This window comes from Eublepharis macularius, chromosome 1 (assembly GCF_028583425.1).
Source record: "Eublepharis macularius isolate TG4126 chromosome 1, MPM_Emac_v1.0, whole genome shotgun sequence".
Classification (NCBI taxonomy): domain Eukaryota; kingdom Metazoa; phylum Chordata; class Lepidosauria; order Squamata; family Eublepharidae; genus Eublepharis; species Eublepharis macularius.
In genome coordinates, this window is record NC_072790.1 from 181,247,291 (window position 1) to 181,535,648 (window position 288,358).

The following is a 288,358-nucleotide window of genomic DNA, read 5'->3' on the forward strand; positions in this document are numbered from 1 at the left end:
ATCTGGTTCAGCATTCTGTTTCCCATAATGGACAACAAGATTCCCCCACAAAGTTCCATTCATTCGTTGTCTAAGAGCCTTCGATGAACGTATACTCCCAGAATTTATTAGACAATCATCATCGATCTTTTTGATTTGCTCTTTGCTTTAAGCTGCTGCTATTCATTTTAGCTGTTTTCCTGTTTTTGCTTGATTTGATAGTGTTGATTTTTTAAAAAGGATTATGTCATTGGTCTATTTACGACACCATCTCGTATACAATTCATAGAGAAATGGCATATAAATATTTTAAATACATAAATGAATAATCTTCTTTTAAAGCCATATAAGTTAGTGGACATTACTGCATCTTGTGGCAGTACACTCAATAAATTATGCATTGTACAAAGAAGCACTTTCTGCTATCTATCCTGAATCTACTTCCCATCGATTTCATTGAGCACTCCCACCTCCTAGCATTATGGGAAAGGGAGAAAGGGTTCTTTCTCTCTTCACTTTACCAACATTATGTATGCTTTGATATGTCTTCCATGTTTCCCTTTACAGTCTAAATTGAAAAGTACTAGACACTTAGCTTTTTCTTATGAAGATGCTCTAACCTCTTGATCATTTTGATTATCCAAAATCTGGACCTAAAACTGTACCTAGTTGAATACATTTTGGATGTGCCAGATTTGTACAATGAGAATGTAATATTTTCCTAATTTTTCCTAATAATTTACATTTTTCATTGTTGCAGCACACACTGTTATTTTTGGTGTCTCTGTAATTCAGTGAAATTAAATATATTTCAGTTATATTTCATATCACAGTTAAATATATAATTTTTAGCAAATATACGGAATGGTGAGAATTTCAGAGTTCTTGGGCTGCCCTTGTCAAATTCAAGTAACTGTATTGTGTTTTTGTTAGTCTAACAGTGCAATCCTAAGAAGAGTTACTCCAGTCTAGGCTCATTGATTTCAATATGCTTAGACTGAAGTAACTCTGTAAGACTGCAATTGTAAGTATGATTACTCAGAAGTAAACCCACTCAGTTCAATGGGACTTACGCTCCACTAAATGTGTTCAGGGTTACAGCCTAAATCTATTTTCCTGTTTACTCAGAGATACCGTTTAGTTTTCCATATATACATTTGCCTGTTTTAATATTGATCTAAATCCCGTTTGGAAATTTTGCATTTCATAATGCAGGGGTTTGTAACTTTTTTGACCCTGTGGGTACCTTTTGAAATCTGACACAGAGTGGTGGGCACAACCACAAAATGGCTGTTGCAGGAGGTGGAGCCAATCACAAAATATCAGGGAGTGTGGTTTTGTATAATTCAGATTGTAGCTCTTCACCATTTCAGGCAGAAGATCTGTTTCAATAGGATGCTTTTTAAAATGAATGTATTATTTAAAAATATTTCTTTGCATACACACAAGTACACATATTGAGCTAGCTATGAAACACTTGCCTGGCAGTATCTGGAAGATCTCCAATGGCCAATCAAAAACTCTGCTGGTCCCACCTGGACCCAGCCACTGTATAAAAACACCTGGTAGATGTCAGGAAAGATGTTGGTGGGTGCCATTTAAAAAGTCAGCAAGACCAGCTGGCATTTGCTGTAAGCACTGTAAATGAGACACAGCAATATTTGATTCTTTTGTGGAAGTGATAAAGTATATAAAAAGGAATAAAGGTTCTTTCACAAGTTACCTTAAAACTCTCAAGCTACAGGCCTGAAAAATTAACATTTCTGTTTTCTTATAGAAACATTTCTGTTTTCTTATGGAAGCCTTGACAAGGCTTTTTATTACAACCAATTTTTTTTTGTCACAACAAACATTTTCCAGCCATTTAGTGCATTTCTCCTGCTTTCTGTTGACATTTCTATGGCTCCTTTCTAGAAAAATCAAGGTAGAGAAGGAAAAGTAAAAGATGGTGCAGTGGGAAAAGAAATTTTATTTCGGTCAAAGATCCCTACATATTTTGCACACAGCTTTGTCTGGGAATCTGAAAGGTAACCATTTCTTAGAGGCTTGATGATAATAATAATGTTTGATTTTGCTTTGGTGTGCCTCTCTTTTCAGTATTCCTTTATAGCAGAACCTCATTTCCATTTGGAGACAGGCAGGTACATAGTGTTCTTCCTTCTCATTGGCTCTATCCAGGAGCACACTGACCGACCTCTTGGTGCTTTTTGGTCTGTTCATAGTTTTCGCTTTCTTGCTCTTGAAGAGCAGCTACAGCTCTGCTTTGGCTCCTAGTAGGTGTGGGAGGATTTCTTTTTTAAATGCGAAGAATGAAAATGTCAGGCAATTGGCAGCACATTTCCCCCAAATAAAACTACTGTAAAGCTAAACACCTAAATGTTCTCTAGGTCTCCTCCAGCAAGAATCCATTTTCAGTCAGTATTCTCCAGTCATCCCTTTAAAGGGCAGGTTTTAAAAGTGGTTTCACCCCTTTGGCTATGGATACAAGTGTTGTACTTGACTACAGGGCTGTACCTTGCAGATCCGGTTGGCAAACACAATGGTGACATTTGCAGATGTCAGCATGGCTGCCTACAAAAATATGGAACAATTGGTTGGCAAGGATGCCACGCAGGTCTTCAGAATTGGATTAGTGGAATTATGTTTGTCTCATTAACCAGTTCCCCATCTCTTCTTCAAGTGCTAATGTAACCCCTATGAGGTAATTGGTTTAGCCCAGTAGGGCGGAGTCAGTAGTTAGAACAAGGCAGCTGAGGAAGAAGCTGGTTGCTGGGGAGCTGAATAATAATTAATATGGTTTTATCACCTTGAATAAGGGCTGTAATTCTGCAAGAAGAGGACAGAAGCCTGGGTTCCAGTGGCTTCAAACTGGAAAGATTGTGAAAAAGGACTCTATCCCTTGGTGGGATCCCACAAGTTGAACTGTTTACCTTTTCAAACACAGTGCTGGCTGAACGTTTCTGTATGGTTGCACTTATGCATTTAGTTAAAGGGGGGAAATTGTATTTATTGTTAAAAGTTTTTTAAAAAATTTCTTAACATACAATTGTGTGAAAGTTTGCTTCCTAAGGTCCATAGAATCCATACAAAGAAAAGTTACACCAACACCCAAGTTCTTATTTGATCTTAAGAAATGCTCCTTAAGATAGCCCATTACTTCTTTTTTTTTTGTATCCCTACTGTTGGAAAGAAGGTTGCTTTGGAGGACTTCCCTACCAGACAGTCACTCAAAATTCCTCACTGTGTCAGCTGAAGAGTCACGTCCTTCAAATCAAATCATGTCCTTCACGACTGGTAAAGGGAAGGCTAATGAATCTTAATATACTAAGATTTGGCAAATTACCATGGTAGCAAATACAATAGTCCCCAACCCTTGAATCAAGGGGAATTCTAGTGGAAAACAAAGTATGTCCACTGGAGAATATGCTACAGGGGAACAGGGAAGGAAATATGCCCAACATAGTTGTGTATTTGATAAAGTTTTTAAAGCATATGTAATTGGCTAAGCTGAGAAGTGGGACTTCAAAAATCAAACCTTTCCGGTTCTTCATATTGTACTACTCATGTTTCCCAGTCTTAAGTATGTTCTTCAGAAGTAGGTTTCAGTTAATGCAATATGGCTTACTATCAGCATGCATAGGTTTTCAGGTTAAAAAGCAAGTCATACTTGTATGTGTTCAAAGATGAGTTATTCAGTGACTGTATGAATAAGAAATGGAAGAATTTGACATTTACAAATGCTTTATAGAACACTGGCAACCAAGACTCAGCATGAGGTGGCCAAGGGTATGCTTTTGGGAGATCATTGGAGTTCATCCATAAATGTTCTACTTTTCCATTGTTTGTTGAATGACTGAAATTAAAGCTCAGTTTGGCACCCTGTCTTAACAAGATCCTCCTTGATCTTTGAGCCTGACTTATTACAGTAATTCAAAATATTTTTATTTTGAATATTTTGTTGCATTGTATAAGATCCACACATTCCCTATGGTTATAGGATGGGAGCAGGTGTGAGAGTTTGACAGATGCATCGGTGGGCACCTGCTTGCACCAAATTCTGTGATATCTGTTTCATGTGTGCAATTATTAATTGCAGCACTGGGTTGGATTATACCATCTTTTCATTGGTCCAAGATGGAACACAGATAACATCTTCTGATTTCTCTCTATATATTATCCTCCATTTTTCATGCCATTTTTTCCAACGATCCCCAGTATAGCCCTTTCAGGAGTTGAGAGGTCCCTCCCTCCCTCGTGCACCAACTGGTAGGTCTATCCCACTGGCAGAAGGTAAGTTTGCATCTCCTCTCTAGTTACATAGGTGCCTGCTGTTGGTTCAAAAGGGATTTAAAAGCACATAATTGGGTATTAGCATCATGATTTGCGGAGCAATAAAATTTTAAATAAAATCTTACGAACAAACAGATTTGTTAGCAGGCTCTACCCATATGGGTATGTAAATACAGACCTGTACCAGATGTATAATGCAGTGGGTTTTGTATGACGTTCAGTGGATTTTATACGTATTCAGAACTTTCATGTTATTTTGAAAGTAGAATCAGACACAGAAACCTTTCAAAAGCAATAGACTGAGAAAAGGGGTTCTTGCACATCTTCAGGAAGTGAGGCAGCAAAAGTGCTTCTCTGAAACTTGTGAAACACAGTTTTAGCATACAAGGGCCATATTTGGGCTTTGTGGAAATCATGGAGAGGGGTAGGTTGTCTTCTGCTCATTCGCGCAACCGCCACATTTTTTTCCTCCATATTCCTAGGAGCTCAGGAAGTCAATACACAACTATAGCACTCACATCAAAATAAATGAAGAGATTGGGGGACAGAAAATCTTGGGGTAGTTGGCTTCCATTTTAAATTCTAATTCAGCCTGGTAGCAGACAGTGATATATTGCTAAGTGTGTATATATTTATTCACAAACACAGGCACACACAGGTTGATAAAGTGAGCTTAACTTTCATGGAACTTTACTGGAAGAAGTGTAATTGTTATGTAGCAATGAAAAAGGGTCAGAATTTAGTATTAGAGAATGCAGAGAACTGACAGTGCCATCCTAAGCAGAGCTACACTTATATCAGTGGGCTTCAAAGGGTATAATTCTGCTGATTGACTTGTAAGAATCAAAGATAAAAGAGGTTGTACTCTACTGAAGCTCAGGGTTTGGAATTTCTTTTCAAAAAATCTGTTGCCAAGTAAGAGAAAGGTAGTTCAATCCTTTACACAGCATTTTTTGTTGAGGCATAACATACTGTTCTGATTTTAGTTGAATGCAAGGAAAAGTTTATTGACTGATTAATTTCCTAATACAAGCACACAGACTAAAAAATTCCAACCCAGTCTTCAGACAGTTGTATCAGTGAAACTGTATTCCACACAGAACAATTAGAATAATCGAATCATAGAATTGGAAGAGACCTCTAGGGTCATCTAGTCTAACCCCCTGCACAATGCAGGAAATTAACAACTACCCCCACCCCCCGACTGCCCCAGTGACTCCTGCTCCATACCCAGAAGATGGCAAGACACCTCCAAGATCACTAGCCAAACTGGCCTGTGGAAAATTGCTACCTGACCCTAAGGTGGTGATCAGCATTACCCTGGGCATGTAAGAAGGCCATGAGAACTTAGCACTGATGTAACCCATTCTGCCCTCCCCCTTATGATCTGCCCAGGTTCACAGAATCAATCCTCTCAAACAAATTACAAACCTCGAAGGTTAAATTTATATATTTAATATATTTTGTAAATTTTTATATTTTTAATTCATACAAAAGTGTAAATGCTCAAAACATCTACAACTAATAAATATCCATAAATATTCATCAAGCATCCAATCCTTCCAGTCCACTTTGAATAATCAATTCCAATTTCCAGAGTTGTAAACTGTATTTTCTTTGTTCTTGTTCTATTTCAAAGCTGTTAATATCTGTGTGGAGCTTGAAAGCTATGAATATCTGTATAGAGTATCCTCAGATGACAACATTGCCTAGTGGTTACAGCTGAAACTCTCCAAAATTGGGCTATGAAAGCCCTATGGAGGGTCCAAAGCAGGGCAATACAGGAAGAGATGGACACCCGCCACACTCTTATCTCTCCCGCCAAGTCCAAGGTGGGCAACAGAGGCACTGCCTCTGGACACCACCTAGGACTGTCACTTAGCTGGAGAGGCGCAGGAAAAAAGTTGTGGAGGGCAGCTAAAATGCTCTGAGCCAGTCCTGATCGTTCCTACCAGACCAGACAAGCTTAATCATCTCAGTTCATGAGAAAGCTGACACAGTCAGTAGTTATTCCTCACTCTTCAGAATGTCAAAATTTTCCAAAGACCTTCTAATATTATCTACTTACAAAGCTAACAATCTTGAAAGAAAAAAATCATGTGAAACTTTAAAGACTATAAGCTTTTGTAGGCCTAGTTCATCAAATGCATGACATGAACTCTCAAAGAGCAGATACACACGCATAGAGGAAAAAATTGTGACTGTGGGTTAAAATGCATGTGATTAAATGATCTCTAAACCACAGAAGCTTATATTTTAATAAATCCATGAATCTTCGAGGTGCCGCAAGACTTTTTGTTTTTCCTCCCTGCAATAGACTAACATGGCTCTCCCAGTGGAATTTGTGACAAAGCTAACATGGAAAACTTGATATATCTTGGCCACCATCCAGGCTTAGTAATAGGCAACCTGTATGTAGGCTGCTTGAGAGTGTTCTAAATAGGTGGATAATTGCATGGTATGCCTTGGTGGGAGAGCTGGGTCTTCTTATCGTGGTACAAATTCCCACCCCAGGTCATTTCAAGATCTTGGCTAAGTGAAGGCATACCTAGGTGACTTCTGACTAATGGAAACAAAATGGATCCTTCTTGTGCTCATGCAACAGCATGGATGCTACAGTGCCAATGCTTCACCTGCTACTTTTTTGGTTACCTCAGGCATATAGGGAATCCAGGCATTTGTGAGATGTTTCGCAGCTGATTTTCCAATAAATCCTGATTCTCCAATAAGTTCCCATTCTGGCATGAAGTTCACTAGGTGAGCTTGAACTAGTCACAGTTGTTATGATAAAGATAAAATGGGGAGGGGATAGCCATCTCTACTGCCTTCCCTGAAGGAAGGGTGGGATAAAAATTCAGTCCTGATAATAACGATAATAGTATTTCCCGGTGTGTGTGTGTGCATGAATTTTCTCCAAAGACTCAAACAATTGCTTGACATTTAAAGGCTGGTTTGCTGCTAAGAAAAATGTGCCACAGCAGTCATGTCAGATCCTGGTCCACTGGCTTTTGTAATACGTTGCATGGCAATACCAAGTATTGTATACAGATAATAAACTGTTGTTCAGCAACCTCATGTAAGGATATTTTCATAGCTCTGTTGCTTTTTGGGATTAATAACGATCCATTTTTTAACATCTGCTACGTATTTTCAAAGCTGTCTTTCTCTTCACAGAACGTAAAGCCTGAGATAAAGATCTGTTGTGTATAATGTATACTAGTAAACCCTTACAATTGCATATTTGAGGAACAGGTCCTTCAAGTACCCTTGTATATCCATGTCTACTTGAGCTTTATGTTAAATTCCATGTAAGAAATTCCCACCTTCTCCCTTTGTCTTTCAAATCACAGAGTGGTTCCCCTCCCTGTTTTTGTAAAGCATGTAGGCCATGCAGCCCAGAGTGGAAACTTTGACAGCATTTCATGTGACTTCCTGCTCATCTCATCCCTAAAAAGGTGCTGTGGATTGTCTCAACAGTGTCACAAAATATACATCTTTGGGAGGTTGCAAAAGCTGAAGAAAAGAAATATTGCCAAGAATAACGGGAGACAAAGAAAATTGTCTTCCATGACATACTGCAGACTTTGAAAAACAACTCTTTCTTGCTATAATAGAAATTATTTTAAGCAAGTACAAAACTGCCAATTACAGTTATAGGACAGCCAATTGGAAGGGAGAACATTTCCAGGTACTCTTAATAGCGAATGTTGACAGTAGTTTCCTTTCTCCCTTCTTAAATGAACTTTGGTACGACTCATTATTATAAGCTACATCAGAATTGCAAACACATTGTTTGATAATAAGTCCCAAAGATTTCATTTGCAGCTTCAGGGCAGGTGACACAAACAGATCTTTTCAGCTCCAGTGGCTCCTGTTAATGTCATTCTTTCTGCGTCATGTAAGGAAAGAAACGATGCTGCTGAGTTAGTAAGCCATGGCATAGCTATGCATCAGCCACATCCTAAATACATTAAAGTCATGTTCCAACACATTTCATGTTCCATTGATTTCAGTGTACAACAAGGTTAAAATCAACAGGATTTACAAGCGCATAACTCAGCGTCCTTACTCATTAGTAATTCATTGGAATCAACTGGACTCAGATATTAAGAACATTTTTGATTTCAGTCATTATTAGTTAGGAAGAAAGACTCTGATCTGATAAAAACCAAACACAGAAACAAGTTTCCATGCACTCATCTGCAAACGCTGTATGGGCTTGGGGGGGGCGGGGGAGGGACGAAGAAGAAAGGTTAGGTCAAGCCAGTGCTTTTTTTCTGGGAAAAGAGGTGGTGGAACTCAGTGGGTTGCCCTCAGAGAAAATGTCACATGGCTGGTGGCCCCACCCCCTGATCTCCAGACAGAGGGGAGTTTAGATTGCCTTTGGGCAATCTAAACTCCCCTCTGTCTGGAGATCAGGGGGCGGGGCCACCAGCCATGTGACCATTTTCAAGAGGTTCCGGAACTCTGTTCCACCGAGTTCCTGCTGAAAAAAAGCCCTGGGTCAAGCAATTATTTAAATCATTCCTATGCCACTTTTCCAACTAATTCAGGATCCTCCAATGTGGCAAGCATTAAAATATTTCAAACATAAAAAGCATTTACAATACAAATATATACTGAATATTTTAAACAAACATAGTATAAACACAAAATATAATTACATAAAACACACACTGTTTTATCACAAAGAGGGAAGAGGGCTAATAAGAGTTAGTAAGGGAATGCCCATTTCATGAGGATGCCCATTTAGCAGCCTGGCAACTGGTGGAAGTATTGGGGGCAAGTGACATCAACTCCATTGCAATGTCACTCCTGGGTAAAACCTGGAAATAACATAGGGTAGCTCTAAGAATTCCCAGAAAACTCTGGTGATTCCTAGAGTAACCCTATGTCACTTCTGAGTTTTCCCTGGAAGTGACATTGCAACATACTTGATGTCATTATTTTTTTTAAAAAATCTTTATTTTGAAGTTTTTAACAAATACAACATGTACAAGAAGTGAACAACAAACTTAAAAAAAAAATCACTCAGACCTGAATGGAGTGACTAACAAGGCTGACAGCAAGAGGCTTCTCACTATAGCAGGAGGCATGGCAGCTGTAACACCAGGCCAGGAGCAAGCTGACCCTTTAACTTGAGAGAAAAGTTCTTGGAGGAGCTCTTGCAGCTAGTAATAGGGTGAACTCCAGCAGTGCTGGCAGTGCCTTAGGGGCTGTTCAATTTGGACTCGGCCAGAGATGGTGGCAACGGCTCTCCCATCTCCTGCTGCCAGCTGGGTCCAAACCAAGCAGCCCCAGAAGTGCTGCCCCACATAGAAGCCACAAGCCCCCTTTTCTTTAAAGATCAGGCCATACTGGTCTCGCGGCTTGACTCTCTGACTGCTGTCCAATGGACTTTTCAACTGTCACTTGTCCAACATTCCGCTAAGCTGCCTACATTTCCCATAAAAACTTGAGGGAAGCTGGCAAGTGTCCAACCTGTGTCAGGCATCACTTGTGGTCCCGCTCTCAGATGCAGTTAGGGCAGGCACCTTCAAACATACAGATCTACCACTGTCCTTATGAAGCAGGTCCTTATGAAGCAGTAAGCCCATGTTCGGCCCTGAGAACCGACTGAACAGGGAGTCACAGCCAATCTCACTTACCTTTAAGATGACTCATATGATACATATTTACTGGTTGTAGCACTGATACACTGTATCTTTATGTGCGTTCACTTTAACAGCTAATAAAAACACACGGCATGATGCAGCCAAAGGTCAGTGAAGTGATATCTACTGATGGCAATGGGAGAGTAAAAAGCGTGAGCTGTTGAAAGCAGTCAGTCTGACAGTATCTTCTTAAGCAGCATGACACCCATCTATGTCCACTGAAGAGTGTACTTGGGAATCACAGCACTTACATTTGGCCCATAATAGGTGAAACAGTCCTAAAGTAAGCTTTTTTTGAATAAAATGGGATTTACTTGCAGCTCCGTGTGTCCATCAGATTCTTTTATCACACATGGGTAATATTATTGGAATTGCAACAAAATGAATGCATATATATCACCGACAAAGGAAAGGGAAATAATTATGGCATATTAATATTCTGGCATATTTTGGAATAAACATAGTCATTTACATTACTATGACTTCATCATTACTTACTAAGGCCACAGAGTGGACAAACAACACTGCATCAGCAGTCCTTTAAAAAAAATTAAATTGAAAAACACTACACACTTGAATTAAAACTGATCCATACCTGCTTGACGGGCTGACCCCGCTGTTCTGTGCAAGCCCAAACAGGATCATGCAACACTTCTGCAAATGCCCATTCTTAGACTCTGATTGGGAGTGAGCTCCCTGGGTGTGAGGCAATCGCTGAGAGTGGCTTTGGCTGTTACAAATATGCAGTGACAGAGCAAGTAGGAGTGATTTCCACTTCCTGTTTTTACATTCCCTGTGTAATGTACAGTATTTAGTATTTTGTACCTGTGCTGAGGACTCTGTAGATAAAGTATACAAAAAAGGAGAAATGGTCAGATATGTGACCAGCTGTAAAGATAATGATAGAGAAATGTAACTGGGTGAGAAGAAACCTCCTCCTCATTATCATTTCTTTGCACTGAATGCTTATGCCCTATACGTTTAGCTCAGCCTCCCCGCTACTTTCTTTTTCCTCTTCCCTACATTTGTCCTACCCTGTTGGATAAGTTATTTGCTACTGCTTCACACAACTTTGGCCATACACATGATGTAATATTTTATTAGAAATTAATTTGTGATGCTTGGATTGTAGTGAGAATATACGAGGCAGATTAAAAGGAATCAAGGCAAAGCAGAGTTTAAGGTGGAGATGTGAGTTTTGGTACATGTCTCAGTGTACATCTTAATGCAATTCTTAACCCCCTAAATATGCTTTGTGCTATGAATGGATCATAGTCCAGAGAGGTCATCATGTATCTGTGCGTATCCGTGGCATAAATATTTGTGGGCCCCAGTCCAACTCCGCACAGGCATGCCTATGAGGCATTGCATTGCATGATGGATCAGCTGTTTCTAGACCATGAATGGGAAACCACAAGCAGGTCTAGAAAAGAAACATTTAAATAGAAGATTTCCCCACAAACTATCCCAGGACACTTTTTTAAAGGAATAAGAATGTAAATGATGCTCACCACAGGAAACGTACATTCAATTGCCTGTGATTTAACATCTTTCTGGGTTGTTCAGCAACTGCTGTTTGATATAAGTAACATCATTCTACCTTTATGTTAGGCTAGCCCCATGTATAAAAATACCTGGTCATTGACTTTAGTACTCAAAGAAAGACTTTGGTGCTTTTATCAGAACCAGTTCACTCTTACAGTCAGCAAAAAGTAATAGCTGCACCTTCTTTTGCCAAATTAAAATCACAAAGACTGGAAAGAAACTGAGGTTCTAGGTATTATATATTTGTATTCATTTAATGCTGACCAAAGTGCATGATGTATTTCTTTTACAAAGTATAAGAAGACACATCCTTGCCTGAAAGAGTTTACAATCTAAAATTTGACACAAGAGGAACAACAGAGAAGACAGCCAGGTAGGGACTGGGTGGGAGGATAAGCAGAGGAAGGAGGAAAGTGTTCATTTCGTTTGCTAAGTTTTAGTTTCAGTAGGGGAGAGGAGCCCTGGCCTGAATGGCCCAGGCTAGCTCAGTCTGATCAGCTCTCAGAAGCTAAGCAGAGTCAGCTCTGGCTAGTACCAAAGAAGTCCAGGATCTCTATACAGATGCAGATAATGGCAAATTACATCATAATATCTATTGCTTTGAACACCCTATAGGGTCACCATAAGTTGACCAGGATTTGACAGCACTTTATATGCATGCGCGCACACACACACACACACCAGGGGAACCAGATAATGGCAATTACTATTCCTACATGCATCATGAGTATGATCATAACCCTATGCATGTTTTACATGGCAGTAAACTGTATTGAACTCAATGGGATTTACTTCAGAGAAGACCTGATTAGGCTTGCTTCTTCGCCCACTCGTTAGGCTTTACTGGTGGTTTTGGATGGAGACAGCAGCCCCAGTACAAGCCCCCGCCTGGGATCTTGTTTTAAACGAGTGTTTTAAATACGTTTTTAAATAGCTGCAGTGAGTTATACATAGTAAGAACGAACGAGGGGTGGAAAACGGATGGTGGTATCTTTAACCCACAAAGGCTGGAGCAGATTTTGTTCTGAGCTAGTTAACAATGGAAACTTTTTTTAAAAAAGTGTTTCCCTCCAGCGGTCCTGCCAAGCGATAGAGAAAAAAAAAAGAAAAAGAAAAGAAACTTGTTCCGCTGAGTTCAACCCCAGACAGGCTCACAACTTCCTTCCTGCTTTCCGACCCCCTCCCCTCCCTGCTCGCTCTTTTTTTCCTCCTGTATGTTCAACAAACAGCCACGCTGAATGACAAGGGTGGCGTTGGAAAGAAAAGCAAGTAAGCAAGCGGCACGCCAGTGAACAAAATAAAGTTCTCTATTCAACCAGCTAAATAATTCACTCGGGTATCCCCACCAAGTTACACTGTAAGAGGGAAAGAAAGCAAACCTTGATTTGGACGAGGAAATAATTTCTGGAGTATTTTTTTAAGGCTGCGCGTCTTGATACCTGCGCTTCCCCCCGAGGAGATGTGAACTGGGAGGGTGCATCAGTCTCCATAGAACAGGTAAGGCCAACCTCTCTGCTTTTGCTCTGCGTCTTTTCTTCCTCCCCTTCTCTTTAGGGGATCTCTCTTTCCTGGGACCTTGTCAGAGCAGATTCCGCCTGGGCTCGGCCGTAGGCGGCAGAAACTCCCCCAAAGCAAAGCGTTGCCCCCTTCAAGACTGACTGATGGATTGTGCCATCAGCTGTGGTGAGCCGGAGCCCACTTTGCTAGATGCACGCAGCAAAAGCTAATGCCGCAAAACTTTTGGTAGCCTTTAAAAGCGTCCCAGGACTCTTTATTGTTTTGACTGCCGCAGACCTAGCACGGCTGCTAGCCGTCCGAAAGTTTCACAATGTGTATTTCTCGAGTTTCACGCTTCTGCAAAACTGCTCTCCGCTCTGTTGAAGAGCTAGAGCTGGGCGTCCCTCGTGTTACAATTCATGTAGGTTTCACCCGCGTGTTTGTTTGGCAGGGGGAGACCAGCTGCCTCTTCGGGCAAGATCCGCCGATGGCTGCACTCAGGAGAGTGAAAGGGCTGGATGGGTGGGTGAGTGGGAGAATGAAGATTCTAGAAAAAGTGGATTTCCCTATGCAGAGAGGCGGTTCAGCCATTGATCTTGTGGCATTGTAGAGCTCTGCAGTGATACTGATAGGCTCCAGGAGGTTTGGTAGTAATAGCCTTCAGCTGTCCGCCCAGGATCGTGAGGGAAATACATCCATCAAGGGGCTTTTAGATTGTACATAAACACAGATGGCAGCTTCCAACGGGCTTACAAAATATTTTACACACACACACCTCACCTTCCTCCACATCTGGAGACACTCAACGTTTCTATAAAATGAGCTGTAATCTTAATGGGCCATTGAGGTACCACAAAGACAGCTAGTTTGCATCAGGTCACACATGCTCCCACTACACAACAGAGAAACAGCAGTCACAGACAGCTCTGGGTGCAGTATTGTGTGTAAAACAGCAATATATGTTGGAATTCTAATACCCATTACTTGACCAAGTAGAAATGCAGGCAGATCCATAAGACAATAACAACACACAAGTTCAGGTGTATTTATTTATTTACTTTTTAAATATCCCATCTTTCTCCTCAAAAGCAGCTTACATAATTTTCTTCTCTTTCATTTTATCCTCACAAACAGCCCTGTGAAATAAGTTAGGCTGAGGGTGTGTGGCTGACCCAAGGTCATCCAGCAAGCTCCTACCAGGAACCTGCATGCCCCAAATTCTAGCTGCCTAACTGCTAGAAATGTGGTTAACTGTGCAATCTTCAAAATATTTCACAAGCTTATTGAATACTTCTCTAAGACACAATATGCAGTAACATGGGAGGATGGAGGGAAGAGAGATGTACATGTGAATGTAGAAAACAGCCAGAAACAGCAGGCAACAGGAGCATATTCTTGCCCGAGATCAAGCCATACATTTACAAACTCAGTAAGCATGGTTACTTGAGGATCGCATAGTGTAGTAAAGTATATTGTATTTTCAGAAATATAGAACACAATAGCCAGCTCACAGAATGGACTTTTAGCCTTAGGGAATTTGGAATAACAACACAGACTCTGCTAGAATGGTCTTAGGATGTAGAAACAACTTGTATGGTTTTTTTAAAAAAAATTACAGCATACATATAGTACAATTTCAGCTGAATATTCCACAAGAATAGTCATGTTAAGTCTGTTGTACAAAAACAAATTTATTGTGGAATAAGATTTTGTAAGCCAGAAACCACTCTGACAAATACTTTAAGTGTGTCAGTTAGTGTGTGTGGGTGGCTGGGGGGTGGGGGACTGAGGATATTCATGTATATGATTGACAGTGTCATCATAAGCAGAGAGAAACTCTTCTTAAGTCCACTGAAATCAATGGATTTAGAAAGTGTAATTCTGCTTAGGATAGTATTGTGAATGTAAGTTTAAATTAGTTGTTGCTTTAATTGCTTTCTTTTACTGTTATTACTCTGAACTGCTTTGAGAACCATTACGGAGAGCCAGCATAGCATAGAGGTTAGAGTGTTGGACTAGGACCTGGGAGGCCCAGGTTCAGTTCCCCACTCTGCCTTGGAATCTCACTGGGGAGCTGTGGGCCAGTCGACCCTCTCAGCCGAGTATAACTCAAGGTTGTTGTGAGGATAAAATAGAGGAGGGGAGAATGATGTAAGCTGCTTTGGATCCCTACTGGGGAAAAGGCAGAGTATAAATAAATAAATATGGTAGAAAAGCAGTATATAAATACTGCAAATAAATAAAAACCATCTTCCAGTGTTACTACTTTGTCAGAGCAGTCCTAAGCAGAGTTACACTCTTCTGAGTTCATAGAAGTCAATAGGCTTAGAAGGGTGTCACTCTGAATAGGACTGCATTTTGTGTATCTTTCAAAATGTGCTGCGGTTCATGGAATTCTTATACCACAATAAATTTGTCAGTCTCCAAGACTAACACAAGACTCTTTGATAATGCCACTGACACATATGTACGTGTGTGTGTATAAAACCAGAAGTCTATAATGTAATACTACAAATGGCAGACCACACTCTTTATACCAGATGATTACCTGGCCAATCACCAACATCAGCGGGAATCCCTACTGGTATAGGAGCCTACCACATGGCACTCTTTACTAATCCTTAGCCACTCTGGTTTTAAGTACAAAATAAAGAATATTAAGAAGTAAGAATGCTGAGTTAAATAGCCTTGAGTCTGGGCATTGCAAAAACAGGTACATAGAGCAGCAATACATGAAACTTGTACATGCTTCCCAGCTATGCATAACTATCACTATAATTTTACATGATCTGCCTCTTACATTGCATAGAGGGATTTGGCCAAACTGCGAGTGATTCTGCACACGTTGGATAATGCACTTTCAATTCTCTTTACAGATCATTTGGAATGGACTTTTTTGTGTGCGGAACGAAAAATCCACCTCAAATGATTGATAAAGTGCATTGAACGTGCATTATCCAACGTGTGTGGAATCAGCCTATATCTGATATTCATAGGGTTGGAAGGGACCTCCAACAATGTTGTACAGCCTAATATTAAATATATTAAATCTGAAGTAAATTTCTTACTCCCAGATAAATGGGCAAAAGACAAGCTGTAGATAGCTGGACCAGATGCATAGCAACCCCCACCTAGAGTTCATGACCTAGCTATTTCAAAATGTATAGACTAGATGGAGTACAGTGTAATGTATTCAGTGGCATGTGTTGGTTAGTTCATTTGCAGTGTGATCCTAAACAGAGTTACGTCTTTCTAAATCCATTGACCTTAGGAGACTTAGAAGGGTGTAATTCTGCTTAGGATGGTGCTGTGTGTGTCATATGAAACCATACAAGCAGGCAGACACAAAAAATTCTAGTCATACATGTGAGTACAATGAGATATAAATTCCAGCAAGTAAGAGGCATTAATGTAGGGTATAAGATATAACACAGCTGCATATAAGATAAAGGGCTCAAACTCTTTCACACTCTTAAAAAGAGGTAGCGGCAAGGAGTGGTTGCAAACTTGCCAAACTACTTATAGTGATTCATTAATACATATATGTTGACTGATAATTCCCTCTCACCCCAAGTACAAAGAAGCATTAATTCTATAGCTATGCTTTCCTTAGCTTTGCCATGCTTCTCATCTTTATCGCTGTAAGAACTTTTTCATGCAACTTCTTATATGCTCAGATTGCCAACCTCCAGGTGGGGCCTAGAGTTCTTCCAGAATTACAACTGAACTTTGGACTAAATAAATCAGTTCCCTTATAGGAAATAGCAGCTTTGAAGGACAGACTCTATGATATACCACAAGTTTACAAGAAACACAAGTCCTAGAATACAACATTGCTGCTGAGAGTCCTCCCCTCCCCAAACTCTGCTTTCCCCAGAGACTGCCCCAAAGACTGCTGAAGATGGCAACTCTAGTTCGGAGTCTCATTTAAACAGTTCTGCTCTTCATGCAATCCTTCTATGTGTGCAACACCAGCATGCCAGCATAACATCCACCCAGGCCTCAGATTTTCTGGTATGCTAATAGTAATATTGTCTAATGGCTGGGAGATCAGTGCCAATATTGGTAAGAGTGTTGGGTTAGGATCTGAAAGACCCAGGTTCAAATCCCCACTCTGCCCTGAAAGCTTACAGGGTAACCTTGAGCCAGTCATACACTCTCAGACTAATCTACCTCAAAGGGTTATTGTGCGGATAAAATAGAAAATTATGTAAGCTGCTTTGAATCATTGGGGAGAAGTAGATAAAAAGTTGTATGACACAATGTTACAGATAAGTTCTTCTTGCCTAGCAATATCGTGTTTTAGTTTGACCTCAATATCACTTTGCAAAGAAAGACCCTTGCATGACTAGCTCCCTAGGATTGGCAAGTCTCTCAGCCTTGCTTTCCATAGCTTCTCAAAGCACTTAAATGTAGGGCTTTTGTCCTCCCTTTCCACAAACGCTCACTCCTCCTTCCTTACAGAAAAGCTTCTCCACATACATTGTCACGTTCTTCATTTCCATGACCTTACTTCCAGGAACTTTTGCCCTCACCCCACACTTTCTTAAGCCTTGTGGTAAGTTTCCATGCCCAGCCTTGCTTCTCAATCTCTGTCATTTCCTTGAGGCCAATGACCTGGGTCAGAGGTGCCATCATCAGTCCTCGAAGCCCCATAAGAAAGTCTATAGTAAACTTCCTCAGCCTCATGGCTGGTGCTTATAACCTCCTCCAACCCACTGCTTAGCTACATGAACACAAGAAATTGCCTTATACTGACTCAGGCCATTGGTTTGTCTAAGTTAGTATCATCTACGGTGATTGGAGGAACCTCTCCAAGCTCCCAGGCTAGAGGCTTTTCACATGACCTGTAACCTGATTGATTTAACTTGAGATGCCAGGGATTGAACCTGGAACCTTCTGCATCTAAAGCAGATTTCTTGCTTATTTAGATACGTGCTTGTAGTAAGTGCTGTCAAGTGGTTAAAAAGTGCTGACTGATAGAGGGTTTTCAAGGCAAGATATGTTCAGAGGTGGTTTTCCATTGCCTGCCTCGGCATAGCAACCCTGGCCTTCCTTGGTGGTGTCCTATCCAATTACTAACCAAGGCTGACCTTAGTTTCCAGGATCTGGCCAGCCTGGGCCATCCAGGTCAGGACATATATACCCCACTTCCCCCCCCCCATGGGGACTAGAGCAGCCTACACCATTCTTCCTACCAACCTCTACTTTATTCCCACAATAACAAGCATGTGAGGTAGGTTAATCTGGGAGTGACAGGCCCATAGCATGGCAGAGTGGTGGATTCAAATTATAGGTGTCCTAGATCCTAGTCTGATACTCTAACTGCCACGTTGCCAGCTCTGCTACTGACCCACAGGCCCCACAGGCATGTGAACGTTTGTGTGTCCTCTTCCCTTGTTCCTAGACATGGGGAATGATTGCAGTTCTCGAGAGGCTTGCTACACTTGTACAGAGCCTCTCTTCTTACTTTTCTGTGTATCTCATGAGACAGAGCACTGAAAACAAATTTGAACCATGGGTATCTTCCTGGGGTGGCTCAGATATATTTAGAAATCATATCTCAACCTGCTAGTGATCACAGTTACTTTAGAGAAAGTTACCCTATGGCTTAAGGTGCTTTATTCTTATTCTGCATGTTGCCATTATGAGCCCTGACAGTAAAAAGCAGAGGCTGGAGTACCTTCATCTGAGAGAACTGTTAGTGTGATTTTCCTAGCCTCAATTAAATGAATGTTTTCCAGTAGAAAGAATGCAGGATCTAAAATGATTCCTGTGGAGCTCCATGTTTTAGTTAACGACTGTAATAAAGTGATGGAGCGATGGGAAAATGATGGTTGGATTGTTTGCACTTGATTGTTTGCGAGGGGAGCTGGGTTATTCTTGGTTATATCTCAGTCAACGGGGATGTAAAAAAATCTAAAGTTTTGCTTGCTGTGATGGTATTTAAAACTTCATAAACCGTAATTAAGGCAAGGGCCAAAGTCTGGCGCGCCCTCGAGGTTCTCTCAGCTCCGGCCTCCCTCTGTCCCGTCCCGGCCGCCCCTGGAGCGTGAGCTTTGTCGCCATTGGCCACGCGTTGAGCCCGGCAGCGAATGAGCGCGCCTGGCTGAAACTGTCTCACTTTTTCCCGCGCTCATTGTCCTTCGTCTTCTTTTGCTCTCTCCTCAGTCGTTTATGGAGCTGCGGGCCGGGGCCAGCTTATCGTCCCTGCGCGTCTGGTGCTCCGCAGGAGATGCCGCCACCGCTGTCGCTGCCGGCCCTGAGAGGACGTGGGCTGCTCGGCAGAGGCTGACCTCGGAGGAGGAGGAGGAAGCGGAGCCTGTCCCCCGGCGGCCAGACCCATTACTATGGCCGTGTCCTGCTACGCGCTCAACAGCCTAGTGATAATGAAGAGCGGCGAGGAAGAAGAGAAGCGCGGCGGCGGCGGCCGGAGCAAGACGCCTCCTCTGACGCGCAGGCAGGTGCTGCCTGGTCTGGCCCGGGGGAGCGAGAGGCACAGCAGCTACTGCCCGCTTTCCAGGCGCAGCGTCGGCTCCAGCAGCAGCAGCAGCAGTAGCCCGAGCAGCAGCAGCAGTGCCGCCGCCGCGTCGGCTTTCCTCTTCCCTTCTGCTGAGCAGCCTGCGGCTGCGGCCACGGCCGAAAACACGGCGGGCCCTCGCGGGACTCCTCGACGGCTCAGCAGTCCGAGCTGGGCGAGCCGCTTAGGGGAAGGGTTGCAGGCGAGCCCCCCAAGTCGGTCCCCCTCGCCGGTATCGGCGCGGATTCTTCAGCGGGAGCTGCAGAACGTGCAAGTGACTCAGAAAGTGGGGCTCTTCGAGGCGCACATCCAGGCGCAGAGCTCGGGCGCCGCTACGCTCCTCCTTAAAAGCCCCCGTCTGAGCAGGAGGAGGTCGCCGTCGCCCAGTACAGCCCGGCCAGCGCAGCTGGGGAAGAGTACCAGGAAGCAGCAGCAGGAGGAAGAGAAGGTGAAGGTACCGGAGAGCCCCTTGTCCCGATTGGAGGCCACGGAGATGGCATCGGGGCTGGAGACAGACCAGGGTGCTGAAACCCGTCTAACAGGCACCGCGGACAAGAGAGAGAAGAGCAGCAGCAGCTCTTCTGGTGCTCTAGGCATGATGGAGATGGCAAACGGGCTCTCTAGCGCCCAGCGCTCAGAGAAGACAGAGATGGGCTGCAGGCTTTCCAAAGCGCAGGATTCAAAAGAGGCACAGAAGGGAAGAAAATTATTCCCTGCACCTAGTTCAGACGAGACAGAAGAAGATGTGTTTTCGAAGACACCCCATTGGGATGAGATAGAGAGTGTGAAGGGAATATCCAGGGTGCAGGATTTGGGAAAGGCAAGGAGGCTGGGCTCTAGTGGGAGGCAGGACTTGGAGAACTGGAGCCGGTCCCCCGAGGGGCAAATTTCTAAAGGGCTGGATAGGGCAAGTGGGTGCCAAGGAGCTCAGGCATCAGGAGGGACCAGCAGTGGCAGGCAACCAGGAGAAGGTGGTAGGAGATGTTCAGAGGGGTCCGATGGGGTAAACAGAGCCTCGAAGGATCCAGGCTTCTCAGAACCCCTGCAGGGGAGGAGCAGCTTTCACAGAGGGCAGGGCTCAGAGGCTAAGGAGCTGCCCTTTGGAGAGCAACTCCTGGAGGCAGGCATCTCTCCTTGTCCTGCCAGGACTGACAAGGAGAAGGACAGCAGCCGCCACCTGTTGGTTTTGGCAGACTCTGAAAAGAAGCCACCATCGCTCTCTAAGCCTTCTTCAGAACTTATGGCGGAAGTCATCGGAGCTGACCTGCCAGAGAATCATCCTGGAGAGCAGCTGCTACCCTCTGCAGAAGCAGGAGAGCAACAGGGGAAATCCCTGGGAGATGGAGAGGGCTGCTATAGAGGTGGCAGCAGCATCCCTGCAGTCATTGTTACTGACCTGGGTGCTCAGGAGGAAGGAGAGGCAGGAGAGAGCCCACCCCAAAATATGCCCATCAGGAAACTATCTTCTTCCTCTGCTTCTTCCACTGGCTTTTCCTCATCCTGGGAAGAGTCTGAAGAGGACATTTCCAGCGATCCAGAGCGGTCCTTGGATCAGACTCCAGCCTTTTTGCAGACCCTAGATAAGCCAAGAGTGGTAAGTTTTGAATAAAGTGGGTATTACGCAAAAATAGGGTGGCACCTGGCAGTTTTCTCAGTGGTTTACTGAAACTTCTCTTTCTCCTCCCACCTCCACACATGTTTAAGTTGGAAAGTCTCTTAATGGGAAAGATTTTCTGTTCAATGCTGGTTGCTTAGCACCAAGACTTTTCATAAGTAATATGTTAACTTCTCCTGTGTTCTGACTTGTTGAACTGAGCTTCATGAATGGAATCATTGCAGCTGAATCTGTGCTGTCAATACTGGGCGAGAAAGATATAAAATATATTATGGAAGGAATGTGAAATGGGGGCTCAGAATACCTCTTTTTGAGGGTGACTCTAGAGAGGACCATGTAATGGACTCCATAGTAATCCTCCTTTTTCTCAGTGGGATATCTTGCTGACAGCATAGAATCCTTGAAAGCCATCACATAACAGGGCCATGTATGTGGTTCTCCTTTCCCATTTTATTCTCACAACAAGGCTATGAGAGACACTGATAACATCAAGTCACCCAATGAAGATTTAAACCTGCTTTCTAGTCCAACACCACCCAGGCACACAATCTGGATGGCTTGGTTTTGAGTTGAATCTTTTCCATTTTGAAGTTCATGTGTATTGTGAATGAGCATGCTCACTAACTGGTTGCTATAACAATCCGTTTGCAACTGACTAGAGCCTTTATACAATCTGCATACAAAATTCAAAAATTCTGGACATGAGGCACGCACACATCTGTGTGCCCCTTTTGGTACATATTTAAGGATACTATGCAAATTAACTGACTTGACGGTTAAGGCTGCAATCCTGTACACATTTATTTGGCAGTAAATCCTATCAAACCAGATGGATCTTGCTTTTGAATAAATGTTCATAGAATTTGGCAGTAAGTTTCCAGGAATTTTTATTAAAAGTTGGCTGGTAGTTACTGGACAGTACAATGTTCTTCAATTGTATAGAAAGCTCTAAGTGTCTATGCTACTGGGTTAACACAGTCAAAGTTATTCATAATGAATGCACTGGAGAGCACAGATAGTTGAATGGAATAAAAGATTATGGGCTGTGTGAATGAACCTGGTGATATACAGGTTAGTGTCTCCTGAATGCTAGCATCTGTGATGATTTACTGATCCCTGGGTCCAGTAGGAAAATTGGATTTTCCCATGCACATGGAAGCCATTTTCTCTGACGCTGTCCCTGCAGCAGCTATTCCCTTTCCCCACCATGGGGGACTTCTAAAAAATTGGCATACCACTGATATTGATATACCACTGTAAGAGCTTCTCTGAACTCTCAGCATTTTTAAACTAAGTCTCTAGCCCCTTTCCTTGCAGAGATATGAGGGGAAAGGCACATTCTGCAAAGGAAGGAACTTGAGAATTACATTAAAAAAAATAAAAGCTTGAAATAAAGAGAATCTGTTACACCTATCATTTTAATGTTATAGCAATATAATGATACTCTAGAGCCAATATTTTTTTAAAATATTGCAAAAGCCCTGGTAGCCATGGTGAGGGGGAGCAGCCTCTGCTGGGGGACTGGGGCAACCTGCCATGCAGAAGCCCCACTGCTGCACTTTATCGGCACCTACCGCAGCAATGGAAAAAGCACACAAGCTTGTCTCTGTATGGAAACCAACTGTGTTAAAAAAAAGAGTTAGGAATATCTGACTTCCAAATACCTTTACATGGATAGCTTTATTCGGACTTGCTATAATGACACAGTGTGCAAGCTTTCAAGTTTCCCCATGAAACTTTACATGAAATGCACCAATGTGCATTCAGCACAGAGATGCTAGTGAGAGAATGCCTTTAAAATTATGGTCTACAATATCTATTTCTCTTTCATTATTTTTTTATTTTCTAACATCCAGCCGTGAGGAAGAGCTTTCAGAAACTTAAAGCCTTCATGCAGTTTTACGTAATTATAGGTGGTCCTAATAGAGGTACCACATGGAATATGGTTTGGTCTTGGACCAGCACAACCAGAAACAACTTTTGACTATAAAAATAAGACGTATATATGACATGTCACTTCCCTACCCACACAGCAGCCATCCATACTTTATTGCAACCCCGCCCCCAAACTTTGAACAAAGCAGGTTTGAGTAAGATTAGAGAAAAAAATGGGGAAATGCTAGGAGGTGGACAAATGTACCAAGATGCTGTAAAGAAGCAGGACCCCCCCCCCCCAGCAACATTGAACCTGGAACAAATGACCTGCGTGGAAATGGCTTTAGTGTGAAATTTTAATCTATAGTTATAATGTCTCCCTTGCTGGGAGTGGCCAAAGGCATGGGCCCTTCTACTCCTTTCAAGCCCTCAGATATGGAGGGGAGGAAGGTTCAAATCATCTGGTCCCCCCCCCCCCGGCTTTGTTGTGTTGCTCTTTAGTCTCTTGGGGGCTTCCAGGCGCAGTCCTGACCAGATTGTCCTTGGCCTGGGGTTTCAGGGCCTTATACAGCCCAGGCTCCACCACCCCACCAATTTCCCTCCTTGTGAGGTCTCCTCTCCTCTACTTGGGTTTGGAATCGAGGCTGTCAAACACCCCCATGTGGCCTGAAAGCCCACAGCCTCTTCAAGGCCTGAATGGGTGGCCTGATGGCTTGCGGGGCATAAGTCTGCTAGCCAGCCAATCAGTGCAGGTGATCTCATCAGCTTGGGCCTTGTGTCCCTGGCCAGCATGGGTATATAACCACACAAAGTATCACGAAAAATAGCACCAGAGGAGTTTGTGAAAACTAAGAAAAACCACTGCTTATATATACATTTCATATTTTTTACTTATTTAGAAAATGATTTAAATGATAATTTAAAAACATATATACTTATGTATACCAGCTGCCTCTCAAGTCTGAACACGCAGAAAGCAACACCCAGGACTGTATTAAAGTGCTAATGCATAGATGTAGTAAACAATTCAGAAAAATCCTATGAACTAAATTCTTAAAGTGCTAATATACAATATGGTAATCATAAGTGAAGATTCTTTAACAGTAGTAGACATTCATTCCGTCAAAGCGAGATAACGTCATTCGGTGATCAATGCTCCAAGGTGCTAAGTCCATAGGAAGTCTGTAGAAAGACCAATTTAATATCCAGTTCAGGGATGCTGTAGAGGGCACTGAGTTATGACCCAATCAAGACTGACCATCTGATGGGTGGACCAGTTCTTTTCAGTCCCGTTTCCATTCTTTGTCAAAGATGGCAAGGCAAGATGAATGAACTGACGACCATCCAATTTATATGCGATTATATATCTTTTCTATACAGAAATCTTAAACATCGGCTCAAGTCCCTCAAGAGGCTGCTTACCTCGGAGGGTGAGCATCAGTAGTGATGGGGAGGTCAGAGCCGGGGGTGGGTGTGAGAGATCCTACCTCCAGGCAAAATTCATTTATTTTAATGGACAGTTTTTAATGGTGTGAATTGAACCAATTGGACCATGTTATGTGAATCCTGCCACACAGTAACTGCAGCTGTTGTCTGCCAATGAAGATGTGGGAAAGAGGGAAATGCATCCTCAGTAATGGTTTCTAAATTCCTGTGTGCCTGTGGTCCAAACAGGTGTTCAACTGTGCTCTCAGACCAGTTCCACATGGATTTTCCCCATAAGATATGGCACAAAGTCATTTCATTGTAGGAGGAATGTTTGTGTTAATTCCAAGGGATTGGTTAAGGCAAGGAGTGCTTCAGCTGTTACATTCATTCTGGATAACTGGAAAGAGCGTATTCTAATTTGTTTCCATGTTAAAGAAAGAAAACTCACATTGGCTGCTTCATTGCTGAGACTATTTCAGCTGTTATTAAATGCTTCATGCTTTTATTGTCAAATAAAAGCCAGTGTCATTGCCAGGCATTCTCACTGTCTGACATGACTGTGAATTGACTTCTTTCTTACTAATAATGTGAATTTAAGAGCAGTTTTATACAGACTTTTAATTAAATATCTACAGAGGAAAAAATAAAACTTTTGATACAAATCAGATTTATTTTCAAACTACGTAGCAACAACACCCGTTGTGTGAAAAAATACAATGGGCTCTAGAAAACTGATTTGACAGGTCCCCTCCCAGCAACAAGTGGGTGCTTCACAGTGGCCTAGAGACCCGAGGGGGGACACGGAAAGGAGGGCTTAGGCTGTTGATTTGGCGGGTCCCCTTCCCAGCAGCAAGTGGGTGCTTTGCTGCAGTCTCAAGGCCACAGTCTTTGACAATGCACCTGCATGAGGATAAAAAGCGAGTAGTTGCCAATACAACTTGCCTTTTACATAGTAGGATATGTTAGCTAGTCAGCATGCCACCTGATTAACCAATAGCATTTTAGTTAACACATTCTTTAGGCTAAAGTTGTCCAAACTGTGGTTCCCAAGTCAGACGAGGCTTCTTCTACAGGTAAAGGGTGATGTTCTGGAGTTATTTGCACTCATGAGGAGGCATTTCTCAAAACAGGCATATGGAAACCAAAAATCTCTTTGACTGTTTTAAAGTAACACATAATCATTCAGTACAGATGCTGAATGATTGGAAAGAGGTCAGACGTTTATTTATTCCAAGTCTTGGTGTACACCTTGTATACCTGCCAGTGATCAGTCAATGCTGTCTTTTAAGAATTGTATTTAAAATCACTCTAAATCACAATGATATACAAGAATCGCAATTATACAGAAAACACTAAATCATATTAAATAAAAAAGCAAACATGTCATCACTTCTACCTAGCCTGGATTTAAAAAGAAAATTCAGTTTCTAAAATTCTTACTAAACCCTTTCAAAAAAGAAAAGATAGTCTTACCACAACCCAGATTGAAAGATTTGGGGGGTTGGGGTATGGCTATCTTATATAGACATAAGTGTGAGAGCCTCACATGACTCTTCAACCATCTCATTTTTTCTTAAGGCATGATGATAGCTATCTCTGCACATTCCAAAGAATAGTTGCAAACTTACATTTACCCTGGGCTTTATTCTGGACTTTGGGATTTACACAAGAACCTAAAAGCAAACTTTCAGGCCTGTGGTATCAAAACAGCCTAAACAGTGATTTAAAGTTAAGATCTGCACCAACCGTTACAGACCAATACACTCTTGCACTGTCTCTGCCTTTGTCTCCTGGCTCCCACTCGCAGAACTGAAGAAAATTTCTTGTGTCATTTGTGAACATTTCCCCTTCCCCTTTAAAAAAAAGGTTATAAGTTTGTGGGTTGGGGACATGTGTAAAGATGGTTCACGTCTTGCAGTTCTCAAATTTAAGAAGATTATACGTGGCTTGGAAGATCATAAGTGTCCTATGGAGTCACTGTTGGTTTGATTGTGAAATCTCATTATGTAGATACATTTCATTTATCTTTGCAATAACCTTGTAAGGTGAGTTAGGCTGAGGACATAACTACATGTTATGTTTTTACTCAACAATCAAACAAGCATTGCTAGTTTTGTGCTAGGAACTTAATCCCAGGTATGTGTGGGTACAGTTCAGACTGAGATCACACCTTGCAAGGAAAGGAGGCTTCAGCCATTTTCCTGACATGAAGGGGTACCTGGGGTCACTGTTTGCACCATGAGGGGCATCATATATACTGATGCAATATATCTAGATTTTGCCAGTGGAGCAAATAGTGCCTCCAGAGCCATTTCTGATCAGGAAAATGGCATTGAGGGGGAAGGCTTAAGCCCGTTCCACTTCATATAGCCACAATTCATAATGGGCCTTTGCATACGTGCAATTAAGTTCCCAATATGGAACTCACAGTGTATATTTGATCATGCAGATCTGGAGAAAATGTTGTGTGTAAGTTAGGTCCTGAGATCATCAGTTTCATGGGTATTTGAATAGGTTGTAATAAAAGGTATTATACAACGTGTTTTGGGATTTTTTTCAGTGGAGCATGTGGCTAAGGCTCTGTTAAGTTTATTGGAAAATTTTCTTTCTGTATGTATTATATTGGGACTTGCTGTCTTCATATTTTCCCCTCTTCGATGTTATAGCCCTGGAATTTACCTGTTAATAATTTATGGAGTGTTTGCTGCTGTGGCAGCCAGATTCTAGACTTGCACACTTCTAGTATTATAGAGTAGGATTTGGGCAACAGTTTAGATTCATAGTAATGAAGATAATAAATAGTACAGGTATGATAGCAGCATAAGCTGAGATTTATCTGTTCTTTCTCTTCCAGCGTGCTAGAAATTAAGGCTTACCCTGTGAAGTAGATTTGCAGTAGGTTTAGGGCAGGCAAAAAGAAGGATTTCCCACACACTGCCTTGTTAATCCTCCATGAGTTGTGGTGATGTCAACTGCTTAAATAACTTTTGAAAAAGAATTAGAGAAATGTATTGAAAACAGACCTGGTTGTTTTCTACAATATCTAAGAATGGAATCTCTGTGTTCAGAGGCAGCACACTTCCAAGCATTGAATGTTTGGGACAGACTGAGGATGCACATCAACTCTGTGTTCTTTTTTATGAGCTTCCCAAATCATCTGGCTGGCCAGTGTTGGAGTAACAATGCTAGACTAGATGGACCCTGACGGTGCTGTCCTAAGCAGAGCTACTTATTCTTCTGAATCTTTTGAAATAATTTGCTTTAGAAGGGTATAGCTCTTCTTAGGATTGTACTCATAGTCTTGATTTATCATGTCACTTCCTACATTCTTATCCCACGCAGCATGGAATCTGCAGAATGTATTGGCTTTCTGAGAACCTTAACTTTCATTTCATAAATGAAGACATTTCTCTTTCAGATGGCTATAACATTTGAAAATGTGCGTTGAAGGCACATGGTTTGCTAGGACCATAGAGAAAGCTCCTCCTATCTGGTATAATGCTGGCTGCTTCTGATTAATGCACAATATTGGCATGAATACTTGTTGATTTAAAAAGAATTATGAACAATATTGCTCTGGATCTAGATTCTTAGATATTGTATATATATTTTTAAAATTCAGTTCCTATTTCTTTTGCATATTCATCTTCAGCATCCTTCCTTCTTTGCTTCTTTCTACCTTCAGGTGAAAATCACTGCATGTCGATTAATTTAATTAACTCAGTGACATGAAATAAATTTACATATCTGGCATCTCCTGAGTGAATAATTTGGATTATTTGACATCGAGCAAAATCAACACTGATATAAAAAAATAATAAAAGAGAAACTTCTCTCTGTCTGTTCAGCACCTCACTGTGGTTTTTTGTGGAGGGGGAAAATGCTGATATTCTTTACCAGTAGTTTGGTCTGTGCCACTCTAAGAATCCGAAGAGCTGCCCATACCTGATGAGTATGTTGTTCTCACTTCTGCTCCACTGAGTACAAATTGCCTGGACCATTTTTCAGTGGGTAAAATTGCTTTCCACCAGCCCTTTGTGTTCCATGCTGTGCTCATACTTTGCATTGTTGTTCTCTGCTAGATATGGGGTGACTATATTGCCCTGTAGTGAGAAAAGTCTGCTTCTGTGTTGCTTGTCTAGGCCACATTTCTGATTCTAGACTGAGTTTGTGAGCTTCAGTTTCAAGCCTAAAAGCCAAATGTTAGTTTCTATGCACATTCCATTCTTAAGAACCGCACCTTGATGTTTAAAGTAAGGAGATACAATCCATGTGTTTGTCCTTGTAGGAACATCCATATGTTGCAAGATTCTAGCAGTAGCTCTAGAATTTATTTATTCATTAGATTTTTATAGTGTCACTCTCTCAAACGAGGCCTGAAGTGGTTTACAACATTAAAAACAATTAAAAACAACAACAAATATTATATATTAAAACTAAAAAAAACCCCATCACTACAATTAATACAGCCAGTAGTTTTTTAAAAAGACATAAAGACAGACGTGAGCCGTCCCTGTATCTTCAAACACAAATGTTGTTTGTGATAGCGCATAAGTATCTGTAGAAAGAATGCAAGAAGAGGTTCTGCATAGGACTCAGTAAATGGTGTGCCATACAGCTTAACTAAAAGCAGAAAGGACATATACAGAACACATACAAAGAATACTTAAAAAAACAGCAAAAATGATAGGCAGTTTGGATCCTATATCTTCATTCCCAGACCTTTGCCTAGTCATTGGGTAAAAATGATATAGATTCTCTCCTTGACAAAGAGCTTTGTTTGAAAGAGAGCCCTTGATTTTCAGGGGATATTGCTGTCTTTTCTTAATTTTTGCATCTATAGATCTGCTGTTCTCCAGTTATATGACACGTGCAAATACTGCCAAAAGCAGCTTATGACCTTAAAGAGAAGATGTTGGTCTTTTTGAAGTTGGCTAACTCTTTATCATGACCAACATGCAAAATGACTGTTGCAACATGTAGAGATTCTCCATGTCACGAATTGCTAGCCATCTTGTATCAGACTCTGCTGTGTTATCACAGCTTTAGGGGAAAGTGCAGCAGACTTAGGAATTCAAAGCAGTTCATGAAAGTGAAGGACTTCTAGCTGAAAACATCATTACAAACAGAGTGTTGAAAGTCTCTGTTTTGTAGTGCAGCAGTCAGTGTGTTCCAGACCCAGCATTTGTGCTTCTCTTAATGAGCAAGGGCAAGGCATCCTAAGATCACTGCCTGCTTTTAAGTAAAAGCCTCCATTAACCATAAGCAAAACAGCAAGAGTGTGTGCTCATTGTTGAAAGGGAAAATGTATTCATTCTTTTGATTGGCAGCAACTGTGAAATGATTCTGAAGTGAGCTGTGTATATACATGGCATTTTCTGTCCAAATGCCAATCAGACCCTTTCCTTCTGTTTTTGCAATTAACATTGCATAAGGGAACTGTTCTAATTAATTTCCCATTTAGAAAAGCCCTTAGTAGAATATGCATTCATTCCTTTTGTTGATGTAGTGCTGTATTGGCAGAGAAAAAAGGGAGAAACATGTTGCTTTATGCAAGCTAAGTCTTTTGGAAGACTGATTCAGCATATCCACAATTGTGTGTTAGGAGTACAGCTAACAGCACAGTCACAAGCAGTTATACCCTTTTCAGTCCCATTGAATTTATTTATTTCATCATCTTCCACATTTCTCATTGAAACTAATGGATTACAGATTTATAAAAGATGATACAACAAAGAAGTCAATAGGCTTAGACGGGTGTAACTCTACTTAGAATTACACTGTAGTGGTCGACTCTGGATCCACTTCAGCAGCAGCCAGAAACTTTGTGTTTGTGGCAAATGAGCAGGTGTATTGGCTGAATTCTAATTCAGCACTTTCATCAGGACTATTTTAACATAATCATGCCCCCCAGTAAAGTCTTGAGATGTTAGCTAAACTAGAGAAATTGACCATTACAGCTATTATGAATAGTGTCTACATTTTCGACTTACATTTGAATTTTATATTACTACATTTTAGCCTGTATTTTCTCCATTTCATGCTCTATGATCCTATTCTTATATAAATGTCTACCTAGTGAGGAACTGTTGTTACATTGCATCTGAAAAAGGGATCTTGTCTTTGAAAGCGTATAAAATATTGTTAGGCTTTAAGGTGTCCTTTGATTTCTCTTTGATTTCTCAGTTTGGTGTAGTGGTTAAGAGCACCGGACTCTAATCTGGAGAGCCGGGTTTGATTCCTCACTCCTCCACTTGAAGCCAGCTGGGTGACCTTGGGCTAGTCACAGCTCTCTGGAGCTCTCTCAGCCCCACCCACCTCATAGGGTGTTTTGTTGTGGGGATAATAACGGCATACTTTGTAAACTGCTCTGAGTGGGCATTAAGTTGTCCTGAAGGGCGGCATATAAATCGAATGTTGTTGTTGTTGTTGTTGTTGTTGTTATTATTATTATTGGTTGTTGTGGATTTTCCAGGCTGTATCGCCATGGTCTTGGCATTGTAGTTCCTGAAGTTTCGCCAGCAGCTGTGACTGGCATTTTCAGAGGTATAGCACCAAAAGACAGAGATCTCTGTCTTTCAGTGCTACACCTCTGAAGATGCCAGTCACAGCTGCTGGCGAAACTTCAGGAACTACAATGCCAAGACCATGGCGATACAGCCTGGAAAATCCACAACACCCATCGTTCTCCGGCCGTGAAAACCCTCGACAGTATATTATTATTATTATTATTATTATTATTATTATTATTATTATTATTATTATTATTATTATTATTATTAATGTGTTTATGTACGCAGGCCAAACTATCAGGTTCACTAATGTTTCTGTGGATGACATCTGATCCCATTTTTTATTATCTTCTCCCTGATTAACATTTCTGGTTTACATAAACAGAGCCCTACTTCCCTATGAGGTATGAATGTGTGTGTGTGTGTGTGTGTGTGTGGTGCCTTCAAGTCAGAGCTGACTTATGGCGACCCCTAGTGGGGTTTTCATGGCAAGAGACTATCAGAGATGGTTTGCCATTGCCTGCCTCTGCAACCCTGGTCTTCGTTGGAGGTCTCCCATTCAATTACTAACCAAAGCCGACCCTGCTTAGTTTCTGAGATTTGATGAGATCAGCCTCAACCGAGCTATCCAGGTCAGGGCCATGAGGTATGGATAGATCCAAGTAAAAAACATGAGGTGGTGCAGTCTTCAGGAGACCGTATCATTTCAGAATGCAGAGAGAGGACTGTGTAATTGGGTCATTAAAAAACAAAAACTTCCGACATGAAGAAAATTGGCATGGCATGGATTGGGCCTTGATCTTGCCATACAGATACACATGGGATCTCTCATATGATTCCTTTGAATAATTAAAGCAACCTCTACTTCTCAGTAAGTATTTTTGATTACAGCTGAAATGTTAATTGCAAGCCAAGTTTTATTATTTTTCTCTTTGCACCCCTTTTACTCACTTATGTTTCGCTTCATCTCATTGCATTTTCTTTGCTAATATTTTGCCATAATTTGGGTATAATTATTTATGTACAATGTAATGGATGTTGTATTTAGCTGAAATCAATTTAACCAGATTACCTTTATCAATGAATCCTAAATATTTTAATGTATTTTAAAAGTATTTATTTGAAAGGTCTGGGGTTCAGGCCACACTCTTTTTTAGATCCAGGGAAACTGAGACAAGGGCCGTCGTCACACGGGCATCTCTTCCGTTAAATTTACAGCATATAGCGTCCTACCTGTTATCGGCACAGTAACGTTTCTTTGGGTCACCTAACGGCTCTTCGCGCCACCAGCTGTCCACACCGAAGCACTCTGTTCTGTTCTCTCTAACCGCGCAGAAGCAGCTCCTCCCCCCTTTTTTTCTTATTCTGGCGTTTAATTCCGCTATAACGGAATAACAGCATATAAACATTCCGTTAGAGCAAAACATCACGACCCTTTTGTTTTTCCAACATTGAAATGATATAAATAGCCCTTTGCCCGCAGAAAACTCCCTGTCTGACGTGATCCCCATCGCTGAAGACTCTGCCATGGCGATTCAGTCATTTTTACTTCAGCAGAAAGTTTGCATTGTGTTATGTCGTTATGGCGTTATAAGGACATAATAAAATTTAAAAAAGGGGAGTCGCAGGAAGAAATGGATTCTGGGATTGAAGGGAGGGCATAGGATGTTGCGAGGCGAAATACATCGATGTGAGGCATTCACACTGAGGCACAAAATAGCGCAACTATCAAGCACAAAGCAGAAGAGAGAAAATCGCTACAGTGTTGGAATAAGGTGGGTGTTTGCCGGGAAATAGCGCCATTTTAGCGCTAAATAAAAGCCCGTGTGACGACGGCCAAGGCCTCTAGATAGTCCAAAGTACAGGGTATCCATACTGGCTGGAGTCTTGTTGAATATTTCTGAGAAGTGATGCCATGGAGTTGCAGTGAATGTTATGCTGGTAATTATTACTAACCATCAGGACCCAACTAGATGTGATGGAGCAGTTACATTATCATTTATGTATGCCTTGTTTATGTGTGAAGCAAGATGGTGATGTGGGTGATGGAGGCTAAGTTCTCCCCATCACTTCAGTGTGCCGCATTATGTTAAACATTTTTCTCCCAGCATACCTGTAGTACTGGAAGCATTGGAGGCTAGTTGCTGCTTCTACGGATGGAGCAAAACTTAATTGTGATGCTGCAGGTAGTGTGCAGTATTGGCCTTGCTGGCTTGCCATACTAGGAAGTGCTGGAATTTTGCCTCTTAGCCAGGGCAGTTTTACTTTCCAGTTCAGTTTGGCAGGTACAACTGGCTGGTGCAATTTATTTTATTTAATTTATTAATAGTTAGCCTTTCTCACTAAGGCTCAAGGAGAATTACACAGTGCAAGTCAATAAAAACAACCACTAGAACATTCGATGAACAAATCCAATATGATCAATTGCTTAACTACAGGGTGATATCTGCAGAAGTCCCTGTCCAGATGAGTGAAGATAGCTGGTCTCCAATAGCAACCCTTTGCGTCCATTCCAGGAGGAATTACTTGAACCAGTCCAAGACACTTCCCCTGATACCTACTTCTGCCTCTAAACTCCTTCGTCGAATGACAGGGTCTCCTGTATCAAAGGCTGCCGATGAATTCAAGAGTAACAACAAGGAGGCAAGGCTTTTGTCCATATTTAGGTGGAGGCCTTTACCAAAAGCCACCAGAGCTGTCTCGGTCCCATTGCCCAGTCTAAAACCAGCTTAGAAAGGGTTCAGAGCACACAAATTATCTAAGAAGGCCTGGAGTTGGTTAGCTACTGTTTAATCACTTTGCCTAGGAAGGATAGATTATAGACTAGGTGATAGCTGATGACATATTTTTTTCACAAAGGGTAGGATCTTGTTAATATCCCTCATTGTAACTGAGTCAAAATGGTTCGGAAGCATTTCTTCTGTGCTGCCTACATTATAGCTGGCATCAAGATCAAAGTGTATTTGTGTTATTTTATTAGCAAAGAACTTTGCAAAGTTGTCACAGCTAATTTTCTGTTCTTGAGCCAATAAAGGTTCAGATTTAGGAGTAAAAAGATGCTGAGATACTTTGAAAAATTGGGATGGACATGAACCAGCTGATGCAATGGTTGCCGAGATGTAGTTTCTTTGCCGCTTCATAAGTCTTCCAATGCATTCTCTATCATGCTGTATCAGATTCAGTAGGCATTTTCTGCCAGTGTCTTCCTGTGTCATCTTTCAGCCCTCTTTAGGTCACCTAGCTTGTGCTGAACTACAGGGTTGGCTTCTTCAAGAGTGGGAGAGGTTGACAAGGAGCAATCTTGTCAAAGGCTTCAAGGAGCGTCACATCCCAGGCTTCCACTGCAGCCTCAACAGAGTATGTGTTTGGAAATCTAAAATTCTCCAGAGCATTTTTGGAATGGTTCATGGGTGGGCATTTTAATGAGTCCCCCCTTTTTGTGAAGTGTCAAGGCCATATTCACACTTGACTTTGCTCAGTAATGCTCAAGCCATGGTTCAGGCTGGATCTCCCAATACTGAAAGAAGACCTTTTCTCAAAGGCTGAGAGCAAAAGATTAAGTCCACATTGTGGCCTTTTTCACGTGTGGGGCCTGTTACAATTTGAGAGAGATCCAAAGCTTCCAAGAAAACTATGAAATCCTGGGCCAGCCCTGACGAGGAGCACTCAAAATGGATGTTGAAGTCACCCAGGACAATCAGTCTAGTTATCTCCAGCACCACTGATAGTACATCTCTGGTCACTACATAGTTAACTGTTGGTTACAAATCTTCTGTGTCACCTCCTCTTGAGGATACGTAACACTGCAAATCCTTTGTAGTCATGCAGACTCTTGGCAACTATGGCCCTCCAATTTGACTGTATTCTCTAATACTGCAAGGCACCAAGTATATGTAGACCAGGCCAGATGCAGCGGCAGCAGTTCTGTATAGTATTTAGACCTGGAGCTGCCCTAATCATGTAGAAAGAGGAAGGTGTGGGATCCTGTTTCAAAAACTAGGCAGCGACGACGTGGCGGGGGCAGGGGGGGAATGAACCGTTTCCCTTCCTGTGGCTTCAGTGCAAGCAGTCCTTGCTTCAAAAGTCCTTTTCTCTCAGCCTCCTTGCTGAGGGAAAATTTCTAAGATAGGAGTTGTGCATGAGGAAGTTGCAGAGGGAAAGACATCCTCACTCCTTCTGTTGTTAAAATTAGATCCTATCCTCCTGTTTTTATGGGACATGGCCAATTCCATATTGAAACACAATTGCCGCTGTTGCATCTAGCTTGGTTCTCCTGAATCCACACATGTGCTGACTTTTATCCCTGGGTGTGAACCACTGTGGCAACACTGATGCTCACTTTATTCTCTCCATTATTCTTTGTTAGTACGTCTTTTACCAGGATACCTGCATGTTTGTTTATTTACAACATTTTAGTTGGGTTTTTTGCATCTTATTTTAGTACTCTGGTACACAAAGAAAAATTTAAACATCAACAGTATTTAAAAAGCGAAATTATTTTAATTGGTTGAATAGCATATTAAAATACATGTAAAAAATGACTGTAAAACCACCTGAAAATAAAAACATCTTAAGCTGCCAATGCCAGTTGTACAAAGAGGAGAGTTCATAGGCAAACAGTTCCAAAGGGAGGGAACTAGCACCAAACAAGTTGTTTGAATCAGGTACTGTTTGGCCCTGAAATCATTCAGAAGAAAAAGCTGAAATTAACAGAAAACAACATCTGCTTCTTTTGGTTGTTCCTTTTGAAGATACTTGGCACTGGACAGTCCTTCCATGACCACCTAAAATGTCAGATATATTCAAAAATCAAATAGCGTTCCAGACTAATGAAAAGACAGTAAGTGATGTGGACACTTCTGGGTGTGAAGAGTCTTTCCATATCAACTGTCAGCAGCCTGTGTGTCTTTCTCCTCCTGTGACTCAAAATCCTACCAACTAAAAATAATGTTTATAAAAACCACACCAGATCCAGAGCTGAGCCTAACCCTGAAGAGTCAGATAACCACTGACTGGCCAGGGTAAATGGTCTTGTTTTTGGAATGTAACAATCGTCTGTAAATGTTTTAATTGTTACATGATACCCCAACACAACAATTCAATTCATTTTTCTCTTACGAATTGTTGTAAACATCCCTGTGTAATTTTTTTTAACCATACCTAAAATGTATCTGAATGTTCTTCTGAGGCCTGAAGAAAAACAAGTTGGAGAAAGGTCTGAGGGGCAGCTTCCTAATGTTAGATTTTAATAATAAACCAGAGGTGGGAGCCTAGTGGTATATGGAAGAGGAGCTTCATTGGCTGCTTCCACACACGTTGGATAAGCCACTTTCAATACTCTTTAGTGAACATTTGGAACTGCTTTTCCATGTGTGGAACAAAAATCCACTTCCAAAAGACTGCTAAAGTGCAGTCAACGTGTGTGGAAATGGCCATTGTGTCAGGAAACAGGCCTTTGGTAGCCAGAACTTGCTTTCATAATGTGCACTATTGTTATAGGCCCTACTATGCCTAGATTAATTTATGATTTAAGATTATTTGAATATTTTAAAATAAGTAACTAAGCCTGCTAGGAATTCTTTAGCAGAAAGGAATTGCCAAGTACATCTTCATAAAGAAATCTGCCTTAAAAAAATAGAGTTCAGATGCTTTGAATAAAACATGTAAAAACCTCAGAAAATTAAATTTTACTTTTGAAATTTTTGAACTTTTAAAGGCTGGGGAAAAGACATTTAACAGCAGTGATAATTTTCTGCTGTATGCTTTTTGTTTTAAACTGGCTTAATGTTTAGGGAAAACATTAGTTCATTTAATTATTTTGTGACAGTGCAGTTATGTTTTTTGTTAAATTAGCATAGTGTATACAGTACTACAGTGGCTAAAACACAAGTCTTTTATAATTCTTGAAGTGTACTTTTATGTTCTGCAAGGGGTGAATATGCCTAGTGATTTTGACTAGTTCAAGGTGAATGGAGCCCAATCAAGATTTTAAAAGCATATGTTAAAATCCTCAAGCACTGCTGAAATATTTCAAATATTTCTGGAAACTGATATATGAAGTGTGCTTTGTACATGAGCTTTCTAAAATAGTTTTTTTAAAAAATACTCATTTATACTCCACTTTGCTCCCCAGTGGGGATCCAAACTGTCTGACAACAGTGTCCATCTCCATTTTATCCTCCCAACAACCTCACTGGAAAATAGGTTAAATGAAGAGTGTGTGACTGGCCCAAGGGCACTGAAAAAATTGAACTTACTTCTGAGTAGACCTGCTTAGGCTTGCACTCTTACTGAGCCTAACCTAAAACATAAGAATGACCTAGAATGTCAAAAATAGATTGATCAATCAAATCCTTGGCATCCCATCCTTAATACATGTGGGTAGCTGTGCCGTTGTACAGAGTGGGTCAACTAAGGTGCAGCAACATTCTGTGGGTGCCAGGTAATTGGGCTAACTCTCATCCTGCTGTTCTTCTGTTGTGTCTGTCAACTGCCATTGTACTGAAGCAAGTTGCTACGGTAGATCAAATGCACATACTCTTATGTAGATAGTTTCTTCCAAAGAGACAGAACATCTATGAAACAGCTCATATCCATTCTACTACAACTCTGTAGAAGATTCAGGGCCTTGCTAGGAGTGGTGGCAGTGGTGGTGGTGGTGGGGAGAGCATAAAGCCATGCTTACTGCTGATGACTGATTCAGGGTAGCCTTTCTGGGGAGCTGGAAGCAGGCTGTTCTACAGCTGTCACTGCCAACAGTCTGAAATCACACCACTCACCAAGATAGAAGGACAGATGGATTCACATTTTAGCTGTATCTGAAGAAGTGAGCTGTGACTCACAAAAGCTCCCTACCACTAATTTTTTTAGTCTTATAGGTGCTACTGGACTCTTGCTTTTTTCCACTACTGCAAACAGACTAACATAGCTACCCATCTTGGTCCAACAATCTACAGTATCTTTTTTTTCTTGCCATAATCTATGATGTTTTCCACACGGTCACTTTACAATGTTTCAGAATCGATTCCGCGTCCCATGTTCTCCAGAGTTTCACATGTGCAAGGAAATCATGGGAAGCAGACATTGTTTTTGTCTGTCTTTTCCCATTCCCGACCCCCGTGCACATTCCACAATTTTTTTAAGCCATTGCTCAGCTGCTGCTGGTGTGTATGTCCATGCAGAATCAAAAACTCCTCTTCTGCTTCTCGTGCCCCTCCTCTTCCTTTCCCCAGGAGCTGATTGGTCTGTCTGCTGGCAACCTCTCCCACCCTCCTCAGCTCTCTGAAATTCTTTTCTGCTATTTTATCAGTAAAGTGAAGTAAGGGTCATAAGGCTGCTTCTCCGTTCGTTTCCTTTCTCCTGGGTCTGCATACACTCTCTCTTTTTTTTTTTCAAAGCTAGGAAAGAGTTGTAATGTTACTACTTATTCCCTGCTGGCTTTAAAGCCAGGAACGGGTTAAGCTGCTGCTGTTTCTTCTCCTAATGTAGCTGCCAGGAGGGAATGAAGCCGCAGCATTTTAACCCTTTCATTGCTTGGCTTAAAAAAAAAATGAGAGTGGAACAAGCATGAAAAGTACATGTTTTCCCCCAGAACTCCACCATCAATTGCCTGTCCAGTAGGCAGAGGACAGCCCAATCAGCAAATACAGGGGGGATGGGTTTCAACATTGCAGCATTGCCATGCATGCAAATTTTTTTTTAAAAAAATGACATTAGCTCCAGCTCCTGCAAAAGGCAGCTCCAAACAGACACATCTCAACTCGTCAGCAGACACCAAATCGCCTCGAGGTCATACCCCAAGCCATTTCAGCACCAATTGGCATGAATGTTCAGTATCACCTTTTTAAAGTGTGCCATGTGGAATGGACCTATGATCGAGCTGCCTTAATCACTGAAACTGTTAGAGAAGTAGACATTTGTGTGGAACTATCACAGGCACCTATTGGATAGTGCCCATACCAAGTCATGTATTGCTCCTGTGATAGTTTTTGGAATTGTTTTTAAAGCATTCAGTTCTCTGAAAGGATAAGTGATTACCCACATGACTGCCTTTGCGATGCTTGTCTTCATGTCTTCCTCTTTTTTTAAAGAAAAGAAAGAAGTTGCTCCCCTCCCAGCAATGCCCAGAAAGTGCACATTTCTTTCTTTGGGATTGCAATTGTCTAGCCCAGAAGCTACTTACAATCTCTTCTTTGGAAAGGCCCTTACTTACATGCACCTAAAAATAGTATCATCTGATTAATTCAGTTCTCCTTTTGTAAATGTTAAAGTTCAGTCATGCTGAGATACTTATTTAAAGAACTGAGAAGTCTTTTCCATTTTTAAAAAATAATGTATTGTTTGGAAACCGAATTCTTGCATTTTAAATAGGTTGGTTTCAGGGGCAGCTGGTTTCTATAACAATTAATAGAGGGAATAGATCCAACATCTACACGTATCATGGGCAGTATCTGGCCACTTGTGTGTAGAAGAATCACAGTTTCCTCATATCCCCCTCTGCTGCTACCGCATTCTCCATCACCTCAAAATTCCATTCCTGGGGTTGCAAGATCAATGCAGGGGACTGGCCATGAGACTCAGTGGGTGGAGTGAGAAGACAGTGAAATGAAATCTCCCATTCTGCTTAGCACAGCTGCACTTCCAGAAGAGGGAGGAGGAGTGATTTTAACCCCTTGTTCCTCCTCTGGCTATTCCTCCACATTTGTACCATGAGCCCTGAGACTGATCTTTCCAGGGGTCCAAAAATGCTGCAGCAATGGAGAGGAACAAAGGAGAGCTACTCCTTCAGCTTACAGAGTGGTTGGATACTGTATAAACCTGATTTGCTGTCTCCTTTGCTATGTTTCTCATATCCAACCATTGACTCAGCCCATGCTCCTGTGCAGTCCCTCCTATGATAACAGCGCTATGTAGCCTTTATTCTACCCAATCAGTAGCACCAGAGGACTAGCAGAGACAGACAAGCAGAGCTTTACTACATTTTCCAACTAGTGTTGACCTCTTCTCCTTTTCTTGCCACTTATTTTTGTTTAGTGCAAGGGTGGGGGGATGTCCCAGTGTATTCAGTCCTCCCTCAGCCTGCCCTCAACTCAAGACTAATGTAGTTTTGTGGTGACTGTTCTCAGATAAAACAATTTACAGGTTGGTTGCCTGGTGAGCCAGTCTGTTTGTCTGAGCCAGTTTGGTATCGTGGTTAAGACCGGCAGGACTCTAATCTGGAAAACCAGGTTTGATTCCCCACTCCTCCACTTGTAGCCTGCTGGGTGACCTTGGGTCAGTCAGAGCTCTCTCAGAGCTCTCTCAGTCCCACCCACCTCACAGGTTGTGAGGATGATAATAACATACTTTGTAAACCGCTCTGAGTGGGCTTTAAGTTGTCCTGAAGGACGGTATATAAATCGAATGTTGTTGTTTTCTTGAAATGAAATACTGTATCAACTAATTTTATTGCTTCTTATGATTATCTTTGAAATGCTTGTGTCTTAGATAATGTATTTCTCTTCCAGTAAGCATTATTTGCTGAGAAATTACAAGCTATCTGAAATCCAAGGGGGAAACCCCCCAAACCATACTAAATTCATATGCAAATATATAACTATTATTTTACTGATTTTATTTTCATTTACTCATTAATAGTATCGGCTAAGTTTCATTGTATGTTTCTACAGTTTCATCATATCTGGAAACTTTTTGCAAGCAGTGAATAAGTTTATTATACTTCTAACTTTTTCCATCTAGTTTTATACAGTAGTTTCAGTTTAAACTTTTCAGAGCTGGGGAGTCCAGGGTTTTTTGGTGGGGGGTGTAATATGTGTGAGGAGAAATAGGGGAAGGGGAGGCTTGGGTTTCCTGCAGATCAGGAAGCTAAACAGCTAAGTCTGCAATCCTTTTGGTCTACTTTGTGCTGCTGAGTTTTCTTAAGTTGCAGTGCAGTGTTATTATACCCGTAGGCTATTCACATTAAATGTTTTTCCAATTTTAGCAACATTCTTTCCAGGCTCAACTACATTTGTTTTTATCTTCTCTATGGCAATTGATGACCTCAGTCTGAAAATGCATAATTCTGTAGGATTTCTTGTTATGTATTTCTTCCACAGCTGGAGCTGAAGCAGGGCTGCCTAATCCAATGACATGTTGTAATGTTTAATACGTTCTTTAATAAATCCCAGATTCAAAGAGTCAGCAGCGTTTACACATTGCAAGTAATAATTTTAAACAGGCTTGATGGTAATAAAGAGAAAGCTCAAATAACTGTTCTCTTTCCCTGTCCACTCAGAGCCTACCAGTAGGAAACCTAACAGGAGAGATAAACGATGATAAGATAAACAACATAATCTTTTAATAATTTCACATGGAAACTCAAACAGCAATTTGGCATGGGACTGGAGCAAGAAACAATAACCATGACTTAGTAAGGATTACAAAAGAAGCCTATAAATACTGAGTAAAAGATCTGTTACTGAAGATGAGTCTAAATTGAGAAAAAAGATTGTAGAACCACACGTTGTGTCTACAGCTGTAATCCTATGGGCTCTCTGAGAATAAACGATGAGAATTATGACTACAGTAGGCTTAAATCTAAGTGAACATGAAGGGATTGTGCATCTCTATTTTGATTTATGCCAGTTTAATATGATTGAGCTTAGTGGTTTGCCATTTGGTGTAGTGGTTAAGAGCAGCAGGACGCTAATCTGGAGAAGTGGGTTTGATTCCCCACTCCTCCGCTTGAAGCCAGCTGGGTGACCTTGGGTCAGTCCTAGCTCTTTCAGAGCTCTCTCAGCCCCACCCACCTCACAGTGTAATTGTCCTGAGGATGATAATAACACATTTTGTAAACCACTCTGAGAGGGGATTAAGTTGTCCTGAAGAGCGGTATATAAATCAAGTGGTGTTGTTGTTATTGCCAGGTCATATTTCCAGTTTTAAAAGACTCCCAAATGAAACTGGTAACATGGCTTTGCATTTCGTACTATTAACAAGGTAGCTCAAAGGTTTAGGTTGAGTATATTATAACAGCAGAGTTATAGTAGGTTACCCGAGTTGGAAGCTTTCAAACATCCCAGAATGTATAGTAATCATTGTAATGTGGTATTTACCATAACTGCGAGTTAGATTTTGCAAGTTCTCACTTACATATTGAAATCCCTCTAATGTATTCTGGTGTACAGTGAAATAGCCAACATTCTCATCCATGTGCTTCTCATGCTTTTAAAGTCAACATCCCAACAGAAGTGCTGGCATTAAAAGCACCCAGAGTAAATCCATTTGTCAACATCTCAAAAGGATGTTAGTGGTAAAAGCTTGTCAGTACTTGCTCTAAATATTTGCCATTCCGTGCAGTGTGCTGGAATCATTGATAGTGCAATTTCCCTTTTGTGTACATATTGTCCTGTGGTGTATTCATAGAAGCATTCAAGCTGCACCTCACCAGACACCAGATGTCCTATTCTGTCCATAGATTTTTCAAATAGCAAAGGGCACAATTTCTTATGAACTAGACAAAAAGTAGTACAGATAGGAGATGGTAGGGTGACATCTCCTTTCAGGGGTACTTTCAGGAGTAGCCCATCCATGAAGCATACCCACATACAGAGGGACACTGCACCAGCCCTCCCGCAGTCTCATGGGTTCAGCCATGCCCCTCATTAAAAATAGCTCTGGCCACCATTCCTCCAAATGTCTAAAGCCTTCCCCTAGCCCTGGAATAGTGGCAGAATGGCACCACGGCAGGCAACAGCTCCGGAGACCATGCTATGCTGCTCTTGGAGCCTTCCCCCTGAGCCCTGGAATGGTGGCTAACCATGCTGAGGCAAGCAGCAGCCCCAGATATCATGCTGATACTGCTGCACTCAAGCGGTAGTGTCTGATGCTTACTTGCTCAGCCTGCCTGCTCCTGCCCCAGGAAGGAGGAAGAGCTGGCTTCTCTCTCAGCCTGGCTCTTTGCCCACCCAGCTCACAGCTGGTCTGCATTTCTCCATTCCCCCAGGGAGGGAGGAAGAGCCAAGGATTCAGTTTGCAGTGGATGAACATCCTCTCAGCCCCATGCCTACCCTGGTCATGACAGAGGCTTTGCTTGCACATTGCTTGCAGCAAGGGGCAGCTTTTGGAGGAGCAGCTCTGAGCTGTCAGCAAGACTTTTGCAAGTTTTTGTTTTATTTTGTTTACTGCCCAAGGCGAAACAGCAATGCAGGTTGAAGGGTCAAGCATCATAATATAAATATATTCTGTGCTCATCAGCCTCCATTATCCTGCAGAAGATTCTGGGAAGCATTTTGGGTGGGGCTGCCTTAATGGGGGCAGCAAGGAGCCTAGACTCATGACCAGTATGGTGAGCATCCATGGAAATGTGCTGCTTCAAGCTTTGTTTACCTCTGTGATCAAGCTAACGGTAGCTCTCTGAGGCAATCATAAATATGCAGTAATCTAATTTTTTTTGTGCTACATAGAAATAAATCCCAGATTGAACAAAAGATAAAAGATACTAGCGGAAATACTGCTTTGTTTCCTCCTGCAGGACTACAGTTTAACCTGAGGTCAGTCAAACTTGCCTATCATTCAAACTGAAACATGTTGTGGTATTGAATGAGAAATGGAGGGGGGAGGGGTAGATAGGTAACTTAGCAGCTCCTCAGGAAGCTGAGCTACCAGCATACATTTATGGAACACTCGGACCTCAGGTGTGGAAATCTCCAGGGCAGGATGGTCTGAGTGTTATATGTTTGGTAGTCAGATGGAAACTGTTCATTTCTTCACTCACTAACACTGGATCTATTCAGCTGATTTTCTAGATGGATATTCAACACCAGGCAATGAGTTTGTTCTCCGTCATAACTTGAACAAACAACATACTTTCCAGTGACAAAAAAAGGGAGGGAGAGGAAACTGGAAGCGTTTTGTACGCAGTGAAGCTTTTCCAAAGGACCGTTTCAACATACTTACTAGTATCCATGGGTGGCTTGTTGAAAACTCCTGTGGCTCTACGTGTAGAATGAAGCATCTGTACAATTGGTCCAAAAATTATTTCATGAGCTGCACTAGTCTGCCCTTGAATATACTGGAATTAGTCCTAAAATGTTTCCTGTTAGCTATCTATCGTCTTTACCTTGTTGAATAGGAGGGGGGGGGGGGAGACTAAACTTAAGGAAAATTGTTAAATTTGCATTTTATTGGAATTAAGATTTTTGTCACAAGGTTAGGATATTTTAACTGATGCAATGTATATGTATTAAGCAGATTTTGCTGTTTCAGGGGCTATGGTAGAAATAGTTGAGGAAAATAAAACAGAGCTTTCTAATGAGCAAAACAAATTATTCTTTCCTGTTTGAGCATGTCTGAAGGGGATGAACATGAAAAATCATCTAGACTCTCATAATCATATGGTAAACAATACTTTACAAAGCACTATATCCTGAATGAAATACGAGGGAGTCAGATGTGCCATTCTAAAGTGAACTTAAAAACACCAGGACAGATACCATGCAAATCCTACAGCTTCAAGGGTAGCACTTTAAAACAGAAAAGAGTATTAGATCTGGGCTTCAAGCACTGTTTTAGGAAAGGATACTGCCAGATAGTTAGGAATCACATTTTTAAAAACTCAGTGTAAGAATCACCAATTTACCACCCCTGCCTTTAGTCTCCTGCTGTTATGCCATTCTCTGAAGATCACATGACTTGTTCTGGTCTTCTCGCAAAGCCAGTGATCTCTTTTAATTGGCTGTGTACAGTTCATTTCCCAGAGTACCTTGGTGGCAGTCAGTTGATAAACATTATTCAACTGACCTCAGTTACCTGCTTCTGCAATAGATTTTATGGACCAAACATGAAAATGGAGGCTCAGGTTGCAGTGGTTGCTGGATCCTCCCTTTTCCATCTTCGATGCACCAGGCAGCTTGTCCCCTATCTCTTGTCCTGTGACTTAACTACAGTGATCCAAGCAACGGTCACCTCTAGGTTGGATTACTGTAACGTGCTCTATGCAGGACTAATCCATTGTCCAATGAGACCAGGGCCCGGCAGGATTCATTATCCTTTCGCTGGGCTTGTAAGACAGAGATGTTCTGCCAGGCATATGGTTGAGGCCAGGCCAGGCCCCCCTCTGGCCTAAAGAGAGAAGGAGGAAAGAAGATCAGAGCTCTCCTGATGAAAAAACTGTTAAAAATACATAAATGTTCCATCCTCTTTGGTTACCCTTTGCTTGCAGGGTTGTTTTTTCTTCTCCTTTCATTGTCTTTACTAGAAATTCAATCTATGGCCATTTCATCTCCCTTCCCCTTCAGCTCATAACTGCTTTTTTCAGAGGTCACCACAAAGGTGTGTTGTAGCTATTAACATGGGATCCGTAGATCCCTGTCCTGCAAATGCGAAGGATGGTGTCATTTATGTGTGTGCATTTTTATGTCAGTTTGGTGTAGTGGTTAAGAGCAGCTGGACTGTAATCTGGAGAACCGGGTTTGATTCCCCACTCCCCCACTTGAAGCCAGCTGGGTGACCTTGGGTCTCAGCCCCATCCACTTCACAGGGTGATTGTTGTGGGGATAATGACATACTTTGTAAACCGCTCTGAATGGGTGTTAAGTTGTCTTGAATGGCAGTATATAAATCGAATATTATTATGTTGTTGTTGTTTGAAAGAGCCCTGTGGCACAGTGTAGTAAGCTGCAGTAATGCAGCCCAAGCTCTGCTCACAACAACCTGAGTTCGAACCTGGTGGAAGCCAGGTTCAGATAGCTGGTTCAAGGTTGATTCAGCCTTCCATTCTTCTGAGGTCGGTAAAATGAGTACCCAGGGGGGTGAAATGTAGATGACCGAGGATGGCAATGGCAAATTACCCTGTAACAAAAAGTCTGCCAAGAAAACGTCGTGATGCGATGTCCCCCCATGGGTCAGTAATGACTCAGTGCCTGCACAGTGCTTGCATCTTTATTGTTATTCTATTTAATTATTTATTTTATTCAATTTATACCCCGCCCTCCCCACAAATGGGCTCAGGGCGGCTAACAACATTAAAAAATACATTAAAATCACAAAAACATAAAATCAACAATAATTTTTTAAAAATCATTAAAATAGTCCAGGAGCAGGCTATTTAGACAAATATTGGGAGTCCAAATACAGGCATAGCAGATGGCCGAGGGCAACCTCAGAAGAAGCAACCTTTATGTTGCTTGAGGCTGAACAATACCTTCAACTGATAGATACCGTTTATAGCTCTTTTTGTTCAATATCCTGTCTCAAGTAAGGAAACTAGTGAGAGGTTCAGTTTGGCTAATAGAAACACAGAAAAGGTTAGGAAGGGACACACAGGCCTGGTTAATTCTTTTCTCCCTCTCCTCTGTTACTTCTGACCAGAATAAAATAACCCTTTCCTGATGACCCTCCTGAAGAAATGATTAACTGTTTTATTATTGAGAGTCTGTATATGTGTGCACACATATAATTTATTTGTCTAAAGTACACATTTCCTTTATGTGTCTATTTTTCATCGAGTCACAATTTCACGTTTTCAAAGCCTCTTGCATATAACTGTACAAGTACTTTGTCTCTAATACAAGCTGTACATAATCACTTTGGTAAATAGCCTTTTATACATGGCACTAGTCACATGAACACAGTTGCTCTCTAAACTACGCAAATTTATGCAATTTTCCAGTTCACAGTTAATCATACAAGATTTTCCTCCCCACTAGCTGCACACATTCACACTTGTAATCTCAGTCACACATACATGCACACACGCACACACTTTCTCACACACAGATGCTATACTACCCAAATCAGATGTATATTTCTGATGATGAGATGGATGTGTAGTGTGTATAGACTTAAGAATAAAAATAAAAGCAGTTTTAGATTTTTGTGTAGAATTTGTGTAGGAGGGTGGCAACCCCTGCTTCCAATTTACATATAGTCAAACACTTGTGAACCGTTTATGTATGTAATATTTATTTATTGGATTTATATCCCTCTCTCCCCACAAGATGGCTCAGGGCAGATGTTAACATCATACTACAATAATCACAACAATATATAAATACCGTAAAATACTACAAAATACAATTTGAAACAATATAAAACAGTAAAACGTTATTGTAGTTTATATCAGGGCTCATTTGGAGGGGGAACACGCCGAAATGGTGTTCCTGTAGATCTGAAAAGAGGTCACGTGGGTTTTGGCTCACCCACATGATTCCTTTTCCTCCCTGCTGCCTCCCTGCTGCTCGTGTCTTTAGCAGCAGGCAGTGGCAGAGGCTGCAGCACCACCACCACCTCCTGGATTCCCTGGTAGGAATTGGGGGGCGGTGGCCGCATGGCCTGTCCTCCAGGCCTGCAGGCGGTGAGGGCTCTGCAGAGGAGGGTAAGCTGCTTTGAATTCATTCTGCTGCTTTATTTTCATTCGTGACTCGTGAGTGAGTGAGAGAGAGAGAGAGAGAGAGAGCGTGCAAGCCAGGCTACTGGGGCTGGCTCTCCAGAGGAGAGTAAGCTGCTTTGAGTTCATTCTGCTTTATTTTCAGGAAATACCTGGAGATTTTGGGGGAAAGGGGCCTGAGGGGTGGGTGTTGCCTTCTGACACATTTCCAGTGATGTCAGGGGGTGTAGCATATGCTAATGAGTTATGCTAATAAGTTCCTGCAGTTCTTTTTCTACGAAATGACCCCTGGTTTATATGTTTTAAATGTTTGTAAACTGCCTCAGTTGTGTTTTATACACAGAAAAGCAGGATACAAAATTATCTAAATATCATTAACAGTCGCCCTTCAATGAACAGAAACTGAATAGACTTTACCAACTGTGCCCTGTTTACATCACCAAATCAGTTAAATAAATACAATGGAGGACAGAAGTGTGGGTCCAATGCTGTTGGGCCCATTCAACAATATATGTGTCCTAGGTCAAAATCAGCTAGTGGTCCATTCTCCAAGGAGTCTGATGAGAGTCCAAGGGCCAGTAGGCAAAGGCAGTCAAGGTCCAACAACCAAGGAGCCAATATGTAGAGCAGAAGAACTTAAGTAGAGTCTGGTTCTGGCCACAGCACAGGGTGGATAAAAATCAATGATTTTTTAAAAAAAATCAAAAAAATCAGATTTTTAAAATTTAAATTGGATTTTTTTGATTTAAATTGGAATTTTTTTGATTTAAATTGGATTTTTTTAATTTAAATTGGATTTTTTTAAATAAAATGCTTTTTGAGGAAAATATATTACCTTCCAAAGGTTATTCCATCATGAAATAAAGATTAGTTTTTAATTATGTAGAATAAGGCTGTATATGTTTAATTTTTTTGGTAAATAAATTCCATTAATCCATTCACAATGTCATGCTCTTCCAGAGGTTTTTGTAAGATTATTGGGCAGTTTCTCTGCCTACAAGATATTATCACAGATGCTTGGTTTTGCAGTTCTCAAAACTGAATTTGTGTCAGCTCAGCAGAGATCACATGCCTCTTCTTCACAGCAAAAATGTTATAACGTGAACAGAGTTGAGAAAAAGACCTTAATCCTATTGTTCTACAAACCTATGAAGACAGAATCAACCCTTTCAGTGCTAAGTTTCAAGAAGTTCAGTGAACAGAAACAATATTTTTCTGATTGTTTGGAGTGGAATAGATCTGCACAAGAAGAAACTAAGGGTGAGGAGGGAGGGGCAAGCAGTACAAAATGAAAGTGAAACTTTTTGAGCACAATACTGCACAAGTCTTTGGATCTTTTGTGTGTATGACCTGAGGTTTATCACATTCTTTCCTTGGAGGAAAAAACCTATAATGGCAGCAGGCCGTAAAAGAGACCCAGTTTGGGAATACTTTAATGAAGTTCCTTTACCTATCGGTAAGGCAGGCATGCGTGCAAAATGCAAACACTGCAACAAAGAAATGCAAGGCCTGGTGGCCCGAATGAGTCTTTATGTAGAAAACTATGATTTAAATCAAGCCTTACTGACTAGTGATTTAAATCGTGATTTAAATTAGTTTGATTTAAATCAAATCTACCCTGCCACAGCATGACAAGTTATTCAGACTGATGAGGTGGTCTTTATCAAATACTTTATAGAGCCGGATGCTTCCCAACTGGTTGCAGGAGAAAGGCCAACAAGAGTAATGTGCTCAAAAGTTGAGGCAAAATCCCATAGTCACTGGCCGTCGTCACACGGGCATCTGTTCCATTAAATTTAGAGCATATAGCGTCATCGCTGATATCGGCACAGTAACGTTTCTTTGGGTCACCTCGCGTTTCTTCCCGCTCCCAGCTGTCCACACCTAAGCACTCTGTTCCGTTCTCTCTAATGGGCGCAGAAGCAGCTCCCCCCCCCTTTTTTTTGTTTTGGCGTTTAATTCCGCTGTAACGGAATAACATTAGATAAACATGCCGGTAGCCCAACCATAATATTTAAAAAAAACAACGGAAAATGACTGAACGGGGCCATTTTTAGCGAGGTGTGGTTTTGGGTTAAAATACAAATTTCTCTAATGGCAATTCAGTCATTTTTACTTGTTTTCTTCAGCAGAAAATTTTCATTGTGTGATGTCGTTATAGCGATATAAGGACATTATTACAAAAAAAAAGGGAGTCGTGGGAGAAATGGATTCTGGGATTGAGGAGAGAAAAAAAGGGTGGGTCTATGCGTGGCGAGGCGAAAAACATCAATGTGAGGCATTCACACTGAGGTGCAAAATATCGCAACTATCAAGCACAAAGCAGAAGAGAGAAAATCGCATCAGTGTTTTCAATGGCTGACTATCACATGGGCACCTGAAGTGACTCGGTCAAGTCATTCAGGTGACTAAGCTTAGCTATCCAGCCAGGGACTGTCCAGTGCTTCAGTTGAGACTCTTGATTTATCTTTTAACTTTGGCATAATACCGTGTGCAAAGAAAATTTTCTAGTACCTGACCCATCCATGTCTCTGCATGTGAGAAGGGTTCTCCTGTGAGCTCTTGATCCAACCAGGACTTATGCAGAATTTTACTCCAAAGTGGTGCATGCCAAATCTCTCTCTTCATTGAGTTGCTTTTAAACACATTCAGAAATGGGTGATGCCATAAAGCTTGGCATTATTGGTAGTTTATTGCATTGACTAATTGAGCAAAGTGATAAATAGCAGGATGTCAGCATACTACCAACCTTTAAGTTTCCATTCAGCACATAATATATGTGTCTGTGGTGGGGGAGGGATGTGGAAGATGGAGTTCACAGTATCTGTGTAGGTGTCACAAATTGTAATTGAGGGAAGGGAAGTGTGTGGGCGCTTTTGGTTTGGAGCTGTGGGAAAGGATAGGCCCTTTTAGTATGTGGGTGTATATTCAAGTTGTTGAGCTAGTGAAATGTTTGGGTAGTGTACTGAAATTCACAGAAAGAAAAGAGAATGGAGGTTCTGTAGGAACTTAGCCTTTATTCCAATGATTTATATCCTCTTAATCTGCTACGAACTCTCTCTAGGTGAAAACACAGAGATTCACAAACTGATGCCAGTGGATCCAAAGCAAATTCTTAGGCTTCTTTTACACAGACTTTGTAAACCATTTTGGTTGGGGGTTGCTGTTGGATCTTTGGGCCATTTCAGACACAGCTAGTTTGGCTGCCAGTTTCTATTTTTTTTAACCTTTCAGACAAAGCTTCTTGTGTCCTGTTTGCAATGCAGTGTTGAGCCTTTTTTAAAAATTTTTTAAAAACTCGTTCTCCCATGAGTGCACCTAAGGTTGCCAGTTCCAAGCCGAGAAATTCCTGGAGATTTGGGGGGTGAAATCTGGAGAAGGCAGGGTTTGGGGAGAGAAAGGACCTCAGCATGATATAATTCCATGGAATCCACCCTCCAAAGCAGCCATTTTCTCCAGGTGAACTGATCTCTGTGGCTTGGAGATCAGTTGTAATTCCAGGAGATCTCCAGCCACCACCTGGAAGCTGGCAACCCTAAGTGCAGTCCCATTCCCACACCTTTTCCCCCATCAGGCAGGTCCCCCACCTGGCGACTGGCAACCCTAGTTTGGAAACCTCAGACAGATTTGTTTAGAGTCAGTCCAGACTAATGCAGAGGGTTTGGTCTTAAATAAATCTGAAAGATAAATAAATGAAATCCAAATCCACTCCTTTTCAGACTCCATCTGCCCTTACTGACAGCCACTGGTAGGGACCATGCCATCCTATGCTTTTCAAACTCCTCCTCCTGGCTTGTGTCCCAGCACTGATCCCTTCTGTTTGGTTCCTCTTGCAGTTAATCCTCATAAATGTATTGCTACTAGAGATGGGCGCGAAACAGGAAAAAAACACGCAGTTCATGGTTCGTCATGTTACATGAACCATGAGCCACGAACTTTCATAAACCTGCCCTGGTTCATGAATCAGTTCGTTTTGGTTTGTGAAAATGTCACTTCCGGGCCAGCAAATCACCACTTCCAGGTCAGCAGTGTCAGGTTCTGATTGTGTTTAAGCCAAAGAGACTCCATTTTAATCTTGTCAGTGTATTAAGTGTTTCTTTTGCAGGTGGGAAGACTACTGCTGGAAGCTTTACAGAGAGAGGAGGATTGTTGTGTCTACATACATTTGCCTTCCTGACACCCTTGAGAAACTTTCACTTTCTCACCCTCGGGCCGTTTATTTTGAGAACTGTGGGGGAGGATGGGGCCTGCAGGGAACTGCTTATTCTGTACCTCATCCTTTGTTTGGCATTCGTAACAATTTCATAGTTCAGCTAAGATCCTTGTATCTTGGAATGTGTACTCTAATGGTTGACTATCATCAGTAAAGCCTTTTGAAATCAATGGACTTTTGTCTTATTGCAAGAGGTGGGCTGAGTTGCAACTTTTAGCAAGCCACAGTCTGACAAGCAGAAGGTCACTTCCAGGTCAGCAGAAGGTCTGCAGGAAGTCCATCCCCTGTTGCCTAGGAAACTGATTGATCGGTGCCAGGCTGTCTGCAGTGATGAACTGAAAAACGAACCAAACGAACCAGCCTAAAGTTCGTGGCGGTTTGTCAGAAATGGGATCTGACGAACTGCTGGTTTACAAACCATGAACCGGCCTGGTCCGTCACGAGTTTTGGTTCGTATTTTGGTTCGTGCCCATCTCTAATTGCTACTAATGTATAAACTATTAAATCCATGTTGGCTTTCTTAGCAAACAGACTGCTTTTTTTTAAGTTCATGGTGCAGTAAAGTGGTATCATGTCAATTTAAAAGGATTTTTAATTAAACACCAGCCGTTTAATATTGATGCTGCATTTGCAAACACTTGCAAGCTAGTGTTACTGGGTGCCTAGCTTTTTGATGCATTTGCTGCTGTTATTCCTTCTACCTTTTGTTATTTAAGTGGAGGAGGATTACTTTCAGATGTAATGACAGTGTTGTAACCAGTTTGACAGAATGTGCTGAGCTGTGTGTGAAATACTGTTTTTTCAGTTAATTCTTCTTTTCCAAGTTACCTCATTCTCTCCGTTCATTTTCTCTGATTTGAAGAGCTTCTCTGCATTAAATACCCCTCAGTGGCTGCATGTGAAGAATGGTGATTTTATTAGACAAGAGTACATTTCTTCTGGCTAACTGTATTTGAAAACTCTTCCACTAATAAAGATGTAATCAGGGCAGTTTTACTGTGAGGGGCTGACTTATGCTAGAACCTTGGGCAACAGTTAATAAGTACATCTGGATCAGGCCATTCATCATGGGCAGCATTAGGCCCTGCCCAGAAACTTCTTACCTACTGGAGGGTCTGCCACAAATTGTTCTAGGGGAGCAATGTAAGGGTGATAGAAGGAAGGGCGGCAGTACAGTGGCTTATGTACCAGATCTGGCCACACAGTCACTTTATGGCTAAGATGATGTTTCAACTGCTAACTGTGCATGCTGTTAGCCATCTCACAATGGGCTTCACACTACAGAAATTTTCTTAGTAATTTTACATAAATGCATGATAAGAATGGGTCAAACCTGAAATTTCACAGCTGCAATTAAAATTGTTGACTCTCTCCAGGAGAAATGCTAAACTGGTGAAAGAAATGGCCTTGTTGCAGGCTAGTGATGATGTGGGGAGGAAGGGCGGAGAGACATGGCGACAAAAGTACCCGACACCAGTGCTGGATTTTAAGAGGCCACAACTTTATTGATTTTACAGCTCAGGAGCATTCGCATTGCATGGGGCATGGATCCCAGCATCAGCTGACCAGCCTGACAGCTGATGACCCCCATGCCCCCTCGGACCGTGGCCAAAGGAGGAGAATGATAGGATGATGGTTATAGGGAGACCATGAGGGCGGATGCCACTGAGTGGATCCCCTTCCATCTGGATGTGAGCCGGACCTGACAGCCCCCGAGCCGGGCATGTACCAGCTGGACCTCACTCTCCAAATCCCTTAAGGGGATTCCATAATAAGGAAACCGAGTGCCAAGGCCCTGTTTCCCCCCAAAGGGATAGGTGCTCCATGCCTGCTTGTCACAAGAGCCACAAAATGGCTCCTGCCAAATGCTCCTAGGGCTGTAACCAAACCAACAGGCCATCCCAGATGTCCTGCAGCCAAATATCCTGCCCCGAGCTGAACAAGTGTACCCCATCCAGATGAAACAAGGCCTCAACCCTGAATGAGGTATCTGGGTGGGCAATCACAAGGCCCCCCACAGACTGTATGAACTGACCGACAGTCCCAGTCACTTTCCTCCTGGCCACATCAACCCGGCCCGGTTCAACTCTCCAGCAAATCCGCCCGTATTAAGCGCATGCAAGGAAAACTTCTCTGCAAATGTTCCAAGTCAGTTTTGATGGTGTGCTTCAAGTTCCAACCTAGCCGCCTGCCCAGGTCATTCTTGCCCAGTTGGATGACAAGAGCATCAGGTGGGCCCTGACAGCCAGCCCGATGAAAGATGATAGGCAGCAGCGACTCCCCAAGCATGCCCTGGACGCTGATCCATAAGATATCCACTGCCTTGCCCAGGCCAAGCTGTGGACCCCAACCAGATGATGATGCATAGCATCTGGCCCAATACATGATGCTGTGACCGCAGATCCACACTGACTTGCAGTGACCTGGGAGAACTAACAATAAAGCGGTTATCAGTAACTTGCCCCCAGAACTGGATGAATATATGTTTTGAAAGACCCAGACCGCCATCTCCCTATGGCCTGGATATGCGAAGTCCCCAGGCCAAAGTGATCTGCCACGGTGGCCGCGCCAGTCCTGAAAGAATGTGTACCAAAGTCCAGGGCTGGGAGACCCACAACCCTGAGGCAGGACCTGAGGACAGCAGAGAACTGGAACCTGTTCATCGGGGAACCGTCCTTGTGTATAAAGAAAGGGCCGGGAAACAGTGCTTGGAAAGGTAAGCCCTGGTGGCCTGAACTGGGCAAAGGTGTGCAGTGGCCATGGCCCCCTCTGATCAGTCTTAGATTGGCGCAGCAGGATGTGAACCGCAGCTGCTGCTATCCCCACATTGTGGAATCCTAGGGCGTGGCTGGACTGATCCCAATGGGAATCAGCTACAAGCTCACTCACTCTGAATGCCCCATAAAAGGCCAACAAATAGGCCTCCCCGAATAGCAGACACTCGAAAGGGGAGGAATATATGCCAGGTAGCTGGAGCAGAATATCAGCCAGCAAGACCAAAGTAATAGGACAGCGGGAATCCCTCACCCAGGGAGCCACCCTCTTCCATTCCTCCAGAGCCCTCCGCGCCACGAAGGAGTCGCAAGGATCAGGGTGGCCATGTGCCTTGCTGAAAAACGAGATCACCGCCAAATGGCAGCCCCTGGTCTTGGGGGACAAGCCCCACTCCTTCAGGTGAGCCAAGTAGCGAAGGACCATGGCCTCCGAGGTGGGCCAGTGGGCTGGGCCACCCTCACTGGCTGAAAACGCTAGGAACTTGGAAACAGCTACAGAATAAAACTGGAGTGTGGAAGGTGCAACAGAGTCTAATACTCCCTGCGTTATGGTGTGTTCCCAGGAGTCCACAGGTCTTCTGGAAACTGGTCCAGTGAGTGTCACGCGGCAGGAGCTAGGGTGAAGAACCTTTCCATCTGGAAGCGAGACAAAGCATCCGCTACGCTGTTATCCACGCCTACAACATACTGGGCTGAGAGACATACCAGCACCAGCCTGTGCACAAGGTGCATGACTGGCTCAGAGTGAGAAGATTGTCTGATCAGAACCCTTACTACTGCCTGGTTGTCACACCAGAACCTGACCTGCTTAACCTTGAAAAGTTCCCTCCAATTGACCACCGCTGCCAAAATAGGGAATAGTTCCAGAAATGTGAGATCTCTGAGAATGTCAGATTCAGCCCAAGCTACTGGCCGCCTCTGTGTACACCACCATCCATCCAGATACACCCCAAAGCCTATGCTGGCCACTGTGTCAGACTGAACCTGGAGGTCAGACCCCAGGTCCCACTGGCCCTGCCAGAGCAAAACCCCATTAAAGCTGTCAAGAAACTGTAGCCGTACTCCCATGTCCTCCTTGATGCCCTTGGTGAGATAGATGTGATGGTGGGGCACCAAGGCCCCACCCGTATCCCTAGCCAGATGGGCACAGAAGGGCCTCTCGGGGAGGGGACCACTCTGTATGTAAAGTTGAGGTAGCCAATTGATGGACTGCATCTCTTTGAGTGTGCACTTGTGCTGGGAGAGAGCGTGGTTGAGGAGGCCCTGAAAGCGCTGCAGCTTATCTAGGGGGAGATGGGACTGGCCTTTAACGGAGTCCAGCTCGATTCCAAGGTACACCAGCTGTGTGGCTGGTCCCTCAGTCTTCTCCCTCGTGAAAGGGATCTCCAAGTTCCTGGCCAAGGACTGAAAAACGCCCAGGGACTCTGCACAAACTGTCCCTCCTGGGGGCCCATGATCAAGAAATCATCCAAATAGTGTGTGATGGCACCCCATGAGATCCTTAACAGTCCACTCTTAAGAATGTGCTGAAGGTCTCAAAGGCTGTGCAGGCGATGGAACAACCCATGGGCATGGCCTTATCCATGTACCAGCTGCCATTGAACTTAATGCCCAAGAGGCAGAAGTCCTCTGGATGTATTGGCAGAAGCCGAAAGGCAGACTGCACATCATATTTGGCTATAAGGCCCCCAAAGCCGCTGGCCTGGACCATCCTGACTGCCTGGTCAAAGGACACGCACTTAACCAATTAAAGCTCAGGGGGTATGGCCTCATTGACTGACGACCCTTGGGGATAGGACAGGTGATGGATAAGCTGGTATTCCCCTGGAGATTTCTTTGGGACTACACCCAATGGTGAGACTCGCAAGTTAGGCAGGGGAGAGGAACTGAAGGGGCTGGTGACCTGGCCATTCACCACCTTCTTAGCTGTTTTGGCAGAAACAAAACTGTGGAGATCCCTGGCAGATTTAAGGTTGCCAGACACTGAGGCGAACCTGGGCCCAATGAAATGAATGCGGAAACCTTTGGAGAGTCCATCCCATAGGTAACAGGCGGTGGCCCTGTTGTGGTATCACATGAGGAGGGGACGGAAGGCTGAGAGTTTGATGGGGGTGTGGGCCAGTGTTAAGTTCCCAGTGAGCTGATTATTTTCCTGCACTGGTGGATTGGGCAGAGGGGGTGCCTGACCCTCCTTCCTTATGGGGTGGCTGCCTTGAAAAGGCTGAGGGGAGCCTTAGCCCCTGGGGCAAGCAGGCTTGGGGTGCGAGCCAAAGCAGTCCTTGCAAACGGGCAATCCGGCAGCGGGTATGCTGGAATCTGCCCTGGTTGAACTTCCAACATAAGCCCTTTGTCTGGTCCCATCTCCCCAACCATCTCCCCCCTTTTGGGGCATCACTCCTACTCCTCATCTGGGGCCCCACCGAGCATAGCCAAAACTTCTGGCTGATAAGGTCCCATCTAGTGCATAGATTATGCGAAGTCCTCTTTCTAAAGGCCTCGTCATACTCTAAAGGTGCACTCCCTCCCGCCAGGGCACGAGCCCTGTAGATTGCTCATGTGATTGGTGAGATGCCAGCCCCTCTTGAGGTAGGCCACCTGCACCACTCCCATGTACATCGCAAAACCTTGCAGCCAGTTGCTGAAAATGCGTTCAATCACCTCTCTTTTCTGCCCTTTCCTATCCCTTTTGGAAGCGGAGGCACTCTTACCATCCTCAGCCTCAGGTCTTATCAGCGAGAATACATCTACACAGTATCCACTGAGGATCTGCTGGCGCATCTTCTGAGTAAGGTGAATGCCCGAGGGATCCTCATCATCCGTTAATGATAGGGTGACTTCCAGACTTTCTGAGGCATTGCCTGCCCCCCATACCTCCCAAGGGGCACTCCCATCCTTCCCCCCATGGGCTCTTCTGCATAGTGCCGAGGTTGGTATGCTAGATTTATGGGCCGCTTCCCCCCAATATTCCTCATCACCATCCCCAGACTCGTCCTCCGAAGAAGACTCACCTGAGGTTCCCTCACTGTCTGAGGTGTTCTCACGACACTTTTCCTTCTTGGTCTTCCTCTGCGAGTAGCGGCCCTTCTTCCACGCCTGCTGCTTCCCTCACTCAGAGCTACTGGAAACACTGGAGCTGCTGGAGGGGGACACCGCCTGCTGACAACCTTTCACTGGTGCCCTGGTGGCCCTGCCTCTCTCTCGATGGGGGGCCTCAACAGGCTCAGGAACAGCAGCTGCTGAACCCCCTCCCAGAGGCCCCCAGCTGCTCAACTCTCTCAGTGAGAAGTTAAACTGCTTGAGAGAGACCCTGGAGGATAAAACTTCCCCCCTGCCAACTGGGTTGCCCATGGGAGGGGTCAGAGTCTTTGTGCCCTGACTTGGACTTGCTGCCTGAAGTGGAAGCACTGGCAGGAGCCTTTTTGCTTGTGTGTCCCCGCCAGAAGGGGAAAGAGTCCCAGCTGGACTGTGTTTGGCCTGTCTTCCCCTGGCCTTCCCAGACTGGGGAAGGGGTTCGTGGTTGTCTTTCCCTGGCTGCCATCATGCTCCTTACCCCTCGCCTCCCGCCATTGCCCGCATCCCGGGCCTTCAGGTGAGTCTGGGCCCTGTGTTTACTGTCTAATCATTCTTTTTGCTTGCCAATTGACTAATTGTCAGCTTGACGTTTTGATGAAACTGAACTGAACGATGGGAGTAATAATGAGTGATAGTCTTTAAAAGAAGACTGACTACACTTAACTGACTAACTTGTAGACAACCCCCCTCCACTGAGAACTTGACAGAACTGGGGATGATGTAGGAAAGGCAGCATGAGATTGCTTATGAAAGGTCAGAGAGAATGAAAGTTGTATTCAAAGGTCATGTGAGCAAAGCATAGGTCAGTGGGAACAATTTATAATTTTTCTGCTATATGTAGTTTCTTTCTTTTCATGCCACGATAACCGAGGCTTCTTTTCAAAAGCTGTACTGTATTATTCTTCCCTGTCAGTTTGTTGTTGCTGAAGGTCAAATGATATTATCTACTTATCTCTCAGTCTTGGTCAAATGTGAGTTTTAGAGAGACCTAGTTGTTGTTATAATGCCTATAAGAGCTCTGATTCACCAGAGTAGTTGTTCCTAACTCTGCTGACTCGTGAGAGAATTGACTGAATCTTGGTGAGTGTTGTAGTGAGTGCCACTCTCCCTTTTTGGATTTTATGAAATGGCAGAATCTCCTGCCTATAAATGGGTATTCATCTGGAACTGATGCACAAGTAGTAGTAGGGTTGGCAGTCCCCCTCTTCCACCCCCACCCCTCGCTTACTTGGCTGGCGGTGGGGGAAACACACTTCCTGGGGTGTGCTCCTGGGCTGTGTGGCGTGCTTCTGCATGCCACTGTGGCCCAATCCTGGCCCGGATCACTCCCTTGCTCCACAGCACCCCGATCCAGGACGAAATGGGCCCCTGCTCCCAGGGTGGCCCACGGCCTGCATGATGATGTCACTTCCCAGAAGTGACATCACTGCGCAGGCTGGGAGTGCACGCACACACCATGTAGCAGGTAGGTACTAGGCCTCCCATCTCCTGCCCGGGGATGGGGGGACCTGGCAAACCTATCTAGTAGTAGTGTTCACCAACAAACCCTATCTAGTGGTAGAAGTTTACCAACAAACTCAGGTCAGTCCAAAAGAGAAAGGAGAGAATTGGCGGAAGGAGAGAATTGACCGTTAAGAATTGGGTTAAATCCTTGTGCTTTTTGAGGAAAGCAAGAGTACAAATGCAATAAATGACTAGAGAAAGGGGAGAGTAAATGAGACTTTCTATGAAGTAAGTACTAGCTTAAGAATTTGAGTTATAAGCTAGTAGCCCCCAGTTCAAAGTTCACCTCCTCTAAAAACTCACTGGGTGGCCTTAGGCCTAAGCCATTATTTTGATAATGGCCTACCTTACAGGGCTTTTGAATTAACTGTTGGAGTAATACATGTGGAACACATGAAAAGTACTCTATAAGTGCTAAGTATTGTTGTTTATAACTGAGAGAAAATTAAGACAATGATACTGATGATTCACAGTTTTATGAAGAAAAGAAAGTAAGACCTAATTTGGGGCTACAAGGATGTCAAGTTAAGCTAGCATTTAGGAAGAGACATGCTGTGAGTTTTTCTCTTTATACAACACTTTAGGAGAAATGTGTGGGGAAATAATTCAAAAGAGGGAAAGCTCAAGTTTCTGTGCAGCCCTCTCAACAGTAGCTTATGGGTTTCCTTTTCAGATTCACATTGTTTTTCTTGAAGCCCTCAGTTGCAGGCAAAGAGATCTGTTATCTTCTGGGTTAACTGTAAACAACATGAGGAGGAGGAGGTGAGCATAAGAAAATGAAAAGTGAATGTTGTTTTTCTGATACTGTTTCACTCAGTAGATTCCCTGTTAAGCCTGCGGAAGCAGTAGCTGGACAATAAGGAATGTGCACGGCAGATTCATGCCTGCACTTTTATGGCATGCTTATTAGTGTACATTCTTTGTTCTGTTGTAAAGCTTATGTGCGTTATCCCTGATCCCAGTCTTCTGCAACAAGGACATATTTTCTCCCAGTTCTAATTTTACTTCCATGAAAATAGATTTATGTTAGGCCTCGGCGGATTATAATGACTGTATATGTTGTCTTGCATTTATTTGAGCAGAATGGAGTTGGGAGGATGGGTTTGCATTTGCTGGCCCCACCCCAAACTTCCATGTGTTCAAGGGACTTGCGTTTACAGAGCCTATGCATATGCAACCAAACATACGTATATTCCCGTATGTGTGGCCAAGATACTTGAAGAGCATGGATCATGCATATGGGGTTTTGTGTGTAGTCACTGTGTACATGGGATCCTTGTATATGTGGTCAGGAATGGGCCAGTCAATGTGGTCCTGATCTCCCCTCCTGCTTAGATTTACATGCAAACAGAATTGTGGTGGGAATAGATGGCAGACCATTTGTTTCATAGAACAGAACTGAATACAAACCCAAGATTCAGATTTTGACACCCTTTTGGGAAAAACTAGTCCTTCGTATTGTGTGCATTCCCACAAATGGGATTCTCTGCCTGTGTGGAAGCAACTCTGTAAGATTCTAGAATTCTAGGCCAGAAATTAATGCTCAATTTTTTCTCTGAACTACTCTGAACATGCCTTGAAAGGAGGAATGAGAATCTTCCTGTTCTGTAGTGTTAGTAGCCCTATATACTGTTTTTACCTCAGGCTTTTCTCTTACTTTTATCTTCTTAACTTTCACATCTACTCATAATTACAGTCAAAGATGAACTGGATAGAAATTTTGCAGGTGTTTGGAGGCAGAAATAGTTATCAGGAGATGTGCCCTGGACTGGTTTAAATCATGAAACAAACTCAAAGGGTGACTGTTGTTGACCAGCTATCTTTAGTGTGGAAATTATCTTGCAATTTCCCCCATCTTATCTTATCCCCCATCTTATTCAACCTCTGTGTAAAACCTTTAGGAGAAATCATTTGTAGCTATGGAACTGGATGTCATCAACATGCAGATGACTCCCAGCTCTGTATTCCACTATACAAATCATCTGGTGATTCAGTAGAGGACTTGAGTTGCTGCCTAACAGCTGTGGTCAAATGGCTGAAAGCAAACAAATTGAAACTGAACCCATACAAGACAGAAGTTTGGTTGAGAAGGCAGAGAGCTTGAAGGAGATTGTGTTTCCCACTTTCCATGGGGTTCAATTGACCCTTGCTGATTTGGTTAAGAGACTAGAGGTTCCACTGGATTCAGCAAGTAAATACAGCTATGCTGTCTGCCATTTTATATGGCAGATTTAACAGGACACCCTATTCAACCAAATGTTGCCTATGTAAACAAAATTGTGTTGAGTCAGTACACATGTTCTTCTGAATTGTCATCTGTATGTTGATATACGTTACACATATTTAAAATCTGTTCTAGCTAAAATGATGGACATCCCTGATTCGCTCAAAGTTCATAGATTGCTGAATGATTCTTTTCCTGAGGTAACTGAGATGGTGGCTAAGTTTCTCCATGCTGTTTTGAAGTTATCAAAAAGGTTATCACAGAATTAAGTTATGATTGCTTTTTACTTTTATTGTGTCTGTATTTTGATAACCTGACTTCCTGATATATGCCAATAAAGGCTAACTTGACTAAATAAACGCAGCTGCAGAAAAGGCCTTCTCCCAACTCAGACTAGCCTGGAATATAGCACCCTATCCTGACATGGCCAATCTGGCCACCTGGATTTTTGCCATGTAACATCGACTAGACTAATGCACTCTACATAGGTCTCCTCTCAAAGTCAATTCAGAGACTCCAGACAGTGTAGAACACCACATCTTGATTGTTATCAGGAACTAGTCAGAGCATGCATATTCCTCCCATTCTTCAGTCACTCCATTGGGTACCCATCCATTACCATGCTCAATTCAAAGTTTTGGCTATCACTTACAATACTTTGCATGGCCTTGGCCCCTCATATCTGCAGGACTGCCTCTCTCCCTATGCTCTGTCATGGCAGCTTCGCTTATCTGGACAGGGCCTTCTGCAGCTACCACCATGCAATTGGGTAAAATTGCTTGCTGCCCATACATGTGCATTCTCTGCTGTGGCCCCCACCTTGTAGAATGGCCTGCTTGAAGAAGTTAGGAAAGCTCCCACTCTCTTGGCTTTCCACAAACTATGCAAAAGTGAATTATTCAGTAGGGATTTTTCACTCAGATAACAGGGCTGTGCTGTAAAAATGGGTTCGGAGAGATCCTTTGTAAAGAGTCAGGAACTATAAACTATACTACTGGTACTGTCTGTTGATGTTGATATGTTCCTACTGGGTAGTTTCCACATTGTTCAATATGTCTTGCCAAATTACTTATCTTTTGTTTCAGCAATGTTTCATCTCTGTATTTGGAATTATGCTTGTTTACCTATTGTATTGTTTATTGAATGGCCCAGCCGTTAATCTTATTGATTTGTATAATGGTATTGACCTTTATAATCTACCATGAATCTTGTTGAGAAAGGCAGACTATAAATAAAAGAAATAAATAAATGAAGAAATTAATTTAAATTTGAAATTAGGCAGTTGTCATCATTCTAAGAACGCAAACCTAAACGTACTTACATGAAAGTAAGTTCTGTTGAAGGGAGTTTACATGTGTGCTGTTGAATTCATGAGGCTGCCTTACACTGAATCAAATAATTGGTCCTTCAAGATCAGTACTGTCTACTCAGACTGGCAGAGACTCTTCAGGGTCTCAAGTAGAGGTCTTTCACATCACCTACCACCTTATTCTTTTAGCTGAAGTTGCCTATTCAGTTCCCTGGAAGCCTCATGAGAGCTAGCAGTCTTGTGAGAAGGGAGGGGGAACTTCGGCTGTATCTGCAGCATCCCCCCCCCCCCATTGTCCTAGCCAGGCTCAGCTGCTGACAGCTGTTGGCAGTGGCTGCGTTGGGTCCTTAAAGTGCTCAGAGTTTGTTGCTGCTGTTACAGCAGTCCTTGTTGCCACTCTCAAGGTGGACTTATCTGTTGCCATCACAGTGAGTTTCTGAGTGACTGATGGGCCAGCAATTTGCATTCCCCTCTCCTACACACGTTCCTCCAAGAGGCTCAGGGAGGCTTAGATGGGATGTCAGAAGGTGTCCCCTCCAGGTACTGGCTAGGGCATATGCCTAGACCAGCTTAGTTTCAGAATTGGAACAGTGCTCAAATACAGCTGGATCTACTCTGATAAGCTCAAGGTTTAACGTCTGTGCATATCATAGCCTTATTTATGAGAATGCATTGTTGAGAATGAGGCTGAGTGATTCAATTTCTTCTATGTAGCTACTGTATATTAGCTTTTTCTGCAACTACATAATGGAAACACGGACAGGGCTAGTGCTTCACTCAAAAAAACACTGTCTCACTGTGTTCTCATACTCAGCAGCAGAATGTTAAAAAATCAGTACTGAAAAAGCACTGAACCACAATGTGGCAGTTTATCAGTACCAAAATGGACCAAGGTTAGGTTTTTGTTAGGTTTTTATTTTGAACGTTATTGTTTAAAATTTCCACACGCTTGAATTGTTTTTGTTTACTCTTTGATATGCCATACAAAAGGGGCATAAAGACAGCAAAGTTTCTGTGACGTTGTATAGCTGTTAGCCACTAATGTGTATGCTAGCCCAAATGGTAATTTTAGTAGCAGTTCAAGCCTCTACCCACAATTTGCTGCAGACTTATTATGCGTAATTGAATGTGAACATCTTGGACTTTTTGAACCAGAAATTGTTTTCTCTCTTATCAAAAGGCATAAATGTCCAGGGATCAAAGAAAAAGTAGTTTTCTAAAAATATATTGTTTTGTAATTTGATAAGAAACTCTTTGCAGGCATTCTGAGTATATTCTAAATGTTAAAAACAATAGTTACCCTAGTGAATGTTGATAGTAGCCATTAGATAATAGTTCTCTTTTTGATATTCTCCAGATGTGTGAAGGATTTCAGTATACCCTTGCAATTGTCAACAGTTCTGGTCATGCACTCTTAACATTTATATGGTTTTAAGCTCGTTTGTTTCAGCCTGGAAGAAAAAGGATTTGGCTCAAAGCTGAGCAACTAGTTTACAGGAACTGACTACTACTTGGTACAGTATGTGCTGTGAAGTCATAGTTCTGACTTGATACATGTTGGAATGACAGAGGTGATTAAAAAGCAGAACTGATGAATAGCTGTAGCCAATTGCCTTACAGCAACCTGGGAAACCTCTGCAAAGGCCTGTCTCTGCTGCTGGATGGGTTATTGCTCACAAAGCGTAAACCTCATAGTACATGTTGTACACCAGTTCTAGGAGGGTAAAGAACAAAGGAAGGAGCAGTCTGTAGCGGGAAGTCTTTCCTTCAGAGTACACACCAATTCTAAGAAGAGAGGATTGCTAGTGAGGGATGCATGGCAGTGCCAGAGCCCCCAAAATGGGACAACTGTAATGGACATGCACAGTTTCCAAGAGGCATTCTCTCCAAGGTAAGGGTTACTCAGATCAGTTGCTGAGACTGGCAGAAACTCAGATCAGTTACCAAGACTGGCAGATCTTCACCAGCACATGAGATGGACACTCAAATTACGGTTGGAGTTTCACAGGGATTTGGGCATCCACAGAATCCTCTTAGATAAAAAATCTTCTTTTGGCACAGGTTCTCCCTTAGCATATGAGGATGCAAGCATATTTGCTTTGAAGCAGAGAGAAAAGCAATGTAATAATTAACATAAGTTTATTGCCACGACTACAGGTTTTATAGCAACAGACAGTTGTATTTATTTAGATATTTATACCCCACTTTCATCTTCACTGGGGACCCACAGTGACTTAAAACAATATTCTTCCCTTCTCTTTTTTATTGTCACAACAACAGCACTGTGAGGTAACTTAGGCTGAGAGAGAATGACTGCCCAGAGGTCACCCAACAAGCTTCGGCAGCAGAGTAGGGATTCAAGCCTGGTTCTCTTAGTCAGACACTCTAATCCAACCTTTTCTTTAATGATAGTTGCTTCTGTAGTGAGCAAATTTAAATACTCCAGGCTACTCCCCCTTCCCCAAGCTTGTTTCAATGTTTTGTTTTGACCTAGAAGCTTTTTTTTAAAAAAAATGTAGAGCAGATCTTTTCACAGTCTTTCTTTGGGTCTTCTATGAGATTCCTGAACTACTATATAGCAGCTGATGAACTAATGGTGACCTCTGCTCCTAACTACTCCACCATGCAGAGGAGCGACCTATCTCCTTTTGAGGAGCTAGTGATGTTCTTCTCAGAGTGAGCTATAGAAAAGGTTACATTCAGCTCAAGTCTCTTTAGATCTAGTCTGTATTTCCTATGCTGTCGTTTGGGTATCATCTCTTAAAAAATATAATTAAACTGTTTAGTTTTGCTGTATTCTGCGAAGAACAGCCCTACAGCTACTTTTCCTGTGACTTATGGAGGTTTAGTATTACCTCTGTTGTGATATATTAGGTAGACACCATATCGTCTTAGACCTAAGGAGATCTAGAAATATATAAAAACATTTTTCTTGTCAATATTTGGGATTAGCAGTGCAATTCTGTGAGCCACGGTCTCAGTAGATGAATGGTTTGGGTAGAGCATAAAATCATACGTGGCACTGTTGCATGATGAACTGACCTATTGCAGCCATTGCTAATATTGACAGATGCAGTATAAGTGTTTCACCTGATATAGATCCAGAGGAGTTAACTGTGTTAGTCTGTAGTAGCAAAATCAAAAAGAGTCCAGTAGCACCTTTAAGACTTAACCAACTTTATTGTAGCATAAGCTTTCGAGAATCACAGTTCTCTTCGTCAGAGGCATGGAGGGCAAGAAGAAACTGGTCAGATATAGAGGAGGAGAGGGGAGGGCGGAGTAGATGCAAACAGCTCCTTCTGATATGGAGATCAGTTTGCTTCTGTAAAGGAAACCAGTTACTTTTGATAATGAGATAACCATTCATAGTCCCTATTCAGTCCCAGCTTGACAGAACCAAATTTACATATGAATTCCAATTCAGCAGCTTCCCGTTGGATTTTGTTTTTGAAAGGTTCCTGTTGAACTACAGTGACCTTTAAGTCTTTGATGGAATGTCCTGGTAGATTGAAGTGTTCTCCCACTGGTTTCTGGATGTTGCCATTTCTAATGTCAGATTTGTGTCCATTTATTCTTTTGCGTAGAGGTTGGCTGGTTTGTCCAATGTACTGAGCAGATGGACATTGTTGGCATATATCACATTGGAGGATGAGCAGCTGTAAGAGCCAGAGACAGTGTAGTGTATCTGCTATATAGCCTTTTCTATATAGCCTGCTCCAGGACAAACCTAAAGGAACTAACAACAGAACACCACTGGTTGTCACCTATAGTTCTCAGCTCAAACCCATCCAATGTATCATCAGTGAGCTACAACCCATCCTGGAAAATGATACCTCTCTCTCAGAAGCCCTGGGTGGAAGACCTCTCCTTGCCTACAGACAGCCCCCCAACCTGAAACGACTTCTCACTTACAATCATGAATCGGCTAGCAGAGTCACCAGCACAGGTACCAGGCCCTGCAACAGACCCAGATGCCAGCTCTGCCCTTATATCTACCCAGGGAATACAATTACAGGACCCAATGGCATCAACTACACTGTCTATGGCTCTTACAGCTGCTCATCCTCCAATGTGATATATGCCCTGATGTGCCAACAATGTCCATCTGCTCTGTACATTGGACAAACCAGCCAACCTCTATGCAAAAGAATAAATGGACACAAATCTGACATTAGAAATGGCAACATCCAGAAACCAGTGGGAGAACACTTCAATCTACCAGGACATTCCATCAAAGACTTAAAGGTCACTGTAGTTCAACAGGAACCTTTCAAAAACAAAATCCAACGGGAAGCTGCTGAATTGGAATTCATATGTAAATTTGACTCTGTCAAGCTGGGACTGAATAGGGACTATGAATGGTTATCTCATTATCAAAAGTAACTGATTTCTTTTACAGAAGCAAACTGATCTCCATATCAGAAGGAGCTGTTTGCATCTACTCCGCCCTCCCCTCTCCTCCTCTATATCTGACCAGTTTCTTCTTGCCCTCCATGCCTCTGACGAAGAGAACTGTGATTCTCGAAAGCTTATGCTACAATAAAGTTGGTTAAGTCTTAAAGGTGCTACTGGACTCTTTTTGATTTTGCTACTACAGACTAACACGGTTAACTCCTCTGGATCTATATCAGGTGAAACACTTATACTGCATCTGTCAATGTTAGCAATGGCTGCAATAGGTCAGTTCATCATGCAACAGTGCCACGTATGATTTTATGCTCTACCCAAAACATTCATCTACTGAGACCATGGCTCACAGAATTGCACTGCTAATCCCAAATATTGACAAAGTTGGTTAGTCTTAAAGGTTAGTCAAAAATCTTTTTGATTTCACCTGATATAATTGAGCAGCTGGGTTCTAACACAGTGAGACGGGAGATGTTACACAGAACCCCTTACCCTTTAGCTGCATTGATCAATGCCACATTGGCATCTGAGGGTCTGTTCACATAATGAGTTATTCTGAAATAACAGCCTTGATCAGCGTCTGGATTATTTTTGCATTCAAGGATTGAACCAGGTTAAAGTGAACAGAAAATGTGTCTATGACTTCTTGCAAAATAAGGGGCTCTCTCCTTCTCTTTTTCAGTTGGGGAGAACAGAAGTAGTCATGAAAGAAGTTTATTTCCTAGGGTGGATCTCACAGATTCTTAGAAAAGCAATAGTTGCCAGCTTGAAATTCTGAGATACTTCTCTTGTATCTTTAGTAGGAAGATGCCAGATAGAAATTCAGCAGATGCAGTTTTCCCCATTTTCATGCAGGTATGTTGCAAGCATATCTGAAGAAAAACATAAATTGTGAAAAGAAAATATACTTAGGATTTGAAGTGTCCTGAAAACAAGTAAAATGTTCCAGAAAAGGGTATAAATAATTTCAATAACTACCATATTTTTGTTCTACTCATACCAAAAGCAAGAATAAAATACTATAAGAGCTTAGATTCATCCAAAACAGTACATGTGAAGTCTCTGATGGCCCGATCACAAGATTTGTTGTGTTAACGCTACTTAGAATTGGTGTATGCCAAAAGCTATATTAGTAAAGTAACAAAAGCATGGTGCTGAGCAAGCAGATTTGCATATACAATAGTTAAGTTGAGCTTATTGATATTAATAATACATGAGCATAAGTCATCTTAATAATTATCAGTGAAATCAAAGTAGTAGATTGCATAGGTATTTGCAGACTATAGATCTACTAAATGCACTTTCCCTTTATTTTTCGTGGTTGTAATCTTATGCACACTTATTTGGGAGAAAGTACCATTGAACTCATAGGGACTTCTCAGTAAACATACATAGGATTAGGCTGCACATACCATGAAACTCAGTTGAACTTGCTTCTAAGTAAACAGGCAATTTTACTGTATGCACACTAGAAAACAGTCTTTTCTTAGATGGCACTCTTTAAGATGCTGTGATGATAGTCCAGGCAAGCCTGATCTTGTGAGATCTCTTGTGAGATCTCAGAAGCTAAGCAGGGCCAGCCTTTGTTAGTAATTGGGTGGGAGACCTCCAACAAAGACCAGGGTTGCAGAGACAGGCAATGGGAAACCACCTCTGTCAGTCTCTTGCCATGAAAACCCAGCCAGGGGTTGCTATAAGTCAGCTATAATGGCATTTTCTACCACCACTCTTTAAGATAAGTTACAGCCTATAGCTAATATGCTGGCATGATTATACAAGTTTGCATAAACGTGTTGATTAATTTCTGGAGTTAAATTGGAAGGCAAAACTCTAGTGTCCCCTCAACATGTCATGAGTTTGTCTGTCAGTTAATATATTTTCTCTTTTGTGTAAGACTAGCAATATTCTTGAGTGATTCTGGGAGGTTACAAAGGCCTTTATACGTATAATTAATTTAATTAATTAATTTACTTAATTAAAAAAAAGAACAAGGGGTTTGGTTATTGATAGTTTTGAAGCCCTACAGGGACTAACTGGATCAAGGTTAATGGCTAAAAGTGATTTGGCAAAGGTACAGTGTGATTAGATTATAGTTCCTTTATTCTAGTTTGTTATAGTCTTATATTTTCTGTGAGGTCTAGGAAAGCCACTGCTAGATGGAGTAGAAAAAAATGAGCTAGATAAATAAGTGGTCTTATGATATAAGGTAGCTTCAGATTTCATCTTAGGCATCTAAAGGGCATCTTTCTTTGAAGTTGTGGGTCCAATTTTAGCCTATGAGCAGGGAGTAGTATGCACCATTTAGGATTTTTTTACTGCTAGCTTCAATGGATGCAACCAGTCTAGGGTTGTTTCTGCAGTTCTAAATCAGTGCTTGGGTATCCCAGAGCTAGAGCCAGACAAAAAATGTGTAGCATACTGTGTGACTCCCTCCCCCCACCTCAATGTTGCTTCTTCCTCTGTGTGAGCAGTGTTGACCGCTTGCTGTACACTGTTTGTATGACACTGCTTGAGGTTAAGCATTTTGTATGGCTTAAAGGGATCAGATAAACTGACCGAATACATCTAATCTTGGAACAATGCCCCATGCAGACTGCCTTAAAACAGTCTGAATGTAATGTGATTGTAGTACAACCTATCACTTCAGAGTGCCTGTTCACCTGGAACGTGGGTCAGCTTGACTCATTTTGCCATATTTTTGTCAAGTTGATGCCTGTACTGCTTCGTTGACTATTGTTTGAGGAGAAGAAATAGCTTTTGTGTGTCACAAGATTTGTAAGGTTGCCATCATGTTCACTGGCCTTTCTCCTGGACTTTTTATAGTTACTAGCTATGTAGTCATTAAGCTGCTAAAGTTTCATTCCATCACCTTATTTCTTTGTGAGAATAAAAGGTTGGTATGTATCAATCTGATGTTAAAGAGCAATAGAGCCAGTAGAAAAAGTAGCAACCTTACCTGTTCGCATAGAGCGCCTATGTGGTTTGGCTTGATAAAGTAACCTAATGGGAGTGAGGCAGAAAGAAACAATCATGCTTGGGGAAGTGGACCTTAGCTTAGTACCCTTAGCTTAGTACCTAGATCCCTTCCAGTCTGGTTTCCGCCTGGGACATGGGGTCGAGACATTGCTAGTCTCCCTCACAGACAATCTCCACAGACATCTGGATCAGGGCAGATCAGCACTGCTGATTTTACTGGATCTGTCAGCAACGTTTGATACGGTCAATCACGAGCTTTTGACCCACCGCCTTGCCGATGTGGGGATCCAGGGGACATCACTGCAGTGGATGGCCTCCTTTCTCCATGATCGGGGACAGAGGGTGGCGCTTGGGAAGAGAGTGTCATCTCGTAGGCCACTGGTATGTGGTGTGCCACAGGGAGTGATACTCTCTCCATTATTATTTAATATCTATATGCGCCCCCTCGTCCAGCCGGTGCGGAGTTTCGGGCTTGGGTGTCACCAATACACGGATGACACCCAGCTTTATCTGTTGTTGGATGGGCGGCCTGGATCGACCCCTGATGCCCTGGAGCGTGTTTTTGAGGCTGTGGCTGGTTGGTTGAGACAAAGTCGGCTGAAATTGAATCCCACGAAGACGGAGGTCCTGTATGTGAGTCGTGGGGAGATGGCTTCGGGACCCCGGCTTCCTACACTTGATGGGGCAGCACTTACACTGGCCCTGAGAGTTAGGAGCCTGGGGGTGATTCTGGATTCCTCCCTGAAGATGACCAGATCACTGCAGTTGCCAGGTCTTCCTTTTATTATCTTCGGCAGGCCAGGCAGCTTGCCCCTTATTTATCTCCCCGCAACTTGACTACAGTGGTCCAAGCAATGGTCACCTCTAGGTTGGATTACTGTAACACGCTCTACGCTGGGCTTCCCATGGGCCTGATCCGGTGGTTACAGCTGGTACAGAATGCAGCAGCGCGGGTCATTGCTGGAGCACCGGTGTGGGAGCATATTACACCGGTGCTACGCCAGCTGCATTGGCTGCCAGTGGAGTACCGAATCAGGTTCAAGGTTTTGGTGTTAACCTACAAAGCCCTATGCGGACTGGGACCGACGTATCTGCGGGACCGTCTCTCACTGTATGAGCCCCAGAGGACTCTCCAATCTGGTGGAAAGCATCTTTTAAGTGTCCCTGGCCCTAGGGAGGCCTGCCTGGCGTTGACCAGGGCCAGGGCCTTTTCGGTCCTGGCCCCGGCCTGGCGGAATGCTCTGTCTTGCGAGACTAGGGCCCGGCAAGATTTGCTTGCATTTCGCCGAGCCTGTAAGACAGAGCTATTCCGCCAGGCATATGGCTGACGCTGGGTGGTGCCCCCCCCCGTAGAGGGGGGGGTTAAACCATTGCCCCTATGTGAACACAGATGCTGTTGCCACACTCATTACTACTGCATGTATTTGCTCTGGTAGAACCGCTGTGCGAAACACCAAATGTATGTTATGTGCTGCTTTTTAATTATTTATATGTAAATAGATGATATCATATATGATATGACATAGTGCTTTTAAATGTTTTTAATGGTATGTGATATTTATATTTTGTTATCCGCCCTGAGCCTGCGAAAGTGGGGAGGGCGGAATATAAATATAATAAATTAAATTAAATTAAATTAGTACAACAGTCCCCAGCATGCTTGACATGCATAAGATAATAGGTTCAAAGTCTGGCATGTCTGCTTAAAAAGAACCTTGAGTAGCAGGGCTGGGAAGGTGTTGAAAACTCTGCTGCTAGTTGGAATAAATGGTACTGAGCCATTGACTTGACTTAAGTGTAAGGTAATTTCAAAATTTGTATTGTCGAAGGCTTTCACGGCCGGAGAACGGCAATACAGCCCGGAAAACCCACAACAACCAATTTCAAAATTTATTTAGGTTTTCCAGCTGAGTCAGCAAATAGTGAAGTTTTAAATTGGATCTGATCTAAAGTTGAACATATGATTTAAGGACCTGAATAAGGTAGAATTCTAGAATCATTGTACTATGAATGATTTGTTTTTGATATAGAAATGAGGTATGTTTGTAAATATCTGTCTTGCTGTCATTGGTGGTAGAGAGTGCCCTCAAGCCATAGCTGGCTTACGGCAAACCCTGGTGGAGTTTTCATGGCAAGAGACTAACAGAGGTGGTTTACCATTGTCTGCCTCTACAATCCTGGTCTTTGTTGGAGGTCCCCCATCCAATTACTAACCAAAGCTGACGGTGCTTAGCTTCTGAGATCTGATGAGATAATTCACCTGGGCTACTCGGGTCAGCGCCTTGCTGTCATTAAAAACTTTTTAAAAAACTTATTTACCATATTTTGTCCCAAAATTGTTCACAAGAACCAAAATTGAATAAAAATGGCAAATAAAAGTTTGATACACTGTGATCCTCAGTGAAAACTGTGTAGAAGTGTGCCTAGCTGATGCTTCCCCTCCATTTGATGCCTCATTGGAAACGCAGATCTTATCACATTTGGCATTGGATCCAGTAGATATTTCTGCTTGTGGGAGGGGAGAGAGTGGATTTTCTCTGATTTCTTCCCTCCTGCAGCAGATTTCTGACATGTTGTTTCTGGCGTGCTTTTTGCACTTACAGTTTAAACCGCCATTTATGAGCATTTGCCCCAATCACAGTGGCTTCAGCATTGCATCTGTTCATTTCACACTGCCTGCCGCACTTTCAGTTTGGTGTCTGTGCTTCATTTCAGACCCACTTTGAAGACCCACTGCACTCGGTGCAGTTTTGGGCTTTTGGGGCTTTGCAATTCACGTCATACTTTTTTAAAACTTTGAGCATACGTAGTAATGTTGCAGTGTTGGAACCCATCCCCCCCCCCCCGCTGTTGCTGATTGGGCTGTCCCCTGCCCACTGGAGAGGCAATTAGTGGCAGAGTTCTGGGGGGGAAACATGTACCACTTTCATTTTTTTTTGAAAAAAAAGCCAAGCCAGGAAAGGGTTAAAATGCTGCTGCTTCTTTCCCTCCATGCCACTTTGATTTGCAAAGGGCTGTGCAAAACACTTTTTTTTTAAAATTGGCAGAAGACACCAGGAGGCAGGGAACAGCAGCCATTTTACCCTTACCTGGCTTTTAAAGCCAGGAGAAATGAGGAGTAATGTTACAACACTTTCCTAGCTTTGAAAAAATAATAATAAAAGAGTGTGCGCATACCACCGAGGGAGGAAGGGAAAAGCAGCCATTTAACTGTTTCCTGGCTTTTAAAGCCAGCAGGGAATTAGCAACAAGCTTAGGAATCTTTCCTGGCTTTGGGGAAAAACAATAAGAGAGTGTGTGCATACCTCGGAGGAAGGAAGCCAATGGAGAAGCAGCCTTATGACCCTTATCTCGCTTTACTAAAAAAATGACAGACAAGGCATTCAGAGAGCTGAGGAGGGTGGGAGTGGTTAATTCTGTACAGACCAATCAGCTCCTAGGGAAAAGGAGGGGGGAAGAGAAGCAGAAGGGGAGTATAAGTGTTCTCACTGACACTGATCGCGCCAGCTGCGACTCAGCAGTGGCTTCAAAATAAACTTGCGGTATGTCTGCAGTGGGAAAAATCAGGGATGCTGCAGACAAACATCGGTTCTGAGACCCATGAATACCTTGCAAGTGTGAAAGTCCCGCACATATGGGAAGCAGAAAAGGTGCTGAAATGCTTTAAAGTCACAGTGTGAAAAGGACCTGGGAGTTCTCTGTTCCCCAGGAGCAGTATTTCAGGGGGAATTTGGGGCTTCAGTGGGAAAGTCCTGCTCCACTGATTGGAAATCCCTTCTGTCAGTGTAGGATGGAACTCTGATCATACCATATTTGTTATAAGGCTTGTGTAACTGAAATGTGAAGACAAATTGAATACTTCTAAAATAGGGCTGTTCTCTTAAAATCTTTTTACCTGAGTCTGCCATTCTCTGAATAAAGGTAATGTAACTGTGATCTAACTTAATATTAATTTGTGGTGCCAAACAGCTATTCTGAAAGAGATACAAGAGGTCAGTTTGAGCAGCTGGAGATCCACTTCTCTGAATGTGTAAGTGTCCATTTTCTAACTCTCAGAGAGGGGAAAAGAGCAAGAGTCCAGTAGCACCTATAAGACTAACCAAATTAGTGGTAGGGTATGAGCTTCCGTGAGTCACAGCTCACTTCTTCAGAGCTGAAGTTCTGAAGAAGTGAGCTGTGACTCACAGAAAGTCATACTCCACCACTAATTTTGTTAGTCTTATAGGTGCTACTGGACTCTTGCTCTTTTCCTCAGCTACCCATCTTGATATATCTCAGAGAGCGGGTTTTCAATACAGGCACATTAGGCCAGGAAACAAAATAAAACAGACGGCATTAGGTCTGAGATGCATGTATCAACATTCATGATGATACATGATCTGACATAGTTACAATCTGAATTCAGGGCATGCCCAGCAGAAGGCTACATAATCCCCCCCAGTCACATCTAACTATCAGGGCTTGTGTTCAGCAAGCCAGGTTATCATGTATGTCCAACCTGAACTTGCAGAAGAAGAAAAAAAATGGTTGTCAGAAATATTCACGGATATAGGGATGATTGATACTGTTATACTCTTTGCATTTACATGAAAGAGGGCTGGGACTGGCCTGCTTTAGTTTCCTTTAAGAGTTTCAGCTTCAAAGACCCAAAGAGCTGAGAAAACTGATGTGCAATAATGCTATTCAATGACCTGGTTACAATGTGGGGTCCCATTAGCAGTTGGAATACTATCAAGAGAAATAAAACACCAAAGTGAAATCCTACTGTAACTGTCAGTTCCTGTGGTGCTAAGTATTCTGGAAGCAGTACAGTACACTAAGAGTAACAAAAAAAAGGTGTGATTAAGAACAGCCCTGCTAGAGCAGACCAGTGGTCCATCTTATCCAGCATCCTGTCTCACAGAGTGGCCAACCACTTACTCTGGAGGACCAATGACAGGGCATAGAGGCCGAGGCCTTCTCCTGATGTTGCCTTCTAATGCTGGTATTCAGATGTTTATTGCCTCTGAATGTGAAGGTTCCCTTTAGTCACCATGACTAGAAGCCACTGATAGACTTATCCTCCATGAATCTCTAATATCCCCTTTTAAAGCCATCTAGGGCTGTCATCACACGGGCATCTGTTCCGTTAAATTTACAGTATATAGCGTCATCGCTGATATCGGCACAGTAACGTTTCTTTGGGTCACCTCGCGTTTCTTCCTGCTCCCAGCTGTCCACACCTAAGTGCGCTGTTCCGTTCTCTCTAATGAGTGCAGAAGCAGCTCCTCCCCCCCTTTTAAAAAAAATTTTTGGCGTTTAATTCCGCTATAATGGAATAACATTAGATAAACATGCCGGTAGCCCAACTGTAATGTTAAAAAAAAAACCCGCAAAATGACTGAACAGGGCCATTTTTAGCGAGGTGTGGTTTTGGGTTAAAATAAAAATTTCTCTAATGGCAATTCAGTCATTTTTACTTGTTTTCTTCAGCAGAAAATTTTCATTGTGTGATGTCGTTATAGCGATATAAGGACATTATTACAAAAAAAAAAGGGGAGTCGCGGGAGAAATGGATTCTGGGATTGAGGAGAGAAAAAAAGGGTGGGCCTATGGTGTGGTGAGGCGAAAAACATCGATGTGAGGCATTCACACTGAGACGCAAAATATCGCAACTATCAAGCACAAAGCAGAAGAGAGAAAATCGCATCAGTGTTGGAATAAGGTGGGTGTTTGCCGGGAAATTGCGCCATTTTCGCGCTAAATAGAAGCTCGTGTGACGACGGCCTAGGTCTGTGGCCATTACTACATCCTCCAGCAATGAGTTCCACATACCACATTTTAACCACTTGTTGCGTAAAAGCACTCTTGCATTGTAGATTCAAAAGATTAAGTAGATGTAACAAGGAATACCCTCAAGTATGGTAGACAAACACAATCCAAATTAATCTAGACTAGGAATGCTGCAGCAGATGTTTCACTGTCAGTTAAATATAACCAAGTTTTCAGTCTTCTTTCCAGTGTTTATGCAAGTCTGTTTTATGTATTTCCCTAGAGTTTCAATTTTGATCTATCTAGAAATATGGAGTATTCATCTTACAAAGCCTGAGGGCTAACCTGTTTCCTTACAAGACTGTATTCTTCATAATAGTGTGGAAATTGGGCAGGCTTCGTACATACACCGTAGCCCAGGGCAATGATAAAAATTTCAGTCACTGTCTGTGTTGCCTGCTTATTTGTTCTTTAAACAAATAATGGGTTCACTAATTAGAATTTGCCCAGGCCATAGTGTGTGGGAAAGAGATCTGTGAAGATTATTGCCTCATGGTTATTGAGCAGATTATTATTTACCTATGAAGTAATTTACAAAGCAATTTAAAGTTAAAAAAAAATCTCATCCTTGCAATAGCATTGTGGCTTACAGAAAAGTAACTGAGGCTGAGAGAGTAACTTTTTCAAGACCATGTGCTGTCTGTTTATTTACTTCATTTATACCTTTTGTTTCACACAAATTGGGACCAAAACAGCTTTCATTGTTCTCCTTTTCTCCATTTTATCTTCACAGTGCCATGAGATTAGGCTGACTATGTGCAACTGGCCTAAGGTTCCATGGCAGAGGAGGGATTCAAACTTGGGCCTCCCAGATCCTAGTCCAAAATTCAAACCACAGTGGTTGAAGTGGGACTTCTAGGTGGTTGTCCAACATTCTGTTCTCAGATGATGTTTGAGTATTCTAGTCCAATATATATTTTCAAAGTAAACTCTGAAGAGGTTTATCTGGGCTCAATTTGTAATGTCTGACCCATATTTAGAATGGTCTTATTTGAAAACCTAATAGCATCACAGAACACAATAAGTGTTCAACAAATTTACATGCCCTTTTTGTCAAATACAGGACTGTTGCCCTCTTAATGTTGGTTTCCTTCTATAGCATTCCAATAATGAAGGCAAAGCTGCCATGCTGCTTCTGAAATTTAAGGTGAAACTCTAAACAGTCTCTTTGCACTCGGTTTTTAGAGCGCGTTTGTACCTGTTCCACATCCCATGTTTGCAAGGTTTTCACACTTAAAAGCAGTCATGGGATGCAGTCCCACTTTTTGTCCACTGTATCCCCGATTTTTCCCCCAGTGGACATACCCCGATGTTTTTTTTAAGTTCGCTGCCGACTGGCAGCTGGCCCGCATTTTGCTAATGTGAACACTTTTGCCCCCTTTTTGCTTCTCTCCCCCCTCTCCTTTTCCCTGGGAGCTGATTGGTTTGTGCAGAATTAACCACTCCCACCCTCCTCAGCTCTCTGAACTCCTTGTCCACCATTTTTTTAAGTAAAGCGAGGTGAGGGTCATAAGGCTGCTTCTTCGTTGGTTTCCTTCCTCCCGGTATGCATGCTGTTTTATTTTTTTTCAAAAGCCAGGAATGATCCCTAAGCTTGCTGCTTATTCCCTGCTAGCTTTAAAAGCAAGGAAGGTGTTAAATAGCTGCTTTCTCCTTCCTCCCTTAGGGTATGCACACACATTCTTTTTTTTTTTAAAGACAAGAATGGGTTGCAATGTTGTAATGTTACTGCACTTTCTTCCTGGCTTTAAAAGCCAGGAAAAGATTAAATGGCTGCTTTTCCCTCCCTCCCAGGCATGTTTCAGACTTTGCCAAAGAGGGGGAAAAAACCCAAGCATTTTGCACAGCCCTTTGGAAACAAGCCTCTGCTTCCTGGGAGGAGATGAATCGGCAGCATTTTAACCCTTTCCTGGCTTGATTAAAAAAAGAGAGTGGTACATGTTTTCCCCCAGAACTCTGCCACCAATTGCCTCTCCAATGGGCAGGGGACAGCCCAATCAGCAAAAAGGGGGGAAGGGTTCCAACATTGCAACGTTACTATGCATGTGCAATTTTTTTTAAAAAAGTGTGACATGAATTGCAAGGCCCCGAAAGCCCAAAATTTCACCGAGGTTTTGAAATGAAGCACAGACACCAAATCGAAATTGCAGTGGAGAGTGTGAAATGAACAGGTGCAATGCCAAAGCCACTGCGATGGGGGCGAATGCTCATAAATGGCGGTTTAAACCGTAAGTGCGAAAAGGGCCTTTGAAGTGTGTATGAACAGGCCTTATTTACTAGTCGCAAAGTGCCCCTTTATATGTTGCAAATGAATTAGAAGCATCCTATTGGTACATGTTCAAAACATACACGTATAGATTAAAGAGCTGCTTAGAAGATTAAAGGAATATACACTCCATTGGTGTATATAGTGCTTCTCACAATTATGTAAGCAAAAAAGAGTAGGTCCTGCTCCCAAATTGGTTACAATTTAAAACAGAGTACATGCAGGAAGGAACTGCTTAATCTATCAAATCATTTGCTCTTCTCAATGATTGATTAGCACTGTGAATGAAGGCTAGTCCACACAGCTATTTGACATGTAGTTGCATTGGGAAAATCCTTGGAAAATCCTGAGCTGGTTTCTTGCTGTCTGTCTATCACATTTTAATCCTACCCTTCCTCCAGGAAACTCATAGCAGCATATGTTGTTCCCCCCGCTTCCCTCTTTATCCTCAAACCAACCCAAGGTAGGTTAGGCAGAATGTGTGCAGCTGGTTCAAGGTCACCTGGAGACCGTCAAGGCAGACTTTGGATTTGAACCCAGGTCCCCCCAGATCTTTATTCAACACTCTAATCAGTATACCACTCTGGCTCATTGCTTTCTCTTTATCTGTGAAACCAGCTGTATTCATATGATAATTTCCACCTGAGTAGTATTCAGCCACTGGAATGCCACTGCAAATGTTCCAACATATGTGCTGAAAGCCAGTCCTCCTGACCATGGCAGTGGGTACACAGTGCCTGCTCATCTTGATGGACACATGAAAGGACCTGGATCCTTGAAGCATTTGTGGATGGATTCACAGAGTCAGGTTTCACAGAAGTAGATAAATGTATGGGTAGTTGAACAGCTGAAGGTAATTAGCCTTAGGTATGGGACGGCTAACTTAAATGGATTCAAGAACGAGACTTCCCAAAGTCACTGTTTTTGTTGTTGGTGGGAGTTGGTGACAAGTGTATAAAAAATGTCCCTACCATTCAGTTCCAGTGTGCAGCCTTTCACAGCTTACTTGCCAAAATGCTTTAAGCTATTCTACCTCCCACACAGCTCCGTACTGCCCTTCATGTAAGCATGTTTTCCCATGTCCCACTGCTTTTCCACAATCACCACACATGTCAAAACAGCTCCCCCATCTTGCTAAGCTAAATAGCTCTGTGAAAGTCTCCACTGTCCACTAAACAAGACCAATAGTAACAATTGCACTCTTTCCCCTTGAATGCAAATACTGGCAATTTGCAAATTCTATACTCGTCATGCTACATGACACCTGCATTGCCAATTTAAATGGAACAGAGAAAGAGCAACTAATGGCATCATTTCTTAGGCCCAAGATGATTCCATAATTTGTTTAGAGTTTAATAAGGGTATCATGGTCTCTATTGTTGGCATAAAAGACCCCGCTAAGTCTCCCAGGCCTTATGGTCAACTAGCTGAAAAACTGTAAGAGTAATAGACTACAAATGTTGGTGATGCCACTTTATACTTCCTGCCACATCTGAATTTTATAGGGTATGGGATTTGGGAGACAGCTGGAGGGGAGGGGGCTTCCGAATTGACAAAACAAAATAGAACACAGCTATACTTCTACAACTGACTAGATGACTTTTATGTTGGAAAATGTAAGTTACTGTCCTAGAGATATTTTAGTGGCAGTTGAAACATGCAACAGTTGATTGGCTATAAAAACTGACACCTTGAAAAACTTATCTTAATTAGCTAATTAAAATTAACAGACTTAAAACTATTGATTGACAGTAGAGGCACCTCTCCTTTGGAATGCCATTTGCCTTGCGGCTTGCCTGGTGCCTATTTTGCTATCTTTAAGGTGCTAGTCCAAAGCATGTTTTGTAACTGAGGCTTTTCACTGAAGCATTCTATCTTTTAAAGTTATATTTATAGTCCATTTCTAGTCTTGTGAGATATTCCCCCTCCCCAGTAAGGTACTGTGAATTTCATTACTCATGTTTTTAGCAGTTCAGAAATGTGATATGCCTTATAACTTCTGCCTTCTTCTTCACATCTTAACACTGTGGTTGTGCACTTTTAAAATGAACAATGTTTTAATTAGTAGCTTCTGACACAGGTATAAATAAATTTCTCATCTCACTGGCAAGGCACTGTGACTTATTTGTATGTGTAGCTGAGACTGGATTTGACAAGTCAAATGGTTGTTTCTGCTCTTGGGAGCAGCAGTCAAGCAATTTCTTACCTTCCAGCTGTTAAAACTGCCAGAGCAAAGTGTGAAGATGCCCCTGGTTTTTGTTCTTCAGTGTTATTGAAATCTAGCATAGCATTAAAAGGATGAGCAGAAGGTTGGTGGTTCAGATCCTGACTTAGTCATGAAGTTACTAGTGGTCATGAAGTTACTAGTCATGAAGTTACTTATGATGTGCCTCAGACCTTCATGTTTAATAACAGGACTGGCTGATCTTGGAAGGTCATTGTCAGAATTATAGAGATGATGTACATGAAACCATTCTTAAAGACTAAGTGTCACGATTACAATTTAAGTGTCTATTCCAGGGAAGGGAAGGGAGAACTGAATGAGGCATGAGACTGAGGAGAGAAACAGTCTGGTTTTTAAAAAAATTACGCCTTTATATCATGCATTCCCATCTTCACTCCCAAACCTCCTTATCTGCTCCTGAGGTGACTTTGGAATTATCCAGTGAGGAGAGAATGACTAGGATGTGCTAGGGAAAGAAGTTCTCTACCTGCTCATATGCTCTTACTAGGCAAGGGAAGTAGTCAGCATCTTTCATTTGCATTGCTGTAAAAGTGTCAGCAGTTTGAGGGGAGGGATCTAGGCAGGAAGTTGCAGGGTAAACCCTGTTATTCTTCGTCTTTTCTCCATCAGCTCTTCTTACAAAACCACTGAAGTAAGTCTGCTGTCTGCTAGAACTTCTCAGACTGAGCCAGAATTCCTCTCATTACTTGTTCCAGGCTTTATACTTGCCTAAAAGCAAGCTATTTCACCACCTTATCAAGCCAAGTATCTAGTTGGGGCACCAGATCAACAGAGGTCAGTAAAGTGGAAGCAAGTGATGTGTAGCAGTGGCCCATCACTCCCTGTGCTGGTTCCACTGCTGCCTGGGGCTCAAAGAGGGACCCTGCCAGAATGGTATAGGAGAAAGCACATGCCTTCTTCCTTCTTGTAACCACTTGGGATCCAGGGTGGGCTACAGAGACACTGCTTCTTCATCCCACCTGAATCTGCCCAGGGAGCCCTGGGAGGATGGCAGTTGGGGTGACTGAATAGCTTGAGTTATCCCTGCGTGAAAGTAACTGATTCTGACCTGGAAAGCCTAATCCCAGATGTGCAATGATTCAGCAAAGAGAGCAAGACATTCCACACATGCTCAGATGTGTGTTTAGTTTTGCTGCATGTCTCAGAACCGAGCTTTTGGAAAAACAGATGCTCTGAGCTCTAACAAATTCAGACCTTGTTTCCAACATCAGTTACTCTCTTGATCACCACCACTGATTTGTGTGAGCTGGCTGGTTGGCAGGTATCCCTTTCTTCTTTCATCACTTTCTGTTGGCCCCCCCTGAAGCTGTATGCTTGGTGGAAGAAGGTAGCCACTTCAGATTTCTGGCATCTACTGATAACAATAATACTAGCTAGTTGTATGCTGCAAATCAGCCCTGACTGTTATTGTCACAAATGCCCCACAGAAGAATTACACATAGCCATAAAGATTTTTAGATGTGCCAGTTGAACATCATTTGTGATTCTTTTCTTTTGCATGTTAGTTATGAAGAAAGATATCCATGCTAATATCAAACTTATGTTCCAGAACTTCTAACTGACTCTCACATTGTCACTGACATTGACCCTGCTTGGGACTTTCTTGGGCCTCTTTGCTGCAATATTCCTTTAGTGTATGCCTGGAAGTTTTTCTGGAGTGCAGCATTTGTTACTATTACTGGAAGTGCTGAAATTTGTGATGCTGAGTTATATGCTACCAGGTGTGTGGTTGCTGTAGTGAACTTGTATATAAATTTACACCAGTTTCAATTGCAAATGTATGCAGCTGGTTTATTTGTATATGTTTTACAGAAAGGAAATACCAGCTAAGCTCATCAGGTTTAGCCGCAGCTCATCAGGTTTAGCCATCACTCACTGAAAGGCCATGTCAGCTACCTATAAAATATAAGCTGCTCCATGACAAGCCATCAGTGTTTTTCCTCTTTTCTAGGAGTACCTATAAGTGATTGTGTCGATACTACAAAATGAGATGAGAAATTAAAAGCAAATGAGAATGTAGCTTTTGTTTAAAAATATTGCATACTTTAAAACTACATCTTACATAAAAAGAGCAGTCACAGTAAGTGAAATAGTCTTCCCCCCTCTTCAAAGAAGTTGTTTAGCACGATCATATTTCCATAGTCAAATACTTGGTCACATGGAAAAAACAAGCACTGCTTGTTTATTTGACCCAATATTTAATGTGAGAGATCTTGCTGGAGAGATGACTTAAGGATTTGGGTTGTATGGGCCTCCCAATGACACACTAAAAAGTAAAGAATCTGCAGCAACAGAAAATTCAGTGGCATGGTTCAGATATAACAACCAATGGTGTCCCTTCATTATGAGACAGCTCGGGTTCATTTCTGGGCTCACGTGCTTCCTTTCATCACATGCAGCTTGAAAATTAAACACTTCTGCATTTGTAACTGAACCAAAGTTAATTATTTCATCTGAACCACAACAGATTTGTTCTCTTTCTTCTGCATCAGTACAGTATTCCAAATAATGCTTTAATCATAGTTTGTGGGGAAGAGAACAACTTATGGTTTGTGGTGTGGACATGACAAGAAACTACAATTGCCACAAAAGTGAAAGGGTAGGATCCTCCAAGGATTTTATGTAACAAAAAAAATCGTTTGTTGTTGGTGTCTGAACTGTGGTAATAACTTGGGTGCTCACTTTCAAAGCAGGGAACAAGTTGATTGAAGTCTTGAATTCAACCATTTCATTTCATCCAAGAACTTCATCTTGACAATAATCTGCTGCTTCTGCTTTCTAACCCTGGCAGTCAACAAGGCATGGCTATTGTATTGTGCCCTCCAATTAACCTTTCAGAAACATTTGGCAGGCTTCTGTTGGAGTTGTCAGGTCCAGTGTATATCTAAACTGTACTGACTCCATTTTCTAATGCTTCTAGTGTTTAAGTGCTTTCTTCCCAGGTGCACCAGTTCCCAGGCAGCATTCCCACAGGAGGCGACTGTTGTGTCTAACACCGTTCCACCAAGCATTGGCCTTGAAGGAGAGCAGCTTCCCAGGACTGAGAGATGTTGTTTTGAGAACTGTGGGGGGAGGCAAATCCAGATGGGTATTGTTACTTTGTACCTCATGCTTTGCCCTTCATTGGTAACAATGACTGTGTACCATCCTGAGTCTCCTATTCAGGACTGTGGACTATAATGGACCTTTTCTGCAGTAAAGTTTCCTTATTCAATCAATGGACTCCTGTTTGCTTTTGAAAGGGAACCTGTAGGAAGAGCCTTATCTAGCCACAAGCTGACATTTTGTTACCAATCATGCCTGAGTCGGGCCCAGCGGAATCCAAGGGAGTCCCGGACAAGGATCCCTTGTTTGATCCGTATGCGTCCCCCGACAGTCAAACAGCGCAACCCCAAGAACCTCAAGAATCGGTGTCGGTCGGGGCCGGAGCTTCAACCTCCACACCGCCTCTCATCGACCTCGGCGGTGAGGGGACCAGGCCGAAGGCTACCGCTCTCCCCTTGATCTCGTTACCCACCCCGTCGGAGTGGGGAGCCAGACCCCGAGAAACGCGAGAGCGCCGGGCCGGAGGACTACATCCTAGAGTTTCGATGGACGGGCGCCGAAGCCTAGGAACTGTCCCTGAGCTGGATAGCAGCCAACCGTGGCTGTTTTGGAACAGGACGACCGAACGTACGGACGGGAATACATCCCACCGCGGCGCCCTGAGTTGGGATTATTCGGAACTTGCTCCATGGAAAGAGCCAACGGAAGTTCCTGAACAAAGTTGGGTGCAGATGCAAAGTCGCACCCATGCTGTAGATTCCGGGATCTCGGCAGTGACGGGTCTAGCCAAAGGAATTTTAGCAGCGAGATCGAGAGTCGATCAAGGAGATCCTCCGCCTTGGGGGCCATTTTCCCCGGTGAGTACAACCGAGGGAGATTCCACTACGGGGCAACCGGGTCCAAGCCGAATGCAACAGTTGGAAGCTAGACTGATTGATATGGAGGAAAGTTTGGCCCATGCCATCCACCTAATCTCAGCGATGGGGGCAGGAGAGAGGCTTTCACCTGAAGAAATGGCTGTACAAATAGCCACCCTCCAAAGCGTTATGTCCTATCCAGTGGAGGACGTTGGAGAACCGGGGGAAACGCCCGAGGAACCCCCTAGATTAGACGAAATTCCGCCTAGCGGGGATACTCCAGCTGAGGCACCCGGAGAGACTCCAACGGAAACCCCTAAATCAGACGGGGATACACCTGCCGAGGAGACCCCAGCTGAGCGGCCTGGAGAGGGGGAAGAAGGACCAACCCGTCCAACCGAGACGACGGTGATACCCCCTCCTGCTTCTACAACGACGGTACGGCCGACTCAGACGGAAGAGCCTCCGGCTCCTCCTGGGGAGGAATTGCCACAACAACCACGAGAAGCGGTCCCCATTCAACTAACCCCGAGGGACGGCCTACCGGCACCTCAAGATCAGCCTCTGCTTCCCAGGATCACGGCGTCGGGAGGGGCAAGCCCGCGCGACCCACCACCCATCAGACCTTCGCCGCTGCGGCCCCTTCCGCTTCGACCGCAGGTAACCCCGTTGCAGCAACCGATACGTTTGCCACTTGATCAACCCGTGTTACCACCTCCGAACCAACCGGTGGGACCTACACCACTACGACCCCACCAACCCATCCCTCAGCGGCCGGTCATTACTCAGCCGCACAGGCCACCTCCACCTCAACCGCTACTGCCAGCACCTCCTGTATTGCCACCACAAGCCCGACCGAGATTGCAGCCGCCTGTCCGACCACGACTGCAGCCACCGGCCCAGCCGATAGCACCACCGCCAGCCCAGCCGAGACCGCCACCCCCGGCTCAACCGGTGAGGCCGCCGCCAGCGCAACCAGCACCGCTACCACAACCGGGTCCCCCCATACCTCAAGTGCCATTGATGCTTCCGACGGACTTCTACCCAGCACCGGCTCCGAGGCAAGACCTCCCGATGGGTTGGGTGAAACTGGAAGCTACTTTTGATGGGGATCCCTCCAAACTGGGATTTTTCTTAGTGCAAGTGGTGCAATTCTTCAACCGGTGGGGACACCTCTTCGGCAGCGAGGCCAGTCAAATTGAACATCTCGGCTCCCGCTTACAAGGCAAAGCAGCGGACTGGTATGTAGGACTATACAATATCGGGGCCCCGGAACTCGATACTCTCCAGGGGTTGGTGGATGCTATCCGAGCGCAATATGAAGACCCCTTAGAGGAAACCAGGGCCCGAACAGAATTGCAAGCCCTTAAACAGGGCAGTATGTCGGCGAGGGACTATATTACGAAATTCCGACAATTGGCCGCCAAATGCCCTAGGTGTGAGGAGTCCACCAAAATCATTCTGTTCAAGCAAGGACTAAACCCGAGACTTTTGGACAGAGCCCTCATGCAGGACAATCCCCCTACGTTGTTAGGTTGGATCCAACTTGCATGCGAAGTTGAGAATCGCATTTTGGAAGTCCGTTTGGTTGAACAACAACAACAAACGGGACAAAGAAGACCCCTGACTTTACAGAAGGGAGGACGGGGAGCTGGGTACGCCACCCGTGGAGCGAGAGATGCTAGATGGCAACAAGGGCTGTGTTTGCAATGCGGACAAGCCGGTCACTTTGCAGCACAATGCCCCTACCGGCCTGTGCAAAGACCTCCGCTTCAACTACGGCGCCCAACCCTTGCTCCATTTCCTACTCTCCAACGCCCGATTCCCGCGCCACGAGCGAACAGAGGCCGCGGCGCTTCCCAAAGGCCCGCCTCAGAGAGAGGACTGGAAGCGGAAGAAGTTATGGAATACGACCCCGCTTCCCCAAACGCAGAAGTCAACCCAGAAAGCCCCCAGTCGGGAAACGAGATGGATCTGTCGTAAGAGGGCCCAAACGACAGATCCGCCCCAAGCCCGTCCCTGCACGGAACCGGCCGCCTGGGTCCATCTTATTCATGCCAGTAACTCTAATCAACCCAGAGAGAAAAATGCACATCCGAGTGCAAGCCCTTATCGACTCGGGCTGTTCGAGAGACATCATCGCCCCAGCTCTAGTCAATGGACTAGTCTTACCAACTCGGGAATTACAAAATCCAGTAATCTTTGAACAAATGGATGGCACCAATATGAACCCCGTTACCACTGAGACCATCCCAGTGATCACAGGCATGGGACAACATTGGGAAAAGAGGTCTTTTGTCATCAGCTCCACTGCCAAATACCCGTTAATTCTAGGCAGCAAATGGCTATGTGATCACAATCCCTACATAGACTGGGCACAAGGATGTATCACCTTCAGTCATGCCAACTGCAAAAATCACCGTTGGAACCAAAACTGGGGCAATGATCCAACTCATACTGAAAAGGCCCTTCTTACTCAAGAAGAAATCAACCAAATACCCGAACCGTATTGGCCTTTTCTAAACGCTTTTTCCGAGGAGGAAGCTGATACTCTACCCCCGCACCGACGAACGGACTGCGCGGTGGAAATTTTACCCGGAGCCTCACTGCCCAAAGGACGACTCTATCCCATGAGTCTCCATGAACGAGAAGAGCTCCGGAAATTCATCGACACCAACCTCCAACGAGGGTTCATCCGCCCAGCCAACAGCCCCCACGCCGCTCCGGTTCTCTTCGTAAAAAAGAAGGATGGGGGACTACGACTGTGCACGGACTTTCGAGGACTTAATGCAGTGTCCACCAACAACGCCTATCCTATACCACTCATCCGAGACCTTCTCAACGTCGTGGCCCAAGGTAAGATCTTTACAAAATTAGACTTAAAAGATGCTTACTTCCACGTCCGTATCAAGGCAGGGGATGAGTGGAAAACCGCATTTAATACGCCCCTCGGACAATATGAATACCTAGTTATGCCTTTTGGATTGACGGGAGCCCCGTCTGTATTTATGTCCATGATAAACGAAGTTCTGCACGAATTTCTGTACAAAGGGGTGGTGGTGTACCTTGATGATGTCTTAATTTATTCAGACACAGAGGAAGAACATATCCAAATGGTACAAAAGGTCCTGGCCACCTTGATGAATAATAAACTACCCATCAAGTTGTCCAAATGTGAATTCCATAAAACCGAACTCACTTACCTTGGGTATTGCATCTCCCAAGAGGGTTTAAAAATGGATCCAACCAAAATACAAGCGATTCAAGAATGGCAAACACCCACCACCCGTAAAGAACTACAATCCTTCCTGGGTTTTGCCAACTTCTATAGAGACTTTATAGCAAATTTCGCCCAAATCACGCTCCCCTTAACAGAATTGTTGAAAACAAAAGATAAAGGGGACCAAGCTAAAAAACCCTCCTCCAAACTACAATGGACCTCCGATTGCCAAACTGCTTTCGAATGCCTGAAAAAGCAATTTGTAACGGAACCCATCCTCTCCCATCCCGACGAGCAATCCCCTTTCGTAGTGCAAGTCGACGCCAGCGATACGGCAATCGGGGGAGTTTTACTGCAGAAGGGGGAGGATGGAAAGTTGCGGCCTTGTGCGTTCTTGTCTAGAAAATTTTCGGAGGCGGAAAGGAATTGGAATGTGTGGGAGAAGGAGGCTTTTGCAGTAAAAGCAGCCCTTACTAATTGGAGACATTGGCTGGAGGGGGCGCGATACCCCTTCGAGGTTTGGACAGATCATAAAAATCTGGAGGCCCTCCGAAGCCCACGCAGACTGAATGCCAAGCAATTGCGATGGGCGGAATTCTTTTCCAAATTCAACTTCACTCTAAATTATCTCCCGGGCAAGACTAACTTTTTGGCGGATGCCCTATCGCGCATGCCCCAACACAGGAGCAAACGGGAGGAGACTGTCGACACGGTCTTCTCGCCTACGCAACTTGGGGGCGTGGTGACTACTCGCAGTCGAGCCAAACAGCCCCTCCCGGCCAACCAGGAGTGGAAATCGAAACTTAAAACTGAGGTGGAAAAGGAGGGGGATAAGGCTCCGCGAAACAAGCTGGTCCAATCCCCACAGGGGGATTGGCTAGCGGGGAGCAAGTTTTATGTCCCAGACAGCCTCCGGCTGGAGGTTTTGCAGCGCTGTCATGATGCTCCCACTGCTGGTCATTATGGGTATCTGAAAACATTGCATCTAATCCAAAGGCAGTTCTGGTGGCCGGGCATGCGTAAAGACATTTCCCAATATGTTAGTTCCTGCCCCGTTTGCCTCAGCGCCAAAACCAGAAAAGGAAAACCTCCGGGTCTCCTACAACCATTGGAAACACCCAACAGACCTTGGGAAATAATATCTATGGACTTTATCACTGATCTACCTGTTTCAAAAGGACATAATTGCATTTTAGTCGTGGTAGATCTGTTCTCCAAACAAGCTCATTTTATTCCCTGTACTGCTATACCCACCGCTCGAAAACTAGCAGATTTATTTTTAAAACACATCGTAAAATTACATTCTTTTCCGTCCAAGGTGATTTCGGATCGCGGCGGACAGTTCGTTGCCAACTTCTGGCGGGAGCTTTTGAGAATGTTGAATATTGAGCAAGGCATCAGCTCAAGCCACCACCCACAAACCGACGGACAATCCGAAAAAACAAACCAGATACTAGAACAATTTCTTCGTTGCTACATTAATTTCCAACAAGATAATTGGGTAGACCTTCTCCCTCTGGCCGAATTCTCATATAACAACAGTGTACACGCTTCAACTGGAGAAGCCCCTTTCAAAATTGTCTATGGAGCTCACTTCAATCCCTTCCCGTTGGACGCTCCCCCTCTCCATTCCTCTAATTTGCCAGATGTATCTTCGTGGTGGGGGGAGGCGGCGCAGCAATGGACTCTTATTAAGAAACATCTTGAAAAAGCCAAACTGGATTACAAAAAATACGCAGATCGCCATCGTGTGGCCGAATGGGATTTACAACCTGGAGATCATGTGTATATTTCCACAAAGAACCTGAAACTAGCTCAGACAAGCCGCAAACTCGCTCTGAAATTCCTAGGACCTTTCCCTGTGCGCAAAATAATAAATAAAGTGACTGTTGCTGTAACTTTGCCCAAGAACTTACGCCACGTACACGATACGTTCCATGTCAGTCTTTTAAAAAGAGCTCCTACCGATGACAAGTGGCACATCAAAGCTCCACCCATTCCAACTTTGATTGACGACCAAATACACTATGAGGTGCAACAAATTTTGGACTCTAAACTCAAACGAAATCAGCTTTTTTACCTCATTAGATGGAAGGACTTTGATTCTGGGTACGATGAGTGGGTGAACTCTGTACATGTTCATGCTCCTAAATTGACCAAAGCCTTTCATACTCGCTACCCATATAAACCAGGGGGGAATCTGTTTTAAGGGGGGCAGAATGTCAGGTCCAGTGTATATCTAAACTGTACTGACTCCATTTTCTAATGCTTCTAGTGTTTAAGTGCTTTCTTCCCAGGTGCACCAGTTCCCAGGCAGCATTCCCACAGGAGGCGACTGTTGTGTCTAACACCGTTCCACCAAGCATTGGCCTTGAAGGAGAGCAGCTTCCCAGGACTGAGAGATGTTGTTTTGAGAACTGTGGGGGGAGGCAAATCCAGATGGGTATTGTTACTTTGTACCTCATGCTTTGCCCTTCATTGGTAACAATGACTGTGTACCATCCTGAGTCTCCTATTCAGGACTGTGGACTATAATGGACCTTTTCTGCAGTAAAGTTTCCTTATTCAATCAATGGACTCCTGTTTGCTTTTGAAAGGGAACCTGTAGGAAGAGCCTTATCTAGCCACAAGCTGACAGGAGTCAGGCAATATCTTTTTACGGCTTTGACCATACATAAAGCTGAAGACTTGTTTTGGTAAGGATATGTGTGAGAGGGAAAGGAAGGCGGCATGGTATAGCCTGATTTTGTCAGCTCTCGGAACTTCGGAAACTAAGCAGGGTTAGTACTTCGATGGGTGACCACCAAGGAAAGCTCTGCAGAGGAAGGCACTGGCAGATCACCTTTACTTCTCACTTACCTTGAAAACCACTTGCTGGGGTCACCATGTCGATTGCAACTGGCTGGTACATACACACACGTGTGAGAGAAAAGGGAATAACTGTCTACAGCTGCTTCCTCATGGAGATTTGTCTCCATCTTGGCTTCCAAACTAGAAAACTTTTTTGGGAAACTGCCACACCATGTTGTCCTGTAGTCATCCTGTTTCAAGTTTCCATGTTCTCAATACTTTATTTCCCAAACCTGCTTTACTCTGACCTTTTTGGAAAGACTGTAGTCCAAGCACTCAAGTATACTATCCTGAAGGAACAGTGTACATTTTCCTGGCCTGCCGAGTTCCCTCCCACATTGGTGCTATTTTCCTGCCATCAGACCCTTATGGGCTACCATTTTTTCCCGCTCCTCCATCAGAGGGTTTTTTGAATTTTTTAAAATTAAGAAATTTGTAATTGTTATAGTGCTATAGAAATCTAGTGCAATAATTATATAAGGCAATATATCATTATAGCACATGCATGAAAAAATACAAAAAAAGTTGCCATAGCTGTCTTGAGATCCAGATTGAAGTTGTAGATGGAGGGAAGTGTTCAGAAACCTGCTGTGTGTGGAAGCCAGACCTCATGCCTCTGCATTTGCAGCAGCAATGAAAGCTATATGGAGACTCTCACTGTGTGGAAGCTGCTTAGGTTACAGTTCCTAAACAACATGAGTACTGTTCACTTAAATGCCTTTTGCTATATCTTTTTATGATCAGAAAGTAAGGATCCTTGGTGTTTACACAGGTGGATAAACACTGTATTCAAATCTGAGATTTGCAAAAAAAATATGCAAATATAGCTTTTAATTTCCAACCTTTAAAATGCACTACTTTACATGTGAGCTTATAGAACTTTGCCCTGCAAATCTCTGATACTTCATTCAGATTGTTCCTGTGTCCAGGCATTTGGAACCATGTACCTTTTTTTAATGAATTGTTGAAGTTCATATGCTTAGATGACCTGGAAGGTCTTTGTATTTATCCTAGGTGTGTGACACTGTTGAAAAATCGGAGTGCTAGGCATGGCCTGGCAACCAGTAAGAGACTGGCTGTCTGCAGTGGGATAACATCACTGGACCCGCTATGGAGGGGGCTAATGTCATTTCCTGGTTTTTCCTGGAAGTGATGTCAGTCTTCTCTAGGAATTGCTCAAAACTTTGTGGTTTTACCATAGAGTTTCTGGCAATTCCTAGAGGAGTGTGATGTAATTTACTGATTTTTCCTGGAAGTGATGTCATACTGTTTTCCCAACATCCTTAATTTTTTTTCTCCTGTTACTGCTCTTAGTGGTGGTGGGAAACTGGAACTGAGGAGAGGGATCCCCTGCCTCCACTGGGAGGGGGCTGACAACCTTGATGAAGAAGTATTCATCTTCTTACTTATGATTTGCTTTTGCAAAATCATAAGTATGGTATGGTGGCTCTGAGCCTACCAATCTCCAGCAAACCATACTGGGACTAGGCTTCAACAGCCTAGAATTTAGACTGTTTTACCCTCTCATAGTGTAAGCGACTGAAATGTGACATGTCCTTTAATGGTGTTAAGACTCCTTGTGAATATCCCTGGTTGTCACGTAGATCCATCTTGGCAGTGACATTTTTAATCCCCATTGGCAACCCAATTTGAAACGGATAAAAGTTCCATAGTTTGTGATATGGCACGTGAGTCTGTTTCAAGCAAAAAGTTTTTAAAAATTGGACGTTCCATTGGACACTCTCTGATGTAGCCCTTTACATCCTGACCACTGTATTTTAATTAGCAATTCCCTCATGTTCTTGAGTTGTTATAATGTGGATAAGGTGGTGGGACTGGCCATGGGCGGAGGAGCTTGGGAGAGGGGGTGGGGTTGAGAGGTGCCGGGGAAGGTATTTAAGAGGGCTCTGGAGGCTGGCCGGGGAGGATGGAAGAAGCCAGACTGCCCTGAAGTTAAGGTGCAGCTGGCCGGGTGGAGCTAAGTGCTGACTGGCCCACCGGTTCAGACAGGGGCCGCCCAGTCTGAGGCCACCAGAGAAGGAGCCCTCACTCCCCGTCTGGGTCCCGCCTAGCCGGCCCAGGCCCTCAGGACGGACCCGCCGAGGCCGCCCCGCCCGGACCCGCCGCTACCGCCACCAGGGGGCGCCTCTGCACCTGACAGGAATTTAACACTATTCAGGTTGCACATAAACAATATTTTTGGCTTGTTGCTAATATTCACTGCATGAATACTTTTTGTACTGTGCCATATTTGAGGAACATGTATACCCCACTCATATTTGAAGAGCATGCACTTCCCTTGGAGAGGTAAAATTTAAAGATTGTAATGTAAGTAATTACCAGTACAATGCTTTGCAGTTTCTCCAGTCTAGGCTCATAGATTTGGGTGAGCTCAAACTTAAAGTAACTCTGTGTGGGATTTCTCCTTAAATCTGCATTTGTCCGATTCTTATTATTTGAAAGTGAAAACAGAAGGCGGATTTAAGGAAAGCTTCTTCCTAGCAAGATACATTTTTATTCTCCTACTTCTTACACTGGGATAGCAATGTGATATAATTCATTGTGGTTTTTACTAGTTCTCTGTGGCTCTTCAAGTGCATCTACTGTCATGCTATGCACTCCAGGCATACCTCTTAGCTTAAATGTATGTGAGTAGACTGTTAATACCCTGTGGGGCGCTTATAATCTCTTGCTGATCTGTAGAGAGCTAGTTTGTTTCAGAGACTCCTCCTGTTCAGCCTAGCTAGTCTGAGGACAATGTAATGGAAAAATGTAGAAATGGGGCCTGCTTGCACGTCACACTGTAGCTTAGCAACTAACCACTGCACTGAAGTCTTAATAGGCAAGCCTCCCCGATGGTTTCCTCACAGTGCTGAAAAGCAATGTGTGTCCCCCACCCACCCCCGTTCAGTGAGATGCCGAAGAACAGGGAAATACCAGGGCTTCCTGGTGTCACTACAGCAAGCTGTTTGCCAACAGAGAAATACTTCATGAGCTATGCCAAGAATTTCATTGGCCTTCAAGCAGAGTAAAAAATGTTCAACAGCTGCTTGCTGATGGAGGGTTAAATCTATTCAAAACTGCAGTAGCAGTTCCTGTTGCTGCTTAACAATACACATAATAACAGCTGAATAACTGTTTAGATTGTTTTGTAGTAAATCTCCAGTAACAGGAAACTGGGAACAATTGGAGAGCCTGCAGTTGTTCATGATTTTATTTGTGCAGAAACAGAAATCTTTGTGTTTAGTATCATGGCCATAATTGTGCAAGCTATGCATGAGGTAGGAGGGTCTGTAACAAATCTCCATTTGCAAAAGTGAGGGAGGAAAAGTTCACATTCCAGCTTATTTTCTTTTATTCCTCAACCTTTCATAGCTGTGAAAGGTTAGGCTGAGATTAGACTGGTAATCAAAACATCATTTCTGAGGAATGATGTTTTGTTTATTTAAAATACTTACATATTCTTCTTCTACATATCTGAAGAATTGCCTTTTAAACTTTCTTACAGACAGCAAAAATAATAACCGTAAAATAAAACGTATTTAGCACCAGTGAAACCATCCTAGCTGTAAACACTTATAATCAGTCATCAAGCTCCTAGGAAAATAAAAAATATATCTGGTGGATACTAAAAAGAAAGCAGTGAAGGCGTTTGACAGACTGGGGGGGGGTGCTATTTTATGGGCAGGGAACCACAGCAGTTTTCATTCAGTACTACCCATCTAACCTCAGAGTTTCTCTACACAAGACATCTTGGTGCATGCTCTACAAGTGTAAGGAGACGCAATGTTATCCAGGAAGTGTAGTTTAAAAAGACAGAGTCAGTGGAGGTCACTCCTCAGAAGGTTTGTTAATTTCATCTTCGCCTTCCAGAAGGCTCTGTCAATTTCAGCTCTCCAGTCTAAAATTGAAATGGGCTGGAGCCGCCTTCCAGAGCCAGGCTTGATCCTGGAGAGGTTATAATGGGATGAAGTTTCCCTTCTGGCATTTCACAGCCCCTTCACCCAGCTCCAGTATAGCAAAGCCTTTGCCCTGCCGCTGGCTCTGTCTTTTTAAACTAACCTAACATTGCATCTCCCAATACGTGTTCTTCATGAATCAGATGTCTCGTGTAGAGAGACTCTCAGAAAGCAGAAACACTGAAAATAGGGACTTTTTTTTGGTAATTTTAACTAATAGGTAACTTCATATGAGAGAATGAGATCCCAGACAGTTTAGAGCTTTATTTCAACATGAATCAACAACTATTGCCGGGTCCATCTTATCACTGTAGCAGATGCTGTTCTTATTCTGGTGGTATTACCTAGAATATTGCTGTGCATATGGTGTCTGACTACTGTGAACGGATATATCGCTATAGCTTTACTTGTCTGATGGGAATCTTGGCCTTTGCCAAAAGAATATAATGTTTGTAGAAGTTTTCTCACTGGGCACTAATTGTCAAGAAGTGGCCTCTAGTTAGCTGTCTTGTTCAAGGACCCATCAGAACTTGCGGAAGGTGGCATCTCAGCTGAAGGCAGGAGACAGGTGTGTGAATGAGAGACAGCAGTAGAAATAGTGGTTTGGAAAGAGAGAACTTTGGCTGCAGATGAAGTCCCTTGTGTGCTGGGTTTCTCTCTCTCCCTCTCTCCTTCGCAAGTATGGCAACCAAGCCTGAACGATACAATTCTGGTCCTCAGCTCCAGTCCACAGCAATTCTATCATTGTTGTTTAGATGTTATAAAACTGCTTTGCTCCACCCTTCATTTAAAAGAAAGCCTACTTGCTTCCTATGATCTAATCTTGTTTATATAATAGACTCTGTGTAGTGTTGGGCTAAAGCAGGGGTCCCCAACCCATGGGCACCGTGGTGTCCGCAAGTATTTTTCCTTCCACCTGCCAAGCTTTTCAGAAAGTGGGCAGGGTCATTGTAAGGCATGGTTTATTATTGGGTGCTCTTATTCAAATAAATGGGCTTTTGACGGTTTCAACAGTAGCTGCAACCACTGGAGGATGAGGAGGACTGGGCTTTCCTGCAGTGTTAGTCTTACATTTGGGAAACATGAATTCAGATCCCTGCAGAGCCCATGAGAGTTCACTTATTAGATTTGGGTAAATTACGATTTCTCAGCACAGTCTGTCATGGGGCTCAGTGGTAGTGAGGACTCCTCAGGAGGAGAGGAGCCTTGTGTAGCCAGCCCTGACTCCTCAGGAGGAGAGGAGCCTTGTGTAGCCAGCCCTGACTCAGCAGAGCACAGGGATCAGGAAGAACAGCTGCTGAGTGATCAGCATCCACAACCAGCAGCTGAACCAGAAGCACCAACCCCCTCTAGCCCCAACACCACTGGTGAAGCGCAGTCAAGGATGTCCAAACCCCCAGCTTCACCCAGAGAGTGCTGCAGACAAAGGCAACATGTGGAGCTGCAGGAAAGGTGGCAAAGCGCATGCCTCCTGGCCAGACGCCAGCTGCTTGTGGAGAGTGATGAGGAGTGACCACAGGATAGCGCCCAAGCAGCTGGCTGCAAGCCCAGCCTTACTATAAAACCCAGCCACAGAAGACCAGGAGGTGTGGAAGCAACGTGTCAGAATCTTGCTAGTGCTGTGACCACTCCATTGAACTGGGTCTGGCTCTTGTGACCTTTGGTCCATGCCTTGACTCTGCTTAGCCGTTGAACCTTGCTGATAACTGAACTTTGGACTGCCTGACCTTGCTATTTGGACTCTGGAATGGACTCTGACCACTCTACTGGACCAGCCCACAACACAGCCTATCTCACAGGCTTGCTTTGAGGCAAAAAATAGGTAATTCCACTTAGGATGCCCTGAGCTCTTAGGTGCAAGTCACATATCAATGTAATAAGAATGGATACATCCTGCTCCAAGTTACAGGTTTGGCAAGAATTGTTTCTGGTATGACCTCTCAGCATTGTTTTGTGGCTTTGTAGGCATCTGCATGTCTTTCAGATTCTGATCTATTATTAATGCTAAAACATTCCACTTTCCTGTTTCCAATTACTATTTCCTCTGAAAGTTAGAGAATACATTCTGCACAGTACCCACTAGATCAGGATATGTTCTGCCACTTTTTATAATTATCTTTTAAAAATTCTTAAATATAAATGTGCGAATGATTCCAGAATTTATTTCTGGACATGCACAAATAAAGTTTCACATTTATATTTGCACCAAAATATTTCAGCAGTGACACTTTATATCTTTACAAACTGTGATTTATCATACATGAGATCAGAATGTTTAAATAGTTCTACTCTCAAATTGTTCTGTGTCATCATCATTTTGAATTTTTGACTTCCAAAGAGTCTTGGTATTCTTGGTTAAGCCTTGAATCCAAACATGAATGGTTAATTCAAAGAGGCAAAGGATGATTTCTGCCCTGCAGTGGGAAGTTACATGGGGAATTGAGGGTTTTGGATATCTTACAATTCACCTGTAACACATTTTATGCCAAGATTATAATGAGTCATCCCACTGGTCTTTCTGCTTCAGTACTGTATACTGTGCCTGCCAGCAGCTGCCCAGCATCTTAGGGTCTCACCACATGAGACAAAATACACTTGAATTACATGGGTAATTCAAATGTATTTTGTAATTCGAGTGTATTTGAGTGTAATTCGAGTGTAATTACATGGGTAATTTGAGTGTATTTTGTAATTTGAGTGTAATTCAAGTGTATTTTGTCTCCTGTGGTTTGACCCTTAGGCAAAGAAGGGACTTTCACCGCTATCCAAGATCCTTTATCTGAGGATGCTGGGTGCTGAGCCTGGGGCCTTTTGCATGCAAAGCATGTGCCTGAGCATTGAATCACAGTAGTGTCCCTACATTCTTGAGGTGTAAACAAGTGGATTTCAGCCAAATGCAGTAGATTACTATGTTTACCTCCTGATAAACTGCTTAGTAATTAGCTCTGTTTTTTGACAATTTCATGTATTCAGTTATTTATGGGAGCTATTACTAATATTGTATGTTTAAAGGTAATGAGGATGCTTCCAGATGCAGCATAACATCTTGGTGCTCCAGTAGCATCTGTGGCTGCCTTTTATAAGCTTTGGTTGCTTTGCCCCCTGCACCCTCTTCAGTGGAGACAGAGGTGATCGAACCACTGTTATAGATGAACTGGTAACTTCACGTTTTGACTACTGTATCGCCCTCAGTGGGCAGCCCTTGTAAATTGCAACTGGTTAAAAATAGATTAGCTCAACTAGACTTTCTCAATAGTTGGCCTAGTATAGTGAAATAACCTCCCCTAGGAAGTTTATCATTGTTCCCCTTTCTTGCTACCTCTGTAAAGTTCTATCTGTTTTAATCAAACACTGACTTTGGCTTTGGTAGTGTTTCTATGTTTTATTGTTCACTATTTTTATTGCATACAATTGTAAATTTATGTTGTGTGAGACTACTTGAGCTATTTTGGTAAGGTTTAATATGTATTAAATACAACTTAAAATTTAACAGAGCATTGAAAAGCTTGATGTATATTGATGTATTGTCGAAGGCTTTCACGGCCGGAGAACGATGGTTGTTGTGGGTTTTCCGGGCTGTATTGCCGTGGTCTTGGCATTGTAGTTCCTGACGTTTCGCCAGCAGTGACACTGTGACACTGAGAGATCTCTGTCTTTTGGTGCTACACCTCTGAAGATGCCAGCCACAGCTGCTGGCGAAACGTCAGGAACTACAATGCCAAGACCATGGCAATACAGCCCGGAAAACCCACAACAACCTTGATGTATATTATCTTTTTTTAAATTTTTTTTTAAATTTATTTATTTTTAAACCAAACAAACAAACAAACAAAAACAATGTACAGAAGTAAAATAGAACAACAACAAAGTCTTAGTGAACTATATACAATAAACGTCATATGTATATTATCTCATTAACCCTTACAACCTGGTAATGTTGTAGGTTCTTTGTTATTACTGCCATACAATTTGCAGAGAACCAAGGCAAATTGACTAAGACGTGCACAGTACAATAAGCTCACAGCAAATAGCCAATAAAATGTATTTACTAGTCTGCCTGCCTATACTATTCATTTTTGGTTCAAAAGAAAGAAACTATACTCAAGCTCTTCTTGATGTACTAGTAGAGATTATTGCCACTGGAAACCAGACAAGTGGCTATTTGCTAACCTGACTCTGTGAGTTTATGACAGAAAGAACAACTTAGCTTTCCTAAGGCCTACTGAGTTTATTATTGAGACAACATTTGAACCAGAGTCTTTCCAGCTTTAATTTTTGCCACTGTACTGCTCAAATAGTGACAGATGTTTTAAGAATATATCTCATAAAAAGAATCAGGCCAGTGGTCCATCTAGTCCAGTATCATGTTTTACACAGTGGCCAACTTGTCTTGGAGGGCCAGCATACAGGGCGCAGAGAACGAGGCCTTCCCCCAATGAGAACTCTATGGGTTGGATCCTAGCACTTGGTTCAGCTAGAGATGGAGCCTTATCCTGACAGAAGAGCCTTTTCCTTGGTCAGAAGGCTCCTTCCACTGGTGTGAAACTTGACACTTAGCTGAGTAAAAGGGTAGGATCAATACTTACGTTTTCTAATTCAGGTAGGAATTTGTCTGTTGTAGCAAAATCAAAAAGGCTAATAGGTTTACCACAGTAAAGGCAAATCTTAAGTATGTTAATGTCTAGGGTACGCCACAGTACTTATCTGTTGTTATCACATTATAGCCATTCAGTTGAAGAATTGGGTAGAAGCAGTGAAGAAGTACAGAGGAGAAATTGAATTCTTCTGCCTTGTCCCCTACAGGATAGTATCTCCTTCCTATTAGCTTTGGTTCTTCATCCATAGGGTTGCAAATAGGGCTGAAGAAAAAGTTCTGCTCCTTTAATAGAGGCTTAATATGCGGAAATGAGCAATTGAAGCCTTTTATGGTATAGAGGTAAATAATGTAATCTGGTAAATAACATATTAAAGGGACAGGACATTTTTCTCCAGGCAGTTGGCAACCCCGTTCCCACATTTGCAGTTTCCATTTCAAAGTCTGCAAAACAATAAAAGTTCAAGTAGCACTTTATAATGATTTAAAGTGCTATCCAAACACTAATGTTGCTAATGCCAAATATAAACCACAGGGAGTTAAAAGACCTTGAAAGGAATTAAAAGGTCAGGGCTGTTGAGCAGTTTTAAAGCTTGTTTTGTTTGTAAAAACTAAGGACCTATTTCAAAAATGATATCTCAGAGTCTGGGTGGGTAAATTCCGAAGAGTGTTTTGGAATCTCTTGTTCTGAGGAAATGTGAGACAAAACAAACATTGAAACTGCTTGATTCAGGTTGTTGAAATGAAATTTATTAAAATACAAATTGACTTTTACTGGAAAGATTACATCAGTTTTTATAAGTGTACCCTGGTTCAAGGTATAAACCAATATAATTGACTTACTTACTTCACTAATAGCCTACTTTTCTTACTGAGATGCAAGGTGAATTACAAAATATAAAAAACAGTCAGCCTAAGACATACGATATACTATGCAATAAGACTGGGATTACAAAATTTTAAAAATAAAGCATTTTTTTTTTAAAAACTGTCCAAAGTATAACATATCACAGCAATGCAGAAATTGATGACAAAAGTAGAAGACAATTTCAAGTGGATAGCAAGATTTGAGTCTGGTAGCACTGTAAAGACCAACACGCTTGCAAGAATCAAAACTCCCTTGTTCAGATATGAAGGTAGAAGTCAATGCAATAAAAGCATGAACATACAATAAACACTGCAACAGACTACAATCCTACTTTCTTACAAAAATAATCTCATGAATTGTTCCATTACACCACACTTCTAATCCCTTAATAAAAATGCCTTCCTGAACATTTCTGGTTTGAACATTCCATCACCTCCTCAGGCAGAATGTTCCTCCCAGTGAAAGTCACAACAGAGAATGTGTTTGTATGGGCAGCTGCTGATTTACCCATTTGCAGGGCAGCACCCACAAAAAACATTGCTCAGTTAAGTAAAAATGTCACAGCAGAACGTAGTGGGAGAAGCAGTCCTGCAACTGTGGGTTATTAAGGGCTTTGTAGGTGATAACCAACTTTGAACTAATTGACAACCATTGGAGTGACTGCAGAATGGGTATGATATGCATGCATTACCAAGCTCCAGATAGTTGAGGCATTCTGTGCCAACTAGAATTTTCAAGTTGAGTTTAAGGGCAGACCCATGTAGTGCATTACAATAGTGTAGACTTGAGGCTACCAGTTTAAGGGGAGATCAATACTTGCTGTATAAAAGATCTTGCTGAGATAATACCTTGAGGGCTAAATTTATATGACAGGAGGAGCCACATATATTTATTCACTCTGAGAGGCACTGTCCCCTTAGTACAAATATTATTGACAATTAGTTAAAATTACTTGACCAGGTTTTCTGGAATCTGGAAAAAAATCAGAAACCAGTTATTTTTATCCAGTCAAAATTTTCTGTCAGTACAGCTGTACTGAAAAGTCTATTGCTGTTAAAATAAGGATTTTCTTGCAAGCACTTATATGAGGAGTTGTTTAGCTTCATTCCAAAATACCGGTTTTTTTCCTTCTATCCAAAAAGGAAAGACACAACAAGAAGAAATATCCTTTTTTGTTTTTATTCTTTTCACCATGTTGAAACAGGAGTGCAAGACAGTTCAGAGTGGCAGACATGCTGTGTTTTCTCATCTCTTTTTCAAGCAGCGAGAAGTTTCATGGGCAACACTACAGGTTTATTTGCTTTGAATGAGAAAGTGGTGGAGATTTCAGTTGTCAGTGTATCAATTGCTTTATTAATAAATATATAAGCATAACATAGTAGAGGCAAATACTATAAGCACATAGCACTACCACTATTCCTTCATGAGATTGCATTCCAGCCTATTCCAACCAAACCCTAGTCTCTGTTCTCCTGATTACATTAATGCTGCAGAACTTTCTTTGTCTCTCTGATGCATGTACCACACTTCTCCTGGACCCCAATGTATAGTTTTGGGAGGTTTAATTTTCTGAAAACCAAACAGAACACCTTAAAGATGAGCCAATTTTATATCACCTGCCAGCTAAGATCACATGCACCTTTTAAAGTAGACTCTAGGCAGTTAAAGCTTCTGTAGTAAACCTAATTGTCTTTAAGAAGCCACTAGACAGCTTTGTTTTGCTGCAACAGCCTACCACACTGAAATATTTTCTAAGGTTGGATTGCAGGCCATCAGTAGAATATTACAGCCATTAAATGAATAATAGTTTTAAAATAGATAGGTACTCTCCCCTTTCCTTTTCCTGTTTAGAAGCAGAATAATTTGCAGAAATCAACAGGTGAAGGTTTTCCCAGTACAGAAATGCGTGTTTGCTTATTTGTGCAGATCAAGCATCTCTTAAGAGGCGCAGCCAGGAGTGGAGGCCAGTGAAAAAGCTGCCAACCTTAATTTGGAGACTTTCTCCCAAACCTTCTTTCCTATTATTATGTGTGTCATAACTTACCAAATGTGCCTAAACAGTACATGTTCAGCAATGAGAATCTATTGAGAGATGAGGACCAAGGTACTTTCTGTAGTAATCAGTGATTAGTGAAAACAAAAAAATGCAAAGCTCAAGACTTCCTTATTAATTAGATCACTGGCTTTGCTCTTGAAAAGTTTCAGTTTAGGCTTTGTGGCTCTAGCCCTGGAATGTGTTGGAACTAAATGTGTTTCCATCAGACAGAAGTGGCCATGTGTATGTGATGGTGTTACAAGATGTGCATGTTAAAGTTGCTCCCTTTCCCTTCCTGAACTTAGTTCTTCCAATGTACAAAGAGATGAATTTGACATGCCCAGTCACAGTTCAGACAGCTGTTTGCCATCCTGTTTGTCATGATGGAAAGACTAGGGATTTTTCCCATAGTTAATAATTGTGCTTGCTGGATCCCTCCCCCTATATCTTGCTTTGCGGACCTTTTGAAGGTCAATGTGGTTCTTCTTGTACGTTTTTGTATGGTGGTTCCCCAACATGGGGGGGATAAGAGCGTGTATCACTGACAGATTGGTTGCCTACCCTTGGCAACATTCTCAAGTTACACTTTGGAAAGCAAAATCAGGGCCTGTCATCTTTTGAACTTATGGAGGCTGCTGATGATGGCATAGTCTATATTTTATTAGGAAATAGAAAACAATGTTAATATCAGGAGAATAATGGATCTTGCTTGCACTTGATCGAGGGAGGGAGGATTTTAACCCTTGGGTTGTTTGGCTTATCTGTGTGTACCAGAACATTCCACAGTCAAAAGCTGTGGGTCCAGAGTAAGTTATTTTGCTAGATGCTTCTACTTGTAAAGGTTTGTAAATGAGTGATAGCATACTTGTCTGCTCTTCATGTCCTTAGCCGGTAAACAAAACTGTTTCTCTGTATTGCTTGCTGGAACTGAGGAAAGAAAATTATAGTTGTTGTTTTAAAGAAACAAATGCTACATAACCTCTCATTCTTAAAAAAGGACACACACCCCACCCACACACATACACACACACAAACAAACAAACAAACAAACAAACAAACAAACAAACAAACAAAAAGAAACAGTAGCATGAAGTGGCTTTACTCACTCTGTTCTTTTGACTATATGTGTTAAAAATGGATTGTTTTGCTTGGCCAATGGCTGATTTTCAACTTTAAAAGCTACTTCAAAAGCTCAGGCAAGAGTCCAGTAGTATCTATAAGATTAACAAAATTTGTGGTAGGATATGAGCTGTTGTGAGTCATAGCTCACTTCTTCACATACAGCTAGAATGTGAGTCCATCTATCCTTATATCTTGGAGAGTGGAGTGATTTCAGAAGCTGAATGACAATAGCTAGTGAATAACAATAGCAGGTGTGATTGGATAGGGTGGGGTATGCAGAAGGGAGAAATCAGCGGAGAAATCAGCGGAGAAATCAGCATTGGTAATGAGGCAGGAAGCCTGGGTCTGGATACAGGCCAGCTGGATGCATTGTCTTGAGCTTTGTTATCAGATGCAATTCAGCAGTCTCTCTTTCTAATCCCCCTTTGAAATTCCTCTGCAGGATAACTGCTACTTTTAGGTCAGCAACTGAATGTCCTGGAACGTTAAAATTTCCCCCCACTGGTTTTTTAATGTTTTGGTTTCTGATGTCAGACTTATGTCCATTAATTCTTTGACTGGCCAGTTTGTCCAATGTAGAGGGTGGAAGGGCATTGCTGACACGTGATGTCATAGATCACATTAGAGGATGAGCAGGAGTATGAACCCGAGATGGTATGGCTGATGTTGTTGGGTCCACTGATGGTGTTACTAGGATTTATATGAGAGCAAAGTTGGCATCTTGGTTTGTTGCAGGTCTTAGTACCAGAGTCCATGTTAGTGTTAAGTAGCTTATCATTGCTGGCGAGTAGTTTTTAGGTTAGCAGGCTGTCTGTAAGCAAGAAAAGGTCGGCCCCCCAGTGGCTGTGTGAGGGAAGTGTCACAATCCTGCATGGGTCATTAATAATGTGTTGAACTGGCTTGAGTTGTGAGTTGTAGGTGGACCACCAGTGGTGTTTTTGGTGGTCTTGTAGCAAGCTGTCCCTGGGTATCATTATGGCCTTTCTTAATCATCTTTCTCACTATGTCAGCGGGATACTGTAGTTGCAAAAATGTCTGTTGAAGATCTTTCAAGTGAGTATCTCTGTCTGAGGGGTTGGAGCAGATGCAACAATAGCGTAGGGCTTGGCTATACACAATGGGTTGCTTGATGTGGTTGGGGTGATAGCTAGAGGCGTGTAGATATGTTTGCCGATCTGTTGGTTTCCAGTATAATGTGGTACTTATGTGTCCCTCGTGTATCCGTACTGTGGTGTCCAGGAAGTTTATTTCTCGTGTAGAGTGATTCATAGTTAGATCAATGGTGGGGTGAAAGTTCTGGAAAGCCTGATGGAATCTCTCAAGTGCTTCTTTGCCATGGGTTCAGACAATAAAAATGTCATCAATGAATCTCAAGTAAAGGAGGGGTGCCAGTGGGTAGGAGTTCAGAAAATGCTGTTTTAGGTCCGCCATGAAAATGTTGGCATTCTGTGGAGCCACGTGGGTGCCCATGGCTGTGCCACTGATTTGGATGTATAGGTTCTCACCAACCCTGAAGTAGTTATGAGCGAGAACAAACATGCAGAGTTCAGTGGCAAGATCTGCTGTGGTCTTGTCAGGAATGATGTTTCTAATGGCTTGTAGTCCATCCTGATGGGGGATGTTGGTGTACAAGCCATGGTGGCTAGAATGCTGTTTTCTGGGAGATGGGAGATAGACTGCAGTTTCCTCAGGAAGTCTGCGGTCCTCTTAACAGAACATCGCTTGTGGTCATTCAGCATAGTCAAAGATGGCTTGAGAAACAGGTCATGGTATGAGGAGGTTCCAGTGCTACAAGTGTGAGATGAACAGATGTACACTGGTAGGACTGTGTGTGTCCCCTCACTCCTGACTGTTGCAACCTGAAGAGAATGGGAGAGAAAGTGAAGAACTCTGGTTTCCTGTTTTTTGTATAGGTTGGAAATTATAGAAGAAACTATAATTATTTCCTCTTTCATTGCATTCATTTATTGGGAACTTGCTGCAAGTGTAATATGTAGGCTTTATGTTGTTTACATCCCATTCTAATTACTGTAGCTCCTGGCAGTGTTCTCCACTTGGGGCACAACATGGTTTGTTTTGTTTGGGGGCTAATGTGAAAAGAGTCTTTGCTTTGATGTGGGGGTTGGATTTGATGATATTCAGACCTTATTTTCCTTCCTCAATACAAGACAGATTAGCTGCTTATGGTGAGAAAGAATGCAATTAAAATTTTTTACAGGGGGGTGTAAATGACTTTGAGGGTGGAGTACAGATGGATAGTGTGATGGTGGATAGGTTGGTGCAGAGATGAGCCCTGGAATGAACCTGCTGTGTGGGGACACAGCTCTGGAACATATGCACAAACATCTTTCCCTCAGCACCAAATGCATTCAAGGAAGAGAGCTATGACGGGGTGCAGTCCCCCCAGTTTTTAAATATCATTATGCACACAGTTGCTCTGCTTTCAATCTACTTGTCCTCTGGTTTAACTTGGAGAAATTTTTGAATTTATTTTGGAATTGGCACGTTTTTCAGTTTGGGAAAAACATTTTCCTACTACAAAACACTTAATCTGTTTCAGATCAGTCAAACTTTGCCCAAATTAGATAACACAATTATAGAAACCTAAGGTCTGTCTTTCCTATTACCTGATATCCTCTTAAAGAGTATCATAGCTCAAAGAATGTCAGGGTTTGATACGTGGTCCTACTTTTGGATTTTTTGCTTCCTATTTTTGATCATGTAAACTTACCTGTCTGGCTTATCTTAATATGTGCAGACTCTGCCCCTATGGTGGTGTGACATTTATAGAAATGGTAACATTTAAAGATTCCTTATCTGTGTATTGCCCAACTGTGTACATACAAGTGCCACTGTTTCCAACGATCAGATGCTGCTGTGCATACGTCACATGTAACTGGGCAATGCACAGATATGGAATATTTGAAATTTAAAATTCTGTTTGCAGTGCTTTCCTGGGGAAGACCTTTTCAGTGCCCTTTGCAAAAGAAAAAGTTAGTGTTTGAACCAGCCGTCATTTCCCCCTGAATACTTGCTTGAAGAGTTTCAGAGATATACTGCTAGATTTTGACTCCTCCTTGGGACATTAGGTTGCATCTAGAAATAAAAGAGTAGACCATGCAGCAGTGTTAGGGAGACTATATTATGATAATGTGTACTGTTCCTGAAGTCACTTTGCTTCATTAATTCTGGATTTGAAGTACTACATGGTTTTCTGTTCCTGTATGATTGCTAACCAGCAACAAAACAGTCTTGGTTCCAGAACAGTTAAAGCTGTGGTGGCCTCTCTCATCCTGGGACTCAGTATTTATGTTTGTATTTGGTATTTGGTATTTCAGGGTAAGCTGATTCTTACTGATCAGAAGCACAAACACTGCTTTCCTTAAAAGAGAAAAAGAAAAATGTCCATTTGGAGCAAAGGCCTCTTTTAAGAAGTATCCAGCTGCACTTCCCACAACAGGGAGCAAAATGGCCAGAGTATTGAACTCCTAGGCATTTTTATTGAAAATCCACACAGTGGTGTTCATGGATGCCTTCAGAGATTTTGACACTAATTTGACAAAAACTACAACTTCAATAGATATGAACTTGAATGAAAAGGAAAGGAGACTGTTCTGAGGCACATGCTGACAAAATCCTCAATTGGATTCTGTAAGCAATCCCAGACCTAGACTCATCCTTCTAGTTATATAGTTAATAAACAACACTGGCATGGCCAGTTTAAGTGGTTCCAAGTACATAGTTGCTTAAGAAATGCTTGTAAAACTATAGGGCACAAGGCAAAGATTATTTGCAGCTCAATCCTATACATTTTTACTTGAGGATAAGCCCCACAGTGAGGCTTTTATATCTTTACTAGTTGCACCAGAGTGGAAATTTCACCAGGCATAATTGTTTTTCTCACAAAGTTGCTGTGGCAGGAGAACTCACACTTCCAGTTTGGTGTAGTGGTTAAGAGTGCGGGACTGTAATCTGGAGAACCGGGTTTGATTTTCCACTCCTCCACTTGAAGCTAGTTGGGTGACCTTTGGTCAGTCACAGCTCTTCCAGAGCTCTCTCAGTCCCACCCACCTCACAGGGTGATTGTTGTTGTGGGGATAATAATAGCATACTTTGCAAACCACTCTGATTGAATGTTAAGACATCCTGAAGGGCGGTATATAAATCGAATGTTGTTGTTGTTATTTATCTTATTTAAAACACTTTTATGCCACCTCTCCACAAAGCTTAAGAGTCCCAAAGTGGTGAACAACCAAAGCATTAAAATGAAGTTTTTAAACACACACATTTAAAACAATAGTTAACAAAACATGGAAGTGCATGTGCGGGTCAGTGAGACAGTGCCAAGCAACACACAAAGTTTCCATCCGCTGACAGAAGATAGAGGGAGCAACTGTATCTCTCTGAGGAGGGAATTCCATAATTTTGGTGCCATGACAGAAAAAGCCTTTCCAGGGTCCCCACCCATCTGAGGCTAATGGTGAAGGAACCCTTAGCACGGCCGCCAAGGATTACCGTAGCGATCAGGTAGGTCCGTATGGAAGTAGGCAGTCCTTCAGGTATGTTGGCCCTAAACTGTGTAGGGCTTTGAAAGTCAATATCAGCACCTTGTATTGGGCTCAGAACTAACTAAGTTTTTCTGTTTATCTGTTGTCTCCTAAAAGTGTAATGCCAGTAGCCTCGGTAACTACCCACTGTGGAGTCAGTCCACCAAAGTGGGATGCTGCATGCAGTCCACCAAAGTGGGATTCTGGATCTGTCTCCTTTTGTGCAACTAGGCATTTTCTCCAAATGTCTTCTGATTACATGTCGTCTTACTAGATGGTTGTGTAGTCTTCTGGTTTTGAGATAAGAAATACTTCAGCCTTAATTAGCTGAGTGTTCCATTCAAACAATTTGTGGGAAATTGTTTTACTTCAGGAAAGATTCTGATGCTTTCCTACATCTAAGTAAGTTTTTCTGATGCACTTAGATGCAGTTACCTTTTGGCAAAGTTCTCAAGTTTGTACTCTCAAAAGAAAAGTCACAGTTTTTGGGTGTTGTTCTACTATTCAGCTCATGGGGGATGTAGGGCTCGGACCCTCATATTCTTCTACATCCTTGGTCAAGACATGACCTATCCCTGAAGGTAGCCAGATTTGGGGGTGAGATGACAGGTCATTTTTCACCCTCATCCAAAATTTTCCTGCAAAGAATATCTGTTGGTACACTGTTTTAAAATTATTTTTAATGTTTAATTAAAATTTTAAGATGTCTTTAGATATTATATTTCTACTTCAATGTTATATTGTATTTATGAAGATAATAAACATGGTTAAATAAAATTCCTGCATGAGCTGGGGCTGGTGTGTGTGTGTGTCTCATCTACTAGTGAAAACCCTCACCTATCCTGCTTTCTCCCCTTTCTCTATAGTTTGAGCTCACAGTGTATCTACACACAGATCTACTTTAGTCCGAAGTGAAAGTCGTCTCATTCACTTGCTTGTCTGGTCAACGTGACATTCCTGTGTTCAAAACTAATGTCCAAAGCATGTGTCTTTCTCTGGAGAACAATTTTTCCCCCTTCCTGGATTCATAGTTGAAATACACAAGTCCACAGAATCTCTGAGGGCATATGCACAATAACTCAGTTCTTGAGAAGTAAGGGTCATTGTGTGTGCGTGTGTGTGTGTGTGTGTGAGCTCTCTTGCTGCATCCCCTCCTGGAACTGTTATATTCCTGTCTTGCTTTTTGTATACGTGTTACTGGCTTCTCTCTCACACACAGTGTGTGTGTGTGTGTTTACATAATTTTTAAAAGGATAAGCATTTGTACCGATGAAGTGGGGGGGGGGGGGGAGCAATAGATAGGTCTGTCCTTGGAAAATCTAATGGCTGTTTTCTTTAACTTATTAGTCAGGTTCAGCTTGTTCTTCCATCAATATTGAACTAACCGTTTTCCTTTTCATATTAACCACTATTTGTCTCCAGGTCAAATAGCACTGAGGATACTGTTTCCATGTACTACTCAATCTATTTCCTTCTCTAGAGCAAGTCATGGCGGAAGATCAAGAACATGGTGCACTGGTCCCCTTTTGTTATGTCCTTCAAGAAGAAATATCCTTGGATCCAGCTAGCAGGACATGCAGGTACAGAACATTAAGTTGCAATGAATAAATCTCAATGGGATTTCACCTAATGAAAGGTAGATGTTAGAAGTCTCTTGGTGGACTTGAGATAATTAGTTACCTCAACCTAGATTGTCTCGGGTAATTGAATTATAAAACATTCTACCCTGCTATATCAGCTCCTCAGGGGCTGGTTGAAGGAATGCTAGAGCAGCTAACAAAAAAAGAACACCTTGGAAAGTTATATAGTGTTTAGAATATGTGATCCACAGAGAAGAGGTGAGCCAAGGAACTGTTCCCATGGCCAGTATTAATGCCTAGGCCTCAAAAGACAACAACATACCACGACTGTCAGCAGACAGTAATGTTCCTGTGGCACATCTTTGCTGTGTCCAAAAATAAGAGGATTCAGAACTCTGACCATGTAAGCAGGAAGAGATTCAATCTAGCCCAGCCTCCTGCCCTTCACCAGGATATTCTAATTATACCCTCATCCAGTGCCTCTTGCAAACCTCCCAGCAAGAAGATTGCACAGTCTCTCTAGGGTAACTTATTCCATCACTGAGCTGCTATTAGATTAGAAAATTTTCTCTTATGCTTTTAAACTAATTTTAACCTGATTTTCCTTGTACTGTACTCAAATGTCAGAAAAGTCAGCTTCCCATACTTATCCCATCTCTGTCTTTAGGTTCACAAATGGGTGCTGTTATGGTTAGGAAAGGGGGGAAAGTGACTTTCCTTGCTGGGAACACCTTTAGGCCAAAATTTCCTTAGAAAGCACCCTGGTAATTGGTAGCCACCACTCAGGTATTGCCTGAGAACATCTAGACTGACTTACTGAGAAGCTGCCCTTCCAGCTCAGTCATAGCAAAATAACAAAGCAACAGGGTAGAAACCCTGGCAAATACCTTATAGCAAACTATGTAGTGCCCAAGCAGTCTGGCATGTAGGGAAGAGATTTGGAGAAATATCCCCAGAGAAATATATTGTACTAAAGAAGTCCAAAAATGTCTTTATAGAAAGTAAGTTTATTATAGAAAAAAGGGGAAATGGTGGGTGAATTCAAAAGGGAACAAAAGTAGTAAAGAGGACAAAATACAAAACAGGGAAGAGCAAATCACACACACGCAGTCTCTCAAATAAAAACCAATAATGTTGATCTGACTCAGCTAAGTATGCTTTGCCTCAGTTGTAGCAGGTTCCTTAGAGCATGTATGGAGTTCCTTGCAATATCAAGATAGTAGAGGAATCCTTAATCCCTGGCCCCTGCTCTTGGGGTCTCCAGATGTTAGTCTTTTCCAAAGTGTGGACAAAGCAAAGTCCAGAGCTCCCAGGTATTTATGGGCAATGGAGTCTGACCTAAGCCAGCCTCCTCAGTGAGATTAATTAGTGGATCTAACCAATCCCAAACAAAGCTCCATCTCTGATGTCAGAGATTATTGCTACCAATCACAGAATTATTTCAGGATGGTCCCACCATTTTAATGGCTCCATTACAAAAAGGGAATCTGGCCCAAACCGATTGTTCTTTGCCAAAAAAGAATTAAATTGGCCAGGTAGCCCCAATGTTGAATGGAGGATAAAACATTCTCATATAAGCTCCAGGGGTCCAAGAACCTAGACACTCATGAGCCATATTGAATCTCAGGGTTCTGTTACATCTACCTACAAGTGTGCTAGGGAATATGAATGGATATCTGATTATCTTTGCATTTCCCCAGCCTAGTGAACATGAACCCCTTCTGCAGCTCAACAACCAACAGGGTTGTCATGGGAGTCCAACTGATGTTCTTCTGGAACCTACACAGAGTGACATAGAAAAGACTGTTGAACATCTTTTTATTAATTAGTGCAAGGAGTCTTTCAGTAGAAGAGAAGTAGTGAGAATTGGAAAGGCTTTGAAGGACCCTTCTGTTCTTTTTCAAATCACCTCACATTATTGTCACACATGAGATATGGGCCACATGGTTCAACATTTGATGGAGCAACAACGAACCATAGTTATGGGTCAATGCAATCTTATTTTCACATTTCCTTCCCAGGTCTGAAGATGATATATCTGACTCTTGTCAATCAAACCTCACTGCACTTAAGCATTTGGTTAGCAGCAAGGGGTATTCTGTAGTTGTATGAAATGTTCTCTATACCAGTGAAAAACCTTACAAAGTCTCTGTGTATTTTTTCCTCTTAGGTAGTTTCAAAGCTGCAGCTAATGGAAGAATATTGAAGAAGCATTGTGAGTCTGAACAACGCTGCTTGGACCGTCTGATGAATGATGTCCTTAGGCCTTATGTTCCTGCCTACCATGGGGACATAGTGAAGGATGGGGAGCGATACAATCAGATGGAAGATCTGCTGGCTGAATTTGACTCTCCCTGTGTCATGGATTGCAAGATGGGAGTCAGGTCCGTGTTCCTTCGTTGCTACATATTTAGACTGGGATCCTATACTTCTGCTCTGGGCACTCTTCTCTTTAGGGACTACAGAGGCAGTCATCTGCAGCGCAACTTGCTTTCTTTCATGCTAGACACTTGCACGCTTCCCATGTTTTCTAACGAGCCCAAAGTGCCTAGCATGAGAGGAAATGCCTGAAGAAAAGTGCAGCTGGAGCAGTGGTCCAAGGCATAACCTGCATTTCTCATATGTGTTTCATTTGTGATGTATATTATGATAAGATGCTTTCATAATCAGTGTTTTTCTACTTCAGTTTATTGGTTGCTATTTGTGGGAACTGAGTATGAGGCCATCACATTACACTTTTATTATTGTTATGAGTGACCAAGGATGTGTGGTTTGGTGGTAACCATGAATCTTCCCTAACATCTAGACATTTCTGCTTCAGTTGACAATGATAGCTTTCACCTTAGAACCATGTGTGTCTGAATATGGTATGAAAAGGGCCACTGACAATACCCCAGTATTGGGGCTACTTTAAAACACCTCTGAAAAAGTATGGGGCCACTAATGCAGGTATTAAATTTCACTGTTATTCTGATGTGCAACTAGCCCAGTATATGCATGACTCTGGCTGTGATGTTTATGTTTTTGGAAAAGTGAATGTGTTTTCATCTTTGAGCTTTCAGCATGAAGAAACATGGTGGATTGACTGGGACAAATCATGTTTTTCCACTGAAGAGTGCAAAGAGAAATCTAGATAATAGGATACTGGGAAGTTTCAAGATAAGCCTTGTGACTCACAAGAAAGCACTGTGATGAACATGTCCTTGGAAGAAAGATCAGTGAGCCTTTTCTTTTTAACTAGCATATATATATATTTTAATATAATATATGTATATGTATAATATATGAGTATAGAGGAAACAGAGTGAATACTCTACTGTCCTCATTCAGGTTACTCCTAAAGAAGAGTATCTAGAAAAATCCACAGGGATTCCAGATTGCTTGAGACTGAAGTATGACGGTGACTTTTAAGAATGTTTTCACATGTTAAAACTTATAATTCTAAGAGTGCCCTTCAATCTACCCAGTTCTTCCTGAGCTCTGATGTGATAAACTGTGGAAAAAGGCCATCTGGCAATTGAACTTTCTGATCAGTGTGGTTTTTATACTTGAATTAAATGCAGGAAACTAAAATGAAGTGTTTGGCATAGCCTTGGGGAAAAAACACCCAGCTAAAATGAATATTTGTGTCAAGAATGTTACCTGAGGTGATACTCTGAATGTTGAGTTATCCTCCCACTCTTCTGGTATAAAAGCATTCTCTGTCCTATGCCATGAGTTTATTCTTTGTGAGGAAAAAGTCTGTTTGACTTGGATTCTGCTTGTGCTGAAGAGAAGCAAAGTTCAAATTAACTGCATGAGCAAATGGAAAAACATTCTAAACTGGGCTAACCAGTCCTCCTCCACCCAAATACATCCTTGTCTAACAGATAATGGAAGTTTATTTGCAATCTGAAATTTAGTTGATCTTATCCATAGTATTAGTATGAAAATGTATTAGCATATTAAACATGATATTTAAAAATGAAATGATTAAGTACTATAGGATAGGTCGACTGTGATACCATGGCTGTCAGTATTCTTCTTGACTAACCAGTGGTACCCTGCTGATTACTGTACTTTCATGTAGCATCTGTTGGCTAAGTTTGGAAGGCAGAATAGTGAGCAGGATTATCATTGCATTTTAAAAATTATTTCAAACATATGCAAAGTTGACTCATGGAATTCTCTCCCATAAGATGCAGTGATGGCTTTTAAAGGGATGAGACTAATAGCTAAACTACAAGTGATGCCTGACACTAGTTGGACACTTGTCAGCTTCCCTCAAGTTTTGATGGGAAATGTAGGCATCCTGGTCTTGCAGCTTGGCTCTCCGACTGCTGTCCAATGGACTTTTCAACTGTCACTTGTTCAACATTCTGCCAAGCTGCCTACATTTCCCATCTAAACTTGAGGGAAGCTAACAAGTGTCCAACTTGTGTCAGGCGTCACTTGTAGTTTGGCTCTAATTCATAGAGGAGTGCCCCTGCCTGGCACTGCAAGCTTAGCTGCTAGACATGTTGCTGTTAGAAGGCAGAGACCTCTTGTGGCCAGATGGAGAAATTCCTAGCTAAAGAAAACTGGCTTTCAGAGTCTTTGCTGCCTTTCCTCCCAATGAGCTGTCAAAGTGGAGTAATGAGTCAGTAGCTTTGTTCCACTGGATTATGCAAACATTATCTATGAAGTGGGCCACTTCATATAAAACACTTTTGAATCTGGAAAGGATTCCAAAGTATGAAATATCAATCAGTTACGAAGATCAACCATGAGGCTTTTGTTTTGCTGTTCAAAATACGCACAAGCAGGGTTTGATCCTATTTGCTTATTGTATGTATTTTGAAGGGAACAATTTAAGTTATAAGTTACACCCAAAGAATCATGCATACAACTGCTACATGTGAGTAATAAGCTATATTTTTATGTTTCATAGTTAGCCTTAATACTGTTCAATCTAAGTAATCATTCCTATTTTTAAAAAATAATAATATGACAGTCTAGCATGCCAGTTCAAACCATTCCAATCCAACTGCATTATGAGAGCCAGCATGGTGTAGTGGTTAGAGGGTCAGACTAGGATCCGGGAGACCCAAGTTCAAATCCTTGCTCTGCCATGGAAACTTGCTGAGTGAGCTTGGGCCAGTCACACACACTCAGCCTGGCCTATTTCACAGGGTTGTTGTGATGATAAAATGGAGGAGAGAAGAACGATCTAAGTCCCTTTAGGTCCCCATTGGCAAGAAAGGTAGGGTGTAAATAAATTAAATAAATAAATAACGCCCTCATTATGTATGTTTTAAATACCTGGTTAACCCCCACTCCTCCAAGGGCCTGTCTAGGCTTTAAGGAGTAGCTATGTGAATCGGCCCTAACCTTCTGAAAGCAAACATTAATTTAACTCTCAAAGCCTTATGGAAAACCTGTGTGCATGTGTGCTTCAGTACAGTGCTTTTTCTGAAACTGGAAATCTCTTAACACAATGAAAGATGCATAAATGAATGGGATGAAAGCCAAGTTTCTTAACAGAAATATAAAAGCTATGTGCCAGATCACAAGCTCTTATATATTTAGGGTGTTATAACCAAGCAGTTTTTAGGGTCTAACTATGTCCTTGCAGAAGATTAGCAAAAATATTTAACAGATCAAAAGGGGTTCTTAACTGTATCTTTTCCTTTACAAAGCAGATGGGAGGTTATTTCTCTTGCTGAGAAGAACTTTTAGCAGTACAAACATAAATCAATAGGAGTTTTTAAAGCGGGCAAAATCCTCAAAAGTCCATATAAAAGAAGAACAGCTGAATATGATTTAACTACATATCCTGGAACAACTTTTTCTTATAATCTTCTAAATTAATCTTAACCTGATTAGTACATACATACATGGATGTCTGTCTCTACTTGGAACATTGTCGGTTCACAAATCATAATCTTGTATCCAACACAAATTAAGGATTTTATACCATGAAACAGTAACTATGGGCCAGGAATAGTATGACTGACCTAGAATAACTCAGCTACATATAATGCAATTTTGATATAGAAGCCGTGAATGGGGAATCAGCTGAAGAAAGCAGGCAAACTGGGAAATGAAACACCCAGTATAATGGAGGTAACAGAAATTCATGCATAACATGACACTGCAATTTATTTATTTACTATTATTTATAGTCCAGTTTTCTCACCGAGACACAAGACAGATTGCACAGTATAAGTCAATACGATAATTGGCTGGGCCATTCAGTAAACAATACAATAGGGTCAGGGTAACAGAAATTTGGAAGCAAGCAGAAATCTGATATGGAGCTGGAAAAATGGTGATATAAGGCATAAGCAGATTGATATGACATAATTGAAAAACGTGGAACTATCCAGTAGCAGCATACTTTAGCAATAGGCAGTGGTGGTGATAGAAGTGCCATCAAGTCATAACTGATTTATGGCTACGCTTGCTGGGGTTTTCAAGCAAGAGACTAATAGAGGTAGTTTGCCATTGCTATGCAACCCTGGCTTTTTTTGGAGGTGTCCTATCCAATTACTAACCAAGATCTTTCCAAGATCTGACGAGATCGAGCTTGCCTAGGTTGTACACAGTAGTAAGATCTCTGTGAAGCATATCCTTAGAGCACAGTCCTATTGCATGTGTAAGAAGGCCATACTGAATAATTTAGTTTTTTACAGTTTGTGGAAAGCCAGGAAAGTGAGAGCTTTCCTGACCTCTTCAGGCAGGCCGTTCCATAAGGTGAGAGCCACAGCACAGAATGTACGTGTACAAGCAGTTGTTGATTTTGCCCATCTGCAGGTCAGCACCTGCTGAAGGCCCTATTCAGATGAGTGAAGCTGCCATAGTGCAACATAGGGAGAGAAGCGGCCCTGTAGATACAAGGGACCAAGGCCATGAAAGGCTTTGTATGTAGTAGCCAAAACCTAGAATTGAGCCTCATAAAGTGGTGGGTGATGTGGAGCTCTTGAAGTATATGAAGTCTGCAATATAGTAAAGAATCCAGTAGCACCTTTAAGACTAACCAACTTTATTGTAGCATCTGATGAAGAGAGCTGTAGTTCTCGAAAGTTTATGCTACAATAAAGTTGGTTAGTCTTAAAGGTGCTACTGGACTCTTTACTATATTGCAACTACCGACTAACACGGCTAACTCCTCTGAATCTAAAGTCTGCAATATAAACATAAATTATCTCAGCAATATTTATAGCAACACTGTGAAAAAGGGTGGCCTCCACAACAGTCCTGTATGCCTTTTAAAAAAAGAGAAACATGAAAATGTCCGCAGTTCACTCATACGTTTCTTAAATTTACAAGAGCACATACTCCAAGACTTATTAAGTTTATTCTCATTTTTTTAAAAAATGTGTTCCTTGGTCAAACCAAGGTCTACCTAGTGCTGCTTTCTTTGTAAGAATCCCAACAACCAGGAGGATACTAGTGCTACAGAACTTAGCCAGTGGTCTACTAGTGGACCACAGTCTATCTTCTGCCTGGCCCCTTCTGTAAGGCTTTGTTGTTTCATTACTACAGAAGAAAGGGAGTGGCTGCAACTAGGATCTGTGGTCAACTAGAGTCTTTGTGGCTGAAGGGCGATTTAAACCCTGAACTTTTGGTGCATGCTCTTGGGTGCTAGGCTAGTGTTCACATCCCCTGCTTTCTCCATAAGCTTCCACTGAGAGCATGTAAGTAACACGTAAAGGTGCTTAATGTCCTCAATATTCTTCTTTATCAAAAGTGAAAAGTGATTGCTTTTTTAAAAAGTTACTCTGTGTTTCATATGAAATACTAAATTCCTAAAACTGAACTTTTAAAATTAGTCTAGTTTAAAAGAGACCATGTGCAACTTTGTCTAAATATATACACATTGAATACTTCGGGGTAGTACTTTTTTTTTTAAAGAAGTGCTGGTACTCATGGTGTTTGTTGTCTTGGGGCCCAAGCTCTCTGGCTAAAAGAGGTGCTGGTGCTGCAGAAAGTGATGCCCATATTGCATACCAGTGTGTACTGCCAGAAAAAAAGCTCTCATTTAGAACCTAGCTATGTGTACTTGAATAACTTTAACTTGCAGGAGTGTGTTTACGTATGTACTTGTCAAGTTTGTGGAGTCAAGGCCAGTTGATATATATGAAGGACCAGTCCATATGGTCAGTATAAGCTTTATACAACATGCCCAGAGCTCTTTCTGCTTTTGTGAGACTATATGGAGTGCATTGCATGAACCGGCCCAACCACCAAGTTGGATCCACCACAAGGATTGTGTAAGGACTGCAGCCGTTTCTGTTCTTGGGAAAGTTTATTACCAGGAGTGTGCCTGACTCATGTGGAATAATAGCCTTGTGATTCAGGAGGCTTCAGTGGGAAGGGAGAAGAGCTCTGCTCGCAGAAGATACAAGAGGGAGCACTACCACCCAATTTCCCCTGCCCTCTGCAGCCTCCTGACCTGCATGGCTGTTACTCCACAGGGGTTCAGCAACCCTATGAATAAACTTTCCCAGAGCTGGAAAGGACTGCTGGGGAGGGGAAAGCTGGGAAGATTGGCAACTGCCAGTGGCTTTCATTCATAAGTTGCTGGATTGAACCTACTGATTGCCACAATACAGTTATACTTCTTTTAAAACCAGTATGGAAAGTCAATGAATGGGCACATTCTTACATCTACATTCTTCATGAAGGCATAGATGACCATAGATGGTTTCAGATGGCTTGAGATGCATACATGGAGCTGAGTTTTGAGCATGTGAACTGTTCCAAAAGAAGAGATCAATGAGAATGAATTGCCAAGACCACGTCTGGTCTGCAAAGTGTGGTCACACTGCTTCTGTTTTGTATCAGAGAGAGGAACTGTTTCTTTGGGGATATTCCACTGGATGCAAGCTGATATAAGCTTATCTAAAAGCAATGTCAAAACAGGATCCTGGAAAAAAACTTTTTAACACTATGTTAAGTTCAGCAGCAGTTGGGTCTTGGAAGGAAACACAAAGCAGAATGAAAGGAGACAGAGTAGACTGCAACACAGAGCATATCATCTGACTTTTCACTCGCAAAGGGAACATCAAGTGCAGTACTGTAGCCAAGTGCTGGGATATAGCAGCTTTATTTCTGCCAAATGACACAGTTGTGTAATTAAATCAACAGATACTCAATGCTTCACTTAGCTTGGGAGTTATTTGAGTAGTTACAAAATGGAGCCCCAGATCCACAGTACAAAATGTTATAATTTCCAGTTGCACTAGGTGTACAAGTTTGTACTGTGTGTGGAATTTGTTCCAAGTATTGCTAGATGTATATACTTGACTGGCAGGAATACCAGCTTTCTTGTGTCGGGGAGGAAACTTTTATACAAGGGGGCCAACATGAAAGAGACTGGCAACTTGCCCACAAGGAGGCCATGAGGGAGCTATTTACAGAAGGTGGTATTGATAATTATTCCTGTTTTTCCTGCAGAACCTACTTGGAAGAGGAACTAACAAAGGCCAGAAAGAAGCCAAGTTTACGGAAGGACATGTATCAAAAGATGATTGAAGTGGATCCCGAGGCTCCAACTGAAGAGGAGAACGCTCAGCATGCAGTAACCAAGCCCCGATATATGCAGTGGAGGGAAACCATAAGTTCCACAGCAACTCTAGGATTCAGAATTGAAGGAATAAAGGTGAGCCTGCTGAAGCTTCCTTATGAAGAAAAAGACGCTGGGGAGGATTGGGAAATCCCATTAGGGCAGATTTTGCAAATGACTTTCCCCTCCATTCCAGATTCCATTTCAGATCAAAACTTGACGTCAGTGAGCTCTGAGTTCTGAAGCACCCACGTGTAAATAATTAGGGGTTTTTTTATTTCAGAGAATGGATTTATTTTTAAAAGGAGATTGGTAAATTGTAATATAACACAAATAGAGACAGTACTTAAGTTCTGAAGTCCCCCCCCCCCTTAAAATCACACATTTGCAGCAAGAGCCGCACGCATATACCTTGCTCAGCTGAGAACCCTGCATGAAAATGGTGCTGCATGGATAAAGATATGTTGGCAGTGCCATGGATCTTGGGCTGGGAAGGGCCTGTGCCAGAGACCTTGGAGAATCAAGAAACTGCCAGTCAAAGTGGACCGTGTATAAATGGGCTTTGTATAAGGCCACTTCATGTTTTCAGCTCTCTTCCTTTCTTGTCATTTAGTGGCTGAGTGCAAAGAAAATGCATTGTGTGCAAAACTGTAAGGCAGGAAAAAAATTTCTTCCATCTTCTGTGGGCGCTTGGAAAACCATCCAGTCCTTTCCTGTTGTTTTTAAACTATTGTTATCTCCTATCTCGGCCCTAAAGTAGGTTATTCCACATCCTGTTTAATGAACTGCACAGCTGTATTAACATAAAAGCGTTCATCTCAGTAAAGAACTTAAGTTTTATTGGTTTTAAAAGAAAGAAGATGGCACTGTGAACAGGGATTTTAAGAAGACCAGGACAAAAGAACAGGTCATGGAAGCCTTCAAAGAATTTACTAAAGGAAACTGTAATATTCTGGTGAGTCATAATATTCTGCTTCGTCAAGTTTTTTGTTCCAGGTTAAATTAACATCCATGAACTTGTGCTAATGTGTCATTCTTCAAGAGAGTAAGCTATTGGATTGGGAAACATAAATTTGCCTAATAAATGATGCAGCTTTTTTGAATTCCAGAGCAGTAGCTGTATCTTAATGAAGAATCCAGCAGCCTGTGATTGTTTTGATAATCATGCAGTTGGTTTAGTGAGGATGAAGTGAACCTTTGGCAGAAGGGGTTTAAACAGCAACTGTGTGGTAGTAGCTGGAGATGAATGACCTGCAAGGAAAGGCATTCACAATTTTCAGACTTGTTCATATGTTTCTAGTTGTTACGAGGTGTAAGTAAAACACTACAAATGTAAATTACTGATAAGCAGCACATTTTATATTGAATATATCCTCTGATTTTTCCTGTGCATGCCCACCCACCTCACTGGTTTAAAGAAATCTGGAAAAGTGTCTAGCTGAAGTGAGAGGAAAGGGATGGGGCATCTTTAGCTCTTTGGATAGGAGCAAATGGGACTTTTACTTGGAACTTTTGCTTACAGAAACTACTGTTCCTGTTGATTTTTGGAATAGTGCTGAGTGGTTCCTACAGCCTCACTGCCTTATGAACATAATTTTGTATTAACTGCAAGCTGTCCAAATAGATAAAAGATCTTAATTTTTAGACCCTACCATATATAGCCTCTAACTAATGGCTCTGTACCCACTGCAGGCTCGCTGAGATGGTTTATAATAGATGGCAACTCGATAAACAAATTTGCTATGCTATTTAGTGCCAAGTCCTCCTTATGTAAATAAATTGGCTTGAAGTCCTGTGTTCCTGAAAGGTCTTAATGAATGAAAACACAGCTAAACAGTTCTTAATCCTGAGTCTTAAACTTATGGGTGGCCAACCTGTGGCGCAGATGCTGCAAATGTGACTCCTGGGGTCTTAGGAGGGTCTGTGACCCTGCTTTTCATTCTTGCTTCTTCAGTGCTGCTTGCTTCCTGACCCGGTGGGTACAGGCAAAACCACTCCCAGGGGTGTATATGCACACCAGAGTGGTGTTTTGTCATTCGCTAGACTTGTGTTGATTGTTGCTGCCTTCAGCGCTTCTGTGTTAGGGAGCTCTTTGTAAATCATTGTATTTGGGCTTGAGGGAATCCTGGCGTTCTGCTTGTCCAGCTTCTAATCCAAAAAGAGGAGTGCTTGACAACTTGATCTGTATTCCTTGATGTTAACAACTCCTTGTACCTGAGCTCTGTTATGAACCCTCAGCTCCACCCATGCCTCAGTTATCAAGGCCAATACTTGTTCTATGGGACATAGAAGGGATTTAAAAGGTTTTAACATATTTTCTTTCAACTTCAGAACAGTTACCTTAGCCGGTTGAAGGGGATACGTGCCACTTTGGAAACGTCGCCATTCTTTAAGTGCCATGAGGTAAAAACACCCTCATCTCTGTGATCCCTGAAAAGCTAACATATGTCAGTTTGCCTGAATGAATAGTTGAAGCATTTGATGGTTATCTAGAGAAGCATGAAAAACTGACCCAGATTCCCTCATGTATATTTGAGGACATATTTTCATTATCTGTTCTACACTGAGGAGCTTCTCATTCTTGGAGATTCAGAGAGTGACTTGGGGGGGGGGGGCGGGGCTGGCATGTGGAAACTAAGAATTATTGTAACTAGTTTAAAACTGTTGTTTGAATTGACTGTTTAACATCTGCTTATCTGGCTTCTAATCCAAGTGCAGGCATGCTTCTTTCCTTGGAAGTAGGTGGAAATAATTGACAAATATGTATCTGATTTGACCCTCTGATGTTGTACTTATATTTCTGTCACCTTGAGCGCTATACATTTGGGTCTAAACCATAAACCGTACATTGCCAAGCCATCTTTTTAGACAGACTCTGACAACATGTCTTGAAACCCAGCGGTATAACCATCACTTAATTTTTTGAAATTCCTTTTGCAGGTCATTGGGAGTTCCCTCCTCTTCATTCATGACAAGAGGGAACAGGCCAAAGTCTGGATGATAGATTTTGGGAAAACCACACCACTTCCAGAGGGACAAATCCTCCAGCACAGTGTGCCCTGGGTAGAAGGGAACCGGGAGGATGGCTACCTCTGGGGGCTGGACAACCTCATTGAGATCCTAACGGAGCTGGCTCAGAGCGAAGACTTGCGTTGAAGCCAAAAGTCCAACTCTATCACTACCTGGAACTCAGCCTTTCAAACTGACTTTCTGAACTGCACTACAAGACACTTTCCCCCCACCTTCTCCCTTCCAGTCTTAAAGTTAGAAATCCCCCTTTTTAAAGGTGTAAATATATAGTTCCGTGTCAGAACAAATGCTGAACGTGAAATTTACCTCGGGGGTTGAAAACAGATAGCAAATACTTGCCACTTTGGGTTTTGCATTTAGAGACTCTTGCATGATTTGCATAACTTTCCCACATTAGACTGTCCCATATGTATTTTAATACAGAAAGCCTTTTAATGTAAGGATTTATAGAGCTCCCATACTCAGTTGAATGAAGATGGTGACATAACAATGTTAAAATTTTATCTAGGAAATAGGTCCATTTTGAAGGCTAGATTCCTAGTTATTTTCTGCCCTCTTGTGTCCAAAGTTGGTATAGCTTTTTGGTGTGTAGCTCATAGGTGCACTTTGTTCTAGGAAAACTCCTAAATATGTAAGACTTTACAATCCAGCTCAGGGGTGGGGGTGGGGTGGGGTCAAAGAGGAAGGCAGATAGTGTTCCTGAATGTCAGCAGTGTATTTACTAACATCATTAAACCTAGAAAGCTGGCTATGAGAGCTTTTAGAAATAATATCAGGTCAATATATATCCAGCAATTTCTTGTCAGCTTATAACTATTATGCAGTATTTGACTGGCTGTGTGGAGCGTGAAGCTGCTTCCATGGTTCATATTTAACTTGGTGCATCCATTTCATTGCTGAGGTAGTTTTAGCTTGGTAGAGCAAGATATTCAGATCCTCTGCCCGAAATATCAATTGCTTTGGAGCATGTCAGAGAGAGGACTGGTGTGGAGTGGAATGGGCTGCAGCTGTCATCATTTAGGTGCCTCTATGTTAGCACTGCAGGGCCTTTTGGAACCATAAACAATTTCTCAGGAGTGCTTTAGCAAAACATTCCAGTTTTCACATCTCAGAGTGGTGGTAACTAGGCCTAAGAACAAGCATTTATATTTGCATGCAGGATTCTAGAATGATGAGCTACATGCTATCTGCAAGGAATGCAGAATGGAGAGGAGCTGTGATCTCACTTGGGAATGCATGGCTGATTTAAGGTTCTCTCTTCAATCCCTCAAATGTAACTGTAAATGGTCTATTTGGCTTTCTGATGGCTAAAACCACATGTGACCATTTCTGAAGTTTGTGGATTTTTTCAGACATCTGACACATGTAGCCCCAGATTTGATCTAGACTGTTCCACAGAGTTAGGGGTGGGATTAGGCATTCATTGGGGGACTACTTATTTATATTTGTATGTTTCTTTAAAGCAAATAGCAACTCCCCAAGGCCATTTTAGGCTGGGAAAATGGAATGGAGGACCTCGTGCCACAGCCTCAATCCAAACTAGGCCTACATGTGCCTGATAATTATGTTTTCAAAACCACAGGAAACTACAGAAATGGGCACACCTCATTTGGCACCAAATTGGGTGGCCACATATGAATGATGTCTATGCCACTTTTAGTCTTATGAAAACATTTTTCTCTTTATTTTAGAATGGAAGCTATTCTATAACTTCCTGGAACATTTGAACTAAGCAGATTACTTGCATCAGAACTGGTTTGTTAAAAGGTCAACAGCTGACAGTACTGTAGGGAGGGGGAAAGCTCATGGCGTGTTTGAGTTTCTCAAGGAAAGGGAGTGCTGCAAAAACTTCGCAGAGAAGTACTGTGTTGAGTTTAGCCTCAAATCATTCTGAATTACTTTTCCTGTCGGCTTCAATTCTTACATCTTCATGCCGTACCGTATACCTCTAAAACATGCTGTTACTAATCTTCCTAGTGGTAATGCCACCCTTGCAACAGGATAATCATACATTCTGCTCTTGCAGCAAGAGCAGCGGGAGATGTCGTTGGCCACTAGCTAGTGTGCTGTCCCTGCTCGAGCCTTGCACAAAGTCTCAGCCCTCCTGGGAGTTCCTTCGTTCCTATCTCACTAGACACATGGTCTGTTTTCTTCAGTGCTGTTGTAAATAGCTACTCTGTTCAGCTGCTTTTCCCCTTCAGACTTCCTATGCTATTTAATAATAGCCTCTGTGGAAGTGCCTTATGGACTAGTCTCTGTTCAATTAGTGTCATGGAAAAGTTTTTTGGTTTTGGTTTTTTTATGTTCTATTTATTGCCATTTTTTTTGAAGTTGCATAGAACACTAAGTCTTAATGCATGGAATCTTTTTTTTAAAGTTTAGATTTAAAAACATTTTCCACCTTTGTGGAAGGGGGAAAGTCCTTGAGGCAGCATACGTGTATATCATTTTAAAACTGTATTTAGCTTTTAAATTGCTTCTAATATACACTTTTTAAAAAAATTGTTAAGCCTATTTGTAAAACAAGATTCCTTGCTTTGTTGCGTTAAAAGAAGTGAACTATTTCTCCAGATGTCTCTTGACCTTCCTGGAGGCTGGAACTGTTGCTGTGAGGTAGTCTCTCTCCTCCCAATTTCTCCCTGATTAGACATGACACAAAGAACTTGCAGAATTATAAAACACCACCAATGCGCACAGTGCCTGTAAGTCAAATAACTCAAAATAAAGGCATATAAAAGGGTTGCTTGTGTGATGTGCTATCATTGTCCATTTACATTTCTTTCACTTAAAGCTATCTAGGAAACAAAATAACCTGTTAAAGTAAAATTGGTCTATATAGGGACAATGGCAGACAGAAATGACCTGAACTATAGTTTCTACCTGAACTATATTTTTGGGAGACAAAATGACCAAGATCTAATGGGTTGCTTCACAGGTTATAAATTTCTCATGAATAGTCAAGCTCTTGTAGATGAGGTGTGCTTTGGGAGAACCATGCTTAGAATTTAATTCCTAGATATATGCAGAGCATAGGGACATTAAGTAGCAGAAGCTGAAGCCTTTTCTCCGTGCCATTTTCCTGACTCAAACAGCTCTGAGGAGCTTCTATTTGCCCCTCTGGAAAAGCTTACATGTTACCCCATGTAAACAGCGGCTCCCTGGAGCCATCTTGGTTTGGGAAAATTATGTAGGAGGGAAGGCTGTAAGCTCCCTTTTCTGATCTGAATAGGGCCTGTGTGTTCCTGGGAATTTAATTCCCAGCACAGAACTCTAGACCCATGTCTGATAGAACCTGGTGGATACATAGGATATGAGAAATTTGTAGCATTCGAATCAGCCTTAATTGTTCAATTTAGCATTTGCTATATTTTTGGGGATATGAATCCAAGCAGCTTACATTCCTTTGGAGACCAGCTCCACTCGGCTTGCACCCATTCACTCATTTTCTCTCTCTCTAGCCCCCCCGCCACGAGTTGCAAATGAAAGTAAAGCAGCAGAGCAGAATGAATCCAAACAGCTTACGTTCCTTTGGAGCCCAGCCCCACTTGGCTTGCACCCATTTACTCATTTTCTCTCTCTCTAGCCCCCCCCCCCATGAGTCGCAAATGAAAGTAAAGCAGCAGAGCAGAATGAATCCAAACAGCTTACGTTCCTTTGGAGCCCAGCCCCACTTGGCTTGCACCCATTCACTCATTTTCTCTCTCTCTAGCCCCCCCTCCACGAGTCGCAAATGAAAGTAAAGCAGCAGAGCAGAATGAATCCAAGCAGCTTACGTTCCTTTGGAGCCCAGCCCCACTTGGCTTGCACCCATTCACTCATTTTCTCTCTCCCCCCGCCACGAGTCAAAAATGAAAGTAAAGCAGCAGAGCAGAATGAATCCAAGCAGCTTATGTTCCTTTGGAGCCCAGCCCCACTTGGCTTGCACCCATTCACTCATTTTCTCTCTCTCCCGCCCCCCCCCCCCCCACGAGTTACAAATGATGGTAAAGCAGCAGAGCAGAATGAATCCAAGCAGCTTATGTTCCTTTGGAGCCCAGCCCCACTCGGCTTGCACTCGGAGGAGAAGGAATCACGTGGGCAGGTCCAAAACCCACATGACCTCTTTTCAGATCTTCCGGAACGCCGTTCTGGTGCGTTCTGCCTCCAAATGAGCCCTGCATGGGAGCCTTCAGGATAAGAGGATAGCCAAAAAACTTAAGTTAAAAGAATAATACTTAATAGCATAGTGCCTTTATCATCACTTCAGTATGCCCATTACTGCCTGAGAGACGGATCTTACCACTCCACTGAGAAACTTTGCCTTCTTCCAACTTCAATGGTCCTTCTGTTGGAGGAAGAGCCAGTTAAGTTGGTGGAAGGCTTCTTTGAAGATGGTTGGACACTTAGATGAGCCCCATTGCCAATGGCAAAGGTTCTGTGAGTAATTAATAGTTTAAATTCAGCTCAGCCAGACTGTTAGCCTCACAGCTTCAATGGGGTGAATGTCAGAACTGCCTTTCTGGATCAGCCTAACGTTGATCAGTACTCCAGTTCCAAGAGCAATGGTCCAGATACCTTTGGAGGCTCACAAAGCATGGCATGGAGGCACTAGCCATTCCTCTTTGCTTGTTCCCAGCATCTGCCCTTCATAGGTGTATTGCCGCTGCTCATCATCATTCCATTCAGTCTAATACTTAAGAGCCAGAGAGTTGTGACCTGAAATAACTGGTGCATGAACTGTCAGGGTAAGCACTGGTTGAATTCTATAAGTTAAGAGATGGCCCAGACTGAAAATCCAATCTAATTCTTGGTGCCTTTCTTGCAGAGCAAAATTGGTACTTTGGTTTACTGAGGAACTTCTGGCTATCAACTGTATGAGTGATCAGTTAGAAAAGAGGTGGAGAATTACATTTTACTATACAGTTTGTATCATGCATCTGACGAAGATAACTTGATTCTCGAAAGCTTATGCTACAATAAAATTGGTTAGTCTTAAAGGTGCTACTGGACTCTTTTTGATTTTACATTCTACTATGTCTCTGTTCAGCTGTTTCCTTTTGTGTCTCATTGCCTTTAACTAAAAGGGATTGTCTAGCATGATCCTGGTTAAGATTGCTGGCTTTGATTGGGAAAATTCATGAAGATGGGTAAGAGGTAACCTCAAGCCTTGACTGAATCAGGCCTGCCTGGCTTCTGTTGTTTTGCTGAGAGCACTTGTTCAAGGCCGTTTTCACACTGTCTATAAATTGCGCGAGACTCACGGAAGGCTGCCAGCTTTCTCCCACGATTTTTGATGCCATCTGTTTACAAAACGCCACAAACAGTGATTTACGGCGTTTTGTAATCAGATGGTGTTAAAAATCGTGCGAGGAAGCCGGCAGCCTTCCGTGAGTCTCGCTCGATTTATAGACAGTGTGAAAACGGCCCAAGAGGAACTTAGCCATTCCACAATAAAATAAGGCAAGTTCACACACCGATCAGTTGGGGCTGCTTCACACACCTGAAAGGCGGACTATAAATGATATAAATAAAATAAATAACTAGCAGCTGAATCTTGTGAACTTTCTCTGTTGAAAATTTTTTTTTTAAAGGTGAGATGGAAGTTTTACCAGACAAGTCACCACAATGTTGGAGTTGTCTAGTGATAAGCCTGAATCTCTGAATCAAGCCTCATGAACAGCAATATCCAGATAATGGATTACCATTGAGCCATCCCAGACAGAGTCATGTCACTTCACATAATTTAAAGTTTTTCAAAGGAAACCATTCACCTATTCAGATGAAATACACTGTGGTATGTGTGAGTTAGATCTCACTGAAAAGCTCTTGGAGAACCCTGGAAGATAAAAAGGCAGTCTAATGGTACTAAACATTCTGGAAAGCGAAAGGGAAGGTTATTAGAAAATGTATTGCGCAAATTATTACTCAAAAGAAAAGAGAACAAGCTGCCCCCCCTCTTGTGTAACTCTTTCATTGAGTATTCCAGTGTGGGTGTGGTAAAGCAGGAGAAAATCACAACTATATTACTGTATAGGGCTATGGAGAGGGGAAATATAATATGAAATTGGATAAATTTCATTTTTAAAGATTTTTTTTAGTATTAGAATTAACGACTGTTACAAAAGGGGCACCCAAAAAAACTTGCATTATTTTCTCTTTCTCTTCCCTGGTATCTCCCCCTTTCCTGCTTCCTTCTCACCCACCAGCCAACCCACCTTTATCTGCCATCTTCGCTTCAGCTTCCCCCCATTCACTCCCCCAGCAGCCTTTTCTTACTCTGTATAATATGCCTTGTATTATAGTGTGAAAGGCAGATTATAAATAATGTAAATAAAATGTTAAAAAATACATACAAATCTGGCCAAGTTGCACAGTGCCAGTTGCTGAGCTGGGCCCAGTTGCAATGTGCTAGCTGAGTTGTGTGGTGCCGGCCAGGCAGGTCCAGTTGCACAGTGAGAAACTTGTAAGAACTTGCAAGGGACCCCTCACTTTTCCCTGAACCTCCTTCCCTACACTATTTCCCCTTTCCCTTCTCCTGGCAGCCCCTATAGCCTTTCTTTCCCCCCTTCCTTCTCTCCTTACCACTCACCAACCAAACTTCCCTTTATCTGTCCCTCCCATCTTCAGCTATATTATTTAATTCATAGCAGGATTTTCTGCAAATGGCCTCAAAACAGCTCACGTCATTCTCTTCTCCATTTTATTCTTACAACAGCCCTATGAGATAGGTTGGCTTTAGAGTGTGTGACTGGTCCAAAATCATCTGGTGAATCTCCACATCAGAGTGGGAATTTGAATCTGGGTCTCCCAGGTCCTAATCTGAAACTCTAACCTCTTTCCCCCATTGGGTTTCATGGGGTGGCTGCTATTGAACACTAGCAAGCAGCCTGTCCTGCTACCACACGCAAGTCGTGTGGTAGCAAGTTACCTAATGGTTGCTGCCAAGCCTGGCCCCTATCAGTCTTCTCTTAAAGGTCAAAACAGCCCTGGAAAGGTCCCTGTCTCCTCCCCTGCCTTTTACTGACAGAAACCAAGGCTTAAAGGCTGGCAATATGGCTATGGTTGCCTAGCAACAGCTACAGAAGGCCTTCATTTCTTAAAGCTACAGGTGTCGCTTATCATTTTGGAGGGTGTCTGTCTGATTTCTGATTTTTCTGCAAACTGCTATTCTCATGTTTATAGAAAAATCTGTCTTGCTTATTCATGGCTCCAGCCTCCAGCCCTCTGGCTGCCCACAGCTGCTGTCAGATTGAACTGGTAGGTGTGCAAAGAACACCAAAAGTCACAGCAATGTCTACTCTGGGCTGACTGGGAGGAGTTTCTGGAAGAGGGAGGGCAGTATGATACTCTTGCCTATTCCACTGACTCCAAGCACTTCTCCAGTTGGGAAATGGGACACTGACACATCATTTCCGGTTTGAAATGTGCTCTCTGGTAGGCTGCAGGTATAAACAAATGCCCAACTATGACAACACAACCCTAACACCACCCCAGTGTTACTCTGAAAACACAACAGTAATGTGCCCTTAGTCCAGGCAACCCAATCAGAGTTCTAAGGGAAATCAGTCAGTTTTTCATGTCAGAGAGAGAAAGTTCTGTTCAACACAACTTAGGTGAGTTTTAGATATTACAATGCAATCTTGAACAATTACATCCTTCTAGGCACTTGATTTCAATGAGTTTAGACTAGAGTAAGCAAGTAGGATTGCACTGTTTGTATGCCACATCTTGGGACAAACCTTACGAGGTTCTGAACAGAACAGGAGGTGGGGATTCTGGCTTCCCAATAAATCCTCCCTGAAACAATGAGAATTTATCAGCAGCAACTTTCCTTTTGTAACATGAAAATGTTTTAGAAAAAATAGTCCAGTAAGTCCATTCTATTTCCAGACAAAAATGAATGTGGTTCTTCCTTCCTGAACTGAGTGCCAGTATCGTGTCCTTTCCGCTCCTAAATCACTCTTCAGGTGCTTCCCAATGCATGCCTCAGGAGTTAATAAATGATAATAAATATTTGTTCTATCAGAGCCTAATAAAACCTGGTGGAGTTTGACAGACACAAGGCCAGCAACAGGATAGCAGGGAATGAAGCCCTGGCTAACATCAACAGGAAGTTTGCGTCACCATAACTTCAGAGGTGTGTCGAATGTTTATTGGATCCGTGCATATGTGCATGTGCAAAAATTCATAAGCCGAAAGAGAAGTTTTTATGAAGTTAACTGAACCTTCTTGAAAAAAAAACATGGTCATTTCTGCTACCTGAAATTCTATCTGAGTCATGGAGCCGATTCATCCTTTCATGGTGACTACAGATTCAAGGGACTACTTGCATTTGTGAATTTTCCATCTCGGGTAAAATATATCTGGCTTAGTACATCTCTATCCCCAGCCTTCCTCCAACGATGGCATACATGATTCTCCTTTCCCCTCTGCAACACTTCTAAGCATTCACAGAAGAAGCAATGTTGAGAATTATAGATGATGATGATGATGATGATGATGATGATGATGATGATGATGATTTTAGGGAATCAAAACAATTGTCATTTCCATTGGTTTCAATGAGAAATATATCCTCACCTCCCATCTTCCCAGTTAGGGTGAAAATCTAAGGGACAGTACCCCTCACCCAAGAAGCCTATCCTTCTCAAGTATCAGGTAAGCAGTACAAACCACCCCTGTTCTATAGTCAGTGAATATTCTTATTTGTGAGTGGGCACAAATAAGAATAGGCTCCTCAAGCAGGAGCTGAGAGGGTCTGTTTTTAATGAATATGCATGAATAAGGGAAACCAGCTCATCCTGTTTTACCTTGATCTGCTCTGGTGCTTTCAGAATTTTCTAATACTCCAAATGAGCTAGGCTGTGAACAAATGCCCAAAGCACTGGAGTAAGGTACAGGATGGGGCAGGATAGATGGTCGTTTATGGTGTAAGAGAGCAAGTGAAGGGTTCCTTCCTCTGGGTCTGAAAGGCAATCAGATCAGTTTACGCCGGGGTCCCCAACTTTCTTTAGCCTGCAGGTACTTCTGGATTTTTTTAATAAACATATAAATACAAAATACAAACTATGATCATACAAACCTAAAATAAAATCTACATACATTTAAATGGAACTTAATTAAGCTTACTTTTAGTATTTTGCTTCTATTTAAATATCTTTATCTTTTTATCAACAAATAACATTTTGTTATATGCATACATTGCCTAATTCTTTCCTTCTATCATTCTCTATTTTAAATTAATTTTGTTCTTAATTTTCAGCTATACAATTAAAAAATCCCTTTCCATTCATCTTGAAATTCTGATGTTGGTCTCCTATGTATAAAAGAGGTTAAAAGAGGTGTAAAAGAGGTATAAAAGAGGTGCTATTGTCACATATTCATTTAATTCTTCAATTAATTCAAGTCTGGGCATCTCACAGCTTTCCATTTTGCTGCAAATATTACTCTTGCTGCTGCCACCATATACCTAAATAGTTCTCTGTGTACTTTTGCAATCTTACTTGGGCTGAATCCACACTCACCGGCACAGCGCTAAGCAGGTGGAGTGAGAGCGTCTTTCTGGCATGTTTTATGACATCATCGCGCCATGATGCCGCTCTCGTGGTTGCGATGACATCATAAAACACGCCAGAAAGACACTCTCACTCCGCCTGCTTAGCGCTGTGCCAGTAAGTGTGGATTCAGCCTTGGTAAAATATTTAATAACGTATTTTTCGGATCCATCGGAAACTTAAATTTTAATATCTTCTGCATTTCTCTGTCCAATATTTTCTTCCTTCCTTGCATGTCCACCACATGTGATAAGATGTTGCGTCTATTTTCTGACATTTCCAACACTTATCATTATAGTCTTTGTTTTTGCTGTAACTTTAGGGGTAATATACCATCTAAAAACATGTTATACCAGTTCTCTCTTAATATTTGACATTAAGTAAACTTAATTTCTTTAGTCCATGAATTTTCTCACTGACTCATGTATGTTTTCTCCCAAATTTGTCATCCATTTTATCATATCGTTTTTTTTACTCATTCTGTTTCAGTGTCATATTGCAATAATATTTTATACATTTTTCCTAATGGGAGTCTTAAATCTCTGATGATTATTTGTTCAAAGGTGGTTTTCTTTCTTAGTCACTGCTCTTCTTTGGCTATTTGTACTTGCAATTTAGATACCATTTAATGAAATAACAACCACAAAATATTTTTTCCTTCTGCTTGAACCACTTTTCCTTGTTTGTCCATCGTATACTCATAGATAATATGACTGAATTTCTTTCTTGTACTGTTATCAGTGGTGAGATTGGCGAACTTATTCTATTTCTGCATTGAAACCATATTCTTAATAGACCATTTCTCACAATATGATTACCATTTTGTTTTCGAATTGTTTTTGTGATTTCTTAATCCATAACTAATTATGGATTCCTTCTTTAATATCGACTGTCTCCAGTTTAACATTCCTTTGATTTCAGTTTATAATCCAGTCTGACACTCAAACTAGTGCAGCTGTTTGGTGATCTAATTTGATATTTAGTACAGCTAAGCTTCCTCTTTTTTCATCCTGTAATACTTTAAATCTTATTTTTGGCTTCTTTCCTTCCCATACAAAATTATTGATCATTTTTTGCCATTTTCAAAAATCTTTTCATCTATATGAATTGGTAAAATTTGAAACAAAAAAGTCACTTTTGGTAATAAAATCATTTTGACTGTAGAAATTCTTTCTAATCACAAAATTTCCAATCTTTGCCATCTTTGTAAGTCTTCAGAGATGCCTGCCCAAACTTTTTGGTAATTGTGTTTATAGGGATTATCATTTTGTCCTGTTACATATATTCCCAAATATTTTATTGATCTTTTTTTAGTAACCACACATTCTGTCATTTATTTATTTATTTATTATTTTCAATTTTTATTCCGCCCTCCCCACACAAGCAGGCCCAGGGCAGATTCTATTTTCTATCTCTTCTGCTTTGGTTGCCGCTAATAACACTATCTTTGTTTTCTTTGTATTCAATTTATATCCAGAATATGTTCCAAATGTAATTATTTGTTCCATTATATATATCAAGCAGATATTTGGTTTTACTACAGATATAACATCGTCCACATAGCTTTTCATCTTATATTCTTTATCTTTTTTTATTCCAAAAAACCTGATACCCTGTCTGATTTTTATAGCCAATATTTCCATTGCAAAAATAAATAATAACGGTGTTAGGAACAACCTTGTTTGGCTCCTTTTGCTATTTCATTTTTTTCCCATTAAAGAGCCATTTATTAAAATTCTAGCTTGTTGGTTTATGTAAATACTTTGCATCCAGTTTGAAAATTCTGTTCCACAATTCATATTTTGTAGAACTTTAATTAAAAACAACCAAGATAAATTATCAAAAGCTTTCTCTGTATCTAGGAACATAAATGCTGTTGGTACTTCTGGAATTTTGAGAGAAAGTGGTAAGCACCCCTCCAAAATGGCTGCCACAGGAGGCAGTGCCAAACCCAAAATGACTGCCATAGGATACAGGGAAAGAGATGGTAGATTAAAAAGAAGGAAAGCCTGAAGGGGAAGTAGAACCACAGACTGATTTACGAAAGCCCAGGTCCTACTAGTCCTGCTGATCCTCCATTGGCTCACCTGCTATTGCAACCATGGAAATGCCTTCCATTAAAATTTATTCACATTATTTATAGTCTACCTTTCTCACTGAGACTCTAGGCAGATTTCAGAATGTCAGCCATGGCTCGGACATTAAATAAACTATACAAGAGGGTATGGATTGCATACATTTGAAATTAAGCAGAAATCCAATACAGAGCTGAAACAAAACTTAAAACATTAAACAACAAATAAACTACCCAGTAGGAGCATACTGGCAGCAACAGAGAGGACACATTAGTATAGTCAACAGTACCTATCCCTTTACCAAAGCCTCTCTCAATTCTGAATAATTTGGTTTTGCACAGTTTGCGGAAAGTCAGGAGAGTGGAAATTTTCCTAAGTTCTTCAGGCAGGCCATTCCATAAGGAGAGACAGTTTGGGGTAGTAGTTAAGAGCAGTGGGACTCTAATCTGGAGAACTGGTTTGATTCCCCACTCCTCCACTTGAAGCCAGCTGGGTGACCTTGGGTCAGTCATAGCTATTTCAGAGCTCTCTCAGCCCCACCCACCTCACAGGGTGATTGTTGTTGTTGTTATAAGGTTGGGGCCAGCACAGAGAACGTGCATGTTGATTTTGCCCAGTTGCAGGGTGACATCAGCAGAAGGCCTATTGAGTGAAGCTGCTATGATGGAGAAAAGAGAGGCATGGATGTCCTGAGAAATTTAACTAAGCCCCTGCTATAAGTCCAATGTGGAGCCTTTAAGGTAAAAAGCAGGTCACGTACATCTGGCCCTGACAACAATATCTGTCAATCTTCCCATATAAGGAAATATACCAGGCCTAAGGGTAAAATTGCAACATTGGGGTAACTGTTCTTTCTCCCATATTTGGAGATAGTTGTATGGTACCTTTCCTATTGGTTTCCTCTTCCCGCTCTTTTTGTTGCAAAAGAACATAAAAAATTCTGATGTGAGTTGCTCGTTGCTTCTGTAGTAGGAGACTCCCAGAGCCCGTAAATCTTTCTGGTTTCAAGAAACAAAGTGGCTGTTTCCAGTTTCAGTCCACAAGGGATAGCCCAGCATTTATCAAAGAATAGGCTCTCAGAACAGGTCCCAAAGATATGAGGGACCAAGGTCATGAAGGGTTTGTAGGTGATTGCTAATACTTAGAAATGAGCCTGGTAACTGATGGGTAGCCATTGGAGTGACTGCAGAATGGAAGCGTGCATGCGCTGCCTAGTTCCTGATAATAATTGAGCTGCAGTGTTCTGCACCAACTGGAGACTCTGAGTTGAGGTTGAGGGGAGACCTATGTAGAATGCATTACAGTAGTCTAGCCTCAATGTTACCATGGCGTCATCCAGGTGGCCAGATCCACCATGTCAAGGTAGGTGGCTATCTTCCAGGCTAAGCTCAGTTGGAAGAAGGTGTTTTTTGTAGCTGCATTAACTTGCTTCTCTAGCAGCAATGCTGGATCCAGTATAATACTTAGACTCTTACCTGAGTCTACAACTGAACCCCATCAAAAGAGGGCAGCCAGTAATAAGACTTACAATGGTCCCAACCAATTTCTGAAAATCTCAGCAGGCACCAGATGAGTATTGGTGGGTGTCATGGCATTCATTGGCGCCATAGCACACCTGGGCACCATGTTGGGGAACTCTGGTGTATGGCCTTGATATCAAGAAGGTAGAGAGAGTGAAAGGCAGTTCAATATTTACCTGTGGAGTCCCTGGAGCCAAATTACTGATGAATAGTTGTACTGTGAGCTAGGTGGAACCACAAACCAATAAGAGCAAATCCTGTTTTCAGTGTCAAAATTTAGTTTAACCCTGGCTTCTTGCTTTCCAAAGTCAAGAACTCTTGCAGGCCATGCCCAGACTTAAATACCTGTCACAGGAAGGGAAACTGAAGCTTGGCCTAGATCTTATGCAGCAGGCACAGATGTTTCTGAGGTGTCTCTCCTAGATATGATTTGTTCCCTCAAAAGACCTGTCTATCTAGCCCGTAACACTTCTGAACCATACTGCAGGCTCATGCTTGTTGGTGCTCCTTTTAGCCATTAGGTGGCAGCACTTAGATAGCTACCTTGCATGGCCGGGAAGACTTTTCTTTCTTGCTCTCAAAGCCCTGAAAGTAAATGCAAGTGAAAATGACAACTCATGATAGAAGATCTAATTTGTCTATACTAAATAAACTACAATATTCTCCAGCAATTGGGATAACACTATGCTCATGCTCCAAGTAGGTTTGCCAACTTCCAGGAGGGGCTTGGAGATCTCCTGGAATTACTATTGATATCCAGAGTACCTGGAGTTGAACTTACTAACTGATGGGCAGTTAATGAAGTGAATGCAGAAAGGGAATAATATACATGTGCTGCCTAATTCCTGATGTAACTAAGCTGCAACTTTCTGCACCAACTGGAATCTCTGACTTGACTTCAAGGGGAGACATATGTAAAGTATATTACAGTATTCTAGACTTGATGTTACCTTGACATGCATCCAGGTGGCCTCATCAGTCGAGTCAAGGTAGGGGGCCATCATAACTTGGAAGAAAGCATTATACTGCTGGGTCCAGTACAACCTCCCAGGTTGTTAATTGAGTCAGCAAGGGTCAACTAAATCCCATCAAAAGATATCCTGATAGATCTATTTTTCTTTACTCAGAGAAATCTTTGTTCTCTACTCTTTAAACTATCAAAAGAATGAAATAGGCACTAGTTGTTGCAAGTAGTTGCTCTTTCAAGTAGTTGTTTTTTAACCATAATTATATACTTGAAGTTTTACATAATTTTCTATTTTGTCAGCTACTTAACTTTTATAACTTCTTTTCTAATAATGGGAACTCTATACTCATAACAGTTTATTATGTTACAGATTCCCTAAGAAGGCTTACTGGAGAGATATGTAGGGGATTTTTATGTGAATAAACTAATATTTTTCCTTACTTGCACTATCAGCTTTTTTGCCTGCTTTCTTAGCTCTGTGATTGGTGCAGCCATTTTGTTTTCTCCTTTATACCTTTCTGCCCTCATTGGGGCCACCACTGCAGCTAACAGATTAAAAACACACATTAAAAATCTTTTAAACCATTAAAACCAAACAAAAACACACCATTAAAACAATTAAAACCAGCTAAAATACACATACAAAAACATAAAAAAATAACAATTTTAACATTGAGCAGCAAGGAGGGATCACTGAGGGAATGCCAGATGAAACAAAGAAGTCTTCACTCAATGACAGAAGGCGGCATCACAAGGGAGCAGATGAATCTCCCTGAGGAGAGAGATCCTGAGTTTATTTACTTCATTTATAACCCCACTTTTCTTCCCAGTTGGGACCCAAAATGGCTTACAACATTCTCTCCTCTTCCATTTGATCCTCACAATAACCTTGTGACATAGGTTAGGCTGAGTGGGTGTGATTGGCCCAAGGTCACCCAGCAAGTTTCTTTGATTATGAGCCAAACTACAAGTGACACCTGACACAGGTTGGACGCTTGTCAGCTCCCCTCAAGTTTTGATGGGAAATGTAGGCAGCTCGGCGGAATGTTGGACAAGTGACAGTTGAAAAGTCCATTGGACAGCAGTCGGAGAGCCAAGCTGCAAGACCAGGACACCTACATTTCCCATCAAAACTTGAGGGAAGCTGACAAGTATCCAACCTGTCAGGCATCACTTGTAGCTTGGTTCAGAGTGGAGATTTAAACCTGGGTGTCTCAGAACAGCACTTCACTGGAGTTTGGTGCCACAGTTAAGAAGGCCCTCTCCAGTGTTGTTTCCCACCTAATTACAGAAGACAGGGGCACCAGAAGCAGGGCCTCAGAAGACAACCATAACAATTGGGTAGGTTCATAAGGGAGTAGGCAGTCCTGCAGATATGCTGGGCCCAAGCCATATAGGGCTTTAGAGATAGACATTAGAGATAGGCACGAACTGAACTATGAACCAAAGATCGTGATGAACCAGGCCGGTTCATGGTTCACGAACCGGCGGTTCATCAGAGCCCATTTCTGACAAACCGCCACGAACTTTAAGCTGGTTCTTTTGGTTCATCACTGCAGACAGCCTGGTGCCGATCAAGCAGTTTCCTAGACACCAAGGGATGGACTTCCTGCAGACCTTCTGCTGACCTGGAGATGGCCTTCTGCTGGCCCAGAAGTGACAATTTGCTGACCTGGATGTGACGTTTTCATGAACCAAACGAACTGGTTTGTGAACCTGGGCAGGTTCGTGAAAGTTCGTGGTTCGTGGTTCATGAAATGCAACGGACCACAGAACCGTACAGTTTGTTTTTTCTGGTTCGTGCCCATCTCTAGTAGACATCAGCACTTTGAATTGTGCCCAGAAACAGCCTACAGAAACAGCCGAAGTGGGACAACACTGCAAGGATATGGTCACTCCAGTCACGATCCTGGCAGCAGCATTCTGCACCAATTAATTTAATTTTAATTTTAATTTAATTTATTAGATTTATATTCCACCCTCCCCATGCCAGCAGGCTCAGGGCAGATCACAATTTGCACACAAATTTAAAATTACATCAGATGATTCATACAGTTTAAAACTATAAATTATAAAACATCCAAAATTAAAATACACACACACACATTCAAGGGCAACCCCATGTAGATTGCACAGCAGTATTTAATCTGTATGTTATGTATACGACAGTGGCCAAATCTTTTCTGCCTATGAAAGGCCACAGCTGGCTAACCAGTCGAATATGGTAAAAGGCATTCCACAGCTGCCACCCACTTATCTAGCAGTAAGGCCTGCTTCCAAAAGTATCCCCAAATTATAGACGTGTTTCTTCAAGGGGAATGCAACCACATGCAGAATAGGTGACACATTAAGATTTCCTGCTTACTTGGTACAAAGTGTGTGAAATAGATCAAACACAGGACAAATGGAAAAAAATATGGTCAGCTGGAATATTTACATCAAAAGTCATTGTAACTAAATTGCAAACATTCAAAATCATCCATAGATGGTACTTGACACCCAAAAAATTATCATTAATTACAGCCAAAGCATCTCCGAAATGTTGGAAAAAATGTGGTGAGGAGGGAACTTTTGCTCACTGTTGGTGGGACTGTAAAATAATTAGACTATTTTGGAAGGAAATCATAGGAGCAATTAAAGACATCACTAACTATGATCTTCCTTTTGATTCAAAAATAATCTTTTTAGACCTGTGGGAGAATATACTTATTCCTAAAATTAGAAAGGAGCTTATTGCCTCACTCTTTATAGCAGACAAAAGCACCATTGCAACAGTTTGGAAATCAGAAAGACCACCAACACTTGAGACTTGGTTCTCCAAAGTTTGGAATCACTTTATTTTTGAAAAGATAAGTAATGACTTACAAAATGCAGAACAATTTACAGAAAATAATGGTTTTATCGAAAAGTGGCTTCCGTTTTTGGACTATATTGAAAAGAACAATTTACAACCTACATCGAAAGTATTACAGTCTATAACAAATAATGGATACTTCGCTCTATATTAATGTAGTAGATCACAAGTGAACAGTAATAGAATCCCTCCTGATAAATGAAGAAGATACTACGTTAACTTTGTATTGTTTAAAGATTGATATGTTATATATGTAATGGTTATTGTTTATCTGTTATCTGTTAATAAAATTTAAATTAAAAAGACTTCCTGCTCACCAGTAGCATTTCCACCTTGTCAGGATTAAGCTTCAGTTTATTAGCCCATATTCATTCCAAAAACTGCCCCCAGGCACCAGTTAGAATTTCTATATCCTTCTTGGGATTGGCTGGAAGCATAAGGTAGAATTGAGTGTCACCCGCATATTAGTAGTGACAACCCAACGCAAATCTCCAGATGACCTCTTTCAGCAGCTTCATGTAGATGGTAAAAAGCACAGGGGACAAGATGGAACCATGTGAGATACCAGCAATTCCATAGCACCATACTTGGAAACCTGACTTCAAGGTAAGACCGAAACAGTGCCTCCCAGTTCCAGAAGTCAGTCAAGTATACATCAGAAGCTGCCAAGAGGCCCAGGAGAATCAACAGTTTCACACTCTATATGTCCACCTACCAGCACAGCTCACCAACCAGGGAGACCAAGGCCTTTTCAGTCCCATAACTGAAAATAGGATCCAACTAATCAGCTTCAAAAGGCATACAAACATTCATCTTTTACATTTTATCTGTGAAACAGTGTAGAATGATCCTGTATTCACAGTCCATTCCATCCCATAAAGCAAAGGTGGAAGAGTCCAACATCTGCTTCTGATCTCTAATTCAGTGGAATCTTGTGGAACCAGGTGATGTTCAAATGGGCCAGAAACAGTAGCTTTCTCTTCTAATTTCTGAAATCTGTCCTAACAAAGATGTGTTATGTCTGTTTTCCATGAAACCACTTGTTCTCCTCCCTTCAACTAATTCTTTCTGGTTCTACTGATATATTATTTACGCTTTTCAGTGAGCTTTCAAGAGTCCTGTGCAGCACATTTCCGCAATCCAGCCCTACCATCCTTACTATCCTTTGCATTCACTTTCAAGGTTTAGTGTGGGAACCCATAAGGCTTCGGCTATTTGTTATTCTGATGCCTCTATTTTAAGACAGCTTTTGCAATGACTGTGCACAGGGGTTAAGGCAACATGACCCAAAATGCTAAAAGCAGAGCATCATAGTATTTTCAGCAGACCTTAGAAATTCTATAGACCCAAACAGAGCAAGTTAAAAGCTCATTCCTACACCATGTCACATGTCAAGGAACAACCTAGGTAAGATTTCAGCCTGACCAGAAATGGTTGATGTATTTATTTATTTTATTTTACACTTTTCTATGCTACCTTTCCACTCATATAGAGTCCCTAAGGTAGCAAATATTAGAACATTCAAAACATTTCAAACATTCAATTCAATTCAATTCAAATACCTTTAATGGCATACAAAGATCTAAGACAGCAAACAGGTCACTATAAAATTACATAAAATATCAGAAGTCAATAAATTTATACAAATCTTGTATGAATCTTAAGCACACCCACTAAAAACTCTGCGACCACTTCAGAAATCTCTGTATCATTATCCTTTAACAGAAAACGACAAAAAGATAGATTATTCTGGTGTTCAATACGTTTTGGCAACAGCATTCTCCGCAACTTATCATTTCAAACATTGAAAACATTTCAGAGCATTAAGAACAGTGATGCGACAAATTATCTACAATTAAATAAACAGGGATGAGGGTTAATAAGTATTAATGAGGAAAAGTCAAACAACCAAAAAAGTCTTATCTGCTGGTAGAGGACAATGATAGAAAGACAGATGAAAGTCTCTGAGGACAGAGTTCCAAAGCTTCAGTGCCACCACTGAGAAGACCCTTTCTTGGGTTACCACCCCTTTAGCCTGGTGGGGGTACCTGCAGCAGGGCCTCTGAAAATGACTGGAGTGGTGGGCTAGGTTCATAAGGAAGTAGGCAGTCCCTTATGGCTGAATTTAAACTGCCAAGATGGGCAACTGTCAGTCATACAAGCAGGTGGTAGGTTTTAACATTCCAAGAATCCTGTCCACGTCTTCGGAATGACCAAGGTGAAAGGTATCTCACAACTAGACAAAGTCACTACCCTGGATCCTGTCACTGCTAATGCAGAGTCCAAGTCAGAATGAATGCAAGATATTTTATCTGCAAAGTATTGAGCAAAATTGTCACAGTGGGAGGCAGCGCAGTCCACTTCTTCATGTGGGTTGGAACATAGTAGTCCCTCTGACCACCCAGAAAAGTTACACAAGTCCACACTATGAAGTTGCAATAGTGATAGAGAATTTTTTTCGTAAGGTGCCATCACTACCATGGAGTAGGCTTCAAAATGAGTTCTAATCTGTGCCTAGTCAGATTCATCCTGAGCCTTTTCCCACTGTCACTCTAGATGACTCCTTTGTCTTTTCATCATCTGCAGGCCCTCAGTAAACCAAGGGGCTGCCTGGGCTCTAGGCCTGAGAAAAGGTGCCTAGGAGTGATCATGTCAATAGCCTGGGTCATTTACTCATTCCAGAGGTCAACCAAAATATTAACAGGAGCACTAATCACATAACAGGAAAATCCCACAATTCCATCTGAAAACCGGTTGGATCCATTAGGTCTTCTTAATCGATCCCCCACCACTGTGGGTCTTGCTATCCCTGTAACCCTAAACCCCAGCAAGTAGTGATGTATCCATGACAAGGCGACCATCTTCAAACCCCACTACCACCTTCAGATTACCTTCTCCATGCTCAGAGCAGAACACTAGATCAAGAATGTGTCATACTGTGTAAGGCCTGTTATTACCTGAGTCAGGGACATGGTTGTTATGGAGACCATGAAATCTTGAGCTGCTCCTGACAAAATAGTCTCAGCATGGATGTTGAAGCCCCTCCCCCTGCAAACAACCAGCCTTGGAGTCTTCAACACCATCCCCAACACCACCTCCACCAGATCTAGAGTCCACTGTGATTCTCTAGATTATTTATTTTACTTCATTTTTACCCCACCTTTCTCCCCAGTGGTGACCCAAAGTGGCTTGCATCATTCTCCTTTCCTCCAGTGTATCTTTACAACAACCCTGTGAGGTAGGTTAGGCTGAGAGTGTGTGACTGGCCCAAAGACACCCAGTGAGCTTCAAACCTGGGTATCCCAGATCTTAGTCTGTTACTTTAAACACTACACCACATTGGGTCCTGAAACAGTTGCTCTTTTGCTTACTCCACAGAAGCAGTGTGGTACTTAGCATACCTGCAAAAGATTGTGAGAGTTTTGGCAAATCATTCAGTCTGATGGAGGCACACAGGGAGAAACCATATACATGCTTAGAATGTGGAAAGAGCTTCAGTGCGAAGTCAAGCCTTGCTTCCTATCAAAGAATCCACACAAGCGAGAAACCATATACACGTTCAAAGTGTGGAAAGAGCTTCAGTGTGAACTCAAAAAAAGTCCACATGGGAGGAAAGCTGTACAAATGCTCAGTGTGAGGAAAGACCTTCAGGAAGACTAAAAAACTTGCTTCCCATCTACAAATCCACACAGGGGAGAAACTATATCAATACTCAGAGTGTGGGGTCCCACAAGGCTTGGCTAACTCCCATGCTGCAAGCCCTTAGGAGAAATCATTTGTGGTTTTGGACTTGGATGCCCTCAGCATGCAAATGACACCCTGTTCTGTATCTCTATCTAAATCTCCTGGCAATGTAGTAAAGGTCTTGAGCCACTGCTTGACTGCTGTGGTTAAATGACTGAGAGCGAACAAACTGAAAATGAACCCCGACAAGAAACGCTGGTTGGAAATACTGAGCTCTTGAAGAACATTGTTTGGGTGATCCCATCACACATCTTCTATCATCTTGACTACTTCGCCCTTTATGCATAACACGTGCCTTTGTTGTGGGAAAACAACAACATAAGTTCGAAAGTTGGAGGATCAAATGCTGCAGCAAGTCAAGGGGAAACCAGGAAACAAGTCTAGCATCCTGCAGCAGAAGACAGAGGTGATGAGGAGGAAACCGAGCCAGCCCATCATAACAAGGTCTCTTTAAAATGTTTTACCACAAGATATGTCAGTAAGTCAGAATCATCCCGCAGATCCAGTCCCTCATGGGGTGTACAAGTATCTGGCAATGTTTCAAGTCAAAGAGCATACTTGTTTGTTTTTCCCAGATAAAGCCCTAGAACCCTTTGATCTATTTTTAAACTGCAATTTTGACAAGATGAGACCTTTTGGGGGAGAAACAAAGGAGTTTGCTGAAGCAGCCTGGCAAACAAAGCCTAGAGAACAAAGAAAGAAGGCAAAGGCTCAAAATGTAGTCATTAGATGATAAAACTGCTTCCCCCAAGTAGTGCCGGTGCAGGGAGGCGCAATACATGCCAAGATGGCTCTGTCAGGTTGATAAAACAAAAAAATCATGTAAATTAGGTTTTACTCTTCTTAATACAGGGTTGTAAGGAATCAAGTGTAACAACTCAATGAACTTCTCTCCCCTTCTTTTACTTTTTCTCTAATGCAGGCTCAGTTCATGTTACAATCTCCAAACTTTAGTTATTGAAAATGTGCCTTAAGCTCAAGGGACTCCTTATATCCTTCCCCTACCTTTGGGGTTAATGTGCCATGGCATCTGAATCAGATATACTTATGCAGTAGAAAAAAGTAAGAGTCCAGTAGTATCTATAAGACGAACATTTGTTAGTCTAGTACCTGTAAGACTAAGTTAGTAGTATCTATAAGACTAACAAATGTACTACTAATAGGTACTACTGGACTCTTGCTCTTTTCTACTGCTGCAGACAGACTAACACCTGTCTTGAGGTATACTTATGGTTAGACTTGCCCACAGTTGCCTAGACACCAAAATTCAAAATCATGTTTGCAAACCAATTATACCTTTGGATAATTCTGTTCATTTCTTACTATAATCAGCCTTGGTTTGGAGCTCTTGACAAAATATCAATATAACATACCATAAAAGGAGGGGAAAATCTGAGTAAAAGAAGGGAAGGTTGTTACCTGAATTGGTCTCCTTGTGAGTAAGAGAGTTTGTGGGATGGAATTAGCAAGCAAGGAAGACAGCTATGTGAGAGGCCAGTAACTACGGGACCTTTTCCACCAATTTTTACAGAGTCCCTTCCCAAAATAGCAAATGAGGCTGATGTTTAAGTTCAAATAACAATATTTTATTAGAAGGAAAAAAATGCATGCCTGTACACACAGAAATGTAGGGGGAAATGGTCACACACACACAGAGTCCTAGGAAGCTAGCCAGAAGTTGGGATAGAGAGAGGGGAATAAGTATATCTACCTATCCTGAAGAGTAGTCCAGTCCACAGGAGAAGAGAGTAGCTTCAAACACCAGCATTCTTGTCCAGGAGAGCAAGAGGTTTAGGGGCAAACCTCCAGGGAACAGTACTTTGGATCTGGTAAGCATGTACAGAGAGAGAAAGGCTTAGGGAAGCAACCCTAAGGGAGCAGCCAGGAACCGTACACGATTTGAATGGGGCCAGGGCACTACTTTTATAGGGTAAAACATGCCCTGAGGTGGAATAGCCCACCTAGCTGCTAGAACAAAGACTCCACCAGCCGGTTCCTGAGAGTAACAAAAGGTTTGATTCCCTTGATTGGTAGCTGCTGGGGCATGTGAAAGAGAACGCAAAATTTGTTCGGGCTCTGCATAAAAGGGCAGTTTGTTAATTAAGTCCACTGGAGCGGAGTTGATTAATTTAGTTGGGGAATGTATCTTCCCAGGAATGAATTATAAATACTTATGAATGCCATTTGATTAGCTCCTCAATCAAGGACAGGCGATTTAATCACAGGAGGGGGGAAGGGAATGTGTTAAGTGAGGATGACTCTGCAAGACCTTTGTTGTGCTGGATTCCTTAGGGGCTGAGGAGCCTGTAAATCCAATCACCACTGATCACTCTGCATTCCTATGCAGCATTCCATTCGTGCCTGGCAGGACTCAGCAATGGTTAGTTGGAGGCCCTCTGGCTGCAATACATCAGTGATCTACAACCCATCCTGGAAAATGATGCCCCTCTCTCAGAAGCCCTGGGTGGAAGACCTCTCCTTGCCTACAGACAGCCCCCCAACCTGAAACAACTTCTCACTTACAATCATGAATCGGCTAGCAGAGTCACCAGCACAGGTACCAGGCCCTGCAACAGACCCAGATGCCAGCTCTGCCCTTATATCTACCCAGGAAATACAATTACAGGACCCAATGGCGTCAACTACACTGTCTCTGGCTCTTACAACTGCTCATCCTCCAATGTGATATATGCCCTCATGAGCCAACAATGTCCATCTGCTCTGTACATTGGATAAACCAGCCAACCTCTGCGCAAAAGAATAAATGGACACAAATCTGACATTAAAAATGGCAACATCCAGAAACCAGTGGGAGAACACTTCAATCTACCAGGACATTCCATCAAGGACTTAAAGGTCACTGTAGTTCAACAGAAACCTTTCAAAAACAGAATCCAACGGGAAGCTGCTGAATTGGAATTCATATGTAAATTTGACTCAGTCAGGCTGGGATTGAATAGAGACTATGAATGGTTATCTCATTATCAAAAGTAACTGACTTCCTTAACAGAAGCAAACTGATCTCTGTATCAGAAGCTACTGTTTGCATCTACTCTTCCCTCCCCTCTCCACCTATATATCTGACCAGTTTCTTCTTGCCCTCCATGCATCCGACGAAGAGAACTGTGATTCTCGAATGCTTATGCTACAATAAAGTTGGTTAGTCTCAGGCTGATTCCGCACACGTTGGATAATGCACTTTCAATGCACTTTATCAATCATTTGAGGTGGATTTTTTGTTCCACACACAAAAAATTCCATTCCAAATGATCTATAAAGAGGATTGGAAGTGCATTATCCAACGTGTGCAGAATCACTCTTAAAGGTGCTACTGGACTCCTTTTGATATAATATGCTGTATCTCAAAAGGGGAATTGTAGCTGCCCAATGTGTTGTGGACAAAGTGCTTTCCCTGAATAGAAAATGGCATTATGCATCTTAATATATTGAATCATCCCGCACGCTGATATGAGGCAAACAGCTCTCTCTTCCTTCTTTCTACAAACAGCTTTGCTCTCTTTCATGAAGGGAACGATCTGGGTTTCATTAATGCTCTATTTCTGAACATCTTTTTACCAGCTCTGTCAGACTAAATAACACCAAAAGTAAATGATACCTCCATTTCCTTCTTACTAAGTGCTTACTTTATTACACCTCAATGAATGGCAGGTGGAGCCTGCAGGAAGGAATGGGACCGCAAGAACCATAAGAGCCTATGAGAAAGTAGGAAAATCCTTTATGTGTGGAAATATGTAAAGATTCTGTGTATCACTTTTTCCTAGATGGTGATTAATCTCAGTGTTTTGTTCAGGGCTTGAAGAGATTCTTTTCCCTGGCAGGGTTCCTGTGCTTTCTACAGCTGCGTGGCAGACTTTCCTCCAGGATGGAGTGCAGACGTAGAGGAGCCTCCTCTTGTAGGACAACTGCCTGTAATTAAACTCAAAAAGGCAAAGGAATTTTTACAGGAAAAAGCAACAATCATGTGGCTTGTCAGGGGTAGGGAGCAAGAAGCTCCCTCAACAGTAAGTAAAGGACAGCTTTGGCAGAGTGGTGGTGGTGAGGAGCGCATTAGAGGATAAGACCACATTTGAACTAGCATTGTTATAGGAAAGAGAATCCCCTCCCCCGAAATTCTCCTTTTTTAAAGATATACCTACAGATTCTGCTTATTCTCTTTTTCTCTTTTAATTTTCTTTACATTCTCCTTGAGAGAAATTAGTGCACCCTTTTTTAACTTCAGCCCTTTCAGTAGTCTGTAACATACCACAGGGTGGTGCTCTAGCAGGAGCACAGAAAAGCTTGGGAAGACGCTGCCTCTGAACATATATAGCGTGAAAATGTGAAATTTTGAGATCCTCCCTTCCTGCTCCCTTCCTCAAATTTCTCATCACTCAAAATGGAATTGATTAGATGCAGGGAGAAATTGTGTATAGGGAAGTTAAGAGAATTTTTCTTAACAATGCTAATTTGAACAGCAGTAGATTCTGAGTGTAAACTAGCACAGTCTTTTAGTATGCAGCAGGAGAAAGGAATTCAACAGAGATTTCTGAATATGTCAGATTCCCCTCCCTATTACTGTCATAGTCACAGATGATTGGCATGGGAGATACAGAATGCCAGATTATTCTCTGGTAGCACAAATTTGCTTTGTGTAATCCCTCAAAGCACATGGCAGACAAGCAGGGCTGTCTTTGAACTAACACCCTCTAGCAGCAACCAGAATGGGATGAATACTCATTATTTCCATCAGAAATGTGGATCAATTGGTTTCTGTTGGTAGCATATTTCAGTGGATTCCTCTTGGCATTCATAATACCTCTAGCCTCACTGGCCATATCTCTTCAGAAACGTTGACTCTGATGAATTTTCAAGTCCAACATGACACAGTGCTTTATACTTTGCTTGATGGACACAACAAGGTGGACTTAATGTTTGAAATAAAGAAATATCTCCGCCCAATAGGATTCAGTTTATCCAAAGTTAAGCACATAAAAATGTCATTTATTTCAGTGGGAGAGATTTAAGCAACTGAAATCAAAGAAACTGAATAATGCTTATTTTTGATGGGTTTGTGCCCTGAGCTTCCAGGTCTCCATTAACAGATACGTGCTTATGATGACCAGATACAGGCCATTCTATGGACAGGGCATGTTAAATGGAATTATAATGTGAGCACTGCTGATGGAGTGCTGCAGCTATGAATTGGGAAGTTCTTAGTCTGTATCTTGCTTTGCTGCTTTCCCTCAGCCTCAGTACTTGTACCTCTGCAAAAAAAAAAAAAAGGAAAGGAAAAAGATTTACTTTTTTAAAAATCTGAGAATTCAGAGGAAGGAGTAGATTGTGGTAGATTGTGGCAATAGATCATTAACATTATCAGGGTCAGCGCCAGGGTTTCTGGTGCCTGAGGCATGGGGGGGGCAGCTTCAGGACTGCTCCTGCCCCCTCGTGTATGCACACGCGCACCTGGACTGCAGGATGGCGGGCAGCTGGGCAGGAGGGCTGAGAGGCTGCCGGCCCAGCCAGGCACAGTGGGTGGCTGGGAAGGTGCACGTGCATCCTCCCAGCCCTCCTGCTCTGTTGCTCTGACATAAATCACAGCACCCAAAAACCACTGGAAGAACATTTTAATCATCCAGGACATTCCATGGCTGACCTAAAAGTGGTTGTCCTCTGCTAGTGGGAATGTTCTCGTTTGAAAAAATTCTGGGAAGAAATTTTAAGACAAATATATGAGATTACAGGCTACTTTGTTCCATTAGACCCTAAACTGATTTTTTTAGATCAATGGGATACTGTTATAATTCCTCACGTTAGAAAGGAATTAATACGAAGCCTGTTGATGGCAGCTAAATCTTTAATAGCATGTAATTGGAAATCTACGAAAATACCAACGGTGGAAGGTTGGATTAGCAAAATATGGGACCACTATATCCAAGAGAAAATCCATGATGATTTATACCAAGCACAAAATCATATGAAAGAGATTTTTTAACAAAATGGTTTCCATTTTTTGAATATCTCATTATTACTGAACTACACCCTCCTAAACATCTGCAATTTCTCACTTTAATTTAATAAGATATAATGATAATGTAATTCCCTCTGTTTACTTAGCTTTTTGTAAATCTTGTTATGTGATTGTTTAACATATGCTCGATAATGTAATTGTTTAAACAAACTTTATAGTGCTTACTGTAATTCATAATCTCTATTTTTTAATTATCTTTAATATTGTTGTACTGTTATTGTTGAAATGAATAATAATATTTTTTAAAAAGTGGTTGTCCTCAAACAGAGAAATGTAAAGAGGAGATTACAACTTGAGATTGCTGAAATGGAGGTTGTTATGTATTGGGCTAGCTTCAGGTAAAGCAAGGCTTCTCAGGTCTGAATTCCTATTGGGTAGTAAATAAACAGCAGCTAATCGCTCCTCCAGGATGTGGGCCAATAGCTGCCTTGGTAAATAAGATGTGTTGTATTCAGTGCATGCAAAATGAAGGATCCTAGTTGGATGTGTACTTATTGATGGGTTACTGAAAAGGGGCGTATTATGGGGGTGCATATATCTGGCTCCTTCGGGAGCGTGAGTTAGTTGTATTTGGCAATAAAGATGTTCTTAGGAGCTGAACTCACTAACTGGCTGAAATCACTATGGGCCAAGTCCCAGAATTTAATAGAGGTCATTCACAAATTCAGAACAATGGAACCCATCCCACCCACCCCCAGAGCTGAACAAATATTTAGGATTCTTATCTCACTACAAATTCTCATTTCTGCTGTAATAAAGTTGCATTGTAACATTGTACCTTTACATCCTGATGCCTTCCCTTGTAACACCCCCTTCCCACCTTTTGCTGGACACATAGGCTGAAGGATTTCCTTTCCTATGGGTGTCTGAAGAGCAAGCTCTGACTCTCGAAAGCTTACACTTTGAAAATCTTGTTGATTTCTAAGATGCCACTGGGGATATACAAGGAAACGGCATTCAGTAGTCAAAAGAAGGGTAGAATCCATATGTCTAATTAGTTCTTTCCTGTAGGGGCTGATGTATTTTGTGCACTTGATGTATATTCCAACAGAATTACACCCAATGTATTGTCGAAGGCTTTCACGGCCGGAGAAAGCCTTCGACAAGCCAAGACCACGGCAATACAGCCCGGAAAACCCACAACAACCATAGAATTACACCCAATTCTGCACCTTGTGTTGCAGTCAGTCTGAAACTCAATTCCATGCCCTGTGGGACTGGCAAAAAAGAGGTCTTTTTGCCAACATGGATGTGAAGAGAGAAAAGCCAACAAATAGAGGCTTGAGGGCAACAACAGATTGAAATCATCTGGCAAAAGGCAGGTTTTTTATATCTGATGAAAGGCAATTTCTGGCAGGTCTCTCGTCAGCCTCGTCTGATGATCTCTAAAATGACTGAATAAATTATACAGGTTATTTTTCCATGTCAAAAACTTTAAAGGGAGGTGAATATAAACCAAGTACCATGCCAGTGAAACACTGCTGGCAACTCTGTTATCAATTTGTATTTTTAATAAATGCAAAACAAACAAACAAACAAAAGCCTACAGTACACAATTTGAAGAACAAAATTAAGATTTAAATTTCAGTTTATTAATAGTGGAACCAGTTTATTAATAGGACTCATTCATTTGCAGCCAGATCCAGTTTGCTAACAAAGGAAAGGAAGGAGTTCCCTTAAAAGTGAAATCAGTACGTTCCTGAAGCACTTTTAGTCCTTCAACTAAAGTGGGAAAAACCAGCACTAACTCCTGCGTAGCCTCAAGAGATCTGGGAATTATAGTGGGCCAAGGAAATGGGTAGAAAGGAGTATCCCCTTCAGTGCCAGGAACAGGGTTATAACTCATACCTGTAACACCTGCCCAGTATCTTGACAGGGTTTGACTCGGTGGAGCACCCTTAAGTCTGGAGAGAAGGGGAAGTCGTGCTGTGTCTCTGTGTTAAAAGTGGAACATTTGTAAAGCAGTGCCAACCTCTGAAAGAACTCACTTTAACATCTTTAAGTCTAAAGACTCTCCACTGTGAGAGCCACAGTTGATACAGTATGTGAACTAAAGGCCCCTTGGCCATCTTCGGGGCAGATATTCAATCATTTCAGCCCTCTTTCTGGGGAAGAGGTGGGCAGGATTCTGCGGGTGGTGAGGCCTACCACATGCCCCCTGGACCCATGTCCGTTGTGGCTGGAGAAAGCCAGTCTCAACGGATTACGGGATTCTTTGGAGGCTATTGTTAACTTGTGTCTGGGCTCTGGGGCTTTTCCCAGGGCATTAAAGGAGGCTGTGGTAAGGCCCCTTCTAAAGAAACCATCATTGGATCCTGCCAACCCGCTCAGTTACCACGTGGTCTCAAACCTCCTGTTTCTGGGTAAGGTGATTGAGTGGGTGGCAGAGAAACTACGGCAGAGTTTCCTGAAGGAGACCTCGGCCCTAGATCCTTTCCAGTCCGGTTTTCGCCCGGGGCACTGGGTGGAGACATTGCTGGTCGCCCTCATGGACGACCTTTGCAGGCATCTAGATCAGGGCGGATCAGTGCTGCTGATATTATTAGACCTTTCAGCAGCATTTGATACGGTTGATTATGATCTTTTGACCCACTGCCTCGCCGATGTGGAAATTCAAGGGACGGCACTACAGTGGCTAGTCTCTTTTCTTCATGGTTGCGAACAGAGGGTGGCACTGGGGGAGAAGTTATCGTCCCGTAGGCTACTAATATGTGGTGTGCCACAGGAGGCGATACGCTCCCCATTATTGTTTAACATCTATATGCACCCCTTCCCAGTTGGTGCGAAGTTTTGGGCTTGGGTGTCACCAATATGCAGATGACACCCAGCTATACCTGCTGATGGATCTCCAGATGTCCTGGAGTGTGCTTTTGAAGCTATGGCTGGATGGTTGAGGCAAAGTCGGCTGAAACTAAACCCTGTGAAGATGGAGATCCTGTACTTGAGTGGCGGAAACGTGGATTCGGGACCTTGGCTCCCTATACTTGATGGGGCAGTGCTTACACTGGCCCCGAGAGTTAAAAGCCTGAGGGTGATCCTGGATGCCTCCCTGACCATGGACGCCCAGTCACTGCAGTTGCCAGGTCCTCTTTTTTCTACCTTCTACAGATCAGGCAGCTTGCCCCTTATCTTTCATCCCGTGACTCGACTACAGTGGTCCAGGAAATGGTCACCTCTAGGTTAGACTACTGTAACGCGCTCTATGCTGGGCTTCCCTTGAACCTGATCTGGCGATTACAGCTGGTGCAGAATGCAGTGGCACGGGTTATCACCGGAACACCTGTGTTGCGTCAGCTGCACTGGTTACTGGTGGAGTACGGAATCAGGTTCAAAGGTTTGGTATTAACCTATAAAACCCTATGTGGACTGGGACTGGCATATCTGCGGGACCATCTCTCCCCATATGAACCCCAGAGGACTCTTCGCTCTAATGGTAAACATCTGTTGAAGGTCCCTGGCCCCAGGGAGGCCCACCTGGCAATGACCAGGGCCAAGGTTTTTTCAGTCCTGGCCCCAGCCTGGTGGAACGCTCTGTCTAATGAGACCAGGGACCGGCAGGACTTGTTATCCTTCCACTGGGCCTGTAAGATGGAGCTGTTCCGCCAGGCATACTCGACCACTGTCTGGTCGAGTATGGGTTGCGCCCTTCCCACTAGCGACATCCTCCATTCGTTGAATATCCTCTGTAATGCTCTGGTGATGGCTAAAGGGAGGCGCCCTGTGCACATGTATACTGTATTTTATTGTGCTGCTGTGTATATGTGCGTATATATATGTATTTTAATTTTTGGATGTTTTACAATTTATAATTTTAAGCTGTATGAATTGTCAGATGTCATTTTAAATTTGTGTGTAAATTGTAATCCGCCCTGATCCTGCTGCTGTGGGGAGGGCGGAATATAAATCTAATAAATTAAATTAAATTAATAACATCAACATCTCTCAAAGAAGCCAGCAACTTAGAATCATACCACTGGTGTTTTGTGCCTCACACCAGTGAAGTTTCTGTACAAAAACCAGGGCTCATTTTGAGGGGGAACGTGCAGGAACGCAGTTCCGGCAGTTCCCCAAAGACGTCACATGTCAGGTGGCCCCGCCCACTTGACTTTCGGCCATTTTGGGCTCGTTTCAGCCTGGATTGGGGCCGAAACAGCTTGGATTGGGCCTCCGATGGGTGGTGGATCACTCTCCCACTCAGCAGTGGCCCAATCCCGACCATTTTGGGTCCCTTTTCAGCCATTTTCAGCCCCTTTTTGTCATTTTGGGCCCAACTTCAGCCCTGAATGGCCAGGATTGGGTCCAAAACAGCCAGGATAGGTGATGTCAGGGGGTGTGGCATATGCAAATCGGTTATGCTAATGACACACTTCCGGTGATGGCAAGGGGTGTGGCATATGCTAATGAGTTATGCTAATGAGTTATGCTAATAGGTTCCTCCAGCTCTTTTTCTACGAAATGACCCGACAAAAACCTTTCAGTTACTTCAGTTCAAACACCTGCCTACCTGCCTTCTTATATTACTTACTTGTAAATAAACCTTCTGTTTACACTTTGAATTTTCCCAAGCCTTGTGTGCCAGTTTCTGTTTATGGGAAGCGCAGACTCCTGATCTTTCCCCTACTTGGACTTGGCTGGGTAACCATACTACTTATATGTTCCTGAAGGGTGGGACAAGAAAGAAAGTTGAAGCTAAACATCCACCATGCTACTAAAGGCTTCCCAGCCCAGTATTCAGCTTTGTAGGCTTAGAGAGGAGAAGTTTTACCTCAGGGTAGGGGAAGGTCAGGCCAAGCCTGAGACAAGGATTTGTGACACTCCCTCTTCCAGGAGAGGTAATACTAGCATGGGAAGTAGCTTTGTATATAATCTACTCCTGCTACATGGCTGTGGTATTCTTCTAGTACATACTGTAAACAACAGCGTTGGCAGCACTACTCATTAGGAGATGTCGTTTGACAGGAAAGGAAGCAAGAAGAGGGTGGAGTTTTTATCTGGGTGGAGCCTAGTCTATTTTACTTTGTGATGCTGTGCCTATGTAAATTGTACTATAATCCTAGTTTGGAATTTACATCATTGGTTTTTGACTTTTCATCACCAGAGCAGTGTAGAAAAAACGGCACTCTGCTGTGGCTCTCACATAAGAATAGTCTCTTTTCTTGGACTTTAAATTGCTTTTGTTAAAACAAATTAGAATTAATAGAAGCCTTACACAGAAAGTAGAAATAAACATTTGGTGGTCCTGTGTCCCCAAGCTCCAGGCATAGATTAAAATTTGTACACAGAATTTGTACATTTATGCATGTTTATCCCCATGCATAGAGGCGCTGAATGCATACACTTGTGCCCTGTAAAAACTGAGGTAGAGATTGGTTATACAATGCCTATGCCTCAGTTTTTTACATGGTACAAATGTATGCATTCAGAGCCTATGTGCATTGAGATGAACGTGCATAAATATACAAATTCTATGCACATTGGCAGAGTATACGACTATTTGGCAGTTCAATCAATGCATGGAGGGCAGAAATGTGGCCAAAGACACAATCTTGTTTTCCCTTTCCATGCATTCATTTCTACACTGAACATCTGCAGAGAGTTATAATAATGTATTCAGCATCTCTACAGAGCAGTGCATGCTTTGACTTCTATTCATGATGCAAAAGGTGGCTGATGTCACAAGTCTTTGATTTTCCAAAATGTAAAATTGTTCCATTGACTGCCAACTATCTAAAAAAATGAAATGCCATATGGCAGTCAAAGACAGACATGTTGTGGCATTTGTCTGTGAGTGCAGGACTGCAGCAGAAAGAAGTTAACAACATAATAAAACTAGACAGTGCTCAATAAATGTCACTTCTGCTGGCAACTACTGTTCCATTTCAATAAACATGACACAGAACTGGAGCTAAAACCCTTCCATTATTCTGACATCTTGCTTGGCAGGACTGCCAGAAGCACCAGGTCTATATCATCAGTCTATAATTTTAACACATGCCCATGTTTTCAACGCAAACGACATAAGATATATATATAGTCTGCCACCCATTCTGAAGTGTGTTGGAGACTGCATGTGGAGTAGCACACAAATACACATTTGTATCTCTGGCCATATCATTGTGTATCCATTAAATAATGTTACAGACAATTCATTCAGTCTGTATGCATGTTAGACATGCATGACAAAGGCACACATTTTTTTAAAAAAGGGGGGGAGTGTGATTGCGTGACCTGCATTGATAAGTGTTAGGGGTTGCACAGTAATGAGATACAAGTTTGCAGAGTAGCAGAGTTTGATAATAGCGCAATGGAAATGAGTAGACAGACTTCTGTGATTCTAGCTCTATAAAAATACTTTACTACATAATAGGGTAAAAAGGGTACACTTGGTAGTGTTGGACACAACTGGTGTCCTGAATGTCCCTCTAGCCAATCATAATAAACAACAGTTTCTTACTACATCTTGAAGTCTAAACTAGGTCCTAGAGAGAGAAAAGCTTAGATTGCAAGAGAAGTAGATTGCATGGTCTAGTGAAGCAGCAGACTGAACAAAGAGCAATAAAACCTTAATATATGTTGCTAGCTAATTGCCCCCCAATAAACTGGCTCTTCCAAGAGACAGTCCTAGATTCTCTCATTAAGACTAAAGACACCCACTTTCTCTGGCAGGAAGTTCTCTCAACGCCTATGTGGTCCTATGCTAACTAGCTATCTGACTAAACAAACATAATAACAATTTAACTCTTTCATGACTGAGCATAGGACACTTGCAAAGATTCCAAGAATGAGACTGTTACTTTTTATATTCCTAATAATAATTATATCTGGAACCGTGTTTTAAAAATACACTTTGCCCGATCCAGCTAAGAGCCACAAGTAGTCCCGGATAAAGGAGGGACCATATATGCAAGTGGGTGCTGCATGCCATGCTTTTTTCTCCCCCTTAACCCGGTTCTTAAATGGTGATAGATGCTTCCCAGCAAACTGAGTTGAGGAATACAGTGACTGAATTCAGTGTCCCCTGCTTCTTCCTCTCTGATCAGAATGATTTCCACTTTTCCAAAAGGCAGGAGCAGCTCCAGCCATTCAGGTGCCCAGCAGGCTGCATTCCAAGGTCCACTAGTGAGGTATAGATTAGCAGCAGTGAGGATAGGGGACGATAGCCTCTTCCAAGCCATGCTGTCATTCAGGTCTAGGGTGGGCTCTAGAGGGCTGCCTCTGGAGCCTATCCCGGACCTTGCAGGTGCAACAAAGACAGGAAGAGTCCTCCCCCACTGCCCTTAATATTGTGGTCAATTGCACTGAACTCTCATTTGGCTGTCAAAGTTGATGCCCGTTCATCCAATGGCCTGTGTTAACAGCGGATTTCAGCTGAAAGAAGTTCCTTCAGCCTAAAGAGCCTTCCTACAACGTAAGATACTTCTGTTCAAGGAAGATTTCTTAAGGTGGATGAATGTTTCAAACTTTGCTCAAGTGAGTGGTAGGATACACACCAATATGTACTGGTCTGTACTGATAGTTTAATTATTTTGTACCTGCTATAATCACATCCTATTCTGTGATTATGTTTCCAGTCAAAGATCCATAAATTTTTTAAGATTTCTATTCCTCTCCAAGAATAAAGGTTAGAAGGCCCATTGATGCCACCTGAATCACAGATGCTTACCTCACTTTTCTTTCTTCTTTCCTAGGCTTGATTGTCTTCAGGGCCTGCTTCCCTCCAAAGAACAGTGCTGAGAATTGATGCCATATGTCACAGTGGAAGAGTTTTGCAGAGAGGGGGCAGTCTCGGCAGGAATTTCCTTCTCTCTTCCCCTAATGAGTTCTGATCATGCAACATTATGCAATTCGCAGAATAGGGAGAGTGGATCCTGTCCAGACTTCACTGCATCCCACCATGCCACATGACTTCATGTTCCTCAACCCTCACAGTGACATCTGGCAGGGCTAAGAGATAGGGAAGCCAATTAAAAAATGCCTGCTCAAATTGCTATATTGATCAATCCAGTCCACTATTTTATTTTTGCTGTAACGGGCTTACAGAGCTATTCTCTGGAACTGACAACCGATAAAAGTAAACCACACCAAGCTGAAGTGTTCACTTGATTACTAGTGACAATCATTTTAATACCAGATGTGTCTGGAGTCTGGACATTTTATATTGGTTTGGAATTATCCTTCCTATTGGAAAACAAGTGAAAAGAGGCACAGCAGGTATAATGATTTGAAAATAATATAAAAGATTCTTAGTAGAAAGCTACATCAGAAGTCCACTGAAAGATTGTGGAAATATCAAAACACACAGGCCAACAACAGAAAGGTCACCTATATATTATGTATAACGGGGGCAAAGGTAATGAAGTGAGATACTGAACCATCTATTTCCCATAGAATGTAGGCAAAGCACATTTCCTTTATGTTCACATGGATGCTCACCAACATAATTATGATCTTTAATGATGGAGTCATGGTGTGTGAGAGAGAGAGGCTGAACTCAAGTATCATATGAAACATCTTTTATTTTAGCCACGGCTGAGTTGTGAAATCAGGATTTGGCTCACAATGACTCAAATCCTTGTTTTCTTTGACAAATGCTGGTTTCGTTGCCTTACCTGGGAGGGAATCATAGGGGAACAAACCAGGATTAAGAAAGAATATCTGTTTTCATACATCATGCAACACCATAGTTAAGAGCAACATAGGTTAATAAAACAACTCCAGATCCTAGTTTGATGGACCCTAACTAGCCATAGTTATTGAAATGGCCTACATTTAGGCAATCATACTAGCCATAGCTTAATTTATCTGCAGTTTCATAAATGTCTGAATTAAACCAGATTATCAAGAAGACTAATGTGAATATATTGGGCTGGAGGTGGGTGGGTTTGTACTTCTCTAATGAACTAGTAGAAAAATTGTATATCTGAATTTAAATGCCTCTAAAAGCATTTCCAGTTCTGTAAGTATAATTCCATTGATTTGCAATTTCTCTATCAGCAATGTAAACAATCACTGTGGTGCCTTGTGCATAAATCTATGTAAGCGCTACAATACAACACCCTGCTTATTTTCTGATTCCATACAGCCAGAGAGAGGTGATGTAATATTTCAAGCATCTCCTCCTGAGTGGAAGTTTCATCTTGCCTGGTTAGCCTCCAAATTAGGGAGGGAAATTCTTAATGCTCCTAGACCTTATTTGTGAATATTCAGTGGGCTGCCTGGTGGTCCTGAAGTACAGTAAAAAAGTAGAGAATGTTCTTTGCTGCCTTTTATTTAGAGATCCCAGAAAGAGATTTTTCAGACTCATTTAGCACACCTACTGGTCTAATGAATTTTTAAAAGGTCTGCTATATAGTGTCTGATCTGGACAAACATGGGACCTACAAGCCAGCATTTTTGGCTGTAGTAGCTGGGGGGAAAACCAAGTCTGAATATGTGCACTCTACTGCTGTTTCTTGTTCAAGGGATCATCTAATGGAAGCTTGTTATAACAAACTTGAACTGAGAGAGGCACAGAAGTTATTCTGGTCTCTAAACCCAACAGATGTAATTTGATTCATCCCTGAAAAATCTTTTACATATACTCATGAGGAATGCTGTTTTGAAGTGGCCTATGTTTTAAAGCAAATGAACTGAATTCCAGGTTCAGGAATTCAGGAAACTTCGTAAACTAAAAGTGACTTTTATTTATATATGTACCTTATTTACTTTATGAAACCAGGATTAGGCTCACAATCACATTTCCATTTGAAGAGTAATGGCAGCTTAGAGGTGAGAATTTTCAATGGGGAAAACAGCATGGGAGGATGGGTTGTACAGTACACAAGTTTACTCTAATGCTGTATCAGATTAGTGAACTGTACTTGGGGAAAACAGCTATATAATAATACCAAATGTCCTGTGGCCTCAAGAATAAAGGCAATATTCTTACAGGATAGTAATAGCTATCAGCACTTTGCTAGCATAGGATGTGACTACTTGGGCAAGTTCTTCCTAACCATCTCCTAACTGGGTCTCCTTCAGCTGCCATCAGACCTTCACTCAGAATAAGCCCTGGGCCATGTAACTTGGGGTTTCCAACGTGCCCCGTGTCCATCTTCTCCTATCCTTTGCCAGGTGGTGTCTTCAGCAGCTTAGTTGTAATTCTGGCTTTGACAGGTGAGTTTTGAACAAACAAGATTCCATTGCTCAGGGAAGAAACTATTCTTCCGTGTTTTCAACTGTGGAACTTTAAGGAATATGATTCTGTGATTTTCCTCTGGGAAATTATGGGGAATCAGTCAAAGGGACAAGTTAACAAATCTAGCCTCACAATGCCAAGGGACTGATAAATCACAAATTATAATTGATTAGGTACTCAAATCCAATTTGACAGGAACATAGGGTTGCTGGGCGGGAGGTTGAAGGCCCAGCCCCTACCTTTTCGGTCCCCCCTCTCTCATGCACGCTTCGTGCATGTGTGCTCCCAGGGGTCGGGAGCCACCCTGGAAGAACTCCTACGCTCCACAGGGGGCTGAATCAGACCAAACTGGGCCACTGTGGTGCACAGGAGCGTGCCGCACTGCCTGGGAACATGACCCGAGAGGCGCATTCCCCCCCCCCACCACCCAGGTAAGCAAGAGCAGGGGGTGGAGGGTGGGAGCAGGGGATACCTTGCCCCCATTGGGGGACTGGCATCCCTACAGGAACAGTTCTTCAAGTGTTGCAGGTAAAATCCAATATACTTTTGCCTAGACTGTGGCATAGCATTTTAGTTCTTTTTTGTGTTTGAGTTTGGTTGCTGAAACAGAATAAATACTACTGGATTTGTTTAAAAGAAATAATGAAACAATAGCATTTACATGCAAATTATACATCCCAGTGCCAGTTTGTACTATGTACGATGTAATCTTTGCCAACATTGTTAAAGCAATAAAAGCAGCCAACACACAAGCATAATTAAAAGCATGCAGTCTCAGAAGACACAAGACAGCCACTAAGAGTTCAAGATTTCCATAGCAACTGTCCTGATTACTCTTGTGTTTTCATTCTTGCTAGAACACACAGAATCACTTGACCAAAGAAAGGGGTGGGACCCAGAAAAAACTCTTAGGCCAGTGTACAGTATATTTTTGACCTATTCTGAGTCATCAGCAGAAGGCTCTGTCGACAGTCCACTGTTGTAAATCCTTGGATAACTTGGGAAACCTAAACGATGGTGTCTGGGCTAAAAAATAATGTTGCCCACAGCTTGTCTATACAAAAAGGAAAAGCATACTGGGCCTCAGCAGTATTGCCCTGTGCTACTTCTTTGATTTGTTAGCTGCATGACTTTCAGTAATGAAAATAACAAAAAGTTAATAAAGTGGACACTGAAAACAAGAAGCTTAAAAAAATCAGCAATTGGAAATTGTGGCTTTTTTAGTTAAACAAGAACCAACCATAGTAGCTCTGGTTGTTGGGGGTTTTCCGGGCTGTATTGCCGTGGTCTTGGCATAACTCCGGGCAATACAGCCCGGAGCAATACAGCCGGGCAATACAGCCCGGAAAACCCCCAACAACCATCGTTCTCCGGCCGTGAAAGCCTTCGACAATACATAGTAGCTCTGTTCACATTACTGTGAATACATGCACATCTTGCGTTTATGTGTGTACATGTGTTTGTAAGAGACAGTGCATGTTCACTTTACAAATAAAATAGGGGGTTTAAATCATACATTGAGCTGTACATCCATTGAACATGATATGAGAACTACTCAATTTATACATAAAGAAAAATCAAGAATATACTGTACAAGGATCATATGTGCATTCCCTGTAACTTGTGAACTGTCTAGTTTGGTTAGGTACTAAAATAATGTAAAGCAGCACTATCTCCTAAAGTACTATACAATGTCTTTAATATTTGGGCTAACTACAGAATTCTTTTATTTCCCTTAAGAAAGCTACACCTCTGAAAAATGTACTTTAATCATATGAGAGTTGAATGTTGTCGTATGTTCATGTCACATGTGGTATATTATACAGTCATCAAGTATGTCAATGAAATCTAATGTGAGACATTGCATGAGTATCCACATGTACAAATGGATATAACAGTAATTTTCAAACTTTCTACCAATCAGGAAACGTTTTCCATATCAATTTGTCTGCCAGTATATCACAGTGTGTTGGAGAAGATTCTGAGGCATCTTCTAAAGTTCCCACTCAGTTCATGGGGACAGAGTTGGGCCTCAGGTATTATGAACTGCAAGTATGCCATATTGTAGGTAAAGGTATGAGTCACCCAAAATTTTCCATGACTATTCACTGTATAGAAGGCTCATCAGTGATGGGCAAGCTGTCTTCTACAGACTTTGCCTACCACCAGTCCTGATATTCTAAACAATGTAGAATTATTAATACTACTATGTTACATTAAGACAGTATTTGAGGATATTTATCATATTATAGCATTTAACAGATAGCATGCAATGATAATTAGTACTTCATAGCTGACAGCTTGTGAGATTTCATAGCTGAAACCTGCCAAAATAAAATCAAGAAATGGCAACAAGCTCAAAACATTCATATTTGAAGTAAAAATGTCACATTCAAAATGTAAATTTGAAATTTCTCATACAAATTTCGAATGGTTAATTTTGAAAATCCAGCACATTTAGAATATTTGCAAATATTTCAGTTTTTCCTCCTCTTTTGCCAAAACTAGACCTGCTAGCTGAGGCCTTCTGGATCCATATTTCAGCTATGGAAAAATTGATGGCTATAGCAATAAGTGGGGAAAGGTGGCAATGATTAGGGGAATGCCTCTCAGGGAGAAAGAGCCTGCGGATTCTCTCATGTACTTTCATGGAAAACTGTGTGGGATGAATTTCCAGATACAACCCATGTAGTCAAGGTGCCACTCTTGTGAGAAAGACCTACACAATTAGTTTGGCTCCAATGGTTTCCATAGTAACACTTTCAAATTGTGGGGCCACTCTGAGGGAAGAGGTTCTCCTGCACACACCCAGTGCCAAAACTGCATTTCAGGAGACATATCCATACCTAAAGATGCCTACTAATGTATTTCTTGTCTCTGACTGACCCATTTTTTTTGCTCTTTTCTATATATCCTTTTCTTCCCACCATCCTTTATGCTGTTATTTACATTAATATGTTACAAGATATTACACTGATTTTTTTTGTTCAAAACAAATAGTATATCATCTGTTTAATATACACCAAACAAAATGGATTGAGACATATTCTCTCAGCTTGGGAAAATATATTACAAATAAGGCTCGGCAAAAATAATCCATTGGGCTTTGTAACAAAATGTGATAGCTGGACCAGGGTTCCAACATCCAAAATTTGCTGCTGCTACTTACGAATTTGGATTCCCTATACCAGTCTGTGAGGGCTGCGATCTGAAATGGTAAGCTGCCACCTGGAAATATTTTTCCAGCCTCAGTGAATATGCTAGTTTGATAACCTACAGTAGCTAGCCCTACATTAGCGCAGCATTATTTGACCAGTTACCTTATGACTCCAGTCACCCTGGGATGCAGCAACTATGACCATCCTGCAAAGTGTTTTTATTTATTTTATTTTATCGTATTTATATTCCACCCTCCCCGCAAGCAGGCTCAGGGCGGATAACAACATTATTTTCTTGTTTTATTTTCCTTAAATAATCAAATTGTAATATTTCTCAAGATTCAATGAGCTAGGATAAAAACCCTTCTCATTTGTCACATCCTATATTGTTCAGAGTCTAATGAAACACCATCTGGTGAACTTTACCTTGTGACACACATGATCAGAAAGGTTTACATTTCAAATTGGGGATAAATTCCCTTGAGTAATTACTTGTAATGCCTCTGATCCTAATGATCTTGTCCACTTGGCATTAAAGGCAGAGACAGCGATTACACTGTAAGCCTGACCAGATCAATGTTTGCAACTGTAAAGCTTTTTCATACAAAGTAGGGAAGTGATGGAAGGATTCCTCTGCATCTGAGTTTTAACATATTAACAAGGGCACTTTGCTTCCTTCTTTCCTGACCCCCTGCACCCTTACAGCAACATGTGACACCTATCATTCAACTAAATTCCATCCCTGTCTTTCTAAGCTGTGTAGGATTCTCTGTTTAAAAGCCATATTGCTTTAAAATATAAAAAGAAATGTCTTTTCTCTGTAGTGAAGATCAAAAAGAGACTAATATTCATGTACTACAGATGTGATTTTAAGCAATTGGGATATAATCCACACACAAGCTGGTCCATTAATTCCATCATAGCAATGTAATGATTGGTGAAGATCGTATCACTACAGAAACTACCAATAATTTTCCCTTTACACACAGTTGGGGTGTGTGTGTCAAGCCCCTATTTTATGTGGAGAATACTGAAGGGCAGTAGTCAAGGCAGAACTCCTTCCAGGTCATGAGGCATTGACTTCACACCTGTCGTGGCAGATGAGCCAGTGGGGGAGGAACTAATATGGCAGCTCCATCAGGTCAGGCAACTGACCAGGGCACCACTGGATCAGCCCAGTTGCCTTTTATTACGGAGGACAGGCAGGAAGGGCCTCACAGGCTTCTGAGGGAGGAGTTAGGAGAAGGGTTGGAGCTGCAGGGCTGGTGAGGGCTTACTAAACCTTCGCAGGCCTGGGCTGAGGAGGATACTGTTTGCCAAATTCAGCATTGGGGTCTCATTGAAGGGATATTGGTGAGTTCCCCTCAGATACCTCCTGCACTCACTCCAAAAGCTCAGAGCAAGAGAAGATATGGTTTCCTGAACCCCCCTCCTCTTTAACCCTGAGGCCTATATAAAGGCTGCTGCGACAGAGCCCTCCAGCACAAAGAACTCCTTTGCCCTCCCCTCTGCAATCTCAGGAACTGCCATAGCTACTAGTCTAGATGATGTATTTTATTTCACTGCATTTATAGGCTGGCCTTTCTCAAGAAGGCTGACAAGTAGCTGACTTGCAGTAGAATTTTCTTTGGGAACAATTAGAGGATGTTGTCCGTTTTAATTCCACTCTTCCTCCAAGTTCAGGGAAGCATACTATCCTCACAAGAACCCTGTGCAGCAGGGCTGAGAGAGTGTGACAGCCCCAAGCAAACTTCTTGGTCATGTGCAGATTTACCTGCTTCCCTCTAGTGAGTTTTGGATTATAAAATTATTTATTTAAAACATTTCTATGCTGCCTTTCCACCCAGGTCAGGGTCTCCAAGGCAGTGACCCTAGGTATATAGTAATACCTAGGATGGTATTTAAACTTGATTCAATGTAGGGAGTTTGGTTCTTAGGAGGGATCACTGAACCATGATACCCTTGCAGCCCCTTCACAGGACAAACAACTTCCCCCTAGAACCATTTCAGATCAGGAAAACAGCACAGTAGTGAAGGCTGAACGCCCCTCCTACCCCATGGTCCCAATCTGAATCAGTTGCAGATCTGAGTTCCGATCAGGAACATGCAGCTGCTGTCTGGTTGCAAGTCCCTGTAGCAATCACGTGTTATGCATATAGTTGGGCTTCAGGTGGTTGCAGGAGCGGGAAGAATTTCACACAGTAGCATTCTGTATGGGAATCCCAACATTTGAAACCCTACTTCTTTATTAACGACTGTCTTTCTACTCATAGTATCCAAAGTGGCATGCAATCTAAAAATCAAACTTACAGAAGAACCTAAAGCACTGATTAAAAACTGCAGTAAGAAATAGGCTGGGTAGTCCCAGTTGTGTGCGTCTACCTCCCAAACACACACACTGCCAGTTGTCAACTCTGTGGAGACTGTCCAGGAAATCAGGGCCATCCACGGAGAAAGGAAATTTCAGATATTACAACCCATACATGCTGAATGGCCACGCAGAAGTGTTTGTCATTAACCTCTGCATGGTGGGCTGCATCACTGGAAATGGCCTTCTGCTATTCTAGGTGCTAAAATGGAGATTCTTGAATTCATTAATATGTCATGGTTTCCCCTAGATGCCACCTCTCTTAGCAGTAACTCTGGGATGCTTCTGTTTACTCCCCTGGCAGTAACCAGTATTTGGTGGCAAACAAACAGCACGTTTACAGAACTATCCTAAAAAGAGTTATACTTTTCTAAGCTTGTTGACTTTGGTGGGCTTAGAAAGGTGTAACTCTACTAAGGATTGCACAGTTAGTCTGACAAAGACCAGATCTCTAACTGCATAAATTGCAGCTGGGAAGAAAAGCTGTCTAGTCTATGTAATTAGAATTAGGTCTTCTTACCTACTTGGCAAGTGTGAGCAGGAGCAACTGCAGATACTTGAAAGAGCAGCTTTACCTAAAGCTGCTGTTTTGATTCATTTACTGAAAGCAATGTATGGGCAAAAGAGAGGGGCAACTGGCATCGTATTAATGGACAGCCTTTAACTTACTCTGTGTCATAGTGAGAATATAAACAAAAATGTGGGCTGGCTTCTTTTTTCATTTCACTTTCCTCCAAACAATGCAAAATGGCATAAGTGCGTCCCCCTCTCCAAGTAAGACTCACAACAATCCTAGGGGAACATGAGGCTGTAACAGATCAAGCTTAGCCTTCATAGCTGATGCTGGACCTGAATTCAGGTCTCTCTAGCCCAAATCCAACACACTGCTTTTATAATGACTTATGAAGCATTCTAAGGGTCAGAAAACTAAGAAACCTCATTAATCACACCTCTGGCTAAAAACAAGTGAAGGTGCATCAAAGGTGCCCAACAGGCTACAGGCATTAGGCCATTTGTTCTACCTGGAATAATTCATGGAGCTTGTCAACTAAAGCAACTGGGCTTGTAGCAATGCCAGAGGCACATGTGAGAAAATGCTGAGTTAAGACCATATTTTACCCTAGTAACCCCTTTGCATAAATGCCATGTCACTGGCATGTGCCCAGGGAGTGCTTCTGTTTGCTGTTGTATATGTGTGCAGGGCTATAGCTTTATTGTACACAAGATGGAAAATATAGTTTATACATTTCAAAAGTACAGTGATATTATTAAAATGAAAACAAAAAAGTACAGTGATAGTGAAATGGTAAAGTCTCTTTTGGTAGCTGATGGATGAAAATCTCTATTATCTTTCCTGACTCCCCATAAATACAAGAACAATGTGAACCTATAAATCTTGTAAAAGTTGTAACCCCCACCCCCTCCTACCCAAGAACAAAGCACCTACACAACACCACAGAGTGACGTTACTTGGCAAGAGCCAGCTTCTTGCTTCCTGGCAGACAACAGATCAGAACTTCTTTTTTGCATTTAGCAAGCAGAAGCTGGCAGGATGCATAAACAGCTGAGCCTGAATTACCTTAACAATGAAATAAAATTTACAAAAGCAGCAAGCAAAATCTTAGGATAGCTGCAGAAACTGATCGTCAGCAAGCACCATTAAAAACCACACACACGCAAACATAGCATACACACAGCAGGAAAGGCTACACATTTGAACCTTCCTGTACCCAAGAAATGATTAAGAAAGATCTTTTGGAATACACACTTTTCAAAAACATACTGTACATGTATCTATAAATACTTCCTCGGCTTTTTTGATATTCACAGTATGGCTGTTTCTTCAGCAAGCCATAAAAGGAGGTGAATTGTTTTCAGGTGTTCTCTACCACCCTCTGGATGGAGAAAATGACATCTCTAGCGACCAGATAGTCCCTTGCATCTATGTCCAATCAACCACCATCTTCCTCAGTGACATTTCCATGCAAACCAGTGGCTAACTCCTGCTTTTGGAATGGCTCGAATGTCACAATAGTATGTTGGCTGTGCCAGTCTAAGAATCCCCATGGCAGTACCTCTGCAGTGGAGTTTGTTATAAAAGTGATCAGTGAAGGTCAGTCTCCGCTGCTCTGCATCTTCGCTCCGCTGGATAGATAGTCAGAGAAAGAGAGAGAGAGAAAGAGAGAAAGAGATTAGACAAAAATGATACTACCACTACCACCCTCACCCAGAATTATGATGCTATGTTTTCTGTAGCCAAGAGAAATAGAAAAGGATTAAAAGCCTCATCATTTCAGCAACAAAACCTGCTCCCTGAAGTTGTGTAAGGTGGTATGAGAGGTCAATTGTGGTCAACTGGTAGGTAAACAGGGGAAGAATTTAATTTATTTTCAGAGAGATAATTAAAGCAAGGTCATAGGTATTCTGTATGGCACTCAGAATATCGAGCTGGGTATTAGCTACTAAATCCAGCATTCTAGGAATTCTTTTTCTTTTTTTAAGGTTTGTTAGAATTTAGGGCTGAAAAATAAAAATTGAACGAATGGACAGCATCAGGGATTAGGATGGAGGCTGAGAATTTACAGAATCCAACAGTAGGGTTTCTTTGGGTTTCTTTTTTTTTAAAAAAATTGATCTGGATGACAAAAAAAATAAAAACAGAGATGATCTCTGACGATCACCCAGAATAAGGGCTGTTGTTAGGTGGCAAACATAACAAATATTCATTTGCATTTCAGGAGCAGAGTGCAGGATCAAGAGTTTAAAGTCCACAGATTCAAAACACACACAGATACACAGTAGGCTTCTCTACTCTGACATGCATATGCTGATTACAGCCCAACCCTGCATTTTGATTTCCAATGAACATTGCTTTTTGAAGCAACGTTTGCAAGGAATAGAGAAAAGCATACCTTGTGAAACTTTGTTGATCAGTTAGAAGAGGCAAAAGAAGCATGAAAGAGAGAAAAGGGAAAAATGTAATTATGAATACTCAAAACACATACATATGAAACTAAGACCTAAGCTACAAGAGATGAATTACGTGAGGAGGAGCACGTGAAGGGAGTCACAGTGTTAGCCAGGAAGCTGAGTTTTAAGAGATCGAAAGGCTTTGTCAATTTCTCCTCTCTACAGAGCAGGAGATTGCTGCTCAGGTTTGTTAATTTCTTCTTTGCCTCTTAGAAGGGGAGGTGAAATTGACAGAGCCTTTGGGAGGCAAAGAGGAAATTAACAAACCCTCTGAGCAGCCATCTTCTTTGCCAGCTCTGTAGAGAGGGGAAATTGACAAAGCCTTCTGATCTGTTTTAAAACTCAGCTTCCCAGCTAACATTGCAACTCTCTTCACGTGCTTCTCCTTCGGTAATTCGTCTCTTGTAGCTTGGCTCTAAGTAAAAGAGGCCAGCACTGTGTACAGTAAATGATATGCATGTTGAGATATATGCAGCAGAATCTTAAATTGTTTATTGCAAATCAAAGGATTTGTTACTTTTAAATTTGATGTGCTGTAGGAAAAGTATTTTGTAGGAGGAGCTCTTAAACATGACCTGAAAATTTCCCACAAATGTAGGGTTGTGTGTGTGACTGAGGGTGCATTTGGACACAAATTCCAGCATACCTGGGAGAGAGATGAGACATGCAAACCCAGCCAGAATGCTCAGGACAGCCCAAATTCTTATCCCATCCACCAAATGTAATAGTTACATGAACTGATACAAGCCTTTCAGTGCCACACTCGATCCAGTCTGTGTCACATGGCTGTGATGGCACAAACATAGAGATATGGAACTTCCCATTTACACTTCTTACAAAACTTTACGTACCAGTTAAAACACACTAGAAATTTTACCTAATTGCTGACAAGCAGCTTTTTTGATCTGTAGGTTAGGGACGTAAAATGAACTGCATAGTGGGCAGGGATAAAATTACAAATTAAAATAAAGTGCTTGTTTTGACCAGTACCTCTTGAGAAGTGGTCACCAGCATCCAATATGCAAAATAAGTACTGTTGCTTTATCAACTGCATCTGGTGCTTAGCAAGTGAAGTGACCATGTCACCTTTAATCAGGACATTTTCCCCAGAAAAATGAAATGCAACCATCCAGGTCCATGGCAAATTGAACTGCTGTGCGCTGCACTCTTCAGAAATCATGAAATGGGCTTTAATAAGGATCATTGTCTGAATGGGCAGCTAATTTCAACTCATTCTGTGACATTTGATGGCATCCCAAGAGAGACACGAAGTTGCTTTGTTAGACCAAGAAAACAAGAGATTTTTATTTCTGGATTATTTTGATAGTTACGCTGGCTGCCTGGCTGACTTCCACTCACAAGGTACAACTTCAATGTGCTTCCATCTCCACATATGTAAAAAAAGAATAGTGCCTGCCACTTGGGGGAAAGGTGTAATTATAATTAGTGCTGAAATTCCTAAAAACGATAGCAAGGCTTTTCAGCCTATGGTAGTTTAATTTGAACAGCAACCTTTTGCATATATTCTTCCTGTCTGATGGTGATCTGAGTGGTTGGAAAGAAAATAAAAGCTTATAGCTCAAAAAACATCATTTTAATCTGTTTTGTGTCTTGATAGATGTACAGGGCAGAGACATTAAAAATACACAATTTGCTTCAACCTTGCTTCCAAAAGACAGGCAGCACAATCCTGCCACCAGCGTCCATGTGCCAGCATAGCAACAGTGCCACTCATCTGCCCCCTAAACACTTCAGAGGGAGAGGCACACTGGCACCCGAGTCCAGGAAGGCCCAGTGCAACTGCTGCCATGTGCGCCCACCCCACATTTCCCCTGAAAACCTCTCCCACACCCACCAATTGCTGTGCTGGTCCAATGACAGGCACACAAGTGGCAAATGAAAGCACAGCCAATGGGCCACCTGTGATGCCCGTGGCCCCAAAACACCTTGACTTCCCAAGGGAGCTGGCTGCTGGGGACTCAAGTGTCCTGAAATTTGTGGTACCTGCACCAATGTGTCTTCCTGGGGTGGGAAGCCCAATTGTGCGACAGGAGGGCACCCTGGGGCCTGGAGGTGCCTGGCGAGTTGCATCGGATTAAAAGTAAGTGCCTCCTCAGAGGGCTGTGCACCGGTAGAGCAGTCCCACTCCAACTGTGTGATTGGCCAGTGGCTGCAGCTCCCCTTGGGGGACAGGGTAGGGGGCCTGGCCCAGCATGAAGCAGGGCCAGTGAGGTGCCCCAATGACAGGGTGCATCACAGTAGCCCCAGCAATGCCAGCAGGACCTGGCCATCAGGGGCCAGCCGCCAATGCCACAACTGCCCGGGACAGGAACTCTGCCCTGCCGCTGATAGCAGCTGTCACTCAGGCCCACGGTGGATTGGGGTGCCAACCTCGGGACATCCTATGGGGTATCCCAGCAGGGCAGTGACAGGGGAATGGCCTCCATTGGCAGGCGAGGAAGCATTGTGGGAGGCACTCGGTGTTCAAAATAAACTTTATTTATCCACAGGAGACATAGATGTTGTCCAGGCAGCTATTGGCATGGAGCAAGGGACATCTGCCCTGAAGCCTGGGGGCTGGGACCAACCCCATGCCACAGCTGGCGACAAGCTCCCAGTCCAGGTGGAGGCACTTTGGGGTGGCTAACCTCCCTTCCCCTCAAGATTGAGGTCCAGTCCCTGGCTAGTGGGGTCCACAACAGCCTTCTCTGACAGGGAGGCCTCCTGGACCCTGGGCACTTTGCCAGGGCTGTCCCCGCACTACACTTGGGCCAGCCCCTTTGGAAGCAGGAGGGGAGGGGCACCATTATGGGCCCCTCTAGCAGGCCCTCCATGTGGGCCAGATGGTCACTCAGGTTCCGGAGGGAGTTACTGGATGTTCCCAGGCCAGCCAGGTGGGCATGGCCCCAGGCCACAGCCTCCCACCAGTCCCTTCAGCCGATCCCTCTTGTCACCTAGAGTGGGGGAATGTGCTGATTGGGCCCTGGGGCCCCAGGATAGTTCCCTCATTCTCCTTGTCCCCCTCTAAGTCCGAGGATGGCTCCTCCCACCTGTTCAATCCCACCAGCCCATGGATCAACACCCAGCCCCCTCTGGGGGGCCCCTGCCCCTCCTGGAGGATGTGGAGTCCATCTGTGGAGTGGCCCCCCCTCATCACCAGGTCCAGGGACCAGCTGAGGCCAAGCATCTGGAGAACAGTTGTTCCTGCTGCCACAGCCTGGCGAATCAGGGCCATGGCCCGTAGTTCTGACAGCACCTCTGCGGAGCATGCCATTGTGCAGGCCCCTGTGGGACAGGAGGTGGGTGAGCACAGCAGCTGTCCATGAACAGGCCCTGCCACCCCCGGCCATCCCCTCCTCACCTGGCAGCTCATGTTCCAAGTGTGAGGCTTCTTGCATGTGTCTCCCCACTCATCTCCCTATGGTTGCCCCCCTCAGCATGGGAGTGAGATGGGTCCTACAGTGTGGTGGCTTCTCAGCTGATGGCACCTGCACCTGGAGCGGCATCTGCCCTACTGAGTCCGCATGAAACTGGGGGTGGTGGTGGCTATGTTAGTGGCTGTCAGGAGCTCAGGCCTGGCCCCAAAGGTCTCACTCCCTGGGGACCATGCCTCAGCCCCAGACTCACTGTTAAGGACCTCAATGCCAAGGCCCCCCCCCACGACAGCTGGGAGAATGATTGCCCACATGACCGCCTCCAACCCTTGCAAGCTGTCCTTGGGTTCTCGTTCATATGGGACACTCTTGGCCATGAGGGCCCTAACCTGTTTCCTTGCTGGCCTGAAAGAATCACAGGGCACAGCAGATTGGTCCCCACATTGGTTGGCATCCCGTGCGACACAAAGCTGCTTGAGCAGGGCTGGCTGTTGGTGGGTCAGATAGGTTTTTCCCCTTACATGGGCACCAATGAGCTCCACTGCCAATTTTCTCTGCATAATTGTCCACTGCTGTGGGGGGCATTTTTGGGCCCCAAGCAGCTTAGGGAGGTGACTATCACATGCCTCACCCCCCCCAGACAACCCCCCGGGCACTAGTGCAGGGGCTTATGCTGCACTTATGCCCGTGTGCAGTTGTCGCAGCCGGGCACCATTGTAGGGGGGTTACACTGGTGTAAGTCCGGGATATGCCAGGGTAACCCTTAGTCCGCTCCCTGAGTGCTTTCCATGCCCCCCCCCCCAGTATTGGGCTGTTAGTCACTTAAATTTTCAGTCATATAACTGATTCTATTAATTCATTGTGTGCCTTATCAAAAGTTGCTGTCCACCCACCTTTCACATGCAGGGGTGGCAGACCTGTGCTGCAGTGTCTCTGAGGAAGAACAAACGTGGGCTAGGGCCTTGTCAAGTTCTGTCAAATGTTAAGCAGCTCTGCAGTTGCTGACAGGTTTAAAGCCCTACAATTAATCTAGGAGTGACAAATGGACAAAATGATTGCATATAATTAATTACAATTCACTAATAAATCCTTGAGGGTCAGTAGCCTGGCAGTCATTAACATCCAACTGTGAAAGCACACACAATCCCTACAAAGCATACTATTTGAGATCTTTGCCCACAAACCAACAAGACAGAAAAAAATAGTAGTAGTGGGACTGGTTCATGCTACTGCAGTAGGAAGTCTTCCTCTGGATTCACCCTGCTGCAGTAACCTAAGTACTGAAGAACTGTGTGGGTAAGGAGATTTATACACTTCCTTCCCACATCAGCACCATTCTTCCTGGAAGAATATTTTCAAAGGAAGGAGCACATTTCACTTACTTTGCCAATATAGTTTCTCTATACATGTTATCCAAGTAGAATGGAATGGAACCATGGAGTAAAAACTCCCCTTTCATGTGAGTTCACTCCACTTGCTGCTTGAAAATTGCAATTCACAAATAGGGCACTAACCACAGTTTGACAAATTTGATGTAACAGCACTTTACGTGCAGCAAAAATCTTAGGAACTGAGAACCCACGCACAAGTAGGACGGTGGGAGCTTGAAAACCCATGGAAGTGCTACCAATCTGAACTGAAACAATGCAAACTTCCAATCAATGTGGAGATGCTGATAATGTTTGGAATTGAGGTACTCAATATGAATTTCTAAACTAATAATGATTACAACTTTTACTGTTCTTTGTGAAGGCAAGCGCGCTTCTAGGTATCATTAGTTTCATTTTTAGAGAAGAAAGAACCCCAAAATAGGTCTTTATACACAACTGAACATACAAAGTCAGAGTAACTTTGTAAAGGCTTTCCCTAATTTGTTATGAGTTACCCCCCTTTAGGCAATCATAGAATCTTCTAAGTTATGTGCAGCCAGTTTTTATACTAGAAAGATTCCTTGACTTGGAGCCACTCTCTAACCTTTGGAGTACAATACCCACCAGAGTTGCAAGGGTCAAAAAACAGTTTGGAGCCAGTTCTTGAATTTAACTTTAAGGGGGTAGCAAGAGTGTGATAAGTTTTCAGTGGGAGTTAAAACTGGCATGCAGTTGTGGAACTGGTAGGAACAGTTGCTCTCTGGGATCCAAGGGAAGATTAGTGGCTATCTATCAGGCTCCAGCGTTCTCAGCCACAGGAAATTCCCTGGACTTCTCATTGCTCTGGGAAACTGGAAGCATATATTTAGAGACTCTGACAGAAATTCATGTTAAAGGGGACATGATGGCGGCTAGCAATGAACTGTTAACAAAAACTTCAACCGATAAACTGGAACTATCATCAGTATGTGCCCTGAAGAAGGGTAAAGTAACTTCATTCTCCTATGAGGTGTGGACAGAGTACTACCTGATAAATCCTGCTGCTACATCTTGGTACTTTTTGATCTTAATTTGCACACATCCCTTGGATTGACAGATGCATTCTGCTTCCAGGATAACAACAGCTGGACCTTGAGTTCATTAAGAGAATCTATACTAGCAAGTACAGTAGCCCCCAGCAGCATGGCAACAAAGTCAAAGGATATGTGCAAAGTCAAATGTGTGTTTAAGTGTATTTCTTCTTACACTGGGGGGAAAAAACCCTGATTTCCCTGCCTTTTGTCATTAATACAGTCTGTATTGATACTGCCTTAATCTGTGAGATTATCAGATGTACTGAAACATTTTGATGCTAAACATTTTGATGCTAGTTTTCTATCACTTAAATAAATGGAAACTCTGAAAATGTCTTAATAGGATTGCAAATGAAAAATAAGGGATTACCTCTTAGGTACAAAAGCATTCAACACAGATTCTTTGCTAGTCCAGATGACAGGGAAAGTGCCCAGCTCCAAGCAATCACAAACCTAATTTTTTTTTCATTATTTGGTACCATGGAAACTTACCTCCTGGGAATATATTCAGAAGGCCATTTTAAGTTAACATAGGAAGGGTTTTTTGTGAATCATCCTGATATTACATCAGACTGGGAGGAAAAGCGGACAGCCAGTGCATCTCATCAAGATGAAAGAACAGAAGAAGAGATAAGGAAGCAAACCCTGTGCTTAGCCACATTTCACTCAGAGATCAGAAACACAATGAATCAAAGAGAATAGCTTGTGGCTGCCACAGAGAGAATCAGTTTAACGAGACTACCTACTGCCATGAATGGACTTAGATGAATAATAAAAAGGACATGGGGGGGGGGGACACTGTACGTTACTTACTGGCAAGAATGACCATGTCCATCCCCCAAAATATACTCATGATCCATCCAACCATTACAATTGCTGTGAGGATCTGAATCAGAGCTGCTGCAATGTTCAACCAGAAGACGCAGCAAATGTGTCTGTCAGGGAGGTCAGTCCGGGCTCCACACAATACTGTGAAGGCTGATACAAACGTCCCTGTAAAAAGGAAGAGTACCAGTTAAAAGAATCCTCAGAAGATAGAGATATACTACAGGAAGTAGCCTCTCGCCATGAGAATTCCTTCCAAACCCTATGACGACCTCACATAGTTATCACCTCAAGTTCCTGATATACCTAAGTGCTAATGTAACCCCTATGAGGTAATTGGTTTAGCTCAGAGGGGTGGAGTCAGTAGCAAGAGGCAGGCTGCTGAGGAGGAGGCTGGTTGCTGGGGAGCTGAGTAATTTATATGCTCTTATCACCTTGAATAAGGTAATCAAATATTGTATGTTAACCATACGACTTCAAGTGGTGTTTGTGTATTGTGTTTGGTTGGTGTTACTGGGATTGCATTGTTTTTTGCAGGGCTGTAATTCCCCAACAGGAGAACAGAAACCTGGGCTACAGTTGCTCTGAATTAATGAAAAAGGATTCACCACTTGGTGAAATGCTGAACAGTTTTACCTTTACATTGTTGATTTAAAGTTTTCTGTATGGTTGCACTTATGAGTTACTTTTTTTAAAAAGTTGTATTTTATTCATTGTTTAAAAGTTTTTAAAAAGAAAAAAAATCTTTCTTAAATTTGTGTGAAAGCTACTTCCTAAGCCCCATAGAACACATGAAAAGAGAAGTTACGCTAACTCAGTGCTTTAAAAAAAGATAGAATCCTATTTACATAGAAGTTCCAATAATTGTTGACATGCTTAACAAATCACCACCATATAGAAAATGTCTCAGAAGTTAACCATTAGACATGTTCAATAGGTTAGATACCACACACTTAGATACCACACTTTTCAGATCAATGGTAGTTTCACCAGAGTCATAAGGAAACCACCGGGTTTGTGTGTATTCACTGATGATATTGAGCAACTAAGGAATTTGCTAATAGATGCAAAATCCAGGACTGGGAAATTCTTAGCTTTCAACTGAAGGAAATGCAAGTTTCTAGCACTTGACAGGATCTGAATGAAACCTAGTGAATTTCAAACCTACCCCCACCCTGCCCCAGAGGGCTGATTAAGATTTCTACTTCCAAAAGCTTTAGTGTTCCTTCTCATGAGCACAACCCCCCCCCAACCTTAAACGACTTCTCACCCACAAACATGAATCGGCCAGCAGAGTCACCAGCACAGGTACCAGGCCCTGCAACAGACCCAGATGCCAGCTCTGCCCCTATATCTACCCAGGGAATACAATTACAGGACCCAATGGCATCAACTACACTGTCTCTGGCTCTGGCTCATCCTCCAATCTGATATATGCCCTCATGTGCCAACAATGTCCGTCTGCTCTGTACATTGGACAAACCAGCCAACCTCTACGCAAAAGAATAAATGGACACAAATCTGACATTAGAAATGGAAACGTCCAGAAACCAGTGGGAGAACACTTCGATCTACCAGGACATTCCACCAAAGACTTAAAAGTCGCTGTGGTTCAACAGAAACCTTTCAAAAACAAAATCCAACGGGAGGCTGCTGAATTGGAATTCATATGCAAATTTGACTCTGTCAAGCTGGGACTGAATAGGGACTATGAATGGTTATCACATTATCACAGGTAACAGATTTCCTTTACAGAGGCGGGGTCTGGGGGAGCCCAGTGGCACCTGGCGTGGGCTTCCGGGGACCACAGTTCTCTTTGTCAGATGCATCTGACGGGGAGAGCTGTGGTTATCGAAGGCTTATACTACATTGGAATTGGATGGTCTGGTTGTTTTGCTGCTACAAACCAACACGGCAAACTCCTTTGAAGCCTCACACAAGCCAATTAATCTCCATACCAACAGGAGATGTTTACATTTACTAGCAAAGGAATGTTTTGGTTACATCCCTCTCCCCCCCCCCACAACTGCATCTTCTCTCTCCTCCCCTTCTCCCCCCTCCTCTTCTATATTTGACCAGTTTCTGTACCATGCATCTGACGAAGAGAACTTGATTCTCAAAAGCTTATGCTACAATAAAATTGGTTAGTCTTAAAGGTGCTATCTTTTTGATAATATTGCATTGTTACTCACTTTGCATTATTTATTTTGCTTTTAAAAAATAACAGCAGAAGAGGGGAATTGAAAACTTTAAAAGCACAGGTTTAACTAGTCAGAGGCAATAGGAGTAGAGTACTGTAGAAGGAGTAGAGAACTGTAGGCACCAGAAAAGAATGTGGAGATGTGCAGGAAATCCTCTATTTCCTACTGTACTTTCTGATTTTGGAAAGGTGCTTCCAGTCAGAGTAAACAATTATAACAATATTAAGGTACGTGGTTTCATAGCATTTAAAGTTGGTCATATGTTTCTTTCTAAAATCCATTTGAGCTTGTGAAGTCATATTCCTTTAACACCCCCCATAAAAGAAGTAAGAATATAGAGAAATTAATACAATCTGCGAACCTAAGCAAATTTTCCCATATGTTTTCACAGTACACATGAAGAAATACAATGAATGTTCTTCAGACATTTTAACCATTCAAACAAGCAATTGGAAAAAATACATTATTCACAACTCTCACATACTACTGTTATCATGCATACCTTTCTAAAAAGGAACACCCAAGGAATACAGAGCTGATCACATTCCATAACCTTTCTACACTGTTAAGAGTGAAAACATGAGCTAACCAGTTCTATGGGTTCTTTACTGCTACTAAAAAGAGCACTCAAGTTTATGAAATCTGCAGTTATGGTTTTCATTTATTTATTTGAAGTATTCCTGGACTACCCATCAATGCAAGCCGAGGCGAGGCGAGTAACCCTAGGTGAGTCACACACTCTCAGCCTAACCTACCTCACAGGGTTGTTAGGATAAAATGGAGGAGAGAAGAACAGTGTAGGCTGCTTTGGGTTCCCACTGGGAAGAAAGGCAGGGCATGTAAATTGATTAATTTATTAACGTAAGTTAATAAATAAAGTTCCCACAGAAATTCATAGCAAGATTAGCACTACTCTACGCTTCATCTTAGCCAAACAGCTGAGAAGTAAAATTAGCACAAATACCACCTCCCCCCCCCCACAAAAAAGAGAAAAAAAGCCCTCAATGAAAATAATTTGGAAACCCACGCTACATTGGATTGATTTCTATAGAAAGGGGGCTGAACTCAAGTTTACTTCTTGTTAAGGATTCTTAGGAATGCAGGAAGACACGTTCATCCAGCATCTGCTTAACAGTAACACTTTTATTCTCTTTTCTAGGCTCCAATCAGACTGTACGATTCTTCTCTTTGGTTCATGAAGTAGGAGTCTCAATCCTAGGTGGTGCCACACTCCTTTTCAGGTAAATACACCCATGCCCATCTGTCCCTCCTCCTGTGGTCTTCTTCCTTCTCTGCCTGCCTCAGTCTCCTCTTGTGAGTACTTCTCTCCCATCTCTGCTGCTCCTCTTCTGTCTTTCTACCCTGCCACCCTTCTTCCTGACATTTTCTACGCCAGCACTGGACCCCGTCCTTGTGGGTTATTCACCTCTTTCTGCCCACCCGTTTTTGCTTCTGAGTGGGCTGGGCAAGGGTAGAGGCAGCCTTGAGCTCTTGTGGGGCAGCCACTGATGGGAGAAGATTGGCTGTTGGGGCCTCATCATGGTGCTGCTCTTCAGCTCCCTGCCCTGGGTGAGTCATTGGGGGCCTTGTTGCCCCTTGTTGCCCCGGTTTGGTCAGGGTGCTGCCTCGCTTTCATCCATTTCACAAAACCCACACCTTAAGGCTGGTGGCAAACTACTGGGAGAAGTCAGCATCTGTGTGCTGGATGTGGGAAGGGATCATAGTAGAAGCAAATGCTAGCACAAATCTACCATAATAGCCTACATGTCCCAAGCACAAGGTCTGGGCCTGGTCGAGGTACTATGGGGCTCTCTGTTCCTTAGCTCCCTGCTTTTCAGCTCCCTAACCTGGATGAGTTGTTGGGGGCAGGGCCTTGTTGCCTGGGCCAGTCAGAGTTGCCACCTCCCCTTTAGCCCTCTCATACTTCCTAATCCATATCGTTCAGAGATTGCAAACGTTAGTGGAGAAGTGCTGGGATGCACAGAGGTGCAGGTAGTACTGGATGCAGAGCTTGAACACCACTACTTGAACAAGGGTAGCAGTCACCCCCAACCTTCCTAGAGAATGAACTAAAACACTGATGGGAGGAACTGTGCTGTCAAGTCTATTGCAACTCTTTTGTAAACTCAAATCATGTTGCTTTCAAGTATGGTTCAGCATGTAAAGACTCCCCCTCCCCCTTCTTTACTGCTGCTGCATTTACTTTCAACACCCACTTTCTTCCAAAGCCTCTTGAAGTTAGAAAAACAGTTCAAAAGAGCTGTAGAGAAATGGAGTGGGTAGGAGCTGCTGAGGCTGTGGAAAGCAACCCTACTTCGAAATGTGAGGAGGGTGGATGAACAGACATATTACGGTGAGAATTCCTTTACTTTCCCCTAATGGCATAGCTCACCCAATGCATAAAATTAACAGCTGTTGAATACTGAGGATGAAGGGTTCCATTTTGCAAGGGTTACCAGCTGGCTCCATGTAGTCAGTCCTTGTGAAGGAAGAAAAGTAGTGTCTGTTACCACTCTAGGATTGTACACAGATGACATTCTTTGTTATTCTTCTAGGCAGAAATGATGCCCTGTATTGTGTATTTGCAAATAAATTCCTTGTAACTGTTCTTTCTTTTTTCTTTTTTTTTTTACAATGTATATGATTAACTGCAAATGGCAACCCAGAAATACAGCTTCCCAGGGCATTTTAAAAAATGTACTCACTGAATATATATCACACATCCATGCATAACAGAAACACTGCATAGATGCACATGCAGTTCACACACAGGCATCAAGCTACATTTGTGTACAGTATCTATGTGTGAAAAATATTTTTATGAAATTAGTATCCAAAACTGTCACATTTCGCACTCTTTACTGCTCATTATTTCAGTCCTTATCCAACAGGACGCTTAACTTTGGCACCAACAGCAGATGCAACAAACCCAGTTATAACAATTATAACAATACTGCAGACGAGCAATATAAATCCATAATGGCTATTAGCTAAGGAAAGGAATATAAATGCAAGATGTGATAAACTATAAAACTAAAGAAATACATAAACGCTCTGTCGTGCATAACTATCCAAACTTGTTTCATGTTCACTTTTCCCCTGTACAATTCATTTTGTTGCATTTAGAATTGATCAGGGAAAAATGTCAAGTTCAGTGTTCCCATTTTTCTAGCAGTTCATTCTCATGATGACCCAACCACAGATCTCTGCCACATCAACAGAAGCCTCAGAGGTCACTAGTTATAAATGGATGCCACATTTGTCTTTCTGAGAGATCAACTACATAACACTCTGCACAGCCAGGGTTAAAGGTATACTTTCCAATAAGTGCAGTTTGCTCAAATTATTATCCCCCCCACTAATAATCTGTACACCCCTCCTTACTTTCTGTTCAAGACAACACTCTGGAATGCAAAGCGACAATTTCTTTTCCTCCAAGAGTCCATATGCTTCAAATTTTTTGGGTGGTATGTGTCCCAGAATACTTCAAGATCACGAGACGCAGCCCATACCTCATTCTAGGTGGTTTCTGTTTGGTATTATTTTCCAAGTTCTTGACAAGGGAAGATTGTCACTATAAACAGCAGGCTAAGATGCTTCATTGTAAGCAGATCTAGATACAGGAACGCAGAAAGCTTTAATAAGCAATCTACAAGATCTACCAACAAGATACCATCAGTCTGCTACTTCAGCTGACAAGATGGAACACCATCTCTCAGGCAGATTTGCTCAAGTGAACAGATTCAACCTGTCACTTCAAATATCAAAACTTCCTGAAGAAACAGAAAAATCTGTGTGTGTGTGTGTGTGTGTGTGTGTGTGTGTGTGTGTGTATATATATATATATATATATATATATATATATATATATAGTTGACAGATACATAAATATAGCAATAAATTGAATTTCTTCTTCATTAGCAGTAATGATTCTAAGTAATGTTTTACTTAGTAAACAAACTAATTGTTCTGTTCAAGTAAAAGTTTGCACATATGAAACACACCTTTGAAAACCGTCCACAACTGACTACTTATGGCATTTACTATTTGCTGACAAATGTATTGAATTATCCATAATAATTTTTATTTGGTCACATCATGAGAAGACAAGATTCTCTGGAAAAGTCAATAATGCTAGGAAAAGAGGAAGACCTAAAACGAGATGGCTTGACTCGATAAAAGAAGCCACGTCTTCCAGTCTGAGCAAGTCTGTTAATGATAGGACATTTTGGAGGTCTTTCATTCATAGGGTCGCCATAGGTCAGAGATGACTTGACAGCACATAATGCACACAGAATTTATATCTGACATATGGCATTTGACTAATGTTATCTGATATGATGCAAATATTTGCTATTCTCTAAATAACATTTAGAAGTAGTTTATACTCACTATTTTATACCAATATTCCATTTCAATAAGCCGGGTTCAGGTAGCCGGCTCAAGGTTGACTCAGCCGTCCATCCTTCTGAGGTCGGTAAAATGAGTACCCAATTTCCAGGGGAAGGCAATGGCAAACCACCCCGTAACAAAAGTCTGCCAAGAAAACATCGTGATGCAATGTCCCCCCATGGGTCAGTCATGACTCGATGCTTGCACATGGGACTACCTTTACCTTTAATTGATAGGACTTAGCTTCTAAAAAGAAAGGCTTGCAACTCAAGGGTCTATGGAAAAACTATGCTATAAACCATGACTCAATATTGCAGGTCAAAATGTGGAAATTATAGCTTTGATTTCCAGAAATGCTCTCTGTACATGCTAATGAACACAATTTCTCCATTAATAATTTAAATATTTGTCTTGAAAGCAGGTTTTGAAACAGGCGCACTCAAACACTGGCTCATATTCAGCTCTGGCACTTTGTGATAACCTATACTTGAAATTCTTATTCAGAAATCAATGCTAGTTTAAAATCAAAATTATTGGGTAGTTCATATTCTATATTTGAAATTCAGTGTTTAAAACCTAAACTGGAATTGGTTACCAAGGAAACCACTAGCTTAAAAATACAGGAAAAACAGTTTTAAGATTGTGCATTTATCTGAATTTTGCCTGTGTCCCTGGATAGACGTAAACGCTTAAATCTCACTTAGTTTGGGATATTAATGCATAAAATTACAAATATATCATATGGTTAAATATTTTGTTTCAGCTCTTATACCTCCTTTAATAAATGTGTACAAGGGGAAATTTCTCTAGGTACAGTTTCTCCAATCAGAGATTTATAGTAGAAAGATTCAGAAGGATCCATCCCCATTGCTTCCAATCTTATAAACAAGCAGCTGTTTAAAACTGGTGCCCATGCCCTTGGCGAGAAAAAATGAGCCAAGAGGAAGTACAAAATAAGTTACTGATCTTGTCCATCCCATTGGTTTTAGTTAGCTAATATGATACATAAGAAAAAAAAAACAATGTTTAAAGAAAAAAACCACAATGAAACCAATTAACTGCAAAATGCAAACTCCTATTTATCCACACTGGCAGATACAAGTGTGAGAAATTAGCCAGCTCTCCTTTTGGTTTCTTTGGAAGCAGTCAAACTCAACAATCAGCAGTGTCATATTGTGCAGTTCTTGCCAGACTGAATCACCTCAGACAGCCTATAGGAGTCTGCATGTTTAAAAGTACCCACATATACACTCTCCCTGCATACAGATGACTAGCAGATCAAGAAAAGGCCTAATTAAACTGTTGGGGACAGAGAGTCGCATTGGGGGGAGCAATTATCACCCTGCCAACCCTTAGCGTGTGGTGTTCCTGAGGGTGCAATACTCTCTCCAATGTTATTTAACATCTATATGCATCCCCTCATCCAGCTGGTGTGGAGCTTCGGGCTGGGTTGTCATTAATATGCTGATAATACCCAGCTCTATCTGTTGATGGGTGGCCAGCTGGGCTCCGTCCCGGATACTTTAGTCAGAACTTTAGAGGCTGTGACTGGTTGGTTAAAACACAGCCAACTGAAGCTGAATCCCATGAAGATGGAGGTCCTGCACCTGGGGTGTGGGTTGACAGGATCTGGGATCCACCTCCGGACCCTGGATGGGGCACCATTGGCACCTGTACCAGTGGTGATGAGTTTGGGTGTGGTCCTGGATGCTTCCCTCACAATGGAGGCCCAGGTCACAGCAGTTGCCAGGTCTGCATTTGTTCATCTTCGCCAGGCCAGGCAACTTGCTCCCTACCTCTTGACCAGCGACCTAGTTGTAGTGATCCATGCAACAGTCACCTCCACGTTGGATTATGCTGGGCTGCCCTTGAGACAGCTCTGGAAACTGCAACTGGTCCAGAATGCAGTGGCATGCATATATAACACCAGTTGTGTCAACTGCACTGGCTCCCAGTTGAATTTCGGATCAAGTTCAAGGTGTTGGTTTTAATCTTTAAAGCCCTTAGTGGACTGGGACCAGCATACCTGCGGGACCACCTCTCAAAACAGTGTTTCACTTACCTGTAACTGTTGTTTATCTAGGTCTTCCGTGCAGGCACACATGGGACTGCGCATGTGCAGGCCTGCCGATTTCGGAGATTTTATAGCTCAATACCACTAGGGGGTGCCCCTGCCCCTCTACGTGCATGCGCGGCAGTTCTTCCCACCAAAAAATGGTGCCAAGAGATGGGGCGCCCCCGACATACCCTCAGTCCTGTCAGGGTCTATTATACTGGGGGAATGCAACCTAAGTGACGCCATATAAACTTCTGTAGTTGTTTAGTCTTTCTCTCCTTCTAGGTCCCTCCAAGTGCATTTTCCATGGGAGCGGATGCTGCGTCTTATCTATTTTCTTCTAGTCGACCTTGGACAACCAGCGTTCCCACAGAGAAGTCTCCGGCTATGTGAACTCTGGGGGGAGGCTGGGTTCTGAGGGTTTGATGTGTAACAACTTTCATTTTGTACCTCATTCCTAACAAAGCTTTGCTCAGCCAGGATCTGTTTGTTCCTGGAGTATGGACATCTGGATCTGAATGCTGTCCTTCAAATAAAACTTTTTGAAACCAAAGACCTTGTCTTCTTGCAAAAGGGAGGAAGGCAGACTCGTGCATCTGGGATGCCATAGTCTGACATTTTGTTAGGAATCCTTTGTTTGTCCCCGATGCCTCACCCAGGGAGGATGGATACCAAGGATGACTTGATTGATCTGTCTGACCCCGGCCCGGAGGATGGGGAACTCCCAGACCAGACTCAGACGGTACCTGACAGTAACCCTGAGACTGTGCCTGATCCTACTAATAACTCTGTTCTGAATGGAGGAATGGAACCTGTACTTGGCAGCGGAACAGAGCCTGTGCCCGCCAGGTGGACAGAACAGGCCTATCCAACCAAAGGGGGTGCTCGGCCAAAACTGTGTGGAATTCCCGGGGGAGATCATCTGATTTCGCTACCGACGCCGCGGCAGTGGGGCTCCCGGCCTCGAGAGACTAGGGAGAGTCGAGCGGGCACCATGTTTTCCCAGTCAATGATAGATGTGAGGCGAACCATCGGGTCGACGGAGCAGGAGGGCCCGAGCGTCGTGTGGGATTTGACCAGATCCGCCCGCGCTCCGGAAGAAGCGCGGGCCAGCAACCAACCTTGGTATAGGTGGGACGCAGAGTCTGGTCTCCTGGAAGAGTAGGACCCCCGTAGGACCGAGGATACCCAGGACTGGGAGGCCACACGACATGAGCTCCTGAGCTGGGATTATACGGATGTGAATTCGGCCAGAGCCTGGGACCAAGGGTGTGCACGGCAGCTGGAATGTCGAGCCCAGGCAGTGGAATCCGGAATTTTGGCCGTCACCGGGTTATGGAAAGGAATACTTGCCAGCATGACTATTGAGGAAGAGCAGTCGTTGCAAGGGGGAGGAGAGGAAGGTCCGATACAAACAACCGAAGATTGTGTCCAAGATAGGAGATCTGTTGGTGGGACAGAGGGTCCGATAAGACCATGGCCCAGAGATGGCATCCCTGTGAGGTCGAGGGAGCCATCAGAGTTCAGCGAACGCGGGGAGGATGGAGCGTCGAATGGAATTCCTGACCACTACCGCTGGATGGAAGATAGGATGGGAGCAATGGAGGAAGACCTAGCCCAAGCCATCTATCTCATCGGCGTGTTGGTTAGAGAGCAGCGGGAGGTGCAAGCAGCAGCCGCGGCGGGACAACTAACAACCCCGGCCGCTCCAACGTCGTCGGTGGCGCAGGGCCAAGTTCCACCAGGGACCCAATCAACTCCAGGTGCGGGTGCCCCGCATCTACCAACGCCGGCCCAACCGCAGCCACCGCCAGCACAGACAACCCCGGCGGCGCCAGCTCCTCAACTGATTCAACAAATTCCTCGGACTCTACCGACACCTCCGCAGCCACTCCAGCATCCAACTCCCCTTCAGCCGACGCCAGGACAAGTGGCTCCGCTACCACCAACTCCTCAACAGGTGATCCCACCACCTCCTCCTCAGCAAGTACCTCCACCACCACCTCCTCAGCAAGTGCCTCCTCTACAGGTAGTACCTCAACAACAACCACCACCGAGGCAACCGCCTCCCGTGCAACCTGCGCCGGTACTACCTGGACCGCAACTGCCCCCACAACCAATTCCGGGATCTCTCCCACCAGGCCCACCGGGGCGAGGCCCGAGAGCTCCACCACCTGGAGGCGCACCCAGGCCCTGGCCACAGGGGATTGTAGGACATGTACCCCTACCCCGAGGGCAACAGACCCGGCCTCGAGGACTGATGCAGGGGCCGGTGCCAACAAGACCCCCTCCGGCTCAGTGGCCGATGCAACCAGACAGGCAAGAGGCGCCTGAGTTACCGTGGGGGTGGATTAAACTGGAAGCCATGTTCGATGGCGATACACAGAAACTAGGGTTCTTCGTGGTACAGGCGCTTCAGTTTTTCAACCGTTGGGGACACCTGTTTCCGGATGAGGAAAGAAGGATCGATCATTTAGCTTCCAGGCTAGAAGGCAAGGAAGCAGAATGGTATGTGACTTAATATGACTCGTGAGCTCCCGAATTAGACACGCTGCAGAATTTTGTCTCCGCTTTACGAGCCCAATATGAGGACCCGTTAGAAGAAGATCGCACTCGCACAGAACTACAAGCGCTGCGACAAGGTACGCAAGCCATCAGAGACTATGCTGCAAAGTTTCGTCAATTGGTAACAACAAATAGGGCTTCCCCCGGGTGGACCACAGTCAAGAATAGCAAAAAAAATGGAGGAGAAAAATATTTTTTAACTCACAATTTGAAACAGAATATATATTAGTCATGCAAGGTAAGAACCTACTAATGGTGTATTCAGTAAGTGTATCATCTACATTTCACATTAATTGCACATATACATCATGAATTCATAACACAGAGTCCCCAAGCTGGGGATTCAAGGGTGTACAGGCAGATGGAAACAAAACAGGTAAGTCTTAGAGATGTTATACAAGGACTTCTGATATAATTGTTTTCTTCTCTTATATCTTTTCTTTTTGTAGATTATGGAAGAGTCCGAGGTGCAGATGGAGAACACAATCTCGGAGTATGCCCGGAACTACAGCCGACACTTTATCTCTTTAGTTCTTCGTCCTTGGAGACTTCCTCAGGGGCAACCACCTTATGGTGTCACATTCCAAACTTGCCTGCTACATGACCCACTGTGACGTGGAGAAAATCCTACATCTGAGAAGTTGCCTTCCTACCCTTCTTTTGCCCTGAGAAACACAAAACGAGGTGGGAATCCCCCCTAAAAGGCTTGACACAATCCAAATAAAAAAGAAGTGCTCTATGCACATCGAGCAAATGCAAGGCCTTCTCAGCATCCAATGTTTTAGTTTGAAAAAAGACTGGCAAAGATATTTCCTGGGAAAAGTGAAAACTAGAGACTACCTTTGGTAAAAATTCCACTTTAGTCCAAAGGACTACTTTTTCAGCATGAACCTTCAGAAAGGAGGGCTCACAGGACAAGGCAGCCAATTCCCCCACCCTCCTGGCTGAAGTGATGGCCACCAAAAAGACCACCTTCATAGAAAGGAAACATAAAGGGCATGCAGCTAACAGTTCAAAAGGCTTGGACATAAGCCTGGTCAATACTAAAGGCAACAACCATTGAGGAACAATAGCCCTAACAGGAGGGAATAAATTGTTTAAACCTTTCAAAAATAGTTTAGCAGTGTGATGAGAAAATACCGTTTTGTGGTCTACTGGGGGATGAAAGGCGGAAATAGCCACCAGATACACCTTCACTGACGAGTTGGATAACCCTTGTTGTTTCAAACTCAAAGAAAATCTAACACTTTGGGAAGGGAGGAAGTGAAAGGAATACTCCTCTCCACAGTAAGAGGTCTGGTTCCCCTGGGAATTTGTGTATCTGAATCTGTAACCGCAGCAGAGCATGGAACCACAGTTGGCGTGGCCAAAAAGGAGCTATGAGGATGACTGATGTCCTGTCCGCTAGAATCTTGCTGACTGCCCTGGACATCAGGGGAAATGGAGGAAATGCGTAGAAAAGGTGTCCCAACCACATGAATTGAAACGTGTCCCCAAGAGACCCGCGGCCTAATCCGCCTCTGGAACAAAAATTGGGAGCTCTGCGGTTCTCTTCTGAGGCAAAAAGATCTATTTCAGGGTAACCCCACTTGGAAAAAACAGGACTTAAGTAAACATCTTGAAAGGACCACTCGTGATTCTCCCCTTGTAATCTGCTCAGATGATCTGCTATCCAGTTGTCTATGCCAGGGATATGGACCGCCTGCAACCACATCGAGCGATCCGTCGCCCAATTCCAGATTCTCACCGCTTCCTTGCACAGAGTCACAGAAGCCGTGCCTCCCTGCTTGTTCAAATAAAAAATAGTTGTTGTATTGTCTGTGAGAATCTGGATGGTTCTGTTCTTCACAATATCTAAAAAGGAAATTAATGCATAGAATACAGCCCTCAGTTCTAGTAAGTTAATATGCTCTCTACTTTCAGATTCACCCCCCACCCCATGAGCGTAAGAGCCCTCGCAATGGGCTCCCCAACCTAAACTGGAAGCATCTGTTGTGACTGATATCTGTGGGTGCTTACAGCCAAATTGAGTCCCTTTGAAAAGATTCACATCAACCAACCACCAGTCTAGAGAACGGATAACTTCTCTAGGGGCATTAAATCTCTTATGATGAAGATCCCTATCCGGAGAGAAAACTGAGGTGAACCAAAGCTGCAAAGACCACGTGTAGTCTAGCCAATAGTACTATAGCCGTGGTAGAAGCCAAACAACCTAACAAGGTTTGGAAGAAATGAGCCGACTGGAAATGGCATCTCTTAAGTTTCCTAACAAGGGTCTTAACCTTCATGGCTCTGTCCTGGGGGAGAAAACCAGCATTCTTTGTACCATCCAAAGCGGTACCTATAAACTGTATAACTTTAGAAGGGGCAAGTTTGGATTTCTTTTGATTAACAAACAACCCCAGACGGAGACAAGTAGACAAGGTAACCAACACTTGTCTGGTTACATCCTCAGCTGAATGCCTGACAAGGAACCAATCATCCAGGTAAGTAAAAATACAACATCCCTGGACTCTCAGGAGGGCTACTACAACAGCCATACACTTAGTGAAGACTCGAGGGGCCGTAGATAATCCAAAAGGGAGAACCCTATATTGAAAAACCCGTTTCCCATAGGAAAAACAAAGGAACTTCTTATTGTCCTGAAAAATAGAAATATGAAAATAGGCATCTTTCAGGTCCAGAACCGCAAACCAGGCATCAGAGGGCAATAAGGTGAGGACTGCCTGCAGGGTAATCATCTTGAATTTACGAACCCTAATGAATTTATTGAGATTACAAATGTCCAGGATGGGCCTAAACCCCCCATCCTTCTTTTCCACTAGAAAAAGATTAGAATAAAAGCCTAATAACGTGTTCTGGTCAGTGACTTCCTCAACAGCCCCTTTATCTAAAAGGGCAGACAGCTCCGTCAGCATCTCTGCTTGAGATATCTCAGAAGAAAACACAGGGAGTCATAAGTAAGGTAACTGCAAAAACTCAACTTTATAACCGAACTTAACTATTTTTTGAACCCAAACATCAGAGGTGATAGAACACCATTAAGCAGAAAAAACATTCAACCTGACCCCAAAAATCAGGTCAGAGTCCTGTAATTGTTAAAACTGTTATGGGGCTGAGGCTGGTCCTTGGCATGCTGATGTTGCATGCCATTCTTGGCCTTCTGACTTGATCTCCTTCTGGAAAAGGAAGACTGCGGGCTCTGGTAAACTTGCTGGTTCCAGTAAGCATACCCTTGATAAGGTTGGAACCACTGCTGTCGATCTCTCTGAAATGAGCGAGATGCACTCTGATGTTGGTGTTGTGGAAGCACAGCATAGGAATGAGCAGTCAGCCTGTCCGTCCATTTCTTTGAAAGGTAATCATCCGTTTTATCGGAGAACAAGGTGGTGCCTTCAAATGGGAGATCCTCCACTTTGTTCTTTGTGTCTGCAAGAAGGGCTGTGGTTCTCAAACAAGCATACCGGTGAAGGACCACCGCTGACAACAATCTGGTGGAGGTGTCTGCCATATTCCGAATGGCGTTCATTTGGTGGCGGGAAAGGCGAACAGCCTCTTCTTGGATGACTTTCATAAATACCTTCTGGTCTTCTGGCAGTTTGGGTATAAAGGTGGCTATTTTATTCCAAAGCAGGAGTTGATACGCAGCCATCACTGCAGAGTAGTTAGCAATTTTTACCCCAAACGCCGCAGAGGTACTGAATTTGCGCCCCATCGCATCTAGCCTTTTACTTTCCTTATCCAAAGGGACAGATAGGGTCCCTGTTTTGGATTTGATTGCATCTCCTCTGTCACCAAGGATGATGGTGGAGGATGGATCAACAAAAAGGGGCAGAGGTCATCTTTTACTTGATAGAGGTTTTCAACCTTTCGATTCATGGCAGGAGTCGATGCCGGTTTTAACTTCAGATCCATCAGTAGTTTCAGAAAACCTTCAATGACAGGGAAGGAAATAGCAGGAGTAGATCCAGAATAGATATGCTGTAGGATCTTATTGGTGAACGTTGGCTCCGCAGAAGACACCTCGATCTTGAGAGCCTTAGGCATACGTTGGAACAGTTCATTATATGCCCTGAAGTCATCCATAGGGGTAATCTCTCCATCCAGAGAATCCGACAGGGGAGAATCACTAGCCCTGAAATGCTCGGCATCAGGTTCTGAAGGACATGGGGTTCATCCAGAATCCACATAGGAATGCGCCCTTACAGAGGGAGATCTAGACTCTCTTCTATAATGGAGTTCCGAGCAGTAAGAATCCTCTCTGTAGAAGCGACTGGGAATTAGTTTCTCAGGCATATAGTATTATCTCGTGTAACTTTTCCCAGAATAAGAGCTCACCCTGGGTCCAGAACACCCTCTCCGACTATGGGATGCACGAGAGGATCAACAGTCGCGAGACAGTGATCTAGGTTGTTCCAATGGAGTGGGGAGCTTTTCTACAAAGATCACAATCACCTCATGACTGCTTCTGGAACAAAGAGCACTGTGCGATGACAGATGGTCCCCTGAACCCTTGCGCTTCTTTCTGAGGGGTTCAGAACCGTCCACCTCCGATGTTTCTGGAGGGTTCTGAGCAGAGAGAACACTCTCTAGGACAGCTTTATCATGCTTAGAAGACTGGTGTTTTCTCTTCTTTTTTTCCATATCCGGATGGGCCGGCCCCGGTCGATATTAGATCTGACGGGGTCAGAACCAAGGCAGAGTCGCCTTGTTGGAGTGGCGAAGGTTGGTCTGAGATGGCAATTGGAGCCGACGGTGTCCCACTTTGGGGAGTCTTCAAACCGGAGGCCCTCGCAGGAACATCGTCCTGACGAGTCCAACGGGACACAGTGACCGCTGTCAACACCAAAGGTGTTAGACTCCGAGGAGTCTTCAAATCTGATGGTGTTGGAGGCAGTGTGGTAGGAGTTGGTTCTGAGGCAGAATAGACCGAAGTCGGAGTCAAATCCGGTGACGGTCTAGACTCCGAATGGGCTGGAGAAGAGTGGGAGCGTGGTGTTTTCGAGCCCGTAGAGGTGGGACCAGATTGGGTAGCAGAACCGGGCGAGGTAGAAGATTGTGCCTTAGCCAGTGGATCAGTTGCCTCCATAGCACGCTTCCAAATGGACGCTTGTAATCTACCCGCCTGCTCAGCCCTGGCCTTCAAGGTGAAGGTGCGGCAATGCTTACAAACTTGCACATTATGAGTTTTGCCTAAGCAGTAAAGGCAACTAGAATGCCCACCCAATCTTGTCATTTTTGTGTCACAAGCCACACATCGCTTGAAAAGAGCGGTTTCCAACATTGCTGACAAACTTCCGATGGACTGATAGAGCTATGAACTTTTATTGGTGGCAAAAGAGGAACTGAGGGTATGTTGGGGGTGCCCCGCCTCTTGGGCACAGTTTTTTGGCAGGAAGAACTGCCGTGCATGAGCGTAGAGAGGCAGGGGCGCCCCCTAGTGGTATTGAGCTATAAAATCTCCGAAATCAGGAGGCCTGCGCGTGCACAGTCCCATGTGAGACTGCACAGGAAGCCCGTCAATGAATCATATGTTCCCCGGAGGCTGCTTCGTTCAGCAGACAAACACTTACTAGTGGTCAAGGAGACAAACACTTACTAGTGGACCTCTTACTAGTGGTCAAACCTCCTCCCAAGGAGGTTTACCTTGCCTCAACCAGGACCAAGCAAAAACAATATGTTCATGAAAACTAACTAACATAAATTACTAATACAATGAATTCTCGTGTGTGGATTATTTATAATGTCTTTAGCAAAAATCTATTTCAATTATTGTATTTTATACATCAATAACCTTCAACCTCTTAATACACGCAAACTTCCAACCTCAAGACATTGTACATAAAGTGCTTGTGCATATACAATTAATTCCTATGAACTGATATCATTTGAAGTGCTAGTAAACAATATTGAAACAGTCTGTGAAAATTCCAATAAACCACAGATAAGAAACCAAGTCCATAGGATATGATTAATGATGTACAGATCAATGAGGTGGGTGGAAAAAGAAAACCATCTATGGGTTGACTGGTTCTCTTCCTTAATCCCGTTTCTGTTCTTTATCAAAGATGGTATAATAAGATGGCTGAACCAACATCAATTTCACTTGCTTTTGAACATGCTATTCAGTTAACAATTACACAGACATCAGGTAATGCTCCATAGGAAGGTTTCTTCACGAACATATTGTTTTTGCTTGGTCCTTTTTTGTGATACTCTCGGATTTGCTTGCTTCAACCAGGGCCAGGGCTTTTTCAGCCCTGGCCCCCAACCTAGTGGAACTCTGTCTGTGTCAATGAGGGCCCATCTGGATTTGTTATCCTTTGTCGGGCCTACAAGACAGATGTTCTGACAGGCAATTGGTGGTTGAGACAGGCGGGCCATCTAAGGTACTGGATCGGCCTCCTGCCATGGAGGGGAGTAAATCCTCCCCCCAGGTTCTGTCATCATCTATGACTAGCCACCTCACTCTGTGGGTCATTTAGTTTGAGGGGATGGGGCAAATGTGCATGGCTGTTTTATAATCTAGGCATTATTAACGTTATATTGCTGCAATTTTACTCTATTGTATATTTTTAAATGTTGTGATCCGCTCTGTGCCTGCTTGTGGGGGAGAGTGGAATAGAAATCAAATTAAATAAATTTCTCACAATATACTGATTTTCATACTGAAAGCCAGTATGGTATAGAAGTTATAGTGAAATCAATGGGCTTAGGCTGGAGTAACTGCTTAGGATTGCACTTTTAGAGTGTTAAGAGTGTTGGTCTACAACTTAAGAGGCCAATAGGCTAGTATTCTGTGTGGAGACTGGAAAAGCTATGCCACTTGATTGAGCAGCTCAGTGCTAACATTACAGTTTACCTCCTCTTAAGAGATTCTTTGAATAATGAATTAGCAAGAAAGAAGTGAGCTGAGATCCCATCTATGTAAGATGTGAGGGCGTTTGCTCACAGGTATCTTATCTATTTTTCTGAATGTACCTTAATCCACTGAGGGCTGAAAACATTTTTGAATTGATATACTGTTATTAATATATCGACAACTCAAGCTTATCTATATAACACAGTGCTCCTTCTGTCTTCCTACTTACTTTAACAACTAAATAATACATAACTAAATAATACATTCTTGGCGTATTTTCTTTTGATAATAATCATTTAGCTAATTTTGATACTCTATACTCTATTTTATAATCTCATCTTCAATATGGGACAAACAATTTATCCCTCATTTAGCATAATTTTAGATACTTCTATAAACAGTACATTCAATATAAATCAACCAATTTAACTTATACTCTATGTATTACTTTTTCTACATATCTTATCTTCATACTGTTTTAATTATATAATTATATTATTCTTTCATTATGCAACTATCCACCAAAAATAGTCAACCAATTTGACCCATATATACCTCCAAACCAATTCAATCAGTTTAATACATGATCTATACATTAATATATGTTTTCCCACCTTACTTAAATTCCTTCATTGCAATTATAAAATTATCTCCATTATACAATTATTGCCAGAAATGAAATTAATTAGTTTCTATCCTTATAATTAGTTAATTTCTATCATTATAATTCTTGTAATAACACCTATAATACTTAATGCTATATATAATAGTCTAATAAAATAGTTGGTGTAATAAAATAGTTTACGTTTGACAGATAGAATAAATTTAAAATGAGTAAGGGAAAAGGGACAAGGGGTTGGAAAACTGTTGGAAGTCAATAAAAGGGGGGGAAAGGGAGGGGGTTAGAATTGGAAAATTAAAGGAAACTGATTGTAATGTACAATTTAATGACATCTAATCCAATAAAAAATTTAATATATATATATATATCGACAACTCAAGTACACATAATCCCTCACCTGCAATCTGAAGCAGAACAGGCTGGAAAGGCTATGCAACTTGGGTCCAAGTTCCCCAGACCCAGCTTGGGTTCGCACAGCTGTTGTCTGGCTGCAGGGAATGGCTGTAAAATAAAGGAGAGCCCCAAAGGCCTCAGAATGCCAACACTGAGGGAGGGCTTCTACCTGCCCCCTCAAGCCATTTTCCAAAATAACAACGGGGGGGGGGTCTCTGTTTCTGCTGCTCCACATGGAATATTCTGTGCATGTGGAGTAATAACAACAGGAAAATACCCTCCCCCCTCCCCCTCCCCCCTCCCCCTCCCCCATGCTATTTTGAAATGGGGAAATGGCTTCAGGGAAGAGGCAAGAGCCCTCCCCCACCCCACGCAGAGGTGTTCTGAAGCCATTTGGGCTCAACTTTATTTTTAACAGCCGTTCCCAACAGCTGCTATGTGGCTGCTGAAAATCAAAGCTGAGTCTGGAGAATCACAACTTGTATGTCTAGAGAGACCACCTCAGTGTCTTGACGGGGAGTACAAGGTAGAATGTGTGAGCTAATGAGCTCATATAGGGAGAAAGAAATAGGAACATTTATGTTATGTATGACTTATTCTTGGCCATTTACAGTTGGAAAAGCTTGTTGGAATCTTTTCCTCACTGTAGCATTACTGGCATATCCATTGCATGTATCAACAAAGGACAGAAAAACCTACGCTACTACTATGACTGCAATACTGTGTATTGCAATGATGGTTGTTTGGTACTGAGAAGTCCCCACACTTTTACACAAGAACTGAAAACTGCTCCTCTCTATGATTTCTATCAGCTGCACTGGTGACTTTTATAAAGTACAAGATTCAGCTTAAAAACTCCTTAAGCATTAATTGTCTTCTCCACATTTTATCTTCAGCATCAGAAGTAATAAAGAAAGCAGTTTTCAAGGAATGAACAGTAAGCGCTGGCTAAGTAATCCAAATGCCACAGTGCTGCTGTCACATATTTACCAGCCATAAGACATAGTAGCAACCTCAGTGTTTAGTGTGCAAAAACAGGCCAAAGACTAGAAGGGGTAAGGGGGGGGGGGAGGAAGAAACAGCATGAGAGGAAAAAAATGTACCTGGGGAAATATGATGGACTCCAGGTGTTTATTCTGAAATCGCTTTCCGGAGATTTGTTTTGTATAAATCTAGATGTTTTTCTTAATAACATCAGTCAAATATAAACAAAGTTAAAGAAATTTGGACCAAAGCCTTACTCTCTGCCCCACTGGCTTCTCACACATATATACAGTGAATAAAAACATGCAGCATTCCTCTTTCTGCAGTCTCCATCCCTATGTCCCGTCAAAAAACAGATATTGATAGTTATTTTTTAAGCTTTCTGTAAAGTTAAGCATTCTTCCACTGAAGTCTGCAAACACAATTACTGAAACAGAGGGAAATAATTCGGAGTGCATCCAGATGTCATTAGAGCACAAAGGGCTCTTCTATTTATACTATTCTATTTATACTTGTATTAACTCCTACACAACCAATAGATTTGTATAGCAGAAACCTTCACACATACAAAGATTATGTACCTGCTGATCCTACTGAGCAATACAAAAGAGAACTCCTACCTACTACCCAAAATCCATAAACGGGGTAACCCAGGACGCCCCATTGTCTCAGGAAGAGACACTATCACAGTAGGAGTCTCAGGATACATGGACTCTATCTATCCTCAGGCCCTATGCCACCAGCACACCCAGCTATTTACGGGACACCACTGACTTCCTCAGGAAAATACAGTCCATTGACAACCTACCTGATGACACCATCCTAGCAACCATGGATGTGGAGGCTTTATACACCAATATCCCACATGCAGATGGACTACTAGCCATAGGGAATACTATCCCGGACAAAGCCACAGCACACCTCGCCACTGAACTTTGTCACTTCGTACTCACTCACAATTACTTCGAATTTGGTGACAACTTATATCTACAGGTTAATGGCACAGCCATGGGCACACGCATGGCATCACAATATGCTAACATATTCATGGCGGACTTGGAACAACGCTTCCTCAGCTCCCATCCACTGGAACCACTACTATACTTAAGATTCCTGGATGACATCTTCATCATTTGGACCCATGGGAAGGAAGCTCTTGAGAGATTTCATCAGGACTTCAATAACTTTCACCCTACTATCAACCTAAGCCTGGACCACTCTACACAACAGGTACACTTCCTGGACACCACTGTACAACTACATAATGGACGAATAAATACCACCTTATACCAGAAACCAACAGACCGATACTCATATCTACATGCCTCCAGCTACCACCCTAAACATACCACTCGGTCTATTGTCTACAGCCAAGCCTTACGTTACAACCGTATCTGCTCCAATGCTCTCGACCGAGACTCACACTTAAGAGATTTACAACAAGCATTTTTGGGACTACAGTACCCACCAAATGAAGTGAAGAAACAAATCAACAGGGCCAGACTAGTACCCAGAAACAGTCTGCTCCAGGACAAACCTAAAGGAACTAACAACAGAACACCACTGGTTGTCACCTATAGCTCCCAGCTCAAACCCATCCAACGTATCATCAGTGAGCTACAACCCATCCTGGAAAATGATACCTCTCTCTCAGAAGCCCTGGGTGGAAGACCTTTCCTTGCCTACAGACAGCCCCCCAACCTTAAACAACTTCTCACTCACAACCATGAATCGGCCAGCAGAGTCACCAGCACAGGTACCAGGCCCTGCAACAGACCCAGATGCCAGCTCTGCCCCTATATCTACCCAGGGAATACAATTACAGGACCCAATGGCATCAACTACACTGTCTCTGGCTCTTACAGCTGCTCATCCTCCAATCTGATATATGCCCTCATGTGCCAACAATGTCCTTCTGCTCTGTACATTGGACAAACCAGCCAACCTCTACGCAAAAGAATGGACACAAATCTGACATTAGAAATGGAAACGTCCAGAAACCAGTGGGAGAACACTTCGATCTACCAGGACATTCCATCAAAGACTTAAAGGTCGCTGTAGTTCAACAGAAACCTTTCAAAAACAAAATTCAACGGGAGGCTGCTGAACTGGAAATCATATGCAAATTTGACTCTGTCAAGCTGGGACTGAATAGGGACTATGAATGGTTATCACATTATCACAGGTAACAGATTTCCTTTACAGAGGTGGGGTCTGGGGGAGCTCAGTGGCACCTGGCGTGGGCTTTCGGGGACCACAGATCTCTTTGTCAGATGCATCTGGCAGGGAGAGCTGTGGTTATCGAAGGCTCATACTGCATTGGAATTGGATGGTCTAGCTGTTTGGCTGCTACAGACTAACAGGGCAAACTCCTTTGAAGCCAACTGATACACACACTAAAAGGAGATGTTTACATATACTAGCAAAGGAATGTTTTGGTTGCTCCCCCCCCTCCCCCCCCTAATTGCCTCTTCTCTGTCCTCCTCTTCTCCTCCCTCCTCCTCTGTATTTGACCAGTCTCTGTATCATGCATCTGACGAAGAGAACTTGATTCTCGAAAGCTTATGCTACAATAAAATTGGTTAGTCTTAAAGGTGCTACTGGACTCTTTTTGATTTTATTAGCTAATGCTCCCTAGTAGTGCACGAGTACAGGGTAATTGCCTGGAATGCCAACGCCAAGTCTTCCCTGAGTGGTCATACCTCCAGTCCCCCCCCCCCAGTCCAAACAAGAGTCAGTTGAAGTTGGTGCAAAAGTCCTGAAAGAGTTGCAGAGCTGAAATTTCCAAGGTCTGTTCCCACGCTGCTCCAGCTGCACTGATAACACCATTCGGCCCAAGCGAAGCAAAATACAGTGAAGGAAGAAAGCTACCCCACCACCCATCCCCTCAGTAGAAATACATTTACAAGTATGGCAGGCAGGCTGGTAGTTTTAAAAGACAGAGCCAGCAGAGATCGCTCCTCAGAGAGATTGTTAATTTCATCTTCGCCTCCCCAAAGGCTCTGTTAATTTCACCCCCCCCCCCGTGAAGTGAAGATAAAATTAATAAACCGTCTGAGGAGCAATCTCCGCCAGCTCTGTCTTTTAAAACTATGCTTCCTGCCTAACATTGCATCTCCCTACAGTTGAGTGTCCCTGTGTAAGATGTCTTGTGTAGGCAGACTCCTTGTTACCAGTAATAGCGCAGGTTAAAAATGGCTGGGCTCATGAGAGAAGGGCTCATGTAAAGGGGATAGCTAGGAGAAGCAGCATATATTTCTTGTTCTTTTGCATAAGTATGTTAGATCCCTGCAAAATGAAGACAGAAACTCCCAAATAAGGGTTTCTTAGCTAGTTCAATATGTATACTTATTCTATGTGTATACAAGAAAATATTTTAAACATGTTAAACAGCATCCTGTTAAACAGAGCTTCTCCCTGAAATGTTGAAAATCTACTATCAGAGTTATGCATAGGGCTGCCAGTTCCCTGGTGGGGGTGGGGGATCCCCCACTCCCAGCCAACACTCCCCACCAGCACTCACTTGGCTGGCAGGGGGAAAAGGCATGAGGAACAGATCTAGGAGGTAAAATATCTCCTGGGCAAGCACTGGCTGTGGGAATGCTCCCATACCTCGCTTGGGGTAGATTTCTGCAACCAGCACAATAATGTCACTTTCTATACCATATTGGCTCTCTATCGAGGATTGCTTCCAGATGGGAATGAACCCCCATTTGCTTTCCTTGCTGCAGGAGCATGTGCAGAAGCAATGGAGTTTCCACAGGTTTCCCCTGTGCTTTCCCTTTTTATAATCCCACCCCCAGTGAAATATCTACAACCTTTTTTAAAAAAATAAAGCTGGCAAAAAGCTCACCAACAGGACCAGGGGGAATGGTGGGAACAAGGGGAAGTGGTGCCAAATATGGAAAGTATGAAATATGCACCTTCCCAGCCATACTTGCCCCCAGACCTGCCTTAGATTCACTCTTTCAGGAAAGATCATACCAAACTAGGTTTGGGGAAATTCATAGAAAAGCTGGGAGAAACCCCAAGGGGAAGGACCAAAAATGAACAGTCGGGAGGGGGGTGGGGGAGTAAAAGAAAACTTGTGTGAAAACCAACTTGAACCACACTTCATTAGTGGTATTTTACCTTATTCACAGTTCCTTAGGTCCCTCTTTCTTCCCTTCCCCTCCCCACAGCAATACATATAGTTACAAGATAAATTATTGTATAAGATGTACTTGAAATATCACAAAACTTAAGAATAAGTCACAAGCAAAACAAAGAACAAACCACAAATAAAGAAGATAGGTTAGAAAAACAAAAAGCAAAAATAGACATACCCCCCCAAAAAACACAAGAGCCCGAGTCAATATAATTCCGGTATAAAAACAAGCAATAGATTATGTTCTGAAGATTTCTTCTTTGAGTTAAGAAAACACAAGAGAATTTAAGGGAGTTAACCTTCATCAGTGTTCCGTTCTTTTGTTTAAAACAATCATGTCTGACCTTTATCAGTAGTACCAAACATTCTATAAATGTTCATAAAATAATCTGGTTTGAGTTCTTGGAATAATTTCAGATTTGTTGCATAAACAGAGACTGCGATGGACTCCAAGTTTCATTGCTAGATGCGCTAAAAACTGACTTCAGGTATCATGCTAGGCCTTGGCAGCCCCTAATTTAAATTCCCATTTCATAATGCAGACCACTTGTGTGACCTTAGGAGACCTCCACCCTTACCTGACTCACAGAGTTGTTGTGAAGGCTAGATGAGAATAACTATGTATGCCTCTCTGGAGGAAGGGTGAGATAAAAAGTCAGAGAGATAAAATATGCATGACTCCTCTTCATTTTCCAACATAAGAAGATCTACTTAGCCAACTTGCCTGCGGTGTTCAGAGAGTGGGCATGAAAATGTTTTAGAACACCTCACTTTTGGGGGGGGGGGTATGTGCCTGGTTCTGTGTACAGCCTCCAGTATTTAGCACAATAGGCCCCATTAACACTATTTAAGGCATTGCTACTCCACCAACTGGTGGACTAGAATTAAAATCCTGGTACCATATGGCACTTTATAGAGCACAAAAATTTCTCATAATTGTCACAATGCCCCTCCCCACAGGTAACATCCTAAGTATGTTTATTCTACTTATATTCCACTTTTCACCCAAAAGCTGGCTCCCTAACTGTTCAAAGAAATAAATTTTAAAAATTACAAATGACAATTAAACCATAATGCAAAGGGGAGGATATTCTCAGCTGAGATAGATTCAGGCAGGATGGAGGGTTCTCCAAGGCTGGGATGAAGTAAGGTTCCCTTGTGTCCAGGGCTGGATCTAGCGCTCCCGGCGCCCAGGGCAAAGCTTGCTGGCCCTCACGCGCGCGCAGCGCTCCTGACGCAGCGTGATGATGTCATTTTGATGACATCATCACGCTGCACGCCGGAGGCAGCGTGGGGGGCTGAGAAGCTGCCCGCGCCATTCACTTCAGAAGCGAATGGCGCGGTCGGCTTTGCAGCCCCCCACGCTGTCTTTCGCCTGCCCCGTGGGACAGGGGGCGACCAGCTTGCCACGCGTCCTCTGTCCTGCGGAGCAAGCAAAAGTCAGTGCGGGGGGCTGCAAGGCTGCCCGCGCCATGCGCCTGCCCTGCGGGGCAGGGGGGCGGCCGGCTGCTCCCTCTCCTGTGGGGCAAGCGAGTGGCATGGGCGGCTGCGCTGCCCTTTGCCTGCCCTGCAGGACAGGGGGTGCGCTGCAAGCCAGCCGCCCCGTCCCGCGGGGCAAGCAAAAGGCAGCGCGGGAGCCTGTGAGGCTGCCCGCGCCATGCACCTGCCCTGCGGGACAGGGGGCGGCCAGCTGCCCCCTCTCCTGCAGGGCAAGTGAATGACGTGGGCGGCCACACTGCCCTTTTCCTGCCCTGCAGGACAGGGGGTGCGCGGCAAGCCAGCCGCCCCGTCCCGCGGGGCAAGCAAAAGGCAGCGCAGCTGCCCATGCTGCCGCCTGCAAGCACTGGGAGCTGCTTCCGGCGCCCCCTCCCTGGCGGCGCCGAGGGCAGACTACCCCCCTGCCCCCCCTCTAGATCCGGCCCTGCTTGTGTCTCCAAGGCGGGGTGAAGTAAGTTAGTTAAGTAAATTACCATGATCAAGTACTTTTGCCCTATTTTCAGATTTCAGCCAGTTACTGTTTCCTGCATTTACCCCGGTTTGAATATGCAGTCCCTGAAATCCCCTTCTTGAACTCTCGCTGCCTAGTGACTCCGGGGAAGCCTATACTAGATTGACTACAGGGTCTACATTTCCCAGGTCCCCTTTCGACCCTGTGATTGGTTAACAGGAATTTGGAGGGGAAAATTGCAGCAACAGAGAAGTAGAGGGATGGTGACTAAGAAGAAGGGATAAAAGGCCTTGCCCACAGTGGGAGGGTGTTCTCTCGAGCTGAGAGGCTGTTGCAGACAGAGGGCTCCCTCATCTAGAAAGGGTGGGTCAGCTTGAAGACAATTACCAAGAGACAGCTAGGAACAGTCTAGATAGATGCATTAGGGTATTTTATTTTGTTTGCTCACCTACTTTTACTGTTCTCTTTATTCTACAAAGTTTTTAGACACCAGTTATTACTAAACCTCTTAAATAACGTTGTTTATTACACTGCCTGGGTCCTCACACCTCATACGGTCACATATAAAGTAAAACTTAATGAGAAGGACTGGACTAAAGGGGCTTGGGGGGTGCTCTGGACCCTCCCAAGGAGATGGCTCCTGTACTAGAGTAGTGGCAGCCTACAGAGGTCCCCTGCCTGCGACAAATAACAATAATAATATTAGATTTATATACAGCTCTTCAGGACAACATAATGCCACACTCAGAGTGGTTTACAAAGTCTGGAGGATGTGCATTAAGAATGATGCTATCCAAATCAGTCCCCATGTCAGGGACTGTGGAGCAGCAGATATGCACATGTGGAGCACCCTATATGCAAAGAACTGTGGCATGAGTCCAAAAGCAAAATGAGACTCTTTTTAGTCTATTGTTTACATGGATGCTAATCCGGTACAACAATCCCATTTAGGATAGACTGGATGAGAAACAAGCACTTAACCACCAAGTAACTTTATTGCTGTATCCAAGATACAGAACTAACAAGCAAAACATTGGAAAACAGTACAAAACCAGTCATTCTTTTGCTTTCTGTTGCAAAAGTACTATAGCAGTTTGCACACAACAGTCCAATAAATTCAGACACATTTCTAGAAGCTAATGCCCAGTTAAAGTAACCATTGGGAAGACCAGCTTCCAATAAGACAGACTGGCCAGTAATACAGAATGGGGAAGATCAGGCCTGGAAAGGAGCCAAAAACTGAGAAGGAAAATTGTATGTTGCCTGTCTGGAAGAAGAGGGTCAAGTGTCTTGAGGGGGAACCCAGCGGTCTCAGCACTGGGTGAGGATCTGGGGACGGGAATTCAGTGATTCAGCAATAGAAAAGGTCCTAATGGAGGATCAAGTGATTTCAGCTGTGGCAAAGGTTCTGGAACAGAACTAACTGCATAGATATAATAACATTTGATTTATATACTGCCCTTCAGGACAACTTAACGCCCACTCAGAGGGGTTTACAAAGTATGCTATTATTATCCCTACAACGAACACCCCGCGAGGTGGGTGGGGCTGAGAGCTCCTAGAAGCTGTGACTGACCCAAGGTTACCCAGCTGGCTTCAAGTGGAGGAGTGGGGAATCACACCAGGTTCTCCAGATTAGAGTCCTGCGCTCTTAAGCACTATACCAAACTGACCTTTGAGTTACCCTTTTTATGTAAAGAGTCACCTGGGCTTCCATGCAGGAGCTCTGCTACTAGCCCAATTCCTTGCAGTGTTGGAATCTGTGATGGCACAGAGCCAAGATTACAAGATCTTGGCCGTTTCCACACTACTCACCTTCTTCTGGAACGGGGCACAATGTCTTAAAAAAAACATGGAAGATAGCATCTTCTCGCGCGAGTTTTTTCATGATGTTGCGCCCTGTTCCGGAAGAAGGTGAATAGAGTAGAAACAGCCCTTGTTTCCTAATGGTGAATTTGTATCCAGGTGAAAGAATGATATTTTCCAGGGGAAGTGGAAATCCAAATATGATCATGCCAAGTGAGGCAGCAGGGAACAGCAGGATGATCTAGGTAGGATGATTGAGTTAACCTGAAGACCTGCCTGACAAAGGATTGTGACTGAATTACTGTAGAAGGCTATATTCCAGGGTTTCAGCGTATTGTTCAGGAAACTTGAGTCAGTTACGTGTGGTCATAGGTGTGAGGGAGCTCCAGAGGCTTTAGACAAAAGACCTTTAATCAGTGTGCTTCTTGGGGCATTCCAGCAGTTGTGCTACTTCTGTTTGAGAGTGCTCAATGGAATTCCTGCTAGTTTCAGGGCCTGTGTTTTGATAGCAAACTGGATATTTTATCTAGGCTTCTGGCAGCCAGAGAATCTTCCGGAGTGAGCAAATGCAGGGGTCCCTGTATCAGTACTCATGACTCAAGGGGAAACACTCGCAAAGAAGCGACTGGTCTGGTAAGTTCAAACTTGTCTCAAGGCAAAAATTGAGAAGTCACTTGTCTGTTTCCCATTGACAGAAAATCCTGTTAAAATTAAAAATTTTCCCCAGCACATAAAAGACTATGGCATGTTACTCCCCTCTTGTAGGCTGAGCACTGTTTAAGACCCAAAGGAAGGAAAAATTGGGTCACTCATCATCAGCATGATGTCAGCTCCAACAACTGCTTGCAATATTTGAGAAAATACATCCCAGATAAATTCTCTCTGCTAGCTGGGGGAGGAATTGTATTTTCCTAGTATTTATTATCTCTGAAAAAAAGCACTCCCTTGAGGAAAGGTGATTGTTCCAGCACAACAGAAGTTTGCTGCATTGACTGAAAAGGCCCAAACTCAGCAGTAGCCATGTCAAAAGATGCCTAACTAGTGGCAACTCCGCAGGGACAAAATTGGGTATAGATCTACAAAAACAAAAGGAACAAGTAACTAAGACTAATTTGAAACATAAATAAGTCTTTTGATTTTAAGTGGTTTTTAAATTATTTTTTTCTGCTTAGTTTTTTCACCACATAATAAAAAATTAAATGTTTTTAACAGGAGCCCTGCTAAGTTAGACTGAAGTTTCTTCTAATACATAATTCTCTTTCAAACAGCTGCTAAATGGATGTCACTGGAAATCCACAAGCAGGGCAGGAGAGAACCAATATAGTGCGGTTAGAGTGCTGGAATATGAACAGCTCAGGTTCAAATCCTAAGTTACTAGGTGACCTTGGTCCAGTCACTGTCTCTCAACCTAGCCTACCTCAGAACAGAAGGTTGTTGTAAAGATCGAGAAAGGGAGAACTATATATGCCACTTTTAGTTCCTTGGAGGAAGAGTGAGGTAGTAACAAGAAAATAGCAGTCCCTAGATTTGCTCCTTCAGCAACTGGAGTTCAGTGGCATATTGCTTCTGAACATGGAAGTTCCTTGTACTCATCACTAACAATTCATTAAATATGGAATCACTAGCACAACCCTTTTTGACATACTGAGTGCTTTGTGATAATCACTTCACACTTATCCTTTCAGGTATTTTCAGGTGGGTAGCCATGTTGATCTCTATCTGATGAAGGGAGCGCTGACTCTTGAAAGCTCACATCCTGGAAATCTAGTTGGTCTTTAAGGTGCTACTGGACCTGAATCTTGCCTCTCAGGTATATCACCATTATTCTAATTTTACACTTGGGAAACTGACAGTGAGGCAGTGTGATTTGACAAAGACATTTGTAGACCTCTCAGCAAAGTACTGAGGAGATTAAACCATTATCTTCTTTTGAGACCCCAAACCTAGAAACAGAGCTCCCACAGAAACATCTTCAGTACCCACTATTTTATTTCCAATCCATTCAGATTCATAGTGTTGTATTCTTTGTTCTGAGGAAGCTGATTAACTTTAGTAACTGTTTTTAAGATCTGTTCTGGAAGCTGTGCTGGAGACTACCTGGAAACCTTTTATGAAAGTGGGTTACAATACAAGTGCCTTGATCTCGCAAAAGGCAGTGATATGGTGCCAAGTGCCTGCAGTCAACAGGCCACTGTCAAGTATTGATTTCAGGAGCAGTGTACTGGGATTATTGGTATTTATTTACTTACTTTACTTATACCTCGCCTTTTCTCCCCCATGAGGACCCAAAGCTGCCTACATCATTCTCCTCTCCTCCATTTAGGGTTAATTTTCCAGCAAGAAAATCACACAAAAGAAGAGTTGAAGAGTCACTGTCTCTCCTCTCACTATTCTTCTCCTTGAAGGACCAGCCCCAATGTCTGTATTTGAAAAAGATTTCTTAAAAAATAAAATGTAAGAAAATGCAGCATGTAGCCTAACCTTGAAGCCCTGCAGATGATTCCTGTGCTTTCCCAGGAATCCAACCAAACGATTTGAACTTGCATGCATTGGATATGGTCCTATTAAAACAGTATGTCCTTAAGTGGATGGTCAGTGACTCCAGGTGGAAAAGGTACATTCTCGACCTCATTCCTCAGCATGTGGTAAAGGCATAAGGGGAGGGGACCAGAGTAGAAGAAGCATTGCTCCAAGTCAACCATAGTGGGGAGCCATGTGCCACTGATATGTGACCCCCCCTCCCTCACGTGAAGTAATTGAGGCAGAGTACTGCCAAAACTTGGCAGCCAATTGAACTGTAATTTCTTCAGAGATATGATTTCTGATGGGCTATCATCATTATGAGACATGCTGGTATAGAAGCCTCAACAGCTACAGTAGCCATGATGGCATTTTCTGGGAAACTGTCAGGGTGTGCAGGATTGGGGAATTCTGAGATGCAGATAAAAGTATGTGGGTACCTCTGTTGTTTCTGTCTTTTACGTATTGTATGAACCAATCACTAATACAGCTTTTCTTCCAGTGTACTCTAGAGGCTAATGCTAAGCTTTGAATCAAAGAAGTTTCATGTCCAGATGATCTCATCTTTATCACAAGCTCATTAAGACAATCCGTGTTTTCTCAGCCTCAGCCTCACATCTACTGCATGACGATAGTAATAATAACCTTGCAAGGATGTTTTAAGGATTACTGAGATATATGTGAGCTTGAAGCAGTCAGAACAGTCAAAACTGCTAAACATCAGTATTAGCCAGTGAAGGTTCTGTGCCTAAGACACATAATTTGACTTGTTTACTATAAGTAGAAGTTGCAGTTTTATATGCCACTGCTAGATACTTCTGAGTTTGTTACGAAGCAATCATAAGCAAAATAAAGATTAAAAAGCAACTATAACAAAATAAGATGATTGTATACATTGGCTCCCATTTAGTTGTATGAACTGGCCCTTCAGTCTGATAATGACAAGATCATCTTTAAATCTCTGTGCTTTCACTGTTCTTTTTTACCTTAGTGCCCTTGACCATTATTAGAAGACTTTCAAGCTCTGGAAGTTTTCCCATAATTCCTTGCACCCCACAATCTTTTCTTCTGGTCTTTTCCCAATTGCTTTCTTCTTCAGGGCAGCTTTTTACAACATTGGTATCATTCACAAAGCTTAGATGTGCCTTGTTGCTAGGAAACAAGTCCCAACTGTGCCTTTAAAACTCAGATTTTAAATATACAAGTCAAGAAAAAAAAGCAAAGTTTTTTCCCCCTTCAACAAACAGCTTTCTGTTGTGCATTTATCTAAGCGTCCTTTTTATTTTCATCAGACACAATGAAAGCTGTATTGACTTTGCAACCTTGTAGTGAAGGGCCTGTCATTCCTTTAATACCTGTATGCCATTCTACTCACAGATGTCACAACACAACTATCACTGGGAAGAGGAAAGTTACCTTAACCACACATGCTGTCTCCCTTGGTAAACTCAAAAGGAACTTGATACCCCTGAATAGGCAAGAGAATGTGTAGTGAAGGGCTTTCTTTAGCTTCTTTCCTCCTCCCACCCTATATGGAACAATGGGTGGTCTCTAGAGGTATGCACATCAAAAATGTTCAGATTAATTTAGATCCAGATTTGGGGAAGACATACTTTTCATTATCCCAAATTTTTGGGACTCTCTTTACTGATCTGGGATTTTTTTTCTAGGTCCCCCAAATTTAGAAACATTCTATTAATTGCCCCCCATTCCCCCCACCAGAGGCAGCAGGAGCAGAGAAGGATGGAGAAGAAGCTGGTCTCACTACACAGCATCCCCCTCCCTTTACATTTTGGTGGTGGTGGAAAGTGCCATCATGTCACAGCCAACTTATTGCAACCCCTGCTGGAGTTTTCAAGGCAAGAGACTAACAGAGGTGGTTTGCCATGCCTGTCTCTGTGATAGCAACCCTGGTCTTCTTTGAAAGTCTCCCATCCAATTACTATCCAACGCTGACCTTGCTTAGTTTCCGAAATTTGATGAAGTAAATTTTAAAGAGCCACTATTACTCCAAAATCAGATGCCAGGTCTACCCCCTTGCATGACTCACTCAACCACAGCAGTTTCCTACTGTTCTACAACAGCCACCCCAAAAGCTAGTGTGGAGTAGTGGTTGGAGCTTCAGGCTAGGATCTGGAAGACCCCGGTTCAAATTCTCTCTCTGCCATGGAAGCTCACTAGGTGACCTTGAGCCAGTCACATAGTCTTAGCTTAACATTCCTCGTAGGGTTGTGGAGGCCAGGAAAATGGAGGACAGGAAAATGATATAATCTGCTTCGGGTCCCCACTGAGGACAAAGGCAGGGTATAAATGAAGTAAATAAATAATAAATATATATGAAGATGGGGGCCAAATAAAAGGTAGGTAGGTTCGTTGGTGAGTGGGAAGGAAAGAAGGAAGCAGGGGAAGATGAGAATATGAGGGCTGCAACGAGGAAGAAAAGAGAAAATAGTGTGGGGAGGGCAATACAGGGAAAGTGAGGTGCCTCCCTGCAAACCCTTGAAGGTTCCCCACTTCACAACTGGGCCTGGTGGCTAGCAGTGCACATCTTGGCTTTGGATTTCGCAGACAGGGGCTGATAGGGGAGGGAAGGAGGGAAAGCTGAAGAAGGGGGGCAGATAAAGGTATATTGGCTGGTTGGGGGGGGGGAGTTGAAAAGGAAGCAGGAAAAAAGAGAAAGCTATGGGGAGCAAAAATAGTAGGGGAAGAGAAATGAGATGCCCCTTGGAAGTCCTTGAAGATTCTCCATTTATTTCCCCCCCCCCCATACTTTGGATCACCAGGTCAGTTCTGGGAGTTGTATATATATTAGACTGGAATAGGTGTGATTGGACCCCAGTACTTGTCTGTACATATGTAGGGTGTCCTGACATAACAGACTCAGCTCAGGGATTGATTTGGGTCACAATAGCTTCCCTTTTCTCACAACTGATCCTGTGATCAGATAAATCAAATGATTGTTTGCCAAACTAACTATGGATAGTTAAATAAATTGCAGTTCAAACCATGATACAGTCAGGGAACTGGTGCTGCTTTTGTATTAAAAAGACATCAAGAACTGTCACACGCTTGAGCTTCACTGATGTTTCACATCTGTAATCCTTCATCTTCATATCCTTCTTACACCTCAGCACATTTGGCCCTGTCATTTACATGGGGGGGGGGTGCATTTGTCTCAAATCAACTCTCTGTTACAGGCTATCTGCCTGCAGAGCGTACAAGCAAAATGTTTGCCCCTGTGCAGGCAGAGCCTTAGAGCAGAGAACGCAAAAGCAAACAAACAAGTTTTGCATAATTAAGAAAGCGCTTCCAATCCCAATCCAGTACCGACAGTACAAAGATTGTAGAAAGTCAAAGTGCAATGCACAGAGATAGCTATGAGTGTGAGGGCTGAGGCATTCTTCTCTTCTACTTGCTAGAAGTTTAGGCTCTCAATTCCCTATATGCAGAATACTCTGTTCATGTCTTCCTCTGCCCCACCCCCTATCTATTTTAGCAGACCCTCAGATGTTACAATTAGTAATAACAAAAGCCCACTGATACACCTACTCAATAAAACTCACACCTAAAAAATAGCAGTTTCTACCCACTTCTTAGCAAACCTCCTGTCAGTCACTGGAATGAAGGCTCATGTTGCTAAGTTGATTTTTTTCCTCCCTTTTATACAAATTATTCTACAGAACATTTTTAAATGCTGGGAAGTACTTTAAATAATTAAAATTAAACTGTGCTTATTAAATTACTACCAGAGTACACTTTATATGTTATTCTTGCATTTAAATCTTGGATCTTTGCTCATTTGAAAAACATGATCTCACAATAGGTTTTCCCATTAAAAGTAACATTTACTTTTTCCTGAACTTAATTTGATATCTAATAAGTAAATTATAAAGCTAATAACATAATTAAGTGCTTAACTTGGTAAAGAAAAGAATCTTAAGTATTGTTACCTCTTTGACAAACTGCAGGATGCTGATTTTTGTTTTTTTCCTTCCCTACAGGGATCATATGGGCCCAATTTGGGATCAGCTTCCCCAGAACTAGCATTATGTGAACAACTGCAATTTTGCATTCTGTTCATTATAAGCTAGCGATGTTACTCATTTAGCAAACAGTTGCTCCAGAAATGTGAATGCCTAACTAATTATCAAAGCAATCCCCCCTTTTCATTCTATTATATATTCCACAGAAATAAAATACTATGAAGGATATGAGTTATTTAGTAGCCATTGTTAGATCATTCTGTCCATATAGTGATAACCTTGAACCAATTATCATTGAAATATGCTTAGACTTTTCCTAATTTAGTGACATTTTAAACTCTTTTCTTCCAATCTTGTACAATTTTGTTTTCTCTACAAAATTATGTACACAAACTAGTTTCCATGAAGCACAACTTTCTGTCTTTCAGAGTTATAAAGATAAGACATGCACCCCACTGTTAAGCACTCAGTAATGAAAAGAGGAAGGGGTGTCTGCATGGGAACTTCTTCCATACATTACTGGCTACTTAAACCAGAGAAATGCAAAGCATTGCATTTAAAAATCAAGTTGCAAAATGGCATGCGAGAAAATCCCCATAGTTGGCTCTAGCTTTGCAGCTGTCTATCCTATACTTCCCATAGTTAGCAAAAGGTGCTGGCCTGCGTGGGTCTGATTGCTGGTATACCAATTACTACATCAGCAGTGCAATCATAAGAAGTTACTCCAGTCTAAGCCCATTGAAATCAATGGGCTTTGACTGGAGTGACTCTGTTTAGGATTGCACTGTAAAATGCCTAATTTTCAATTCTGAACATCATCTGTAATATGAGCACCCTGCTGGAACAAACGCAAAAGCCCAATGTAATCATGCTCTGGCTGAGATTTCCAGAAGACAGGAAAATAGCACCCCTCTCATTAAATATAAGCGCTATTCCAGGAAACATATAACCCAGTCTACCATCCCTACTAATTCTTGGGCCTTTGCCTCCACACCACAGTCTGCTTACATTACAAGGGCCAAATCAGAGCTCCCATTGATCCATGCCTCTTATCCCTATCCTGTGTAACACAAACAGTCCATGAGATGGGCATTGTGAATCATCTCTCTTCCTTATATCACTGCAACAGTGCAGTGACATCACATCACATGCTATTTTACACACTACAAGAAGGAATTAATATCCCATCTTTCTATTCAAGAAAAATACTTAATGCAGCTTACACAACATTTTAAAAGCAACATGCAATCAATATATATTTAGAACAACCATCAGTAGCCACTAAAACCATTTTAAAGTATCAGAGAAAAAATAATTTAAAAAAAAGACTTTCTGGAGTAAAAAGAAGCCATCTTCAGTGCAAGAAGCAGTGAGTTCCACAGAGACCGGGTCAGCTGCTGAGAAAGCTCTCAAGAAAGCCCTCATGCATGCTCCTATCAATCATATTTCTTTGACCAGGAGTTCACACAGTAAAGTTTCCTTTGCTCACATGAGATTATCGGATGGTTCACATGAGTGGAAGCAGGCAAAGGCACCCTGGACTTGGGCTCTAAGTACTTGAAAGGCTATCACCAGTACTTTGTATTGGGCCTAGAAGCACACAGGCAGCCAACATAACTAGCACATGTTCACTCACCTGGGTACCTGGGTCATCTGTGAGCACAGCCCAACTGTTACTTTGTGTGCCTTGTTATGTGCCACTAAGTCACTTCTGACTTGCATTAGACTTGTTTCAGTCCTTTCTGCACAGTAGATATCAGAAGGTGATGCTGGGAGTCTTCTCAGCCCTTTAGAAAGTTGTTGGCCTATGATAATGGCCTTGCTCAGGTCTTGCAAACTGAAGGCCATAGCTTCCTTCCTACTTTCAGATTCTCCTAGCATTATTGTCTTTTTTCCAGTCTTGTCTTCTCATGGAGAGACCAAAGCACAATAGCCTCAGTTTTGTCATTTCAGTTTCAGGCTTGATTTGATCTAGAATGCACTTATTTGTCTCTCAGTATCTCTAGAGGGAGTACAACCTCATCTAGCTCAGGAGAACACCTATAGCAGTCCTGTTTTATCCAGATTTAATTTGTTTACCTTATCCAGTCACTCACACCCTCCAGAAAGTGATGATGCTCATCCACAGCTTTCCTAGGTGTTGATGGAAAGGATAGAGTCAGTTTCATCAATATACTAGTGACAAGTCACTCAAATCCCCCCAGATTATTTATCCCAGGAGTTTCATGTAAATGATAAAAATAGCATAGGACAAGACGGATCCTTGTGGGACCCCAGAGATCAAAGGTTAAAGGGCTGAGAAGTCTCCTAACACCACCTTCTGAAACGTACCCTGCAGAAAGGGTTGAAATGAATCTAATACAACACCAGTCAGGCCCATCTCTGCCAGGTGATTCTGAAAGATACCATGGTCAATGGTATCCAGAAAGCTTCTGGAGGAGAATTAACAGGGATGCAGTCCCTCTGTCAGTAAATGGGCATATATCCTTCAGGGTGACCAAATCTTTTTCTGTGCTGTAACCTAGATAAAAACCAGACTTAAAGGGATCAAGATACTCAGTTTCATTCAGAATTACTTTGTGATGAGAGATCACCACCTTCTCCTGGAACACCTTTTAAGGGCACTGCAGGAGCTGATTCTAGTTGGGGCCACTGCAGCATGGGTACTGCCTTGGCCTTGGCGCCATTTCAGGTTAGAAAAATGGTGTGAGGAGAGGAGCCGATTATTTGCACAGGGCATCCTCATGAAACATTGTGCAATACTGATACATTGGTTTATAATGTGGTTTATTTTAAATCATTGTTTAATTTATTTGATGGGTTGTTTTTGAAGGTTGTCTCAATAGACAATCTGGAAAAGGGGTCATCTGATTCAGTTTTTAAAACTATCAAGTGCGAAAGAAAAAGAGTGTAAACTAACATCTTGGATACATTTTATATTTGTAGCATAACTTTTTCACGTAGCATTCGTAATTGTGAAGCTGATTTGACTATTCTGTTTTATTGTAGAAGTAATTATTCCCCAATTTCATTTTGTGTCCACTCTAAAAAATTACTGGCATCGAGAGCTATAAAGAAATTACTTTGTTTGACACTGAAACTTTTCAGTTGTTTTAGACAGAAGCAATCTTTTGCAACTCCTGGACTACAGAACCTGAGAATTAGAATTCCCTTGTAACATTTGGATTCTTCAGTAGTGGCAAAAGGTGCTGCTCTAAACAAGTCTGAATTGGCAGAGCAACAATTTCTACAGCAAAATTTGCACTTGCTTTCCTCAATGTATCATCAAAAGTGTCAGATAGGTGCACACACAGACACACAAAATCATGTTTATGGAAATGGAATTGTCATGGCAACGGGAAAGGTCTCACAAGTATTTTAAAAATAGCAAATTAACAAAACCCATTTATGAAATTCAAAATCCATTATTTCATGAATATATTTAAAGACTTTTTTCTTTGCAGAAAGAGAATGAAGTACGTTGGCATCTCTAAAATTTTACCCCACTTCATAATCAGAGATTTGATGCTGATGGGTAACCTCAAATTTAAAGGTGCCTTCAATGGGGACATTTAATTATTCTACAAACACCTTCAGGTTTATTTTAGTCTTGTAAAGCTATCTGACACAAAATGCAGTTATTCTTACTTTCAACCTGGTTTAAAATTTAAATTCTAAAATCATTCCTGTGATTTTATGTGGGGCTCCTCATTAGAAACCGTAGTCTAGATCCAAATAACTCCTCAGTTAATTCCACATGACCAGGGGAGTTTGGATTCATGTTTCTTGAGCAACTATCCTTTGTTCTGCATGACAAATTACTCTGAAGACTGAAAAGAGGTTTAGCGGTAGTTTGTAATATGGTATAAGAATCAGGTGTTCAAAAAAAAAATTCCACCGAGCATGCCTGAATGCTCTTTAGATCCCTCTTTTTCTTTTATAATTGTGCTATGATGAATATGCACTTGATTCCAGCTTTACTGCATACTTTTTTTGAAACTAAAACAGTGAAATAACAAAAAAAAAAATCAGTTCTACTCTTTAGAACACATCCCAAAGGTTTTTAAACTACAATCTCATACACACTTAGCAGTAAGTAACAGAAAGTTATTATTGAGAAGGGTGTTGAATCAGCCTACACTTCATTTTACTAGTTATTTAACTAAAAAGGCTAATTTTAAATTAAAGAAACCTTAGATTTTTTGTTGTAGTCGTAGTACAAGCTAAAGGGTCAGCATTTATTCTGAGTTATCTAAGATGTTTCTGTAATCCTGCAGGCAAAAGTTCATGGGTAATATAACAACAACAACATTTGATTTATATACCGCCCTTCAGGATGACTTAACATCCACTCAGAGCGGTTTACAAAGTGTTTTATTATTATCCCCACAACAAAACACCCTGTGAGGTGGGTGGGGCTGAGAGAGCTCCTAGAAGCTGTGACTGATCCAAGGTCACCCAGCTGGCTTCAAGGGGAGGAGTGGGGAATCAAACCTGGTCTGCCAGATTAGAGTCTTCAGCCCCTCAGAGGAAGGGTAGGATGAACATATACTAGATGGATTCTCAAAGAAGAATCATCAGACCACCACCACCAACACCACCACCCCAATTAATGCAAAACAACCACACTGAATTGCCACCTCAATCTTATTCTAAAGCCGGGGAAGTCAAACTAAACATGCAGGCCCATGGCTTGTTTTACAGTAACTATCAGCTAAATACTAAACCAGTTATTTGGATCCAATTCCCAGTACCTTCATCCGCATGATGACTTTAAAGATAAGTTTTGAGCAGCTCCACAATGTAAGGGGAATGAAATATTCCACTGTATTCACTGCAGTTTCTAGGAAGGTATGCACTGATGTTATTGGATCAACAGCAGTATGTTTACAATACAACGAGAAAAAACATTAAAATAAAGTCACCTCAAATTTCTCTCTGAAAACTAGTTTTATAAAATTTATTTAGCCTTTGTTAAAATGGCATGCATAAGGGGGGGGGGGGAATTACTTATTTGTAAAAGATGTTTAGAGACGTTTCCTGGAAAGAAATTTTAAAAAGACTAAAAACAGGCATGGATCTGCCTGCTGCTATAAATGTAGTTTCAGGTGGGTAGTTGTGTTGGTCTGCACTGCAGTAGAACAGCATGATTCAAGTTTAGTGACATCATAAAGACAAACATAATTTTCAGGGTATAAGCTCTCAAGAGTCAAACCTGAACTTTATAAATTATTTCTTTAGAAATTCAAGTTATATTCCCCCAGATCCCCTGAAATATTTTACACTTGACAGGCATCCCAGTAACTTCGTAACATCAGAAATAGAACACAATCAGAAATAGAAGTAGAACATCAGAAGCAGAATGCAATCAGAAATCAGACTGATCAGAAAAACAACAATGATTCTCTGCTTTACAAATAGAAGCAGTGTACAAACTCTTTGAGAAAAATTTCTGATACTTATGTCATTTTTTGAGAACTTGCTGTGGTTTTTCCCGCTAGCGTGGTCTCAACGTACAGACACATATAATTGTTTCTTGTTGTGAAGATATATCTTCAATGCAATTCAAAGCAGAGTTAATATTTACAATTGTACTATCAACTTTTTCCATCCACACTAGATGTTTGAACCCTAGCAGAATGCTTCTCTCATTCCAAACAGACACATTTTACATGATTTAGGTCTGCTAAGAACAGACAATTAATTGTTCAATGTCTACAATTAGCATATCTTGCAGTTCATGCCCTTCCTTTCAGTCTTTTAGCTGGGTGGTTTTCTTTTTTTAATACTTGCAAGAAATACACGTCGTCTGAACAATCACTACAAAATCTGTCCGTTTACCCATGTATGCACAACTCTGCATTTTTATCAATTGTTTACTTATAAACAAAACTAAATACCAATGAACTCACATCCCCAAAAAATCCTCCTCCCCCAACCCTCACCCAAAGGAGGTTGTTATGAATATAACAATGTTATCCTTGGACATGCATGTCAAGGTGGGTAGATGCCATGATTCACTGTTTTCTACAGGATTACAGGAGCAGAGGAGGGAAATCACGGGTCACTTTTGCTGAGGAGAAGAGGAGGAGGAGGAGGAGGAGGAGGAGGAGGAGGAGGAGGAGATCGAAATGGAATGTTTTCAATGTGGCCAACAGCAAACTGTTCTCTTCCTGCTGTAACTGGGATCCACAAAAAGAGGCAGTAACAGGCAAGTATTTTGCATTCCATTACAATGCATTTTTACTGAGGCTGGTGAACATAAATTCACAATTTGCCTGCTGCACATAACCTGGTTACATCTGTGTATACTTTTTGTTCGACTGAATATGCCATTCAATGATCCTGATAGCTCATTCTCTTCAGTGTAAACTTCCAATAACTTTTCATTGTAAACTTCCAATGACTTTCAATGACTTTTCATCAAGCAGCTCAATATTTCAAATGGAAAGAAAAGGAGAGGGATAAGTTCTTCTCTTTCATTTCTCTACAATGAATAACATCATTTCTCTCCACGGGCCCCTTTACAGGTCCGAACAATCTCATTGAGAAAGGTGTGCTATAAGTTAAATAAATAAATAAACAGATAGATAAATCCTGTGATCCTATCACAATTGAACTGCTTCTCTGAGTACAAAGTCCGAGAACTGGCTTAATGTCCATGCAAACCGTCCAATGGACTTCAAAGCATGCTTCCAGAATAGATTTAGATCTAAATGAGAGGGCCTTTTTTGCCTATGTGTGTCAGTGCTGGTACAGTCACACTCCAGTAATCCACATGCCTTCAAGGAAAAAACCGCCTGTCACCTAATTTCTTGTTTTCAAGTTGTAAAAAGTACTACACAATACACACAGCCATTCCTTTTATATCCTGTCTTGCCAGTGACAGAAAGACATGGAAATATCCCTGTTCAAATGTGACCAAGTAGATAAGATACAATTTTTAGATCTGGGCGGTAGACTCTATTCCTACAGCTGCTACATACCAGATGTTATGTGAATAATCATGGTTCAATCTGCATGAACAGGGACACAGGATAATTGCCCCCACTGTGGTGTCAACTCTTTTTTTTCACTTTATGCAAACAGGGCATTTGACACAAGAGTGCAAAAAGCCCCCAATGGCATTCATCAGTGCTTCTGGCTTTCAATGGTACTAGATCACAAAACTCTGATCTAATCACATCTTCTACACTATGATTATTTTTTAGTCTCACTTGTGTAAAATTATTCTCTTCTACCATATATGTTAATTAATTTTATGTTCCATTACTATGCATCTGATAAAAGTAGTAGACTCTAGTCTATGAAGTCTCATAATTTCATTAGACTTTAAACACCATAAGATTCTGTGATTTGTGTGACTGCAATCTTTTTAAAAAATCAAACCTTAATGAAAATGAACTCTTCCTTCCACACTATGCATCCCACTGCACCTTCACTTTATTCTCTGCAATGTATCTTGTTCAATTAAGTTTAAAAACGAATTAGATGAAAATGATAACCAGGAATTTGCCTCTAAGCCAACAGCACTGCGTACATTAGAGATAAGGTAAAGTATCTTATTTCTAGATTGAGATACATTCTCTGCAGAGTCAATAGCCAAAATACTACTATATTGGCCTCTTGCAGAAGAACATGACATGGAGCCCATAAAAGAAAGTCACAGTATAAGTTTATAGGCTGGTAATTAACTGACACGTGTTTAAATTGGATACCCTGATAACCAAGGTTAGACACCCACAACTCTTAGTTAGGTTCTTTCCTGTCCATCATCAAGGGTTCACGAAATGTTCATCATCTCTCATTTTCATGCTCTCAACCATGGCTGATGAAGGCTAGCTTAAGAGGTAATAACAAAACTAGTGAGCTTCACAGATTAACAAAGAGATTTCCTCAATGAGGAAACACAACAGCTTCTGCTCACATGAAGCTCCATACATATCATGACACCTCTATATACTTGCTAATGCATTGGAGCTATTCCTTCCAAAGGTAATTGCTATAACATGCTTCTCCCCTTTGTACTTATAATGAGCCAAAGTCATTTTATAAATGCTTACAATTAGAGGTGGGCACAAACCATGAAAAAAACGAACCATGGGGTTCGTGGTTCATGATGTTTTCACAAACTAGGAACCACGAACTTCCATGAACTGGGGCAAGTTCACGAACCGGTCTGAGGTTTGTGGGGTTTAAATGCCCCTTTCCGGCCACTTAGCAGTGGCAGGGAAAGGAGCATTTAAACCCCTGGATCAGCTGCAGGTCAGGGAGATCCCCGACCAGCAGCTGATCATTTAAACAGCGGGGCTGTTTAAATGGACGCTCCCAGTGGCAGGGAAATGGTCATTTAAACTGTGGGTGGGGCTTGGCTGGCCGGCTGGGAGTTCCTGGCCGGCCAGCCAAGACCCACTGTTTAAATGGCTATTTCCCCGCCACTCCAAGCAGCCGGGGAAATGGCCATTTAAACAGTAGGTGGGGCTTGGCTAGCCGGCCGGGAACTCCTGGCTGGGTAGCCAAGCCCTGCTGTTTAAATGATCAGCTGCTTGTTGGGGATCTCCCCAACAAGCAGCTGATCCACAGGTTTAAATGCCCCTTTCCCTGCTGCTTTGCAGGGATTTACTGTGGGTCTTAACCAATATGTACCAGGGTCCCTCTCCAGAACACTCGTGTAATAAAGAGGCAGACTAATTAACAATAAAACATGGTTTAATAAATAATGTGGCGTATGCCTGAATTAGCACACGCATACAAGATTACACACAAGAGCTAGGAAAATAGAGTAGGAAGATAGAGACGGTTGCATTAGCAGGGCAGCCCACTTGAGAGCGATGAAGCTGGGTATACTCACAATCCCGACTTGGAGCAAAGACGTAGCAGCGAGATGAGATGGTCTAATGCCTGCACTAGATCCAATATGGAGTGACAGCAAGGAGTCTGGATAGGAATGACACGCGCCTGGCTGGGGTCTGGAGAGGAATGGCACGTGCAACCTCATGGCCAGGGAGACAGGCTTAAATACCCCAAAACGTACCCTGGGGCTGGTGCAGTTCCCAGTGGTTCTCATGGGTGAAACAAAGGTTTTAATGGCTCTACAACTACCCTTGATGGGCCACTTTAGTGTCTGATTGTAAGAGGGTGACACCTCGGGAAGTGGGAACAAAGGAGGGGAGGGGAGTGCCGGGTGGGTTGATTGGATTGGCCAGGAAGCTGGTGTTGTCTTGATGTCATCAGTCCTGGAATGCGGTGGCTGCATTGAGATGTGTCCATTAGCTGTTCTGGACAGTCGGCACTTAGCTTCCATCTCAGGGTGGCTTCCAGAGATATGCATATCAGGGTGAGGCTGGGCTCCGTGGATGTGACAGGAGCCTGGTCTGGAAATGGCTGCCGCAGAGCACACAGTCCATAGTGGTTCTTCTTTGCCTGGGATACATGGCTTCTCCTTTGGCACGGCTTGGGCTTGCTAGCAGGCTGCCCAATGGCGGGGGCAGGCTCAGTGACCATCCTGCAAGGGGCCTTCTGCGGGAACTAGCCAGGGGGTGCCTGGCCAGGCTTGTGGAGGCTCCCTCTGGCTGGCACTGTGCTGCTAGCAGCATGGCTCTGGGCCCAGGTGAGATAGGTGCCCAAGGAGGCAGGAAACAGACATAAATTGTACAGTCCATTGCAACAGTGAGAACAGGAAATAGGCATGGGCAATGCTGCCCCAAAACAGAGTCTTTGATGAATTCATAAAACAGCAACACAGGAAACTGACACAGTTCATGGCAGGCCCCATAACAGGAGGGGGGGGGTCCTTGGCAACAGACCAGTTTATGGAAGTTCGTGAAAACAAGCTTCCATGAACCACTGGGTTTTTTGGTTCGTATTCTGGTTCGTGCCCATCTCTGTTTACAATCTGATCTGGGGTATATGATCCAAAATTAACGTCTCCAAAGAGGATTCTTTATGCTACAGAATTTTTTAAAAACTTCATATTACAATAATTTTTAAAAACAATATTTGTAACTCATTTACATGTGAACAGAAATGAGGTGGGTGAGGAAAGAGGCAAAAGTTTAACATATTGACTCAGAAGCACATAAAGGAGCCAAATCAGCTCCCACGCTGACTGACAAACAGTAGTTCTAAAGGTACATGGTCTGCCAGCTACAGGACATAGCCAAATCTTCCTCTCTTCTCTTATCCAAAGAATATTTCAATGAAGTGTACAAACAATGGGGACAGGAAATATATTCTACTCTATATTAGCTAGCCAGGCTAGATTTTGCTAACATGGACTTCCAACTACATACAGCAGTAACAGAGTTGTTTATTTAAATCCTTAGAGTCCACCCTAATCATATATAACGCCAGACGTGAGTCAAATTTAAAGAGCAAAAAGCCATGCACCTAAGTGTAACAGTTCCACTACCATCCAGTGCTTGAACTTTTCCCTCACCTAGGCTCACATACCAGAAGTAAACACAAGTAGGAGAAAAGCGCCTGGGGTGATGGACTGTGATGTAATCAATTACAGGCAGGCAAACTGTGGAACTGCTCGGTTTTCTTTACTCGTGCATAGTATTTGGGGGGGGGTATTTGGGGGATGAAGCAGGAACGGGGGGGGGGGGTGCTAAACAAGCCATACTCTAGGATAGAAATCCTTTCCATCAGAGATTTAATGCCAGTTCCAAACCAACATGTTTTCTCTCCCATCCCCCTCTCTACATCACTGGCTGCTGTTGGCAGGAAAAGAATACATCAGTTACGCCTAGACATTTGGGAGTCAGGGTGGGTAGAAAAAGAAATCTAAACAGGCTTATCTTTAGAGACAGCCCTGTGTGCCCAGCACAACACCTGCTGCTGCTTTCAGTGTCAGGACATTTGGAATCCAGAATTTAGAAAGAGACAGCTTGCAAATGTCACAAATCACTCACAATCTCTTGGCTGACACCACCTACACTACCCAAACAGGCAGGAGCAGTTCCTAAACCAAATTATCCATATTCAGATTTATAGTTATTTTGTTTTGTTTTATTAAAATCCCTAAATTAGAAAAATCCATTCTACAGTACAAATCTAAACAAAGGAAACTATCTAGAAGTAACACCTCCATATTGTATTGGCTGTGCATGTCTTCAACTAAGGAACATGTCAATCTTTATTTACAGACCTAGGCTAGCAGAAGAAAAATATCCTACTTTCTCCTCTATATCAAGATTCACTTCTCCAAGGCAAAGAAATATATTCAGTACAACAGGGAAAAAAAGTTTAACCAGGGAACAGAAAACACTTTAAAGGACTCATTAAAGTATAAGTAATTAAAACCAACTGAAGGGAAGGTCATGTTACTGAGTTATTAAAATTCACAACACCATGCTGTTACAACTGAGCTTTTGTCTTCCTCAGCGTTGACAATTTCCCCTCAAAATAATTAGTATCACATACTTTGTCATAACTATATACTAGTGAGCATGTGTCATCACAGGCTCTGAAGTCAAACAACCAATATGCAGATTCAAAAGTGACTATTTTTGCTGTTTCTCACATAAAGATGAACATTTTAGTGTTAAAACCACTGCCAACAGATGAACAGAATGGTGATAGTTTATATTCTACTTGAAAAAGAAAAAGCTTGGGTACTGTTACTTTACAGTAAGTTTCCCACTGATAGTACAAAACAGGACCAGATCTTTTGTTTACCCTTTCAGTTTTTCTTCCATACTCCTATGCCTGTTTTAACCACTGTTGTATATTCTCTATGTTGGAAGTTGCTTGTTTCATATTTAATACCTTAGTAATACTAGTAAATTTAGGTCCGTAGTACCCAAGGGGCAGCTATTTAATCATTCAATTTTTCTGTTCTATATTGCCCTTGTCAACAATGGAGGGTAAGTTTAACACTGTTTTCCTCTCATTCCTATTGTTACAAGATTGTCCTCACTGGGGTTTGTCTTTCAGTAGATTTAGACAGCTATCATTGCTGAAAGAGCAAATTCACCACTAAACTGGAAAGGAACTATCTATCTTGCAACTGGCTGGGTTGGAACTTCCAGGTCTGGTTTGCTATCTTCCACCAGAGGAATCATCAAGGCAGCATGGGAAGGTATCCCTCAAGGATGCCCCTCAATCATGGACTCTGTCATTTGGTATGGTTCTCTGATCCTTGCAGACTACCAAGGAGCCCTGAAATATTATAGGTCTGCGTGTTGGAGGAGATGGATGGTGGGTGAAATCTGTGTAAGGGGTTTGTTATCACTGAAGATGGCCATATTTCAGTAATGAGTAGCTATGGGTGGTATGGTGATAGTAGTGTTGGTGTGCAGTGGGAGTCATAGGCAGACTCACCTAGAATCTAATATCCACCTAATTTCTTAATATGTGGAGAAAGAGGCTTCCCTCTTTCCCTCTTAAATGCTATGCCTGTTAAAAACATCTCCCGACCCTACACTATTTGTTGACCTGGCATGAGACCTGTCCCAATGATAGTAGTGAATATTTTGTGTCTCAGCTCCATAGGGTTTGGGACCCTTCATCAACCTCAAGGAGGAGGAGGTAATAGCTATAATCCTCTGAAAGTCTCTTATTCTCCAGATATCCAGTGAATACACGGTCCAACTTTGATTGCAAAAAATATGCCTTGAATTAGGTTCCAGGGACAGGTTATGGATACTACTGGTATACCATCCACCTAGCGCTCCAGTGGGTACCCTGCCAAAGCAGAAATTAAGCCTGATGGTACAATCCCCTAGTTGTTCTTAGAGATTTCAATGTTCATGCCGAGTCTAGCTTATCTGATACTGCTGAGGAGATCACAGATTCCATGGAAGCCATAGGACTGTGCCATGTACCTCTGGGCCAAACACATGAACAAGGGCACACACTGAATTTATTATTCTGCATCAAGCAGGTTTCCAATGGTGTGATAAATTGGCTGGAATTAAGAGCACAATCATCTGTTGAAGGCTCTGTTGGTGCTAGCTTTCCCTGCTTTCAGTATTGGCACTAAGCCCATTAAGATGGCCTCTTTATAGATCCTAACAGTTTCTAGAACACTTGGGGGTTTGGGAGTTTTAGTAGTGTCTCTGTCATGTCCCTTGAGGCAGCTTGGAATGCAGATATACTAAAGACCATAGAGAGGGTTACTCCCTTACTGCCCATGCCCCTTCACCATAGAACATCAGCCCCCTGATATTCCACTGATTTTTCAGAACTGAAGCAAGTCAGTAAATGTCTATTCTTCAGTGACTTTGCAGGAAAACTCAGGGCAAATTAACAAAACACAGAGTATATTTGCACATCTACAAAGGGGCAATGATTGCAGCGAAGAAAACATTCTTCTAGGTGATCAGACCCAATTATACAATTTTCTGTGGATCATTTCATTTGTTCTCCCTGAATTAAGACGACAGGGTTCTTGGGATTTTGAAATCTACCACCTGCACACTTGATCCATGTCCTTCATGGTTCATTAAAACATGTCAGGATTTAATTATAGTGCTTAGTTGAGACAGTAAGCGCCTCTTTTGGTTAAAGGTTTATTTCACTGGCAGTTAAAGAGGTTACTCTTCAGCCTTCTTTAGCAAAGCTATTACAGCAAACTATAGGCCTATCACTTATCAAGTTTTCCATTTGAGGGTAGGCCTATTGTGCAGGTAGTAGCAGAGCAATTCTAGGTGTAGTGGAGTAAGACTTCTTCCCTTAATTCTTTTCCATTTGGTTTATGAGGACAGACTTGGTGGTACTAAAGGAGGATTTCTGGCTGCAAAAGGACAAAGGAAATTTTCCTTGTTGATGTTGGACCTCACAGCTATATTTGATATGGCAAATCATACTTTCTTAAATTATTTGATGGAGGAGATGGAATAACTAGCACTGCGCTAGTCTTGCTGATATGACGACGATATCTCTTGAAGTCGGCACCTTGGAAACTGATGGTGTTCCCCTGATGCTTTCTAATAGTTAGGCAAAAACAATGAATAAGACCACCCAGAACACCGGAGCTAGCCATGATCAATATGCTCAGGAGACTTTTATATTTATCAAAATCTACACATGCAGCTGTCTTTGTCCTGGATCAGTATTTGGAGGTTGTGATTGAATTGATGAGGCAATACAGACTAAAACTAAAACAAGATGGGGCTGCTGTTGATTGGGGAAATGAATATTCTAAAGAGAACTGATCTACATAGAATGGAGGTGACCACACTGGCTCTGTCCAATCATATGAAGAGCCCAGATAGGCTTCTGGACCTAGCCTTCCTTTTCGAAGGACAGGCTGTTGCTGTTGCCAGGACTGCTTTCTATCATTTATATCTGATACTAAAGCTCTCCTTTCTTGTCTCCATTTACTTAAGTCACAGTAATCCAAGTTTCTGTAATCCCCACAATGGATTACTATAATGTAGTCTACATGAAATTGCCCTTTAAGATAATTCAGAAACTATTGCTGGTGCAAAATAAATGTTCATCTCTTGGGCAGAGAGGGCATCAGATGAATATTACTCCACCTTTACAAGAGCTTCAATGGCTCTTTGTCTCCAAGAAAATTCAAGGTGCTAGTCAATCTTTAAAGCCTTCATGACCTGGGACCCGCATATTCGAAGAGCTGCTTGCCACTATATAGACATGTCCACTGTCTTACCTCTGCCCCATTCTTCCTGTGTACAGGAAGTGTGTTAGGCCTCCACAGAATTGCCTTTTCATGGTATCATTAACCTCCAGGAATGGTTTTCCAGAGGAAGTACATTGATCTTTTTCTGTAGCCAAGTTCAGGAAACTATCTAACCTTATTTTGTCATACTTTTGCAAGAAGATTAGATTCTGTTGCATCTCTGTGCTGTTTGAATCACATGGGGATTTTGTGGTTAATGTACTGACTTGGTTATTGGTTTTGTGAGAACATTATTTTCTTTTGGAATCATTGGTAGTTTGAGGGTTGTTTGGGGTTTTTGTGTCATTTTATTGCTGATTTATCTTATTTTTACTGATATTTTATTGTTTCATGTTTCATGCAAAGAAGCAGGATAAAAATGCATATAAACAAAGAGAGGAGAAACATTAAAAGCAATACCTTATGTCATCAAGGCATTAAAACAGCCACCCTAATATCTGGGTAGCACTCTTCAAAGAGTTCCTGAGTCTTTGAAGAGTGCTGCCCAGATATTAGGGTGGCTGTTCCTTACGGTTTACTATTTATGCACTGACAAACTATATGAACTATTTGTATAGCTAGGACTCATATATTCAATGTGAATAAAATTTCTTCTTTTTCCACTTCAACAAATGCTCACACAGATTAGGAGACAAATTTTATTGATATAACCACCTAGCAAAGGAAGGGTTTTCAAACCCTTCTCTATTCGCATGCCAGCCTTCCCCTTGAAATTGGAGTCCGAGAAGCTGCGTTTGGTTTAAAAAGTCTATTAAAAGGATCATGGATCTGCATGTGATATGCAGTTCTGCAAAACAATTCTAGAACACAGGAACTGGAACTTCTGATCCTTTGTTCTTTAGACAGGACATCATGGGTTCAAGGAAATGCTGAAAATTCCTATACGCTTGCCATTTATAAGGAAATATTTCTAGATTGTAAAGTATTCTTAAAGCTATAACAAGTTTCTACAGTGAGACTGTTAATAAAAAGGAAACAACCAAGTGTCATAAGAGCTTCGGCATTATTTCCTGGATACTTAAAACTGTCAATAGTGTGGCATTTCCATTATTTCTTTTTAAAATAAATGGAAGGCATATATTATAGTACATATCAAATTCCCTTTTTGGCATACAAAGTAATATGCTTTTACTCATATTGAAGAACATTCTGATACAAGTGACATTTTCCTCCTTCTTTCCTGTTCAGAAGTTGAAAAGCGACTGGGGACAGATGGGGGGGGGGGACTCAAGCAAATATTACCATTCAGAATCTGTATAGGTTTAAAGGCAGTTGTCAAGAGGTAAAATATAGCAACAACACTGCATTTCATAACTAGTTTTACAGAAACCACAGAGAAGGCAAGGCATCAAGGTACAAGGTTATGCATATTTTCTTGGGACTAAGCTCCACCGAACTCAGTGGTTCTCAAGAAAGTATGCATAAGATCAAACAGAACACAAGGATAATAGAAGCGTTAAAGAAGCACAAAAAGGCATGCCTTCTCACAAGAATATCCCTAAAATACACAAAACCTCAGAAATTTAGATGGTTGTAAAAATAACAAAACAGCATCTTCTTTCCATTTCAAGTAGAGAGGGAAGTTTTTAGTTTGTTGTAATGGAATGTTCCACAGACAACTAACAAATGAAGATCAATCAATAAGGCATTGATCCTCAAACAGTTGATGTAGCCTCACAATCTACCAACAAAGTGGCAGGCACCATGACGGAACTGACTGGCTACCAGTAATGGATGTTGGAGCATAATAGATTAGAAACCCACAGTGTAAAATCCAGGCACACTAACAGTAATGACAGATATGCCATGAACTAAAGTCCTACTCTTAACAACTAATTAATTTATAGATGTTATTTATACTCCACCTTTCTCATTGAGACTCAAGGCAGATTACATAGTGTAAGGCAGTATGATCAACAACTGAGGCATTCACTAAACAATACAATTAGTAGTGCTCTGGCACTAGCAAAAAAAATGTGGGAATCAACCACTGCTACAGATTCTGATTTTCTAAAACACACTGGAGCAGTACATCTTGATATGATGTCTGTTTTTCCCACTCCCATGTACCAAAGGGAGTATGGGAAAATGAGAAAAATAGGCACTAACCCACTACAAAGGTCAGAGATATTATCAAGAAACAAATTAGTCACCGCTCAGTAGCTCTGGGTTCCTTAAAAATCTAGCAGGTCAACAGAACATCTTGAGTTCTTGTTCTGCAATGTCGTTTGACTAGAAACTCATTTGCAAGCGGGTAACATGGCACACCAAAGAAAGCATGTTATTTTAACAGCACTAACACCTGTAACACCTTCACTCACAAATTCCATTACAACAAACTCCTCTCACTATAACTCTTTAGCTCACTGCATGCTACCCAAGACAATGACAGCCAATTAATTGCCTCTTTATCAGAAGAGGATTAAAAGTTTTCATGATGTTGCTTCATAAAGCCCAATCCTTCTTTTTATTGCTTCTACAATTTATCCCACACTGTGGTTGCATTCATGCTACTTTACAGCCCAATAATTTAACCCCTCCCCCAGATCTTTTCATAGTGTGCAGCTTTCAAGCTTAAATAGGCAAAATAAAAAGTCAACGGCTTGCCTATGAAAGTTCTGGTTTTTGGAGAAGAAAACTACAAATTGTACAGTAAGGGCATCATTGTTGTCTTCTGGAGAGGCACTGTGTTTTTGGCAGCTGCAGAAATGGAACAGGTGTGTATGTGCCATAAAATGTGCCATAGCATGCCTTAATAAAGGATTTGGGGGACTCAGGTTCAAATCTCTACTCTGTCATGAAGCTTGCTAGGTGAGCCTGGGCTTTTAACTCCTAACCAAACCAACCTCACAGGGTTGTTGTTGTCAGAACAAAATCGAGGAAGTGAGAATTCACTTAGGGTTCACACTGGGGAGAAATGTGGGCTATAAATATCTAAGTAAATAAATTTCTAGACTGAAAAAATTCCCTCTCACTGCATTTGTGCACTGGGAAGGCTGTGTCTATTGAATTTCTGCCTGCTGAACAACTGCAGTCAAAGAGTCACTTGCAGGAACAACCTTGTCTTTGAGAAATCCAGTCACAGCAGTTTGATCACTCCTTAGTTCAGATTCCTCTTCTCCACTTGAGCTGAAGATTCTTCAGTCCTTGAAAGATGCTATTTACCTCTTTTTTCCACAGAAAAAGTCCTTAGTTATCAGTGGAGGAACAATGTGTTTCTGCATTTCTTTCAGAAGACAAGGGGAAGCCAATAATGTAGTTCAAGAAGCTGATGTCCTGTAGGTCTGAATATACAAGACTTATTGCCTCCAGAACAAAGGGCACATGTTTTAGGCATTGCTCAAAAGTTGTTTGTGCCTCCCCCAGTCTGACCTCTATGCAACAACACAACGAGATGCAAATGCACAACGTTTGGAACAACAGCATTTTGTACCAAATTAATTACATAATTACATAGCTACATAAATTCAAAGTCACCAACATACATTAGAATCACCATGCAGCATCAGAAGAGCGGAAAGCAATGTTTCTCACCTCAGAGAATGAGAAACGGTAAGTGAAAGATTAAAGCAAGTTATGGTTTAACTGATCAATATTAAGTGGTGCATCGATATTGTTGTTGTTGTTATTTTGCTTTTTCTAGGCTTCCTATACCTCAAGATTACTCAGCCGGCAGCCCTGACTGGCTTGCTGTGGTGTATATAACCACCTTCCCTCAGCGACCCACTTTCCGATCTTTCAAGTAAGGGAGAGCAGCAGGTTCTGGGGAATGGATTAGCTGCTCGTCCATAAGAGTAGCAATCAGACCCCGAAAAGCTTTTGCATGAGCCCCTCCACTACTGTTACATGCAAGAGCAGCATACCAATGCAGGATGGAGTAATAACCTGTCCATTCTTGAGCACCCTTCCACACATCCCGCCCCGCTGCACAGCCGCCTAACCCAGATCCAGCAGCACCTTCCCACGCCTTAACAGCATCTCCCGCCCGGGTAGTTTTGTACGCGCGCACACGCAGTCGTGCAAGCGCCCGGAGACGGGCGTGCAATTGCTCCACGCGGAAAGAGCAGAGACCGCTTACCTAGCCCCGGCACGAAGGTATTGAGGAATAAACAGATAACGGCTACGGGGAACGGCATGTAGGGGATAGCCGCGCGCAGGGGGCCCTTCTTCTCTCGAACTTGCACCACTACCCCGCCGGAGGAGGCGGCAGCACCCCGGCCGGCGTCCCCGGTCGCTGCCCCGGCGGAGTCTCCTTCCTTGGAGCCATGGTCCATGACGCCTGTTGAAGCGAGAGGAAAGAGAGGGCGCGAAGCAACCACGCCCCAAAGGCTCTCTGTTCGAGAGAGTCCGGAGCCGCCAAGGCAGGAGCCTGGGCTGTGCCTCGGGAGCAGAGAGAGCGCGCGAGGCGAGGCGCCCAGACTTAAAGAGACAGAGCAGCGCCCTCTCTCCGGGTCTTTCTCTCTCACGCTCCCTCCCGCGCCAACACGCGCGCGCTCCCGGCTCTGCCCAACTCCGCTTTCCGTCGAGAAGCGCGCAAAGCCTCGTGCGCCCACGTCCTCCCGTCCCGCTTCTGCTGCGACGAGTTCTCGCCCCGTGACAGACCTAGGTGGGCTACCTTTTCGTCGTAGTCCTCAAGCAGAGTCAGCAGGGGAAGTTTTTTCTACGATGAGGACACCGTGCTGGAAAAGCAGCGCCAGAAGTTCTGCCGGGTTGAAGGCACCAGAGCCTTGCCCGCACGCACGTAACAGTGTGTACAGTATGTACAGTCCAGTTGAACTGGAATTTCAACTAGCCCAGACTTCCAAAATGTTCGGTGACCAATTGCATTGTGGGAACTGGCTCATAGTTGTGTAGAAGTTGACAGAGCTCTTTTTTTTAACATCACAGCGGTGTGACATGATTCCTGCTGTATTCTGTAAAGAAAGAATGATCCGTGTCACAAAAAGGTTTGATGCACAGAAAGAGAAAACGCTGGGGTACTTGCCAAGCATTTCATTTACAACAGCTTGCTCTGTGGACATCTCGCTCCTGCCACTCCCACTGCCATATGTGTAAACTACCCCCCCCCGGATTTGGCCGGGGGGGGGCTGAGGCCCCCCCCCGCAACCGGTGAACTACATGGGGGCTGAAGGGCTCAAGCCCTCTTGGATTTGGCGGGGGGGGGGGGGCAAGCAGTGACAAACTCACGTGAGGGACTCAATTATAATGGCAGATGAAGCACAGGTCTGTCTACCCTTTCTGTTGTATAATATTACAATGTCCATGATTCTTTAGGATTTTCCCTGTTTTTTGCTCATATGTATTTCTGTGTTTATTAAGAATTTAAAAGGAGTTGCAATTTATATAAACAATTTACAAAAAATGTTACAGAAGAATTAAGAGACTCTGATGGAAGATGTATGATTTTGAAAATCAGGCTCCTGGAAGGCAAGATTTACACACTAGCGCCAAACAATGCAAGATTTACACACTAACGCCAAACAATGCAAGAGGAAAATTTTTATGAAAATGTTTTCCAATCCATTTTCGATTTTCAAGAAGATCTTTGGAAACATGAATGGGGCAATGGATCTTTTAAAAAAGGTGAAAAAAACCCCAAAGAAGGCAAACTTCCCAAAAATGTGTTTAATTATATGGAAATGTTACAAGTGGAAGATGCTTGGAGGATCAAAAATCTGAATACTGGAGACTATACTTTCTTTTCTAAGAGAGACCAAACACATTCAAGGATTGATATATGCTGGATATAAAAAAAAAAAAAACCTGAGTTACTTATATTGTTAATTATATGTTTACTCTTTCTTTTTCTTTTGATGTAATTATAATTGTGCTATCATTTTTATTTTCGTTTTCTGTTCTGCTTATATTTATAAAAATAAATTTTATATAAAAAAAGAATTTATACACTGCCTTAAAATACCTATGGCTATGGCCCACATTGAGTAGCTTAGTCCTTAACCGTTGCTGGCTGTACCCACTTTCAATGTAGCGACGGTCAGATTGCAAAGCCTCTGTTGGGCATAATTGCAACATAATTGCTTGGCTCCAATTTACATTTGGAAAACAAAACAATGGCCCATAGACTGGAAACGCTCACTCTACATTACAATTCCCCCAAAAGGGGATGCCAAAGTGTGCAGCAACTATCGAACTATCGCGTTAATTTCCCATGGAAGCAAAGTGATGCTCAAAATTCCAAAGCAAAGACTCTTACCATATATGGAACGAGAAATACCAAATTTCAAGCTGGATTCAGAAAAGGAAGAGGCACCAGAGATCACATTGCAAATTTATGATGGCTAATGGAACATATCAGGGGATTTCAGAAGAAAATCAGCCTGTGTTTTATAGATTACAGCAAAGCTTTTGTCTGTGTGGATCATGAAAAGCTATGGAGAGTCTTAAAAGAAATGGGAGTGCCACAACATCTGATTGTTTTGGTGTGCAACCTGTACTCTGGACTAGAGGCTACTGTCAGGACAGAACATGAGAAACCAGAATGGTTTCCAGTTGGCAAAGGTGCCAGACAAGGATTCATATTATCTCCCTACCTGTTCAACCTCTATGCAGAGCATATCATAAGGAAAGCTGGATTTGATCTAGAAGAAAGTGGAGTGAAAATTGATGGAAGGAACATTAACAATTTGAGATATGCAGATGTCACCGCGTTACTGGCAGAAAATAGTGAAGACTTGAAATGACTACTGATGAAGGTTAAAGGAGAAAGCGCAGAAGAAGGATTACAACTGAACACCAAGAAGAAAAAAATAATGACTACTGAGGAATTACACAATTTTAAAGTTGACAATGAGGAAAAGGAAATTGTCCAAGATTTTCTATTTTTTGGCTCAATCATCAACCAACAGGGAGACTGCAATGCAGAAACCAGAAGAAGATTGAGACTTGGAAGAGCAGCTGTGAGGGAGCTAGATAAGATCCCTAAAGATAAAGATGTCTCTCTGGGAACCAAGATCAAGATAGTCCAAACTGTGGTATTCCCCATTACTTTGTATGGATGTGAAAGTTGGAGAGTGAAGAAATCTGACAGGAAGAAAATGGATTCATTTGAAATGTGGTGCTAGAGGAGAGTTTTGCGGGTACCATGGACAGCCAGAAAGACAAATAAGTAGGTATTAGATCAAATCAAGGCTGAATTCTCCCTAGAAGCTAAAAATGACAAAACTGAGGCTATCATACTTTGGTCACATTGTGAGAAGACAAGATTCTCTAGAAAAGTCAACGATGCTAGGAAAAGTAGAAGGCAGTAGGAAAAGAGGAAGACCTAAAATGAGATAGCTTGACTCAATAAAAGAAGCCATGTCCTCCAGTTTGCAGGATCTGAGCAAGTCTGTTAATGATAGGAAGTTTTGGAGATCTTTCATTCTTAGGGTCGCCATAGGTTGGAGGCAATTTGACGGCACATAACAAGAAGAAGACTCCACTACTAATGCTGTCCCTTTCCTCAGGTTTCAGAACAGGAGAAACCAGAGAGTTAGAAAGATAAGACAGGTCAAGGCATCTGTTTACTGTTTACTTCCCTGAACTATCCTTTGATGTGTAGATTGTTAATCTCAGAACTTCCTCCTCAGGAATAGATTGGTAGATAGGAATCTATCTCTTCACTTTCCTATCCAAGTATGGAATGCCTGTAATAAAGAACTCTTACTTCTTTTCTAAAACTAAGGCAAGTATATGTTTGTTATTGTTTCTTTCACATTCACACCAGCCAGCATGCTTCAACCACCCATCATCACGTTTTCTCTGCAATCAATGCTACTCTATTAAGGAACAGTTTCCCTTTTAATAGGGAAAAAAGTGAGTCTCTATTTTATTTTACTTTTCAGTTACTTTATCATTACATTGTATTTTGGAAATGGAACACTGGGAAAAGGTAGACCCTATGTTTCCTTGTTGAAATAGCTTTGTTTGTTTGTTTGCTTGCTTGCTGTTTGGGGGGGGCTGTTTGTGGGAGAACAGTTAAGTTTTTTTATGGTAGTGGGGGGGGGGAGCTGCTTCAACCACTCCTAAGCTCCTCTTTCAATTTCCATTCCATTTTTAAATGGAGAGGTGGTATCTATTGCAGAAAAGGGCAGTTCCTAAAATGGCAGCCTGAGTGTTGTCTCTCTGAAACAATGAAAAAGCCCATCTGCATGAACAAGGTGGGGGGGGAGGTGGGATGCAGATCAGAGCCCTTTTAAAAATTTCCTTTTGCCCTGTGTGCAGCCCGGAATGTGGCAAGGAATGTGCACTTAATGATGTGATTTTGTTAATAATGTGTTCTGAATGTCTGTGTTTTTAAGGTGGAGTTTTTAAGCAGTGTGCTAAGAAAGCAAGGTATATACAATCAAGGTAGTACAATTGAGTTTTCTTTGGGGTCATCATGATTAGCACTGTTCTGAATTGCCTCAAAAGTGCTTGTACTCACTTATAGGATATGAGTTTGAAATGAGGAGATTGCTACTACTCTGAACTCTGTACATTGTTCAGAAATCGAGTGCACTGCAACTGTTTTGTATTCTGCCCTGGTTCAAATTTCAACCACACATTTTCCAAATGAAGGCATCTGCGATGCCACAATTTAGTAAATTTCAGTACTAAGTCACCCTTATGAATAAGGCAGAATCAAGACTCCTGTAAATGAACGTCCAGGTAAACTTAAAAAATGTTCCCCTACAGGATTTTCTGTGTTGCCTTTCTTAGTGTCAAATTTGTGGTCATTCATTTGTCCTATACACATGGTATGTATATTTGTAGATCTTAAAGTGACTATCATAAAAGTGAATTTCAAAAAACAGGACACAGCAGAAGATCGCTGAGATACCACTATAACCACTGGCCAACTCCCACTTTTTCCTAGGTTTGGCCCAGCCCAAGGGAATTGTTAGGGGGGTCCCCATGGGTGCCTGGGTCCCCCTAAATTTGTAGGGAGCCCCTCCCTAAATCCCCCATGGCCCCGTCTCTATAGATGGTGGCAATGGAAGCCCCTCCCTGTGATGTCATTGGCTCCTCCCTATGATGTAACTGGGCCCACGGTTCTTTTAAGAACTGGATATACAATGCCTCTGGCCCAGCCACCCACCCCTCCTGGGAAATTGGAAAGTCTACGCCCCTGCTGCCAACCATAAAACTCTATGGTTTGGAGAGAAAAAACAGTTCCATCCAGCAAGCACACTGTGCGTGGAGAATCTCCATACCTGAGTGGTTGAAGCAACACTGCTGCTTGTGTGTGTTCAAGCAAAATATCACAGTGGGAAGTTCATGATTGATTCTGAGGTGTAGTTAGAGCAGGGATCCTGAACATGTTGCCTGTGGGCACCATGGCACCCACCAACAGATTTTCTGGGGCTTGCTAAAGTGTTTTTAAAGAGTGGGTGAGGACAAACGGGGCTCCTGCCCAGCAGAACTTCTTTCTTGTGCTGAAGAGCTTGACTGTGCAGAATAAAACAACATTGCTACAATGCTGATTTTATTCTCTCACTCACTCCACTTTCCCAGTGTATTTTTTTACATTGGCCCACATGTCCCCGACACTTGGGCTTTCCGTGTGTGTCTCTGCCTCCAGCCTCTTTCTGTGGTAGGATTGCCACACACACCACCACCAGGGATGGGGGATCCTCTGCCTCCAGCTGCTATCCCGTGCCACCACTCACCTGGCCAGTGGGGGGAGGCACCTACACAGGGGAAGCACAGACTTGAATTGTGCACCTGCTTCCCTGTTGTGCCAGAAAATTATGCCATTTTCTGGTACCACAGGTAGGTTTGAGAACATGCACACACTTCATGCACATGTGGGTATAAATGCCTGCTGCCCCCTGCCCCCCTTTCCCCCTGGTTTGGCCCCTGGCCAGACAACACACTGGCCATTTGGGGGTTGCACCCACCGCCTTGTGACAGAATTCCAAAGGCTCAAAAAGGTTGGAGGCTTCTGAGTTAAAGAGAAAGACTAGCATCTTGTAGGCCTGAGTTCCAAACCCCACTCAGCCATGAACCTCAATGAGTGATCTTATGCCACACATGCTCTTTTCAGGTTTGACTACATGTTATACTGTGGGAGTTCCCTGTGTATACCCCAGCTCCTGTCAATGAGATGTGTGCTGGGAGTTCCCTGTTGAAACTCAGATTCTCAGGTGGGGAGGGGAGGGCTGATTTGGATTGGGACTGGGGAGAGAGCGGTTTTAAGCTTTGACCCTTGCATTCCTTTCCTAATCCGAAACACGCCCAGGGAGCCAGTATTTGCTTTGCTGGGAAAAGTTGCATTGCAATGCACAGGAAAATTACACTACATGTAATTTTCCCCAATGGCATGGTCCTAATTCAAGTTTCGCTTCCATGTGCCTGAGAATTTCCACAGGGAACTCCTAGTATACATTTGCTTAGTATGATACATATGGACACAGGGCAAACACGGAAACAGTGTAAAATGTAGTTAGGTCCTTAATATAACCTCCTATAGGGTTGTTGTGAGAATAACATGGCGGAGAAAAGAACCATATGCCCTAGTCTGGTGTGATAGGTTGTGAGCAAGAATGCTGACCCTACCATGACGTGAAGTAAAGCCCCATAAATACACAGCAAAAATTTGATAGCAGTTCAAAACTGGCCATACTACAAATCTCTAGAAACATTTTTGGATCTACCAGATCCTTTGACTCAAAAGCCAAGACTGTATATAAAGGCTGTTGGTGGTAATGATGCTTCTAAAATGCTGCATGAGCTTGTATGCTGCTGTAGGATACAGGCAAGGGATGCATATTTGCATATATTACCACTTTTGAAGTACCATTCCCATGTTGAAGCTGCAATCAGCTTTTAATTAGATTGTCATAAAAATGAGACTTTCAACAGCAGCAGGGCAATGTTGCTTCTGAAATGGTGCTACATGAGGATATGCATTATTTGCATACATCCTAACCTGCATCAATTTCAAATATGATTCACTATTTCCAGTGTGCCTAGATATTTTCCCTCCAACACATACACTTTCCCAGCCACAGGTGCATTCTAAGGCACAATCCCTGTGTCTAGAGGTGGTTTCAGAGAAAAAGATGCATATAGGGTAAGACTAACACCAGAGCTCTCATAACCTATATCCAAAGAGAGGCATCCTTCTGACATTCAGCATTTCCAGCTTTTTAGATATAAACTGCAGCTTCCAAGATATAGTCATGTCATTACATAACAACAGCACCAACAAGCCATACACAAGATAGCTTTGGGCTATCTGACTGGGATTTTAGTTATGGATCAATGCAGATGGCACAGATCGCAAGAAATAAGTTGCATAATAAGCTCTTACACAACCTGATGCTTCCTTTTTGTAGATCCTGCCTCCTGTACTTCTGGTTTAGAAGCTTCTTTCTGTTTCAGCCCTTTGAGCATGCAATATCAAGACCATGAGCAGCCAGCATGTTTTCAAATTAATGCTTAGAAATTAATATTTCCAAAGTCATGGCCAAAACTGTTCATTCAAATCCTCTGGCTATTTATGAAAGAAGCCTGGCCTCTAAAGGCACATTTATACCAAGGAGGGACTTATAAAATGTCTAGTTTTGTGAAACTGCAAACCCACATTTCAACATTCATAGGGGAAACTTCACCCTCAACATCCTACAGTGCATAAGGCTAGCAGAGAGAAACGGAAGGTCACAGCAGAATTTGAATGATGAGTATGTAATAGTGTTGGCTAAAATGTCCCCCAAGACACAATTTGGGCTGCTATAGCAATCTTTTTTTTTTCTTTTTGCTGCCACACATTAAAACACAGTTCTATTAGTTTGGGCATACCAATGCTTTCTCATATGATTTCTCTCTGTAGTCTCCTACACAACCACTCATTTCGTTCCCCATATATACTCAAGTGCTCTCTCATGGCTGTTGCATACAAGATGAATTTACTTTACACAGAGATAGGAAATAGTTTGAATTGTACATATACACTGCCCTAGGCAACTAATATACCCTACCTGTGTATATATGTTACAAAGACCTTCTGCCAACCAGGGCTTCCAACTGTATATAGAGCTTAAATGGTGTACATTTAGTATACAGACAATTCCCTACAATTAAGAATTATCTGTGGGAAATTTTACCTGTGTGTTTCATCCTGTGTGGTTCATGATACTTTAATATTTCTCATATATTGCTTGCCCTTATTGTCAAGGCATATGTTACAAGTCTGATTTTGTTGTTTAGATCCCTACAAATTATTTCATCTACTTTAGCTCTTGGAAGAAAATTATTACTGAAAGCCTCATGCTTCCTTCACAGTGACACTCTGACAAGAACACAAGCCAGTATATTTTTATTCAGTACTAAATCCTAATGATGAATATTATTTAATTAATGTATGAACAGCAGCGATAATACATAATGACTCGTGTTCCATACTGTCTTATGCAAAGGTACACCTGGGAAGAAAAAGAGAGAAAGACTGAGACAGGATAGTAAGATACTTTATGTCATTTCATTATTTTTGTGAAAATTGATTACAAAGCCCTAAAGCAGCTAATATTCTAAAAATATTCATCTTTGGATATGTAAGTTTCAGGTGTAGATTAAACCTGTGCAACCATTCACTATCACTACCAGTTTGCTAAATGTGTCTTTCCCTAATCTTTGAGTCCCTGGCACTCTGAGACACATCTTATTAGTTCCATAAGATGTAAAACTTTTCCTACAAAACGGACAAGTGGAATCCACCACACAGCCTGGCAAATAGAATGTTTATACAACTTAAAGGTGTCTATTGTTAGAAATGGGAACATTGCTGTTCACTGCAGATGGGCTTGAATTTTTAAATAAGAGTTAATGGAAATACTTCAAAGGGTAGATAGACATGACACAAATCTGAGGGAGGTAGATCTAGCATGATGTAGTGGCTAGAGTGTTAGACCAGGAGACCGCCCCCCCCTCCCAAGTCTGAATCTCTACTCCGCCATGGAAACTTGCTGGGTGACCCTGGGCCAGTCACGCACGCTGTCAGGCTAGCCTACTCTACTGACTTGTTGTCAGGATAAAATGGAGGAGAGGAGAATGAAACGAAAGTTGTTTTGGGTCTGCATTGGTAAGAAAAGTAGGGTATATATCTAAAATTATACTAATTAAAAGTACCTGCCATGAAGTCATTTAAAACATTGAAATGGTTTATAAGGCTATGAGCGATTTCAAGAGAATTATAAGAATTTATTTTTAAGTTACTTTGTATATGATAAATTTGCAATACATTGATTTTTACTAAGGATATATAAATTGGTCTGGCATGTAGTCTTTACATTTAAAGGACAGCAGAAACATGTCTCAGGGATGCACACACCTTTCTTACTACATTACAGTGAAGAAAGTGCATCTGATCATGCATACACATGGATGCATCCTTAAATACATAGACCTACCCAGGCAATTCATACATACTTGCCAGGGCCAACATCAACATATGGCAAGGTGGGCAGGTGCCATGGAATGTGGCTTTTGGTGAGACCCATTGCTGTTTACTCATTTGTCCCCTATGATGCCTGCACTCACACCCTTCTACTGCCTGCTTTTGAGTGCTCTGTCTCCTCTGTTCTGAGCTGCATATCTGCCTAGTGCTGCTGGAGAAAGGCATGTCATGGTGCACAAAGCATCAGTGTTTCTGGGGGCCATGGCAGTGACACTCCTACCTACACCCACCACCCTCAGGAAAGGGGTGTGCAGATAGCACGGACAGCTGTGACTGCAGGGGGTGAGAGAACTTGTGAGCAGGCAAAGGAAAGACACACAGGCAGGTGGGGGCATGTCGATGGAAAGGCAAGAAGGGGAGCCTAGTAGTGGTCACGAGGAGGCTGAGCACTCTCTGCCCAGAGCCCCCCAAAACCTGGAACCAGTCCTGATCCTTGCTGTGGCAGGTGGATTGTATGGGCAGTAGATGTCTTAACTTCAACACCAAATCTCATGGCGTGTTCTACAATGAAGGAGTGGACTATAAAATACCAAATCAAAAGACTTAGACTTGAGTAGATCTTCACAGGATTGCACTAGAAGTCTTGCTTCTTCACAGCACCATGTCTGCAGTCTATCGGCATGACAAGTTAGAGTATGACCTTATTCTTGAGAGCTTCTGCAGTGTATAACATTTCAAAGCTGATATTCAAGTTTAAATGCTTAAAAACTAGACATATCAGCCTGCTCTACATGAAGGCTTTCCTTTCCTGCTCAGAAATATTTATAGTTGTAATTCAGACAGCTTTTGGATTGTGATCATACTCAATTTTAAGCTTTAAAACATAAGTAGAAGCATTGTAAATAAAAACAGACTTTGTGGGAAAAATAAAGTCCCTAACCTTTTTGAGCCTGTGGGCACCTTTGGAATTAGGAAAGGAAGCGCCATCCCAAAATGGCTGCCGGAGGAGGCAGCACCAAACCCCAAATGGCTGCCCCAAGAGACAGAGCCAAACACAATACCTCCCCCTTCACTTTGCAAAAGAATTGCAGAAGGGAAACAGAAAGAAACAAAGGTAACCCTGGGGGAAGGAAGGGAGAAAGAGAAGGGAGAAGAAAAATAAGGAAAGTCTGGTAGTGGTAATGAAACTAGTCCTCTTAATCCTCCAGTGGCTGTGGCTGGCTGCTATTGCATTCATAGTTCTCACTTGATTGAGAGCAGCCAATAACAAGCCCTGCCTTACAAAGACCCCGTTCACATTCTGAAAGGCTTGGCATAGAATCATAGAATCATAGAGTTGGAAGGGGCCATACAGACCATCTAGTCCAACCCCCTGCCCAGTGCAGGATCAGCCTAAAGCATCTCTGACAAGTATTCATCTAGCCTCTTCTTGAAAACTGCCAGTGAGGGGGAGCTCACCACCTCCCTAGGCAGCTGATTCCACTTTTGAACTACTCTGACCGTGAAAAAGTTTTTCCTAATATCCAGTCGGTACCTTTGTGCATGTAGATTTAGCCCATTGCTTCACGTCCTACCCTCTGCTGCCAACTGGAACAGCTCCCTGCCCTCCTCCAAATGACAGCCTTTCAAATATTTAAAGAGAGCAATCATGTCCCCCCTCAACCTCCTCTTCTCCAAACTAAACATTCCCAAGGCCCTCAGCCTTTCCTCGTAGGGCTCAGTCTCCAGACCCCTGATCATCCTCGTCGCTCTCCTCTGCACCCTCTCGATTTTGTCCAAATCCTTTTTGAAGTGAGGCCTCCAGAACTGCACACAATACTCCAGGTGTGGCCTGACCAAGGCAGTATAGAGAGGGGCTATGACCTCCTGCGATTTCGATGCTATGGCCCCTTTGATACAACCCAGGATTGAATTAGCCTTTTTTGCCACCGCATCACACTGACTGCTCATATTCAGTTTACAGTCCACTCTTACCCCAAGATCCCTTTCACATATACTACTGCCCAGAAGTGTATCCCCCATCCAGTATTTGTGCTTCTCATTTTTGTGGCCCAGATGTAATACTGTACACTTGTCTTTGTTGAATTGCGTCCTATTCACAGCTGCCCACTTGTCCAGAGTAGTCAGGTCTTGTTGAATTTTAATTCTATCTTCTTGGGTGTTTGCTACCCCTCCCAATTTGGTATCATCAGCAAATTTAATGAGCAGCCCTTCCACTCCTTCATCCAGACCACTGATAAAAATATTGAAAAGTACCAGGCCCAAAACCGAGCCCTGCGGCACCCCACTGGACACCTCCCTCCATTCTGATGAAACGCCGTTGACCACCACTCTTTGAGTGCGGTCCTCCAGCCAGTTCCCTATCCACCGAACTGTCCTATAGTCTACTCCACAGTCTTCCAGTTTGCCCATCAGAATGTCATGGGGGACCTTATCAAAAGCTTTACTGAAATCCAGATAAATCACGTCAACAGAGTTCCCCCAATCCAGTAAGCTGGTCACTCGATCAAAGAAGGAAACCAGGTTGGTCTGGCAGGATCTGTTAGGAACAAAACCATGCTGACTTCCCCGGATCACTGAGCGGTCCTTCAGATGCTTACAGATTGATCCCTTTAAAATCTGTTCTAATATCTTCCCAGCAACAGAAGTCAGACTGACTGGCCTGTAGTTTCCCGGGTCATCCTTCCTCCCTTTCTTAAAGATTGGGATAACATTCGCTCTTCTCCAATCTTGTAGCACATCCCCAGTCCTCCAGGAGGCCTTGAAGATGATGGACAGGGGTTCTGCAAGTTCTCTGGAAAGTTCTTTCAGCACTCTTGGGTGCACCCCATCCGGCCCAGGGGATTTGTATTCATCCAGTGCAGCCAGATGCCTCTCCACTACCTCTCTGTCAATGTCAATTAGCCACTCAGGTGTCCTGCCACATTTTCTACTATCTCTAGATGTGCCTGAGTTCTTCAGGGAGAAAACAGAGGCAAAAAAGTCATTAAGCCTGTCTGCTTTTTCTCTGTCCTGCATCAGAGTTTCTCCATCTACTCCCAACAGTGGTCCAATTGCCTCTTTTACCTTGTGTTTGCTTCTCACATATCTGTAGAAGTTTTTCTTGTTGTAGCGAGCCCTCCTGGCCAGACCCAGCTCGTACTGAGCTTTGGCCTCTCTGATGGCTGATCTGCAGTACCTAGTAACCCTCATATACTCCTCTTTAGAGGTCTGTCCTTCTCTCCATTTCCTGAACATTTCCTTTTTCTCCCTTAGCTTATTCTGGAGCTCTCTGTGCATCCACATCGGTTTCTTGGAGCCCTTACCATGTTTCCGTCTTGCTGGGATAGTGAAGGCTTGAGCTTGCAAAAGCTCGTGTTTGAGAATGGCCCACCCTTCACTCGCTCCTTTTCCTTCCAGCACACTCCCCCATGGAATGACTCTCATCAAGCCTCTGAGTTCATCGAAGTTGGCCCTACAAAAATCTAACCCACGAGTCTGGCTACGAACTTCCTTGGCTCCCCACAGCAACTGGAATTCAAGAAGGACATGGTCACTTCCCCCTAAGGTCCCCACCACCTTCATCTCATCTACCAATTCTTCCCTGTTGGTTAATATCAAGTCTAGTATGGCCGAACCCCTTGTAGCTTCCTCCACCTTTTGAAAAAGGAAGTTATCGGCCAGGCAGGTCAGGAAATTGCGTGATTCATGACGCTTTGCTGAGCCTGTCTCCCAGCACACATCGGGGAAGTTGAAGTCACCCATAATTACAAGGTTCTGATGTCTGGATACTCTGCCAATTTGTTCAAAGAGGGCAGCATCCATTTCTTCTCGCTGGTCGGGTGGTCTGTAGCAGACTCCAACAACAATACCCTTTGTCCTTCCTCCCCTTATTTCTACCCATATACTTTCCACTGGGCTGTCCGCCCCATTCTCCATAACTTCTTGACAATCAAGCCCTCTCCTCACATACAATGCCACTCCACCTCCTCTTCTACTCTTCCGGTTTTTCTTGAACAACTCATACCCATCCACTAGCACATTCCAGTCATGGGAATCATTCCACCAAGTCTCAGTAATTCCTACTATGTCATAGCCCTCTGTTTGCAATAGAAGCTCAAGCTCTTCTTTCTTATTGCCCATACTTTGGGCATTGGTATATAAACACTTGTAGCCTTGTACCTTTGTTTGACCTTTCCTACCCAGGTGGGTCCCCACTGTGTTCACTTCATCATTGAAGTCGCCATGTCGATCGTCCCCTGCCCCTTGCGGCATCAGTTTAAAGCTCTCCTGATGAAGTTCTCCAGGTTCGTTCCAAACGTTTTCTTCCCTGCAGATGCCAAGGGAAGTACTGGCAGGCACCAGTACCATGTTTGGAAACCTTGTGCTTTACAACAGATTTAGGACTCTAGCCAGAACAATTTTAGATCCACTGATTTAAAAGGAAACACACATTTAAGTCTTTCTTATTGAAATAAATGGGATAAAAAGTGTTTGGCTGGACCAAGTTCTGAGTTTACTCAACTAAAGTTAGACATAATTTTAGAGAGGACCAGTTTATAATTAATATTAATTTAGCCAAGTCTTGCAATAAATTTATCCCCAGCTAATAATGGGATTTTAAATGCATATCAGAAGCTCTAATTTGCCTTTATGTGATTTAGAGCTTGAAATGCATGTATATAAAGGAATAATATGAAATAATTTTGGAAATGGATTTAGAGGATCTTTGCTGGATACTCTGATGACATCCACATATTTATGGATAATTGTTTTAATATAAGAGACAATTTGTTTCACTTCAATAAGGAAGCAGCTAATTATCTTATCAATAGCAGTTATATAAAAGTATCAGTTAATTGTAATTTATGTGGGGGGGGGTGCCTCAGCCAAAAAAATTGATGGGCCCCTAGTCCCCAGAAACTGAGAGGGCTCTCCCTGGGATTACAGACTGAAAAACCAACAGGGCTCCTAAGTTTCAGCCTAGTCAGCCTTATGAATAATATGGCCCTGGTGATCAAGAGGTCTTTGCTATCTAGCCTCAGATGCCAGGAGCATCCAAAGATGACTAGAATAGACTGGTAGGTTCATATGGGAGAAGGCAGTCTTATGATATGTTGGTTTCAAACTTTATAGGGATTTAAATGCCAATACCAGTACTTTGAATTGAGTCCGGAAGGAAATTGGGAGCCAGTGTAGATGGAACAGGACTGAAGTAATATGGGCTTTATGACCGACTCCAGTCAACACTCTGGTCTCAGTATTCTGTATCAATTGCAGCGTCCAGCCAATATTCAAGGGCAGCCCCAAACAGAATGCATTGAAGTAATTTAGATGTAACCCGGGCAAGATCTTCCTACCCAGGAAGGGCCACAGCTGGCTCTGGCATGGTATCCTCTGGTGCTGCTGGAGCATTGTCAGCAGGCATCTCTGCAGTATTGGGACCTCCTTAGTCCCTCTGTTCTTCTCAGCCATCAGACCTGGCTCCTGGGGCTCTTCCTCTGAGCGCTCTGAGTCAGTCACTGGGATGGTCAGAGGGGGTCATGACACATCAAAGCATTGCCTCCAGGCATCCATTCATAGTTTCCACAGCCTCTCTGGGATCTGTTTGAAGCACAATATAGAGCTGACATATGTGGATGTCATCAGAGTATCCAGCAAAGATCCTCTATTATCCATAAATTATATATTTTAAATAAATAATAAAATTTTATTCACTTCAAAATATTACAGTATTGAACAATTATACACCCCAAAAGTGCTTTCCTGAAGAGTTCTACTCTTCAGGAGACCCTCAAAATGGATATAGGGCTATGCACTGTGGTCTATTTCCTACCATACCAGGGTCAGGCTGTCAGCTGTAGTGGGGTAAAATATTGAAGCGCCAGAGGGGGCCTGAAATACCTGAAAGCCTAGGGGCCCGGCCAAGGGTTAATATGGCCCTGTTGGTTACAGTGCTAAAACATTAGAATGCCTTCTCCAGGAAGATTTGCCTGCCTCCCTCTGTCATTGTTTCCTGCCAGCAGGTGAAGACTCATTTTGCTTGATGTGAGATACCCCCAGTAAACACTTATTGGCCCTCCTTCCTGTATTGTGTGTGTTTGTTTGTATATCTATATGGTGTTAATTATATTTATATACACATTTTAAATGTTATTTTAATGTTTTAAATGTTTTAATATCTGATATTCACCACCTTGGGAGCCCTGTTTGGGTGGAAGGGCAGCATATAAATGTTTTAACAGCACAATCCTATGGCCGGCCACAACGCCGGTATGGCTGCACAGGCGGAGTGGCGCCGGCGCCAGGCCAGATCCTGTGCCAGCAAAGTGCGGCGGCGGCAGTGGAGCAGAGATGCAAATCGGGAGAACCAGAAAGTGTTGTGGGCGGGTTGGATGCGTGGGCGCCGCCAGGCGCAGCCAAAGGGTGCTGTTCTTGAAAAGCGGCAGGGGGATGGGCCAGGAAAGGCACAGCCAATGGGCTGTGATCCCAGACAGGCCCCAGAGCAACAGGCAGACCGCGCCCATGCTGGCAGACTGCCTTGGCCCGTGTGTTGGGCGGGGCTCGCAGCTGGGAAGGAGAGGGGTGGGCGTGGTCTGAGGAGCCACTCCCCCATTTGCCCAATGCAGCGTCAAGTCCGTGGCGGCTGCGTCCATAGATGTTGGCATGGGACGGTCAGGTGCCCTGCCATGTGGAATCCAGGGCAGCAATTGGTCCCAACAGCAGGGAACAGCTACCAAGTGGCTCCCACGTCCCGGCTGGGCAACGCAAGCGGCCCCAGATGCTGACTGCAATAGACGGCGCTGGGCCAGGACGGAGCCACTCGCAGCCTCGGACACACCCCGTCCCTCCCAACAACCACACCTTGTTGGCCCTGGTGCCTGGCTAGTGCCCCGCAGGATTGGATGCTAGGCAGGGCTCCACGGGGTGGTGGGTGTGGGAATGACCAATGGGGCGGCTGCAGGCACCCGGGGGGGGTGAGCCCACCTTGGGAGGCATCTGCTCATGGGACTGTGTTGTCGCGGCTCCGGCTGCAAGGGGAGCAACCCTCCCCGGGCTCGCAGAACCTCCTGCCCGGGATGTGGCATCCGTCTGCCACCACCCTCGTTTCTTCGCTGATGGGGCCACGGTTCATGTGAGCAGACCGTTTCCCCTGCCATCTCCCACCCCCTGGCAGCGGCCTTCCCTGCCCCCCCGTGGCAACCCTCTTCCTGACTTATCAGATTGCAGCTGCTCGGCCTACCAGGGATTGAACGCCCTCGGTGCCTCCCCCCTTCTTGCACACATTCCTGGGCCACGGTTCAAGTCCCACCCCTCTGCCTGATGTTACATTGAGGGGAGGAAGGGGGCGGGGAGGCTGAACGGGGTCTGCTTGATACATTTGTAGGGATGTGCGAGTGGAAATATGTGACGGGGGTGTTGAGGGAGGGGCTAAGGACAAAGTCAGGCACGCAGACACAGAAGTTAGGTTTTTTTCAACTCGTTTAATTAAACTGGAAAAAGCGGCATTGTTTCTAGGCTGGAAAGGGAGCCAGAGCATTTCACACAGCCCTCCTTCTCGCTCCCAGGGGCGGGGATGAGATGCAGGCCGCTGCGCGATATTGCTTCCTGGGCTGGATCCAAACGCCACTTGCAGAGGTTTGGGGAGGGCGGGGCGGGGAAGAGCAGACATGCCCTGGACATGCCTGCGGGAGAAAGACACACATGTGGGCTTTGCCTCATTCCACTGCTGAGACAAACCCCACACTCCACCATCTGAGAGGGTGCACATAGTCGAGGGCGGCAGCAGCAGCGACCAGCTGATGCACGACCATCTGGCGAGGATGCACTCGGCCTTGGGGAGCCTTTACCTTTAGGGGGGGGGGAATGAGCTGGTAGTTACAAATGCCTGGTCAAGAGTAGTTTTCAGGGCAACTGCCTCTGGAGTGGGCAGGGGCGGCCACCATCGCCCCCTCCCCTGCTGAGCCTCACCTGAAGCGGCTAGTGATCAGGTGGGTTCAGGTGATGGGGCAGTTAGCACTAATCAGCGGGACGGGTCCGCTGTCACCCCACCTCCTTCTCACCTGTCAGCGCTCCCTCACTCATTACCGAGCAGGAACTCCGGAGTCAGGACACCTACAAGGAAACAGGAGTGGCTGCTGTTAGTTAGCCAGACATTCTGGACTTTGCACTTCTTCCCTTTGACGGGTGCGCAGTTCCCCCACTTTGCTTGTAAACTCCCCAAAGTGCATTCTGTGCCTGCCACAGTGAGTGCCCTCTCCCCCGCTCGGTGTTCAAAGAGGCCACTGCACACAGCACACGGGCAAAGCCTCCGGCCATGTGCTCACTTATTTGAGGGCAGAGCTGCCCGGATGTTTTATAGGGCGCATTCATGGGTGATTGGGTGCGGGGAGGAGGGCTCGTCCACGCCGGGTGCGCACGCTGATTGGGCCCCGGGATAGTTGTCATCCTATTCTTCTTCAGGCCACGGGGGCGGGGTGGGGCGCTCGGAGAGGGGGCCAAGTTTTCGCTGTTCCATGGGCGCCTATGGGCTACGCCTTCTTCTGTGGCATAGCTCTTTTGCACCGCTGTGGGCGTTCCCGCTTCTGGAAGGGCTCAGGGAGCGAACTAACTCCGGCCCCGCCCTCCTCCCTGCCCCCCCTGCACCAGCGCAGGGCTCTACACCACTCCTCCGCCTCCGCCTGGCTGCCTGTTGCTTGCGCCAGTGCCAGCCCGCCAGCGGTGCAGCGCCTCGTCCCACCGCTGGCGGAAGGCCAGTTACGCGCACGTAAGAGCCAGATCCGCCATCGCAAGCCTTAGTTCAGTTCCTATTCACTTTCCCCGCCCCTGTTAGGATTGCGCTGCCCATCAAGTAAATAAATACATAGTCAGTTTGGTTTCTTCCATCCATTCTCCCCATCCCCCTTATCAGAAAAATCTTATCCAGATAAACTTTCATTAAGAGGTATCATAAAAGCAAATCTAGAAAGCCTTGCTGAGCTTATTGAGGCAAACATAACACTTCTGTGAATAAGTTGTTTACTAACATTTTGGCAGATGGAAAAATGAACAAATTTGATCCATTTTAGATTACAGGTGCTAATTATTCTGTAAAAACTGAGTCTATTCAATGTGTTTGAAAACATTTTGAGGCTATGAAGCAATAGACAACTGGAATCCCCTATTATTTGTTTTAATAAATTGATCCATACTATTGTAGATTTTTCTGCTTACAATAAATTATTATAATAAAGATCATATCATTATGCAGTATCATCTGACGAAGAGCTGTGGTTCTCGAAAGCTTATGCTACAATAAATTTGGTTAATCTTAAAGGTGCTACTGGACTCTTCACTATTTTGCAACTACAGACTAACACGGCTGACTCCTTTGGATCATATTTTAAATGATTTCTACCTAAATGTTATGGTGAGAGAATACAACCCTGTGGGATTTTAGAGGACAAATCCCACCCAGCAGATTCAGCTCCTCTGGCAGAAATGCTTTGTGGCTGATCACGCAAAAATAACTGAAACCACTGAAAAGCTATTAATTTAATACCAGTTCCATATTCATACTGAAGGATAGGAAAAGAGTGGTTAATTTTGTCAAAAAGCCACTGATAGATCTAACAGTATTAATGGTATCAACAAGGATGGCTGTCCCCTGTCCAACTTTAAATGAAGATCATCTACCAACATAACTAAAGTCATCTCAGTTCCAAACCCAGGACTGAAAATATTTATTTATTTATTTATTTATTTATTTATTTATTTATTTATTTATTTATTTATTTATTTATTTATTTATTTATTTATTTATATACTTTAGATTTTGATTCTGCCCTCCCCTCAGCACAGATTACAACAAATTAAAATCCATCACATAATTTATATATAATTAAAACAGTAGATAACATTTAAAATATTTGCATAATATACAATATATAATAACTATCAATAACACTAATTTAGAAAACAGGATGGTGGACAATCCTAACAGGGAGGGTTCAGATCTTCTATTCCCCCCCCCTCTTATCAGCCAGAGGAGGCCAGGCCCAGCCTCAGCCATATGCCTGCCAAAACATTTCCATCTTCCAGGCTCAGCAGAATGGTCACAAATCCTGCTGGGCCCTGGTCTCAATAGACAGAGAGTTCCACCAGGCTGGAGCCAGGACCAAAAAAGCCCTGGCTCTAGTTGAGGCCAGGCGGTTCTCCTTGGGGCCAGGGGCCACCAATTGTTGTTTCTCTCCCGATTGGAGCATCCTCCAGAGCACATATGGGGAGAGGCAGACCTGCAGATACGCTGGGCCCAGTCCACATAGGGCTTTATAGGTCAATACCAGAACCTTGAACCTAATCCAGTATTCTACTGGCAGCCAATGCAGCTGGCACAGTATTGGTGTTATGTGTACTCCACTTGGTGCTCCCATGATAACATGCGCTAATGCATTTTGAACCAGTTGTAATCTCCAGATCAGACTCGGGGGAAGCCCTTCATAGAACGAGTTACAGTAATCCAGCCTAGAGGTGACCGTTGCCTGGATCACTGTAGTTAAGTCGCAGGTTGAAAGGTACGGGACAAGCTGCCTGGCTTGTTGTAGATGGAAAAAAGAGGGCCTGGCAACTTCTGTGAACTGCGCCTCCATTTTCCAGGAGGCAACCAGGGTCACCCCCAAGCTCCTAACCATCAGAACTGGCACAAGCAGTGGCCCATCAAGGATCAGGAGCCACAGGCCAGCACCGAAACCCCCACGACTCAAGTGCAGGACCTCCGTCTTCATAGAGTTTAAGTTCAGTCACCTCTGCTTTAACCAACCAGTCACGGCTCCAAAAGAACGCTCCAAGACATCCAGGTCCAAGCCAGGCTGGCCATCTATCATCAGATACACCTGGGTGTCATCAGCATATTGATGACACCCAAGTCCAAAACTTTGCACCAACTGGGCGAGGGGGCGCATACAGATGTTAACAATAATGGAGAGAGTATTGCCCCTTGTGGGATGCTGCACACTAAAGAGTGGCGGGATGACAATTTCTCCCCAAGCGCCACCCTCTGTCCCCAACCATGGAGAAAAGAGACCCGTGTACTTTTATCGTGCAGATTTTATGATGATTTACGTGCATTTTATTTGGATTACCTAATGCAATCGCTGGAGGGCAAATCTGTTGAGAGTAAGATAATGAGTTTTTTAGCCTCAACCAAGGTTGAAGTCACTGAAATGGTGGCAAACTTCCTTTACTGTGTATACAAGAGGAGAAGTGTGTTTAGAATGTTTAACAATTAACAGGCTCTGCCTGTTTTTGACACTGTTACGGTTATGCCAATAAATGTTCTGTCTTGTGTGTGAGAAAAGAGACTAGCCACTGCAAGGCAGTCCCTCATATCCCCATGTCGGCGAGGCAGTGGGTCAAAAGATCGTAGTTGACTGTATCGAACAGCGCTGAAAGATCCAATAATATCAGCAGCGCTGATCCGCCTCAATCTAAGTGCCTGTGAAGATCATCCATGAGGCGACCAGCAATGTTTCCGTCTTGTGCCCTGGGCGGAAACTGGACTGAAAGGGGTCTAGGGCTGAGGTATCCTTCAGGAACCCCTGCAGCTGTTCCACCACCACTCACTCAATCACCTTACCCAGGAACAGGAGGTTCGACACTGGGCAGTAATTGGTCGGGTCAGTGGGGTCCAAAGATGGTTTCTTTAAAAGTGGCCTCAACACAGCCCCCTTTAATGCCTCAGGGGAAACCCTGGAGCCTTGGGACAAGTTGCCTCCAAAGGACCGCATATTCCATCGACACCTGCCTTCAGCAGCCATGATAAGCACATGTTCAGGAGGCACGTGGTAGGCTTCACCACTCACAGGGTCCTGTCAATCTCATCCCCACAGAGTGGACCGAAATGCTCAAATATCGGCCCAGAAGACAGCCAAGGGGTCTCTAGTTCACATACTGTTATCAATCATGACTGGCAAACCGTGGTGGAGAGACAAGATTTTGTCAGCAAAAAAGCTCCCCAAAGCCTCGCAGCTTATATCCAAATTCAAAGCTTGCCAGTCTCCATCTGATAAGGAGACCAGTGAACGAACCACATTAAACAATTTAGCTGAGCATGAGCTAGTTGATGCGATGGAGACTACATAGAATTCCTTCTTTGCAGTCTTCACCACCACGTCATAGAATTTCATAAGCCTCCTCTTGCCTCTTCATCATGAGAACGCTACCACAGGAATGCTAGGGTATTTGGGGGTGGGAGGGGGAATTCCTAGAGGGTCACTATGGAGAGGCCTTTTTTTCCTCCTGTTCCTTGGAGAGGGAAATTGGGGCTGATAATTTCCTGCCCAGGGCAGGTAAATATGAAGCGAGGCCAGTTCCAGGTTCTGAGGGGCCCTGGGCAGAGAGAGTGTTTAGAGGCCTCCCTCATCTCCTCTGTTCAGGACTACCACAAACACCTCTCTTCCTGCACTCGCCATGTACCCTGCACCTGCCTGCTCACAATCCCTTCCACTACCCACGTTATCAGCCACCTGCACACCCTTTCCTCAACAGTACTGGGCAGTGTGTGTGGCTGGGAGCGCTATTGTGACCACCAGGAATATTGCTTACAATACCTGCACTCTCTTCCCCAGTGGTGCTGGCATCCTGGCCAGCCAGGAGCACGAGGAGTGTTTGTAGGTAAGTAAATAAGGGAAAGGTGTGCAGGTAGGGTACAGTGGCAGCTTTGGCCCTGGTAGGGTTGCCAGATCTAGGTTGGGAAATTTCTGGAGATTTTGGAGGTGGAACCTTGAGAGGGCAGGATTTGAGGAAGGGAGGGACCACAGCAGGGTACAATGCCATATTTTTCACCCTCCAAAGCAGCCATTTTCTCCAGGGAAACTGATCTCTATGGCTTGGAGATCAGTTGTAATTCTGGAATATCTTCAGCCTCCACCCTAGGCCCTGGCAGATGTCCCACCTCAGGGAATGCCTGACACTGATGTGAGGCCTGGTGCTCTCTCATCTAAAGCAAAGTAAGACCAAACTGCATATGATCCCCAAGCATGTAACTGAGCAGTAAAAAAAAAAGAAGCTGTAGGACCCCCTAAAATTGTTTTGGGCTGCAGGACTAGGAAAGGGGATGTATAACAATTTTCTCAGCCTAAAATAGCCCCCAGCCTGCTTTGGGCAGGAGAAGTATTGGGCTTCCCCCCCTCCCAGGGTTTCATACAGCTGGCAGGGGCATTTCCAACTGAGGAAACTGCAGAGGATGAAGGAAGAAAATCCTCCCACAACCTATCTGTTAGAGCGAGTGTAAATAATGCTGTGGAATAAACGCTGAGCTGTTTAAAGAGGCAAAAGCTTTATTTGAGGAAGTCACAAACTTGAGGGAAAGAGGGAGAGAGAGAGAGACCCTAGCTATCTGACTACATCTTGCAGAGAGAGAGAAGAAGCGTGGCAGGAGAGAGAAGAAGCAGGATATTGCCCTGTTTAGCCCAATAGCAGACAAGACAAGGAAATGACCCCCAGGAAACAAGAGAGGTGCTACTCTCACTGTCCTAACTGACCCTTGCTGCCCCCTGCATGGTAGGCTCTTCTTCCTTCTTGCTGCTGCAGTACACCAGACATTGCTATTTCTAACACTATCCAGCCTTGTGGCTGCAATCCTGATGGGGCCTCCTCTGTAACCATTTCTTAAAATCAAATTACACATTATGAGTTCTAGTCATGGAACTCAAGTATTGCATGTTGTTTAGCTGAAAGGTTGAAATCCTGTATACACTGACTTGGGAGTAAGCCCTATTGAAACCAGTGGGATTTAATTCTGAGTAAACAAGCATAGGCTTGAGCTTCACAGCTAGTGGCTTAACATTTTAAATTAAAAAACACAAATTCCAGTACTAACTTCCAGGACTAGAGCATAAAGGGCAATGTTCTTTGAAAATGTGCATCTTGTATACAGATCTTGAATTCTCTCCAAGGCAGTCTTACATAGTTTAGAGAAACATAGACAGAGATACAAAAATAGACCAAATACAAAACAAATTAGGAATGCTATTAAGAAAAACAGTAAGTGGCATGTTTGCTGACAAATCCCTAGGGGACTAACGTATCTCACCAGAGCTTGCAATATCCCAACTTCATTTGCATTAGCATAAACATGGAGTCAGCCAATCTTAGTATGTTCTGCTTTTGTTGACATGAAAGATCTAATTTCCATAACTTTCAGATTGTTCTTAATGCAGTAAGTTATTTTCTGTTTGCATGGGAGAAATATATATAGATACACATAAAGGTAGTAACATGGCCATTACAATATCAGCTATGAGCAACATCCCCAAATGCACAGAAGGGAAACTAAAATTAGGGACCTTTCTTTTGCTCTTATAGATGGCTGATCTCAGCTGAAATACACTTCTGCCAATAGCCCTTGGCCTGCTAATAGCCCCAGACCATCAGCTTCAGTGGGTTAATGGTCAGCCCACCATCCCCGCCCTTCAAGAAGGCATAGTATGAAGTGAACAAGGAGGCATAGCATGAGCTGCCACCATTGCCAGCAGTCTCTGCCTCTTTAGAGACAGTGGCCATTCCCACACACAAAGCACAGGGGGAGTTGTGTCTGCCACAAGGCAGTTGTAAGCCACCACAGCTGCCTTATGGGCTGTCTCAGAGTCTCTCTGTATGATACTTCTTTCACAAAGACGCTGAAGTGAAGGGAGACACAATGATAGCTGGGAGTTGTAGTTTAAAAGCCGAAAGCGCTGTCCATTTCCCCTCTCCACAGGAGGGTAGTTTGAAAAGACAGAGCCCTGTCGCTCTTCAAAGGTTTGTTAATTGCATCTAATTAACAAACCCTCTGAAGTGCATCTCTGCCTGCTGTCTTTTAAAACTACCTTCCTATGGAGAGGGACAATTGACAGAGCCTTCCATTTTGTCTTTTTAAACTACAAGTCCCTGCTAACATTGCATCTCCTTTCACTTGAACATCCTCGTGAAAGAAGAATTGTATAGAGAGACTCTAATGTCAAGAAATCTGCAGGGAGGGAGGTTCTAAGCCCTTTCTCTCTACAACTCAAGAGACCTGATCTGAATGGAGTTCCCTGCATGAATCTCCATGTGCACATTTGATCCTTACAGTACTAGATTGCATCTGAGGACAAAATGGGACAAACTGCAGGGAAGCAAACTGCATGTATTTTGTTTGCTCTAGAAACCAGACATCAGAAAACACTGGGAAGACATGTCATCTGCCACTTTACGCAGGACTTGGGTTTGTATTCCGGTCTATAAAAGCTTACAAAGATAGTGGGGCTTTTGGTTTTTGTTTTACTTTTTGGTGCAAGGAGAGCAAACTTGTTCAATTTTTGAGAAGGGATCCAAATCTCTTCACCTATGGTAGTGCTTCTGTTGCTGTGAGACAGCATTTTCCAAGTATTTAATGTGCTGTCATTATTTAATTGTGGGGGAAATTCCATTTTTCCAGCAGACATGGTCTGTTGCCTTTCGGAGAGGAGAAGACATCATCACACTAGGGCAGCAGAAAACTTATGAAAAAGAAGGGCCTTCAGAGCTATCCTCTGAACCAGGATACAGAGATTGGGATCTCCCATATTAAATCAATTTGAAGATAGTGTATTTGACAGCGTGCCTCTTACACGAACATAGTGAATGCTGGAAGAGGTCAGGCAGGCTTTTCTGAGAAAAATCCACATCTCTTTTTGCAAATATATGCAGATTTCCCATTACGCTGTACAATTAGTTCTAAGCAAAGAGTTTGAATTTCTTTGATACAGAGTTTGGGGACTTACGCAGAGTAAATACAGCCATAGTTATAAGTCCTCTTTTATTGTGAAACCAAACATCATCCAAACAAGATGAAATGTTACATTTTACTTGGCAACCACTTGAAAAAGCCATGAAACTGAAGAACATGTGCTTACCTTTATTTTTGGTACAGGTTCACATCAATTGCAAACCATTCCAAAGCTAATTTACGTATGGATGTCCTGGTGCCAGCTGCCTGGCTGTGAACCAAAAGAGAAACTGCAATCCTCGTCAAAATAGGAACTGTATATGGGAAAAGAAGCAATTTTCAGTTCCAAGCTAAATCTAGAGTGGTTGGAGAGGGAATGTTAAGCCTTAATTGGTTTTGGCTTAAGTCAGTCTGGAATGCAAATATTTTAAAATGCTCAAACTGGCCCTGAAGGTATATTTAGTTTAAAAATCTCCTTTCACATTTTGTCCCACACGAACAACATTCATACATACGACTATTAGAAATAGTTATATTTGTTTGGTAACAGAATTACCCAGTGAGAAGCATTTTCCCCATCATGGAATAATTAATCCTCAGGCAATAAAATTGTAGAAAAAGAAAACTTACATTTTATTGAGGTAAATTCCGTTCACAATATATTGTTGTGGGTGTCTCCTCTTTGCCTGCGGTGGAGCCTGGGGCAGAAGCCCCCTCTTGGGGTTCCTTCCTCAGGCCTTTTCGGGGGTGGTTGGAGGGGCCTCAGAAATGGGGAAGGAAGAGGTTGCCTGGTCACCCACATACCTCTCTTCCTCCAGTTTATGGCCAGCTCTCCTAGGCTGAGATACCTTGCTCTTCCTCTCTGGCCCTTCTCCACAGTCTCACCCCCTCTCACTTGGGAGGTGACAGGTCTACAGAGCTGCAGCTTCAAGCCACCATGGCCGCCATCTCTGTCTCTGCTCCTTCCTCTAGAGGCCAATAGGCCAAATGAGCCTCCAGCCACAGGGACAACACCTCTGCCGGATCTGAGTCCTGCTGGGGGAGGAGAAGTCATGGTTGCACCCATCCCCAGATGCTGAGCACTTCCTGGATGCCCCAGATCCCCTGATGGTGCTGCAGCAGTCAGACAGGGTAAGTTCAGGGTTAGGGTCACTGACTCCTGACAGTTGTATAAGAAAGAAAGAGTCCGAGTCTGAAGCATTACTTTCCCTATACCGTGGCCAACTAGTTCAGCACTTAGGCTGCAGGAGTTTTTACGCGGTTTTTTTAAAAACCACCCCCTTCCTGTCTCTCCGGCCGTTCCAAGAGTTCCTATTGGCTGATTCAACTTGCAAGTGCTCCGTAGTCTGCAAAAGACTGTTTTTGACTTCATAGCATTGGATTTATTGATTATGCTGTTTCTGAATCAAATCTGGTAGTTTGAAAAATCATTTTGGGGTGAATCCATCCTCAGAACGGACTCACGAAACTTCCTTTTTAACTGTTTTTTATTTTTTTAATTTTATATTACTGTAATATCGAAATTACGAAATATCAAAATAATGACACTCCAAGGAAGTGAAACTTCAGTAAAATTCAGGCACTGAACTGTCCTGCATAGGAAATGCCCACGAAAGCTTCCCACATGCTTCCAAATTTCCAAAAAAGAAACGGGAGAGAGCCATCAGTGCTGTCAGTGGGGGAAAGAGAGGCATCATTATCTTCAATGATGTTTCTTTATAAGACAAGATCGAAATAATGGAAAAGTGCGCTCAAAAAAATAAAAAAAATGGGTGGGAAAAAAAGGTCCCGCCCAAAAAAGCGGTTTTCGAGCAGCCGTGTGACCGGAGGGACGCACGAGAAAGACGGATTGGAAGCAGGAATGTGAACGAAGAGGGAAAAATCACGGATTGGAGGCAAACGGAAGATTTCCGAGAAACATGCGGGTAATGGGTGAATGTGGATTTGACCCATGTCTGCTAATTTCACGGGATCTCTGGGTGTGTGGTCGCATTTGCAAGTGTTCAGGCTCGTAACTACAGAGTCTCTAGTGCAGAGCATCCGTTTTGTTCCGTTTCTGCTTCTCCCTCTCTCATGGTTATTGTGTCATTATTTCCATTCTTGTTGGAAAGGGGGTAGTGCAATTGCTCCAATTCATCTGTTATAGTTATCGCTTCTCTGGTATATCCCCCTGTTCTGTTAAAAGCTGTAGTAGCCAAGAACCACTTTAATTACTTGAGCGTTCTTTTTCACAATTTTACTTGAGCTTTCTTTTTCACAATTTTAAAAATCTCTGCTGTTCCATGGAATAGCTTGCTTGATCGCCTCCTCATTTGTTATACCTCACTTAGTTGTTGGGATGAAATGGAGAGTACAATCCAAGACTGCACGATGCTGCTTGGTTTAACCTTTTATTTGGTGAGATGCTTTTTGTAAAAGTTAACTCAGTTGAAATCATGGCAACAGAGGCATTACTCTTCGTTCCCACTTCAGTGTTAAAAAATCTCAGATAAAGCATTTTACATACTGCTTTTCTAGAAGACATGAACACATTTGAATTATGCATTACAGCCATCCTTTCCCTGTTTCTTTTATACCTTCCCCCACCCATAATTGCTGCAAATGCTCACAAATTTCTAGCTGTGTGGAAAGATACCTCTACCCTTCAAAAACCGTGTATGTGTGTTCCTTTGTCAAGTTGTCAGCTGCAGGTTGTGTTATTGAGGAAACTAATGTGTGAGCAGGCAGAAAGCTGCAAGCTCCGATGCCTGGCCAGTCCGCCCACTGCACTATTCTCCTGCAAAACAGCCCTGGTGCGGCTGTTCCTGGAGGAGTGAGCCTGCTGCCTTCCCCTTCCCATCCACATGTGCAAAGATGAGATGCAACATAGGATTCAATTCCCATATCCTGTATCAGAGAACCTGGGATAAAACTCATGCCCATCTGTTCATAGGATCAAGACTCTGTGAGCGAGTGCACAGAAGGCTAATGGGAAAACACATGTAAGTTTGTTCACTCACACAAACTCAGGTAACTTGTTGCATGTAGTTCTCCTCTCAGGCTCTTGTTGATTACACGTGGGGGAACTTGAGTGAGGGAACAGCCAGAAGGTGGCAGCCTAAAGACTATAATTGGTGAATGGGAACATAATAGGAGATGGTTCTTCAGATATGTGGGGCCCTGCAATGAAGAGCTTTAAAGGTCCGAACCAGAACCTTGAATTGAACTTGGAAAGAAACTGGCAGCTGAAGTAGTTCCCATTGGCTAGCCCTTGACAGAAATCAGGTTGCCACATTCTGGACCATCTGCAATTTCCAACTTGTCTTCACAAGCAGCCCAATCTACATCATGTTGTAGTAATCCAGCTGCAAACCTATAAATGCATGGATCAGCAAGGCCAGGTTGGCTGGGTTTAAGGGTCAAACTAATCTTTGTGATAAGCCTTTAGGAGAAATTGTTTGCGTTTTTGGAATTTGGTGTCATCAGTATGTTTATGACACCCCACCCTGTTGTAGAGGTCCTCCTGAGCCAGTGCCTGGCTGCTGTGGTTAAATGGTAAAGGTGAAGAAACTTGAACTGAATCCTGGCAAGTGATGCTGATTGAGAAGTCTAATGTTCTAGAGGGACATCAAGGGGTTTGGCACACACACACACACACACCCAGATGCTGCAGGGAATTCATCTCTGCTCGGGCTGCCCTCCTTGGGGCTTGGGCTTGCTGGAGCACCCCTGCTACCAATCCAAGACCTGGCAATGGGAAAATCCTTCCTTCTGCCCACATACATTGAGCTGCATGTGAGGCCTGGAATTCCACTAGAATTAGTTGATCTCCAGGGATCGGTTCCCCTAGAAGAAATGGCATATTCAGAGGGTAGACTCTATGGCATCACATCTCCTTTGAGCTTCTTCCCTTCCCTAACTGCAGCCTCATCAGACACTGCTACCAAATTTTCAGTAATTTCCCAAGTCAGTGCTGGCAACCTTATGTAGCGCAGCAAGTCCAGGTGCCTTGGCACAGCACCAAATGGTTGTATCCTGATCCCACTCTAGATTCAGCAATGGGAGAAGATCCCTCCTACCACCTGAGTGCCTTGACACAGTGCCACCCACCATGGTTGACTCTGTGATGCTGCAGGAGGGCTGGTTTGGAGCCCATCCCGCTCTGGGACTGGCCAGCCCCCCAGGTGCTTGCCTAGATATGCCTAGTGGATGAGTCAGGCTCTGTGTGCTTCCTAAACCTAGGCCGTTTCCACACGTCTTACCTGCCTGCGGAACATCGTGCGAAAGACCTGGAAGACAGCTTCTTGTGCGAAATCGCGCCAGGAAGAAGCTGTTATCTGGGAGTTTTGTGCGATTTTGTGCAAAACTCCCGGATAACAGCATCTTCCTGGCGCGATTTCACGTGAGAAGATGCTGTCTTCCAGGTGTTTCGCATGATGTTCCGCAGGCAGGTAAGACATGTGGAAACGGCCATTATCAGGTTCAGCTGACCTTTGTTGACTCAGAGTTTGGAGGCAGAGGTCTCCAACTTTTCTGAGACTATGGGCACCTTTGAAATTGTGACAAAAGTTGGTGGTGCAACCACAAAATGATTGCAGCTGACCACAAAATGTCAGAAAGCAAGGTTATGCATAACTCTAATAGTAACTCAACATTTCGGGGAGAAGCTGTTTAACAGCTTTAATCTGCACAGCAAATGAGATCTCCAGTAGCCACCAGAAGCCCTGGTGGGCAGAAGCCCTAACCTGGCCCCAGCCCACCCACTTTCTAAAACACTTGGCTGGTGCCAGGAAAAGAGTCATCACACTGGGAGCTCCTGGTCTGGCACCACATTTGGGATCCCTGGTCTGGGATCATACTGGACCTAGCATTTTTGCTGGAGAAGCAAGTTAATTCATCTTCATTTAGGCCCAAAGATGGCTCCCTTCCTTGACCAGGCTGATCTGGCCATGTGGATCCATACTGCAGTAACAATGAGACTAAACTATTGTAATGCATTCTACATGGGTCTGCCTTCAAGACAACCTGGAAACTCCCGCTGGTACAAAACATTGAAACTCAATTATTATCAGGAACTAAGCAAAGTATGCATATTACACCTGTTCTCCAGTCACTCCATTTGTTATCAGTTAGTTTCGGGGTTCAGTTCACAGTTGTTGACTATCACCTACAAAGCCCTTCACAGCCTAGGACCCACATATCTAAAGGACCACCTCTTCCAATATGTCCTCATCAGAGTAAAGTGTTCTAAAGGTAACATGCTCCTGGGAAAGATCAGCATCTGCCTGTACCTGAAATTCACTGTTGCGGCTCCCACTTTGTAGAATGACTTATCTGAGGCGGTCAGAATGCTCCAATATTTCTATCATTCTGCAGAATGTGTAAAACAGAATTGTTCAGGATGGCATTTTTATAAATGGAACAGGGCTATAGAAAAATGGAAATGCTCAGGATGCTTTTAGTATGGAACTGTTTAATGGATGTATTTCTTGTTTTTATTTTAATTCTCACAGTTTTCTAATTTCTGTAATCCAATTTTTGCATTTTTATATACCATGTCTTACTGTTTCATCACATTGTTTTCTAACTTTGTAATACAATCTTAATACAAAGGTTGTTATATGCCTTACTATTCCTATTGCATTACTAAATTTAGTAACCCCCGCCTAGAGTATCAGGAAGAAAGGCAGACCGTAAATAAAGTAAATAAATAAATAAAATCTTGATTTTCCCTAGTAAATTTATTTAAAAATTCCAAATTTCAGCAAATTGCTTGCTATGTCAGATGCTATCCATCTGATTCAAATGGTTAAATCAGTATCATTAGATCCTTAGTGATCATAATTCCTAGCACCAAGTTAGTTTCTGACAGAATTTCTGCTTTTTCTCCTTTGAAAACGTATGGACATTTTTGGAATATCATCATTCCTTATTTTGTAAACTTAAGCCAGATTTTTCAAGAAATGAAAACAGAATTCACCTGTACAGCCATTTATTTGAGAATTTTTATTAAAACTCACCTGCTTTCCTAAATGAAATAACCAATATCTGCCTTTGGAATATATCTATTTTATTTATACTACCTACACTTTTTGCTCATATTTTCTGTATGTTCTACCTTTTAATTTCTCTTTTGTGGTCTGGTATTTTTCTTACCTCAGTGTCAAGACTGAGATGATAACATTGTAGAAAAGTACAGTTGTTTAGATCAAAAGTAAATAAAGGTTATTAATAATAGGGATCAGTGGAAAGTTCCTAATTATTAAAAGGCCAGTTCATATGTGCAGGTTCTTTGCTTAGCGCCTGCAGCATAAAGTAATGATTTGTCAATATGATGAAACACTGCAAGAGAGCACTCCCATATCACCTCCCATCTCCCCAGTGGAATCACTTCACACATTTATTTGCAATTCCAGGAGATTCAGCTTTGGACAACAGTTTGGAGATCAGCTGACTAGGAAGTGCTATTCACCAGTGGGACCAGATAAATCTAGTCCTAGAGATTAGGGGGCACATTAACCTCATGAGAGGGCTCAGAGAGAATTCTTGATTGTTGCTAGTATTTCCAGTCACAGTTTCATCTTTAAAACTTGTCACAACTAGTTAAATAGCTCTTGGATGGCCAAAAGGGAGAATGCCTTGTCTTCCTTTCACATTATATGAAAACTGACAAATAAAAATGCAGTTCAAATTACAAAATTATTTTTAAGATATATATTTTTCACTCTGTAAATTGAAACAGGGTTTTTTAAAAAATAAAAGGAAAGCATGAAAATAAATTTTACCCAATCCCCCTCACTACCGTTCCTGAATACAGGCTAAACCAGGTTCCTCTTGTTATGCAAAAATAATATCTTCTGTTGCAAATGAGTATCATGTAACATTTTCTGACACACTTTTCTTCTTCCTTCTTGAAGATTAAGAGCTGCTGCTATGGGAAGTGGCATTTCATTCTGCCTGATTTTTGCTCACTGCTTCAGAGCTTGGGAAATTAGCTTTCATGAAATGCCTATTACTTCTGAGAACTCTCTTGCATCCTTTTAGATGTATTCATTCTATTTTTGCTGTTTAATGACCTCCTTCATTATATAGTTCATGTACGCAAGACTTAGAAATGTCTATAAATTGGTGGTTTTACTTTCCTCCTCTGATGATTCCCCCTGCCCCCTCCATTTTTTAATATGTATTGAGATTTGGCCAGTGCCCTTCCTTCCCTTCTGGACCTAAACACATGGTTTCAGCTGAACAGATGTCAGTCCAACATCTGCAATCCATACCTGCATAGGATCAGGCTGTATGCATACTGCTGGGGAAAGCATATACACGTCAGGGTGGAATATGATCAGTTTGACTCCAAAAATGACCTCCTTGTGTTGAGTTCTTCCCCCTTCTTCCATAACGTGCAGTGAAATTTTCCCCGTGCCCTAAAATAATAACATCTGGCATTTCCCCATCTGCATCACTGGCCACTAATAATGTAGAATGAGGGTGGGAAAATGCACAACACAATGATCTATTTTTACTGTACATTGTAGAATGGGCAAGTGAAGTGCTGTGTCCAGCAGCAACCCTGTGTTTCTCCTAAAATGATCTGCTCTTGGAATCTAGATAAATTCTCATTTCCTGATTCCACAATAAATGTTAGTTTTTCAGGATAAACACTCTTGGAATTCTGAGAAAGATTATTGGACACCACCCCAAAATGGCTGCCATTGAAGGCAAGACTGGTCACAAAATAGAGCCAGTGTGGCATGGTAGCTAGAGTGATGGGTGGCTAGAGTGAATCTGGGTAAACCAGGTTTGATTCCTCGATCTACCATAGAAGGTTGCTGGGTGACCTTGGGCCAGTCACATACTTTCAGAATAGCCTAGCTCACAGGATTGTTGTGAGGAAAACATGGAGGAGAGGGGAATGATGTAAGCTGCTTCCATTGGGGAGAAAGGGAGGGTATAAATGAAGTATAAAATTTTAAAAAATGACTACCAGGGAGGAAATTACCAAAAGTCAGAACGTCCTAAATTGACCATCTTCTTATGATCTATTTCCAAATGGGTGCTCCCTGTAGATTCGTAAGTTATACCTCCTGGGTTCTTCTGAAACCTCCTGCTCTAATGAGGTGAAGGAATGCCAGAATCTAGCATCTGGCTTTGGAAATAAGTCTTCTGGGGAAGAAACAAGTAGGTGCCCGGAGACACATTGGTGATCTACTTTGTATGTTGGGGTGACCACATTTGGCACTATCTTAGAAAGAAAATCATTGCAATATTTTATTAATTTTATTTACTCATGCTATACACTTTCATATGTTGTAAAGAATTCTGTATGGTTTGAATTGCTGAAAGCATTGAAAAACTTTTTAAAGAAGAGCCTGCTCAAAACATTCAAATTGTAGCTGAGAAGTGAAAATTTATGGAGAGGTGCTATAGGGACGAGGGACAAAGAGAGGAAGCCAAACATTAATTCATATGCTTACAATGATCCAATCATGCCCTTATAACTGTACCTGTGCTTTTTCCCCCCTGTACCTGCAATGAAACACAATTGCTTATATGGCAAACCATTGTATAGGAATGTGTCAGATATGCCAGGGCTGCTTTTTATTTCTTATGAGTACTTATTCAATATAACTGCATATTTCCTTGCTTCATAATTTTGTTCTTTTTCATTAGAGAAGGGATTCTGTAGAATTAATCATACCTTAGAATTCACTGAAGAAATTTATGGATTTCTATGGCATTATTATTAGAATGCAAACCATACAGTGGCTTTGTTTGCTCTGTCTTCACAAATGAGACATCATTGTATCCTAGTTAATTGCATTGACTTTATGTGCAACGTTTAAACTAAACAGATTTTTTTTCTGTATTGTTCTGTTTACATTAATTTTTTTGTTCTTTTAGTGTGGTTCACATTCAGTTGGCTCCAGTGCTTTATTGGTGCAAGGTCTGCTGACCACTGCTTCATTTCCTTCCCATCCTCAGTCCCTTCTGACTGTGGAACAGTTGATTCTCAGGGTCATGGGACCTACTTGGTGTAATAGCCTCATAAGCCAGGGGGGCTACATTGAAGAGGAGGAGATTGCCACTCCTCCTTCTTCCATAAGCACAACTTCACTGGTGGAAGAGGGAGGAGGAACAATTTCACACCCTTTTCCCTCCTCAATGCAGCCTAACATATGTTTGGATAGCTCATGAAACCCTGGGAATAAACTTAATCTACATTCTAGATTAAAAGGTGTATTTAGTAGGGGTGTGCAATCTGGGATTTGTGATTAGACATGGGCATGAACCGGAGAAAAAAACCAGAGACCTGAACTGGGCAAGCAGGACAGGTGCATAAAATGAAGAGGTAGTAATCAAATCAAAGAGAAAGAAGAAGGTGAGCCCTTGGCTGAGGTGCCCAGTTAGCTTGGCCCCAGAGCCTAGCAGTGGCCCTGAGATGGGGAGGGGGGTAGAGCTCTACTGCCCAACACTGAGGACCAAGCTAGAAGTTATGAATTACACTTGAATGGCAAGTGAACAGACTGACATGTGAGTCTGTTCACTTGCCATTCAAGTGTAATTCATCACTTCTAGCTTGGCCCACAGAGACCTCACCTGAGCAGGCAGGATAGGTGCACACAAAAAAAGAGTTATTACTCAAATCCAAAAGAAAGAAGATGAGCCCTCAGCCTAAGTGCCCACTTAGCTTGGCCCCAGAGCCAGATGGTGGCCCTGAGACAGAGGGGGTAGAGCCCTACCCCGCCATACACAGAGGCACCTGACCTGAGCTGGCAGGACAGGTGCACAAACCAAAAAGAGAAGAATAATAAACTCAAAAAGAAAGAATAAGGTGAGCCCTCAGCCAAGGTGCCTGCTTAGCTTGGCCCCAGAGCCTAGCAGTGACCCTGAGACGAGGGGGGTTGAGCCCTACCCCACCACACACAGATGGTGAGCCCTCAGCCAAGGCGCCCAGTTGGCTTGGCCCCAGAACCAGATGGTGGCCCTCAGACTTTGAGCTGCAGCAGAGGAGCTTGGCCCTGGAACATAAGACCCTGATAGACTGGGGCGGCTCAGAGCCCAGATAAGTCCAGGTCCAGGGAGGGATAGCCAAGCAGGTGGAGGTTGACCTTAATGAAGGACAACATGTCCACCAGGTCCAGGTGCAGACGTGCACGGCAGGGATGAAGGAGGACTCCCATGTGGGAGAACACCTGCTTGCTCTGGACACTGGTGGGAGGGCAGGAAAGGGTGTTAGTGGCCATGACGGAGAGGTCCAGCCAGATGGCATATTTCTGTGCCCACTACTCCAGGGGGTTGGAGTGGGGGGCTCAGCAAGGTACTCCCGCACCATGGCCCCCACCGAGTCCTCCACCATGACAGACATGCCCACCCTGCTGCTGCCAACCACCCAGCCCACTGACAAGGACCACATTTCAAGGGGGCACATTTTGGGAAGGCTCTCATGGCCTGCCTTGTTCACTTTCTCCTCCTCCCGCTTGCCTCTGCCTTGTGCACCTCTCTGTGGAGCTCCTTCTTCCACTGCTGCAGCTTGCCCTCCCGAATGGCAATGCTGCCCTTGATATGGGGGTCACAGAGGCAGGCCAGTCTGTACGGTGCCTCATGACAGAGAGAATGCAAGTGGGTGGCCATGCCTGCCTGCAACCTCCTGACCAAGTCTCGTACCCTGGGGAGCTTCCTCATGCTCCAGCTCATTGAGCAGCACCCGGTCCATCCCACGGATCAGGGGGATGACCTGCCCCAGGGTGGCCAGGTACGAGCAGAGGAGCTTGGTGGTGTCCTTAAACGGTTTCAGGACACGCAGCATCTGGGAGAGGACTAGCCAGTCCACAGAGATGAGGCTGAGCTCCTCTCTCTTCTGCAAAATGGCCACCAATGACATTATATCCTGTGCCAGGTTTTTTTGCTCCACCAGACAATTTATTATGTCATAGGTGGAGTTCCAGCGGGTGGGTATGTACTGGTACAGATAGTGCTCGGAATCACCCCACTCCCCCTGCCTCTGGAGCAGCTTGCACAAAATGTTCACGCTATGGGAGAAGTGGGCAGCCACACACCGGCAGGTGTCCAACAGAACCATCCTGTAACCCAGACCTGCAGTTCCTAAGTTCCAGGGTCAGTTTCTTCCTAGGGAGTGAATTCAGTCAGCAGACTAGGAAGACCCATATGAGACACAATCAGCTCTAATCCAAAAAGACAATGGCCATTTTCACACACCTGTAAACCCTCTGGAAAATTGTGCAAAACTCACGGCATGACGGCATCTTCATAGTGCAATTTCCTGTCATGATCCATTTAATGGCTTGACGACATCAGAAATAGTGCCATTAAATGGGATCATGACAGGAAGTTGCGCTATGAAGATACTGTCATGCTGTGAGTTTTGCGTGATTTTCTGGAGGTTACAGGCATGTGAAAACAGCCAATGTGAGGATCCAGGAACTGAGTTCCTGTCCTTGGAGTGAGGTCAACAAAGAGAGGCCGGAAAAAAGGCCTGCAGCAGAATAAATGTGCTTTGCAGCAAAGCTGTGAAGAAGAGTCCAGTAAAATTTGCTCTTGTTATAGTTCCTGCCTGCTGTTTCTTTTACATAGGCCCTTCCAACTAACAGATACTTGGAGCAAACAAAAGAACTTCCAAAAAATCTTCCCCAGCTCTCCTTTCCCACTTCAAAACAAACAGCCCTCACGCTCCACAATCCACCAAGGTTTCAGTGAACGAAGTAGTTATATTCATACACTTCTCCCATTGTGCAAATTAAATAGTTGCTTTGCTCCACTCAACAGCCTACATTTCGAAAGCTCTACACCTGTGCCACAGGCACTCCAGCAAGGTCAGGAGGTTTTGTACAAGCAGCCTCTAGGGAAACACCTCATGGTGTTCGAGATACAACAGGAGGAAACCAGAGAGGGCAAGCCCTACTTCCTCAACCTTCCTGGAGCTAGGGTTGCCAGTCCCCCACTGGGGGTGGGGGATCCCCCACTCTGACCCTCCACCCCACCAGCCCCTGCTTACCTGACTGGAGGGGGGAATGGGCCTCCCTAGTGTGCTCCCGGGCAGCAGCCCAATTCAGCCTTGCTTCAGGCTGAATTGGGCCCGATTTGGCCCCCTGCAGAGTGTGGAAGCACTCCTGCACTAAAATCAAAGAGGGGTTGATTTTATAGACCTCAAAATTAGGTCCCTCTTTGTGCAGCCATACTAAGTTTTCTCTACTAATTCCTAAAATGGCCATCGAGCAGCCATCAGCAGGAGAGCTCCAGCTAGCATAAAAAAACCAACCTGTTGTGTTCATTCCATGTTTCTTCTTTTACTGTAACTGACTGACAATATTATTTTTCCCCTTTCTGCTGAAAACTCTATGTTTGCCATCGTTCCTTGTTGTGGTCTTCTATTTGTTTTCTTTCACACAGTGAAGGAGGATACTTTTGAAGAACCCAATCACCTAACCCTTGTCAGTCTGGTATTATTCCTTATTGGAGACTAATGAGGGAAGGGGAGCTGGAATTGTCATTTTTCAACTAAATGTCATTAAAATTGCATCAGAGTTTCTTCTGCCTGTCCATCTAAGAAACTCCTGGTTTCAAGCAAATTAAACAAAACTTCTAAATTTTACAGCTCCCTGAACAAGCCCCTGCTTTCTGCTTTCAGAGGGAAAAACTCTTCACCCCACAAAGGATAGAGGAAGGAGAATAGCAACTCTCTGCAGCTTGGGACTGGCTGGAAGTGCTCTGTGCTCCTCCCTTGCCAAGGTCTGATTGGAAAGGGAAAATGCCATTGTCCAGGAAATCATTAGAATTAAAAAAGTGCTCATGCTTCATGGCTGGTAAGCATTGGAATTTTAAAAAACTGGTATTTTTTAGGGAGGGTGCTTGTTATTCCCAAGCCTCTTAGACTTGTGTTACCGTTCTGGAAAATCAAAGTAATGATTCAAAAGACTGGTTATATTTTCAGTTCGGGAATTCCATTATGTGCATCCCTCATAACTGCTATCACTTATCACTTTAGATCTGAGGCACAGTCTGACAGGCCCAATTTCTGCCTCTCTGTCACATACACGCACAAACCTTACTCAGTTAAACATGCAACCTGGCTCAGTTAAGAGGTAGCTTACACAAAACCCAATCCTTTTATGCCAGAGTGACCTGGGGACAACACATACTCTTCTTTGTAGATTAAGAAGGAAAAGGTATATGCGATCACTTGTAGGGGAGAAATAAAGAAAATGGGGATTATTTCATATACATGGGAGAATGCAAAACAGATAAAACCACACATTAAGCTAAATTGGTACCTTAGCTAAACAGCTTACAGAGCCTGAGCCTTGTTGACATGGGCCTATCCCGTAAGGGACTCTCCTCCCTAGCTTGCTTTCTGGGGAAGTGTAACTCTCACTTCAGGGTTTTATCAGATTTTCTATAGTCACACTCCTTTGCAGGAATAGGTGCTCTTTTCCTGCTCTGGCTAAGCCTGTTTACTTTTGGAACAGAAATTCTATCCCTTGTGGAGCTTTGTGAGTTGCCCTCCTGTTCCTATTCTTGCTAGAGCAGCTGCCCAAAGGGATTGCCTGATTTTGAAGTTTAATTTAAAAAGAGAATCTTGGGGTCCAGGGTAGACATGGGCACGAACAGCATTACGAACAGAAAAAACCAACGAACAGCCTAATCTGCTGTTCTCGAACAAGCTGTTCGTGAGGCCCCATCCTAAACGAACAGGTGGTCATTGCAAGCCTCGTTCGTTGCCTTCGGCTGCCGCTGTGAAGAGAAAATGACAGCCAACGGGGAGACCCATAGATCATGCCTTTTCCGGGGTGCAATCTCTTTGAAACTTGGGGGGGTCTTCAGAGGACAGTGAGGACTATGTCCCCTGCAAATTTGGTGGGTATTGGACATTGGGAAGGTCACTTTTGTAACCCCTCAAACTAGCTGCCAGCAGACACTGCTGTTTTTGCCAGGACAGGGCCCTTTAAACTATCCGCTGGCAGGCGGCAGGGGGTGGTTCTGGCCCCCACGAATAACGAACAACGAACATGTCTAGGAACAGTTCATGTTCATCCATGTTCGTTGTTCGTGGATGGCACTGAACGATGAACAGGGTGTTCGGGGTTTTTTTCCCGTTCATACCCATGTCTAGTCCAGGGTAGGATTTGTGGCACCTGGCCTAGTGGACACAGCATGTGGATTTGGACAAGAAAGAAATTGATTCAAACTTATCCTGCCATAGCTATCCCTCAAGGTTTTTTCATATGCAAGGCTTAATGCATCTTTGAGCCTCTTCTGCATAGTTTGTGTCATATTGTGTCTGATCATTGCCAAAATAGGATAGAGAATAATATTTTTAATATTTATGTTGCTAGCTGTTTTCTACCATGTTCTAGCCCCAAGTCACTCCAGTTTCTATCCCTTTGGCTTCTTTCAGTCTGGGTGGCAAATAAGTAGCTGTGTTAATATGCATGCCACTTTAAATCCAGCACAGAGTTCCAGAAAAGAAGCCTAGAAGAATTTACAAAGGATTTCTGTATTCTGACCTGGAGTTCAATAATGGTAGGGTTATTTTTGTGGCCGTGAAATGCAAACTCACTGGGGTGAATATGAGGGTTTACATTACTGGGCCAATCTAAATGGGATATATTTCCTTCCTATCCCACTAATGATTCCTACAGAAACTTGCTGCACAGGGAGAGCTCATTAATAAACTCTTCAGCCACCTTACAATCATGATTTCTGTTTATTGGCACCAGATGTGCTTATAAATCCTGTCTCAAAAGAGATCACACACAATTATGCTTCCATTTATGTAGAATTATATCCAATTTTCTCCAAATGTGAAGAGAAGATGGGGATGAGAGAAGGAGTTTCAAAGAGAGGGAAATGTAGAGCTATGGAGGAAGTGAAGTAGGAAGGTGTCCATCCCAAAAGAATGGGGGTGAATCAAGTTAAATACTAAGAACGGTTCACAGTGGGAGACACACATGGACTTGATTGGGCAAGTAGGGGGGCTAAGATGGTAAGAGAACCCTGGGCTGGATACAGGACTAACTGAGGAAAGCAATTTATTGGAAGGAGGGGCATATGGAAAGAAAGGGGAAAGAGATAGGGAGGTAGGAGTCATATATTGCCTGTTCCAAGTTAGTTTAGGATCACTCCACCTGTTACTTTGATGAGTTCTCCATGGAGCCAATCTGTGCTCTGTGCAGACAGATATCAGCTTGGGAGATTGGCTTCTATAAAACATAACATAAACTAAACCTAAGAATGGTAGTCTAAAATTGGTGTTAATTCATGCACTTTTTGGAGTAGCAAGAAGAGAGTCGTCACATCAGGGTAGGATTGTCAACTCCAGGTTAGGAAATTTCTAGAGATGGGGGGAGGGGGGGCAGAACCTGTGGAAGGTAGTGTTTGGGTGGAGAGGGGACAGCAGGATGTGAATGCCATACAGTCCACCCTCCAAAGCTGCCATTTCCTCCAGGGGAACTGATCTCTGTAGTGTGGAGATCAGTTGTAATTCCAGAACTCCAGGCACCACCTGGAGACTGGCAACCCTACATCAGGGTAATGATGGTGGCTGCTAATTCAGGCAGGAGATGGCCCTATCTTTTTAAAGTTTCTCAGGGGAATCTGATTACTTCACTAGGGATACATTTATTCAACTTTATTTTACTATGGATTGTTGGAGGGCCTCTAGCCTTGCAGATAATCCTTAAGAAAAATTAGCCAGGCCCTCAGTCTAACTACAACAATTTATATTAAGCCTTGGGACTTTATCGTAGTTTTATCGAGCCTTATTGTAATGACCTCATACTTCCTTACCTCATTATAGACCCTCAACAATCCTGTGAGGTACGTTTGGCTGAGAAAAAATGCCTACCTAACCTAAGGTTACCCAGTGAATGCCATGGGATTTGGATACTCTACCTTTTTCATGATCTTACATTTTAGCCATTACATGGTTCCCTAGAGTTTTCATTCACAAACATAAATAATGAGTAGAAGTGGGCATGGACCATGAAAACCCCAATGACCGCCTGTCAGTTTTCACGGACCACAGACGATGAACTTTTCACAGACCAGCCCCATTTATGAACCTGTTTGTTGGTCTGTGGTCTGTCACTTCTGGCAGCCCTGGCACCACCCCCTTCACACCTAGAGTCCAAACTTGCAGTGAATCTTCAGCAGCCTCTCCTCCAGCCACCCTCCAAGTTTGGTCAAGATTGGATTTCGGACATCCAAGTTACAGATCCCCAAAGCAGCCCCCACCCCGGAAACTTCTAGTAGATACTAGGAGTCGCAAATTGCCAATTGACTTGCTTTGGCTTTAGCTAGCAGCACCAAAAAGTTGCAATGAGGCAAAATCAAACAGAAAAGAGTGGGGGAAGAGCCCCCTCACTTACCAGACAGACACCTTCCCAGCTGTTGCCTAGGGAATTAATTCTTGCTCCTTGCTTGCATAGAGAAGAATGGTTGGCAGGCAGAGCTGCCTATCAAGGTTTTGAGGGCTAAGACTGGCTGCAGAACGTACACTCCTCTGTTGTAGAATGGGAGCTCTCTGCTTGGCAGGCAGAGCTGCCTATCAAGGTTTTAAGGGCAAAGATTGGCTGCAGAACGTCCACTCCTCCATTACAGAATGGGAGCTCTCTGCTTAGCAAGCAGAGCTGCCTATCAAGGTTTTGAGGGCTAAGATTGGCTGCAGAACATTCACCCCTCTGTTGCAGAATGGGAGCTCTCTGCTTGGCAGGCAGAGCTGCCTATCAAGTTTTTAAGGGCTGCAAAAGGTCTGTGGACATCCTCACCATTGCCTAGGGAATTGATAGATCAGCACCAGGATGTCTAGACTCATGGACCACAGACCAACGGACCTGCCCAAATGGACCAAAATTCATGAAAATGTGAGTCCCATGAACTGCGTGTTCATGAACCAGGCTGGACCATGTCAAATTTAAGTCCATTTTCCAGACTGTGCCCACCTCCAATGATGAGTGTTATTTTCTTTGGAAAATGTCTGGGTTTGCAAGCCCTCATGACAGTTTTAATTGAAACATTAGTTTCTCCATGAATGCTACGTTTCACATTTGTTTATACTGACAGTCAATTTTAAAATGACTATTGATTTCCATTGCTTTGCCATCCTTAATTGAGCTCCTCTTAAAAGCATAATGAGCTGTTTCTTATCCAACATATTGTGACACTCATATGGAAAAAAGTCTAGTTGTACAATTTTAAGATCAGGACATACAGCAGACTTAATAATCTTAGTGATTTCAGAAAGTACTTGCATTCCAAAACCATGCATTGCATGGCATAATGACCACAGTCACTTAAAATGAAAAATGTAAACTCTGACAATAAGGTAAAGTTTGTATTTGATTTTATTTACTTTATTTATAGCCAGTCCTTCAGGCTGAGACTGGAGGCAAATCACATGTATAAAACAGTGTAATCAGACAGTATAAGACACCCAATAAACAATGCAATAGGTCTATGATGACAAAAGTTAGAAAAACAATGACCCCAAAAGGTATTAGACGTTTCATTAACAATGCAAAAAATGGCAATGCAAAAATAGAAGATAATATAGTAAGAGCAGGAAAAGCATGCATAAATCTTGGAATAAACTACAGTCCTTTTCATTTTATGAAGAAGCATCCTCCTGAACTATTTCATTATATTATAGTCCTATTCCATCCTGAATGCCCTCCTGAACAATTCTCTTTTATGCAATCTACAGAAATATAGAAGCATAGGAACCTTCCTTGCCTCTTGGAATAAGATACCACCAAAGGGGTGATTTCAAAAGGAATCTTAATATCCATCTTAATATCCTTCACCACTACAGACGAAAGTAACCACAGTTATGGCTCAAGGAACTATATCAGATCCCCAAGCAAGTTTACAAGAGGCCCTGCAAACAGGAATACAGAAAATACGAAGTACATTATCTCAAGTGGTGGACCAAATTAAAAATATGAACTCAGAAGTTGGTGAATTAAAAGGGAAAATGAATGAATTTCAGACAGAACTGGTGGAGAACAAACAAGCAACTCAAGATATAGTGGAACAAATTAAATCAATAGATAAAAAGAGTGAGGAAGCCCTGCAGAGATCGGAGAAAATTGCCTCTCAGCAAAACATCACGTGGAACTCAGTGATGGGATTAGAAATGGAAAGAGCTGCATATATTCTAAGGTTTCAAAATGTCCCAGAACAGAAACAACAAGATCTGAGGGTGGAGATGACAAGTGTTGGCACAGTTTTTACAAGAAGAACCGGAGGAGATTGCAAGAGAAATTGATCTAGTATATAGAGTGAACTCAATCTATGCAAAAAAGAATAATGTGCCTAGAGAAGTCCATATTAAATTTGCAAGACGGGCTATAAGAGATCGCATCCTGAGAATGTTACGTGATAAGCCACTCAAGAAACAAGAGAGAGAGATAAGAGTGATCAAAGAGACACCATGGAAGGTGAGGCAAAGCAGGATATATACCCCTTACAAATAAATTAAAAGAAGAAGAAATAACTTTTTGATGGTTAATTCCGAAGGGAGTACTCTTTTTTTTTTAATTAAACATTTTATTGAAATTAAACAACAACAACATACTATCTTACAATCAAGCCACATATAGTTGAACAAATAATAAAACTAGTTTGATACAGGAAGAGAATCAAACAAATTAAAACAAAGATATACACATCACTATTTTTTTTTAAGAACTACAAAACAAAACCACCATAATTGGTTATTGCTTGTAATATTTTTGATTTGGGTTGCATGTTATGCTTATCTACATATTCAAAGAACGGTAGCCATTTTTTCATAAACTTAGTACTTACAGGAAATCTTTCTGCTGTATAGAGATCATTATGGGTTTTTTCTAATATAAAATGGTTCCAGACTTTTTCAAACCAAGAGTCTATTGAAGGTGCCTTTTCTTTTTTCCATTCTAGTGCAATCATGTTTTTTGCTACTACAAAAAATGTTACAATCAGCTCTTTCCTAATCTTCGGGATAGCTAAATCTTCCCATTGACTTAGAAAAATAACTTTTGGGTCCAGTGGAACCTTGTACCCTGTAATTACTCTGAATAATTCAATGACTTCCTCCCAAAAAATTTTTATAGACTTACACTCCCACCAACAATGGGCAAACGAACCCACCTCTCCACACTTTTTCCAACATTGTGGGGATGCTGAGGGAAAAATATGGGAAAGTCTTTTCGGTGTAAGGTACCATCTGTGGATGATCTTAAAAGATTGCATCCTAGTTTGTATAACGTTTGATTTAAATATATCTGAGGACCATATCTGTTTCCATGTCGAGATAGATTGATCTACATTACAATCTTTGGCCCAGCTGGATTGACAAGGTATTTGTTTTTTGTTCAATGTATTCAGTAAAATAGTATAGAGTATAGAAATCATTCCTTTCTTCTGTGAACTATATGAATGTAAAACCTGTTCGAACTCTGTCAGGGGAGTTTTCATTATCTTTTTCAGGTCTATTTGGTCAGCCATATTTTTAATCTGCAGGTATCTGAACCATAACAGTTTTTGATGCAATTTATCTTCTATTTCCGTTTTCCCCAGTAGGCCTGAATTTGAAGCTATATCTATTAGTCTCGTTACTTTAGCTTGCTGTAACATATTTATAAATGACAGCTCTTGGCCTGGAGGGAACCAAGGTTGATTAATAAAAGAAGAAAATCTAGATTTTCCTGGAATGATTTTGTCTTTATACTTATCCCATACCTGCAAGATTGATAGTAAAAACATATTATTGTTAATGCTTTTAGGTCTGTTTGCTTGTTTATTCCAAATTAAGTCATTAAAAGAGAGTTTACCCAATAAAGAGAGGTAGAGAATGGTCCATTCCGAAGTGTTAGTTCCATTTATCAGTTGTAATAAATTTAATAATCGTATTGCTATCTGATATAAATTAAGATCTGGGTAATTGAAACCACCATCTTCGGTTTTCCTTCTCAAAATAGAATATGAGATTCTTGGGTGTCTATTTTGCCATAGGAATCTATTAAGCATAATTTGCCATTGGGTAATTTGTGTTATGGGAATTAATACTGGAATAGCTCTGAGAACATAAAGAAATTTAGGTAATATAAATGCCTTTATCAAATGATACCTGTCAAACCAGCTAAGTTTTAATTTGTCCCAATTGGTAATATCTGTTTTTATTTGATTCACTATTTTTGATGATTAATTTTGACCAGATCTTTTAACTCAGAAGTGATATTGATGCCTAAGTAAGTCAAGTGATTTGTGGCCCATTGGTATTTATATTGTTTATATATATGATTTTCGGTATTTTTTGCCAGATTGATGGGAAGAATTTGTGATTTTGATTGATTAACAACCAAACCAGATATTTCACCAAATTTGGAAAGCAAGGGATGAAGATATGTTAAAGAGGTTAATGGATTTGTTAAATAAATTAACATGTCATCAGCAAAAAGTGATATCTTAAAAGAAAAGTCTTTGATGGTGATTCCTTCAATATATACATTTTGTCTTAGGGCTATTGCAAAAGGTTCCAGTGCTAGTGCAAAGAGTATAGGTGACAGTGGACAACCTTGTCTGGTGCCTCTATTGATTACAATCTTTTCTGAGCGTAAACCATTAAGTTTAATATTGGCTGTAGGTTGTGAGTAAATAGCTCTAATAGAATTTAAAAAAATTTCTCCAAAACCTAAAAATTGGAGGGTATTACACAAATAGATTTTTTCAACTGAATCAAATGCTTTTTGGATATCTAAAGATAAAAATAAAACTTCTATTTTATTTTTATTACAGTGTTCAATCAAATTCAAAGTTTTGTAGATATTGTCTGTAATTTCCCTTTTAGGTATAAAACCTGCTTGATTAATATGAATATAATTGTTTATGAATGAATTTAAGCGTCTAACCAGGATTGATGTAAATAATTTATAATCGTGATTGAGGAGAGAAATTGGACGATATGAAGCAGCTTTTAGAGGATCCTTTCCTTGTTTGTGTATTACCACTATATCAGCCATGTTCCATGTAGGGGGTAATTTGCACTCTTCTAATACCAAATTACATGTATCGGTTAGATGTTGGGCTAACAAAACCGCATATTTCTTATAAAATTCTGATGGGTATCCATCAGGGCCAGTAGCTTTATTGTTTTTAGCTAATTTAATCACCTCTAGGGTTTCTTGTAATGAAATAGGTTTCTCTAAGATTGCTTTATGGTTCGAAGGGAGTACTCTTTAACCTAGAAGGGCAAAGATTCAAAATTGACTCAATCCAGAAGATGGAGAATTTCATGAAAAGATATGAGAACAGAAATAGGGGAGTGAAGGATAAAAAAAACAAGACCTAAATCGCAGGAGGCGCCAGAAAAAGATGAAGGAGCTTCAACTCCGGACTGCTCGACAGCTTCAGAGGAAGAGACTGGACCCACAACCTCCAAGACTGTAAGCAACAAAGCTAAACCACAGAGAGCTACTAGAAGAAATAAAGAGGATAGTAACAAAGAACGCCCATAATAGAGACGAAACCCATAAGGATCTTTTCAACCAATATCAATGGTTTAAACTCACTGGAAAAAAGAAATAAAACTTTCAGGCAATTAAAAAAATTAAATGTGGATATTATTTGTTTACAGGAAACGCATATAAGAAAAAGAGATCAACACTATTTGACATGCAAAAAAATTGGGACTATGTTTGATGCTGCTGAGTTAGAAAAGAAAAAAAGAGGTATAGTAGCATATGTCTAGTAGCATATGTCAAAAAAGACCTGAAACCAAAATTAGTTTACTCCGTGGAAGATGACAGAATTTTAATGACTGAGATTACCATTGGAGAAAAGAATCTTCCGCTAGCAATGATATATGCACCAAATGAACACCAAGATAAATTCTACCATATTGGCAAGATATGATTATATGAATATGTGCTTAATAGGAGATTTTAATGCAGTGTTTGACCATGATTTGGATAGGAAAACATCAAAGAAAAGCAAGAATTCAAAAGGATTGCTTCCAAGATCCTTCCTTAGATTGATAGAAGAATATAAACTGATTGATGCTTGGAGAGTAAGAAATCCATCAGCAAGGGATTACACATTTTACTCAGATGCTCACAAGTCTTGGTCCAGAATAGATATGTGTTGGACTTCGGTATCCTTTGTGCAAGAGATTAAGGATGTGGATATACTGCCTAGAACCTATGCTGATCACAATCCCTTGATGGTGAAAATTGCGGAAGTGCCAAAAAATTTTAGATGGAGATTGAATGTCCAGTTACTGAAGAACAAAATTTTTTTACAAGATGTTAAAGAAGAAATGAAACATTATTTTCAACAAAATATAAAACCTGAAACTCACATGAATGTGGGATGCAAGTAAAGCATATTTTAGATGACTGGCAATAAGATATGCAGCTAAACGGAAAAGAGAGAAACAACAACAATATAAAGACATTGTGGCAAGTTTGGAGAATGAAAAAGAACTTTAAAAAGAGCCCTCAAATGTAACGTTAAAAGGTAAAATTAAGGCATTACAAAACCAAATAAATTTTTTACTGACTGAAGAGATGGCACAAAAGATTAAATTTGCTAAACAAAACCACTTTGAACATGCTAATAAATCAGGGAGGTGGTTGGCATATAAATTGAGAAAAGAAAAAGAGAAAAGATTTATTTATTCCTTATATGATGAAGAAAGAAAAGAAAAGACACAAAAAGAAGAGTTAAAGAAAATTGTGGAAACTTTTTATGAGAAATTATATGGTAAGCTGGAAATACCAATTGAAATGCAGAAACAATATTTGGGAAAACAAATATTTATCAAAAGAGAAAAGAAAGTGGTTGAATGATCCAATTACGCCAATGGAAATAGTGGAAGCTATACAAAAACAAAATAATGGGAAGACTCCAGGCCCAGATGGGCTACCAGCAGAATATTATAAAGCATTAGAAGATACTATCCTCCTACCCTTTAAAAATATGATCTGTACAGCAGTAGAAGAGGTATCCTTGCCAGAATCATGGATGGAAGCAACAATCTCATTAATACATAAAGAAGGAACAGACAGGAGAGAAATTAAGAACTATCGTCCTATACCTTTGCTTAATTGTGACTATAAAATCTTTGCTACAATTTTAGCTACGAGATTGAAAAAAGTACTAATAGATATAATACATCAAGATCAGATGGGATTTCTTCCCAAAAGACAACTGAGAAATAATATTAGAATTGCCTTAAATTTATTGGAATATTATGAACAACATCCAGAGAAGCAGATGGCCATGATATTTTTAGATGCTGAAAAAGCCTTTGACAACGTTAATTGGAATTTTTTCATTGAACAGATGAAGGAGATGGAATTTGGAACGGAATTTACAAAAGCGGTTGAAGCCATTTACAAAAAGCAGAAGGCAAAAATCATTATAAATGACGATTATACTGAAAATGTAAAGATTGAAAAAGGAACAAGACAAGGCTGCCCTCTCTCACCATTAACATTTATTTTGATGCTGGAAGTACTAACGAGGAACGTAAGGAGCGATATGGCGATTAAGGGAGCATCCATCAAAGGGCATAAATATAAAGTACAGGCATTTGCAGATGATTTACTATTTATAGTGGAAGAACCTCTAGAATCAATAAAGGAATTAATGGATTGCCTTAAAGAATATGGTGAGATGGCAGGAATGAAAATTAATTACCAGAAAACTAATGTGATAATGAAGAACATGACAATGGCCCAAAAAATGGAATTCACAGAAGTGACAGGATTTCAACTTGCAGCAAAAATTAAATATTTAGGAGTCTATTTAACAGCTAAATGTAGTTCACTAATGAAAGATAATTATATGAAACTGTTACAAGAAATTAAAAATGACTTCGAGAAATGGAAAGGATTACAGCTTTTGTTATTGGGAAGAATCGCAACTATTAAAATGAATATATTACCACGGATTATCTTCTTATATCAAACTATCCCGATTTGTATCAATAAGATTTTCTTTGAAGAACTAAATAAGATAATATCTAAATTTATATGGCAAGGGAAGAAACCAAGGATTAAGCTGAAAAGGCTCCAAGATTTTAAAGAGAATGCAGGTTTTGCTCTACCGGACTGGAGAATATACCATAAAGCATGTTGCCTGGTGTGGATGAGAGATTGGATTTTACTAGAAAATCAAAGATTACTTGCCCTAAAAGGACATGATTTGCAACTAGGTTGGCATGCTTTTCTATGGTATGGGAACACTAAAGGGCATAAATATTTCAAGAATCATTTGATTAGGAAATCTACTATGATTATATGGGAAAAAACTGTACCGGAAATTTACAAGAAGTTTCCACAATGGGTTTCACCTTTAGAAGCATTCTCACAACCAAAGACGTTTTCCCTAGATAAGAGTATTCGATACAGAGATCTTTTAGATGATAAAGGAGTATTAAAATCAAAAGAAGAACTCCAAAGACAAGGCTTTAATTTAGATTGGTGGGCAAGGGCTCAGATTGAGTCCAGATACAACAAAGATAAAAAACTGGGAGGCTTTTACTTAGAACAAAATGTATTTGAAACTTTGCTGTGTAATTCTGATGAGAAACTGGTAAAAAAGATGTATGTGTTTTTAATGCAATTGGAAAAAAGAAATGAGGGAGTGGAAGAATATAAAACAAAATGGTCACAAAATTTAGGATATAATTTGGATTTGATGCAATGGAATAAGATATGGAAAGTTAATATTAAAATAACTAAATCAGTTGCTTTCAAAGAAAATCTGTATAAGATGTTTTATAGATGGTACTTGACACCAGATAGGCTAGCTAAAATGTATAAAAATATGTCAAACAAGTGTTGGAAATGTGTGAAACACACAGGAACATTTTATCATATGTGGTGGTCATGTAAAGGAAGTCCACAAATTCTGGATAATTGTGCATAACCTGTTACAACAAATTTTACAATGTACAATCCCTTTTAAACCTGAGATATTTTTGTTAAATTGTGTACCAAAAGAAATTGAAAGAGATCAGAAATATTTTATAATTCATGGAGTAACAGCAGCAAGAACTCTATTGGCTTCCTTCTTGAAAAGAGCAATAATACCTCGAGAAGAAGAATTGACAGCGAAGATAATGGAAAATGCAGAAATGGACAAACTAACTTCATTAATGAAAGGACAAATAGAAGAAGATTTTGCAGCCCCATGGACACCATTCTATGAGTGGATAAAAAATAAGTATACTGACTTGAGTGTAGTAACTATATGAAGACACTACTGTAATGTATTATTAATTATCACGGTTAAATTTTTGATAAAATGTTATGTGGAAAGGACATAGATAAGTAGAACTATAACTTGAGCAGACTCTATGATATATATTTGATATTCCCTCCCTATCTTTTCCCTTGTCCCCCCTATTCCTATATGAGAAAACTAATAAAAAGCTATTTTAAAAAAATATCCATCTTACCATCCTTTTTTAAATGGTATGGCCAGTCTGATCACCTGGATCCACTCTAGAGCAGCATCAAGGCTTGACTACTGTAATGTGCTCTGTATAGGTCTGTTGCTCAATTTTGTAGGAGTTAAGTAGTGCGTGCATAGTACTCCCATTCCATAGTAACTCAATTGGCTGCCCATCAATTATTGGGCTCAGTTCAAGGTTTTGGCTATCACAAACAAAGCCCTTCATGGCCCTCTGCAGGTGCCACCCTGCAAATGGGCAAAATCAACAACTGCTTGTCCACCTGCATGACCCCAACCTTATGGAATGGCCCGCCTGATGAAGTTAGGAGGGCTGCCACCTGCCACTCTTCTGGCCTTCTGCAAACTATGCAAAACAGAATTATTCAAGAGGGCTTTTTTACACAGGTAAGAGGGCTGCACTGTAAGGAAATGGTTCAAAGAGATGCATTGGCAAAGGGACAGGGACTGTGTTCCTACTGGGCAGTGTCTGCATTGTTTAATATCACAGAATCACAGAGTTGGAAGGGGCCATACCAACCTTCTAGTCCAACTCCCTGCCCAATGCAGGATTAGCCTAAAGCATCCCTGACAAATATACATCCAGCCTCTTCTTGAAAACTGCCAGTGAAGGGGAGCTCACCACCCACCTAGGAAGCTGATTCCACCTTTAAACTACTCTGACCGTGAAAAAGTTTTTCCTAATATCCAGCCGGTACCTTTCTGCATGTAATTTAAGCCCATTGCTTCGAGTCCTATCCTCTGCTGTCAACTGGAACAGCTCTTTGCTCTCCTCCAAATAACAGCTTTTCAAATATTTAAAGAGAGCAATCATGTCCCCCCTCAATCTCCTTTTCTCCAAACTAAACATTCCCAAGGCTTTTCCTCGTAGGCCTCAGTCTCCAGACCCCTGATCATTCTCGTTGCTCTCTTCTGCACCCTCTCAATTTTGTCCACATCCTTTTTGAAATGAGGCCTCCAGAACTGCACACAGTACTCCAGGTGTGGCCTGACCAAGACAGTATAGAGAGGGACTATGACCTCCTGCGATTTCGATGCAATGGCCCTTTTGATACAACCCAAGACTGAATTTGCCTTTTTGGCCACCACATCACACTGACTGCTCATATTTAGTTTACAGTCCACTCTTACTCCAAGATCTCTTTCGCACACATTACTACACAGAAGTGTATCCCCCATCCTGTATTTGTGCTTCACATTTTTTATGGCTCAGATGTAATACTGTGCACTTATCTATGTTGAATTACATCCTGTTCACAACCACCCACTTCTCCAGAGTATTCAGGTCTTGTTGAATTTTAACTCTATCTTCTTGGGTGTTTGCCACTCCTCCCAATTTGGTATCGTCAGCAAATTTAATGAGTAGCCTGTTTACTGCTTCATCCAGACCATTTATAAAAATATTGAAAAGTCCCGGGCCCAAAACTGAGCCCTGTGGCACCCCACTGGACACCTCCCTCCAATGTGATGAAACGCCATTGACCACCACTCTTTGGGTGCGGTCCTCCAACCAGTTCCCGATCCACCGAACTGTCCTATAGTCCAGTCCGCAGTTTTCCAGTTTACCCATTAGAATGTCATGGGGGACCTTATCAAAAGCTTTACTGAAATCCAGGTGAATCATGTCGACAGAGTTCCCATGATCCAGTAAGCTCGTTGTCACTCAATCAAAGAAGGAAACCAGGTTGGTCTGACAAGATCTGTTGGGAACAAAACCATGTTGACTTCCCCGGATCACTAAGTGGTCCTTCAGATGCTTTCAGATCGATCCCTTTAAAATCTGCTCTAATATCTGCCCAGCAACAGAAGTCAGACTGACCGGCCTGTAGTTTCCCAGGTCATCCTTCTTCCCTTTCTTAAAGATTGGGATAGCCTTAGCTCTTCTCCAATCTTGTGGCACATCCCCAGTCCTCCAGGAGGCTTTGAAGATGATGGACAGAGGCTCTGCAAGTTGTCTAGAAAGTTCTTTGAGCACTCTTGGGTGCACACTATCCAGCCCAGGGGATTTGTATTCATCCAGTGCAGCCAGGTGCCAGTCAGCAGTTGTGAACAGGATGCAATTCAACATAGATAAGTGCACAGTATTACATCTGGGCCATAATATGTCATATTTAATTGCTTATGCTTGTTTCAATAATGTTTTCAGCTGTGTATTAAATTTCTGCTTTTTTGTGGTTTCTGCACATTTGCGTTTGCATATCCCAGTGCATTATTTATTGAATTTGCCTACTGTTGATTGCATTGACTTACACTGTGTAATCCATCTTGAGTCCCATCTAGAAAGGTAGACTATAAATAATGTAAATAAATATAAAAAAATAAAAATAAAGGATCACTTTATACATGGGTGCTTCATCATTCAGTGAAAACAACATTAAATTTCTCATGGAAACATTGGGGTATCATATAGAACATTGAGCTTGGACTAAGAATTCCTGGGCCATTTTGACACTGTCTATAAATCGCGTGAGACTCATGGAAGGCGGCCGGCTTTCTCGTGCGATTTTTGATGCCATCTGTTTACAAAATGCCACAAACAGTGATTTATGGCAATTTGTAATCGGATGGTGTTAAAAGTCACAGGAGGAAGCCAGCAGCCTTCCGTGAGTCTCGTGCGATTTATAGACAGCGTGAAAACGTCCCTGGTTTCAAATTGTCACTTAGCTATTAAGCTTACCTGGTGGACTTAGGGAAATCAAGGAATAACCCTATGCAGACAGACCCAAATTCCTTAGAAGGAGGATAGGATACAAATATAATTTATATGCAAAAAATATCCCTTACAGATTAGACATCTCCTTTTCCCACTTAGACATTTTATTTTTCAGTGTAAGCAGTTCAAAGATTTGAGTCATTGAAATCAAGTTTAGTGATATGTGAATTAGCCATAAGTCATTGGCCCTTTTCGCACTTATGGTTTAAACCGCCATTTATGAGCATTCGCCCCGATCGCAGTGGCTTCGGCATTGCACCTGTTCATTTCACACTGTCCACTGCGATTTTGATTTGGTGTCTTTGCTTCATTTCAAAACCTCGGTGCAATTTTGGGCTTTCGGGGCCTTGCAATTCACGTCACACTTTTTTTTAAAAAAATTGAGCATGCGTAGTAACGTTGCAATGTTGGAACCCTTCCCCCCTTTTTGCTGATTGAGCTGTCCCCTGCACACTGGAGAGGCAATTGGTGGCAGAGTTCTGGGGGAAAACATGTACCACTCTCATTTTTTTAAATCAAGCCAGGAAAGGGTTAAAATGCTGCCGATTCATCTCCTCCCAGGAAGCAGAGGCTTGTTTCCAAAGGGCTGTGCAAAATGCTTGGGTTTTTGCCCCTCTTTGGCAAAGTCTGAAACACGCCTGGGAGGGAGGGAAAAGCAGCCATTTAATCCTTTCCTGGCTTTTAAAGCCAGGAAGAAAGTGCAGTAACATTACAACGTTGCAACCCATTCTTGTCTTTAAAAAAAAAAGAATGTGTGTGCATACTCTAAGGGAGGAAGGAGAAAGCAGCTATTTAACACTTTCCTTGCTTTTAAAGCTAGCAGGGAATAAGCAGCAAGCTTAGGAATCATTCCTGGCTTTTGAAAAAAAATAAAAGAGCATACATACCGGAAGGAAGGAAACCAATGAAGAAGCAGCCTTATGACCCTCACCTCGCTTTACTAAAAAAAATGTTGGACAAGGAGTTCAGAGAGCTGAGGAGGGTGGGAGTGGTTAATTCTGCACAAACCAATCAGCTCCCAGGGAAAAGGAGAGGGGAGGAGAGAAGCAAAAAGGGGGCTAAAGTGTTCACATTAGCAAAATGCGGGCCAGCTGCCAGTCGGCAGCGAACTTAAAAAAAACAACGGGGTATGTCCGCAGGGGGAAAAATCGGGGATACAGCGGCCAAAAAGCGGGACTGCATCCCATGACTGCTTTTAAGTATGAAAACCTTGCAAACGGAGGGGCGTGGCTTTGGCTTCAATGGAGTCAGGAGCGTTTTAGTAAGCTCCGATCCTCCCCCGGCTGAAAACCCTGGAGGAAAGCAATATAATGTTTCAAAAAGCACTCAAAATGGGCAAACAAGAATCAGAGAAGAAACAGACAGGCAAAGTTACAAAGAAATCACAAGATTTTTCAGTATTACTGAGTCAAACGTCTTCACAAGAGCTGACTGAAGAGAATAGTTCTAAAATGGCGGACGGAGCGATCGCAGTCATTAACGCTGAAAACCCTTCCTCCGCTTCAGAGCTTTCCTCACACTTGAAGGCGTTACAAATCAACATGCTTAAAGAGATAGCAGTACTTTTGAGCCCAATTAAAGAACAGTTAACTGAAATTAAATCGAACCTAATAAGCACTACTCAAAAAGCTGAGGCAGCGTTGGAGCTTAGCAGCTCAGCACACAGTGCTATAAAAGAAATACAAACTGAAAACAAAAATCTCCATGACAGAGTTCTTTCTCTTGAAATAAGCACAAGACAGAGAAATCTTAGATTCCGTGGGGTGGATGAGAATTTTAATATTAATGAAGATTTAATTACATGGCTGACCTCATGGCTTAATGAGACTTTTAATTTGGAAGAAGAATCGATCCCACTGATAATAAAAGCCTATCGTGTAGGCTCAAAAACACAAAGAGCTAAACCAAGAGACATTCTTGTAGAATTTGCCAATCAAAAACCTTGCAAGAAAATCCTGTCAGAAACTAGAAGCAGAGGATCAATCCTCCTAAATAATATTCCCATACAAGTTTTCACAGACTTACCTGGAGAAATATTGAATAAAAGAAAAGAGCTTAAGGAAACAACTGATCTCTTGAGACAAGCCAAGATACAATACAGATGGAGAAACTTCACTGAACTTTCAATTCAACACCATGGCAAACAATATATTGTAATGGATCCAGAATCAGGTCGATCCTTTATGAGAAGCAATAACATAATCCCTGACATGGAGATTGACCAGACATCGCAGAAAAGGAAGAGGCCGCAGGATTTCTCTCCCAGCAAAGGGAGTAAAGTCCCTGTCAGAAATACCTGAAGGGGAACAGCAATAGACCTTTTAAGCAATATAAGTAACGTTATATTTTACACTACAATAAATATATATAATAATAACCGGGGTTTGGGGTGGGGGAGGATGGGGATCTTCTATATTTAGCTCTCTGCAACAAGTGATTGTTGTTGTGGTTTTTAAAAACAGTTTATCAAACAACTTTTAGATATATTTGAATTAAATTTCAACTCCAATTGATTGAGTTGGTACAGTACCAACGGTTGGTGGGTGTATATTAACACACCAACTACATGGAGTTGGAATAGCAATTATTAAGGGGAATTAACAGACTTGATTAAGAAAAGGGAAAAAAGGAGAGGAAAAATATATACATATTTACTTCCATCTGAACATTTATCCTCTACAACGTTTTAAAGAAAAGAGGGGAATAAGTTCATTGAAGGGGCTATTTTTGAGGGAGGGAAAGGGAGGGGGGAAGAGGGGGGGAAGAAGGGTTTATAGTTTATAATTAAACAAGGAGAATTCTCACTTAGATAAGATTCAAAAAAATGATTGTGTGTTATTATTTGTTTGTTGTTGACATCACAAAAGTAAATACAAAAAATAAAATAAAAAAATAAAAAATAAATTACGAATTTTAAAAAATTAATTAAAAAAATTTAGTAACAAAAATTTTAAAAAAACAAAGACTTATTACAAAATCACACAAAAAAGCGAGGAAGACAAAGTTGAAAGTTAATAGTTGTTAAGCAATTTTCCTTGTTGGTTTGTTTGTTGGTCTTTACAGTTGATGGTATTCAGTTGTTTATTATAGACTGTTGATTGTTATAACAGTGAATGATAGTTTGAAGTTCAAGTGTATAGAGATACTAGCTAACACTAGTGAATTATACAAAAATAATCAGGACAATATCCAAAATTGATTATAAGTACAAGGCTCAAGACTTATTAAAAAAAAACTTGTTAGACTGGATTATATTATCATTGTTGCGTGTATTATATGCAATTTATAGTAAACCATTGAAGTTTATTCTTATTCTAGATTTGTTGATTTAATTGCATCTTTTGGTATTATCACTAACCTACGTAATAGTATATTATAATTATCGTTGGGTTAAGGATTGTTCTATATTTCTATTAACAATACAATTAAAGAATCAAATAGTTCTGTAACTATTTTTCTAAACCAAGTCAATATAACTTCATCTAAGAGAGCATTATATTAAATCTATAATTTTACTGCATCCTGTCTAACTTGAAATGCTACCAAAACTGAACATAATTTCTTATAATGTTAGAGGTCCCAACAATGTTATCAAAAGAAATTTTTTTTTAAGATCTAGCTCAACAGAAAACAAACATTGCCCTTCTCCAGGAAATGCACCTTCACTCCTCCAGTGATACAATACTTAAAGCAAGATGGATTCAACAGCAGTATAATGCGAAAGGTTCATCAAAGTCTAGGGGGGTATCAATCCTAATATCTAGGTCAATCAATTATCAGCATAAATCCTCTTTAATAGATCCTAAGGGGAGATATATCTTTATAAAGGGCACCATTGACAATCAATTACTTACCCTGGGTTCAATATACGCCCCGAATTCCAACCAGTTAGAGTCTTTGAATGATTGCTTAAACAATCTAGCTAATTTCCAGGAAGGCGAAACTATAATAGGGGGGGACCTTAGCTACATTTGCAATTACAAACTAGACAAAACATCTCATAACTCACAAAAAACATTCAAAAACATTAGAAACAGAATTACCCACAATTTTTAAAAAATTTCAACTAATTGACCTGTGGCGCCTAACGCACCCAAATGAGAAAGATTTCACCTACTATTTGGCTAGACATAAAATGTACACCAGAATTGATTATATCTTAATAACTGACAATTTAAGGGGCAAGATCATCAACTCTCAAATAGGCAACTTTACAAATTCAGACCATGCCTGGGTATCCTGTGTATTAACTACTCAATCATCGGAAAACCCTGAGCGACACTGGAGTTTTAACAAATATCTTCTTCATAATGACAACACATCAAAACTCATAGAACAGGCCATCAAAAACTATCTTAAAGATAATGACTCGCCAGAAATATCTCCCCATTTTAGATGGGATGCATTGAAAGCTGTATTAAGAGGTCAATTAATTTCAATCTCAGCCCAAGTCCATAAGTCCAAACAATTGCAAAAAAAAAAATATTGGAAAATATTTCCTCGTTAGAGAAACAACATAAAATAACAGGTAGTAACAAAATTTACCAAAAACTTCTAAATGAACGAAAATTGTTAGAATCTTTAGAAACTAATCGAATACAAACACATTTATTATATCTAAAGCAGAAATATTGGTTCCATTCACCAAGGCAATTGATATTACTATCCTGGAAAATAAAAAAGAGCTTCTAGAATAATTAATGCTATCCAAGATATAAACAATAGGTCACTTTATAAATCAATAGATATCACTAACTGTTTTGGAGAGTTCTATAGCACGTTATACACTTCAACCAATTCTTCAAAAGATGCAATAAGCAATTTTTTTTCCTCAACAAATCACATCAAACAATTAAAGGAAGAACATAAACAACTTCTAAATAGCCCGATCACAAATGCGGAAGTTCAAACGGTGATAAAAAAATTAAAAAACAATAAATCAGCAGGCCCGGATGGCTTTCCGCCAGAGTTCTACAAGAAATTTAGTATGATTATAGCACAACCACTAACAGAAACGTGCAACCTGTTACTAAACACAGGAAAACAACCCCCCACTTGGAAGGAAGCAAATATCATAGTAATGCCAAAACCTGGAAAAAATCACCTCAATCCAGCATCATTCCACCCAATTTCACTCCTTAATCAGGACTACAAAATATTTACTGCTATAATAACCCACAGATTAAATTCTATTATTAAACACTACATCCACCAAGATCAATCCGGATTTATCTCAGGAAGAGATATAACAGACAACATACATAAAACTCTACATATTATCTCTTTAAGTAAGCTGCAGAAAACAGAACTATTGCTAGCATCGCTAGACATCGAAAAAGCTTTTGACACTCTTGAAACATCATATTTACTTTTGTTACTACAACATATGAATTTTGGCCCTAAAATATGCCAAGCTTTAAGCACTATCTATTCTCAAGCTAAAGCCAAAATTCAAATAAACAATACATCATCAGACGAAATAAATCTTACTAGGGCCACAAGGCAAGGATGTCCCTTATCGCCACTACTCTTTGCGCTAGCTATAGAACCCCTAGCTAATGAAATACGACATAGTACACAAATTCACGGAATAACAATTGCCTCCAAAAAAATACAAATTAAGTATGTTTGCTGATGACATGCTACTGTATATTACAAATCCAGAAATCTCATTAATGCATTTGGAATGTACCCTGGACAAATTTAAACAGTTAACAGGGCTGAAAGTTAATATACAAAAATCAACAGTAATGCCGATCAACCTTTCACAATGAGCAAGAAACAGTATCTCTTCAAAATACAACTATCAATGGGCAAACAACTATCTCCCATACCTGGGCATTAATATTCCGTCTAATTTGGCCCACCTACTAAAATATAATCATTTGCAAAAAAATCCAGGAAATAAAAAAAATTATTAGAGTGGAATAAACAACAGCACAGTTGGTACTCTAGATTCCACCTGATCAAAAATTTCTCACTCCCAAAACTTACATTCCTGTTTCGCACTATCCCGATTACAATACCTCGCAAACTGACAAGGCAGTGGCAAACAATTTTCAATAAATTTCTATGGAGCTATAAAAAACCAAGGATAGCATTCCAAAGTTTGCGTCAAACTCCCAAAAATGGAGGCTTCAACTACCCTGATGTTGAAATATATGTGCATTCAACTTATCTTTCAAATGTGGTACACATAGTGAGATCTACAGAAGAAACTTTATGGTCACAAATTTTAGACTCATTGCATCTATCGATACCAATCCAAGAGATAATATGGTGTAAACATCACCTCAGACCAACTCAAATCACTAACAATATATTTTGGACAAATTTGCTTAAAACATGGGACCATTACAAATCTAAATTAATGCCCAGGATACCACGTAATTCAACTATACTTTTGCAAAAATGGTTCCCACCAGGTTGTAATCTAATTAATCGCAAACAATGGAAATTCCTATACGGCGTAAAACTATGTGATATATCATCCCCAAACGGAATTTTAACAAAAAATGAACTGGAATTAAAATTAAACACAACCATTCCATGGTTCTCATATCTACAACTGGCAAATATGGCAAATAAAATATCTCTGAAAGACATTATGTCGAACCCAAGAACTCAATTTGAAGATCTCTTGGAAAATAATACTAATCAAAGAAGAGGACTAATCTCTCGAATCTATAAAACTATCATAACCTCCCCAAACCCAAAATATTACGCATACCAAAACAAATGGCAACAAGACTGTAATGCCCAAATTTCACCGGATCAATGGGAAGAAATTTGGTCCTCCTCGACATTAAAATCCAAAGCAATAAATATCAAACTTCAATTGTTTAAAATTCTCACTCGTTGGTACCTAACCCCAAAGAAGCTTTCAGTTATGACCTCTGATTATTCGCCTATGTGCTGGAAAAATTGTGGCAGTATAGGCACATTTGCTCACCTTTGGTGGCAATGCCCCAAAATAAATGCATTTTGGGTAGAGATACTAAAACAGATAAAATTAATAACGAATTACGAAATACCACTGGATCCTCTTTTAATCTTTTTAAACCTTTGGCAAAATCAAAACATACCATCCTCGCAAAAAGAGTTCATCATTAACCTACTAACTATAGCAAAATCTTCAATTGCTTACTTTTGGAAAAAAACAAATACCCCCACCAATCTCCCACTGGCTATCCAAAGTATGGGATCAGCTTATCATAGACAAAATAACAGACAATTTAACCAACACAACACACAAATCCAACTTTTATGAAAAATGGTAGCATTTCTTAGACTACATTGATAGGACAGAAGCAAATCCTCCAAACCATTTATATCAGAAAATACTAGATAGTTAGTTATGAGCTAAGTTGCTTCAAGAAAATTTTGTATAATATCTTTAACTGTAAGAACTGCAAATCATAGCATTCTGTCAGCAATTTTATTTATGAAGAGTATCTTATTGTTCATTCCATATATTACTTTTTGTATTTACTGTTCAAGTTGTATGGTTGAAGTTGTTTATTGTTTTGTTGATAAATAAAATGTATTATTAAAAAAAACAAAAAACCTTGCAAACATGGGATGTGGAACTGGTACAAAAGCGCTCTAAAAACCGAGTGCGAAAAGTACCTAAGGCTACCTTAATTTTTTTTTTAACAAGTTGGGCGTCAGGATTGTGAAAACTCGTGTGCATTTCTGCAATGGGGCAAAAAATGCCCTCCTGATGCCGTTTTGGCTTGGAAAAATGATGTGAGAGGGAAGACTGGAGCCCTTCCTTCTCCAGTGCCATGGAGCTGATCAAAACTGAGTCCTTTGGGAAGTAAGTTCCTCACACTGCTGTAATTGCTGTGGAGAAAGTGAGTTGGTTCAGGGGAAGTGACCTGACTTGCTAAAAAACAAATAATGTAGTTTGGCCCTAAGACTTGACTAGGTTTTGAGTTACCTAGAAAACAGACTGTGACTTTTCTTCTGGAAATATGTTACTTAAATCTTGATGGTTGATGTGGCATTATGGTGTACCATTATAAAAATTTTGAATGATGATAGCATAGAAACTGCAACAGTCTCTAAGACATCTATTCATCATATCTATGTGGATAAAAAAATGAAAGCACTTTTTGTATGAAAGAATTTCTTTGGTGCTCTAATAGCTCTTTCACCCTTCTACTGTCACATTTACATGTGAATAGAAAAGAATCTTTCAAGTCAAACATAAAACCTCTTTTACTTCTTGGAGAAAATAAAATAGGTCCTGATTTATACTTATTGTTTTAAAATAGTGACATCTTAAATATAACCTGACTGAAAACACTGAAATTGGATCTCTTTCCATTTCAACGGTTTTGAATCGAAGCACACTTTTAAAAGTTTAGAGGTATTAAAAAGAAGATTCCCCACAAATATATAACTTGGCAAGTAATCAAGAATGGATTTTGAAGTGTTATTTGAAGCATGAATACCTGAAAGTTAAGAATTTGGCAGAGAATATTTAATTACAGATTACCAAATGATACCCAAACCCACTTATATAGCCTTCATCAAGAAGGTCCAGATTATGAAGTATAATACCTGGATCCCACATTGATCCTTAGTACAAAATGAACCCCAAAGGGTATTGTAACCAATGGCTGTTGCTG

General features: G+C 42.4%; 2 protein-coding genes across 2 annotated transcripts; one reads left to right on the plus strand and one right to left on the minus strand.

Annotated features, from left to right (window-relative positions):
• The first annotated feature begins 12,696 nt into the window (after nucleotides 1–12,696).
• ITPKB (inositol-trisphosphate 3-kinase B) lies at nucleotides 12,697–124,059 on the plus strand. Its single transcript, XM_054983295.1, has 8 exons — nucleotides 12,697–12,965; nucleotides 19,137–21,079; nucleotides 108,662–108,761; nucleotides 110,932–111,145; nucleotides 118,182–118,386; nucleotides 119,144–119,245; nucleotides 120,622–120,693; nucleotides 121,231–124,059. Exons 2-8 carry the CDS (start codon nucleotides 19,316–19,318, stop codon nucleotides 121,444–121,446), a joined length of 2,673 nt encoding a protein of 890 aa, XP_054839270.1. The 5' UTR covers nucleotides 12,697–12,965; nucleotides 19,137–19,315; the 3' UTR covers nucleotides 121,447–124,059.
• Nucleotides 124,060–165,065: 41,006 nt separating this feature from the next.
• Nucleotides 165,066–226,816, minus strand: STUM (stum, mechanosensory transduction mediator homolog). Its single transcript, XM_054991672.1, has 3 exons — nucleotides 226,567–226,816; nucleotides 173,345–173,524; nucleotides 165,066–165,889 (listed from the first exon to the last, which is right to left on the minus strand). The coding sequence occupies exons 1-3, from the start codon at nucleotides 226,760–226,762 to the stop codon at nucleotides 165,849–165,851; spliced, it is 417 nt and encodes a 138-aa protein (XP_054847647.1). The 5' UTR covers nucleotides 226,763–226,816; the 3' UTR covers nucleotides 165,066–165,848.
• Between the last annotated feature and the right edge of the window lie 61,542 nt (nucleotides 226,817–288,358).

Coding starts and splice junctions, on each gene's coding strand:
- ITPKB (XM_054983295.1), top strand. CDS start 19,316: ATGGCCGTGTCCTGCTACGCGCTCAACAGCCTAGTGATAATGAAGAGC. Junction 111,146..118,181: donor GATTGCAAGATGGGAGTCAG/GTCCGTGTTCCT, acceptor TTTTTCCTGCAG/AACCTACTTGGAAGAGGAAC. Junction 118,387..119,143: donor TCAGAATTGAAGGAATAAAG/GTGAGCCTGCTG, acceptor TGGTTTTAAAAG/AAAGAAGATGGCACTGTGAA.
- STUM (XM_054991672.1), bottom strand. CDS start 226,762: ATGGACCATGGCTCCAAGGAAGGAGACTCCGCCGGGGCAGCGACCGGG. Junction 173,525..226,566: donor TACCTTCGTGCCGGGGCTAG/GTAAGCGGTCTC, acceptor TCCTTTTTACAG/GGACGTTTGTATCAGCCTTC. Junction 165,890..173,344: donor GGACATGGTCATTCTTGCCA/GTAAGTAACGTA, acceptor CTATCTATCCAG/CGGAGCGAAGATGCAGAGCA.